The sequence below is a fragment of the Halichoerus grypus genome, chromosome 6 (genome assembly GCF_964656455.1).
Source record: "Halichoerus grypus chromosome 6, mHalGry1.hap1.1, whole genome shotgun sequence".
In the NCBI taxonomy this organism is placed as follows: Eukaryota; Metazoa; Chordata; class Mammalia; order Carnivora; family Phocidae; genus Halichoerus; species Halichoerus grypus.
In genome coordinates this window covers 34,108,447-34,396,804 of record NC_135717.1, presented here as the reverse complement: position 1 = coordinate 34,396,804, position 288,358 = coordinate 34,108,447, and the positions used below count along the sequence as shown (strand labels likewise).

The following is a 288,358-nucleotide window of genomic DNA, read 5'->3' as shown; positions in this document are numbered from 1 at the left end:
GCCCCTAACATGAGAGCAGCCAATTATATAAGGCAATTAATAACAAAAGCAAAGAAACACATTGACAACAATACAAAAATAGTGGGGGACTTTAACACCCCCCTCACTAAAATGGACCGATCATCTAAGCCAAAGATCAACAAGGAAATAAAGACTTTAAATGACACACTGGACCAAATGGACTTCACAGATATATTCAGAACATTCCATCCCAAAGCAACAGAATACACATTCTTCTCTAGTGCCCATGGAACATTCTCCAGAATAGATCACATCCTAGGTCACAAAGCAGGTCTCAACCGGTACCAAAAGACTGGGATCATTCCCTGCATATTTTCAGACCACAAGGCTTTGAAACTAGAACTCAGTCACAAGAGGAAAGTCGGAAAGAACTCAAATACATGGAGGCTAAAGAGCATCCTACTAAAGAATGAATGGGTCAACCAGGAAATTAAAGAAGGATTAAAAAAATTCATGGAAACCAATGAAAATGAAAACACAACTGTTCAAAATCTTTGGGAGGCAGCAAAGGCAGTCCTAAGAGGAAAGTACATAGCAATACAAGCCTTTCTCAAGAAACAAGAAAGGTCTCAAATACACAACCTAACCCTACACCTAAAGGAGCTGGAGAAAGAACAGCAAATAAAGCGTAAACCCAGCAGGAGAAGAGAAATAATAAAGATCAGAGCAGAAATCAATGAAATAGAAACCAAAAGAACAGTAGAACAGATCAACCAAACTAGGAGCTGGTTCTTTGAAAGAATTAACAAGATTGATAAACCCCTGGCCAGCCTTACCAGAAAGAAAAGAGAAAGGACTCAAGTAAATAAAATCATGAAAGAAAGAGGAGAGATCACAACCAACACCAAAGAAATACAAACAGTTATAAGAACATATTATGAGCAACTATATGCAAGCAAATTAGATAATCTGGAAGAAATGGATGCATTCCTAGAGATGTATAAACTACCAAAACTGAACCAGGAAGAAATAGAAAACCTGAACAGACCTATAACCACTAAGGAAATTGAAGCAGTCATCAAAAATCTCCCAACAAACAAGAGCCCAGGGCCAGATGGCTTCCCAGAGGAATTCTACCAAACATTTAAAGAAGAATTAATACCTATTCTTCTGAAACTGTTCCAAAAAATAGAAATGGAAGGAAAACTTCCAAACTCGTTTTATGAGGCCAACATTACCTTGATCCCCAAAGGAGACAAAGGCCCCATCAAAAAGAATTACAGACCAATATCCCTGATGAACATGGATGCAAAAATTCTCACCAAAATACTAGCCAATAGGATCCAACAGTACATTAAAAGGATTATTCACGACCAAGTGGGATTTATCCCTGGGCTGCAAGGTTGGTTCTACATCTGCAAATCAATCAACGTGATACATTAATAAAAGAAAGAACAAGAACCATATGATCCTCTCAATAGATGCAGAAAAAGCATTTGACAAAGTATAGCATCCTTTCTTGATCAAAACTCTTCAGAGTATAGGGATAGAGGGTACATACCTCAATATCATAAAAGCCATCTATGAAAAACCCACAGCGAGTATCATTCTCAATGGGGAAAAACTGAGAGCTTTCCCCCTAAGGTCAGGAACATGGCAGGGATGTCCACTATCACCACTGCTATTCAACATAGTATTAGAAGTCCTAGCCACAGCAATCAGACAACAAAAAGAAATAAAAGGCATCCAAATCGGCAAAGGAGAAGTCAAACTCTCACTCTTTGCAGATGATATGATACTTTATGTGGAAAATCCCAAAGACTCCACCCCAAAACTGCTAGAACTCATACAAGAATTCAGTAAAGTGGCAGGATATAATCAATGCACAGAAATCAGTGGCCTTCCTATACACCACCAACAAGACAGAAGAAAGAGAAATTAAGGAGTCGATCCCATTTACAATTGCACCCAAAACCATAAGATACCTAGGAATAAATCTAACCAAAGAGGCAAAGGATCTGTACTCAGAAAATTATAAAATACTCATGAAAGAAATTGAGGAAGACACAAAGAAATGGAAAAACGTTCCATGCTCATGGATTGGAAGAACAAATATTGTGAAGATGTCAATCCTACCTAGAGCAATCTACATTCAATGCAATCCCCATCAAAATACCAGCCACTTTTTTCAAAGAAATGGAACAAATAATCCTAAAATTTGTATGGAACCAGAAAAGACCTCGAATAGCCAGAGGAATATTGAAAAAGAAAAGCAAAGCTGGTGGCCTCACAATTCCGGACTTCAAGCTCTATTACAAAGCTGTCATCATCAAGACAGTATGGTACTGGCACAAAAACAGACACATAGATCAATGGAACAGAACAGAGAGCCCAGAAATGGACCCTCAACTCTAAGGTCAACTCATCTTCAACAAAGCAGGAAAGACTTCCAATGGAAAAAAGACAGTCTCTTCAACAAATGGTGTTGGGAAAATTGGACAGCCACATGCAGAAGAATGAAACTGGACCATTTCCTTACACCACACACAAAAATAGACTCAAAATGGTTGAAAGACCTCAATGTGAGACAGGAGTCCATCAAAATCCTAAAGGAGAACACAGGCAGCAACCTCTTCGACCTCGGCCACAGCAACTTCTTCCTAGAAAGATCGCCAAAGGCAAGGGAAGCAAGGGCAAAAATGAACTATTGGGACCTCATCAAGATAAAAAGCTTTTGCACGGCAAAAGAAACAGTCAACAAAACCAAAAGACAACCTATATAATGGGAGAAGATATTTGCAAATGACATATCAGATAAAGGGCTAGTATCCAAAATCTATAAAGAACTTATCAAACTCAACACCCAAAGAACAAAGAATCCAATCAAGAAATGGGCAGAAGACATGAACAGACATTTTTCCAAAGAAGACATCCAAATGGCCAACAGACACATGAAAAAGTGCTCAATATCGCTCGGCATCAGGGAAATCCAAATCAAAACCTCAATGAGATACCACCTCACACCAGTCAGAATGGCTAAAATTAACAAGTCAGGAAATGACAGATGTTGGCGGGGATGCGGAGAAAGGGGAACCCTTCTACACTGTTGGTGGGAATGCAAGCTGGGCAGCCACTCTGGAAAACAGTGTGGAGGTTCCTCAAAAAGTTGTAAACAGAGCTACTGTACAACCGAGCAATTGCACTACTGGGTATTTACCCCAAAGATACAAATGTAGGGATCTGAAGGGGTACGTGCACCCTGATGTTTATAGCAGCAATGTCCACAATAGCAAAACTATGGAAAGAGCCAAGATGTCCATTGACAGATGAATGGATAAAGATGATATGTGTATATATATATATATATATATATATATATATATACACACACACACACACACACACACACATACATACAATGGAATATTATGCAGCCATCAAAAGGAATGAAATCTTGCCATTTGCAATGACGTGGATGGAACTGGAGGGTATTATGCTGAGTGAAATAAGTCAATCAGAGAAAGACATGTATCATATGACCTCACTGATATGAGGAATTCGTAATCTCAGGAAATAAACTGAGGGTTGCTGGAGTGGTGGGGGGTGGGAGGGATGGGCTGGGTGATAGACATTGGGGAGGGTATGTGCTACGGTGAGCGCTGTGAATTGTGCAAGACTGTTGAATCTCAGATCTGTACCTCTGAAACAAATAATGCAATATATGTTAAGAAAAAAAAAAAGAAGAAGATAGCAGGAGGGGAAGAATGAAGGGGGGGAAATCAGAGGGGGAGACGAACCATGAGAGACAATGGACTTTGAAAAACAAACTGAGGGTTCTAGAGGGGAGGGGGTTGGGGGGATGGGTTAGCCTGGTGATGGGTATTAAAGAGGGAACATACTGAATGGAGCACTGGGTGATATACGCAAACAATGAATCATGGAACACTACATCAAAAACTAATGATGTAATGTATGGTGATTAACATAATATTAAAAAAAAACAGTGGGTTGAGCATAGAGGGTTTTTTGAGTGTGTGTGTGTGTGTGTGTGTGTGTGTGTGTGTGTGTGTGTATCAGGGTCCATTTTTATAGCTGGTAGCTTTCAGAGCCTTATTGGAGATAAAGAAGGTTGTAGGGGATAAATCCAGTTAGCTGTTTCTTCATGGTAAATAAAAGCAGAGAGAAGTATTATGACATTCATGGATTTCATCATTCCAGCTTCAACTCCTTTCCAAAATCTCCAAATCTCCTTGATATGTCTATACAGTCATTCGCCCTTCGATGAAATTTCAGGAATCCAGATTGTAGGAGGGAAATGCAACTCATGTCACAAGGGAGTGAACCCCCTTTGCCTCAGCCTCCCCTCTCACTGTGCCCTCACTTATCTCTCTTGAACACGGATTCCAGGCTTCGCTTCTTCATTTAGAAGAGTCCACAGAAGAAAGCCAACAGCTTGTGCTGCCAAGACATTTAACAAGTACTAAAATGTCATATTGATTTGAACCTTGCTCTAAATGGCACGTTATGTTGTTAGAGGAGAAAATTAAAAATCATCGTGTAGCAGACAAGGAATCCTGAGCAAGCGATGCATACCTGGGGGAGGTATGGCAGGGAGGGAGACAGGTATGCAGGGATTGGTGATGGCTTTGGAACACGGTTCACATATGTCATGGATCTCCTCTGCAGGACTTTTCAGTGCTCCAAAGCCATGAGATTGTAGGATCGGAGGTAACTTCAACATTCGGCAGCTCAATTCAACCTCTCACCTAGTATTTATCTTCAAACACATGGATCCGCTCAATAAATACCTAAGCAAAAGGCAATCCCTACGAGGAGTCAAAACAAAGGTCTGGCTCTTCACTTGAGATTGCGTTCCCGTGCCCACGCCAGCCCGTCTTCAACAGTGTTTTACCTGCATCAGCTGTAATCTCATCTTCAAGATTTATCTTACTCTTTTCTAATGGTCCACCTAATCAACAGCCCAAATGGGTTTCCTGAAAGGTGTGTATACACCTTAGGTTAGAATCCAAGCAGAAGAATGGAAAAACTGCCTCTTTGCCAACTCAAATGACTCTCCCTAACGACCAGCCCAGAGAGAGTTTCAAGAGGATTGGACGTTGGTGAAGGAATTTGGTATGTGTGAGTTTACATCTGTGAAATCGTATTACAAAATAGAAGACAAAATAAGCCGAACGAGACTCTTGACAGCAAATGCTATTTTTCATATTATTTAATATTACTACTACTGATAATACTAATAGTTACCAGTTATTGAGTCTCTTGTGTTGACAAGAGTTTAACATGACATTCGTTCAAACAATTCTGCAAGGAAGCTAATATTGGTTCCATTTGACAGGTGAGGGAAGATTATGTAGAACTTGCCTGAATTTGGAGACAGAAATTAAGCCTGGTTCTCTCTGACTCAAGTCCATTTTACTCATTGTTCTATGACCCTCTAGTAACTTCATTTATGGATTTGAGATGTTCCTGAGTTGAATCTCACTCCTATCACCCACCTGACATTTAAGCAGTTAGCATGGTAACCCTAAACCAGGCGAGAGGCTTCCATTTAACAGGGCTATATCTTGGCAGTAGGCTTTCAGTGGGTATCTGAAAAAGTAGGGAACATGGCCTACAATACACTCTTTGCAGCATTTTTATGCAAAAGGATTGCTCTTAATTAAATATCCTGCTCATGTTTTGATTTTTAATTTTCTCCTCTAACAACATAACGTGCCATTTAGAGCAAGGTTCAAATCAATATGACATTTTAGTACTTGTTAAATGTCTTGGCAGCTAAACTTCATTGTTATCAAATTACTTGTCACTTAATAAACATGCTTCTACCTCGAATCAGGGAACAGCACAGGGGTGAGCTCCCCCACCCACATCCTTTCTCTCTTTTTTGACGATGGTTAGCCGAGTGTAGGCACTGGCTGAGTCCCCTATGCCCTCCTCCCAACCCAATAGGGCCCTGTTCTATTTGCCACTCTATGTCTTATTTTGCACAGTGAGAAATCAACACAGAAATGTCCTTTCTCTGCCACACAGCTTTGCTCCCTGATTTGCTGTTGTTTCTCAGTGGCACTTATCTACCTCATGGCTTACAACAAAGTGTGAAAATAATTTCCTTCCTCTATGGGCCGTAGCCACCTGCTTTTCCTTATTGGATCTTGCTTTCTCTACTCTTTTCTCACCCAATAGTCATCTCAGGGTTCCTGCCAAAAATGTCTTCTACAGATCAAACTTTCTTTCTCCTTTCTCCATCCCGGCTTCTAAACGCTTAAAATCAAACCCATGCATAACAGAGATGAGTGAGGAAGCAAAGTTAGCAGCAACTATGTTTACTGTGGCTTTTATCTTTAGGCTTTTTAAGATTCGTTTTTTATTGGGATGCACCGTTGGAGTGGGATGCTGGATTGTGAATTTATACTGTCAGCAGAAGCTCACTTTTTGTCAGATGTCAGCCCTGACTCTGGTATTAGACAGCAGAAACTAAAGGACCTTGAGAAAAGAACTTCCCCCTCTCTGGACCTCCATGAATACCTATTTTAAGATGGGATTTGCATGGAAGAGATCTATGGTTCTTCTTCAGAGTGATCCTTAGGTTCTCCAACAATGGATACTACCTGCATTTACAGTAAGGAGAACAAGTAGTCAGGCATGATTTAAGAATGCTGTGCCTGATGCTCTCCAAGTTTCCTTCCAGTCTCTAAGTCTATGGATACTTTGTTTCTGTAAGGAGACATGCAAGACCCCAGCATAATACCCAAGACAATCAGCAAAAAAAAAAAAAAAAAAAAAGAGAAGTAACACAGTCAATCACACAATACATTGAGTAAAACTGTATGTTTCACAGGAATGAGAAAGACATTAGCCCTGCTACTGAGGAGAGCATCTTCAGCTGCAGAAGCTACTTGAGTTCCATGGATAAAGTAATCTCCCCTCCACCCAAAAGATGAGAGATACTTCAGCTAGGATGATGTATCAGAGTTACTAAAGTGGTAGGTGACAAGAGCTACAGTTTATTAGCCAATCTACCCATTGGCAAATCTCTTGACATCTCTGTATTCAACTTTTTCATTTACCAACTGAGGTAATGACAATAATAAGGACAATACCTACCACATGGGGCTATAAGAGGATTAAATAAACTTCCATATGTCAACTACAGCTATTTTGGCTATTATCATTACTATAGAAAAATATATTTCAGATGAGAAACAGGACAGACTCAAAGCTATCTTACCCCTAATCCTCTATTTCATCTCATTGAAGTGCAGATACAAGCAGGACACACAGCTTTCCTTCTGCCCTTCGTCTGTGCCATTAAGATAGCTCTGAGTTGTAGAAGGATATGGTTTAATGACTGGATTTTTTAAAAATTTTATTTTATTATGTTATGTTAGTCACCATACTTAATGATTGGATTTATCCCCCAATGTGACAACAGCTAGACAGACAGAGAACTCCATGGGAGCCATGGGATTTTCAGCACTCTGAGACCCCTAATCTTATTTAATCAGATTTATTGATCATTAGTTTAAGATGTTTAAATATCAATGAGAGGTAAAATGCTTTATTCTATTCTGTTGAAGACTGAAATGTCTCCTTACCCCAGCAACCAGAAAAACTACTGGCACATCTGAGAAGCACATCCAGAGGATCTGTGTTCTTCTCAGCATCCCCCTCTTCACCCCTGGACCACCAGGCAGTTCCCACATAAATCAAACCCAAGGATGGCCACTGATTTCTTTATGTAAAGAAATTCAGTAAAAGGGGATTTTAGGACCATTCTAATATAACCTGTCTTACCAACTATGAAGTCAACTGAAGCTTCTTTCTCTCTCTTTTTTCCTAAATCAATTTTCTTTTCTTATCAGGAAACAAAATGAAGGGTTTGTCACCATCTTTTATTTCTGCAAACATTGTGTCTATGATGACACAGTGGTACAGACACTCCTGACCTCAAAACACTCACTTAATTTATTTTTCACTGTGTTACGAGCCGTTGCATACATAAGATGGTAAGCGTACCTTTGTTTTATCCTAAGATGGAGGTCTAAGACAATAAATGCCATGATTCTCACATTTATAATTAAGATTTGACCTGATGGATGTATACAGAACTGGAGAATGAGCACTCTTTTCTGGCATATGTGAAACATTTACAACAAAGTAACCATGCACTGGCTATAAAGCAAGCACTGCCAAGTTGCACATAATCGGTGTTACATGGACCACATTTTTTTGGAATTTAATGTAATTAAAATAGGAATTTGTTACCAAAGTTAACTAAAATATAGATTAAGGAATTTTAAAAATTACTTTTAAACCACCCATGTGTTACAGAAGAAAGCATACTGGTTATTTTCAAAATACTTGGAACTGCATTATAATTTAAGTACTAGATATTAAGAGATGAAGGATGAAGCTCAAGTGATATCCAGAGGGAAATATATAGCTTTGAATCCTTACATGTTAATATAATACCTATTAAATATATTTGTATAAATAAATGAGCTTTACACCTAACTTAGGAAGTCTCAAAAGAACCAACAGAATGAGCTCAAAAGAGTTAGGGAAAGAGGAGATAACAAACTTGAAGGCAGAAATTAAAGAAATAGAAAACAAAATTAGTGTCAAAAGGATCACAGAGACAAAAGTTGATTCTTTAAGAAAGACTAATAAAATTGACAAAAGTCCTCCAAAACTGATTAAAAAGATGTCACAAATACATAATATTAGATATGGAAAGAGACATCACTACAGATGCAAGAGATGTTGATTTATTATGTTTGTGAAGAATGAGGTCACCACTGGGAAGGGAGGTGGGAGCAGGAGAATGCACTGTAGACTCTTCTGGACTGTTTAAATGATTATAGCCTGTGTGACTGCCTGTTACAAAGTAGAATTAAAGATTTCCTGGTGATGGGTATTAAAGAGGGCACGTTCTGCATGGAGCACTGGGTGTTATACACAAACAATGAATCATGGAACACTACAACAAAAACTAATGGTGTAATGTATGGTGATTAACATAATAATAAATAAGATTTCCCTAGACATAGATTCTATAAACAGCATTTGCATAGTGATTTTCCCTTTACAAAGACTTAAATTTGGAGTGTTACAATCAATCCTCACAACTATCCTGTGAGATAGATTTCATGATTCCTATTTTGTGAGTGATGAAATTAAGGTAGAGCAATACACATGGCTAAAAGTAAAAAATGAAGATTCATTTTTCCTATTAATATTTAATAGTGCAAAATTTTAAACATATGAAAAAGGTGGAAAAAATTGTATAGGGCATTCCATGCACATACCACCTAAATTCTAAAATATTTTATCGTTTTTTCTTTATCACATAATTAGAGGACAAATATTTGAATTGAAATTGTGACCTTTAAATTCTATATCTTTCTACCACACACAAATACAAAGATTCACTATTACTAAGGCATTTGTGTGTGTCCTAAAGTCAGATAGCTGTTTGCAAATGGTACTTTCAAATAAATATAGAGCTTTGTCAGCATCTTTGCAATGAACGTATAGCTTCTTAAAGTGACTATTTTGAAAGTAACCAGTCTTTTCACTATTTCTCACCAGCATGTTGATCATCTGTAATGTTATTTTTTCTCCTCCCTCTTCTTTGTCCATCCTTGACACTTCTGATCAGCTTCCTCCTTTTCTCCTTCTCCCACTTATTCTGCATCTTTTTGCAGACATTACAGAAATTCCCTCTGCTTCTAGCATTCTATAAGTCCAGGTGGGGCCAAACAAGAAAGAACGCCAACATTATAATGCCTTTGGAGGCTACTATTTAATCTCCCTCAGGATTCAGCCATGATTATATTCTTATGACATTATATCTATATATTCTTGAAGAAAATGTAGACTATTTCTGCCCTGGCCTAAACAATGCTGTGACAGTTAATTTTATGTGTCAGTTTGGGCTAGGTGAAGGGATGCCCAGACAGCTGGTGAAACATTATTTTTTGGTATGTCTGTGAGGTTGTTTCTAGAAGAGATTAACATTTGAATTTAAAGACTGAGTGAAGAAGACGGCTCTCATCAAGGTGGGTAGGCATCATCCAATCCACTGAAGGCTAAAATCTAACAAAAAGGTGGAGGAAGGGTAAATTTGCTTTCTCCTTGAGCTTGGACATCCATCTTCTTCTACCATCAGACAGTGATGCTCATGGTTCTTGAGCCTTCAGACCTGAGTGCAAACTCAATGGTTTTCTTGGAACCTCCAGCTTGCAGGTGGCGGGCTGTGGGACTTCTCAGCCTGCATAATAGTATAAGCCAATCCTCATAATAAATACTTTTTTATATATCTTTATATGTAGAACCAAGAGCATACTTGGTTCTGTTTCTCTGGAGAACCCTGACAGAAACAAATATAAATATTATTTTATTGTTGTAATTGACCATAGTTTTCTTGTAGGTAGTGTTTTTTTAAGGTTCTCATATAGATAATTTTTTATTAACATTAATCTTGTCTTTTTTTTTTAGAGAGAGAGAATGAGAGAGAGAGAGAGAGAGGTGCAGGGACAGAGGGAGAGTCTTAGGCAGGCTCCACACCCAGTGTGGAACCCAATGCAGGACTTGATCTCATGGGATCATGACCTGAGCTGAAATCAAGAGTCGGATGCTTAACCAACTGAGCCACCCAGGCACCCCAGTCTTGTCTTTCATTAAGCATTTACTGAATGTCTACTATGAGCTAGCCACTCTTGCAAGCATTAGGATCAGGGCTCTAACTTCAAATGAAAAACAGGGTTTTGTCCTCAAAGTGAATGGTCATCTGCTTGTATAAGGTAGGTATTAGCCACTTTTTCAGATGAGAAAAAAGTATCTCCAATAAGTCAAGAACAAGTCCAAGACAACCCAACTAGGAGCAGTCACAGCAGAGATGGGATTCAGAGCTGACTAGTTCTAAAACCTGAGATGTCTCGATGACACACAAATGCTCTGTACACCACCCTGAAAATTCACTGTGAGGCTCATGTTCAAGCTACACATAGTTTGGAGCAAGGCCAGCTAGAGCTACAGCCTCTCTTTGCATGGCCCTTGAACTCAGAATCCTCCCTGCCATGTTCAAAGAACTGCAAAATAGCAAAAGCAAAACCAATAAAAATAAAAGAGAATATGCAACAGACATGTATGTAGCCCTGTAAAACACAAACTGTTTACTCTCTGACCCTTTACAGGAAAAGCTTGCCCACCCCTGACCTGCAGTGTCGGAAGAAATGCATGAGTCTATCCTTGTGTTTCGCTTTGCTTTGTCTTAATAACATGGCTCATGGGCTTCAAAAATAGCCACCACCATCATCAATTATCCCACCCACTGTTCCATGAGTAAATAAATGCCCTCTCACAGCATTCCTTGGGAAGGTGGTTTCGCACCTAGTTATAATCCTAACGAGAGAAGCTGATCCCGGGCGGCGTGGAGGCAGAGGGAAGCCATGCTGTTCACTGACAGTGTCATCACCAGCTAATGGAATTGGTCTTTCTCCAGCTATCAGAATCTGTGTGGGAGGGGGTGGTTCGATGGAATCAGCACTTTCAGAGCCATCGACGACAACTGCATTGGAAAAATGCACCAAAGCTTTGGGCTCCGGCGGGCTATCGACTTAACATGGATTGAGTCGGGAAGAAAAAGCACCGCGTGCAGTTTGCCTGTCCCACCTTCTCATTAAAGTCTTGGTTGCGGGTAACTCAGTGGGCCTGTTCCTCCCCAGCTCCCAGCTGAATGAATCAGTCATGCGAGGGGTAGTAATATACCATTTCATGGCGCTTGGAAGGAACTGCCATAATTCAGCATGAAAACCCGCTCTGATGACTATTTACGAAAATAAAGCCTGCCCAGGCCAACAGGCACTTGGCTTTTCCCCTCACTGGCCACTCCCATCTCCGTCTTGGAGCAGGTGACCCACGCGGCGAGATAACAAGCAGCTGCTCCCCACAAGCCTCCCCCAGCCTGCCAGCCGCCCGATTATTTAATTACAGTGTTCTAGCTTCAGCACTTCGCCCTTACCTGGGACTGTAAGTGAAATGTGTCAGAAATAAAGAAATAAATTACAAGCTAAATCAATAGGAAAGAACTGCGCAAATTGGCATCGTGGTGGAGATCTGTTTATCCAAAGGCTTTCAAAGTCGTTTAGACCTTCAAGGGGGGGGGGGGAGACAAAAAGAGGGTAAGTCGGAGAGGTTGGTAGGAACACAAGGGAGATGTCCGTCTGCAGACAGCCCGCCTGTATCTGTCTTGGCTTCATGCAGAGCCCCTGAGGTCAGCCCTCATGTTCTTCTCCAACGCAGGCGCCAAGACGTGGTTTCCTAAGTGGAAAATTTAAAAGTAATTTTTCACCTTGAGAGAGAGGTTTCCTTCTGTTTAATGCTTACTCAGGCAAGACAGCAAATCTCAGAAACAAACAAATTGGAGGCGCTTCTGCCAAAACTCCACTCAGACAGAAAGGAAGATGGGAGAGGACACCTCTCCCACTTGGCTCGAGCTAGAAGGGAAGCCTGGTGTAAGGCTCTGAGAGCCCCCAATGTCCCTAAGACATTATGCTTATTATTTTTATAAATGTTGAGGGCGTGCATATGTAGCCATTCCCATGTGTGGGTTTCCTTCCACCACGCCAGCAAGCAATTCTCAGAAGCTGGGTGCCCTACAATTCAACTCAATTCTGATACCATCTACCTGGAGGCACCATCAGATCTCACAGGTGAAGGGCTCGGTCCTACGAGACTGCTCCCCCTACCCCGACTTCAGATGCCAGTCACAGGTCCAGGTTGTCACCTGTGGTTTGGACTGACCAGATTGGAGGTTCCAACAATCCCCCTCCTTGGGTTTGATGAATTTGCTAGAGCGGCTCACAGCACTCGGAGACACATTTTACTTACTAGATTAACGGTTTGTTACAAAGCACGTAAATCAGGAACAGCCAGATGGCGAGATGCGTGGGGCAAGGTGTGGAGAAAGGACACACCACTCTCCCCAAATCTCCAAATGTTCGCTAACCCAGAAGCACTCTGAACCCCATCTTTTGGGTTTTTTAGGGAGGCTTCATTACACAGATATGCTTGATTAAATCATTGGTTAGTGGTGATCAATTCACTCCAGCCCCTCTCTCTCCGCTCACACGTCCAACCCTCACATGGCTGGGACTCCTGGCAAGCAGCTCCCACCTTGCTTTTCAACGTCCCTTAATCAGCACAACAGGTATGGCTGAAAGGGGTTTGTCATGAATATCAAGATTCTTATCATTTAGGAAATTCCAAGGGTTTTAGGAGATCTGTGCCAGAAACAGGATGAAGACCAAGTATATACTTCTTATTATAAGCCACAACATTATAGCTTGAATATGTGACAGTGTTCCCAGACCTTCAATTCTGCTGATGAGAAATGAGGGACTAGGGATGCAGACCCTGTATATCCCCCATAAATAGTGTACTAGCCAGGAAATATTGATCTCTAAGAGAAAAGGAAAAAAAAAAAAGCACTCGATTTAGCTGCAAGCAATGACAGCAACATCAACTAGGTTGGAAGAACAGGGGTGTCTCTAACTTTACAGAGATCGGGGTTCAGTTTCGCTAATTTCTCTTCTCCCTTTCTCTCCCCTTCTTTTCCCATCTTCTCTGTTGCTCTCCCTCCTCCACCCTGTTCAGTGTCTCTGTCTCCTTCCCTCATCCGTATTTTCAAGGGCTTGCACCAAGAGTTGAAGCCAGCTTCACAGAGCCCCAGGTGTCCCTGATCACACTTAGGAGCCCCTTCTTTCTCCTGCTAGCAAGGGAGCTTGGCGATTCACCCTGCCGAGTCAACGTCCTCCCCTTCGAGTATCTGCTGGGGTGCCAAGGGTGAATACTCCCCTCCAACGTGTCCGTAAAGATTAAATGAGATCAAAGCTATAAAACACTTGGCATGAAGTGTAACCTACAGTAAGCCAGCCAATCCAGGTCTTACAGACTTTCCATTAATTCTGGGCTCCCTAGACCTCTTGTCTCCCATTAGAGTAACCACCTGTCCTGGCTTGCCTGTGACCGAAGGGTTTCCTGGGACATGGAAATTTACTGATAAACTTCCTCACTTTGGCCACAGTGAGGGGTATCCCACAATGTGGGGCTTTCAGTACTAAAGTTAGGACAGTCCCGGGCAAACAGGGCTGGTCAATCACCCTTCCACTAATGCGTATGTCCTGGATTTTCCCCCTTTGTTATGGATCATCTCGTGCTACCATAAAGAAATAAAACTCCATCCTTTTCTCTTGATATGACAACAGTGGTAAAATTTCCATTTAGGAGAGCCAAGCTTCTAAATAAAACCTGTTTTATAAAATCATTAAACCCCTCAGGGATCTTTTCCATAGATGCCTTTAAAGACCACCTAGGAGTTGTACACACGCATGCCTTTCCCCTGAAGTGATATATCAAAAATGCTGTCACCTACTCCAAGTTTTGACATTACACAGATCAATACCAAATTAAAATCACATGGTAGCCATAATAGCTGCATTCTTAGGGACTTTTTTTTTTTTAATCACAAGAAATATTCACCAAGGGGAAATTTTAGAATATATTGTGGGCATTATATATTTAAGGGTCTTAGTATTTTTGTAGAAATCAAAGGGCAAAATTAAAAGTAAACAAAATTTTAAAAATTTAATCACTGTGTCTATCACTTGAAAAATATCACCACCAGCAGTGAATGGCATATAAAACTGTTATAACACTAAAAAGGGGGATACAAAGTCAGAGAGGAGGGAAAAGGGAGAGGAAGAGGAGAGAGAGAACAGAGAGCGGGGAGAGATACCTGGGGACAAGAGGGGAGGAACTTAAAAATGAAAGGAAAGAATTGGCAAATGAGAAGACAAGAGAGAGCAGAAGAGGTGGGGGAGAGAGACAGAAAGTCCCTCGGCTCGGCTCCGCATTCTCCACAAAATGCTGGGGAGCAGCTTCTTGCATTAAGACAGTGTTTTTCTGTTCTTTTGTTTTTAAATTACATCGCATTCCCCTTACAGAAGTTGTAATTTAAATTTCTTGATGAGATGTGGGGGATGGAAACATCATTTATGCCTAGGAGGATTGTAGCAAGAAATCTGTTTAGAAAAAGCTATTTTAAGAAGTCAGATTTCAAAAATGGCCATTATATCTACATTTTGGAAATTGCTGAAATGTATAAAAAATCAGGTAAAATTATATTCCACATTTGCAATCCCTAACTCTTAAAAGCTTTTAATAATACTTATGAAAAAATCAATGACCGTATCCCTGACTTTATTCCTGGAAGGTTGCTGTAATGCTTTGAGGTACAGCAACCATACTGTGACCATGAGGATGAGAACCATGTTCTAAGGATGCATAAAAGAAATTCAGAAGTAATCTTGGCCCTCATGATACTGGGAATATGCTATATTAGTCCTGGACCACCCAAACCCAAACATCTTTTTACATGATAAAAATGAACTCTGTCTTCCACTTCTGAATGTGAGGGCATAAGAGGGATGAGTCTTAATCTCACACTGTATAGCAAAGTATAAGAAGGTTGGATATACATATAACATATGGTGTATGTGTATTTTATATATATATATGTATCACAACTACAGGAAAAAATCTCACAATATATCTACATCTACATCACAACTATGTTCATACATTCAGGTGTCAAACAATAGATTCCACAGGTCTGAGATACTAGAGCAAAGGGAAAAATATGAGCTAATCTCTAGCCCTCTGCATTCTCCATGGAAGGAATATCTAGATTATGCTCACAGGGAGAGGAAACCCAAAAGACTGAGGATATAGAGATCAATAAATATGTGGGGAGGCTGATGAGCCTGGAGATTGGAAGGAACAGTTTTGGGAAGAAGGAAGTTATGCTGTTGGTCGAAGGGTGCAAAGTTTCAGGTATTTATAATGTTACTAAGTTCTAGAGCTCTAATATACGGAATAGTGACTACAGTTAATGATACTGTATTATACACATAAAATCTGTTAAGAGAGTCAAACTTAACAGTTCTCATCACACATGCAAAAAATGGTAACTATGCAAAGTTGTGAATATGTTAATAAGCTTGACTGTAGTGATCATTTCACAATGTATATGTATGTCAAACCTATAGATTCAAATTATCATAACCCCAACCCTGGTGGCATTTATCATGGAAACTGACAAGCTAATTCTATAATTTATGTGGAAATTCAAAGGAACTAGAATAACCAAAGCAATTTTGGAAATTAAGAACAGAGCTGGAAGACTTACACTACTTGGACTTACTAATTAAGCTATAATAATCAAGGCAGTGAATCGAAATAAAAATAGAATAAAAACTGGCTTAAGGACTAGTATATAGGTTAATGGAACTGAAGAGAGCATCTATAAACATAGAGCATATCAACTGATTTTCAACAAATATCCTGAGGCAATTCAGCGTGGGAAAGGATAATAGTTTCAATAAATATTACTGGAACAACTGGAGATCCATTTGGAAAAAGATGAACTTCACACTATATAAAAATTAACTAAAAGTGGATCATACCCCAGAAGCCAAAAGCTAGCATTATAAACTTTGTAAAAGAACAGTTAATGGCTTTGGGGTAGACAAGATTGCTTAGGACATCAAAAGCCTGAACCATAAATGAGAAACAATGATAAATTGGATTTGATCAAAATTAAAATCTTCTGTTCTTTAATAGCCACTGCTAAGAGAACAAAAAAGCAATAAAACTGAGGGAATATATTTGAATATATATATTTTTTCATACTGACAAATACTGAAACTATTTAAATATATACATATATATCTTCATCAGATATATATATATATATATCCTTGACTGAAAAATATCCTTGACTGATATATATAGAGACAGAGAGAAAGAGAGAGATAGAGAATGCCAGTAATAAGTAACCCAATAAAACAGACAAAAATTTCAAACAGATACCTCACAGAAAAAGATTTAAAATGACGAATAAGCACATAAAAAATGATCAATATTATTAGCTGGCAGGGGAATGAAAAATCAAACCAAAGTAAAATATCATTCTTTACCAGTTAGAATGGCTAAAATTAAAAACACTGGTAACACCAGTTGCTGGCAAGGATATGGAGCAATTGGAAATCCCAAGGAATGTAAAATGATATAACACTTGGAAAACATCTTATAAAATTAAATATAAACTTACTCTATGTCCCATGAATTCCACTCTTAGAAATTCATCGAAAAGAAATGAAAACATATGTCCACACAAAGACCCGAATGTCAACATTCATAGCACCTTTATTTATAATACTCTAAAACTAGAAAAAATTCAATGGTCCATCAACAGATGAATGGATAAACAAATTGTGGTATATCCATGTAATGGAATATTATACAGCTGTAAAAATGGAATGAACCACAGGCAAACACAAATATATCAAAATATTATGCTGACACAAAAAGCTACAAACTAAATGAATCCATTTATATGAAACCCTAAAAAACACAAACCTCATCTCGACTAGTAAAAAAGCAGATCTGTGGGGGCCTGAAGTGAGGGAGGGCCCAGAGAATTACTGAGAAAGGTCACAATTGGGATTTTTGTGGCATGAGAATTTCTAGATATTGTGGTGGTGGTGACTGATATGCTCATATTTGTCAAACTCATGAAATACGTGCTTAAGATGGGTACATTTTATATATGTAAATCTCATCTCTAAGTTGACTGAAAATGCTATGGAGAATTATGACCCAACAGCAAGTGCGTAAATCAGAATATGAGACAATATATAATTTGATCTCATCATTTATAGTAAACACACCTACACCTACACACACAAAGTTAAGACTGAAAAGAAAGAATCCAGAATAAAAAAATTTTAAATTATTTTTCATGGGCAGAATTTCAACAATTTTATTTCCTGTTAATTTTATGTTTTCTTCCATAAATGGTGTTGGTTTCATAATTTGGAAAAGTAATAGAATGATTTTCCTAAACACGATTCTGTCCTATATCTCATGATTGGTGCTTACCTTTAGGTTCCCAGTGATACCCAGTTTAGGTCTTGGATGACCCTAGTCACTGATTAGACTGACCAATGTTAAAATCTCTCCCATTTCCATTGTCTGTGGTGGTGTTTTCTTCTCTGGCTCAGTAATCAATGGTTTTCAATATCACTTCCCCAGAACAAAGGCTGTCACTGGAGTGTGCACATGTCACCAGGAGGGGACTCGAAAACACAGATTGCTAGGACCTCCATCCGAGTTTCTGACTCAGTAGGTCCAGAGCAAGGAGAGTCGAAGTCAAAAGTGTAGTTCATGGGTATCACAAATTATTGCCACATGAAAATAAATGCTAGGTATTAAGTTCCTACTGTGTTTCAAGTCATGAGCTGGAGCTTTGCATAAGTTTTCTCACTCAGTCCAGAAATAGAGTCCTAAATCAAGAAGTGGTATCATCCTCATCACAGTCTCCAACAAGAGAAAGAAAAATAACAAAAATCCAAGTATACTTAACTATGTAGCACTATGCTTGAAAATGCAGACTTAATTCATAATCTGTAGGAGCTACAAAAGCAATTTAAAATAATTGAGTAAACAATTGGCTTTTTTTTTTTAAGGAACGTTCTGAGCTCGTTATCTTTTTACTATTTATTATTCTCATTACACAAGAGTCACTTCATCAATGGTACTTGAGGCTAAGCTTTAAACACAAGAATAGTAAACATAGCCCCGTGATCCCCAGGGTCCTCGTAGTTCCATCTTGAGCTCTCCCAACAAAACACTTGGCACTGACTTATAGTAACAATATGTATTAAGTGCGTGCTGTGCCCGAACACCGTTCTAAACACTTCACATATATTGATTCACTTAATCTTCATACCCACATTGTAGGGCAGGTGTACTGATTCTTTCATTGCCTCTGTTTTTACATTGCATTTCTTGACTCTCTCAGTTTGGTGAGCCAACACCTTACCTAACTGCCTGGCCTTGGGTTCAACATGTTGACCTGACCACACATTCTCTTTCCATTTTAGCATTCTACCTCCCGGGAAACACCATAGTGGGAGGATTTATAGCAGTGGAACTTTATATTTAATGGGGAAAAATGGGGCTTAGATGAGAAACTCTTAAGAGTAATTTTGAAAAGCATATAATATCCTATCTCTGAATCCCTTGAAATATTGGGAAGACCTCGGAGACTGAGTTTCCTAACTTATACTGGATGGGAAGTTGGACATGATTTTATTTAAACATCAAAAGACAGAAAGAGGACACCCTCATATAACTGGGGGAGTTGGGGGCATGCCATTCCTGTCGCCAGGACAGGTGAAGGAATGTGGCACCTGACTTCTGCTATGACCCCCTGAGTTCAGGAATGTTGGACTTGGTTTTGGAATTCAGCAGTTTGGGTTGGAGTCAACTTAATTTTATTTTAGAATTTTTTCCAGCTTTTTTGAGGTTTTAGTGAAAAATAAAAATCATGTGTATTTAAGGTATATCCATCACCTAATGAAGTTACTGTGTGTGTGTGTGTGTGTGTGTGTGTGTGTTAACTCTTGAGATCTACTTTCTTAGCAAATTTCAGGTCTGCAATGCATTATAATTAGCTATAAATATCATGCTGTACATTGGGTCCCCAGGACTTATCCATCTTACAACTGAAAGTCTGTATCCTTTGACCCATATCTCCCCATTTCTCCAACCCCCAGCCCCTTGCAACCATCATTTTGCCCTCAATCAACTTATCTCTTGCAGCCTTCTTGACTGGGTGAGTATAAAGCATAATTTTAGGTAAAAATTTCCTCACCTTTTTTTTTGTTTATACGGATTGCCCCTGGCCCCTCTTATGGAAAGGGAGAGAAGTGTAAAGATGATGGAGATCTATTGATACAAAGTGGTTTTGGGTACACATAGAAAGGGGACATCACTCTGGAACTGAGGGCTCAGAGAATGATTTCATTTCAGATCTCTCATCTGAAATGACTCCTGAAGCATGAGAATAGATCAAAAGCAGAGGAGGCAAAAGGAACACCAGGCAGAGAGAACCACATGTACAAACACACAGGGGCAAGAAGCAGCAGAGCGCATTCTTTGAGAGACCCAAAATTCCATTAGCCTGCCTGGGGGGTAAAACGCGTGGCAAGAGATGAGCTGCAGAGAGGGTGAGAGCCAGCTCCTGAAAAGCCTCACGTCCCTTCATCTTGACTACTTGGCTACAGGGGAGGATGAGAGCACCATCTTCCAAGCAAGTCCCTTCCTGACCATCTCTGGGGAGGTGTGTCTTACACAGCAGGTCTGTGTGTGCAGCCAGTATTTGAAAAGCTTTTCCTTCATGTTTCTAGATAAAGAAGGTTTTGCAACATCACTCACTACATTAAAATGCTTTCTTAGCTTCAGGGGACTGAAAGCACTTTTATTATGTTCCAACATTATTTATCCTTCCTGTACACAAGAGTGAAAAGCAGAAATCCAAAGAGAAAAATCCCTCTAATGTCTAAAACACAGCCGTGGTCCATTTGTCTGATACTGCAGAGGTTGAGAGATGACAAAATATGTAAGAGGGGGCTGTGCCTGCCCCCACTTTCCCAGGGGAGGTAGACAGGTGGAGACGCATATGCAGGGCAATGTCCATGACTCAACACGGAGTCCTCATCCTCACCCTGGAAACCTCATTTCAACAGAATGCACCACAGACTGGCCTTCCTCTGCGAAGCCCCATCTATCAGGTCACATTGTCCACAAGGTGCTCCAAGGCCAGTCTTTGATCAGAAAAATAATCATCTCTCAAGTGTGACAATTAAATAGTATCAGTAGGCACTCACGCATTCCCAGGAAATACACAAATTCTTACTGAATGACAGAAATTAATTTTCGCAAAAGTCTCCAAATGGCCTTATGACCGAAACAATCCAAATCAACTTAAGGTAACCTGAGTGAAATCAGCATTTTTTGGACAACTCAGGAGTTGCTCCTATGTATTTCCGAAAGGGTTATATAGACATCACAGAGGTTTTGTTAACACCCCTCAGGTGGAGGAGAGTAGTTGCTTGCCCATCATCATCTATCCACACTAGAATCAACTCAAATGGACTTTACCATGATGGGGGCCAGCTGTATACATCTATCCCAGCTAGAAATGGTTGAGTAGGAGCTTTTTTCCACCTGGTCCCCAGATTCCAGGTTACTCTGTTTTGTTGATGCCTTGGTGGGTCAGCCATGTGTCTCCCTGGTCTTCCCACTCTTGTCCTGGGGACCAGAGCAGGCTTGGTAGATTTCTCTCAGGCTTTCCACCTCCCACGCCCTGGTGCTGTCCCACTCTCCTGAGGACAAATTAAGCCACCACAGCCACCTCTGTGTGAGACCAGATGCCTCCTTGGATTTCACAGGAAATAATGCACAGGTTCCCTAGAGCCTTGGATCCCCTCCCCTCCCCGGGACTTTTTCCTTCTACAAACGGGCTTGTTGACTTAAGGAAGTGGACAGGGTACAGGGTCCTCCTGCAAGACTCAACAGCCTCTAATTCTAATTTGCTTTGCTTCTTCCTCTTCTGGAATCTTAGCCACTGCACATGGAGATAATCTCCCCTCTCAGTTCCTAGCATATAATCATGTGTCCCTACAGTTTGTATTTCTTCCTTCACTTACTCATTCATCTATTCTCCACTCCCATTTCTTCCTCCATCAGCAACCACCAAATGTGGTTATGGTGTGTCTTTTGATTTGTAGGTTTCCTTGCAAAATGTATATGACCATTTTGTGCATGTGCATTTTAATTTATACAAATACTTTGGTCTTTGACTTAATTTGTCCATTTTTTTTCATTGAGCAAAAATCCTTGGACTTCCTTCCCATCTCTTTTTGTCAGTCTTGGGAAATCTAATTTAGCTCAGGCAGTAGAAAATAAACTGGACAAGGCCTCGACATTTAATTCTAAGAGGCTTAGAATGAAGTTTCAATATTTTCTATGATCTCCCTCTCCTTGAGTAGTGGAGGCCCAAGGGACAGGGGCAGAAATAAGGGACAAAAAAATTAATTTCAGAAAACAAAATCCCAGAAAACCATAAAGAATTATTTTACCCCACGTGACTATTGGACAATCACGTAGAGTCCAGCCTCTTCTAGGTGTTTTTTATGCCAGAGCACCAAAACATTTTCCTTGCTTGCACAGACCACCTTTCATACCATGATGTATCGCTGATGTATTTTACTCTGATGCAAGGCTTTCCACCAGGGGACGCCCTGCAACCTAATCAACTGGAGCAGGCACATTCCCAGTTCTTACCAACCACACATTTGCAGACCATCTCTTGAGTCACTGCCTCAAAGGGAATGTAAATTAACACCTGTGTGTCGATGTTCACTAATCTTGCTCTCATCTGATGTCCAAGTTGGGTGAATTCTTGCCTATGCTCCTAAGTGCAAATAATAATAAAAGCACTGCATTAAAACAAAACCAAAGACTCTGGAATAAGACAGATCTAGTTCCTAAACTTGGCTCTGCACCTTACTCACTGAGTCATTTCTGCTCCCCGTGCTCATTTCCTCAAAAGCGAACTACAGATAATTCATGGGGTTATAGTGAGAGGTAGATGAAATAATGTATATAAAACATTAACACTTTACCTAGCACACAGTAAGACCACAGTGTTAACACTTACTATTTGCTACATTATTCAATGACCTTTGTTTTACCCACTTCATTGATACGTAACTCATCTCGAGAGTGACCGGGACATGTAATAGGATGAGAATCTAGTGTGTTGTGTGACATTTTTTCCACGGCAAGGAGAAAAATGGCCTCCTTCTAAGGAAGGGCCTTCACCTACAGAACAGCTTTAAAATACTGTGCCAAGCACTGCAAGCAATTCTAACACATGAAGTCTGAGATGTCAAGAAAACCTTGGCAGGGCTATTTCTCTGGGGCCCCTAGAGGATTCGAACAGGTGCACAGTCTTGACCTTACACAGCAACGGCACTATTTTTCTCAAGCATGAAGCATGACTGCACACTTCGTATAAGACCCGGAGGCCATGGCCCCAGGAAATTGGAAGCTTGGAAAATAAGCGCTCAAAAGGCGAAATGCTTCATCTGGTTATTAGAGGAAGAGAGAAAAATGTTTGCCAGGAGTAGGGCCTTCAAAATCCACGTGGATATGCTGAATGCACCCACCACAATGTCCTTGGCTTGTTGTTCGAACTGAATCACCCCGTGGGAATGGAGACCAGGGTAGGAGCTTCCTATCCTTCATCACAGAGGTCTGCCGATTGTGATAGGGGCACAGGTGAGGCCCAGGTGATGGCATTTTCTCCCCAGATGATTAAAAAAATGTGTATTCAAACAGAAACAAGGGAAACATAGTGAAATGTAATCATCTTCCATAATCCTACCACCAAGAGACAGTAACTGATCAACTCCCACTGTGCGCTCTTCCTCCATCTTCCTCCATCTTCAAACAACCTCATCCAGGGATATTTCTACACCATACATATTTCCCTCTCAAATTATATAGGGCAATGACTCCTAGTAAATTTACTGAGCTGCAGGACCATCACCATAATCCAGTTCTAGAGCATTTTGATCACCCCCATTTAGATCCTTCATGCCCATTTAGAGTTAATCTCTGTTCCTTTCCCAACCCCAGGTAACCACTGATTTCTGTTCCACCTTTAGAGATCTGCCTTTTAGGAGGAATTTCATGCAAATGGACTCCTACAATATGTGGCATTCTGTGTCTGCCTTCTTTCACTTAGCAACATGTTATGAAGGTCCATCCACGATGTAGCATGAATCAGTACTTCACTCCTTTTCACGGCTGAGTAATACTCCAGTGTGGAAACAGCACATTTTCTTTCTCCGTTCACCCACTGGTGGACATTCAGGTTGTTCTGCACTTGGGGGTTACTATAAATTATGCCTCTAAGAACACTCATATGCTGGTCCTACGTTTTGAACCTTCCAGAGGAAACACCACAGCATGGGATTGCTGGGTCATCTGACAAACACCTTTCACTTTTTAAGAAACTGTTATGCCAAGTGGCTGCATCACTTTCCATCCTCAACAGCAACGTAAGGTTCTCACCTCACCTCACCTCCTTGCCAACTGCGGATCGTCTGCCTTTTGGATGATACCCCTTCCAGTGGGTGTGGAATCTCTTTGTTCCTCTGCATGACTTGATTTAATCGAAGGACTCATTAGGATGTAAGCCTCAGAAATCCTTCCCTACCTTATCACATAAGCCAACAGGTCATGTTTTTCTGCTCGTCAACAGTTTTGCTTTCTTTTCACTCGGTTTTTCCCACTCTTCTCTCCATCAACATACTCAATGCATGAATACATATTGTGCGTGTCATGGTTTAAATTATTCTGACTCAACCCGGTATAGCAATTGCCGCACAGGTGGGATGTTCTCCCTTCTTATGCCCACGCAGATCTTGCTAATCATTTCTGCTGGGTGCACACAAGACCTCAGAATCCTTTTCGGCACAGAGTTCCAATCTGCTGTTATCCACCAACTGGCAATGACACAAAGAGTGGACTCAATTTATCATGCTTAATATAGAACGTTCTGTACATGGCTTTTCCATCAATTAAATTTATATCATAAGTATGTTAAATATTCTTCATAAAAATAACTTTAATGGTCTGTAATATTCCATCATATAAATAGACTATAATTTATTTAACCATTCACATATTTTGAATATATAATATCTCACTGGTTTATTTCTATTATAAATAATGCTGCAGTGAATATATTATATATTTATATATCCTCGAAGTGGAATTATTGGATCAAGGAGTAAAAAGGTTTCTGAATCTCTCAATGCATCACGAGGGTGATCTCAGAGAATAATATTAGTTTTTGCCCCATTTTGATAAGGGATGGAGATCCAGGCTGGTAATAGCTCAGACTTCTCCTGAGATCCTGGAAAGACTGTAGAGTTTTCTTAAGTTCTTATTTAGCCCTTAGAATTGATGTGACCGTCCCTGGAAGTTCTTCCTTGGTTTATCAGGGAAATAAACCTGTTTTAGTTTTTCTATTCAAAATGGCAAGGATATTATTTCTTCCTTGTTTACTTGTTCTTTGCTAAATTCCTATCCCTAAAAATACCTTTCAAAACCTGGTAAAAGAGCTCAAATCCCAGGATCTGTTGAGTGTGCTCTTAGGAGGATGCACACAGGGAACTGGATACAGTGGGTAGAGCTGGCTTCTTCCTCAGGGAAGAGAAACTGGGCTTGGCCCAGTGTCCTGCCTCCCCAAGAGGATTCCAGCATGCAAACAAACAGAAAAGAAGCTGCTACACACAACTTTGAGGACACAGGCCATCCCAGAGGGGGGAGATGGCTCCATGTGACAGCACACTGCATGCTCTGGTTTTACTTCCGGCTTCCAGGAACGATGGCCAGTTCTGAGTCAAGCCCCAGTTGCTCTGGTCCCCCGCATCAAGGACTGTGTATGTCACCTCTCCCTGGGGTCTGAACAAGACCATTACACATCATCCAGGGGCATACTTGTGGGCAGTGTGTTTCCATCAGATGCTTTCCCCTAAAATCCTCCTCCTACATTTAGTAATACACCTCTAGCTCTCTATCCCTTTGCCTCTCTTAAAGAGTTCAAGCAAACCGATGTAGCAAAATGTCTGTTACAAGAAGTGTCATTGTTATTCTCCACTCTTGAAGGCAGGATGATGGCAAATTTAATGCAGCCATGATTTAGGGTTTACCTAGTCAACTGAGGTTAGGGCAGAAAGCACTGCCAGGAGGCTAGGGTGCTGCAGTACTGATTACTATGCCCTCAACACGTCGTAGATGTTCTAGAAAGATTGCTGAGTGAATGGGACAATGTATGTGAAGATTCTTAGTAGGCTTAACACAAGCAAGAGCATACCCTTGACATAACAATTTCACTCCAGTAGAAAGGAGCACTGATGTCCTCTAAGAGACATGTGCAAGAATGTTTGTCATTACTTAAAAGATCTGAAACTATTCATAATCCTAATTTTCCTCAACCATAGAACGGGGTCAATACACTGTGATACATTTTTTAAAAATAGGATGATACACGGCAATACAAATAGAACTAACCACAACAAGAAAATATCACCATGGAGATAATATTGAATAAAAGAAGTCAGACACAAAAATGTATAGGTTGCACTTTCCCATCTGGATGAAGTTCAAAGACAGGCAGACATGGTATAGTTGTCTATACTATGGAACTGACCCTCCCATGCAGCAGGAAGTTTGCGTATAACTTCTGAACCCCCCAAAAATGAACAACTAACAACCTACGATTGACCAGGAACCTTACGGAGAACATAGGCAGTTGATTGACACATATGTTGTTATATGTATTATATCCCATATTCTTACAATAAAGCAAACTAGAGAAGAGAAAATGTTATTAAGAAAACCATAAGAGAAAATACAGTGATGGGACTGTACTGTATTTATCCAAAAAAAACCCGCGTAGATGTGGACCCATGCAATTCAAACCCACGCAGCTCAAGGACAACTGTATTTGGTGATAGGTATCAGAAGAGTAACCTGGGGGGTGGGGGAGGATATTGGCTGGTATGCAGCAAGAATCAATAGCTGAACCTGTCCCATATGTTGATTTGAGTGTTATTTCTATGGAAGCATACATACATATGAACTCGATTTACATATTCTGCCGTATATAAGTTCTATTTCAATTTTTTAAAAGTGCGCTTCCTAGTACGGCATCCCAGCTTTTCCTGACCTGACTCCTACCTCCCTTGGAGCTCATATTTTGCTAAGCATATAAGCATATTTCGCTACTTATTGCTAACCAGTAAGTCCCTGAATACACACCACGTATTGCCTCACTATCAGGATTTTGCATGTTCTATTTCTTTCTTGCTACTCCTTTAAGCCTGAAAAACTGCTCTATAATCTTCAAATACCATTTTAAATGTCATTACTTTTCAGGATAATCTCTTTGTCACCTTTCCCCCAAGACTGCATTAGCCAGGTGCGCCTCTTTTCGCCTTCTCAGCGCTGAGTATTTACTCTTACCCCAAGCTGAATCAAAACTGCATGTTCTAGTCTGTCTCTCCTACTAGATTCTGAAGTCACAAGGGCAGGGACCCTCTGCTGAGTCCCAGCTTACAGTACCTTGCCAGGCACTGAGCAGGGCCACAGTCAGTGCACGTTGGACTGAATTCTGAATCTCTCCTTTGGCAACGAAGATGTAGCATCAGCAGCCCAGATTTTTCTCCTCCCAAGAGTGTTGGTGTTTGTAGGGCTCTTGCTAATGCCACATTGACATGTTCTTTGCAAAGGGCCTGTTGGAAAATTAGATCAGGTGGCTTCCCCACTGTAACATATGACACTTTTCTAATTAGGGCAATGTTTAATTTACTGTCTCATGGCTTTTTGAATAAATATAAATTGTCATACTAAAGTGACAGGTGTAAAACCCAGGATGGCTGTGTTAGAGAGGTTAATCTGCTGTTAATCAAATCAGTTCTGCTTGACTTTCTCCCGGAGAGTGAGAGATAATGGCCCTGTTTAACTGGAGATTAGCCAGCTTTTGGCTGGAAATCCCTCTGGGCTCACCTGAGCCTCTTTGTGTCTGTTCAGAATGAAGATATTCAAATGTGCTGATAATTAAAGTTGGGACCTTCTCTCTCCTTTGGCATTCCACGAAGTGAGGACATTTTCCATTGGGCCTTTCCATTTACCAGAAGGATTTTTCTCTTAATCTAATGAGTTCTGGAGTATTCTAGAATATTACTACCCTCCCCCGCAAAATTCTGAATTCCTGCCAGCAATAGAGTTGGAGTTGTCCATTCCCATTGCTGCTCACCACAGCAAACCTGGGGTACTTGGGGCATGATAGGGAGGTGACCTTGTCCTCGATGTGGCCCATGAAAGTGTCTCTGGCTAAGGAGAGGTTCTAGGCAGAAGCCAATGAAATTGCTGGCACCAGGAATTATGAGATTGGGACACATAAGCAGAATTGATTTGGGATCTAGGAGACCAAGTAGGGATTCTCCTTAACCTTTGTGAGGACCCCATCATGGCTTTCATACTGTGAGAACACCCATGCTTTATAACCTCAGGGATCTGCAGCCTCAAGAGCACTGGGGTTCTTAAAGGTGTCAGAGCAAACATCAACACTATGATTGGCTCCAGCCCAAGCATAAGGCAACCATGCTTGTGGCTTTGCAGGTAACCAGGCAAAACAGATATGAATGAGAAGGGCTGCCCTATTCTGAGCTTCCCAGAAATACCTTACGAAGATTCTGGAGAGATTGAAGACTTCATTTTGCAGACAGTGGAGAAGCAAACAAAATATGAATCATTATTCATTTGAACAGCCCAGTAAAGGAAGGTAATGTAATGAATGGCATGATTCAGACTGAAGGGTACAGAATCAGAGTGCTGGGTGTGAATGCTAGTTTACTATACAAGTTATGTAGCTATGAGCAAGTCATTGAAGCACTCTGAGTCTCATTCGTCTCATATATAAAATGGGGCTGTTTTGAATACATAATATGCATAATGTACTTAAAACTGTGCCTGGCTATAAAGTCACTAAATAAGCCTTAGTTTTCACCATTATAATCTCCATCATTATCATGAATTCATCATCATTACCATGATCACCATCATCATTATCACTGCTATCAACATCACCCCCAGCATCACTACCATCACCGTCAGTATTAATACCCATAGAATGATGAGGACTGACGAAATTTAAATTACATTGGTATTATCACCTCCACTTCATAGATGAGGAAAGCATTGAGCAGAAGCTTGCCTGAACCACAGAGTTCAAGACTGGAGCTAGAATCTGAGCTCAGTTTTTTCATGTGCTAAAACCCAATGTTCTTTCCAAAGAGAGGGTTGGTTGATACAGAGCAAAGAGCATCTGAAAGAGGACAACAGTAAATACTGTAAAATTGTATGTCCCCATTAATTTAAGATGTGGCATTATTACACAGTTGGTGGATTTCAAAAGAAAGAACATGTTCCTAATTACTTGAATTTTGAGATTTACTCTTTTATTTCCCACCTACAGATTAATGATGTAATAAGAACAGACATATTCTCTTGCATCTTTCCAGCTAACATTGCATTGTTAATCTCCCTGGTGACCCTGAATTGTCTCTGGATTTTCGGAGAGGCGAAACAATGTATCCACTTATTCTCCCATAACTCAGCCTGAACATAGAACAAATAACTTGGTCGACACATCTGAAGTGGTGTGTCGTGGGCAAAACAAGGAAGCAAGACAGTCCTGCTCTTCTATTTATGGACTATAAACCCTTTACGGTGGCATTGATGAAGGGTTTATAGTCAGTACACAAGCTGGTTACACCATAAATTGTAATGTTATATGATAAACTGGGACTTTATAGCAGTAGTAGATATCAAAGAAAAAAATGAGTTGGAGTCTGAATGGATCTATCATTGAAGATACTTGCTTCGAGTTTAAATATTCAAGCTTGTTTTTGTCTTCATTTCGTTCAAGCACTGGATAATTCATGTTCTTCTGGGTGGGGATTTATAGATTTACCTAGAGATCAACTCTGTTAAAAAGAGAGAGAGAAAGAGAGAGAGAGAAGGTGCCCTGAATGGTGAACAGCATAGTCATGATGTGGATAAGAAATAGAAGGGAAACACTGAATTATTCAAGCATTTGGGTTTTCTATTTTTATACTGGCAGATGACAGGTAAGGCTTCCCCCCAGTTTGGCACCTGTTAATATGCCACTGTTATAAGACAACTCCGTTACTGTATCGAGAAACAGAAAATATTTACAAGGGAAATGTGTTGAACATAACTTAATTGCCTCTAGTTTACATTAAAGCTAAAAGCAGTAAAATGTCAACAAATGTTAATTTCCCGGCCTCTCTAATGGGCACATACTCTTTCAGTTCCCAATTCTGTCCTTATTCATTACCGAACCGAAATTGCTAATATTTACTTATTACTTATTTATATTTTCATCTGAAAGTAAAAATAAGCTCACTTGCCATAATAACAGCTTAATATTTCCAGTGCTAAGAAACTGTCTTTTTAAGGATTTCTATTAATGGCCTCTCAAAGAAGAAATCATAGTTTTCACTTTTTGCATATGGAGTCTGAGGAAGTATCATTAACTTAGAACATGATCATCATTCACTGCAGTGCTTACTTGGTGCGCTGGAAAATAAGGTGCCCTGAATTCACAGAGAAAAGTAATGGCTTGTTACTGGCTGAGGGCTAAAAGCAACCTGCCAAGAAGGAGAGCTTAGAACATCCATCCCAGAGTCTGGGAGTTCAGCCTCCCCTCGAGTTGGCAAGCCTGAGACTGTTTGGGGTTGACCTGCTGGAACGTCCCAAGTAACATGGCCAGAGGTGGGAGGAATGGTTATTGTCAGTAGATGCTCTTGAACAGACATCAGAGACTGAATTCTTACCGATTACTTGTGCCTGGATTCTTAAAGGCCCCGAGAGGGATGTTACCTACGCGCTCCCAATTTTCTCAAAGACCTTCCACAGACTGGAAGCTGGAGATCATCCTCCTTGGCCTTGGCCCCATCCCTTGACTTCCCTACCAACAAGCAGCTTTGGCCAAAAGCTTGTGCTTGTCCACAGTGATCCTCCCAACCCAACCAGTGCTAGAACAACCAAACCCCCCAGTTTTTCTGAGACCGAGGGACTTCCTAGGACAGGAGCCTTGCGATTTTAAATGCAGAAAATTTCCAACAAATCACGATGTGTTGGTCAGATGCTACTTGTGACCCTGAATTCCCAGGAGTGCCTGGGATACAGAATTCCAGTTGGTGGCTGTAGGAATCTGCGTGAAGCTCAGAGCGGGTGATGAGGAAGGTGCACAGCTATCTGCATGGAGGTGAGGCCGCGGGTGGGAGGTGAATACCTAGCTGGTGGGGTCCGGGGCAGGGAAGGAAAATCAGGACTGCCTTGTACAACAATTCCGATTGACTGGAAACGGCTGGCTGGAGTTACGTGTTGGGGAGTATCCTGGAGCTATTTAACAAAAGAAACATGAATGATAAATTCACAGACTGGGGAAATGGTAGCAGCAAGCGCATCACTGACTACCCAGATGTGGATGAGAGAGAGACACTACTGACCAAGAAGTGGATGTAATGAACATACAACACTGATTTAAAAGGAACTTTAAAAAAAAAAAATCTTAATAAACTAGAAGCAGTCACAGCCAGTGCAGAAAAATGAGAAAGCACACACGACTTTGATATAGACGACGCTATGTCCTTTTTTCTCTGAATATATTCTAAACAAATAACACTGTTTGTGCTGTTTGTCAACCTATTTCTTTTGTTTGTCTTGTTTTCTGCAGAAGACAATATTCTTGAATAATATCTCTATCATTAAATACCATTCTGCAGCTGTGGAGTGTATTATTACACAGAATATGCCCCAAAATGGCTTAAAAGCTCTCCCATCGTTAGACATCTGATCACTAATGTTCACCCATTTTTGACCTACAAACATGGCAGTTTCGTATGATTCAACCTAATGACACATTTGCTCCTACCCCAATCTAATAAAACACTTACTGTACGAATAATGGCCATGTGCACTCTGGGGGCTAGGGTTTGCACACTTCCCTGGTGACGGCTTTAGGAGAAATTCCAGAAAGTGAATTTGCAAATTCTAAAGATAAACTCTAATCCTAAGGGCAACACATCACCTTTTAGCCCTGGAAGGATCCTGCAAGTTTGGCCAGCACTGATTGTAGAAAAGGGAACAGCTGTCCCTGAGGCTTTGGTGACTTGTTCAGCGCTGGGGACAAGGGACAAAACACCAGGGACAACTCCTTCCAAAGTCACCCCTTATAACCAAAGTGCAGTCCTGCCACGCCGCCCAGTGCCAGACCTGAAGGAATGAAAGCACCTGATTTTGCCAATGATGCAGATCTGACCAAGGCAAGGATGAGCACTTGTGTGCACAACATTTGGAGGATGAAGCTGAGTAGGAAGGGCATGGTTGGATCACTCTGTGATGCACAATCAGAATGAGGTACTTCCAACTGCAAACAGCTATTCACATTCTCCTTCATCAATTTATTACTTATATTTATTACTTAAGTTAGAGCACGGAGAGTGCTTAACAAAGTTTTTATGCTGTTTTACTGTTTTCATTTAAATAAATGCACTCGAAAATATAATTTTATATCAATACCCCCAAATCCACGATTTTTCTCATGTATACTTAAACGTGATTAGGTTAAGTTGATCCATGGGCCAACAAAAACCATCCTATTTATCAACAGGATATGGCATGGCAAACTCTACATGCAAAGATATTTTGAGGTCACTTTTCATTCTTCTACTTTTTAAGAAAAGTAAAATCTGATGAACACGGTTTTTGTTTTAACAAAACTGCATACCACTTAGAACTGAATTATAATTACAGTAACTGCCTTGGAGTTTCCAGCTTGGAAGAACTTGTGCTGCCCAAGGGTGAAGCGTTATTAATAATTGTGCCTTGCTTTACTACAGAACTCTTTAGACTCTGCAGACGACCTACACATTGCTTACTTCCTTTCATTCTCAGGCAAGCAGGTGTGGGTTGGCAAACTGGCCTGGCGCACACAGAGAGGGCAGGGCGAGAGCGAAGAGAGAGAAGCAGGCCACTCAAGACCGGCAGGCGGAGGGGTTAATAAGCAAAGGGACTTAACTCGGGAGGCTTGTTCTCGGCGCTGCAAGACCAGTGAATCTCTGCACCTGCTGCCAGAATGCTAAGAGTTTCTAGAAAGACCCTAGCGGGGTCCTGTCACGTCTCCGGTGGGGATGGTCTCCACCACACCTCACTCTCCAGGCTTTTTCCTTGGACTGGCTCCCACCATGGGGCAGTGAGCAGAGCCCACATTCCCCCACCGCCCGGGGGCCAGCTCCCGGGTCACCGGGGTCGTGCCCCCTGGATGACTTCCTGCGTCACTTTCCCTGGAAGCCCACCTCTCAGCGGCCAGATCTGGCTTTGCAGAGGGCCGCTGAGGCCTCCAGCTTCTTCTCCTGCTCGCCCACCCCGTGTGCCAGCCCCGGAGCCGCCAGGCCTTGGCTCACCCAGCCCTCCCGCTGGCTCTCTAACCGGGGCTCCAGTCTGCCAGGAGCCCCCCGGGCAGTGAGCCCCAGGAGAGGCCAGCCCGCCCGCGGCCCGCGCCTCCCTCCCCGGCGCAGTTCCAGAAGCGCGCAGCCGCCCAGAGGGCTTCCCGGCGTCCCGGGTCCCCCAGCGCCGATGGTGGGCCTCCTCCCTCCCCGACAGATGTCAGGGCGGACTCGGGATTTCCCGCTTTGCTGCTTCCCGGCACCGGTTCCTCATCTCCTGGCTGCCCCGCCACTCGGCTCGCAAACCAGTCCTGGGACGCAGGACCAGGGAGCCTGAGAGAGGCGGGCCGCCGAGCGCGTGGAGGCCGCAGGGTTCCCGAGCAAGGGGACTCACCCAGGAGGCTTGTCCCGGACATCGCACCCGCTGTCGGGATCCTCAAGAGTCTACAGAGAGGCCTTCACGGGGCTCGGCCAGGTCTGCGGGTTGGACGGTCTCCACCACACCTGACTGAGGCTGGTCTCGACCGCACCTGACTCTCCCCAGGCCCCGGGCTTGCATCGACGCCGCCCACGGTGGGAACTGCCCTTGGAGCGTGCATTCCAGAAGGGTCAGAATGAGGAGCAGCCCATCACGGGGCCAGCGGGGGCCACGCCCTCTCCGTGACCTTTTCCAACAGTAACTAATGTTAGCTGGTTTTACAGACGAGAACCCCGAGGCAATGGATGCTTAACAGCTTGTTTCTCTTCACCCGGAAGACTCCTTGGGGATCTAAGATGGTAAGTCATGTTTCTTTATAATAGTATTGTGTATATACCTTACTAAGGATCAGTGGGAGAATCAAGTGGTTTATAATTTAGGACGGGGGCGCCTGGGTGGCTCAGTTGGTTAAGCGACTGCCTTCAGCTCAGGTCATGATCCTGGAGTCCCGGGATCCAGTCCCGCATCGGGCTCCCTGCTTGGCAGGGCGTCTGCTTCTCCCTCTGACCCTCCTCCCTCTCATGCTCTCTGTCTCATTCTCTCTCTCTCAAATAAATAAATAAAATCTTTAAAAAAAATAAAAAAAAATAATTTAGGACGGTCTTCCTTCTTGTCTTGTAAGTAGGAATGTGTTGTATCTGCCTTCTATTGCTCTCGATTTATATCACTCATAGGCCACTCAGTGAACTTGTCTGGCTGACATTTTTCTTTTCAAGCCAGTGGTTCTGGATGTGTGTTGGAATAACTTGGGGGTGCTTTTAAAATATACTGACTCTTTAGCTCATCCCCAGAGATGCTAATTTAATTGATTGGGATGGTGCCTAAAAATTGGTGTGTAGAAACCACAGACACCCCAAGCGACCCCAAGGTGTCTCCTGGTTTGAGAACCACAGCCTTATCAGCACTGACATTAGCCAGGGTCTTGTTAGAAAGTCAGAATCCCAGGTTCCTCCGACCCTTGGCAGTCAGAATGTGCGTGAGGACAAGGTTTTGGTACTATTTGTATGTGCATTACTGTTTGAGAAGCCCTTCATTGAAAGGGCGGGAGTCTGCCTTGTTGCATTTTTACTGGTCATGTGTTTATCTCTTCAGGTATTCCCCCTGAGGTTGACAACTGAACGGACCCTGAGAAAAACCAATTAATGGGTGAATCAGTATATCAGTCTTACCATTTAGGACTGAAGAAGCATATATGAACTTCCTTGGCTCATCCAAAAGATCTGAGTGTCATGATTCAGCATTCCAACACTTAGCATATAATTTTAAGTAGGCTGGAGCTGTGGTAGACTTTTTCTTTAATGTGAACCTGGGTTGGGCCCCTAGATGGTATTCATCTTTGTAGTAATGGAAAGAGGCCTGGGAATTACACAGTCTCCCTACTAGCTGCGTGATTTTGGTAAGTGACTTAATCTCCGTGAGCTCAACTGCTCTCATGAGAATAAAATAAATTTATACACAGGAATTGACTAAGGCATGATGGGAGCCCCATGAGTGGTAGATCTTGGGAAAACATGTTCAAAATCCACAGAATTTCTTTTTCTCATCCTTAAAATGTGGAGAGAGGTTGGTAGAGATTGGGAAAACACACAGTTTTAGAAATGTATTTAGCAGGATGCCTGGCCCTTGGAAAAGGCTCAATAAATGTTTATTTTCATCGTTATCATCATCATTACTTCCTTCCATTTATGGCATTTGTATTTAGATTGGTCTTGATTTAGAAATTTTGACCTAAAAAAACAAAAAAAAGCACAGAGGAATTTGAAAGCCTTATTACTTGTCATTTTTTCTGCCTTCCCTTCGCTTTTCTCTCCATCCGTAGAGTTATCCTTTCTTTGTGTCCTGCTTTTGTGTACCTGCAAAACCTCACCTTCATTCATTCCGGTATCACATCATTATTGTGTTCTTAATGATCCTCTTTCCCAATTTCTGGCATCAGGAAAGTAGAAGGTTTTGACTTGGTAAATAACTTGGTGATATGCCAAGATTTTAATCACCAGAAAGAAACCAGCAGTGATCAGGGGTGCTAGGAAAGTGCCTGAAAAGCACATGAAACTGACTTGATCCCACTTAGTCACAAAAATGGAGGTGGGGGGGGGACAAGGTGTGGAAATTCACCTTTAGAGATGAAAGGTGATAGAAGACACCCCCCCCCACCCTCCCTGCGACTCCCCAGCTCCAAGCAGCTGCCTAACACATGAGGTTACATTTCTTAATGTGCATCCCTCCAGAGTGACTATTCGTCAACTTTCTATCTATGGCTTTTTTTTTTAATAGACATTTCCAAAAGAACAAATGAGCCAGCCACTTCCCTACCCTCTCCTGACCCCACCCCAAGTTGGAGAATCACTCTGCAGCCCCTCTCCCCTGCACAGAATTACCCAATTATCTTCTAAATTATAAAAGGCAAATCTTCACCAACTGTTCGTGGCAGGGCCAGGATGCATAGTGTTGCAAAACTGTAGCAAAAAAAAAAAAAAATGTAAACAAAAGAATCCCACGGAACAGGGGGGCAAGCTGTCCACATATGCCAATCCCAGTGGCTTCAATCAAAGGCAGAATTGCTTTTCCAATAAATGAAGCCAGTGCAACTAATAAACTCAGGCGCTAATTGCTGGCTGCAGATGTATTAACTGAAGCAAATGTGATGCTGGCAACCATTAATTATCTAATGAGGCCAGCCGTCTTCTGATGGGGGGGGTGCTGATTAAATATTAAAGGATGGCATATGGAATGTGCCAGGAACAAAAGATTTCAATCTGAAAAAAAAAGAAAGAAAGAACGAAGAAAAAAGTGAGTTCTTTCTTTCTTCCCCCCCCCCTTTTTTTTTTTAAGACAAGAGCCATCCCTGTGTAAGAGAAAGGTAATTAAAGTCCCATTGCTAGCAGAAGTCTCAAAGTGATTTCGGGGAAATCTGACTTCTGAAGCTTGAGCACAGATGAAAAGGTTTCACTTTAAAAGATGGTGACAAAACATTCCCATGTAAAAGCAGTTGCCTTTGTTTAACCCTTAGAGCTTGGGTGGATGTCTGCTGTTTGAGCTATTTCTTCTGCTTTTCCTTGGGGGAGGTGTGCTTCCTGGCTGATTCAAACCAGGAGGCACGTGGATGGGTCCATCCATCGTCCCCCCGCCCCCCCGCCGCCGTGGAAGCTGTTCCCAGCGCGGTCTTTAAGCATCTCTTGTCGTCTCCTGTTGGGCTTGCATATTAAACCACATCCGGAATCACTCTTTGCAGGACAGGAGCAATATGCCTGGCACCCCGCTAGCTAACCACTTGACACGCGTGATCTCATTTCACCCACAAAACAGGTTGTAAGACAGGTATTCTCCCCTTTTCAAAGCAAGACATTTTGAGGCTTAAAGGGGGTAAAGTGACTTGCTCAAGGTCGCGTGGCTGGTTAAGGAGCAGACTTGAGATTCAAATCTGGGCTATATATTTGAATGGCTTGGCTTGTAACCATTGTACCATATGCCCCCCCCGCCCCCCCAAGAAGGACAGTTTAATGGCCAAGTGGTACATGAATCATTGCTTGTGTGACATCTGCTTCCAGTAGAAAAGTAGAGAGCAGATTTAAGTGGTTTTCTGATTGTCCCTTGGGAAGGTGATCGTCCAACTTTCAAGAACGTTTGAAAGAATGAGATAATGATGTCTTCTGTATAGCTGTCTCTGACCCCAGGAGGATTTGGGGTACCAGATGACCAGTTTTCTGGGTCTGAGGTACTTCCTGGGTGGACAAGCCAGGACAGTCCTCGGCAAACGGGGATGGCTAAGTAACCTTAGTAGATATAGATAAAAGTTTTTCCAGGTCCTCTTCATTTAAAACCCAAGTTACCTTTGGGTGAAATGTTTAGCAGATTTCAATCAGACTTGTATTCGAGAGAGACATCATTCAGAGTCAGGGACATAGTAGAAACATGCTGCTTGCGGTACTGGGGTTATGATCCCATGTTTGCCTCCGTCAGCTGGTCAGTCACTGGCTGTTCAGGACTCAGTTTCCCACCAAGAAATTGAAATGACTGATGAAGTGCTCAATCTCTACATTTTCTTGCAGCTTTAGATTTCTTTGAGTCCAGAGGGGAAAAAGAAGAATATTCAGATCAGTGTCATTAATGACAGTAACCAGCGTTCATAGAGCTTTATTTACAGTTTGTAGAGTTATCTTGCATTGTCTAACTGTACTTTACAACCTTGAGATAACAGGCAAGCTTTTGGGTATTACGTTGAGAAAAGTAGCACTCAGTGATCTGGAGTTGTTAGAGAAAAGTCATTAGAGCGAACTGCATTAAAAATAAATCAAGGTCCCAAATTAAAACCATAGACATTTCTCTCTTGCCCATTTCAGGTATCAAACATTGCCTATCTTATGTAATTTAATGGAGGCAAGATTTTATATGTATAACATATATAATATATATTATAAAATTATATTATAGATTATGTATCTGTTATAGTATTTAAAAAAAAAAAAACCTTAAAATTGACTATTGCTTCTTTGTAAGGGAGAGAAAACCCCTTATTTTGTTCAGATCAGTTCTTTTCTCTTCCCCAGATCTGTAGCCCAGCACCCCCTCATGTGTATTCCATAGCATAGTGTTTCAGTGAGTTACTACAGAAAAAAAAAGAAAAAAGTTCCCTACAAGCTACAGATACATTCAACAACTTGGATGAATCTCAAAACATCATGATAAATAAAAGAACAGATTCATTTTCAAACAGACAAAACTAATCTGTGCTGAGAAAAAATGCAAGTGATTATTATTGCTGGCATGGTGGTGGAAAAAAAAACCAAAAAAGTGGTTTTCTTTGAGTGGGTGGGAGTAGGGATTCACTGAGAAGGGAGCCTTGGGGAACTCTGTGGGGTGATAAACTTGGGTTATACAGATCTATATGCATTTGTCAAAATTCTTGTAAAATTTAAAAAACTTAAATTAAAAAACTTAAATTTGACCGTTCTTTAAAAATCCTTACACTGTGTGCATTTTGCTTTTATGTAATGTTGACCTCAGTAAGAAATAGAATCACAGAATATGTCGAAGTCTTATTAGTAATACACGTGTTGAGGGGCGCCTGGGTGACTCAGTCATTAAGCGTCTGCCTTCGGCTCAGGTCATGATCCCAGGGTCCTGGGATCGAGCCCCGCATTGGGCTCCCTGCTCGGCAGGAAGCCTGCTTCTCCCTCTCCCACTCCCTCTGCTTGTGTTCCGTCTCTCACTGTCTCTCTCTGTCAAATAAATAAATAAAATCTTTAAAAAAAAAATACCCGTGTTGAAGGGTTTATGTTTGAAGAGTACTGATGTGGTGCAGTGTACTTTAAAATGCCTCCAAATATAAGAGGAATCAATGAATGGATAAAAGGATAAATAGATAAATGGATGAATAGATAGATAATAGGTGAATGGATTAATGATGAATAAGGGACAATAAGTAGATTGATGGATGGATGATAAACAAATAAACCAGAGTTGTAATTGTAGCATCTGGGCAATGAGTACATGGGTATTAACTGTATAATTGTTTCAACTTTTCTGTTTGTTTGCAAATTTTCATAATAAAATGTTAGGTAAAAATAATCAGATCATAGTCTTAAAGAAGGTTCTATATTTAGGAAATGCTGCTTGCTATTTACCTCTCCCATCTTCCCCTTAGGGGTGTTTAGAGCTCAGAAACATATTAGAGACTTTAAGTCTTGTAGTTAAAATAAAACAAGTAAACTTTATTTATCCTAATATTTCCTAGAAATAGTTGGTCGTGAAACTCTTGGTTTTATTTCGATTTTTTGCTTGTATGGGTGGTGTGGTGGATCTGTGGTTCTTCACTACACTGTGGGGCATATTCCACTGTCGGGATGCAACATTAACACATAGGATCAGATATCACATGAGAACAATCACTCTTTAGAGTGTGTCGAGTCATGGTTAAGATATTAAGTTTATTAGAATCAGAGTTACTTCCAAATTGGGCAGAGGTGTTTCGTATTTTGAGCCAGAGTTTGCATACCTATAAGTTGTGGTAAAATGGCCCACTGCTTGCAGGAATGTGGTGAGAAGTAAATGAGGTAATTACGGAACGTGGTTACCTATAAGGAAGAGCGGATGATGTCCATAACATCCACTATGACTGTTGCAAACATCCAACAGTGAGTAGGGTAAACAAAGATAAATCCATACCAAGACACACAGTAGTGAAAGAATCAAATATTCAGGAGCGCCTGGGTGGTGCAGTCAGTTGAGCATCCAACTATTGGTTTCTGCTCAGGTCATGCTCTCAGGGTCATGAGATTGAGCCCCGCGTTGGGCTCTGCAGTCAGTGGGGAGTCTGCTTGAGATTCTCTCTCCTCTGCCCCTCCTACTTGTGCTCGCTCTCTCTCTAAAAATAAATAAATAAATCTTTAAAAATAAGCAAATATGCAAAGGAAATAATTTAACCCCTTGCAAGGAAAAGACAGTTACGTTACTTATAAGTAAAAATACATAGACTGAGGCCCAACTTATCCACCTCAATGAGAGCCAGAAGAAAATGGCCTGCAGGCTTCTATGAGAAAGTTAGAAGCTACCCACGTGCCCACCCACAATGGAATGAGTGAATAAATTGTGGCATATTCACACAATGGAATAATACACAGTAATGAGAAAAAATGATCAGCAGCTATCTACAACAGTGTGAAAGGAAGAAGCCAGACACAAAACAGTACTTTATTATTTTATTGGCATCAACTAAACTATGCGGTTAGAAATAAAAATCTTGGTTATCATTGTGCTGTGGTGGGAGATAAGAAGTGGAATGGGTGGTAGTGACTGACAGAAATAATTAAGATGGTTTTGGGTATTAGGAATATATATATATATTTTTTAAGATTATTTATTTTAGAGAAAGCGCTCTTGTGTGTGTGGCAGGGAGGGGCAGAGGGAGAGAGAGGGAGAGAATCTCAAGCAGACTCCCTGACAAGCGTGGAACCCAACGTGGGGCTCCATCCCACCAACCTGAGATGGTTTATTATTGGCATCTGGGATGGTGTGGTAGGACACAGGTTTCAATATGGTTGTTTAGAAGAGAAAAGCTAACGGGATGGCACTTGAAAGCAGCCATTCCAAATGATTGAGAAAGATACAAAGGCAAATGTTGATTGTGATATTTTCTATCAAGGTTGGTTGTCATCCAAACGTTAGAGCGTTGACGTTGGCAAAAATGCAAGTGCATAGTGGGCGAGTGGCAATGCGGAATGGCAGCACCTTGCTTTCTGTGGAGAGGAAGCACAGGAGGAAAACACACAAGGAGAAAGAGAGGATCTTTGTGTTGAGAGCTCTAGTGAGTGGACCTTGGAACACAAATTGCATTTTCAGAGAGGGAAGTTACAAACATAACCCCTGGGCATTTAGCAGGCACTGTGAAATAAAAACCCAACAGCCCACAGCTGCAAATCCTTTCCGTGGGACCAAGGTGCTCAGAGGTTTTACTGCCAAGGAGGGAAGTGTCAGATTCTAGAAAGCACGTCACCCCCAAACCTGATTTGCCTTAACTGTAAGGACGATCCTTTCCCCAGCTCTCATTTTATTTCTTGATAATCCCCCCTCTTTATTATAATCTTCTTAATATCCATCTGTTACCCTTTAGGCAGAGGCTTCTTAAATTCAAACATCATGCTATTTTTATCATAGAAGAATATGTAAAGCAATAGAAAACAGTTTAATGGATTTTGGAGCCTGTGGCCCTCTTTAGCATCATTTCCATAACGAAATCCAGTTACGGGCATCCATGTTGCTACAGTTGACTGTTCACAGAAATGAGCAGTGAACATTTCCTTCGTGTCAGATATCCCAGCAAAGCAGAGTGTAGGGTACCCACCTGTGACAATCTGTGATCCCTGAAATGTGCGCTGGAAGATTATGTTACTCGCTGTTTGATCCGGTGAAACTCTATGGCTTGGGGGACATAGGTTGCATGCCTGGGATCTGTGAAATGGAGAATGGAAGGTGGTTTCTTTCCTCTTGTTTTCTTTTTAAAGATTTATTTATTTATGAGAGAAGAGAGCAAAGATGGAAGGGACAGAGGGAGAGATCCCAAGCAGACTCCCTGGTGAGTGTGGAGTCTGAGGCGGGACTCGATCTTACTACTCATGAGATCACGACCTGAGCCAAAATCACAAGTCAGCCGCCTCACCAACTGAGCCACCCAGACGCCCCAGAAAGGTGGTTTTCACAGAACAAGGTCTGGGAAGGAGAATTCTCTTCCCAGGGGAATTACAATTTCAAAATCCTTGGGTCTAAAGATTTCATTGGTAATCACCATTCTATGTTCTGTCTCAATGAATTTGACTACTCTAGTGGAATAGAGATGGAATCATGCAGTACTTGTCTTTTTGTGACTGGTTTATTTCACTTAGCATGATGTCCCTGATGTTTATCCATGTTGTAGCATGTAACAGCATTTCCTTCCTTTTTAAGGCTAATGAATATTCTATTGAATATATATATTGCATTTTTTTATCCGTTTACCTACTGATGGACAAAAAACTGGGTTGTTTCCTCCTTCTGTCATGAATAATGTGCTATGAATATGGGTGTACAAATATCTCAAGACCCTGCTTTCAATTCTTTGGGGTGTATATCTAGAAGTAGATTTGCTAGATCGAATAGAAATTCTATGTTTGATTTTTTGAGGAACCACCATATTGTTTTTTAGCTGTAATTAGGCACCACCAGGATACAGGGCTGAATCAGCCATGAGCCCTCCAGATCATGAATTAGTTGAGGAGGCTCTTGAATCTAAACATGTGAGGACAGTGCATTGGAATAAAAGAGACAATGAAGGACTGGCTAAGAGACCTTGGAAGTGCCAAAGAGGGTGTGCTTAGTTCTTCTCGGAGAGAGGAAGGGGGGCTTTCAAAGGGTGGTGGCATTTGAAGTCAATCTTGAGTGTGGTGTTCGCTAAAGATGGAGGCTTTTTATCCCGGAGAAAAGATGCCTGGGGATTCATCACTGTTGCCTTCAAGTCTGTCACGAGTTATTATGTAGAAGACTGAGCAGATGTCTTCTGTGGGATCCCGATATGGAAGGGAGACAGACCTCAGATCAATGGTAGAATGAGATTGCCAAAAATCAGAGCTGTCCAGCACTAGTACAGGCTGTCAAAAGGTAGAGAGTTCCACATCACGTTCCCAGTGACAGCCTGTCAGGGCATGGCGGGATAGATGCATTCAGCATCTCGGGTACAACTGATGATTTCTAAGACCTCTTCCAACTTGTGGATTCGATTATTCTAACACTGAAGCATCTCTTGAGATTCAAACTTATTCTCATAGTTTCCCTTAAATTAGCTCTTACATTATCTCTTATAGATATATACCCATGCATACATATAGTATGTATAGACACATATATTATATGCAAGATATATTACATAATATTATAAGATATAATAATACGTCTATGATATATCAGAATGCATTTTCTGTATGACCTACAGTAATCATAACTATTATTTATTAATAGTTTACTTTGTGCCAAGTACTATTCTATGAGTGTTATATTTTATTTCATTCAACCTTCATATTAACCCTATGCATTGCGTACTATCATTAGACCCACTTCAGAGACCTGGAACCTGTAGCAGAGAAGCTGAGGAACGTGTCCAAGTTCACATCGTTGACTGAAATGGCATTTGAACTTTGGCCCCAGAGGCTGGACTCTATGCTAAGCCCTATGTTATATAGTCTCTCTTGGTGGAGCTGTTTCTTAATAATGGTTACCATATGCTGTTATTTCATTAATTCTCTCCAATGAGAGAGAATCTCCAATCCTATGAAGCATATATTAAAATACCCTCATTGAACAAGAGAGGAAATGGAAACCCAGAGTGGTTGACTGGTAGGTGTGTGTGATACATAGGAATTAAGCCAGGAAAGAAGGCAACTCTGTTTGCTGCCTAAAACCATTTGCTGATATTATCCCTCCACTGCAGAGTCCTATCAGGGACCCTAGCATCCTAGGAATCGGAAGGGCATCTTGTTTTCTATTATCTTGCAAGATCAGATGACAAAATAGAAAAGGGCATACAATAACTTGGGTCAGATGTTTACTCCTCACCCGTCCTCCCCCTCCCTACTCCACCCTGCCAAGAGAAACATGTTCTTTGGAAGTTTTTGTTTGTTTGTTTGTTTGTTTGAGTAGATGAATTGTAATTTCACTCCTTTTTTTTTTTTTTCCCCTCCTAATGCATCACACAAAAGACATTGTAGAGGGCTTGGTCATAAAATGGAATTGTTTTATTTTTAATGTTTATTGCTGGAGAGGACCAAGTTGAAAATCAAACACATGGGTCTCACGACTTTAATCGGGAGGAAACTTGCTAATAGATTTTTTTTTTTAACTTTAAATTTAACAACTTAACAACTTGGTGATTTAATTAACTTTTTAAACACAACATAAACCAGCCTGTGGGACTTTCTGCTGCCATACTTAATTGTGGCGAATAGCCTAAGAAGTGGCAAGAAAAACAGATGAGACACCTTTATGGTGAAAGAGCCATCATCTGTAGTTACCAGCTAGGATTTTTTGTCACAATCCATCCCTAGGAAGTGTAACTCAAGACTTCCAAACGGCTCTCTGTTGGATTTTCCTTGGGAGCTGGAACCATGGCATCATAGCAACCATGAGGGGAAAATAATACTACAATTCCATAGTAAGAGAATTTATTCCTGTCAAGTGCCACAGAGGGCCTGCATCTTCTTCTAATTAATCAATTAATTCATCAAATGCGGATTACATGCTTGCTGTCAGAATAATTTTAAGTCAGAAACAGACAATATCCATGCTTCCAAAGGACTTGAAGTCAAGAAGGAGAAGACACGCCTTCACCCGGTAAACACAACATGCAATTGCTCCCACCCTCTGAGCAGAATTATTAACCATGCTCTCTGCCAGGGGATTTACTCGTGTTATTATCACACTGAATCCAAATAGATTTTTTTTATTGGCCCATCATCTGGAAAGAAAGGAGACAGAGAGAGGTTATATCAATTTCTTGAGGTCCCAGAACTCATTTACCTGGCTGATAGTTAAACCTAGGTTTACTCATTCAAAGACACTTAAGCCAGGGTTTCCCAAATTGGAACTCTCTGCCTGTCACATTTACCTCTTACGCTCTGTCCAGGTATCACCCAAACCAGTATTTATTTATTTGTTTCTTTGTTTTTGCTTAATGAAAGGTAGCCCCATTTCAGCAGCAAGGTCTCTGGCATTAATGGTTTGATTTTAACCAAGATCACGTGGTGAGTGCCTGACTCCTCCATGCAATGCAAATGGCCTCCTCCAAAATTCATTCCTTTTACCACTTTTTTTTCCAACTCAAAGGATGTCGGAAATTTTAGAAGAACTCCTAGTGTAAGTACCTGATAAAATTTTTAGTTAGTTTTATGATTTCCCATGTTTATTTTTTTTTTCTCTCCACTGGTTGGTTTGTTTTCCATATATAAGATAAGAGAAGCAAAATAAGGTTAGAGCGTGCATTTGGGGGAACTAGGAAGAAAGGCATAGCCAGAGGGGCCTAATTGTCAAAGTTTCATAGAATTAGGAAGTAGGGAACTTAAGAAACATTTTCCAGGGCCAGGCACATAAAACACAGTTTTATCCAACTCTAGAACCCTTGGCCGTAGGCCACACGGTATACTTCCTGTTAGAATCTCACCATTCCCTGACTCAGCCCTTGTTCCAGCCCAGCTGTTTTTTCATCAGAGTGCACAGGACATCACACCTAGCTGTATTATTTTTATCTGATTGTCATTTCCCTGGGCAACACTGATCAGTTTTTTTTTTTCTAAAAATATAAATAGGCTTCACTCCCCTGAGAGCTGCTAGACAATTATTTTACTGGTGACAACTCTTTTCTACCTCATCACAAAACTGGTGGTGGGTCAAGATTCTATTCCTTATTCTTCCAAATAGAAACAGCAGGGTTCAGTCATGGCTCTGTGGTTCTCATTCCTTTTGTTGTAATAAGTAGGCACTTAAAAATTTGTGGTTTTTCCCTAGGCGTCATTCTGAACGTCACACCGTATGGGATCTCGGTTGCAAATGGTGGGGACGCGTGGACTCATCAGAGTCCCTGCCCCGGATCCAATCTGAATCTGTCAGCTCTCCTTTGTTTTATGGGTTCAGTTCCCAAGTAAATTAATCCTGTTGTTTTTGTTAAATCAGTATTCTGTGTCTTAAGCAATAAAGTTTGATGGCAGTGCACCTTACGTGATTCTTTAATTTTCAAGAGTCATGGACATTGCTGTGTTCGCTGGTGACATGCTAGGCAAAGCTGGATCCTGGGCTGGGCTCTCCGGCTCAGATCCACATTCTTCCACTGTGCCCTGATGCTTCTGCGGAACATACTTCAGAACAGGGAGGAAATAGCCAGACGCGGGGTTTTTTTTTTTTTTTTTCCCTGCCTGGCCTATTTTTCTTTGACAGTGAGTCGATTTCATGGGTAAAATGAGAGGTTGTTCTTGATGGTCTCAGAGGTCTCACACGGCTCTCTCATTCGGTGATTCTCTCTCTCTCTCTGAACTTTTCTTTTATTCCCAGTGGGATGAGGTTGTAATGCAATGTGCTACGGTATGAGAAAAACTTTCAAAGTCTTAGTGGATCCTAAATAGACTCGTTTAATCTATGCGGGGATTTGAATCCTCACGTAAGACATTTTGCTTAATTAAGCCACATTCAAACATGAAAAAGTCATGTTCATACAAACTTAAGGATCAGATTTACAACTGCTGAGCACCTAGATAGTGTGGATTAGTCTCAATTAGCCACATCCTGATTCTTGCTGAGAAAAGGTCACCAGATTTTTCAGTCCTTCAGTTACTGGAAATTCAAGTCCGCCAGCTCAACCATGGCCAAATGCTTAAAAGGACACTTGGTTTGTCATGAAGCTTTCGTGGAGCGAGTAGGATTCATTCATTCACTTAACAAACACGCATCGAGCACATTGAGCCACCTCATATATTAAACACAAGGGATATGAAGACCAGTCTGCTTCCTGCCTCTTTAATGCATAGTTAATGAGGTTTCAGGAGCCTGGATAGTAATAGAATGGACCCAGCGTCGAAGTCTGGAAGCCTTAGAGAAGAGAATTTTGAACCAAGGAAGCAGCATCCTGTAGTCAATACAGGGTTTGTGCCCTTATTCTCTCCTGTAAGGTGATTTGTAGCTTCATTGTGTTTATAAAAGAATTGCATGCTCATTATAAAAATATCAAGGAAAATACACAGAAAGAAGATATTTGCAAATCACCACACATAGGGTCACCCTAAAAAACCAACATTAGGTGAATAGCATGCAACTATTATTTTGTGCATAAACACAGATTTGAGAATACATAAATACTTTAACCTAATGTGTTTTTTGTTTTTTTTTTTAATTAAAAGAATCACATTTCATGGCACTTGGGAGTTAAAAATGGAACAATTAACATGAATTTGATAGTATAGCTGAAATAGATGTTTTTTTTATTGCGGAAGGTATAATTTCCTGAAAGGCTCTTGTGATGTAAAAATGTTACAAAATCATTAAGAAATTGGAGTTGGTATTACATTTTAAAGTACTTTCGCTTTTTAGGTGATGTCATTTGGCTCTCTGCTGTAAAAGATAGAGCTTTTAGTACAGATTTTCTTGACCTAACTTCTCCACAACTTCCAAATTTTTCAGTTATGTTGTTAATTTTGACATTGCCAAGGATGATGACATTCACATCTTGTTCTGTGACCATGATTTTCACAATTGCTAAATATTAGTCCTATATTGAAAATAGAGACAACATTCACAGTCTTTTGACCACAGTGTCTTTATTCCTGAATTCTTTGTTTTAACTTCTCCTTTACATGCTGTCAAACATTAATATGCAAGTGAGCCATCTGGGGAGCTTGTTAAAATGCAGATGAAGATTCAGTAGGTTTGCAGTGGGGCCTGATATTCTCCCTTTGTTTCTAGGTGATGTTGATAAACCACAGTTTTTGTCCTGAGATGATTTTCCAAAGAAAGAGCTCTGTTCCCTGAGTTCTTTTTGGAGACTACTGCGTGTTGTTGCCTTTAGAACAAACTCGTTCCTTGGCTGGGATTATTCCTGAATCCCGTTTGTATGGTTATTTCTCCAATTTTTTTCTAGCATTAAATTTTATTTTGGAGAAATCTGAGGCCAGCCAAAACTTCACTCTTTGTAGATAATTAGTCTTCTTAAAGGCTTGGGGGGGGAATAATTTAAAAAAAAAAAAACTTTCATGTTCAATAATGTAGACAAAATATGCCTCATATAGATTGTTGGGTATCACATGTCCTTCTAAAATACTGTGTCCCATAATTGTATAGATTTGGTTTTGTTTTTCCATTTCATAAAATTTTTCTTGTATTATATCTTTGAAAACTTTTATTTTTCCTATTCCATTTGTTGAGTTCTTTCCTAGAAAGACAATCATTCTTTTTTAAACCATTTTTGTGTCCCACAAATAATATCTTCTCTCTGACTCCTTGGATAGTTTGGAGTTTTGATCTGCATCCACCCAGTCGGATAACAAGTCTTTCTTTTAGATCAAATCTAAGACACATCTTTTGGTAGTATCATTTCAGTATCTTCCTGTTCTACATTTCTTTCCTTGCATGTGCTAGCTCTCATTTATATTTTCATTTGTCACTTCATCTTGTTTTTGAGATATTATTATTATTATTTAAATGTGTTCTAGTCAAGTTGATGTAATGCTTGAACATTTCTGTAAATCCCTATTTGCCGTTATTTTAGATATCCTTCCAGGTTGAGCCCATTCCCCACCCTACCCTGAACCATTTACATTTATTTGTCTCTTATTCCTCTCCTCCTGGCTCTATTTTGCAATTTTCTCCATCTCCCTCATATTTGGACAGATCAACCCAGGTCTTCTTGTTGCTTTCATAGCATGCACATGATTTCTTGACTCCTTTCCAACCAGGGAGCAGACTGTGTGCACAGCCACAGGGTGAGAGGGCTAAGTATTGGGATGATGTCTGTCTTTCCTCCTGCCTGAGGTTGTAGCCTGGGATGGGGCCATGGGAGGGGGCTCACCTGAAGGAGAATGCTTTCCTTGTTGTAATTGTGCTCTGAACAGACTCCCAGGTTCTGTTAGATATCCCAGGCTCACTCTTTTGAGGCCCAGGATACATCCTATTTCCAGGTGAAGATATGTTCAGCTTTTATGCTTACCTTTTAATTCATGTCCCTCATAAATGGTCAGAGTCATTTTTTGCTTCTCTTCTTTCACTCATTTCCTCCCAGAAAGTCTTTATCATCAAAAGAGGAAAAAGTCAAGGATGCACACTCAGTTTGCTCTTCCTCTAAGATTAGTGAGAATTGCCCACCACACAGCTTCTAGGGCATTGTGGGGGCAAGAGGCTGAGCACACCAGGATGCTCTGGTTAAGGAAAGCACTTTTTTGGTATTTACGGCAGTGGATTGTGGTTTTACATTGCCGGGATGCTTGGAGGTGAACACTTTTGCTCTTGATTACATTTTGTCTTTTCATCAAATTGGATGGTTATGTCCAAATGTTTGGGTGCACTGTTTTAAGATGAAAGGTCCCCATGGATGTGGTACATCATCAGGGTATTATTTGCTTGACATTCTGTATTCTTCCTACTGGATGTCCACAAAAGATACACTAAATTAAACATCTGTAGCCCAGTTTTTGCACATAGCTCCCTTCCTGGCTGACAATAGATACTCGGTAATGTTTGCTGAATTAATGACAGGAGTAGGGAGAGGGAGGGAGGTCTGCTGAGCAGCTGTTATGAGCCAGACATACCTTACTTGATTTACTTTTCATAAGAACCAATGATAAGTTGGTGCTCCTATTCCTGTCCTGTTAGGACACAGTCCCAGCCACATGGGAAAAGTGGACACAGCTAGAAGGACCACCATGTCCATATGTTGTGGATTGATTGGCCCAGGGGTTGGATACAGCCCATAGATATTTTGTATGTCCTATACTTAAAAAAAAAATGTAACTGTCAATTATCAAATATTCACATGTAAATCTGGGCTGTGGCATGACTTCCGAAATCAGAAGCTCTAGCTGCTTGGGGACTGCAACCTTCATGGGGACAGTTGACAATGACTGAATAGTGGTCATCCTTTTCAGATGACACATGTACTCTGTGAGGCACCATGGCCCTCTTCTTCCCCCTATCCTCCTTAACATGCCTCGCTTCTGTAGGCATTTGGGTTTGCAACCATGACCCAAATGAAACTTGTCCCAGGCCCTCTGCCCTTGCGGAGGTTAGAGAAATCTCCGAGTCCTCAGGGGGCCCTAGTCCTGATGGAAGCATGGTCACAAGAGGCCTCCCTGATACAGAACATTGTCCCTAAGGATTCCTTAAGCTCTACTGTGGAGTCTGGAAGTGTCACTTTATTCAGCTAACAGTTACTGCATCCTCAGCAGGCTCTGGAAAGACAGTGATCTAAGAGATGGTTTGCAAATCCTGCAGGAGCAGCTCAGAGTTGGGCTCTGCTCTCTCGGGATGACTCAGAGAGATCATCTTGTGTGTGTGGTAGGGTTGTTTCCTCCCCAGAGAGAGAGAATTAATGAGAGTCAGGAGAGGTCTGTCTTCAAGGTCTGGTGGGAGCGCCTCCTGAGGAAGGGGCTGTCAGGATGCCTCCTCTGAGGGACGTATTCCAGAAGAGCAATGATGGGAATCATCACCCAGATTAGCACTCCAGGGAAAACAAGCCTCCCCTTCCATCTCTCTGCTCAGCCGCGTGGGCTCTGTTAGCTGTGATCTGAGTCCGTCTTGCCAGGGGCAACCTTGCAACCCTGGAATTTGCAGGTGAGGGTTCTCAAATTCTGTCATACCAGTAAGTCTCCTGTGCAACCTGTGAATTATGGAGATTCCCTGGCTCTTAACTTGATGCCATAGGGTAAATATGTGGTGGAGTCTGGGAATTTGCATGTTTAATGAAAGTCAGGTGTTTAATATGGATGGGCCAGAGTTTGAGGGGGAAAAAAAAAATCAATGTAGAAATTTCCAGAAAAGTCAAAACTGTAAAGAGAAAGCAAGTCAGTGGTTGCCTGAGGCTGGGAGTAGTTTCAGGGGTTGACTGCAGATGAGCATTAGGGAACTTTATGGGGTAATGGACACGTTCTAACACTGGATTGTGTGATGGTTGCATGTCTGCATACATTAACTAAAGTCATCAAACTGTGCACTTAGGAAGGGTGAATTTTATAGTATATAAATTAAACCCCCATAAATATGCTGTTAAACACACACACACACACACACACACACACACACACACACACACACTTGAAGTAACAATAAGACAATGATGTAATGAGGAAGGTCTGGGTGGCACGGTCTATTGAGTGTCCAACTCTTGGTTCTGGCTAGGGTCGTGGTCTCAGGGTTGTGAGATCGAGCACCGCATCGGGCTCCACACTTGCAGGGAGTCCCCTTAGGATTCTCTCTCCCTCTCCCCCAGCCCTTCCCTGCCAAGACAAATAGATAAATCTTTAAAAAAAATAATGATATAATGTTGGAGCAACATAGAAAAATAATGAACGATGGTGATAATGGTCATGAATATAGGGATGATAGGGAACAATGACTGAGCACTGTCTACGGACCAGATGGCGAGCCAAGTTCTTGCGTGCATTTGTCATCATTTCTTTTTTTTTTTTTTGAAGATTTTATTTATTTTTCAACAGAGAGAGAGAGAGACAGCGAGAGAGGGAACACAAGCAGGGGGGGTGGGAGAGGGAGAAGCAGGCCTCCCGCTGAGCAGGGAGCCCGATGCGGGACTCGATCCCAGGACCCTGGGATCATGACCTGAGCTGAAGGCAGACGCTTAACGACTGAGCCACCCAGGCGCCCCTGTCATCATTTCTTACTCCTGCCCCATGAGATCATCCCATCACCAGCCTCACCTTGCAGATGGGAAACTGAGGCTTGAGACCTTAGTGATTTTCTCATGACACAGAGCAATGTAGACAAGACCTGATGTTTGAATGCAAGTGATCTGATGCCAGGGAGGTAGTCCCTTACTAATTGGTCTGTCACATGAGGCTCAGAGTCCCACATAAGTAGGTCTGACATCTGACTTTACGAGATGCAACTAACTGAACTCGAGCACCTGCCTTAATCTCTCCACACTCAGCTGTCACATCTGCAGACCAAAGATGATAAGTCCCTGTCTCATAGGTTTCTCGGAAGAACGAAATGAAGTAAGATATGGAAAGCCTGGTACGTATACAAAGCTCTCCAATAAACACAGAGGTCGTGAAGTTAGAATATGTTGATCCCTTGGCATAGATGTTGGTGCATCATACGAGCTTAATAAACAGCTAATCTAGAACTTGAAATGTTGGTATGGTTTGTTTATCCAACAAGCACCTGAGCATCCACAGCTGCCAAGCCTAGGAAAGTCACTGAATCAGACCTTAGGTAAACACTAGGACACAACCCTGCTTTCCAGGAACAACCAGCATGTCAACTAATGACCAGAACGGGATGTTTGAGTGCTTCACAAGGTATTAGCTGGTGACTCAACTGCCCCCTTCAATGATGGCACGCAAACAGAGGTCATTGTTAGAGACAGGGCGAGTCCTCACCAAGGCGAAGACTGTTGCGCTCAGCCTTCAAGAATGAATGTCTTTGTAGCCGACGTCTTTTTATGTTTGTAGCATCTGTTCAAACCACAGGCGGCACCAAAGAAAATTTTTTTTCCAGATTTACAGATATGTAGAAATCCCGGTTTTCCTTATTCTGTAAGGCTGCCTTATTTGTTCAGGGATCTTGGCGTTTCCCCTTACCTCATCTCTTTCTTCATACAAATCCCGATGGCTTCATTCTGAGTGGAACTCTCCAAGTGGAAACGGAGTGCTGACTTCTGGGACATGGCTGGTATCATTTACCCCCTCCGTGCTAACTCCCCAAAGCTGCTGTGCAAAATATGGCTTCTTGGGGACCCTGGGATCCAGCATTGTGACTCTGCATGGGACATCTTCTACATATCCCCTGTTGTGACAAAGCAACCATTCGTGAAAAGCTGTTCTCCTACCTGGAGGGTGAGTTCACTCCTAGGAAAACTCAGAAAGTCAGGTGTTTCTAAATGACTGTGATTTTGGTGTCCGGGGGTTGTTTAATTCCCTCTCCCTTGATTTATTGTTTTAAACTCCCAGAAACACATGGCTGCTGGCTAAAACAGAGTTCCATGTCTTCTTCCCCTGAATTTCTCAATGCAGGAGAAAATCAGCCGAAGGTGAGGTCGAAGTTGCAAGCTTTATTAGGATAGCAGGCGATGAAGCTTCTCAGAAGCTCCCTTACTTTCATTTTAAATTGCAAAACATAAGGCAGCCATCTTTGAAACTGGTTCTTCTAATTCTTAATAATGGCTATCCACCATCCTCGATCTGATTGCAAATAGTTGGGGGGTGGGGAATGAAGGCCAGGACCCAGAATATTTTAATTCTCCAGAGCATCGATTTTAGGAAGGGAGGAGAAGGAAATTTGGTGCTCACGGCCATTAGCAAAAAGTCGTTGGTGTCTCATACAGACTGACTTCCTTCAAGTGCCTCTGTCTCAAATTTTGTTAGATGAGAAGGGGACTCGGCGTTTTACACAGGCGTGTGTGGTAATTTATAAAACACGTACATAAATTACTGATGCCTCATTCCACTGATATTCTTCCAGTTGCCTTAATAGACCATAAAAATGGTAATGCCATGGTAAACCATTAAATGCTCAGCTATTTAGCTCAGCAAGTTATATAATTTGTAACCAAGTAAATCTAATTTTGAAGTGGGTGGGGGAAGGGAAGCCGAATCTGGGAATCCTGCAGACTCGCTTTCCTGGTCGAACATCGCTGATGACGTGCCCCCTGGACTCTGAGCACCTGCTAATGAAGCCAGATTCTCTGAACAGCTAATGAGTTTGGCTCTTCTTTATATAACTTAAAATGTGAGTGCTTTTTTTTTTTTTTTTTTTTTGCCTTTCTTTTGTGGGATTGTTTGGAACATCCAAAGGATGAGAGTTCTCTTGTGTGTTTGACAATTCATGCCAATAAGTAGCCTGCCCGATCATTTAAGAATTATTTGTATTGCTTCTGGCAACCTCTCCCTCTGGGACATTGGCTACACCTTGAATGAAGTACAAAATCTTAGCTGGCACTTAAAGAGTGAAATGTGGGGTTGTCCCTATTAAATATATCATGTCCAAAATGAAAAAAAAACCTGTATAAACTGTAAAGATAATTAACAGAGAAGCAGGTGGAAGTAAGTTTGGCAGGGAAGGTGGGACAAGGTCGTAAGTCTGTCTTGGAAAGAGCTTAGACTTTATTCACTGAGTGGTGGTGGTGGATCCACTGAAGGTGTCTGAAAGGGGAAGGAAGATCAAGCTGGTGGCACCATGTGGAGAGGGAAGGCTTGGAGTACTTGCCAAGAATCACTTTCAGAAATGTGAGGGTGAGGTGATGTGGGTTTCAGTTGGATGATATCAGGCAGAATGAAGGCAGGTATAAGCACTATGAAGTTGTGCAAGGCAGAATTCTAAAGTGACCCTCAAATTCCAACCCCAGTGTCCCACACTCTTGTATAATCCCCTCACTTGAGTGTGGGTAAGATATGTGAATATAAGGAAATATCAATCCCATAACCAGGTAACTAATCTGCTGACTTTGAGGAACTCACAAAGGACACTAACTAGGTGGGCCTGGTCTAATCAGGTGAGAACTTCAAAGAAAATGTAGCATCAGAGATTCCCTCTGTAGGTCTTGAGGACGAGAGCAAGCAGCTCTGTTGTGAGTTGTGCTCCTCTACGTCCTACAACCACAAAAGAACTGAATTCTTCCAACAACCAATGAGTTTGGAATAGGAAGCTAAACCTCAGATGAGAATCTAGCCCTGCCGATAGTTGATTTCAGCTTTGTGAGACCCTAAGGGACCAGACACACTGTGCCCAGACTTTGGACCTTCTGGGCTGGGAGATGATCAGGGAACGTTGTCTTAGTGGCTAAGTGTGTGGTCCTTTGTTATGCAGCATTAGAAAACTAATACAAGTTCAGAGTAACTAGGGGCTATCAGCCTACAAGACTCATAAAAATCTCACTTTAAACAGTGCATCTTTATTTCAGCTATATACAGTGAATCCAAGTAAAGCCAAAGCCAAATGACCTGTTGACAAAGTGTTCCCAAGCTGGGGGGTCTTTCAAGTTTACTGAACGTAGACGATGTTTCCATAATCACTATAATCAATATCTCTGTAACCATGATCCTAGTCAAGTGCTTTTGTCAAGGCCCATTTAAGTTAAAGAGATCTCTTTTCTCTCCCTACCTCTTCACAATTGTGTATCTTTGAAACCCGGTAAGGTTTTATTCCACATGTAAGACTTAGATAAATATATGCCTTGAAACAGCAGAGGAGGAATTTACTGGGGAACGCTGACTCGCCAGCTCTCTGGCTTCCCACCACGTGGAATTTGCTTTGGTGAAATGTGCTCTGGCTGCTGTGCAGAGGGAGTCTCTACCATGAAGGCTCAGAAATCCTTTACTGTTAGAGTTCTAGAAGGTTTGCTCTGACACGGGGTGAGACCTGACAGGCTGGATTCAGGCTGCATTTAGATCCTGATTCTAATGCTGAACCTCAATTACCAGATTTTTTAAATGCTGAAGAGGTGTCTATCTTAAAATGGCTTTGGGGGGATGGAAGGATTAATAAGGTGATTCCACATGAGCCACTTGGAGTAATGCTGATCATTGGAAAATGCTCATTTATAGATCAGTTAGGATGGTGATAATGATGATGATTCATCAAAAGAGCACGCACATAGTAGGGGTTCTCTAAGTGAATAAGTGAATGAATGAATGAATGAATGAATGAATTTATGAATATATGAAGGGCTCTGGTGATAATAATATCCGAGGCCAGTTTATGAATTAAACAGGAGGACTTGGAGCTGCCAAGAATTTGGGATGTTTATCTTGGCCTGACTAAGGAAGCTATAGGGGATGCCAAGTTATTTCCAAAGGTTGCTTGGTGAGCATGGACAAGGGCGAGGGGAGTTTGGTTTTGTTTTGTTTTAATATAGGAATTGGCTGCTTCCTACCACCAATTTGTGATCTCCAGATACATCTATGAACACACTCAGCTTAAATGAGCCCAGCTGTCCACTCCTCAGGTTGACTTGCTAGCTTCCAATCTCCTTGGCACAGGGCCTGGCTAGATGCTAACACTTGAGTTTATAACTCCCCCTTCCTTAACCAGCACCAACCCCTTTGGAAACAACTTCGACTTTATCCTAACATGTTTATTCAAGCCCAGCCTTGCAGAGCTCACCACCATTCTGTTTCATCAGACCAATGTTGTGTCCCATACTCCAATTTTTCATGTATTGATGCCATATTTTAAACCCCAGAGGGTGACCTTATTTTCAGTCCCTTCAGGGAGGGGACCACTCAGACTTGCCATTGTATCCCATCTACAGAATAAATCATAAAGACTGAATAGACCTAGTGAGATTATAAAGCCAAAGCCAAAATGTATTTTGCCCAAAGTCATTCTAGACCAAAGACAATTCACAGACAGTGAAATGAATATTTTTCCTTTATTTTCATGATCTGAAAGATTTATGGACCATGACTTAAAAAGCCTATTTAAGTTGTGTAGAAGAATGCCCTGATTTTTTAGATGCATGCTGAAGATTTCAGAAATGAAATGTCATGATGTCTCAACTTACTTTCAACTGGGTCAGCAAAAAACACATATGCATATACATATATGGAGATAGGTAGCCATCAAGCAAGATTGAGTGGTGTGTATATTAGACATGCAGACAATTAGACATTGTATTAGTCTTTCAAAGTTTCTTTATGTTTGAAATCAGTATAACGTTGGAAAGAAATTCCAGCTGTGTTTTAATTCCATTTTGTGCATCCAAGGGAGCGTATGCTCTTTTTCTTTCTTCTGTGATACTGACTCTAACCATTTTGATGTATAAAAACTTTGACTAGAGCTGCCTTCCCCTCTACAGTCGTATTTTTGTTTTTTATTCTTTTATCCTTGTAACTGTTTTGTCCAACCCTCCTCTTAGAACATGGATTTACTTTCTGCTTTTAATGTAATTTTACATTTAATAAGAGTAGGCTTTCTTTGGCTGTGTCTTTTCACTGATGTCTTGTTTAATACATCAAAAATATCTCTGGCCTCCGCGATTAAGCCTACCCAACACTCAGTTTCTCATTAGGATGGGAATGTCTGTAATTTTCCCCCTGCTAGGCTGCCACAGAAGGACTTTGCATTTGGCCCTCTTTGATCTGAGCCTCTTAACGTAATTTTCTAGTGTTTGACCCAATGAAGATCATGGAGTGGAAAATTTGAGAAAACCTGATTACTTAAGGTTTTTTGTTGTTGTTGTTTTGTTTCTTTTACGTAAAAAGAAAAGGACTATTGGAAGATGTTTAAAGAGATGACACTGCATGGGAGACATTGCTATGAGACAAGACATACCAGAATCAACCGACCAGAAAGGCACCTTGGCGTTACTTCTCAGAGAGGACACATTTGAACAGGCAGAAGGACACTGATCCCACAGAGAGAAACAGAAAGAGCATAATCGTCATGTTAGCAACTTACTTCTCAGGAGAGTTACTTCTCTTAGCCTGTCTGCATTAACCGATGGTGGTGGCATTAGGTCCCCGAGGGGTAGTGAGGTCTTACCATTGGAGAAGACATGGACCAGAGGAAGTTCCACTGAAGATGTGCCCACTCACTAAATCCTCATAACAGTGCTTTAAGGTTAATGGAATTATCCCAAGTTCAAGGTGCCGAAACTGAGGCTCAGAGATTTGAGTAATTTGCTGAATAAAAGCTGGTTAGTGACACAGCTGGATCATCAGATGGGTCTTTTGGACTCCAGAGCCTGAGCTTGTAGGCATAAAAAAGGGAACTTAGAAATCACATACTCCAAGCTGTCTTTCCTCTCTTCACTAACACTCTCTTCCTACACATTCTGTTTTGGCGTTCACCCGTTGATGGACATGTGGTTTGTTTCTACATGTGTGCTATTATGAATCATACTGCTGTGAACATTCATGTACAAGTTTTTATGTGACCATATGTTCTCGGTTCTCTTGGGTAGGAGTGTGGGAGTGGGATTGCTGGGTCAATTGGTAACTTTCCGTTTAACTTTTTGACACACTGCCAAACTGATTCCCAGAGCAGCTTCACTATTTTTTACGTTCCCACCAGCAGTGCACAAGGGTTCGAATTTCTTCACATTCTTGCCAACAGTCGTATTCGTGTCTTCTGATCATAGTCATCTTGGTGGGTGTGCAGCAGTATTTCATTGTGAGCTTAATTTGCATTTCCTTAATGACTAATGATACTGAGTGTATTTTCATGTGTTTGCTGGTCATTCATAGATCTTCTGTGGAGAAATGTGTATTCAAGTCTTTTGTCAATTTTTAATCAGGCTACTTTTTATTGTTGAGTTTTAAGAGTTATTTAATAGTCTGACTTATCAGATGTATGATTTGCAAATATTTTCCCCCATTCTGTGGCTTTGTTTTTACTTTCTTAACAGTGTCCTTTGACACACAAAAATGTTTAGTTTTGATGAAATTGAACGCATTTATTTCATCTATTTTTCATGAAGATAGTGCCTATGTTTTAAGAGTTTAATCATTTTAACTCTTACATTTAGGTCTTTGATCCATTTTGAGTTAATTTTTTATATGGTGTGAGATAGGGGTCCATGTTCATTCTTTTGCATGTGGACATCCAGTTGGCCCAGTCCCATTTGCTGAAGAGACTGTTCTTTTCCCAATGAATGTTCTTGACACCCTTGTCACATATTTCCCAAATTTGCTTTTATTGCTTATTCCAGTTCCCTTATTTAGTAGGAGATGTATATATAGGAGATATGTTTTTGATATAAGTACAAGTGTATATATATATGTGTGTGTGTGTGTATGTGTGTGTGTATATATATATATACAGTTATCTTGAACAATGCAGGGTTAGGGGCACTGACTTCTTCCCTCCCATGCAGTACAAAATCCACAGATAACTTTTGACTCCCCAAAACGTTAACTACTAATAGTCTGCTGTTGACCAGAAACCTTACTGATACACAAACAGTTGACTGTATATGTGTATATATATATAATGATTATAAACAAAACCTGTAAACATTCAGAGGCAGATTTTGGTGAGACTAAATATATGTGTGTGTGTGCGCATGCACGTGCGGGCATGTATGTGTGTGTATACATATAATTTTTTAAAGGTCAGAAGTTTTTGGATTTACATATTTTTTAAAAAGATGAAACTCTACCTGACTATAGTATTTGAGATTTTCAGATAGAGCTAAAGATGGGCAAAATGGTGCAAACTGGAATATATTCAATATGGTAGTTATTAAATTAATTCTGCACTATAATTGCTCATCTTCTAATGGAACTCACTCCTACCTGCCCTTTTATAGTAATTGAGACCCTGCTATTAGTATAAAAACTTGTTCAAGAAGAACATCATTTGGCTCAGCAGAAATATCAACTTGAGCAATGGAGAAATAAATCCAGCATTGAAAAGCAGACTGGGAGAAGGTGCAGGAAAGGGACACCTTGGCCCTTCTAGGTCTGTTTGGCCAGTAGATGACACTAGCCTGTATTTTAGTATGTCAGAATTGGGAAAAGTTTAAGATGATCTCTTCTCCCATAGTGCTCACTGGAGGGGTCGGGGCTCTGAGAAACACAGCAGAATGAAAGAGGTTGGAAGTTGGAGTCACACAGACTTGACTTTGAATTCCCCAATCTTGCCATTTTATTTATCTCTGTACCTTGGGCAGGTAGACTTTACTTTTCTAAACTGTTTTTATCTGCTAGTAAAATGACATGATGAGACTTTCATTGTAAGGACTGTGAGGACTAGGAACAAAATATGTTAAACATCTAGCTTCATTCCCACACTGAGGAAGCATTTAATGCAAAGAAAGGTGGTGTTATTATTATAATGATTACTTAATTCCCACTAGACCTTGGGCTTGGGAACTTCTGTTCAGCTCAGAGATATTGGCTCAAACATCATTTATACAAAGAAAGCTTATATGGCACTCAGCCTCAAGCCTGACATACACATGAGTCTTTGCTCCATATTCATGGACCTCACATCCTGCATTCACAGAAAATCAAGCACTTTTCTTCTTATTACTTACAATCACACCTGCACATGCTCCACTTAAATGTTTAATTTACTAATTTTCTCTTTTCTATTGAAATATAAATTACATAGACTAAAAGTCACCCATTATGGTGTAGTTCTACAAGTTTAGACAAATATAATAGTTACCCCACCAAAATCAAGATATAGAACATACTCATCACCCCCAAAATTCCTTCATGTGTCATTGTAGTCAGCCCTGCTCCCCACCTCCAACCTCTGCCAACCACTACTCTGTAGTCTGTCTATATAGTTAACTTTCTCAAAATGTCATAAAAAAAGGAATTGCACAGTGTATATAACCTTTTGAGTATGGTTTATTTCACTAAACAATGCATTTGTGATTCATCCATGTGGTTGTGTGTGTGTATCTGTAGGTTATTGATTTCTATTGCTGAGTAGTATTTCCACTGAATGGATGTACCACAACTTGTTAAACATCTGCCCATCGAAAGATGTTTGGATTCTTTCCAGATTTGAGCGATTATAAACAAAACCAGTGTAAACATTCATAGGCAGATTTTGGTGAGACTATAACTTTTCATTTCACTTGTGGACATGCCTAGGAGTGGAATTTCTAAGCCTAGCTGTGGTATTTTATTTCTTAAAAAAATAGAATATCTAAGGCAAATGTCGGTTTGACAAATGTGAATTATAAGAAGATAGATGTTCTTTATAACATTCTGTATAACATTTTCTTATGCTTAAAACATTTTTAAAAGATATATTTTGGGCGCCTGGGTGGCTCAGTTGGTTAAGCGACTGCCTTCGGCTCAGGTCATGATCCTGGAGTCCCTGGATCGAGTCCCGCATCGGGCTCCCTGCTCAGCGGGGAGCCTGCTTCTCCCTCTGACCCTCCCCCCTCTCATGTGCTCTCTCTCTCTCTCATTCTGTCTGTCTCAAATAAATAAATAAAATCTTAAAACAAACAAACAAACAAAAGATATATTTTAATAAATAAAACTTATGCAATAGAAGTCGACTCAACAATTCAGATGATTCTGGTAATTATGTCAAGGTATGGAACATGGGCTTTGTCACAGTGATAAAATCATTTTGTACCTGAAGATACTGATAAATTTAACCATTCCACTGAAACCTCTTAATGATTGTAGAATAGAAATGAATCAACCTTATCTGGAGCTGACAAGGTGGCCCCTTTGGATGGTGCAAATCTCTCTTAAGGTTCCATATTCCAGGTACTACTGAACTGCACATATATGCCCACTAGTCCCTTCATCTTCCACCTTTTTTTTTTCTTTCCTTCTTTATCCCCCCTTTTTCCCTCTACCTCTACCTAACCAAGGTGCCACCTTCACTTACTTTTTGCTCTTCCCTCACACCTGTTCTTTTAAAAGGAGCTTTCCAGAGAGGGCAGAGCATTTCCAAGGCATTAACCTCCCATATAGATATAGATCATGATTGTATCCTATGCGCTTATCCCCACATGGGGTGAGGAGGGGGATCACAAGAAAGGACGAGGAGACAGGAAACCTGTGGTGCTAAGCTACAACAAAGAGGTAAAGGGTCACCGAATCATATCCTACCACGCAGTCAGCAGGCAGCAAGGAGTTGGGTGGCCCCCACCAGCCACCTGGAAGGTGACAGTAGGGACACTTCCAGGCAGAAAATGCTTTATTTAAAGTGCCTTTGGATTATGTTTCAGAAAATGGCATTAGCTGAGGTGGTGATAAATGGTCTTTTAAGCCTGCAAGACATTCATCAGCTTAGCACTCAGGCCCTTCAGGTAATGCAAAGAGCGAACATTGACTGGAAACATGAATTATGGGCCAGTTCACCATCCACTAACTAAAATGTTTCATCTGGTAATCACTCTGGAGCAAGATTTATTTTTGGTTTCACAAACATCTTTTTAATTTAAATTAGATTTAAGGTATCCTCTCCCTTCATCCTCTGTCTTCTTAGAATTTCGCATTTTCTGGCTTTTTTTTTTTTTTTTATTAACCCTCTCATAATCACCTTCCAGTCAAGTGTTTCCAAAGAGAAAATTGTATGTGGAGCTGAACAGTATTATGAACTCCACTGGAAGTTTGGGATGATGGTATGTTTTGTGGGAAGCAAGCTGAGAGTTCTCTAAGTAGAGGAATTATGAAGAAATCAGACATATAATCAGAGTGTCATGCTTCCCGACATTGTGTAGGTTACGAAGCTCAGGAGTGCTTGGGCATTCCCTCTTCTGTGGAGCCTTTTTTCGGTTCCGTCCACCCCACCCTGACGTACCCATATGCCCCCCTGCTCTAACCATGCAGGACTCTCCTGCTGCTTCCACAGAGGGGTCCCTCATGGCATCCCTCGGCCCTCATCACCGGCATTGCCCCTTAGTCCTTAATAACAGGAGGCTGATCTCAGTTATGACTGAGATCCCCCATGCCTCTGCTGGGGTCTGGCACCAGCGGACACTCACTGAATGCTCAGTGAATGAACCAAGTCATCTTTCTGTGTGCCATGGTCCTGCATCCTGAGAGAGTGAGGGAGACAGGAAGCCAGAAAGCAGGCAGGGGGGCAAGAAGGAAAGAAAGAGGAAAAGAAAGAAAAAGGAAACTGTGTCCCATGACCAATGGAATGGAACACCATTTTCAAGATAATGAGAAGTGGCTCAAAGAGAACATTTTGGAAGGGGTAAATTATCTGTAAGTTGGGAAACAAGATCATGTCACATGGCCTGCCGAGCCGTCCTAGGGATAGACTCGTTTCTTTGCTAATTTCCAGAAGATTTACTTGATGTATCTTCCCCCCCACACACACACATCCACAGTTCTTTCAGTTTCTGAATGTAGTCTTTTCATCCTTTTCAGTTTCCTTAAAACAACTTCAGTATACAAATACCTTAAATTTAACTCCAAGTTAAATCTGTCTGATGCGTGTGTGCGCATCATGCACACACACACACGCACGCTCCACAACTCTTGTTTTCTTGCACACTAAAAATATCTCTGTTTTTCATCAGATTGTCTCAAGGATCATGTTCCTTGGAGGCCCCAGTTTGGAATTCCACGTAGAATGATATTTGTTTGCATGTAGTAGAGAAACATGATCTAACATTGAGACAGAATTCATTGGAGGAGATTTCCACAGCTTCTCCTACTCTGTCCGGGGATTTATGTGGGCAGGGTGTGTTCAGATGCACAGCAGCATCTGCTCTGAATGCTGTCGATATCGATGGGCCCGGCTTTTGTTGACTTGCGGATGAAGTCTGCATGTCTCTAGCTTCAGAAGCAGATGCGTGTGTAGTATTGAAGAGCAGCTTGATCTGGCATGATTCTGCAAAGCAGTCCGCAGAAGTTAATTTGATATGTATTTAAATGTTTCAATTCAGGCCAGCCCTCATTTCCTGAAAGCTGGTCACATACCAGACATTGTCAGGTAACGGGTTCTATACTGGGTGTCCCTGGGGTTGTAACGCCCACGAGGAGCTCCGTTGGGGCAGGGGTTTGGCTGTCTTCACCCTGTCTAAACCTGGGTTATCTCCCTGTGTGAAACCACCCCCATGAACACACAATCTAATATTTAAAAAGAAAACTAAGTGCTTGCTATGAAAACACAGCTTTGAGATAATTCCCCAGCTGCTCTTCCTTTAAAGACAGATTCTCTTGCAGAGAAAGTCAGCAGCCTCCTCTGAGCACACGTATTAAAAGCCATGACACCTGACCTCAAAGAGTAAAGCAGAGAGTGTTAATGGCTGTGGGGAGGTATACAGAGAGTGTTAATGGCTGTGGGGAGGTATACAGAGAGTGTTAATGGCTGTGGGGAGGTATACAGCAGGTACTCGGTAAGCTCAGGGAAGGGTGCTCGGCTCCACCTGGTAGGTAAGAAAAGGCTCCTTGGAGAAGCTTACTGATTTAAAGGCCAACATGTGCATACACGTTGCCATCACTCTGTACTTCCATCATTCACTAAAAACATGGCGGTGGTTATAACACAACATCAGAGACCGGGTGGCTTTTCAACAGTGGAAATTTATTTCTCACAGTTCTGGAGGCTGGAAGTCCAAGATCAGGGCGCAAACAGGATTGGGTTCTGGTGAGAGCCTCTTCTGAGTTGTAGCCGGCCGACTTCTCGCTATGTCCCTATGTGTCCTCATGTCTTGGAAGGGCCTTGTTCATAAGGGCACTGATCCCATATGACCTAATCCCTTCCCAAAGGCCCCACCTCCTAACACCATCACACTGGGGGCTCGGATCCCAACACACGCATTTTGGAGGAACACAGACATTCAGTCCAGAGCAACGTTTAATACGACCCATCTCAGTGACTTCAGTTTGGACACCAATTTCTGTGTTCACTGCAGTACGGAGATGTTCTTAGACTCTGTCCATATGGAGCGCTTTGCTGTCCTTCCCTCAAAATCCCCAAACTGTGACACCTCCTTATGTCTGCATTCGGTACCTTTTTTCTACTCCTGCTATTACAAAATAGCGCACCTGCCTTGTTCAACTCTGTTTTCACTTGCCCCTGCCTGTCTCATCTACTCATTTCTGTTCACAGTAGGCAGGAAAACTGAATGCAAACTTTTGTAAATTGTGCATAAATATGGTCAGAGTGAGACTAAAAGTGTATAGCATTTGTAATAGTCATTTTGTAGTCTGTTTGTTGAGGTTGGAGGTTCAGGTCAAAAGGCCTTAATTCCCTTGGAACATTCCACATTTATGTGGTTTTAAACAAAGCTAGTTTGGGGAATCGACTTCCTTCCTCCCCCTCCCCCGCCCCCCCATCTGTCTCTCTCTCTCTCCCTTCCTTCCTCCCTCCCTCCCTCCCTCCCTCTTTCCTTTCTGAAACTCTGGGTCAGAAACAACCCTGCAAAAACAGGCATCTAGAAAGTTCTTGGTGGTTTTACTTTTCTTTCTCTCACCTTATTTCTCATCACAGTTCGGGATCTAAATCTAAACATGGAATCTACAGAGGGAGCCTACATGGTAAATGGTTACTTATCAGTCAGTCAGCCAGCCTAATTATATGGACTTTAATCACCATGAACCATATTTACAAAAGTTATTCTTCCTTTCTTCTCTTATTCACTCCAAAACTCTTGGGAGGAGATGGTTGTCTTGTCATCTGGGCCCTGGTCCACCTCCATTCCGACGGTCTTTAAGAACATTGGAGGTACTCGCCTCCAAGGACTGACCTAAAATCACTGAAAAGTAGGGCAAAGTTAACGGCAACCTGGTTTGCTCTGGTGGCCATCAGTTATAACCTATTCTCTTGCCTTACCTTTTATTTCCCCTGCAAGCTTTCTACCTGCTGTGGACATTCTCAGTCCAGCTCCCATGTTCCAGCTCTGGGCACAAGAGAAATTTCTGCTAGATTGTTCACTGCTAACACATAAGGACGATGTCAAGAGCTCTTTCGGTTCCTGACACCTCGAAGAGTGTTGGGCTCCTAATTGTCATTGTCTTAGTTTCTATGGATGCTCTGACAAATTACCACAAATTTAGCGGCTTTAGACAATACAAATTTAGGGGGCTCGCTGGGTGAAAACAGTTTCATACATAGCACCTAATACATTTCTATCCATCACAGTAAGAACATTTATATCAGAAAATAGCATTCCTAAAGAGATGAGTATAAGACAAGAAACATGATCCAATGAGAAGCAAAGGAAGAACCTCAGAGACAACTCTCCACTTGCAGCGATTAAAAACTGAGCAATGGTGTCATACAAATTTGGGATCAAATCCTTGCTCCACAGCTAACAGATGACTGGTAAGTCACTTCACTTCCCCAGGCCTCAGTTTCTCGATTTGTGTAATGGGGATAAAAATGTAATTGCCGTGTTATTGTCAGGATTGAATGACTTAGTGCATCTAAAAGCCTCAGCATTATGTTTGACACATAATAGTCACTCAAAAAATTTTAGTGATTAGTAGTATCTCACTCACAGCAGACTATGGGTGTTCTGCAATTTCTTAGGGAGGAAAGAGTTGAAATTAATACCAGAACTGCCTCCCCAGCAAACACACATACCATATGTCATTTAAAATTTGATGCATAAAACTATTCCCAAATGAACCATCTCTCTCTATATATGGTTTCAGTCGTAAGATTTAACATTACCAAAGATTTTTCTTTCTAATATTATATTTATTTTCACTGAGTCATAAACTAAAGATTCTCCCAAACTGTTGCTATATACAAGCGTTAGCCAAGTTTTGGTGTTCTGCTGAAAAGTGAAATAAAAAAGACATTAGGCCATGGTAGCTGAGGTCTAAGTAATGCTTCTGTCTCTGTCCCCTCTTAGAAAATCACAGAAAGTCCCAGCATAATCAATTATCTGAAAAATCTCACTCCAGTGTTTAATGTTGTGTGCTTACTCAATTTAGTTTTGGCCCCACAACCCTTGTTTTTCATAAGCATATTTATTAATCAGGTTGTTTGAAAATGCAAGAAACTGAAACCCATCTCTAGCATACTTAATCAAGTAAGCGGATTTATAGCACCAAGTAATTGCATTGAACGAGGGTGGAGTTCAGGCATGGTTGACTCCAGTGACCAAATCAGGTTGTTGGTCCACCTCGAAACTGTGCTGTTCTCTGTGTGCATGCAGTTCATTCTCAGGAGGGCTTTCCCTCAGTGGTTAAAACACAGAAAACACCAGCTTTAAGATTTCTAGGAGAACAGAAATCCCCAGGAGATAGGAAGTAAAGTTTATTTTTTAATAAATATTAAGGAAAGTGTCAAGGTCTCCTTTAATAGCCCAGCTTGGACACTGTCACTGAGACCAGAATGGTGTAATGATGCAGTGTTGGAGCACAAAGACCTAGAGTAGGACCACAGCTCCCCCAAGAAAACCAAGCATTCAAGAGGCTGTTTCCAAAGGGGAGTAGATGCCGAACAGGATCATTCCTTTCTCTTTTTTCCATTTTCTTCCTTCCTTCCTTCCTCCATCCTCCTTTCTCTTTCTCCCTCCCTGGTACATTTCATAACCCGGGGGGACCAAAGGGTTAATTCCCAAGCAGCCCTGTTGCCAGCAAAGCCATCTGAGATCATTGTCTTGCCAGAAAGGGCTCCGTGCTGAATTTGCAGAAAGGTTTAATTTCTCCTCTGGAGCTCTGAACAAGGTTATTAAGAGGCCCTTTCAAGTTCTCCCTCTGGGAGACTACACACAGCTGTACAGAAAGGAAGAGGAGCAAGCATGAAAGCCTTTGGAGTTCAGCTGTGCACCTTCCAGGAACCTAGTCTTTATCTGGGCAACCTTGAGGGGGAGCAGCTGCAAGCAGGGGAAGGGGAGGCCCGAAGGTGTTCAACAAAGCTCGTTTCTGATTGGACGCCTCCCTGGGAATGCCCTGTGCTGCCATATCAAGGATGGAGAATAAGGCTGATATCCAAGAAAAATACTGATTTCGTTTTGAATAAGGATTGGCTGGTCAGTAAACATTTTATGGTGACGGGGAGAGGGCGGCCATTTTTCCAGCTTGGAGAAACATGCATATCACATGAGACTTCTCGCTGGGTTTGATGTTGTATGTGCTACCAAAAGTGCTCTGGGTCTGGGATGTGCATGTGTGCTTTGCTTGGAATGCGTAAATCATCCTGGGAGCCGTGACCGAGAAAGGAACAAGCAAGTGGGCAGCATGGTGGATAGAGCATTGACTAAACCGATTCACTGACTCGCCAGGGAGAATTCCTTTCCCCTCCCTGGACTTCACTTCTTCTTCTCACGAGGTGAGAAAGTTGGACTAGATCAGGGATGGACAATAATCTCGTCAAACAGGTCAACTCAGGTGGTGTTGGCACTGTGTTGAGGTCATATCCTCACTCTACAAAAAATAATTAGCAACCAAGTTGGAATTTATGTTCCATAGCCATGAGAGAGAAGGGTCAGCGACCCATCTCTTTTCTTTGCTATCCCTGGAGAAGATGGTATCTGTGATCCCTTCTACACGGAGAAATCTGCTCTTTTAAACACTTTGGTATTTTCTTTGATGCTTGAGACTAGATAATTATTTTCAACTTCCCTCAGTCACTTTAAATGTTAACCCCACACCAATCTTCTGCAAAAATACAGCATCACAAATCGTTTTTTTCAGTGTCAAAACTGAAAACATATATAAAGTGCAGAACATTCCATTTGGCACCATTTCCCGGCCTCCCTCTGCCGCGTGTTCCTGTAAGTGAACTCTGCTGTACATTCAGAAACTAAGTGTTGGAGCCGCTGTGTGTGCCCTTGCTTGGCTGGTATTTTTCTTCCTCCGTCGGCCCTGATCACATTGTTCCTTTTTGAGAATCCATCTCTCCCACAGATGCCAGGAAACCATGTCTGAGCAGCTGGGAAGTTCCTGGGGCAGGGTTTTGATCAAAGCTGGTGGCTTTTCATGTGTGCTCTTCAGCTAAGCTGTCACTGTTCCTTTTCTTTTACGTCCTTTAAAGGAAGTCCTTCTTTGCACAACAATTCCATCCAACAAACACTTTCTAGTGTCAATTGTGGGTAACTCCCTGTGCTAAGTGCAAGAGGAAAATAAAGACGAAGACATCATCTGTGTCCCTGACAGGGTCGCAGGCTAGTGAAGGAGAGAGACTTGGACATCACAAACAGTAATAAAAATCAGGCTGTGATAAATATTTTAAAAGAGGTATTCAAACACAGAGGGCTTACTGTGAGAGAATGGGGCAGAGGAAGGCACGTCCTGGATGGGTAGGCTTTGGGTACATTTCTAGAGAAGCTGTTTGAGCTTGGCTGTGGAGGCTGAATGCTAGGGTGAAAGAAGAGTGTTTTCCAGTGAAAATAACCAACATTTATAAAAAAAAAAAAAATTTGAAGGGTAGGGTGTGTCCAGAGAACAATGAGTCAATGGTACTGGGTGGGCTGGTCTGTAGAGTCCATGTGTAACCGCAGTGGGGATGGGGTGGAGATTTCCAGCAGGGTCTGGATTTGGAGGCCCTTACGTAACAATCAAGTTTACTTCAACTTATAACACAGATATTGAAGACGCAACATGGAGTAGATGTAGCTGAGTTGGAAGGACAACACACAAGGGTCCCTGCCCTCAAGAGACTGTAATGAACTAGGATCCCATACACAGTGCTAATTGCAATAAAATGTGTAATTAATTCTCTGATGCAATTACTGGAGGCAATATCCAATATCCAGTAGGGAGGATAGAGAAAGTATTGGTGAATAAATATGAGACAGAGTGGAAGATTTTTCCAGGCGCCAAAAACAGCGTAAGCAGAGACTTGAAATCATGATAGATTCTAGCACTTTGGGGGAATTGTGATAAATTCAGTACGGCCAAAACGTAGACTAAATGGGGGCAAGTGATGGAAATTAAGGCTAAAAAAGCCTGTGGTTTAGTCTGAATGAATTAAGGGGAAAAGGAACACTGAACTTATTGGAAAATGAATTATAAATTTTAAGAAAATTGCAGTGGAGTATTTGATCACACTAATATTCAGTACTCATTTAAAATGATATGTAGTGTATAATCAGTATTCTACATATATTACTCCTTATAATTTTAAGGTCAGTTAAGTTTCCACTTTGTATTGAGGGGCTATATGCATTGGAATATATATGTAACAGAATGCAATTTTATCTTTAATATAGAAACTTTTTATAATCTCGACTAACACTAATAGAATTTACTATGATGATGTGAATGTTCTGTGCTGTGCTGTCTGATATGGGATCCATTAGACACATGGTGTATGGAGCGCTTGAAGCCCACCTAGTCAACTGAAGAACTAAATGTTTTATTGTGATTGCTTTTACTTAATTTAAATTTGAACTTAAGTAGCCAGATGTGGCTAGTGGCTACCATATTGAATAGGGTATAGACAAAACAAATACATAAAAGTCTGAGATATGAAATTTGACAGAAATAGATTATTTAGAGGACCATCACAAGGATGAACAAGTGAGATGAATTTTTGGAAGGAGCTATGTCAAGTGGAAATGCCACTAACAGAGAGAGAGAGAGGCTGGGAACTCTCTCTTCCTAGAATAATGACCTTCTGGTTAGAATCTTTGAAGGTACCAAGTTGAACACCAAAGGGCTTGAAAGCAATTAAATGGAACAGCAAATTTTAAGACAAAGCTTAAACCCCAACCTTGGTACGAGTGTATTGACCTTTAACAGAATAATCTTAGGGAAGGATGGTCACAGTCCAGGCTAAAACCCAGTACCTGAGATGAACATGTCTTGCTTTTGACTCTCCAGCACCTCTTCCCTATTCTTCTCAAGCAACACCATTTTTTTTCTTTGGGGACCTGCCATTTCCACATTCTACATGTGAAAAGGCCTAGTAGACCTTTAAATTTCAAACCCTGGGCATGCTACATGGCCCAGGGCTGGGCAATAGAAATTCTTCACCACCCTGGACTCAATGATGGGTTCAGGGATGAACCAGCAGAGCCAACCAGAAGTTGCCCTAGAACCCTTTCTAGATGCTAGTTTTTTTCCCCCCCCGAAACTAAAAGCTAAAAATAGTACAGATTGGGAATTTCTAGTGATTATCCTGCTGTTTTTCTGAGAGGAACCACGCAGAGGCAGGCATGGAAAGCCCTGAGGATACAGTTCAAATCCTTGTTTCCCCTGTGCCTGAAGTTCCTGACCCACTCTCTGGGATTGCTACTTATGTGAGCTAATTAATTCCTTCTTTTTACAGAACTTGGACTGAGTTGGGTTTCTGCCGTTTGCAACCAACAGCCTTTACAAATATATTGGTCCACAGAAGATACAGGTCTTGAGATTTGACGGATGTTTTTCCATTAATTAAATCTAAATATTTGCCTCTGAAAGACAGGCAAAATGATAGTTTTTAGTTAGTAATGGAGGGTTTTGGAGCAGAATAATTTTTTCCTTATTATTATTTTAGCAATTAGAGAGTAAAAGAAAAAAAAGGCAGGGAACTTGGGACTTTTCCAATATTTTGGCAACTGTCATATTAATGATCTTGAAATAAAGTAGCCCAGAGGGATGCCAGCTACTTTACAACTCCTAAAGCTCAAACACGGAGTCCCCAGTAAACATGACCACACTAACATCATCACCCTATGCCTCTGGCATGTGGAGGTATTAAATTTTGGAACCAGCATCATGGTCAGTTTCCCCTTCTGATGGAACCATCAGCTGCCTTGTCAGCCCTGTCTCCATTGTCTCATCTGTCCATGTTGGAGACAAGCTGAGCAGTCCTCGAAACTTTTGGTGGGTCCTAGAAAAAAATATAAGTGGCCCCAAGTGATTAGTATTTACCTTAGGAATAGATGCGGCACCCAACTTAGGTGGGACATCTGGTGTGTGGGTGTCAAAACAAGGCACGAGGTCCTAAAAGTAAGCAAACAACCCTAAATGAGATCAGTGTCATTGTCTGTGAAGATCATCCATGGAGAGATTAAGTCACTTGCAGGATGTGAGTACCTTTGCATGGTGAGGAAGGAGGGGTGAGAGAGTCGTGAGGACAGATGCCCAAAGCATGCGGTTAGAAGGGTCAAGAAGGAGGGGCTGGAGGGTGGCTCTCGGGCTTGGAGCCCGAAAAGTGGGTGCCATGTTGATTGTCAGAGCTAGGAAGGGGCATGGCTTCACAGAGAACTGTGAGATGGGGAGGGCCAAGGGTGGACCCTAAGCAGGCTTGCAGAGGAGCCAAAGGAGGAGAGATTGAGAAGGCGGTCTCCAGGAAGTCAAGAGAGGAGAGTGGGGAGGAGAAGAATTATGGCAGAGACGCTGCAGAAAACCGAAGTTCGGGGAGGCACTATTACTAGCCCCAGCTAGCAAGCTGCCAAGCGAGTTCTGGGGCTCCCCAGCTCCAAAGACCACGCTCTTTCTATCAGATCATCTGTCATACAGAAGAGACGTGGGGCAGTGTAGGGTCCCAAAAAACCCCGGATCTGGCAACATTCAGAATAGCAAGGTTTGTGATGGAAGTGAGGGATGCATTTACGGGAGGAGAGAAGCCTGACTATAGAAGATTACAAATGACAGCAAAGGAATCAGAAAGAAAGATGATGAAGGTGGCTCTGTAGAAAGAGGGGACAGAACTTTTTGTGGACAGGAGGTCGAAGAGAGGTACTTTAGAGATACGATGATCCAGAATCAGTAATGGATACCTGGTGGTATAGAATTGAGGCTCTAGAATTCAGTAATGAGCTCAAATCCAGACTCTACTTTTTATCTCTGCCATAAAGCAGAAAACCCCAACTGGGGTAGCTGTGTCCTGCAGGAGACGAGACACATGGCAATGTCTGGAGACCTTTTATCTTCACAACTGGGATGTAGCAGGTAGAGGCCACTGATGCCGCTCAACATCCTACGATACACAGGGAAATCTCCCTTCAGCGTAACTCAGCCCAAAATGCCAATAGTGCTGAGATCGAGAAACATAGGCCTAACAAAAACATTTCTTAAGATCTTTAGAACTAGTGGGCGCCTGGGTGGCTCAGTCAGTTAAGCATCTGCCTTCAGCTTGGGTCATGATCCCAGGGTGTTGGGATCGAGTCCCACGTCGGGCTCGCTGCTCGGCAGAGAGCCTGCTTCTCCCTCTCTCTCTCTGCCTGCCGCTCTGCCTACTTGTGCTCTCTCTCTCTGTCTGTCAAATAAATAAATAGAATCTTTTTAAAAAAAAAGATCTTTAGAACTAGTTTCCCTCAACCATAAAGCGGGAACAACAGTGATGCTTGCTTCCTGGGCATTTGGGGATTTACTGAGCTAACATGTGCCAAGTGCATGGTGCTGGCAAGCCCTCAGGACCCCTACCATCATCATCCTCATTGTTTTTACCATTTCGTGCAATGGACCCACGTATTGCCTTACACTTACTGGGTGCAAGAGCAGGGTTCAGTGACAGGAAGGGGGTGGCTTTAGTGGTTATGTGTCAGGGCCCTCGATTCCTGGGTCCTTCTTTGTGGGGCGTGGTCCGGGCTGGAGGGGACAGCAGAAGCTGCCTTTAGGATAGGTACGTTGTTTCTTCAACCCTGGAGATTCCCCAGATGTCCTGGCCTCAAAAAGAAATATTCCCTGTAGTAGGGTCTTATGGAGGAAGGAGAGAAGCTGACCATCAGCTGGGTCAGAACTAAACCACTTCTGACAGAAATGGTTTCCAGGCAATTGAGCGGATTCTGTTCCATTGCAATGGGCTGTTTGGTGGCAGAACGGATGGATAGATATTCCTTTGGGGTACTTCGATCAAAGGAGAAAGCAGATTAATAGCAAATGGAAATACGTATATTTGGATAATTATATTTGTCATACCTGTGTATTCTTCTGTTTTCCAAGGTGGCATAAAAAGTGATAGAATAGACCTGGGGAAATGTAATTGTTTTGTTACCAGGCTGTAACCAGGGTATGTGTGTGTGTATGTGTGTGTGTGTACCCATTAAATAAAAATTGCCTGCAAAAGAGCTGTGGTAGAGAAGCACATTTGAAAGATTCCTCCTCCAGTCAGACTTATTTAGCTCCTTAATCCCTTACGTTGGCAGTTGAACCCCAAGGACAGGTCTGGTGCACAGAGGAGCAATAAACACAGCCCAGGGCTCCTGGCATCATGGAAAAAAATCGCCCATTTCTTGTAAATAGATTGCAATAAAACAATAGCGACTCAGCATTTAGTGGAAGAGAAAATCAACCAAGAGGAGCTCTGACTTGGTGGCCTTTAAGCTACAGGGACAAACAAAAGGACATCGAAATGGACTTGGATGGATCCTTTCAAAACAACCAGCATTTGAAGGTTTATTAATCAACCTCTCAGGCACAATATCAGACTGTTCTAACTGGTCTGAAGGTTAAAAGCAAATAAAAAAAAAAATGGCCCATCAATCATCCAGAAGACTAGTGTTCTAATGTCAACAGTTTTTTTTTCCCCTGCTCTGTTTTCATGTCTTTGCCCTGGTCTGGATGAACGCCTGTCTTTCACAGACTAGGTAAAAGAAAATCAAAGGGTCCACTGCTTGTCAGGGACATCTGTGGGCATCTTCTTACTACACTCAGCTGCTCCTTCCTCCTGTCCAAGCCTGCCGGATCTCCATCTGGGGACCCCTGTGATTCTGAATTACCCCCCATTTGGAAGGGTGTGGGGGTGGAGTGCATGACTTGGGCTAAGCCGATTGGGTCTTGACATCCCCTTTGGCTGCTGTGGTTGGGTCTAATCTGGCCATTTTAGATTTGCCAGCCAGAAATACATTCTTTTCACCATAAGGTCAGTTCTGATGGGTTTTCTGTTATTTGTAACCCAAAGAATCTCGACTACTACAGCGGTCCCATACCTCAATGTCTTGATTGCTCAAGTGCATTTAGTATATTAGTTTTCTGCATCTACTCTGACAAATCACCACAGACTTAGTGGCTTACACGACACGAATTTATTGTGCCTTAGGTCGGAAATCTGCCACTGTTCTCATTGGGCTAAAATCAAGGGGTTGGCAGAACTATGATGCTTTCTGGAGGTTCTAGGGGAAAATCGGTTTCTGTGACTTTTCCACCTTCTGAGGCTGGGGACCCATCCCCCATCTTCAAAGCCAGCAACAAGGCACCCTCTAATAGTGCTTCTGTGGGCACGTCTCTTTCTTTGGCTCACTTCTGTCTGTCTGTCTCTTGTGCTTCTCTTGGATGGACTACCCCCACATGCTTATGCTGTCAGACTACCAGGATAATGAGATAGAGTGGATAAAGGAATACAATCGATAGTCTTAAATTAGCAGGCAATATATTTTTGCCTTTGATATTTTTTGAAAAGAATGCATGACCATATAAACCCATTGCCAAGCTTCCTCCCAGGGTTTTGGGAAGAGCCAGTGTGAAAGAGGGGCCTTGAAGCCGAGGGTGAGGTTCGGGAATTATGGTGCATTTGTGGATGTGATCAAAGGAAGGAGGGTTGCCAGGCTGGCTCAGTCGGTGGAGCAGATGACTCTTGATCTCAGGGTTGTGAGTTTGAGCCCCACAGTGGGTGTAGAGATTACTTAAAAATAAAAATAAATAAATAAAAGGGAGGGAAGGGCATGAGGCTTTTGTTTCATGAGATGTGATAAACTGGAAGTTTTGGGGACTGCAGTTTATTTGATTGGCCAATGTAGTCTTCCTGGACACAGATGACACAGATCTGGAATGGATAGTTTATTGTCTCCTTCTCCAGTGGTTTGGCATTTTACTATTCCCCAAACCTTTTTACATTCACGATCTCATTAGAAAGTTGTTTTCTTAAATTTTCCCATAGCCTGTAGCCTATTTTTAGATACTCATATAATGAAAGTGGGGTGTGTGTGTGTTGGGTAGTGGTGTGCATGCTCCCCTATGACCACTGAGAACTTTTTAGTGAGTCCAGTGTGTCTTTTGGGATGAGTTTTCCCCCAAGATCCAGGGGGAGCTTATTCACCTGTCCAATACACAGGAATAGACATGCTGTCTCAGGAAATACACAGAGGTTAAAACCAGAGAACCACTCAATTAGATACAAAATACAACATCTTTCCATAAAGATGCTTACAAAACTGCCCCTCATTTAGCAGACATCCACTGAGTATCTCCTATGTTATGATTACTCTGCAAAGGCGGTTGGAACGCAACGGGGAAAATTGAGAAAAACTGTGAAAGGCTTTGACATGAACCAAAAAGATTAGTTGGTGTCCCACCTGGCAGTCTGCTCTGCATTATCTCTGCCTTTGCCAGTCTTTGAGCTGCTTTACAGCTCTGTAAATTGTATAAATTGTAGAAGACTGATAGCAATGCAAATGGTTCTTATTCATAGAAATTCAAAATGTGTCCCATGGAAGGCAAATGATTCATGCCCCGTGGATCTTGACCACTCTTGCCTGTTTGGCTTCTATTTGTAATTTTTTTTCCCCAACATTTCTGATGCCTGTCCTGTATATTTCTCTGCCCTTTGGATTCTCCTTTTGAATATCAACATCTTACTGGTTCCCTCATTAATGAAAGAGTTAAATGGAAATTTTTGAGATGTGTTCATTTTATATTTGTAAAAAAAAAAAAAAGTCATGATTTTACCATTTTTAAACATGTACCCTTTAGCAACACATAAGTTTCATGGAGGTTACAGCCCGCAGAGACATTAACCACATTAGCTCATACAACACACGCTGGTGGGCTCTGAAGGAACCCTGAGTCCATAACAGGGGGACCTGGTATTATCTATTTGATCAGGGCAGAATCCCCCATGAAAGTGACATTTGAGTTGATCAAGCAGGAGTTTACAGGGTGTGTATAGGAGGAGAGAAGGATTCAGGAGCAAACAAGCCTGTCATGAAAGCAGCTCAAGATCATTTCTCCCAGAAGGAGATTTGCGGTTCTGGGGGAGAGTGGGCTTTGGACAATAAATCAGAGAAGCTGGAAGATTTAGCAGCTGCCATTGTCTGTGCTTCATGATAAGCCAGGGAGCCATCTTCAGATGGGATGGGGCCAGGGGTTGGGAGAGATGGGAGCCCAGAACCTGGGGGCTGTCCCTCACCTCCCTTTGCTGGAGGAGTGTTGCAGCCACTTGCTTTGATGATCAAACAGTCTCCTTTGAAATGCATTCACTCCAGGCCCTGCCTACGATGCAGATGCTGCATTTCCAAAAATGGTGGCATCATTAAGAGAGAAGGAACCTGGCTTTTCTCTGTGAATAGCGCAGACCTTTAAACCTATTTTCATCAAACCCCATAGGTATTGAATTAGCAGCACATCATAGTTTCCTGACCATTTTTATTCTGGAACCTGGCATCGGGTTATTTCGTGAGCAGATGCTTTTCTATAGGAGTGCCCTTCTTCCAGAAATCTGTGGGTTCCTGCACGTCATTGACCTGAGTGTCATCTCCTCAGAGAGGCCTTTCCAGATCATCCATCTGAAATTGCAACCCCCCCCCTCCAATTCCCCTAATCTCTACCATCCGCCATGTCTCCTTCAGGAGCCATTCTCCCCCAGGTCCAAGAAAATTTTAGCTGAGACCAAGGGTGAGCAGGGAGGAAGTGTGAGACACCAATAAAAATGTCTCTTTGTGTTCCTTAAAAACAGAAACAAAAGCTTCTCAATTGATTTCTGTCTATTTTTGGTGTAAAGCACCAAAAGGAATCCACTCAGCTGATTGGGTTTACTCAAAAGGAGCGCAACTCCAGTGAGGACATTCAAATGAAAGATTTTGACATAGAGTTAGTTAAGAGTACTGTTGCGTATATATTTGTAAGAAGTTGTTTTTATGGGCCTGGGGAAGACTTTCCCAGCCCCAAAGAATTTCCCTCACAGATGGCTGATGAAGCTGCAGATCTGGCTTTGGGTTTTATTGGTCCTTTGTCAGGTGGAATTGCCTCTCAGACATGTGAGCATACACACACAGCCCCATATCTGCCTTCAGAAAGTTCACTGTTTGGCCTTCCCAGGTATTAACCCCCAGGGGTGAATGAGATCATGAGATCATTTAAAACTTGCAAGTAGGGGCGCCTGGGTGGCTCAGTCGGTTAAGCGGCTGCCTTCTGCTCAGGTCATGGTCCCGGGGTCCTGGGATCGAGTCCCACGTTGGGCTCCCTGCTCGGTGGAGAGTCTGCTTCTCCCTCTCCCTCTGCCTGCCTCTCTGCCTTCTTGTGCACTCTATCTCTCTGTCAAATAAATAAATAAAATCTTAAAAAATAAAATAAAATAAAATAAAATAAATAAATAAATAAAACTTGCAAGTACCCTGACACTAAGAGCATATATTGGTTATATAGATGGCGGTCACAATAATAATAATAATAATATCTGATGTTTATGACATCCATGTGCCAACCACCATACCAAACACTCGCATGGATTATTTCATTTCTGCCCAAATGCCCTGTGAAATAGGTTTTATGGTTCACATGAACAGGAGGAAGTTGGCCCAGAGAGGTTACATGGGTTTGTGCCCAGTCACACCAAGATGGGAAACCAGGATTCCAACCAAAGCAGTCTGACTCCAACATTCACTGTCTTCCAACTCATGGAGTGTTTTTCCTATTTATACTCGGTTCATCCAGGCAACAAAGGCGGTAAGGGGGTGGTAGCTCTCACGTTGTTTTAAGCCACGGAAACTGATTCTCAAGCAGTGAAGTGATTTACCTGAGGCTCTGGTTTCAACGCTGTCTGCATAGTATAATCACTCAGAGCTTTAAAAAATCTCATGCCGGGGCCTAGCCCCCACTAAGAGATTCTGATTTACATGGGTTATTTGCTCTAGGGAAGGCCCAGTCACCGACATAACTATTTTTTAAGCATCCCCATACAGAACCGCTGTGCTTGTTTGTTAAGCAAAGATGAAATTTCTTTTTAACTCAAAAGCCTTGCGCACTGTCCAGCAGACAGGGGATCAGAGTCTAGCTGGAGTTTAGTGGGTTGCGTTGTGGTAGCTTCACACACTTGGGTTAGGAGTCTCTAGACAGTCTGGCCTGGGCCCTCCCTCCCATACCACATGTCACCATCGTCCCCTTGACCTTCAGTGTTCTATCCGTAGAGAAATGCTTGCATTGCTTCCCCAAAGTTCATCACCTCTCTGGTCTCCAGGCTGGTAAGTCATCCATGGTTTGTATAACATGTCTTCCTTTCATTCACCAGGCTGGTTCCTGTTCATCTGTTAGGTTTCAACTTAAATGTTAGCTCTCGGAGGAAGGCCTCCTGGGCCTGACTTTGCCCTCTTCTGCCTAATGTATGCAACAGTTGACTGATTTAGCAAACAAAAACAAGATATCCAGTGAAATTTGAATCGCAGGTATTCAGTTTTTTTTAGTATGTCCCAAATATTGATTGCATGGGAAATACTTAAACTAAAAAATATATATTGTTTATATAACATTAAAATGTAACTGCATTTAATCTAGAAACCCTACCAGGAAGCCTTTCAAGATGTGGGGAACATCTTTTAAAAGCTCTTCATGTCTTCCCAACCCCAAAATTCCATTAAGCTTATCCTAAGAGAATGAGAACTCATAGAACAGCCTTACTCAAAGGGCCAGCCGTAGGCCACCTGATAATAACTATTCAAAAGATTACAGAAGTTATCAACTGTTTAACTTATTAAAAGAAAAGATTCCCAGAATCCATCTAGGCTTAATGAATCAGAACCTTAAAATTTTGGTCAGGGGATTTAGACAGTAATCTGCACTTTTAATTAGCAACTCAGGCATTTCTAATGCACACTGAAGTTTGAGAATCTATGCCAAAGAAAATCACTTTGCTTTGGTGCGGAACTTTGGGGCCTAATTCTCAAGTGCGTGGAGGTAGGAAAAAGTCAAGACCTATTGCAATACTGTCTCTGTTTTATCCCCCTTCAGACCCACAGCTCTTAAAGATTGTATCTATCTTGCTCACTGTTCTAGTCCTATATGATAATAAGTTTATGTTATCTGAAGCCACTAAGTGTGTGGTGATATGTTATAGCAGCAATAGGAAGCTAATACAACAGGCCATTTTATGCTTTGGTAAGGAGTTTAATCTAAGTATAATGGAATCACTGGAACATTGGGGGATTTTAAGCAAGGGGGCAATGTAAGAGGTATGGAAACCTGGCCATTGTAGTGAAAGAATAGAATCAGATACTATTGCAGATGTCAAGAGGAGAGGTGACCATGGGTGTGGATGTACACATGAAGGTTGTAACAAGAAAGGTGGCCAACCATTTCCCTTTGCTAAGGGTTGAGGGGATTCCCAAGATACAGGGATTTCTATTCAAAATGGAGCCAGTCCTGGCAAACCATATAGGTTTGTCTGGGACCAAAGGATGCCTGGGTTGTGGGACTTTTGTTACTAAACTTGGGAAAGTTCCAGACAACCCTGGATGAGTTGGTCACCCTGGTGAGAAATGAGTGAATTGGTGTTCCATGCAATGGAACTTGGCTGCTTTGTTCAGGGTGAGAGGTGGAAGATCTGGACCATTCCTAGATTTGGGCATGAAATTGGATGGATGGGGGCTCCATTTAAGGAATAGAGGGAGATGGTGAAGAGCACGTTGGGGGGTGTTAGAAAGGCCAGTTGGGCACCTGGCATTGGGAGTTGGAAAGCCGATGGGAGGGAAGGACGGTCACAACAACAAAAAAATCACCTTATTGTACTTCACCATTTTGCTAACCACCAGCCCTGAAGTGATTCCATATAGAGGCAATTTTTTTTTCACTTGAAAGAATCGTGACAACAGCTACATCCTTACAAATTGAGTTTGTCTTCTAAGGTGTTTGCTAGAGCTTTTACAAGAGGCTGAATCAGTTTCACATGAATTAATGATGGCTATCAAATGGGGGGAAAAGAATGAATTCCAAATAAATACTTATTGCATAATTGAAGTTGCAAGAATCCGCTATGAATAAAATATATTTGTATTTACAATGCATAAATTTGATGGCGACACTGGGGCGACACACGGCTTTTTGATAAGAACCCTGAACAGTGTTAAATTAGTAATAGGCTGAATACATTTCTTAATTATGTCACTGGTGTTGTGCTCAGGAATACCATTTGCAATAAATTGAGTCCCATTTGTATGCATGCAGCACAAAGAGAAAGTGCTGTATTTTGAAAATCCTAATGGACTCATGGGAACACAGGTTAATGTCAGCCACTGCTTAAAATTAGTCCTCGGTTTCAGAGCTTGCAATTGTATTAAGACTTATCATGTACTCTTTTCATCAAGGTAATAATTGCTATAGATTTGCATATCCTGCCACAAGCAGAAACATGGAAACATGGATCCTTCAGGGCTTCCAAAACAGGAAGTAGCTATAAGAAGGGAGTGGGCAGGATATATATATTTATTTGTTAATTGTATAAACTATATATATATATATAGTATAAACAGGATATTTATATTTATATCCTGTTTCTACAAGTAATTTTTGCTTCTCAAAACGATTATGAAATAGGTGAAGGGAAAAATGACAAAAATGAGTCATTCATATAGGGGGTTGAATAGTAGCATCAAAAAAAGATATGCCCAGGTCTTGATGCCTGGAACCTTTGAATTTGACCTCATTTAGAGAAAGTGTCTTTCCAGATGCTATTAAGTTAAGGATCTCAAGGAGTGAGTCCTAAATCCAATGACAAGTACCCTTATAAGAGAAAGATTTGAGCTTTGAAACACGAGTATAGACTAGTGGTTAGACTCTATGGAAACACTGTCCAATGGAACACAAAATTGAGGCAGAAACACAGAGAAGGTGATGTCATGACAGAGGCAGAGATTGGAGCAGCAGGTCTACAAGTAACACTGAGGATTACCAGCAGCCACCTGAAACTAGGGGAAAGGAATGGAACAGATTCTCCTCCAGAGCTTCCAAAAGGAATTCACCCTGCAGAAACCTTGATTTCTGACATTTGGTCTTCAGATCTTAGAGTAAATGTCTGTTGTTTTAAGGTACCAAGTTTGTGGTTATGGGTATGGCAGCCCAAAGAAACTGATACAATCCATATTTCTATCAACTGGAGACAAATATGATTGACCTCTATATGAGAGAGATGCTGTATATATAGGGTAGGAGCTATTAAGAGCCCTATTTTATGGATAAGGAAACTGAGACACAGAGAAATTAAGCAATTTGTCCAAGTGAAATAGCTAACAAGTAGTAGTGCTGGGATTTGAGCCCAGGGATACGGGCTCTAGAACTGTGCTTTCCAATATGGTAGCCTCTGGTCACATGTGGCCATTTAAGTTTAAATTTAAAGTAACTAAAATTAAATAATTCAGTTCCTCACTTCCAAGAGCAACATGGCAAGGACTCAGTAGCCACATGTGGCTAGTGACCACCGTGTTGGTCAGCGAGGATTATAGAACATTTCCACCCATGCTAACAGTTCTATTGGACTGTGCTTCCATAGAGTCTGTGAACCTACACACTACCCTATACTGTGTTACCGAGTACTGTGTGTAAAGCATTTCTTACAGTATCTGGCCTAGATCGAGATTTCTATAAAGCATAGTTATTATTTCCAGTGTTGTGTTTGTATGTGTGTCTATACTCACTTATGTATGTGTGTGTTTATGGGGGATGGGATAACTGTTTTCACACCCAGATCCGCGTTTTATGTGGTGAAGGATATATTGTGCATACACGCAGTTCTATTTCCTCTTTTTCCTCCATAAAGAATATATTGTCAGACCTTCTGGTGGGTATTTTAATTCTGTGAAACAGTCTCCACAGCTTGTCTCTGGACACTGAAGTCCTCTCTAGGCACTGTGTGCTCTCTTAGAAGCACCAGTGGTGGGCTATCGGAAATAACTAGAATCCAGAATTAGGATACCGTGACCTGGCTCAAGATAAACAAACAGGGTTCTCCAATGTATTGTGACCATGTATGATAACGGTTAATTGTGACTTTGTGTGATAATTACCTCTCTGTGTAATAATGGGATAATCTGTGTAATAACAATGTAATAAGGGACTGTCTGCTTAACAGTTGACTCTCAGTGTAATAACAGATGTAATAGTTGTCTCTTTGCATAATAACTATTTCTTTGTGCCATAGTCGACTCTGCATAAAAATTGACTCCGTGTAGTTACTGTCTCTCTGCATAAAAATTGGCTCCCTGTAATAATTGACTTTCTGTGTAATAATGAGCTCCCTGTATAATAATGGACTCTCTTACCATAGGCACAAATTTTCAAATGCCTGTGGACTAGTAGAAATTACAGTAATAGTCAAGCCATATCCAGTTGCAGGTGATAGAAAACAACTCAAACTAGCTTAAGATGGCAGGAGGAAGAGGAGGAAATCATTAACTCACAGACCTGGGAAGTCCAGAGGCTAATTGGCCTCAAGGCCGATTGAATCCATGGGCTCACATGAGGTCTTTGAGGCTCTATGTCTCTTCCCATCTCCAGGGTCTTGGTTTTATTCTCAGATGAGTCCATGGTCCACGTGGTTGGAGGGTGCTCCGAGCAACTCAGGTTTTCACAGCCCTTAGAGTGCTTGTTGCCAGAGAATACAAGAAAGCAACCCTTTACTCCCAGCATCCATTTCCTCAAAGAACTCAGGCCACCCAACACCTGGGATGGTAGAAATGGGCACCTTGATTGGCAGGTACCTCATTATCACAGGGGGTAGGGAGTAGTTCACAAAATGAATGGATGGAGAGCAGAACAAACAAGTAACAGATGTCTCCCTTGTTCACAGCCTGTGAGCTACATCCTCCCAAGGGTGGGCATGAGCTCAGTGAATTTGTTCCAGCAAGTTCTTTAGTCTTTATGAACCAGCCATCAATTCTTTTTAGAGTAGGTGACAAATATCTGCATATATATCTGACTAGTTTTCAAATAAGCATAAATGTTCTTATAAAGGATATAATGCAGAGTCATTTACAACATCAGATTTATATGTCTTTATGAATTTTCTCAGTCAGTGACCACTGAATATATAGCTGCCTCCCATAGTGCTCCATAATTTATTTTTCTTTTAAAAATACTCAGGCTACCTTCAACAGAGGTTTTAACCTATTTTGTGTCATGGATTCTTTTGATCATCTGGAAAAACTATAAATTTCTTCTGAGAGTAATGTTTTTAAGCACATAAAATAAAACACTTCGGAGTTAAAAAAGAAAAGGATTCTTATGAAATACCTATATAGCACGGAAATACACAATTTTTAAACTATGTATTTGGGCTTTTCACTGAATGAGTTTTTTTCAGTGAACGTTTTCCAAGTATGGATGCAAATTTGGAATTAGTGCCTTAAACACAGTTGCCCAGATTGGGACCAAGAACAGGAGGCTCAAAGAAAAACTCCTTGGCTGTCTTTATGTCCTGCACCCTCCTTTTGTCTGGTTAATTCTTACTTAATCCTTCAGATCACAGTGCACGCATCACTTCTTGGGGAAGGTCTTCTTCTGACTTCTCTGACTTGGTTCATGTCCCTTTTATTACTGTGTACCACCACCACCTACCACCCACCCACAATACACACATGAGCATATGTCCCGGTTATCGAATAGCCTCTGTCTTCTCTAGGAGACTGGCATTGCCAGGAGAATAGGACGGACCTGGTTTCATCCCTGGTTCCTAGCATAGTACCTGGGACCTAACAGGACCTCACTAAAATTTGCTAAATGGATGAATGAATCCATAAGTGTGTAGACAATCAAAGAGTCATCATAGGGTCATATCTGATTTTTCTCCTCACAACATACAAAGTTAGAAGACAAAGTGCCCAAATTCTGGTCATCTCCATGAAATAGTTGCTAAAAGGTTTTACCGAGTGATGACATCTTTCCAGTTCATAGGCGATTTTTGTTTGTTTTAAAAATTCAGGAGAAAGGATGGAAAACAATCAAGTTGAGGAAGGGGACTCATGGTAGAGAAAGGAGAGTCAGAATCGGCTGATGGATGGAGAACTTCGACACCATCGTCTAATTTAGAAAAAAAAAAAAAAACCCTACAGTCAAAATCTTAAGGCAAATTAATGTAAAATCCATCCAAAAAACCCACAACTGTTTCTGGCATTTTTGAGTGGAGATCAGAACTGAACAGGTCAGTAGGTTATGGGTGGACATACCTGCTCACAAAACCCAGTACCCAGTGGGTATCTCCATATTCACTTCTTGTAGACACTCTCTTGCTGCTGAAACAGTGGCTCTTTATGATGGGGAACCCACTCAGGTGGAATCGATACTGGCCCCGCCTGCCCACCCACATAGGATGCGGGATGCAGACCAGAGGGCTCCTTTCTTTGGTCCCGGTCATTGGTTCTGAGATGGACATGTGACCTGAGCTGAGCCAATCAGAGTCTTCTCAGAGAACTCTTCTGCCAAAGCTAAGGAGAAAGCCACTCTCATTGTGGTGGGTGAGCTCAGTTCTACCTAATATGTGGGTTTGGGGAAACAGGTGTGCATCATGCCTGCTACATGGGTGGTCACACCTGGAGAAATGGAGAGAAATGCATGCGTGATGGCATTCTTTAGGCCTTCGGGCCAGAATCAGTAGCATCCTGGGACATCTTTGTTATTTGACCCAATCAGTGCATTTTTTTCTTCCGTTTTGCTTGAGTTGGGTTTCTGTCACTTGCAACTGCTAAAACATCTGTCATTCATTTCACATTAATGTGGACTTACAATATTTCTTGGACTGGATAAGTAGCGTTTTACAGTTGCTTAGGCCAATAGAACAGTTTCATTGGACTATCCATGACGGATCTAAAACAGGCTATTACATAGCTTCTCCCACATTTTAGATTTTCATCAGATTCTAATACAGTTGTTGAGTGGCCCATAAAACAGGATAACCAGACAATGCCTTCAAAAGGCATCCTGAAAGCATGTTGTTTTGAAAGCTTAGGAAGAAAGTGGGACATTTTTCATGTCTCTGGCAGCTCCATTATGATGTATTTGGACATTTTTGATAAAATTATGAGGCATAAAAAGTTTGAAGCATTGAAGATTAATTTTCCTCCATAAATATATAGATCATAGTCAAATTCTATATGACTAGTTTTGCCCAGAGCAAAAAATATTTTCAGTGTAATTTCATAGCAATATGGAAGCAGATGATGAGAGAGGCACTGAAAAAGACTTTGGTGGATTGTAAGTGTCAGGTTAACATTCACAACCTGATGAATCGAGCTGAAACTGCTGTAAAATGTAGGGCTTTGTTGTTTTAAAGTTAGAAAAAAAAGTTGGGAGCTGGTACAGAAGTAAAATTAAAGTAAAAGAAAATAAATAATCCATATCTCTTATGTTCTGTTTAAATATTAAAGTGTCAGCTGCAATTTTGAAATGACACAAAAACTTGCTGGGCTGGAAAAAAAAAAAATGCTTCATTTGTTGGATTTCCTTGCTGTCTGAACTGTAATTTCACCTAAGGATGATTTTCTGGGATGAGGGGCCTGAGCTCTGTGGTCTGTTACGGATGGAGAGGCAAGCCCACAATGCATGGGCTGGCTTTTATTTCTTCTAGTTCCTCTCCAACTTTACAGCCTCTTCCTGGAGCCTAGTCTTCGGTGCCCAGTGAAATGGAGTCCCCCATTCTTGTTGGAAGTGCAGTTCCCTCCTAATGCCCCCAACTGTACTGTTTGTTTTGGCTAACTGGTCATCTCATTCTTCATGGAATTCCCAAGGGCCAAGAAGCGAGGGGCTTACATACTTCCTGTCATCTGGGAGCATCATGGCTCCCAGCTATGGCCACTCAATCTCTTGACAAAGTCTGGCACACACGGATGGCTGTTTGTCTCTGAATATTAGCATCTTTGTTGGAATCCACTCAGGGTGGAGAAATTGGAGAAAGGCTGAGATAAGACTGGAGAAAGTAGATGTCAGAAACAAATGAGGAGGATTGTAAGCGATCCCCCCCAAAATGGCTTTGTGGTATCTATCATGAGACTTGTTCTTCAGCTCCCTTCCTTTGATTAAGAAATACACCACCTTATAAGAACAGAACATAAAAATCTCAGGAGACTCATTTTCCCAAACTCATCTTCTGCTAGGAGAACATTTCTCAATGTCAGCACTGTTGACATTTTAGACCATTTGTCTTGTGCATCATAGAATGTTTAACAGTATCTTTGGCTCTGTGGGTGGGTGGGTGGATGGATGGATGGATGAATGGATGAGGTGCTGGCAGAACTCTTCCCTCAGTTGTGACAACCAAAACTGCCTCCAGGCATTGCCCAATGTCCCCTGGAGGCAAATGCATTGCCATTGAGAACCATCATCTAGAGTGTGGTCCAAGATCTAGACTCAGCCAATCGGATGCATGTTCACCAGAACTGGGACCTAGAAAGTCTAGAAATCAGACAGTGGGAAATTTACCATCCCAACCCACAGTGACAGCGGTACCACCATCAGAACCAGCAGGACCCAGTTCTGAACGAGTAACAAGCTACAGGGGGCTTTGCAGGGAGATCCAGCAGTGTCAAGGATGAGTGAAGCTGGTGAGAATTTGATGTCAATGATGTCACCAAACTAGCTACAGAGCATGATTTTGGCTGGGACACAGGCTTCCCCATCTTATAAGCCTGGCCCTCCATCTTTTGTGGTGACCTTGTGAACAACCCAAATGAGTCTTCTAATAAATCCCCTTTATGCTTAAATGAGCCATGGCCCATTTCTGTTGTTTAAACCAAGAGTCATAGTTGTTATACCAGCCTTTAAACTTGCCTAGAAAATAGTGAGACCCAAGGATGGTAAGGGAGGTTGGTTCAGAGGCCATGATGGAATGAGGGTACCTAGCTGGATTCAGACCTAAGGTCCAGAAGATTTAGAAGGAAACAAATAACATCCCCCGGAATTTTCTCCCATGCTCCCTTCTACCTCACTGTGTCTCTAACCCTTCAGAAAATATATAACAAAAAATGGCGCCTAGGCTCTCTTTGCAGAAAGCGTGAGTGTTTGAAGTGCATTTGGAGGCTGACTTCCTGGGTTTCCATGTAATAGCTGGTGAGTTTAGACACTTAACCACCTCACATTCCCTGTCTTCTCATTACAAAATGCAGACAAGTCTTCCGGTATTAAAGATAATGTGTAGGAAAGCAGTGGAATGACTATTGTTTCCACCAGCTCAATGTCCATTTCCCTTTTGTTTCTTTCTTTTTATATCACGCCAATATTTTCCCCTTAGAGAAATCACCTTGGTGTCTGTAGTTTCAGTGAGAGGGGGTTCAAGCTCAGGGATTCAAGAGCAAGAACTTGACCCAAGCCTACAGGTGAGCACTTTCTATATCCTTGACCGCCATGATGATTGAGTTGTGATGGTCTCACAACTAGGTTTGTCTAATCAGAATTAATGTGTGGACATTTGCTGAAGTGTTCAGACAGTTCCTGAGAGCTGTAAATGTCAGTCTGGAGCTGCTGGTATTCACCTTGCCAGGTGAGGCGATAAAGAGAAGTGTAGCAGAGAGAAGAGAGGGAAACACAGTCTTGACAACATTTTAGCCCCTGGATCCAGCTGTAGCTGAAGGAGGTCCTAGCTGTGAAGTTCCCAATACATTCCCCTTCCTGCTTAGGTCAGTTTGATCTGAGTTTCCAACCCTTGCAACAAAGAGAGGCTGAATTACTTAACACCTAGCCCACGATGAGTGCCCACCACATCGGCACCAGCAATAAAACCATGACAAATGTTTGGAGAGCTAATCATGGTGATTGTTCTTTCATTTCCGTACTCGGCATCTAGTGCAAGAGACATTGATAGGCATGTATTGTATTAGAGTCTAACTGCATGAATGCACAGAGCAGAGTCTCAGGATATGATAGGTTGAATTTCCATTTGTCAAGGCTATGGATTTGGGGCAGTTAAAATCTTTGGGGAAAGTGAGCCTCTTACACTTTCATGGATGACATGCACGCTTCTCTTTAACACTTTATAGCTCTCCAGCTCCATGGAGATTAAGCTTTGCATGTCCAGGAAGGTTTCAGTACTTTTAGGGTAATGAAATTACAACAAATGGTACCAACCTGGGAGTGTTGCCTGGGGCTCAGTCTCAACTCCCTTCCCCTCGAACTCTGCTGCCATGAGCTCGAACATGATGTGTGGCACAGAATGCCCGTATTTAAAAGTCACTGCCAAAGGGCCTTCAGATCAATATTATCCCCCCTGTAGCATTTCCTCACATATTACATTAAAAAGACTAATCCCTTGGAGAGCTGTAAAGATGTTTTAGTGCAGAGCATATATTATGAATGTTTCATCGTTATTCCTCAGGATTTATTTAACATTTTACTCGACAGTCCCTTTGGATTTTTGATTGATTACTAGGCAAATTAGATAAGAAAACTCTTTCTGTAAGAGAGTCCCATGCAGCATCCTAGCTGTGGTGGTGATAATGATGGAATCCAAGATTTATCTCGTACTTCTTCTGTCAACAGCCACACTAAGCTGTTTACAGGCACTGTTTCCACTCATCGAATAAGATATTCCTATCCCCATTTTACAGATAAGGTACTGAGGTCTAGGGAACTCCTCTGAGTTGAGGTTAGAGCTTCAACTGGGGTCTGATTCACTTCGGAGCCTTGTTCTTAATAAATGCCATCTTTACTCCAAAAACGTCATCACAAGCCCTGCAATGTCATGTTTCAGGATTAAATACATTGGGGTAGCATTATTCACTCGAAACCTTCTCTTTGGGATTCACAAACATATGACCCAATTCAAGGTTCTGAGACATCCAATAAGGAAGGATCCAGTTCATTTTACAAATGCTTTCAAAATGACTGGATTCTGGAGCCAACCCTTTGGTGTGTTGGTTGTGTTTGTTGCTGGCTTCCCATCACAACAGTTAACATAAGGAGTGTGATAAAAAAAAAACAACAACAACAATCTGGCCTTTGGCATCTCCCACACCACTTCTCAGATACAAAACCATCAAGGGGCTGGCCTGATGGAGACTTATGAGACCCCAGGTATGGCTGGAGACGTTAAGTTTCCTTGAAAATCAAATCACAATTATTAGATTGGCTGGACTCATTTCTCCTCTCTCCATGGACATATCATTCTGCAGGACATATGGCACAGTGGTCTTATTGGTGACTGTTGGAAGCTAGAGGATTGCCCAAGTAGGTGCTTCTGTGTCTGGTTTTGAAGCAATTTTGTAAAGTCTGTAGTCTGTTCATTCAGTATTTTGACAAGCTTGCAAGCCATTAGGATTGTTGGTGCACAGTGAGTTGCTTGGGTTGGGTTGGGCCAGTGGTCCTCAGTAGAAGCAGTTTTAACCCCCAGCCTCCCAGGGGAAGAGAGTCTGGAGCAATTCTGCAGTTGTAGTTGTCACAATTGGGAGGTGTGCTGCTGGGTCTGGAGGGTAGAACTAAACATCCTACGATGCACAGGACAGCCCCCATGACTAGCAATTATTGAGCCCCAAATGTCAATCAGGCCAAGGGTGAGAAACCATGAGCTAGGAGGAGGGGGGAAAGATGGCGGAGGAGTAGGGGACCCTATTTCAACTGGTCCCCGGAATTGAGCTGGATATCTACCAGACCACTCTGAGCACCCACAAAACCAGCCTGAGATGTAAGAAGATCTGGATCTCTACAAACAGAATATCGCAGGCAGTTGGTTTTGAGGTACGAAGCGGAGAGCCGTGATTCTGCGGGCAGATATCGGAGGATAAACGGCAGCGGGAGGGAGCCTGGACATGGGGATCCTGCACCGCGGGTGAGTGACAGCCTCGTGCGCTGTGGATTGGGCACAGACTCGCAGACCGGTAGCGTTGGGAAAGGACTTTAGGGCAGCCCCTGGGGTGGAAAACCAGACCGGCGGGGTCACGCGCACGCAAAACGCAGCCCCCCCGGACAGAAACCCCGAGCGATGGTCGTGCGCACGCGAACTGCAGCCTCCAAGACGGAAACCCGGTGCGCCGTGTCCCGCCGGTGAACTGCACCCCCCGGGGTGGGAACCCCCAGCGGCGGAGTCACGTGCGCACGAATTGGGAGCGGCTGGCGGTTTTAGAAGCACAAAGGGCAGAGACATGCCCCGACCTGGAGGCAGGACTGGGGGCGCTGCGGAGGGGCGCACAACCCAGGACGCTGCAGTTTATAGCAGCACGGACAGAAACGGAGACAGTGTGGCCTGGAGAGCTCACTGAAGAACAGACTGCGGTCTCTCTGCTCTGAGGCAGAGGGTTGGAAATGGTCTCTTCTGCTCTGACTCGCGGAAGAGACGCGGAAAGCCACCAGGGAAAGGCGCCAGAGAACAAAAGCCCCAAAGACTGATTCCCACTGAGCCCATCCCCTGCCACAGGGGCGCAGGGCAACTCCGCCCAAACAGGGTTGCCTGAGTAACAGCGCGGCAGGCCCCTCCCGCAGAAGACAGGCTGGGAAAACAAGAGGCCAGCAACCCTAAGGTCCCAAGAAAACAGGTGCATCTTGCTTGGGTTCTGGTCAATAATTTGGATTCTATACATTCCCTCAAACACCCATCAACAGAATGACTAGGAGGAGGAGCCCCCAAAACAGAAAAGACTCAGAGATTATGACTTATGCCGCAGATTTACAAATGGATGCAGATATAACCAAGATGTCGGAGATGGAATTCAGGCTAGCAATTGTGAAGACAATGGCTAGAATGGAAAAATCAATTAATGGCAACGTAGAGTCTCTAAGGGCAGAAATAAAAGGGGAATTGGCAGAACTTAAAAATGCTATCAATGAGATCCAATCCAATCTAGATAATCTAACAGCTAGGGTAACTGAGACAGAAGAGAGAATAAGCGATCTGGAAGACAGTATAATAGATAAAAAGGGAAAAGAGGAGGCCAGGGAAAAACAACTCAGAATCCATGAAAATAGAATCAGAGAAATAAGTGACACCATGAGGGGTTCCAATGTCAGAATCATTGGAATCCCGGAGGGAGTGGAGAGAGAGAGAGGGCTAGAAGATGTACTTGAGCAAATTGTAGCTGAGAACTTCCCTAATCTGGGGAATGAAACAAACATTCGAGTCCTAGAGGCAGAGAGGACCCCTCCCAAGATCAAGGAAAACAGGCCAACACCCCGGCATGTAATAGGAAAACTTGCAAATCTTAGAACTAAGGAAACCATCTTAAGGGCAGTTAGGGGGAAGAGATTCCTTATGTACAGAGGGAGGAACATCAGAATAACGTCAGACCTATCCACAGAGACCTGGCAAGCCAGAAAGGCCTGGCAAGACATATTCAGGGTACTAAATGAAAAGAACATGCAGCCAAGAATACTTTATCCGGCAAGGCTTTCATTTAGAATGGATGGAGAGATGCAGAGCTTCCACGACCGGCAGAAGTTGAAAGAATATGTGACCACTAAGCCGGCCCTGCAAGAAATATTAAGGGGGGTTCTATAAAAGGAGAAAGACCCCAAGAGTGATCTACAACAGAAATTTACAGGGACAATCTATAAAAACAACGTCTTCACAGGCAACATGATGACAATTAATTCATATCTTTCAATAATCATTCTCAACGTGAATGGCCTAAACGCTCCCATAAAACAGCACAGGGTTGCAGATCGGATAAAAAGACAGGACCCATCCATATGCTGTCTACAAGAGACTCATTTTGAACCTAAAGATACATCCAGACTGAAAGTGAAGGGATGGAGATCTATCTTCCATGCCAGCGGACCTCAAAAGAAAGCTGGGGTAGCAATTCTTACATCAGACAAATTAGATTTTAAACTAAAGTCTGTAATAAGAGACACAGAAGGACACTATAGCATTCTTAAAGGGTCTATCCAACAAGAAGATCTAACAATTGTAGATATCTATGCCCCCAACATGGGAGCATCCATATACATAAGCCAACTGTTAACCAAAATAAAGAGTCATATTGATAACAATACGTTAATTGTAGGAGACCTCAATACTCCACTCTCAGCAATGGACAGATAATCTAAGCAGAAAATCAACAAGGAAACAAGAGCTTTGAATGATACATTGGACCAGATGGACCTCATAGATATTTACAGAACATTCCACCCTAAAACAACAGAATACTCATTCTTTTCGAGCGCACATGGAACTTTCTGCAGAATAGACCATATACTGGGTCACAAATCAGGTCTCAACCAATACCAAAAGATTGAGATTATTCCCTGCATATTCTCAGACCACAATGCTCTAAAACTGGAACTCAATCACAAGAAAAAATTTGGCAGAAATTCAAACACTTGGAAGCTAAAGACCACTCTGCTCAAGAATGTTTGGGTCAACCAAGAAATCAAAGAAGAACTTAAACAATTCATGGAAATCAATGAGAACGAAAACACATCGGTCCAAAACCTATGGGATACTGCAAAGGCGGTCCTAAGGGGGAAATACATAGCCATCCAAGCCTCACTCAAAAAAATAGAAAAATCCCGAATTCACCAACTAACTACACCTTAAAGAACTAGAGAGGGCGCCTGGGTGGCTCAGTCGTTAAGCGTCTGCCTTCGGCTCAGGTCATGATCCCAGGGTCCTGGGATCGAGTCCCACATCGGGCTCCCTGCTCGGCAGGAAGCCTGCTTCTCCCTCTCCCACTCCCCCTGCTTGTGTTCCTGCTCTCGCTATGTCTCTCTCTGTCAAATAAATAAATAAAATCTTTAAAAAAAAAAAAAAAAAAAAACTAGAGAAAAAGCAAGAAATGACGCCTAAGCCACGCATTAGAAGAGAAATAATTAAAATTAGAGCAGAAATCAATGAATTAGAAACCAGAAACACAGTAGATCAGATCAACGAAACTAGAAGTTGGTTCTTTGAAAGAATTAATAAGATTGATAAACCACTGGCCAGACTTATCCAAAAGAAGAGAGAAAGGATCCAAATTAATAAAATTATGAATGAAAGGGGAGAGATCACCACTAACACCAAGGAAATAGAAACAATTATTAGAAATTATTATCAGTAACTATATGCCAATAAACTGAGCAATCTGGATGAAATGGAGGCCTTCCTGGAAACCTATAAGCTGCCAAGACTGAAACAGGAAGAAATTGACAACCTGAATAGGCCAATAACCAGTAACGAGATTGAAGCAGTGAGCAAAAACCTCCCAAAAACAAGAGTCCAGGGCCTGATGGATTCCCTGGGGAATTCTACCAAACATTCAAAGAAGAAATAATACCTATTCTACTGAAGCTGTTTCAAAAAATAGAAACAGAAGGAAAACTTCCAAACTCATTCTATGAGGCCAGCATTACCTTAATCCCCAAACCAGGCAAAGACCCCATCAAAAAGGAGAATTTCAGACCGATATCCCTGATGAATATGGATTCCAAAATCCTCAACAAAATCCTAGCTAATAGGATGCAACAATACATTAAAAGGATCATCCACCATGACCAAGTGGGATTTATCCCCGGGATGCAAGGGTGGTTCAACATTCGCAAATCAATCAATGTGATAGAACACATTAATAAGAGGAGGGAGAAGAACCATATGGTCCTCTCAATTGATGCAGAAAAAGCATTTGACAAAATACAACATCCTTTCCTGATTAAAACTCTCCAGAGTATAGGGATAGAGGGAACATTCCTCAAGCTCATAAAATCCATCTATGAAAAACCCACAGCGAATATCATCCTCAATGGGGAAAAGTTGAGAGCCTTTCCCTTAAGATCAGGAACACGTCAAGGGTGTCCACTCTCACCACTGTTGTTCAACATAGTACTAGAAGTCCTAGCAACAGCAATCAGACAACAAAAAGAAATAAAAGGTATTCAAATTGGCAAAGAAGAAGTCAAACTCTCTCTTTTCACAGACAACATGATACTTTATGTGGAAAACCCAAAAGACTCCACCCCCAAATTACTAGAACTCATCCAGCAATTCAGTAATGTGGCAGGATACAAAATCAATGCACAGAAATCAGTTGCTTTCTTATACACTAACAACGCAACTGTAGAAAGAGAAATTAAAGAAACGATTCCATTTACAATAGCACCGAAAACCATAAGATACCTCGGAATAAACCTAACCAAAGAGGTAAAGGATCTATACTCTAGGAACTACAAAACACTCATGAAAGAAATTGAAGAAGACACAAAAAGATGGAAAAATATTCCATGCTCACGGATCGGAAGAATAAACATTGTTAAAATGTCTGCTACCCAGAGCAATCTATACCTTCAATGCCATCCCAATCAAAATTCCAATGACATTTTTTCAAAGTGCTGGAACAAACAATCCTAAAATTTGTATGGAATCAGAAAAGACCCCGAATCGCCAAGGAGATGTTGAAAAAGAAAAACAAAGCTGGGGGCATCACGTTGCCCGATTTCAAGCTATATTACAAAGCAGTGATCACCAAGACAGCATGGTACTGGAACAAAAACAGACATACAGACCAATGGTACAGAATAGAGAACCCAGATATGGACCCTCAACTCTATGGTCAAATAATCTTTGACAAAGCAGGAAAAAACATGCAATGGAAAAAAGACAGTCTCTTCAATAAATGGTGCTGGGAAAATTGGACAGCCACATGCAGAAGAATGAAACTCGACCATTCTCTAACACCATTCACAAAGATAAACTCAAAGTGGATGAAAGACCTCAATGTGAGACAGGAATCCATCAAAATCCTAGAGGAGAACGTAGGCAGTAACCTCTTTGACGTCGGCCACAACAACTTCTTTCAAGATACATCTCCAAAAGCTAGTGAAACAAAAGCAAAAATGAACTTTCGGGACTTCATCAAGATAAAAAGCTCCTGCACAGCAAAGGAAACAGTCAACAAAACAAAGAGGCAACCCACAGAATGGGAGAAGATATTTGCAAATGACACTACAGATAAAGGGCTGGTATCCAAGATCTATAAAGAACTTCTCATACTCAACACCCAAAAAACAAATAATCAAGTCAAAAAGTGGGCAGAAGATATGAAAAGACACTTCTCTGAAGAAGACATACAAATGGCTAACAGACACATGAAAAAATGTTCATCATCATTAGCCATCAGGGAAATCCAAATCAAAATCACACTGAGATACCACCTTACACCAGTTAGAATGGCAAAAATGGACAGGGAAAGAAACAACAAATGTTGGAGAGGTTGTGGAGAAAGGGGAACCCTTTTACACTGTTGGTGGGAATGCAAGTTGGTACAGTCACTTTGGAAAACAGTGTGGAGGTTCCTCAAAAATTTTTAAAATAGAGCTACCCTATGACCCAGCAATTGCACTACTGGGTATTTACCCCAAAGATACAGGTGTAGTGAAAAGAAGGGCCATATGCACCCCAATGTTCATAGCAGCAATGTCCGCAATAGCCAAACTGTGGAAAGAGCCGAGATGCCCTTCAACATGGATGAATGGATAAAGAAGATGTGGTCCATATATACAAGGGAATATTACTCAGCCATCAGAAAAGATGAATACCCAACTTTTACATCAACATGGATGGGACTGGAGATTATGCTAAGTGAAATAAGTCAAGCAGAGAAAGTCAATTATCATATGGTTTCACTTATTTGTGGAACATAAGGAATAGCATGGAGGACATTAGGAGAAGGAAGGGAAAAATGGGCGGGGGGAATTGGAGGGAGAGATGAACCATGAGAGACTATGGACCTGAGAAACAAACAGGGGTTTTAGAGGGGAGGGGGGATTGGTTAGCCCGGTGATGGGTATTAAGGAGGGCACGTACTGCATGGAACACTGGGTGTTATACGAAAGCAATGGATCGTGGATCACTACATCAAAAACTAATGATGTAATGTATGGTGACTAACATAACATAATAAAATTTTTAAAAAAATAAAATTTGTTAATCATGAAAAAAAAAAAAAAAAAGAAACCATGAGCTAGAGTATGTTAAAATAGCATGTAAGCCCTCCAATCTCAGGGTCTTCATATGACATAAATTTTTGTTGTTGTTATTGTTTGCCCATTTACCCAAGATCTAATGCTAATGTTTGCCATTTGTCAACCTTTCTGAGAAATGCTTGTCCAAGTGGTACCCAGAGGATGCAGGCTTCCATGCTTTTCCTGTCATGTGCTTTTCATCGTCTTAGAAGCTGTCCATACCAGCCATCCACACAAGTGAAAGAGGATGGGTGATCATGCAGCTCTTTTAGGGCTGGGGCCCGGAAATGCCGAACATCCTTCCCACCTACGTTGTGATGGCCGAAACTCAGTCATGGGGGCCTCCCCAGCTTCTGGGAGGGCTGTGGAATAGCCCTCCTGTGTCTTGAGACAATGAAATGTTTTGATGAATACATTGTATCATCCCTGACGTGCAAGGGAAGTTCATTTTGAGCAAATACTGATTAAATAGGGTGCAAGAGGCAACATGTTTACCCAGCAATTAAACAGTGGCAAAGCATAATTTTACTTTAAGAGACTTGCACTATAGTTGAGAAAATAGATCTCGGGCCCATGCATCAGGATTTAGGTAATGGTTTTGATATTTATTAAGGACCCACTGTCATCGGTCACTTGGAGTGTGTTGGCTCATTCTACCTGCAAGGTAGTTATTACACCTGTTCGATAGATGACGTAAATGAGGATCAGAGACAGAAAGATACTAGTACACAGGCACACAGCTAGAAAGTTACAGTGCCCATGTGCAAATCAAAGACAGACTTGAAAACCCATATTCTTCTTCATCAGCCCGAACCGGGCTTTGTCACACACTATTCCTGCGACATGCTCCTAGCCAAGACAACCCCGTGAGCCAAAGCATTTGAGGACTTCCAAATCCTGTCTGTTCTTCCTGAAAAATCACAATGCCTGTTAGAATACTTAAAGCGTATGAGAAGCCTAGTTTTAAAGAGACCACTTAGGCCACTTACATGAAAGACTCCTGTATTGTCATTACATGTATTAATATTCCATACAGTCAGCTAAAACAAATCTTTGCAAACGTTGCTTTCTCATAACATTTTTATTTCCAATTTGGAATTTAATTTTATCCCCACGCCCATGCACATCACATGCGCTGTTCTGTCTAAAGCACTGTTTGGGAAGCAGCATGGTGTACCCACAGCAGTGTAAGCTGGGGGATTCGGAGAGGGAGTTTAAAAGTCCTGGAGAGTTCGGGGGAGGACACTGCCAACCTGAATATGGGTTCTGTCATGCATAATGGGGGCAGGGGGCGGCACCGGGTCTCATCCTGTATGTCACATCAAATATGCTGATTGTGGCTGCCCGGAACAGCGTGTTGGTAAGGATTCTGGAGCCAGGCTGCACAGAAATAAGGAAGGTTCTGAATGATTCATGGTGTCTGCCATGAACACAGATGGTTTCCATGTGCTATAAATTTGCTGTCTCTGAACTAAAGGAAGCCTAAGGTCATTTCCAACTCCAAGGTTCTCCGACTCAACTTGATGCGAGAAATAAGGTGAATGACATTCTCCGCCTCCTACCTGCTAATAAAATGGGGTGGAAGAACAGGGTGGGTCGTTGACCTCTGGATAACTTACTAGGTGCATTGCGTGTCTAAAATCCAAGTACAAAGCAAGAGGGACTCGAGAAGCATTGCTGCTTGAAGCTGTAAGGCATTTTGGAAGAAGTGATATCTGAGCTGGGTTTTGAAGGGTGTGTAGGAGCTTGCCAGGTAGAGGCAGAGAAAAGGCAGTCCAAGGAAAGAAAGAACATTGCAGAAGGCTGACTGAATGAAGGTCTGTTTGATGAGGGTGGGGGCCCAGACTGGTGGGAGCAAATGTGGACTTTGGGCATGGAACAGGGACAGACAGAGACAGATGGGGACAGAAGCCAGGTAGACGGGGATCAGATTGCCACGTTCCCTGAGTGCCAAACTCTGGAAGTTGCTGACTTCTCGGTGTTCATGCAGCAAAGGGACCTCATGGTGGCTGGAGTGACGGTCACTCCAGCAGGTGTGAGCGGAAGAGCTGTTCTTGCAGGTGGCCTGTCCATTTCCCCGTGGCTGACAGGGCTAGCCCATGGCCTTTGTCCCTTCTGCTTTCCCTCACCGCCCAGGGCTCCTTCCCCGGGACTGGGCCTAATGAAATGTTTCCCATTTTAATTTCAGCTCTGCTGGGAGGAGCTCTTTTATCTCGGCTGCTTCTCTGCCATCAAAGCCCACTCAGTGTTGAGTACTGCCCGCCCCCTCGCTGGTCCTGTCCTCCCCAGAATCCTGCCTGGAGGTTTTAATTCTGAGTCTCAGAAGACAAGCAAGGGGGCTGCTTTTGATTGATCAGTCAAACACAATCCCTTCGCAATTGTCTTTGGAGACTCAGACTCCAGACATGAAAGATAAAAACAAGAGATGCCAGTTTGGTTTAAGATGGAAGTTTGTGCTAGATCTTTCTGTTCTTCCTTCAACTCAGAAAAAAATAAAGTAAAATGAAAGCCTTTCCTCTCAGCTTAGTCAGTGCATTGTTTTCTTGTCTGCCCATCTTGTTCCATTTCCCGAGTGATTTTCTTACTTATTTCAGAAGTAACAAAAACCACCTGACATTTATTGAGATTCCTCTGATCACTTTATGTCCATCCTAGACACTCTATGCATGTTAACCCATTTAATATTAATTGCTACCTTAGGAAGTGGGTACTATCATTAACCCCATTTTACAGTTGGGGAAACTGAGTCACGGGGTCCTAAGTACTCAGTCTTGCAGAGCTGTTACGTGATGGAGCTGGGATTCATGATTAGGAAATCTGGCTCCAGAGTCCCTGCTTTTTGCCACCATGCTGTGCTGTGTCCCTGCCATCCCATTCTTGGGGTGACATTCTATATGTTGATTTATGGCAAGGAAATTGACATCTTCATCGTTGTCATATTTTGTATAAGAAGGGGCAATTATCTCCTGATTGCATGGACAAGGGGTGATGAATGACTCTATGATTAAATAAAACCAAAAGATGTGGTCTCAAATAATTGAGATCAACTTTGAGGAAGCTCTCCAAGGCTTGCCTGAATTACCTTAGTCTAGACAATGGACACATTGCAGGTGGACTTTTGTATGCCAGTGTTAGAGCCCACTTATCCAAAGGAAGTTTCATCATAGAGACCCAAACCTTTACTATTTTCTCAGCCCCACACCTTGGCTGGAGTTGGAAAAAGTGGATTACACTGGCCCAGACGCCCTCCCTGCATGGCAGTGTTTCCTAGACTGAGAGAGACAGAGATCATGACAGAGATAGCGAGAGAGAGCACCAGCAGGGAGCCTGACGTGACACTCGATTCCAGGACCCTGGGATCATGACCTGAGCTGAAGGCAGGTGCTTAACCGCCTGAGCCACCCGCATGCCCCCCTGTTTATCACCCTTTTTAAAGTTCAAGTATGAGTTTCAAGTACTCTCTAGAAATAGTTGAGCTTTACTTTTAACTTTTCCCCAAGGTCTTAAATGTACATGTCTATTACTTCCAGTGTCTGTCAATCATAAAATAATCAAATGCCTAATGCATCATCTTCAGTAGTATTGGACTGTCATTGTATATGTGTAAGATGATCACAGTGTGATACCTAGCTTGCCCCAACGATTTTTGCTTCTTTGTACTTGTGCCCTTGTGTAGTCTCCTCCCACACGGAATCACGCGGTCTGGTTTGTGTGACCAACAGCATGTAGCGTAGGTAGTGGTGAGTGACTTCCAAGGCTAGGTCATAAAAAGCATTATGTCTCACTCCTTTGTTTCTTGGATCATTGGCTTTGGGCGAAGCCAGCTACTGGCCATATGAGAGTGCCGTCTTAGGAATGGTTTCTCCAGCCCCAGTCAAGCCTTCTGATGATTGCAGCCCCAACTGACACTTGAAAACTCACAGGAGACTCCAATTCCCTGCAACTCTATGAAGTCAGTATTATTAAACAAATGATTTTCTCTCAGATAAGAAAACTGACACTCAGAGACTTTGTTGCCAAAGATCACACAACCCATAATTGGAAGGAGCCAGAAATTGGACCCAGCCCTGCCTGAGTTGATGGCCCATGTTCTGAACCACTGTACCAGATCACCTTCCTGCTGAAAGTGTTCATGGTTGTTTGCCAAGCCCTGGCATAAGTCCTTAGCATGCATTCTCAAATCTGATCTTCACCATTGTGATGGTCGCCTTACAGACAAGGAAACTGTGGCACTGGAAGTAAGGGCCAAGTTCCATGCTCCTATTTATTGTTTGGGAAGTATGATCATACAACACACCATGCCACATCCTTGAAATGACAAGTCATGTGACCTTTCTCTGGGTCATTCACAGTGACTGGGACCATGCTGGGCTCATAGAAAGTGTTTAGAAATTACAGAAGGAAGAAAGGAAGAAAGAAAGGAAAGGAAGAAGGGGGGAAGGAGGAAAGGAGGAAGGGAGGGAGGAGAACCCAAGAACTGTAAGATTCCCCTTAAGTAGGGGAATGAAGTAGGGACAAGGAAGTGTGGGCAGTGAGCAGGTCTTTTTGCTCCAGGGTGTGGAGAGGGATATTACAGATCACAGCTTTAAAAAGGATCCAAACAACTAAATACATGATGTGGCCCTGGCAAAACCTTTGAAGAAAAGTGGCAATCCTAGCAATATGAAGCATGCTAGTCCCATTTAAACAAGGTCATTTCTATTCTGCTCAGCCCATTGTAGGCAACAGGTAGTCTGGCTCAGTGCTGTGGATTGCCCTCTCCCTCCCTCCCTCCCTCCCTCCCTCCCTTTTTTCCTTCCTCCCTCCCTCCCTCCCTCCCTTCCTCCCTGAAGCTAAAGATCTAGATTTTTGTGTGCTACCTCCAATCTTTAAAAGTTGACAGTGTTTATTTTTTAAACACCATGTGGGCCAAGCCAAACATGGCTGTGAGCCTGGCATGTCCCACAGGCTGCATGTTTGTGGCCTCTGTTGTAGAGAAACAAAAGGGCAGGAGGTGGCCAGACTGCAAAGGACCAACCACTAAGAAAGAGGAGAACAAAGGGAAGGAGAAATCAAGAAGACAGTTCCTTGATTTTTCTCCCACCTTACAACTTATAACCCAAAGGCTTGCTGGCATCACCACTGGAAGACGGGCTGGGGTAGAGCTGGAGACATCTTTAGAAGCTTGTGGATGAAGAGTAACCAGTGACCTACCCTGGCAACTTTCAACTTTGTAGCTTCTGTTCTCAGAAAAAACATGTTGTCAAAACAGAAAGAAATTTCGGACCAGCCCCCTGAAAAGACATGAGCTATATTCTTGGTTAACACATGCATCTGATTGCTGACAGTTTCTCCTCCTCCTCCTCCTCCTCCTCCTTCTTCTTCTCCTCCTCCTCCTCTCTTTTCCTCTTCTTCTTCTTCTTCCTCTTCTTCTTCATCTTCCTCTTCCTCCTCCCCCACCCCTTTCTTTTCCCTTTTGACTCTGGGACATAAGGGATTGAACACAAACTGGCAGTGAATGATATCCCTCCAGACTTTGGGTGATTATGTTCGTTAATAATGATTATAGCTTCTATGTAATATTTGCATGATAAACTGTAGACATCTGGTGAAGTGTGCATGTGCGTGTGGTGTTTGTTGGGAAACAGAAGCAAGCCGAACGCTGATGAAATGTGAAATCTAACTGCTCAGACTAAAAATAAAGTCGGCAGGCTTTAGGATTTCTGCATGCCAGCAATTCTGAGCCGCTCCTGTATGCTGCCTTAGTTACCGTGGAGACATGTGGCTGCGCATACGCAGAGCGGGGTACACACTTTGTGGGCCTGGCCCCTGGGGGTCCCATTACTGAATTTCGTATGTTTAGAAATATTTTGTAATAAGGCCCCTCGTGTCACTTATTAGTCATAAAATGTGCAACTGCCTTCATCAGCATCAACTGCAAATTTGTTTTTTGTGGAAATGAACCAGCACATTTTCAGGTAAAAGATTGTGTGTGTGTGTGTGTGTGTGTGTGTGTGTGTTGAGTATATATATATATATATAATTTAAATATATATTTACATATGTGCATAAAATTTTATCTTCCTCAAACTGTTCTGTTACAGTTCGATTTTTTTCCTCCAGGAAATTCTGCACTTTTTTTTTAAAACCTGAAGAACCAACTTAAATTTCTAAATGATGTACAAAGCAATGTGTGTTTCTGGAGGCCAAGCCCAGGCTGAGAAGCAGTGACACTTTAAGGGTGTATGAAGCACAAGGTTTGCAGAGTGCTTCCTTGTGAAGTGCGGATTTTAGGGAACGGGTGATTCTTGGCATCATTAGCCCCTTGAATTCTAGGAGTCCAGGGTGGGAAAAACCTTTGTCCAGTTGTAAATGTTGTATTCTTTCAGTGCTGTGTGAATCACAGTCATAGAAAGGGTCTAAAAACAAAGAGATGACTGTGATTTTTTTTGGGGGGGGGGGTTGTTTTGTTTTTACCTGCTCAGCATCTCCAGGAGAGAAAGACTCCCCCTGATATGTGCCATCTTGGTTCTTTTCCAAAAGCGTTCGTCTAAGTGTCTCTGGTAGCAGAGAATGGAATGCTCTTTTCTGCTAATGGTTTTCAGCCTGTTCAGGAAGACCTGCAGTTTAACACTCCCTGGTGGGTTCTACAGTATTAGTGGGAGGATGGGCATCAGAGACTCCAGATAGCCTGGTACTTTTTATGCAAGTCAAGCCACTAGCTATAGACAGACACCCTGGACCACATCAACTGGTTTGAGTTTCCGGGTGCTTTTGTAAATTGGAACTGATGCATGGTGTAGCCGGGAGATCTTTGGTTCTGCAGGTCATGAGACCTGGGATGGAATACTAGCTTCACTGTTCTCTTAATTGCTGGGAACCTTTACCTCACCTGAAAAGCTGAGGGACTAGCACCTTCTTGGTCAGGACTTTGAAAAGATTAAAGAGGATGGAGCTACATAAAGTTTCCAAAGTATAAAATAAAAATATACAATCATAACAATGATTAAAAGTTAAGCACTTTCTGTGTATTATACACTGTGTTGAACAATTGAGATGCATTTTCTTGTGTTAACCTCACCATAGTCCTTTGAGATGAGTAAGATTATTATTCTCCCTTCATAGCTGGAAGAAAAATAGAGGCTCAGAGAAGTGAATACTTTGCCTAAAGTTTATGAAGGCAATTGAGCCACGATTCAAATCTAGAGCTAACTAAATTCAGGACCTTTTCTACACTTGTATATAGTGCCAAGCACTGTTGTTTTTAACAAGAGAAGTGATGATGATAATTGGAAAATTGACCCTTGCAATTTATCCACAGTAATTTATCTACAGCTCTGGAGCTCTTGGCATGTGGCTAGTGCAACTGATGAACCAAATGCTGCATTTTATTTAATTACTTAAATTTTAAGTTGAATCATATATGGCTAGTGGCTACCATATTGGACAGCACAGATCTGGGCGATGAGGTAGGGAAGCAAGCCAGTGGCAATGATCAAGGCTGGAGTCGGCAGCCTCCACCGTTGCTAGCTCTGTGACCTAGAAAAGTTGGTTAAATAAGGGAAAAGGGAAGTTAAATAATTTGTGTGAGCATAGAGCTTGCATCTGTGGAATGGGGACAAGTATGGTAAGAAGGATGGTGGGGTTGCCGTGAGTATGGGATATTCTACATAAAGCTCTTAACGTTTGCAGGAGTTTTGATAAAATATTAGCATTTATCACTATTGCTGTTGTCATTGTCATCATTTTTTTGTAAACAAAGAACATCCAAGTTGCTGCAAGGCCATTGAACTTCGAGCCCTTCATTGTACTGTGATTGAGGCAAATGTCGGAAGGAAATATCAGAACATAATTCATGGGAGGGCAACATTTGAGCTTCCTTGTCCACTGTTGATAGATACACAACTGCTCCCCAAGATGAGGTAGAGTGATGTGGACAGAGGGTGTGCTTGGGACAAGCATCAGGTTTTGAGCAAGTCCGGCTTGTTGGGGAGAAACCACGGTAATGAGTCTATAAGAAGAGCGAGGTCCTACAGCCACAGTGGATCAGGGTGCCTCTGGGAGATGATAGTGATCCATCTCATGGATTTATGGGGAGAAGTGGGATTGGATTTTCCTATCAAACAATGAATCTGGCTGTTGGGAGGACATGGATTGAGGTGGGGGGGGATGCTGAAGGCAGGAAGGTCAGCTGGAAGGGGTCTGGTGTGAGACAGATGACTCTTGATTAGGTTAAGGGCTCTGGTGATGGGGAGCAGGTGAATCTGGGAAAATTGGTAAGCCTCTCAGAGACAGGGAAAGAAAAAGTAGAACTTTCATACTCAGGCCAATTTAGATAAAAACAATGGCAGTGACGTTGGTTAGTAGGTCCACGTGCCTTCCAGTTTACAAAGTATCCCCCGCAATCTTGCCAATTCCCCAAAGGATACCTTGCAGATAGAAAGTGGTGTTGAGTGTGAGATACCAGGTCAGGCTGTAGGAAGCTACTGAGCCCTCAAAACTGGACAGTCGTGGCTGGGGTTGTTGTTGTCAATGCTTTGTTAAGACAACTGGGACACCATCCACCTGAAGAGGCAAGTCCAGCCCAGGGAAAAGCCTTGCCGGCCTGTAGCACAAAAGAAGGGAAGGAGGTGCAAAGCAAACCTTGCAGAGAGAGCCTCTCCCGTCCAGGCTGAGGCTGCTGGGAAGAAGGGCTGGGTTCCTTCTGGGGCTTGACTGCTCCATGCAGCCTCTGCCTTCAGTTCACGAACAATCTCTGGAATCTGCCCGGCCTGTTGCGTGCTTTCTTTCCGGTTTATGGATTGTGTCTTTACTTGGATGTATTCTTAATGCACCTAGTGTCATGAAAAGATCTCGGGCTGCAGTTTAGGTGGTAATGGATTTGCATATTATTTCTTTTTTTTTTTTTTTTTTTTAAAGGATTTGCATATTATTTCTACTCAGTGGATTGTTTTATGTGTTTGTTTGATTTGGGGAGAGGGGTAGGTAAGGAGAAGCATGGAAACCTTCTGGCTTCTCCTTTTTTCTCATCTGTCAAAATTAGGGGAGTATTACCCATCTCATAGTATTTTTTTCCTGCTGGCAATATCCTAAAATACTCTGTGTGTTATGTGAGAGAGAGAGACAGACAGAGACAAAGGGACAGAGAGAGATTTCTTTTCACTCTTTTCTTTCTGGTATTTCTAGGTCTTAGGTGACCCTAAGACTTCAACCAGTAAATTTTCACGAGAGCCCTAAGGGATTCCATATGGCACCAGTCAACATTGAAACAGCCTTTAAGGCAGCTCACCTTAAAAACTCATCAGGCAGATATGGCTGAAAAGGAGGTCTGACAAACACTTGCAGCCTCAGAACTGAAATGAGCTCCTCAGGATCAGTCCTTGGGCACTGACTCCTTGGGCTTGTCGCTCTCAGATGGGTAGGGCTGACAAATCTTGCCTTTGATGTTGCTCACTGCTCTGGACCAGAATAAATTCCACGGTCATGCCAGCCACGGCAAATGTGCCCCAGTGGGCAGTAGATGCCAATGTTGGTAACTTTTTCTTTTCTTTTTTTTTTTTCTTCAATTTCAATTTCAGAAGCTTGAGCTTTGCAGGTGAAGAGGCCTCCCACAGCAGGAACAGTCTTACAGGACTGTCTTAAAATCCTTGCTTCCTCTAGGGGTGGGTTTCTCTTCTTCTTTCCACCATAGCATCTTGCTACCCCCTGCCTCTCCTGTCCTGATTAATTCATTTATCAGGCAACACAAGGGAATGACCCATTCCACAAAAAAATCATTTCCAGGTAGCTTAAGTTTGCCCCCTTAAACACCTATGCTGTTTGTTTTTATTTTAGTTTTTTTTTTTTAATTGGTGCAAGCATTTTATTTTTTAAAATTTTTTAACATTTTTATTTATTTATTTGAGAGATCACAGAGGGAGAGAGAGAAGCAGGCTCCCCGCTGAGCAGAGAGCCCGATGTGGAGCTCAATCCCAGGACCCCGGGATCATGACCCGAGCTGAAGACAGACATTTCACCGGCTGAGCTCCCCAGGCGCCCCTGGTGCAAGCATTTTAAACACATATTTCACTTCCCCTCAGCTTCCTGAAGCAGAGTCCATTCCACATAATATGACTTGTCTCTAATGATTCAAGGCCAAATGTCCGGCACTTTCTTTGTTGAAGTGTGATGTACACGATATCATACTCTAGGTTACTCCAGATGGAGAGGCAAGTTTGTCCCTGCACTAAATGCCCTGAGATGTTCTGAGCTGTTTTTCCACAACTCTGTCTGCTCTTGGTGTGATTTTTATGAGTTTTTTCTCCTCCCCACAGTAAGGCTGGCGTCCGAGTTCACTTCCTGTTCTCACCAGCTGCCAGCTAACCCCTTTCTTCTTCCAACGTGTGGCCTTTAATCTGCTTCCCAGTGTAAAACCAGATTACGAAGGTTCATTATCACTGGGACCAATGCAGAAGCGACTAAACTCGGAGCACAGGTCCTGGAGCAATCTCCTACGTCAAAAGTGCTTGAATTCCAGAGGACGGTTTCCGTGAAATATTCTCTGGCCACTCAGAAGCCTGACCCTATGTTTCGCTCATTGTGAGGAGCAAGGACGGAAGGTTCATTGTTCCGAGTGGACAAAGACGGGCAGGCAAATGAGCACCGCCCGAGTCTTAATATGTGTAGCATTGGTTTGTTTGTTCTGCTTTGTTTATTCATATTCACGTGAGTATGAAAACTCTGACTCCTAAAACGCAGGAAGGCAGGGAAGGAAACTCTACCGCCGGAGAAGACACAGGAAAGCATATGATGCAGAAACCGTGTAATCTGTGGGCGGTCCAAATTAGTAATGCCGGATTTTTGTCGCGTGTCGCAGTTTTGCACAAAAGTGGCCTTGGTTTTACAGGAGTCTTTCTTGCCACTTACTAGAAACCTGTCTAGCTTCGGAACCCCCGTGGAGTGACAGTCCCTGTGTTAAACCCTGCTTGGGCCAACAAGAAAGGACCTAGTTATGGCCATCCAAGTTGTCCAGTGAATGAAACTTTTGAAACTGTTGGAGAAAAAGCTACTGCTTCCTGTAATGACTAGCTTCTCCCAGCTGATAAGTCGGTATTATCCCATGATTTCTATTTCTGGATCTACTCCCCTCCACCAATCCTCCCTCAGTAAAAAAGCATTGTTTGTGTTGTTTGTTTTTTTCTGAATGCTTTGTTAGGAGTCTGCCACTAACAGGACCGCAGTGCACTGTGTGACCCTGGACTGTATCCTGGATTTAAAAATGCTGTAAGGTGGGGTGCCTGGGTGGCCCAGTCAGTTAAGCGTCTGCCTTCAGTTCAGGTCATGATCCCAGGGTGCTGGGATCGAGCCCCACATCGGGCTCCCTGCTCAGCTGGGAGCCTGCTTCTCCCTCTGCCTCTCACTCATGCTCTCTCTCTCTCTCACTCAAATAAATAAATTAAAAAGTCTTTTTAAAAAATGCAATAAGGTATGCTATAAGGATTATTTTATAAATTTAAATATAGACTGTATATTAGGTAATGATACTGGATCAACACTTAAAGTTCTTGAGTTGATACTTCTATTATGGTTATATTGCAGAAAGACCAGAAGATTCATGCTGAAGTATTTGGTAATACAGGGTCATGATAGATGCGACTCATTCTTACAGATGCATGCAGAAAATATATGTATATTAGACACACACGCATATGCATATGTACATGTTTGTGCACACACTCACATATGGAGTGAGAGAAAGACGGAACATTAAAGAAGTAAAATATTAACAATTGTCAGTGTAGCTGAAGAACACCCAGATAGTCAACGCATCCTTGCAACTTGCAGGTTTTTTTTTTTTTAATTTATTTTTCTAAACATCGTAAGATAGAATGTCAGTAAACAAATAAGCAAACAGAAACAATAGTTTTCTCTCCTGGTGATCACAGTACTGAAATTGAATCACACAGGCTCAGCTGTGTTAGCTTCCTGATCCAAACCTGCGCAGTGGGTCCAGTTCTCCATCGGATGGATGAGCCTTTGTCTGTCCCATGGGTGTTGGTTCTGTCCTACCGAAACCAAGAAGAAGGGACTCCTACAAGGAAATTGAGGCCCCATCCCCGGAATAAGAGGAGGAGGATGCTGATAGGCGAAACAGCAGGTGTCCAGCTCACCATTATCTTACTTCCATTGTAGAACAGAACTTCAAAATTCTGAAGCACTATCTTCAATGTTTGCCTTAAACGAGCATTGAAGTTTGAGGAGCACCTTGTGAGCACAAAGCAGTCGTTGAATGTGAGATTCTATAAAGCCGTTCCAACTTCTTTTTCCTGTTCAGATAAAAGACAGGGAGCGCGTTGGCTGATCTTAAACACACACATCAATTAATTTAATTGACTTAAGTGTTGTTCTTGCATAAAATGCTACTGTCTGGATTGTTTTAAAAGACATCAATTTGTCCTAAAAAATACTATACGGTAGCTTTAATTTTTTCCTCCCATTCCTTTAATGTCTGTTTTGTTAAATGCTTAGCAGCAAAAAAGCTGGCTTGGATAAGAGCTCCTTTGCCAAGATAAAAATAATCTAAAATTTAGATGTGTCTGCAGTGATCATGGCAGTGTAAATTAATTAGCCACGCTGAGCCTGAATCAGCCTCTCTAAATGGATCTTGCTTTTTATGCTGCTCTGTTTTCTAAAATGTATTCACCCTTGAAAGTAGCCATTCTTGTGAGTACCTCCCTTCCCCAATCAGAAATCACAGTTGGCAAGAAATTTCTTTTTTTAGGGGTGAAGTTAATGATCCATTAATAAATATTGGAATTTAAATTTTGTGCCAGGGGCCAAGCTGAAGGCTAGTTGTTGCTGCTGCTGAGGATATGGAAATAAATCGGAGATTATCCCTATCCTGGGGGAAGTTTACATTATTGGGGTTTTTTTTTTTTTGAACATTAAAATATGTATACCAAAAGTTAAATTATGCAATATCAAACAACAAGCAATCCCATGAGGCAAGACAGTCTTTATGGCCAAGAAGGAGCTACAGTAGAGTTTTATAGGAGTAGCTGTTTGTGTAGGATGGAAGAAAGTCTGAGAAGACTTTTTGAAACAAGGGCGTTGGAATAACAATTTTGTATGAGTTCTGCAAGTCCAGGTTCTGATGCTAAGACTTTATAAATCTTTGTTGACAGCTTCATTGGGCTATTACCTGCATAATGTAAACTTCACTTATGTTTAAGTGTCCAGCAATACTTGGTAAAATCACAGAGTAGTGCAACCATCGCCACAATACGGTTTTATAACATTTCCGTCACCCTAAAGAGAAAAAAAACCTCCTTGAAGCCCATTTTCAGTTCCTCATCGTTCCCAACACCAGCCCCGGGGCAACCAGTAATCAATTCTTTTTGTCTCTAATTTGCCTTTCCTTGCCTTTTACATACATGGGACCACACGATACGAGGTATTTTGATTCCAGCTTTTTTTTTTTAACTTAACATGATGATTCTGAGGTTCATATTTTGTTCCTTTTTGTTTCTGAATAATACTCCATTATATGGGTAGACCGTGTCTTATTTACCAAGTCAATAGGTGACGGACACTTGGGTTCTTTCCATTTTCTGGCTGTGTGAATCATGCCGCTACAGACATTCACGTACAGGTTTTTGTGCGGATGTATGTTCTCATTTCCCTTGAGTAGATACTTGGAAGCAGAATTGCCAGGACATATGGCAAACTAACATTTAACTTTCAGAGAAACTGCCTGTCTTCCAAAGTGGCTGTGTAATTTTGCATCCCCACCAGCGGTGTCTGAGGTAAAATTTTACCCACCTTATTTCACTTAATGATCATGTGAGCTCTGTCAGGGAGGGATTCGAGGAGGAAGGAGAGGTGGATCATCTTGCCCGAGGCTATGCATCCCGTAATTGCAGAATCTGAGTTTTAACCCAGATTCAACTGCTTCGGAAACCTGTTCTCTCCCACATGCTGTGGCTCCAGGATTTTGAGACACACTCTTAAGGAGGGCTTTGAAATCTGAGTTCAAAGGGAAATAAGGATTGTTAAGAATGTCTACCAAGGACACAGGCCGGGAGACCCGTGACCACTCTGTTGCCATTTGCGTAGCAGACTGGAGCTCTTGTCCCTGCTCTCTGTAATTCTATGGGATTCCTCCTTTGACTTTTCGTCATTGTTTAGGCCAGATACAAGGTTGAATAGAATTCACTTTTCAACTCCTTGACTGTGGGGAATATTCTCTTACTAGGAAAATGTTAGCTTTTTATAACATTTTATAACATTTCCTGTGTCTCCCACTGTGCTCAGAACCCCCAGTGGAAAGGTGTTCTGTTCTGCTCAGTACCCCTGCCCAACAACAGAGGGGCCGGCCTGGGCAAGGTCCTCAATGGATGTTGCTTGGTCAAAGGATTGCAGGAATAAACAGGAGCATAACATTAGATTTCTCCTCCTTTCCTTTTTAAATAGGGTGCAGCCAAGGGTTGGAGACCTAGAATAATGTACCACATCCACAGAGCCAAAGAAAGATGGAGAGGAACCTCGAGTCCCCAGATTTCTTAATCACTGGGCTCCAGCTCACTTCTTGAGAGAAATTGGCCTCTGTCTGTGACTATTACATGATTGATGTGGCCTCTTAGATTGTGCTGGTGCTGGGCCGTGCTGAGACACAGGCGTCCAGGATACATGGCTCCCTCTTGGTTTATAATGAACAGACCAGGGTTCGCAGGGCATGCAGAGAGAAAAACACTCCATGGAGGTTTATCCAGCCATAGTTAAGCAAAAAAAAAAAAAAAGAAAAGAAAAGAAAAGCTAATATTTTGACCCAAGGCAGTTGGTTGGTGGGGTGGCTGGTGAATATTGTATAATTGTACAATCAACAAAGGATGGAACATGATGTAATTCATTCCTTTACTTTCCCTCTCTCTCTGCCCCCCTCAACAAAAGTACCAAAGAAAACATGTTGCCAGTAGTCAATAATAAATGATGAATGTGGGGTTTACCTTCTTTTTTCTCCCCCTGTATCTTCAAATTTTCATAGTTTTCCCCTTTGTAATTAATAAGTGATCTGTGGAGAAATTCTTGAGACTGTGTAAGTATCCCATTATCTATCACCCTGTCACGACTAATTTTAGCATCCACTGGTGATTTTCTGTTATTCTTTTAATATTTATTTTTTGTCAGTTTAAGGTAAAAAAGAGCTTCCCCATTTCCCCTATTAGTTAATTTATAAATAGCATTATGGACTCATGGATTTTTTTTTTATTTAATGAGTTACAATCCATCTCTATCATTATTTATTTCAACACTCAAATTGTCCCAGATTTGCCCACTGGGGACCAGTTTAAAGGGCTTCAACTTTTATCCCACAGGCAATGGGAAACATATCGCAGGGCTTTAGGCAGATGGGTGAAATGATCAGATTTGCTTTTTGACAAATGAGTGCAGCTGAGGCACAGAGAATGGATTGGGGGAGATTATTTTTATGGAGGGATGAGTGAGCAAGAGCTGTAGGGGGTGTTGGAGGATCACACTGGAGATTGTTTATCTCCTTCTCCTTCTTCTTGCCATTTGTGTGTGTGTTTGTTTTGTGTGTTTTTGTCTTTCCTGTGTGTGTGTGTGTGTGTCTGTGTGTGTCTGTGCATGCATCAGTATGTATGTGTGTCTGGGGGGTGGTCTGGGTATGTGTCTGTATGGGTCTTTTTATGTGTCTATGGGGGTCTGTGTGTGTGTGTGTGTCTTTGTGTGTGTGTGTGTCTCTGTGTGGGTCTCTGGGGGGTGGTCTGTGTGTGTGTCTCTGTGTGGGTCCATATGTGTGTGTGTGTCTGGGTCTTTTTGTGTGTGGGGGGGGTCTGTGTGAGGTCTGTGTATGTGTGTGCCTATGTGGATCTGTGTGTATATGTCTCTGTGTGGGTCTGTGTGTGTGTGTGTCTGTGTGGGTTTGTGCATGTGTATGTGTCTCTGTGGGTCTATATGTGTGTGCATCTCTATGTGGGTCTATATGTGTGTGTGTCTGTGTGGGTCTTTTTGTGTGGGGGGGTGCCTGTGTGTGTGTCTCTGTGTAGATTCTGTATGTCTGTGGGTCTGTGTGTGTGTGGGGGGGGTGTCTCGGGGTCTCTCTTTTACCTGGATATATAGTTTCCTTAACAGTGTATACTTTTTGCCCAACAATTGTACCCTGATACCTTTGGAAATTCTCTGAAATACTTTTCCTTTTACTATGGTAATAAGCCTTCAAAAAACATAATTGAATTCAGATATTAAATACTGTAAGCACTATCATTTAGCTTCTGATGAAAATGTGCATTATTGTGTTTGAAACGACACACACACACACAAAGCAGTGAATCAAAACAACATTTTTTTCCCTTCCTCCTGTGAAGTCTTTGTGTGGAATAACTCAATCTCTTTTAGGCTGCATTCTCTGTGATGTGGGAAATGGAACCAGGGCCATTATGCGGTGCTAAGATGTGGTTTCCAATTCTGCAGCACTGTGGGAATCTGCTCCACTGTAGGTTTTATCACCTTTCAATGTGCCAAGGATTTCTAGCAGGGAGAGCTCGACTCTAATCATGGTGGGAGGCCGGTACAGGGAGAGGACACGAGACTTGGAGTGACTCCTTTACTCACTCATTTGATCAAACAGTACTTATTGATCACGCAGGCTGGACACTCAGCTCACCAGATAAGAAGGACAGGGTCTGACTTCACGGAGTGTGCCGACGCTGCTTCTCCTCTTGGGGGGGTTTTCATGTTGGCAAAGTTATTAACTTCTCTGACCCTAGTTTCTGATCTGTGCAGCCCAGGTGAGCCGATAGGGCGATTTCGGGCAAAATTGGGGGCATAGTCCAAGCTCCCTGCTTGAGCAAGGTGGGTCAAGTTGGTCATCATTTTCTTATCTTCCCCAGGTGTTGTTTGTTTGACCGCACTGACTTGGGATGGTCCTCACTTGTCCTCTTGGCTGATTCATGAGCTCTAGGCTATGCTGGAGGTCTACTGGACCTTGTAGATTTATGCTCTAGGGTGGCTAGGAAGTCCTGAACTTTTTAGGGTTTCATGCACAGCAAGTTGGTCATAAGATGCTGTCAGGCGGAGGTGTTAGAGGGAAAAGAGAGACATTTCCAAGGCAAGCCATTTCATCCTCTGTCTCTTGATGTTTCTATCCTCCTCTCTTTCAGTAGCATGTGGGTGGTTAAGTACAGGGTTGGGAGAGGGATAGAACTTGGGGGAAGTGGCAAGTATTCTGATGAGTGGGTGCCTTCCTGGGACCTCGATCAGTCTTGTTCAAAACATATACTCAGAAACAGACTTGAGGAGTTCTACTGTCATCCCTCATATATGTTTTTCATAGAATAAAAATAGGCTGATACTCCACATTAACCTCAGGGATCTGGAAGCTTACCTTTTCCGATTTCCCTTGTAGCCAGATGTGGTCTGTGAACAAAGTCAAGCCAGAGGTGGAAGTGTCCTAAGGGTCTTCTTAAAAGGAAGGGGCATGTCCCTTCTCTGCCTTTCCCCCTTCTTGTGGGCTTATGAATGCAACCTTGAGGAGGCTCTCTACAACCATGAGGTCTGCATTCCAAGTATGGGGGAACACTGAAGTAGGAAGAACCCAGGTCTCTGAAATCATATAGCTACTCCACTAGTCTTAGCTTATCAACCTCTGTGCTATGCACAAGATGGAAATAAACTGATTTCCCTTCTTCTTTCTTTCCTTCTGTTTGTTATATATGGCTGAATCTCTCAATACATCTTATTTTTTTTAAGATTTATTTATTTATTTGAGAGACAGAAAGAGAGAGCACAAGTTGGGGGGAGGGGTAGAGAGAGAAGGAGAGAGAGAATCCTCAAGAAGACTCCCTGATGACTGCAGAGCCCGACATGGTACTTGATCCCAGGACCCCGAGATCATGACCTGCGCCAGAATCAAGAGTTGGACACTTAAGTGACTGAGCCACCCAGGTGCCCCCCAATACATTCTTATTTTAAACACAGAGAAATAGTCCCAGAGAGAGCATGTGACTTAACAAAGTTCCCAAAGACAAGGCTGTGACTAGAATCCAGCTCTCGTGACTTGACGTATACACCTCTCCCAATAATCCCAAGCTGCCTCTTTTGCATTCTGGGTCAGCTGTAAAATCAGAAATGTTGGACAAGTAAGATAATACATCATTGGGATTGATAGAGGATCACCAGCAGATGGCAACATGAAAAAAAATGTCAAATAAATGAGTCTAATGTATTATGGATATTCTGGAACTAGTCAATATCCAAAAATTGGTAGATTTTTTTTCCTTTTCTCTCTCTTTTTTAAGAATGAAGTAAGACAAATTGAGAAATTAATCCATCAACCAATATTGATTTCCTTGAAAATGCCTGGCCTCGAACAATTACACCTACCAACTGGTTGATATAACAAGTTTGCGAGTTGAAATGAATTGGCATAACTTGGTTTTGGTAGAGTCCCAGAGGTGCGTATGTTGGTAAAGTTGAGTTGAGTTCATAATACTGCTTTTCAAGAAAATTCCTTTAGAAACTCGGTCTAGAGAAAGCAGGATCATAATAGCCCTGTGGGATGTGTACGCACAATTAAGTGACTTTCCCTGCCAATTTGGTTTTCTTCTCATGCTGTGGTGATATTTCCTTCATGCTGGAACATTTTGTTTTTAAAACAGGGAATGGACTGTAAAATGGGGCAGTATGTTGTGGCAGAGATTAATAGGTGAAAAAATGCACTTGGTGTTAGTTGGTTAATTGTTCTCTAATTGTTGGTATCTTCATAGAGTCAGGGCACTGTTTGAGATGTCCTTAGGGGGAAACCAGTGTCTGATGGAATGTGGGCTGGAGAACTCGTCTCCAAAATTCCATGGAACAGGCAGAGTGATGAGTGAATTGGAACCCATTCTGTTAAAATGGTACCTCTTTGAGAAACCGGGCCTTGATATGTGCAGGTCTTGTTTATCTGACCTTCCCCATGCTAGCAGACACCCTGGGAGTTTTACTGTTGGAATGCACATTGCGGTATGTGATAGGAACTCCTTAGAAGCAGACCTATGGGAATGTCTACCAGACCTTCTCCATGAGCCGTACTACTGCATTATCATTCAATCCTCACAGGACAATATTATTATTGCTATTGTTTTTGTCTTCTTATTATCATTGTTTTGCAAATGTTTATTGGTAACCTGCTTAAGGTCACATGGACGCCCAGGAAATATAAGAAGCAGAATTTAAACCTAGTTTTTTTTTTTTTCCCTATCCAGTTAATGACAATGAAAAAATTATGGAAATAGGGGAAATTCAGAGGGCTGAAGATTGGTATGTAGTTGAGAATTTAGCAATGTGTGTCAAAAGCTTTGAAATTTGTACAACTGTAAGACAGATCTTATATGTTCTCCCCACCAAATACACACACACACACACACACACACACACACACACACACACACAATTTGAGGTCATGGGTTTGTTAATTAACTTGATTGTGGTCATTTCACAAAGTATACTTATATGAAAATATCATGTTGTTCACTTTAAATGTATATACTTTTGTCAGTTGCCCCTTAACAAAGCTGGGGGGCGGTAAAAGTGTGACTCAGAGAAAGTAGGGAAATCCATTTCATAAATTTTTGTGGGTATAGTTTATCCTGTCTCAGACTGCTCACTAGCGAAACCCTCTCCTCTGTGCCGCCTCTTTCAAGATGTTGATTGACACCTGCCACTATGTGGCTCCGCTGAGAACAATCTTTTAAAGACAAATGTGGGAGATAATTTAATAGCCCTTTGTACTGGCTGTAACGAAATGCTTATTACTTTAAAATGAACATAACCTGTGAATTATCATTTCTATTTCTAGAAATGTATCCTAAGGAAATCATTGGAAGTGTCATATTCCTCTTGAAGGGAGAAAAGGAAGTAGAGATGGTATTTTACAGAAAGAAAGCAAGATTCAATTTAAAATTTAATTGTGCGTTTGTTCATTGGTGGTGGTGGTGGTGGTAGTTCTAAAGAGCAGCTAGGATTTGCGCTCATCCAACAAAAGGGGACCTCTATAAGAAACTAAGGAAGTTAAGTATTAGCAGTGCAGCTGAATTCTGAGTTTTCCTTCCTGTGGATGTTCTTCAGAAGTCTTTTAATGCCTGCAATACAATTTGGGTATTAACTTCTCTTGGCTGTTTTGCCTCTGTGCCAACAGAAATGTGGGAGGCTAACAGTACCACTAACATGCTCTTTGAGATTTCCGCTTCCCCCATGACCTTGAGCAGTAGCTCTTAGCCTCACAAGGAGGTCTTAGGCTACGTTGGCACCTCACCGATGTTCATTTCTTCTCTCCTCACATTTTGCCTCATCACAAAACCCAGTAATGAGGAACCCGGGATAAAGTAATTAGACTGTATGTGACTGAGGTGGCTGCCAATTATGCTGATGGAACTGAAGTCTTATTAGACTAATAAGGTTTTCTAAATTGGACTTGGAGCTCTTGGTTCTTGATGCTGTGAATATTCCATGGAGAAGTTGCCCAAGTATTTAAAATGAGTTCACCTAAGGATAAATGTTCACCTTGGATAAAGTGGAGTGAGTTTTGGAGCCAGAGATAAGTGGGTTCACACTCAAATTCTGCCACTTATCAGCTATTTGACCTCAGGCAAGTCATTTAACTTCTCAGAGTCTCCTGCCCTGTCTGTAAGATGGCGATAGAAATTCCCACCCTCCTGAAAAAGATTACGATGGCAGCTAAATGGTTTTAAAACTATGCAAACCTCAGTATTTTACATGAGTTGTCTTAGTATTCTTACTGTCAGACACGGTTACTTAATCATACTACGTAAAAACAATTTTAAAAATCATGTAAGTATATGACTAGTATGAGAAATCTCTCCAACAGTCTTAGCTTTGAAGACAGATCTACATTTGGATCTCAGCCCCAATATTGACAAATGCTAATGATTTGCCTACTTTTAACCTCAGTGTTTCTCTCTTTAAGTCAGAGTAAAAATAATAACAAGAGCAGTTATGACGTGTGACAATGTTGAGAAGGCTAAATAAACTATTACATGAAAAGTGTTTACCACACAGCCCGGCTCAGGAAAAGCCTACCTATTACTGGTGGGACCAACGTATTATTGAGATAGTTATTTTCAGTTGTACTTGAAATGTATTGGTGCTGCAGATTTTCCAGTGTGAAGTTGTCCAAATAGACAAAACATGCCTACCTTGGAGACTGTGGGACTATTCAGGTATTGTGTATTCTGTGTATTAAGATTATTCTAGATATAATTCAATCAAATTAGTTTAAGAATAAGTTCTTTTCTCATATAATGATTAAGTCTAGAGTTAAAGTCAGGTTCTTACATATCTGGATCCAGGACCTCAAATCTCATCAACAAAAATCTCTTTTCATCTTTGATTATGTATCTCCAAGTGTGCCTTAGTTCTCTCTGGGTGGAAAGTAACATTCTGTCTTCCAGTACTCAAATCTGAGTCCCAGGGAAGACTGATTAGCTCTGCTTAAGCCCATTTTTTAAAAGTCTTGTTGTGTCTTTGATTTGCATTTCCCTGATGATGAGTGATACCGAGCACCATTTCATGCATCTGTTGACCTTCTATATGTCTTCTTTGACAAAATGTCTATTCAGGTCTTCTGCCCATTTTAATCGAATTATTAAGAGGGGAGAGGATGAGGGGACAGGTGAAATAGATAAAAGAGATTGAGAATACACTTACCTTGATGAACACTGAGTAATGCATAGGATTGTTGAATCATTACATTGTACGCTAATGTAATTGTACACTAGTTGTACACTAATATAACACTGTATGGGTTATATTGTACACTAATTGTACACTAATATATCACTGTAGGTTAATTATACTTCAGTTTAAAAAAATGTGCTATGTCAACTGGAGTTGCTGTCCTCATCTGTGGTGCTGAAAGCTCTCACAGGCATCTTGGTCAGAGATCTCTAAGTTGTCATAGAGCTCATACCTTCATCTGCTAATCAGCAAGAGAGTCCCTTACCTCTCTGATCAGCAAACTCCTATTTATAAATTTTCTCTAACTGTATTTTCTGATAACAGTTTTTAGGAAGGGAATGGAATAGAACTTTGTTATCTAGTGCTGAATTTTTCCTTCCTTAGGAAAGAGAGAAATTCTAGTATAACCTGAGAATGTCTATTTATTCTGCAAACACATTTTAACCATCTAATGTGGCGTAGGACATTTTAACCATCTAATATGGCCTAGGGATTGAAGGTAACATCTAACCATCTAATATGGCCTAGGGATTGAGGGTAACATCTAACCATCTAATACGGCCTAGGGATTGAGGGTAACATCTAACCATCTAATATGGCCTAGGGATTGAGGGTAACATCTAACCATCTAATATGGACTAGGGTTTGAGGATAACATCTAATCATCTAATATGGCCTCGGGATTGAGGATAGCATTTGGCCGCATGAGGCTCCCATGTCTAGAATGACAAAAGTTACACAAATGATCAAAGTTAATTGTGGTAAGCATTATGAGGGCAGTGAGTGGAGGGACAGCAGGGGCTGTATTTGTGGAACCTGAGAAGTTTTTGGGAAGAGCTGCTCCATGATCTGGGTTCTACAAGATGAGTAGAAGTCATCCTGTCATTGAATGAAAAGCAGAAACCATTCCATCTGGTTAGTTGCTCTCCAACTTGTGGCCTGTTGGGCATATCTGAAGAGCAGCTTCTTCAGAGCTCCACTGATCTCCTGGTATAGCCGTCTCAGGCTTGATCAAGGTGGGCCCATCCGGCTAAGCCAAGAAGAAACAAAAGGGGAAAAATAAGGAAAAGCAAGAATGAAAGGAATGAAAAAGGAGCAGAAACTTGTTTACCCAGTGTCTGTATCCCAATGAGAAGAGATTGAGCTGCCAATAATTGAGCAGGGCTCTCTGATGATATAGATTAAACCAGAAGGGCCAACAGTAAACAAGATGAACTTCAAAAGAGCAGCGTCTCTGCTCTCTGGGGACCTCCATTAGCGAGTCACCAGATAGGCAATTACTGTACAGTTCTTGTAATGACCGGGATCAAACACAAGCATTCTGCACAGTAGGCAGTCAGAAAGCAGCCAGACAAAAAACTGTGAAAATATGCCATTAAATCTTAATTATTCTTCAAAGGAAAACAAGCACGACTAGGGGGCAGAGAAGGAAGGAATATTCTGAGCCTTACTAATGCCTGGGGCTCAGGGCAATAGTACAGCTACTGTTTCAACTCTCATATTTACTTAAAACTGAGCATCTCATTCTGACTTGAGTTGGGCTAGGGAATTCAGTTTATATAAGCACCCCAGTTTCTCTGACCCCCTATATCTCCTCCTGGAGGGTTTGAAGGCTATGGTATCTGACCGAGTTTGAATAAAAGTGGTTGCTTTTCTAACATAACGTAATTTTAAAAAAATTAAAAAGTAAAAATAAAAGCAAATATCTCATCATCCAGAGTTGACTTCTGTTGATTAGATTCAGATTGGTCTTTTAGCACCTTCAGAGATAATGTCCTCCGATCTGTAATTCACAAGTACCAATTGTCATGCTAGCCATGTGTCATTTCCCTGAGGCATACATCTGAGATGTCCTTGATTGGTGCGTGGAAGCCATTGACATCCCAAACTCAATATGTGGTACTGGATAAATGGAAGATTTAAAAAACTCAAAAGGTATTGATTTTGAATCCTGTGTGTGTGTGTGTGAGAGAGAGAGAGAGAGAGAGAAATTGGAATTGTACAGAAATACAAATTTAAATCCTATTTTGATCACTTAGAGCAGGATTTTAAATATCCTGTAGCCATAAGGAGAGGCTAGCTTAGGGTCCTCCAGTGGAAATACAATGTGAAACATATATGTAATTTTAAATTTTCTAGTAGCCACATTAAAAAGGGAAAAAGAAACAGGTAAAATTAATCATAATAGTATGTTTTTTTAGCCCAACATATCCAAAATACTTTCTTTTCAATATAAAATTATCAGTGACACATTTGACCTATTTTTGGTACTCTCTGAAATCCAGTCTGCATCCAGCCTTCCAGCATACCTCAGTTTAAACTAGCCACATCTCAGGTACACAGGAGGCTGGTGGTTATATCATGTTGGACCGTGCAAGGCTAGCCCGTGTCCCCAGTCCCATTCTGGGCCATTTCTACCTACAAACACTCATTTAAGAAAACTGCTGCATATTGCATAGGTTCTAATGCAGGGTCTCACGAGCTTAGCAAAATGGATTTGACATGGAATGACCTAAACAAAGAATCCTGTGATTCTTGAAAGCCTTGAAAGCCCCACCCAGTAATGGTGACTGTGGTCTACTGGGTCAGTGGGATCCTCTCCATGGAGGAATTACAACTTGAGACAAAGGGAAACCACTTAAGCCTGTTTCAGCTCCCTCACCCTCTGTCCTCCAATTAGGAGCACTCTGTGGGGAGAAAGGGAGAGTTATGCTCCCAGGACATTGATGTGCACAAGAATCACCAAAGTGCTTGTGATAATGCAGATCCCCTGGCCTTCATCCCAGAGATTCTGATTCAGTTTGGGAGTATCTATCTTTGTAACAAGCTACCCTTCCAGTTTGTAAGAAGTCATTAAAGAAGTAGCCAGTTGAGCTTTGAGAGATTGATTAAGGAGACACACAACCCTGTCATCTTATTCTCTGGTACCCACCTTGTTCTCCCTGTGATCCTTCATGGTTGGAGCAGGAGGGTGAGGAGGGGAAGAATGGGAGCAATGTCTCGTCTGCCTCTCTGAGTGGAACATTTAATTTCCCTCAATCATCCTACCCTCCCCACTATGTAGTTTCATTTACAATGTGGAAAATATTTAGAACGTTTAGATAATCCAGATTTAACCCCAACATGTGTTTTCCACATTCCTTATTTGTCTGTCTCCCTTCACAAGCCTTAGATAGTTAAATCAAGGGGCACAATCTCAGCTCCAAAGGTGTTTGTGAAAGACTGGACAGACCCCTCAAGAGAAGATGATGGTATATGACTACAGTCTGCAGGAAATGGTACAGACAAGAGCCATGCCGGGAAGATCAGGGATGCTTTGGAAGTATTGTTTACATCCTCTTAGCTCACCCACAGCTAATTGTCTCAGTAACCACACTATGACCATGAATACAAAAGCATCATTCTTGCACCTGTTCATTTAATCTACCCATGATTCTGTCACCTGACCAAAGAGTTCTTCGGGAAGAAAATTAAATAATCAAGCCTCACTGTTACTATAATAAATAGTATAAACTCGCATTTTAGAAGGCATCCTCACGCATGGTTCATATCTATGGTTCACATATGTGTGATATAGATTTGAACAACTATGAAGCTTGATGTTCTTAGTGTTAACTTACTTTAGAAAGTACATCACTGATTCAGGAAATATCTCCACATACGTTCTCTCTTCTGACCCCGGAAACATCCCTGAGGTTGGAAAGAACAAGTAACAGTAGGTTAGGACATGGAGCCCCATACGTGTGAAATCACACAACTATCTGGTGTCACAGCCAAGGCGAGGATGCTGGTGTGTTGCCTCTTACGCAGATCTACCACCTCTTGCCGCCACTCTCTCAAGGGGGGTTAGATTCTCACATACACCTGGCTTCTGTGTTATTTCTGAGATTCCTAACTTCGTCCAAAATGATGTTTTTGAGAAGAGATTCTGGCCTGACCACAGGGCTCCTGGAAATGGCTCCAATGAGCGACAGTGAGGACAGCCCCTGTGGAACTTGTGTTTCAAATCTGTCTATAGAAATGAGTGAGAACCAGGAGCTGCTTTCCTCTTTCAACCCCTAGCTGGCCCGCTGGACAAGAAAAGAAAACACTTCCAATTATACAGTTTGACTGCCGTGACAAGGGCTCCAAAGGAAAATGGCCCCTTTCTTTCCCTTTCATCCCAAACTCAGTGACATCAGACTCTGCTGAGGGTGACGGTTGCCTTGTGAAGGAGTCCGTAGGAAGGGCTGCCTGAGCTATGGCCTGATGAGCAGGGTGTATCCTACGGTGGTGAATTTTCTTTGTCCCACAAGATGAAAGCTGTCAAAGGAGCAAGAGGAATATTCCAGAGAAAGCAGCAGGCTGATAGGTTACATGGACACACTCTCACCTTACCTCCTGGCCCCTGTGCTATAGACTGCAGAGCTGGGATCATGCTCATGGGACCAAGCCTGTGGAGGGGGGCTTGAGCTTAAGCACTCTTCTTCTGTTTCATGGCAAGTGAAGTGCCCTGTGCTTTCCAGTGGATATGGTCTGTCTGTGCTGGTTCCATGTTTGGCTGAGTAAGGCAAAGCCCAAATGTCTGGAGCCTATGTTAAAGTTAAGCCCCTGTTGGCTGCATTATCTCTGGGAGGCAGGGATGAATCTGCTTGTACCTGGGATGTATCTCATAGCTGTGTCTACCTCTCTCATTTGGCAAATGTGGGCCCTCAACCTGAGAGGCCAAGTGACCCTTTCAAAATCACCTGGAGAGGAGAAAGGACGTGATTCTCCTGCCTTCTGGTCACCTGTGGTTCTTCTTTCCCGAATCAGTCATGTACCTGCCATCTAGATGTTTATGGGCCTTTGTCTGGATACTTGGAATAAAGCCCCAGTTCCTTTCCTAGACTTATACAGCTCTGAATAAGCTCTGGTCCGTAGCCTCATATTCTGCATCTTCTTTTCTTTTTTAAGATTTTATTTACTTATTTAGAGAGAGAGCAGGGTGAGGGGAGGGGAGCGGTAGAGGGGGAGGGAGAGAGAGAATCCCAAGCAGACTCCTTGCTGAGCACGGAGCCCAGCACGGGGCTCGATCTCATGACCCTGAGATCACGACCTGAGCCGAAATCAAGAGTCAGAGGCTTAACTGACTGTGCCACCCAGGCACCCCTCATCTTCTGCATCTTCTAATCTTACTGTCTATTCAGTTCCCAGAGCCATGGTTGTCTTGTTTTGTTCATTGAACACAACACTTCATCCTCAGAGCATTTTCCCTACTGCTGTCTCTGTCTGCAGTGCCCTCTCTTTGGTCCATCCATAGCTGATGCCTTCCCATCCTACAGACCCTGGCTCAGAAGTCACCTCCTCAGAGAGGCTTTCCCTGATGGCTGTATTCAAAGTTGTCCACACTGGCTATCACATTACCCTGTTTTTCTGTTCTCTTAATATTGACCGACATCCGAAAGAACCTTCTGACAGGGGTGTTCAATCAATTTCCATGTTTGCTCCTCTCCCCACAGACTGAAATCCCCGGGAGTATGATACTCATCACTCTACCCCCAGTACCTAGAATGGGGGTCTTTCAAATAGGAGATGTTCAATTCCTATATGCTGAATTAATTGATAAATAAGTTGCACCTATATTTGCAAGTGAATATTTTTTTGAAATCGGGAACATCTTGCACTTGATACCTTAGTCATTCTGGGCTGCTGTAAAAAGATGTCCTATACCGAGGAGCTTAAACAGCAGAAATGTTTTTTTCACCATGCTGGAGGCTGAGAAGTCTAAGATCTGGGTGCCAACATGATCAGCCTCTGGGGAGAGCTCTCTTTCTGGTTTGCAGATAGCTAGCTGCCTTCTTGCCGTGCCATCCCATGGTGGGGAGAGTGACCCCCCGTCTTCCTCTTCTTATAAAGCCACTATCCCATTAAAAGAGTTCCTCTTTCACAACCTCATCAAAACCTATCCACCCCCCCCGGAGGCCCCATCTCCAAAAAACCATCACATCGAAGGTAAGTGTTTCAACGTAAGATTTTTACGAGAACACAAAAATGCAGTCTATCACAGTATCTACCTTTTGGATGGTAGTGTTGCTTTTCACTGTATTTAGAAATCTAAATACCTAGATATCTGTAACTATACCTATGAGTATATGGATGTCTATTACTCTCTCTGTCTGGGGTTTACCTCTTTAGAACTATCTTATGAACTCTTCAACTTCTTTAGAAGTTGACACCCCACTCTTGACTGACGTTACTGCTTGCTCAACTCCAGCACAGAGCTGCTCTATTGATTTTTCAAAAAAAAAACAAAAACAAAAACTAAATTTGAAATTTTAGTAGTTTCCATTTTGGAACTCTGAGAGTTTTGTGACAATTCTGGAACAAGTAGAGTCTTCTCTTAATGTTATTAAGTCAAACTTGGGATCACCAGTGAAGGAAAAGCTTCTGTTCAATGGATCATAAAATGTTAACATAGATGACTTGGTCCCCATTAGTTTTGTAGGGGAAGTGATTTTCATGGGATTATGGACACCTGCTCACCCAAAGTTTCCCTCCCACTCTTCTCCTCTCTGCACCTTTTCTCTTTCTTCATTTTCTTCTCCCTTTTTTTCTGCCTTTTCTTCCCTTTCTTTTATCTCTCTGTCTCTCCATCCCCTTTCTCGCTTATGAAACGGGCTTCTTGAAGCACTAAAATCTACATTTTAAAATGAATGCATGCTCACATTCCTCGACGGGTAAATGATTTTCAAAAAGCTCACTCTTCAAGGCAGTTTCTAAAAGGAAATCCTCACTTTCTCAATACAAAAATCACTCTCGCCAGGCGGGCTTCAGATAAAGTGATCACTGTGCTCCCAATTATACAAGATGCTGTATTTTTACAAAGGAGCTTACCTTGGAGAATAGAATTACTCTTTTTTTTCCCCTGAGTTAAATGTTGTTCTTGCAAAATAGCTATATTCTTTACTCAGGGCACATATAATTTCCCATGATAACCCCAATAAATAAATACAGCTCCATCAGGAAGGGAGGCAAAAGCCTGTGTGGTTTAATTTTATCTGAGTGACAGAGCACCCCAGATTACAAAACACAAGGAAAATAACACAAATGACAAAGAAATGAGGATGCAGACAGGATAGCATTTGGTTCCTGCTCTGTCTACGGAGGGACCCTTGCCCGCAAGGAGAAAACTCAGGTGTGCATTGCGATTGGACACCTGGTAGCAAATGCGGTTTTATGGATGTTCTTGGGAAGGCAAAGAAGAACTCATTCCAGCCCAGCCTCCATGTGGACATGTTTTCCTTTTGCCTCCGAAACTGCAAATGTTTCCCCTGTGCCATTTGGTAATGAATGCCCAGCTTCGTGACAAGAAGGCCAAAGAGCTTTGTTTTGTATCTACAGAATTTGCAAAGAGATTAACGGGGTCTAAAGGAATAAAGAACATCTGGAAACACGGGCTTTGTGTTTTCCTTGAGTGTGCTTGAAAGCTGAGCATTGGGGAGAGGACAACTGAATTTACTTGCACCTTGAAAAGCCTAGTACCTCTGTGATTCAAACAGGTAAATAGGATAGGATCGGCCAAGTCCCTACTGGCAGTACTGGGAGCCCCAGTGGTGACTGCTAGTTTAATTTGTTCCAGCCTTCTCCAATCTGAGTAGTATGTGGAGGGGGCAGTAGGAAGATGCAGTTGGTGGCTTCATTTCAGTCCAGCAAAAAGAGACTGGGAATTTGATGCACACTGATCACGGTTCTAGGTGCTCTGGGGAACAAAATTAAATCAGTCTGTTCTTGCCCTGATGTATGTTAAGGATATAGAGGGAGAGAAGCAGATCTTTGCACAGTATTGGTCAATAAATGTCAACCAGTATATTTTACTTATTTGATTTATTTGACTATCACTCCCACCAGAATGTAAGCTCTCGAGGGCAGGGATTCTGGATTTGGGGTAGAAGGGTTAGTTTGTTCACCGTTGTGTCCCATTCACTAGACCATAGTAAGCCCTGAATAGATCAGTGCTGTATCTGCAGTTAGGCAACTGTTAAGACTCAACAACAGGAATATAACCACCTAAAAAAATGGGCCAAAGCCCTTAACAGGTACTGCACTAAGGAAGATGTACAGATGGCAAGTAAGCATATGAAAAAAAAAAAAAAAGCTCAGCACCCTGTATCATCAGAGAAATGCAAATGCAAACAACAAGATGCCATCCCACATCTGTTAGAATGGCCTGAATCTGGAACATGGACAACAGCAAATGCTGACAAGAATGTGGAACGGCCAGAACCCTCATTCGCTGTTGGTAGGAACGCAAAACGGTGCAGTCTCTTTGGCAGACAATCTGGTGGTTTCATACACAACTAAACATACTCTTACCATACCATCCAGCAGTCTCACTCCTCGGTATTTATGCGAAGGAGCCAAAAGCTATGTCCATACAAAAACCTGCACACAGATGTTTATAGCAGCTCTATGGATAATTGCCCAAACTTGATGTCCTTTGGTAGCCAAGTGGATAAATAAGCTGTGGTACATCCAGACAATGGAATATTAGTAAGCACTAGAAAGAAATGAGCTACCAAGCCATGAAAAGACATAGAGGAAGCTTAAATGCGTATTACTAAGTGAAAGAGGCCAATCTGAAAAGGCTACGGCATGGTCCCAACTATAGGACACTCTGGAAAATATAAAACTGTGGAGACAGTAAAAAGTGCAGTGGTTGCCAGGAGCTTCAAGAGGAGGGATGACTAGGCAGAGCACAGAGGATTTTTAGGGCAGTGAAAATAATCTGTAGGATATGATAGTGATGGACACATGTCATGATATGTTTGTCTAAATGCGTAGAATGTGCACCACCAAGAGTGAACCCTAATGTGAAGCGTAGAATGTACACCACCAAGAGTGCACTTTGAACTTTGGGTGAGTATGACGTCTCTGTGTAAGTTCATCCGTTAAAACAAACGTGCCACTCTGGTGGGGATGTTGATAGTAGGGGAGGTGGTGCACGTATGGGAGCTGTGATTTTGCTGTGAACCTAAACCTTCTCTACAAAATTAGTCTTGCTAAAAACAAGCAAACAAACAAATCATTGTTGAATGAATGAGCTGGTGAAGTAGATACAAAAGCTAATGTGGAGATTCAAGGGCAGGATTGTTCCAATAGGTAGGCTCTGGGTGAAACGGTATTTGAGCATAGCCTTAACTGATGAAACAATGTTGTTGTTGTTTGTTTGTTTTTTTTATAAAAATGACATCATAGTATGAATTAATTTTTGGAAAAGGAAGAACAAGTCAACCGGCAGTGGTTTCATTTCCATAGAACCATGAGTGCAATTCATGTGAATTCTTTTTTTCCACACGTGGCTTCCCTGGGCTTACGTGGAACCTGGCTTCTCTCAGTTAGCATGCACGTGTTCATGTTTCTGTGCACGCCTTCCTATGTATTATTTTCAGTAAAAGTGTGAGATCCTCTATCAAGTCAGCCAAACCATGATTAACTCAAGTATTCAATGACTTGGATTTTAAAAAGACAGATGAGTGAGCAAAGAGAGGACCAGTGAGCAAAGAACACAAGTGGAGCCATGGGGGTGCACCAGCATGGAGAACAAAAGAAAAGTCTTGGATGCTTGTGTTTCAAGCTCTCCTGTGGCCCCAGAAATCCATTCATGTTTGCAGAAAGAAGATTGGAAGGCTTTGGCAGTGGGACACCTGTGACTGGTCCTTGAAGATGGAGATTTTGACCAAAAAGAGAATAAGAAAGAATGCCAGTAAAAACTTAGCAAATAGGATCAGTGGAGAAGTGATTGTCTTACAAGAAGCCATTATGACATTAGGAAAAAAAAATTTTTGTGTCTAATTTGGAGCCCCCAAGGCCATTTGACTCATGGCCATGTTAGCCTCAGGCAGAACATCATGCATGCTTAATTAGCTTTTGCTTTTGCATACACATTTGAGACCTTTTGTTCCCTCAGCAAAGAGTGACTTCAGGCCCTGCCTCTCATTGCTGCTGAGCCTGAGGAATAACATGCCTTCCATCTCTCACCTCAGGCCTGATGGAGACTTTTTGTGAAAGCATGATCTGGAGTGTACAGATTCTTCCTTGCCTGTCTTTCTAGAAGCCCCGGGGGAAGAATCCCAACGCTCTGGTAAAACTTTGGAACAGTGCAGGGAGCATTGGGATGCACATGCACACCCTGACCACCCACCATTCACTCTTGTTTATTAATTCTGTCCATGCAGATACATTCCCCCACATCCTCTGTAGCAACAACAGACAACAACAATAAACAATCCCATGATACCTGTTTCTTTTAAAAAACTATTTTAGAAGCTCCAAATCAAAGCTCAAAATGGAACCATAGCATGTTTTCATATTCATTTCCTACTCACACTTGCACATCAGCTTATATGTTACTTTCTCAGGAAAGTGTCCCTGATGCTCCCTTTTAGTCTGATTTTAGATTCCTTTTTTTCACATCCCTGCACTTATTTGTACCAGCTCTGAAGACACTGAGCTCTGTTGCACATTTGTGAATCTCCCCTTCCCACTGGAGAACAGGCTCCTCAGGGCAGGGCTTATCTTGAGAGTCTTTGTAAGGCCCCTTCTGGTAAGTACTGTTTAGCACTTGGAGGGGAGCAGAAAATGCCACCCCCAAATGGGCCACTTTCCTCTATGGGTTATGAATCAAAACCCAGCAGACTCAGGAAAAAACTTTTATTCTTCCTTAACTACCTAAAAGAATTTAGATACAGGGGGAAGAAGAGCTAGTACTAGAGGTAACTTCTTTATCTGAAAGACCTGTCTGCACGACAGGGCAAACTTCTGATTATCAAACATCTGTTCTTCTTATCATTCTGTGAATCACCTTCTTCCCCTTTGAAGCCCCAGGCTCCTATCCCATTCCTTAGCTCAGGATGGTGTATAAGCCTCAACTGCCCAGCTTGCTTTTCAGTCTCAGGTCTTTGGGGTTCCTGTATGTACAAAATTAATTTTTCTCCTGTTAAACTGTCTTATGTCGACTTAATTATTAGACCAGCCAAAGAACCTAGAAGGGAAGAAAGAAAAACTTTGCACCCCTACACACTGATTAGTAAATGTTTATGTCATTGAACTGCTAAATTGAAAATGTGAATACATATCTCTCACTCTTGGCAAAGGGTTATATTGCTGGAACATTCTCATGGGCGTTCTCTAATAGAATTTTAGTTGGTTCTGAAGGGTACCAGAATATGCCACCCCAAAATATGCCTTTGTCAGATTTTGAGCGAAAGTCTACTGAGAATAAGAAGACACAGGAAAAATACTTTATCTCCCCCTCACTGCCTAAAAATAGAATATAGATTTCCCCTTATGTAAAGTAGATTTACATTTATGAAGGAAATTTCCATTTGAAAGATGTCTCTATACCAGGAAGAGAGTTAGTAAGAGACAACCCATCACCTGAAAGCTTCCTTTAACAAGACAACCCTTATTTACCACACATTTCCTCCCCTCCCCTTCTCATGGCTTGCCTTCCCATCCAGAAATCCAAAACCCCTTTCCTTTGTTCAGCCTAAGATGACAGTCTGTTCTTGAACAACTTGAGTTTGAACTGGTGGGTCCACTTACACGCAGGACTTTTTTGATACAGTCCACTACTATAAATGTATTTTCTTTTCCTTATGATTTTAATAACATTTTCTTTTTCTCTCTCTTTTTTTTTTTAATTTTTTTTTTTTTTAAGATTTTATTTATTTGTGAGAGAGAGAATGAGAGACAGAGAACATGAGAGGGAGGAGGGTCAGAGGGAGAAGCACACTCCCTGCCGAGCAGGGAGCCCGATGCGGGACTCAATCCCGGGACTCCAGGACCATGACCTGAGCTGAAGGCAGTCGCTTAACCAACTGAGCCACCCAGGCGCCCTCTTTTTCTCTCTCTTAATTTATTGTAAGAATACAATACCTAATACATACAACATACAAAACATGTGTTAATCGACTGTTTGTTTCATCGGTAAGGCTCCCAGTCAACAGGCAATTATTAGTAGTTAAGTTTTGGGGAGTCGAAAGTTATATACAGATTTACAACTGTGTGGATGTTGGCACCCCTAACCCCCACATTGTTCACAAGTCGACTGTATGTTTATACAGTCAACAATCTGGCTACCTCCTTGAGCCATATTTTTTCCTTTACCAACTCCCATGCATAAGTATTTAATTAAAACTCTCTTTCTGGTTAATGTGTCTTTTATCAGTTTGATTTCTGGGCCCCAGACATTGAACCTAGGAGGTCACAAGGAAAAATATTTTTCTCTCCTACAGTTCCAATTTATGTTTCACAGTGCAGTTCTTAGCCCATTGTTTGGTCTTCGAGGGGACCAGTGATGTGTTCTCTGTGATCTGTAACAGGTATCTTCCCTATCTTAGGTCCCAGATTCCTCATCTATTTTTGGATGGCGTGGAGGAAATAACTAAGCCTGTTGTGGCCTTTCAAGAGTAAAGAGACCTATTGGGATCATTTATAAGTGGATAGATACTGTTTTATAAGCTAGCGCAAACATGGAACATTCTTAGACTCCTAGTGGTAGCTAATCGGTAACTATGAAGTGAATCCATTCAAAGTGCCTACCTGGGAAAAATTCTTGGGTGACATTTTCATGTCTCATGGTCTTCTATACCAGGGGTGGAATAGAACAGCCTGCAAGCTGGCCACTTGTTTTTGTAAATAAAGGTTTATTGGAGCACAGCCACAGCTGTTGATTTATATTTGCCTGTGGCTGCTTTCATGCAATAGAGGTAGAGTTGAGTAGTTGCATTACAGACTAGATGTCTTGATAAGCCTAAAATATTTAATATCTGACCCTTTTGGAAAAAAGTTCTGCTGACCCCTGTCTATTCTATTATCATTGTCATTATAAAAAGACCTGGACTCATTCAGCTCATATATTTTGTCAAAATTTGGACAACGAATATTACTGGGCATCCTACGTAGGGTACTCTTCTGGGTTATATCTGGTTTCATTGTCTTTGACCTCTGTTTCAATTCTGTAAGTTGCAGAAAACTGATGCTAATGCAAATGATTCTTATCCATAGAAAAGCAAATGAACTGTGTTCGTGGAATGCAATTGATTTTTGCACTATGGATATTGACCAGTTTGGCTTCCAGGTTTGAGTCTATTTGTAAATTCACTTTGAGGTTCTTGGCTGCCTATAAAACTGCATTATGTTGACTTTCCCTTTCTAAAATCTTACTGGCTCCTTCAGTTCATTAACAAGATAAATATAAAATCTTTGACACATACTCATTTTACATCTGTATATGCGTCACAATTTGACTTTATAAAAAGTGTGTCTGTAAGAATATGTGTATTGTACATGCACACAACTAAAACTATGCCGAGTCAGAAAGTAGAAAACCAGGGTTGAGAGGTAAGCCTTGAATTAGACCACTTTAGTTTGTCTCCTAACCACGCTATTAATTCATTAGGTGTTTGGAGCTAGGCATCTCAATTAACATCTCTAAACCTCCATTTTCTCCTACGTTATGTGGTTATTAGAATAATTCCTACCTCATATGGGTGTACGAGGATTAGATGCCATAATCCATGTACAATATCTAGCATTCCAGAAATGACCTGGCAATGTGAACTGTTGTGTAATTGTAGTCAGAAATTGCATTTTCATTCATTAGCTGAAGGAAATTTTCAGCTTCCACGTGATTTTACCTTCTGCCAGCCACTTGCATGCAGCCCACTGGCCCGGCTTGGGTTCTTCTAAAGGCAGAATTTGAGATAAAACTTGGAGCAGGTAGTTTTTGTAGAGCAGATGGGGAAAGCTGGAATGAAGAAGCAGAGAGAGACGTGGGAGAAGAAAAAGGAAAAAGATACCTTTTTCTTCCACATAGGTATTGCTGTGGGAGGCTGGAGCTCGGTCCCATGGGGACCCTCTACACAACATGCCTCAGAATTGTCTTTCTAAAGACAAAAGACTGAGACAATAGCCATCCACACCCATGGCTCCTTGGTTAAACGTGTTATCCAGGGGCATCAACTCCTCCCTGAGTCCAGGCTACCCCAGGCTGAGGGCTCCTGTGGTATTGCAGTAATCCTTGAGGCAAAGCCAAGAGCTTGAGGAGGATGCTGCTGGTGTGCATGGGAACCGTCCCTCACCATGCATGCACTGGACACTCAGAGACCAGCCAAGGGGCATGACAGGCGCTCACAAGCGTCTCCTATACCCACCATTGAAAGCAGGTAACCAATCCCTGACCAGCCCCGGCTCTCACACCCCAGCTAGATGCTCTGGGTCTCCACACCTTTCAGTGGGACAAGAGGGATAAAGAGTGTGTGAGCAGTCATGGCAGGAGTCACTCGGTGGAATAAGGTAAGGAAGGTCAGTTCTTGCTTTGGTGATGAGGCAAGAAAACCTCTCCATCCCTGCTCCAGAGACCCAACCAGCCCCAGGATAGACATTTGAGAGAAGGCACTGGGACCTTCTGATTTCTCCCCTATGGAAGACTTCAAGGAAAGCCTTAGGGAATGACAGGACCCCAGCTCAACCTCCCCAGTAGCCAAAACTCTAGGAGGAGAGCTGTCTGGGCTCTCTATTCCTTTAGGTTGCTTGCATCTAGGGAAAACACACAATTATCATATAGCTACTTCTTCTCTTATAACTTCTCAGGTTATTGGTCTGAAATCTGCATTTTAAAGGGTGACATTTGACATCATATAGAAATATAATGCACATTGCTAGTGTAGAGCTGCTATAGTTCAGCCATTTACCAAATGCTCTGCTAGACTCTTTACATGTATTATCTCGAAACTTGACAACAAAGGCAAAACTAGAGAGATGGTAGAAAGATCAGTGGTTGCCATGGATCTGGTGGGAGGGAGGCCAGGATGAACAGGTGCAGCACAGGGAATTTTTAGGGAAGCAAAACTGTTTGGTACTGGAATGGTGGATGTTGCAGATTTGTCAAAATTCGTGGCACTTTCTAATGTAAAGGGGAAACCCTACTGGAAACTGTAGACTTTCACTAATATGTTGACGTTGCTTCCTGAATCACAACAAATAGAACACACTCATGCCAAATGTTAATAATAGGGACAACTGTCAGAGGAGGGAGGGGAGCATGTGGGGATACTTTACTTTCTGCACAATTTTTCTGTAAACTAAAACTGCCCTAAAAAATAAAGTCCATTAATTAGAAGAAAACCTTTAGAACAAATCCTTGCAGGTGGTCATTAGAACCTCCTGGTTACAGAGGAGGAAAGAAAGGCTCTCAGGGCCACACGCTTTTAACAGCATCCCAGGGACGGGGATCATAGTTGATATGGCTCAAAACCCATGTTCCTGTCATCTTGCCTTCTCGCTTCCTTCGTTACTGGCCTCCTGCCTCCCTGTTCGATGCTCTTTCTCCTCTGTGGTGAGTTGCCTTTGCTCTTCACCCTCTCCACCATTTTGACACAGCCTGGCCCCATGGGTCACCCTGCCGGCTTTTCTGCAGGCAAGCTCTCTAGGAGAACCAGCTTATCAACCAGAAGCTTTCTAATGAGCCTGTGAAGTGTCATCAATCCTCAGTCCCCATTTTGCTGAGGCATCTCAGCGCTGTGATGTATGGATCAATCTAAGTGCTTCTGGTCTTTGAAGGGCCTGGTCCAGTGGCAGCCCTGGGAATCCAGCTCATTTGGTTACCCTTTGGCTTAATTTATAATTTAGCTGACACGATGCTGCCGCTGTTTCATTTGTCTCAAATGAATGTCAATTGGTACAGTGGACAAGGCGTTTGGGAGCGAAATTAACTAAATCATCGTTTGAATTAGTTAGGCTGCACTGAAATACAAGCCCCATGCCTTATCCCACTTTTTTTTTTTTAAACAAAGAGCCTCCCCCCAACCCTCAACACACTCCTACACCCTCTCTCAATCCCACACCTCAAAATAATTTATTCTGGATGGAGGAGCACAGCTAAGAGTGTAATGCTCCAAATATATAAATAATAATGAGAACCTTTAATAAAATCAGACATAAGTTATGCAGTAGACATCAATTACAATGGATTTTAAAGGTTTTGATCTAGAACCCGGGCGGTGTTATATTTAGACTAATAACTGTAACCGTGATTTATGTGTTTGCGACCAAAATGGTTTCAGTGCCTCGATATATGTCCAAAGTAAAATTTATAGTCTGCTACAGAATGTATAAATAATGAACAGCCATATGTCATCACACATTTAAAAATGTGACTCCTTCTGCAGCGGCAATGGGGTAAAATGAATTAAAATCCTAAGTTCATTGGGAATCAACTATTTGAGAGCCCTTTAAGGAATGTGCACAAATGCAAACACTGATTTTATATATATATATATAATTTTATTTTTTACCAAGTCAAAGAAAAATGGCTGTTATGAAAATGACGAACACTCTTGGGAAATCTCAGGCGTCATCAAATTAAATAACGCATGAGAGAGAAAGGGAGAACTGGTCTGGATGCAGAACAACAGATGCCAGGCAGGAATTTTTCTGACTCTGCTATTGCCTCCAGTGACCACAAAACCCTTTTAAATGGTCAAAATAAGCCAACTAAGTTGAGATGGCATTCTGCCTTACAGTGTCCCATGAAGTTCACCCAAGATTTCCGGAGATGGGAGAGGGGCCAGTGATGAAGGCTGATTTTGAGTTGGGCAACCACTCTGAGGCTTAGCCTCTTCATCTTGAAATGGGATGATAAGGTCCATTAGACAGAGTCTCTGGGAGAGCTTAGAACTAGTAATAAAAGTTGTGAAAGCCACGAGTATAGTGCCTGGCTCAGGCAGTTGGTCTTGAGCAAATGTTGGTTGTGCTTGTCCTTTATAGCTTCTTCAGTGGCTGGTGTGTTGTTGGAGGCATGAACCATATCGTATGCATCTTCCTACGCATGATGCCTAGAAAAGCTCTAATGCTTAGCAAATATTAATGCATCCTTGCTGAATGAATCAATGAACACGTTTCCATGGCTCTAACCGCCACCATGGAAGTCCAGGTGTCAGAAAGAGTTACAAGGCAAGCGCATGTCGCCTGTTTGAGATGGTGGGGGGAAATCAAGTAGTCCTCGTTCATAAATTTACAGAAAATCAAAGCTTGCTTCCTTCAACTCCAACGCAACGGCACAATTTAATCTTTGGCAATCAGGACATTTTCTAAAAACTAGCTCTCACCTCTGTAGGTTCTCAGATACGCTGATGAGAATATAATCCTTCTTCCTAACCCCAAGCTCTCATGAATACATGAGTCTAAAGGGATATGATTTAGTAATGATTATTGTGAGGGGTCTGGTGCTGGGTTGGCAGTTTGCTCCCCACTCTTCCCACTAAATGGTCTCCAACTGCTATGTTGTGATTTCTTCTCTTGATTTTAATGGTCTCTGCTACTTCCCTCAAATTTAATTTCCAATTCCTACTGCTACCTGTCTTACCTTTCCTTAGTCCTCCTAATTGCTACTAGAACCCTGGTAGCCAAGCGTTTCAGGTAAATATGGATGCATAACACACTATTCTAAGTGCATTGGTTTGAAACAATTCATTAATCGCACTCATGGTTCTGTATGTTACTGGAATGGATGGTTTTCACTCAGGCTCGTCTCCTGTGGTTCTAGTCAAGTGACAGCCAGGACTGGAGTTACCTGAGGGTTCAAGTGGGTTAGATGTACAAAACAGCTCGTCACATGGCTGACAATTGCAGCTGGATGCTCAGCTGGGCCCATGGGTGGGAAAACCAACACATGGCATCTCCTTGTGGTTTGAGCGTCTCATAGCTGGCTTATCAGAGGTAGCAGATATCTCCAAAGACCCAGATGAAAGCTGTAAGACATCTGTTGCCTATGCTGCATCACTTCTGCCTCATTCTGTTGGTCATATATGGGAGAAGACAACACAAGGGTCAACTATCAAGAGACATGGTTCACTGGGGGCCATCTTTGGAAACTGGATCCCACTGAATTGTTAAAAGTGAGTCTAGAACATTCAGTGGGAGTTCATCAAGATCTAGGAAGAAAGTTCCTGAGTTTTAGTGCATAGAATTATCGCTTTCCTCTTGACTTTGAAGACCCTTTTCTCCCACACCTAACTTTCTGATTATTTGCCTATCGAAGATTGCCATTTATTTAAACGATATTATTATTTTCATGGTATCTGGGTAAGTGGGGTTTGGCAGTACTTTTGGAGTGAAATTGACTGTTACACACAAATCGTTCATTTATCTTAATGAATTTTCTGTTGCAACTTTTTACTTTTTTATGTCCGCTTGACCATCTGAGCTTGGTGTTCACTTCCTCCTGTTTGGTTCTGTGAAGGGAATTAATTTTTGCTGACTCAAATAATGATTTTCTATAGCTTAGATTTTGAAATAGAGAATGTGTCTGCTTTGTGCATGAGGATTGGTAATAGATAAGAGTACTTCACTTGGATGTTTTTCTAGGCCTTCATCCCCATAGGGCCAAATAACTCCTCAGTGTAGTAAAAGAAAAAAAAAATTATCCCTCCATGAAGTCATCTTAGGTTGCATTGGGCTAGATACTTCTATTCTCTGAGCCTTCATTTCTTTATCTGTAAAATGGGGAAAATAAAGCCTTTCTCAAAATGTGGTCAAGAAGCTTAAAAAAGAAAATGTAAATCAAGTGTTTAGTTGGGTGCTGAACACATTGTAAATTAATTGCAAAGGAGAATTCTCTTCCCATCTGCACCCTAAGAAACATATGTGGAACGTGTGTGTGTGTGTGTGTGTGTGTGTGTGTGTGTGTGTGTGTTCATTCCATTAACCTCGTCCTATTATCTTGGAGACTGTAGGTGCTTCTGGTCCTGTTGACTAGGTAGGCACCTGTATTAATCCAAGTCTTGGCAGGGGAGAGATGCATAATCAGATTGAGTGATTTAAGGAGCATTTAGAAAAAGGGCTAGTTACAAAACTCAGGGCAGGGTTAGGAAACACTACACATAGATAGCAGTACCGCTGAGGGAGGGGCTGCTAACAGTGTGAAGGGGAGGGATTCTAGAACAAGGTCAACAACCTTCAGTAAAGGGTCACAGTGAGCTTTAGAGATCTGGAAGGAAGGGTGCAGGAGACTACATGTGATCTAGCTGCATTATTCTCCTTCCCTCTACTTCTGCTGGTGCTTCCCAACCAGTGAACTGACTCTGAAGCCCAATAGGCCAGCCCTCCAGCTAACAGAGCAGGAGGGAGAAGCAAGAGAATGAATCTGGAGGTGTGAGCAGAAGATACCTAGCAGAGCCCCATTCTTTAAAGGCCAGTGTCTTCTACCACCTTGGACTTACCCATCACCAAACTCAGGTTATACTAGAGTCTGAGGGTTTGGAGGGTCTGAGACATATTGCTGCGGTCTGGGAATTCTTTTTTTTTTTTTTTAAGATTTTTTTTATTTATTAGAGAGAGAGAGAAAGCACAAGCAGGGGGAGCATCAGGCAGAGGGGGAAGCAGGCTCCCCGCTGAGCAAAGAGCCTGATGCAGGGCTCAATCGAAGGACCCCGGGATCATGACCTGAGCCGAAGGCAGGCACTTAACTGACTGAGCCACCCAGATGTTCCCTGAAGTCTGGGAATTCTTAGGAAAAAAGTTTTAATTCTATCTAGGTGATAATCTGGATAAAATAAGAACATATCATGATTTGTCTAATTACCAAGTACAGCCACACAATCCCACACAATTTTTTGTGTTTCTACTTGAATTTGGCCTAAACTACAGTACCATATATTGTAGGAATGAAGGTTTTACAGTGAATGGAAAGAAGTCATTGTGCCCATGGCAAACAATATACTGTTGGAAGACCAAACTGCAAATGACCTGTGCCAGAATTTTAATACTTCAGGCTCACGAGAATGGATGTGTTTCACGGACATCAGTTTTCCATGACCTTTGCAGTGGTTTGCAAGCAGTAAGTTTAGAAGAGGCTTTCTTTTCCTGATTCTGGAAATAAGAGGACTACATGTCCGCTTCATTCAGGTTTCAGAAGGCCTCAGTGTTAACCTCACCTTCAAGGGAGTGAGTCAGCTTTATGCAAAAGCAAGTGGCCCTTCATGAGTTTCGTTTGCTCATTGGAATTTTGGTCACATGTGGGGGCCTTATGACCTGATCATTCTAAACTGGCAAGTAAATACTTGGGGAATGATGATGCCACTTTATGCGTCTGTTAGGGGATAGGACTTCTCTATATTACCATCACCAAGGTCAAAACACTTAAGATTAAATATAGAATGGTGCCTGTTAAACCCAATAAGGTAAGGGCAATTCATTTTTAAAGACCCTCTTTTATTTTATTTTATTTTATTTTATTTTATTTTATTTTATTTTATTTTATTTAGAGAGAGAGAGCACAAGCAGAGAGGGGCAGAGGGAGAGGGAGAATCTCAAACAGATTCCACGCCCAGTGCAGAGCCTGATGTGGGGCTCGATCCTGCAACCCCGAGATCATGACCTAAGCTGTAATCAAGAGTCAGACACTTAACCCGCTGAGCCACCCAGGCACCCCTAAAGCCCCTCATTTTAAATCAGTGTGGCTAATTTGGATTTCGTTGGTACCAGAACTTGTGTGCATTCGATTGTAAAATTATTTAGATTTTTAGTTTTGTGTAAGAGCTACAAATATGAGAGGTTATGTCTACATTAGCAGCTACACATATTTAAATGACGATCTTAGAAATATAACAAGTCAACACTGAAGACTTCCATTGCTTTTCCAATTCAAAAGTTACCTGCACAATACTAAAGTTTGAGGCTGCTGTCCATTCATTCTTTTTGTGTGGGGCTCGTTGCGGCAACGATCTTCAAAAGTAATATTGCATTATCAGGTTCCTGCTTCCAGGAAGGCGGAACCAGTCACTGACAGCGCCCCTGGGCACAAAAATAAATAAACAAAATAAAATAAAATAAACTACTCCTAGACCTGCCACCCCCTGTTCCCAGCTCCAAAGCCCCCTTCACAGTGAAAAAGGCTCACTTTCATCCTTTTGGAAGGTGACAGCCTGCCCTGCTTCCCACCTGGGGAGATGTAAAAATAAAGAAAACTCAGTCTGGAGTGAAGCTGTCAGCCCCAGGAACCCCTCTCCTTCAGCATGCTGGCCAGCATTATTGGGAAGTTATCTAAAGTGTCAGAGGAAACATTATTGATTTTTTAGTCTGTTTTGTCAACTAGTCAATAAGCCTTGCTTTTTCGTAGATTTTCTTTCTTCTAGCTCCCTGCCTCTCAGCTCCTTGGAGCTTCTACCTTCTCCCCCATCTTTCCGTTTCTCTTTCTGTTCCTCTCCCTCTCTCCCTCTCTCTGCCCCCATCCCTCAGGCTTCCTGTCTTCTCTCCTTTCCCTTCATTTTGTCACTGCTTTCCTTCCTGTGTCAGCCAGCAGTTAAAAAACTTCTCACTCATTCAAATGATCCATGAGTTTATCCAAGTGATCCTTTTTTTAAAGATACATGCAGATAGGGGCGCCTGGGTGGCTCAGTCAGTGAAGCATCTGCCTTCAGCTCAGGTCATGATCCCGGGGTCCTGGGATCGAGTTCCGCATCGGGCTCCCTGCTCAGCATGGAGTCTGCTTCTCCCTCTCCCTCTGCCCCTGTTCGTGCTCTCTCTCTCTCTCACTTTTTCTCAAAATAAATAAATAAAATCTTAAAAAAAAAAAAGATACACAAAGATGGGTTTTTACATAACAAACACTAGCTTTCAGGCTGGTAGAGACGTTACATGTATTCTTATATGTATTCGTTGCTCACCACGCCTCTGTGCTTCTCTATAGAGCTGAATTTCGCTCATCCTTCCAAGTCTCCCTCATTGTTTAAATGACTGCCCAGGGGCGCCTGGGTGGCTCAGTCATTAAGCGTCTGCCTTCAGCTCAGGTCATGATCCCAGGGTCCTGGGATCCAGCCCCACATTCGGTTCCCTTCTCAGCGGGAAACCTGCTTCTCCCTCTCCCACTCCCCCTGCTTGTGTTCCCTCTCTCGCTGTGTCGCTCTCTGTCAAATAAATAAATAAAATCTTAAATAAATAAATAAATAAATAAATAAATAACTGCCCAAAGAAGCCATTCCCAGATTTCACCACCACATTAGAAGCTTCTTCCTAAAACCCAAAGGGATTCTGAGATCGCGCTTACCTAGATCTCGCTTTGTTCCAAGTGCTGTGAACATAGTAACTCATTGAATCCTTACAACTCTGTGAGGTGGATTTTATTATTGTCACCATTCTATAGGTAGAAAAAAATAAGGGCTTGAGAAGAGAATTCTTTCATTCCTCTGCTTATGGAGGAAGGCTTGGCGCTAAATTGTCTGATACTTGATTATGAGCTATTTGGCTTTCTCCAGAAGAGACCCCCACTGGCAGAAGATGCCCGTAGCACTGATGATGCCTCTCCTAAGCGTCTCCTACTTAAGTGTGTAAACCACACACACAGTGTGGCCTGGGCTGTGTCACATGAGGAGTGTGACACAGGAGGAAGGCAGCCCTTGGCCTCCCAGAGTCCAACAAGTTAATGGCACCCTCTACTATGTCTTCAGTTTCTCTTTCCCCACCTGTTCCCTTTACTCCCACAAGCATGTTCAGGTGTCTGATTATACTTTCCCTCTTCTTTTTCTGTGCACTCCCTCATCCCCAAGTGACCATCCCCAAGTGACCACCATGGATGATGGGTCAGGATGGGCTAAGCTTTGCTGCAGAAACAATAAAACCCTCTTGTGGCTCATAACCACAAAGGTTACTTCTTGCTCACACTAGATGTCCCATGGGGTCATCTGGAGCTCTGCTCATTCTCCTTGTTCAGGACCTGAGGCTGATGGAGCCTCCCTCGTAAATGCTTCAGTGATGATGGAGGCAGGGAGAAGTGGAAATGGGAATGACCAGCCACTTCCTTTTAGTCTTTGTTTTATTCCCTCAGCCTTTTTTAAGTGTAAATTCAATAGTTAACAAGTTTGTTCTCATTGTGCCACTATCCATGTGATTCTTAAAGAGTCAAATGTTGGTAGTGATTTCCTATTCTCTCATGTTTCAGAATCAAAGGAAATAATCCAGGTTGAAAATCTGTGACTTTCTCAAATCAAGGATTCAGAAAAAAAATGTCAAGGTCCTCATTTCTGTGCATTCCTCTTTAATCATGTAATGAGTTTACTGTCAGTGATGTGTGAACAAAGAGGAGCTAAGTGTAAATCATTACATTCACATTTTAGTTTTTACTACACATTTATGTTAATTCAGTATATATATAACAGGAAATTTGCTCTTTGGAATTTCAACTGTCTTCTAAAGAAAGAAGGTATCTTGATCAGTTTGGGAATTAAGATTTGCAGCCAAGAGGTGATGTGCTGCATTTCTCTCCTTTTCTCTCTCTTTGTCTCCCATCTTAATCCTTTCTTCCCTCCTCCCCTCCCATTCACAAATATGCATTGCACTCTTAGCATGTTTAAATGCGAATTCTTTGATGTGTTGGTGATAAAACAGTGAATCAGGCAAACCAAGGATCTCAGAAAACTGACGTTCCTAAGGGGGAAGGAAGAGTATCTATCAGATATTCTCCTGCCCTTCTGATAGAAAACTTGGAGAAATAAGGTAGGATAATGGACCAGAGAGTGACCAGGTGGGTATGTTAGAATGAGTGGCAAAGGAGAGTCTCCCCAGGGAGCTACCACTTGAGCTGAGACCCAGTGAGAAAGGAATCAAGAAAGAAGAGCATTTTAAGCAATGGACGGATCAGAGGAGGTAATGGGGATAAATTGATGCATTGGGAAGCAGAGAGGAGGCCATAATGGCTGCAGAGGGGTAAGTAAGGGAAAGGGTTAGAACTCCAAGGAAACCCTCGCTCCCATGTTTTGAAAAGGTTGTGTGTGCAAAGAGTTGAGGCTCAGCACCCTGACAGTCCCTGAAATTCTCTGAAACCAACAAATCATTCCTGAGAAGGGGGAAGCAGTGAAAGGATGGGCTATGTCCTTTGATGGCCTCTTCTCAAACTGAAGCTGAGGTTAAAGATGTGTTCATTTGGTTCATCCTCAGGGAACCTGGACAGGAGAGTTTATAATGTTGTGGGAGGTCCCCTTCGAGGTGGGGGATTACCTTTACTCTTAGAATGATCATGAGCACCATTTTGTGAGTCCAACATAGAAGCCTTGATTCAGCAAGTGCAAGTTTATTCCCAGAAATAATAGGGCCCTAGAATCTAAACCATCTTGGTAGATCTGGTATAACGAATCACTGTATTTAAAAATGAGCACTTCTTAAAATGCCTTTTAAAATTATGTTGTATTAAAGTATCTTCCTCTTATTACAAAAGAAGCATGTTTATTACAGTCTGAAGCAGAAAATGATAAGAATAAATCCCATCCCTTCTAGAGATGACTATTATTAACTTCCTTATGTATATCCTCCTGGACATGTACCATATTATCTTTTTTCTTCGAAATGAGATTATACTTTATTGATTAATTCATTTTTGTATTCATTCAACAAATATTTATTCAACCCCTGTTGTGAGTGAGATGGTTGGGATACAGACTTGAATAAGACCAATACTGTTCCTGAGCTTATGGGGAAATTTAATAGGGGAGACATATATTTTTTAAATGCAGACTTCCAGTTTGACAATGGTGAAGATATTCCACCCCACTCTCCTCTCAGACATAACCCAAATAACAACCAAAAGAGAAACTGAAGTGCACACTTCATTTTTTAAGAAACTTGTAAACACTTTCAGCTCATGACACAGGGACAGAGAGACAGAGACAGAACAGAGAGACAGAAGGTCAGGCAGAAAGAGGACAGGAACTCTAGATACAGAACAAAGTTCTCCCAAATCGGGGTTATATCAATTTATTAGTTTTTAACATTAGGAATGGTATCTATAGAGAGACTGACTAGTGTCTCCCTCTTTCCATTACCCCAGTAGATTAAACGGTGGGTAGAAACCAAACGAAACCCACGTGTGCACGCATGTGCGCACACACTCCATATTTGCAGGAAGCTATCTGTAAATGAGGCAAGGTGAGGAGAAAAACTTTGTAACAGGATTCACTGTGCATTTGCTGCTCTTGGCTTGCTGGTCAAAAAATAAAAGAATAAATTACCAACACTGATTCCAGGAGTGAAAGAGAATTTAAGCAAACAAACTGCCAATGAATGCTGTCTCAGAGTCCAAAAAAAAAAAAATCTTTTCACAAATATGCTAAATGCAGATGATTTTAAAGCAAAATGTTACCAAGAGTTAAAGGAGCAGATCATCCCCATGCTCTTTAACCTCTTTTAGAGCCCAGGGTAAGAATGAAGCCTTCCAAATTCTTGTTATGAACTCACTATAACACTGACAGCAAACTCCTCCAAAGATGGCAGACCAATCTCATTTTGATCAAACAAGCCAGAGACAGATGCCAAGTCTTCCTGCTTTGTTGTGAAAGAGGGATGTGACCACCTTGTTACATGGGTTTGGCCACTCCTGTCTACATTTGTCACTAATCCCCATTTCAGTGTCTTTCCTTACTCCCTCCCTGCTGTTCCTGGCACCTCCGGTTTCCGAGACATCCTAGCTTTGGTGGGTTTGGTGAATCACTTCACTTCTTGCTGTTACCCCTCTCTGAGGCTTCGTCCTCACCACTCTGCTTGGCCAGACTACTATTCCAGCCACTTCCTCCACCTTCTACAAAATATTAAAATCTTTTATTCACTTAAGTCTTTTCCAATGCTTTTATGCCTGTGAGTCTTTCACTTATTTTATTCCCCTCATCTCACGTGAGTGGCGTTTCCAGAGGAAAACCCAACACCCATGTGGCCAATGACCTGTTGAATCAGTAGCTCTTAACACAGCATGTTAAATAAAATCAAAACCATAGTTGCACCAAATAAGTAACAGCAATTCATTAACATCAGATATCTAGCCAGTGTTCAGATGTTCCCAGTTGTACCATAACTGTGTTTTACCCCCCTATTTCCCCCCACCAGTGATAGGTCTTTTAATCTGCCTTTAAAATTTAACATACAGGGGCACCTGGGTGACTCAGTCAATTGAGCATCTGCCTTTGGCTCAGGTCATGATCTCGGGGTCCTAGGATGGAGCCCTGTGTCGGGCTCCCTACTCAGTGGGGAGTCTGCTTCTCCCTCTCCCTCTGTCCCCACCCCCACTCATGCTCTTTCTTGTGCTCTCTCAAATAAAATCTTAAAAAAAATTTTAATAATACATATATCATTAACATTTTCACGTCAATAATTATTAGTCAATCACCATCCTAATGAAGGAATAGTAGTTAATGTGGGGATAAACTATCAATGATGTCAACATTTACCATTTTGTTGCTTCAAAATAAAACCAGAATGAACTTATGGGTAGCTAAATGTTCTTACACATTCTGTCCTCACATCCTGTGTCTGCAAACATAAGAGATCCACGGAAGAATGTGCACATGTTCAAGGGGGCTGATAGGTTTGGCCATACTTCCCTCCTGAGATGAGTATCAGTTTTCTTCTGAGGTGGCTGTGTATGTGAGCACCCATTTTCCTGACCTAGCTTGCTTCATTATCAGCATTTTGTTTTTTCTTTACCTACTTGAACAGTAGAAAATTGGCATCTCCTTTTTGCTTACTTTTTATACCCTTTCTAATGAGGCTGACCTCTTGGACATAGGACCATTAGCCATTTAAATTTCTTCTTTTTCATTACCCATTTCTTTCCTTACCAGGGTTTTATCCTTGGACTGACTGGTCTGAGTGCTACTTTAATTCTGAACACTCTGCTTGAGGAATGAAGCCAATACCCTCAAGCTGGAGAAAAGACATGTTAAGTGCTGGAGCCCTCTGTGGATAGATGGGTGAAGTTTTTAGAGAAATGAGTTCCCCATCACTACAGGTATTCAAGGAGCAGTCTTGATCCTTGGGCAGAGAATCATAGGACAGATTCAAGACTAAAACATGAGAATGAACCAGTCAATTGTGAGGTTTCTTGCAACCTGAAGACCTTTCCACTCATTAAATTGAAGAGGTGGGGCTAGAAGACCAGGTACATAATTCTTCAAAGCTTTGAAAATTGTAGAACTTTTGTCATACAAAGGAGAGCTTCTTACAGTAGCTGGTCACAGTCATGCCTGTTTTTCAAACTAACATGACCATACGAATCAGGCTCTTTCACATAAAAACTCACCATAATGGGGCACCTGGGTGGCTCAGTCATTAAGCATCTGCCTTCAGCTCAGGTCATGATCCCAGGGTCCTGGGATCGAGCCCCACATCGGGCTCTCTGCTCAGCGGGAAGCCTGCTTCTCCCTCTCCCACTCTCCCTGCTTGTTGTTCCCTCTCTCGCTGTCTCTCTCTGTCAAATAAATAAATAAATAATCTTAAAAAAAAAAAAAAAACCTCACCATAATGTTTTCACTGATAAGACTATCTTGTTTAAGAGAAGTAGATATAAATGAGAGAGAATAAGGGAGACAGAAGAGTGGGAAGGAGGAGGAGGTGGAGGAAGGGGATGAAGAAGAGGAGAAACAGAGAGGGAGGGAGGGACAAGGGGGAAATACTTCATTAACTCAAGCATTGGCTTGAGTCACTGGATATAAAGTTGAATTTAGTGTTTTGGTTAAACCTCCCTTTACCCTCCGAACTGTCTTTCCACTGAAAGACAGATTTCTTTAGCTTCTAAAAATATTTACATGGAATGGGTATCTGATTTTTCTTGCCACCTGAGTTCCATTGTTAAATTCCAAGGTATGGAACCAAACAAGGATAGCATCATAGTCTTGAATTAAAACCCTCTCAAGGGTGGCTTTCCGGAACACTTCTCAGAATATCAGCAAGAAAACAACAGATGTGGAGCCTCTGTTCACAAATGGCCCTACCTAGTTTTCAGAATGTATTAACCTTCCTGTTAGCACGTCCTGAAGGCAGTGTGCATTTCAGCGTTTATTGATGATGTCACTGAATTTGTGGTTAATACTGTTTCTTTCCAGCACTTGGGTAAAAGTAAGGAAAACGTCAACAAACAGGTCTTGAGCAGGCGGGTCAGGCACCACATGAAATTGCTTATATACATGAAGGAGAGTGATTTTTTTCTTTTTTTTTTTTTTTTGAATCTGGATTTTTAGTGGTTGCAGCCCCTTTATAAAATGCGCAAGCGTGTGTTAACCAGTCAGGATTTCCATTTCCATTCTGCTAATCAAACAGGGACGTTAGGGCAATAATTAGCTTTGATGCCATAAACCTAATAATGATTAGCAGTATTTTCACTGAAAAAAGACAACCAAATATAAAATGGTACTCAGTGAACTGTGCAAGACAGGTTCATGAAAAGAAATAAGTCACATTCGGGCCTTAACTTTTGACTCCTGTTTTAGGACAAAGTTGATTAAAAAAGCTTTTGTGGTTTTTCTTTTACCCGTATAGCTTCTAAAGAAAGTCATGGAAGGTTTCTATACTCTGAGAATATTCAAAATGTTATATTTGTGTGTGTGAAAACAAAAACCTCCAGTGGAATTTTTAAAAATTAGCTGACATAAGTCTCTAACATTCTTCATTGAGTGAACATTCTTCATTGAGTGATCATCATCTGACTGATCACTGAATGAGTCCCTTTCTTAATTCCCATATAGAAATATGGCTCACTTATGGGGTGCCTGGGTGGCTCCGTCGGTTAGGTGTCCGACTCTTGGTTTCAGTTCAGGTCATGATCTCAGGGTCATGGAATCAAGCCCTGCATTGGGCTCCAAGCTCAGCTCAGAGTCTGCTTGGGCTTCTCTCTCCCTGTCCCTCTGCCCCTCCCCACCCCCCTGCTCCTCTATCCCTCTCTCTCTCTCTCAAAAAAAAAAAAAAAAAAAGAAAAGAAAAGAAAGAAAGAGAAGAAAAGAAAAGAAAAAGAAATATGGCACACTTAAAGGCCCCAAGGAGACAGATTCCCAAACCCACTCATCTTCCTGCTCATCTTGTACTGTCCATACCCCTATAAGGTGGTGAAACATAGGATTTCATCCTTGTCCAGACCCTTGCCCTTCTGTTTAGAGGAAACCATAGCTAAGTCATTCTGTGGTTTCCCATCCATGTGGGGATCCCCGTACAGGACTGGGTGGGGGAGAGAAAAATAAAATAGAAATTGTGACTTTTTTGGCAAACATAGATGATAGATGGGTCCACAGGGTCTCAATCAGATAGGACTATCTCAATTTGCAATTCCCCAAAAGCAGACCCTGAGGGGGAAAAAAAGTTCAATTGCAAGTAGGTTAGTTGGGAATTGAAGAAAATATAAGACACAGACAGCAAGTGAGGAACGAAGACAGACAAAGGAAGACAGATGATAAAGTGTGCGTTATCAAGTCCGTTACCGCTGTGGGTGACTGGAGAATCATCTCCCTGGAGACTCTGGTAGCCAGTGTGGGACATCTCATCTCCCTGTTACCCCACCTGAGGGGTGAGGGCCCTGGAGTATTCACACATCAACCCCTTTCCACCATCGGCTGAGGGATACTTGGGAGCAACGTTAATTCCCTGGGCCTTCCAGCCTGCCACACAGTGGGCAAAGTGGACATTGGTGGCTAAAGAAAGCCCCCAGGCCATCAAGGCATGGCTTGTAGGTGGAAGTCTGTCCACCTTTCACTGAAGCTTTAAAGGTGGGGGGATATGGGCAGGGCATCAACATTAATGCAGAGGCAGCACTTTTCGGTTTCCCCTGAGAGAGATTTCGATAGTCCTTTAGATCTTAAGTGTATCACTTCTCCTCTTGGGAAGTCAGTTTCCTCATCTTAAGTGGGAATGATGATGCGGGATGAGGAGACATTGGAGGGAAATTACATGGGACCTGAAGTTCATATATCTCCACTGTCCCATTCTTCTGAAGCGTGCTTGTGCTCGAACAGAACACTCCCCGCAATTACGTCACTAACTTGCGTCTCCAACGAATGGATAACTTTGAAGATCCTTCTTCACATTCTCAATTAGGATCTGAGACTCATCGATATCTCTCCCTGGATTAAAGCTTCAAACGGCTTCTGCAGCCTCGTGAAGTTACACCTGAGAGCAGCACGATGAGTGTCAAACTACTTTGCCACACACAGCACAATCTTTTTTTTTTTTTCCAGATGCAATCAGCAGTTTAATCGTGTTCGCATTCGTGAAGGGAGAGCTTTTGGTGGGTAATGCACTTCAGGAAATTTGGGGAAAGATAAACTCAGATGGAAATATATTACCTCAGCCCTCAGCTGTGTTGCACTTCATTATTGTTATGTTACCATTTGCTGGAATGGTTATCTGTCTTATAATTCATTCGTAAAAGTGGATACAACAAAGTTGAAAATCAGAGTAAGTGGGACACGGGCTGACAGAGCTGCTGTGAACTTACCACACCCCCAGTTACGGGTGGCCACCAACTCTTTGACAACACTAGGAGTCTTTACTCTGCCAGTTTCATTGTATCTTGCAAGTGTCCCAGCGGCTACCATCTGCATCGAGTGAAAAGAATCTTACCTGCTTTCATAGCCTGGCTGTTACTAGACTGCATTCAAATCTTGTTATTCTTTGGGATCTCCTTCACCTGTTACATGTTTGCCAAAGGAAAAAGATTGTCATTTGTTTTAGAAACAAATGTGTTTAGGTACGTAGTACTATATGCATGATTTGCCAAATGGATATCTCTTGTGGCTAGACTCCATCCCTAATGGGATTGAGATTGTCGCACACTGCGTTACCTTCTTTGGCCAAAGCCCTCTCCTGAGAGTTTAGGGGGAGGTTAAAAGGCAATCTGAGGAAGGGGAAGATCTTCCCAACCACAGGGCAGAGAGCTGACGAAGTCACTGGGCATCTCTGCATAGCGTGGAGGACCTAGTTAATGTTGCTTCGTAAATCTAAGCGCCCAAAACATAGTGACACACAAACATGGCCCTGACCTCAAGGAGCTTAATGGTTAGTATGTGGGTTAGACACACATAGTGGAGATCTGTGCATACTTTAACTTCTATTGAGAAGGGACAGGCAATCCCAGCATTGAGAGTATTCATAACAACATTCAACTGAGTAAAATGTAAAGATCGAATTGGCTTTATTTAATGATTCATGAAGCAGCCCATCTAGCAAATAGAAAGGAGCTCTGTCAAGCTGTAGAAAGGGAAAAGAAATTAAACGCACGGAGAAAGCGGGGAAAAATAGAAATTATTAGCAAAGAATACATTGTTTTAGGTAAGGTCACCCTCCTAAGAGGAAAAGAAGGGGTCTGTTAGTGAATTTCCCAGCGCTGACCAGGAAATTCCATGTCAGCTGGTTAAAACTTATGTTCCTCGGGTGGAAAACTGCAGTCAAGTTAGGTATTAAGTCTTGGTTTGCTGGGGTGGGGCCTTAACCTGAGTGACGCCATTTTGGACCTGTAGTTTGGTAACTTACCAGGGCGGGCAGGAGTGGAAGGGGAGATATTCAATACAGGTCAGAGAGGACTTCATACAGAAGATGACTTTTGAGCCGAAAAGAAGTTAAAGAGAGGTAGTGGGCAAAGTCTGTGGACAGAGGGAGCACAGGAGCGAAATCCCAGAGGCAAAGAAACGCATGCATTTTTTTTTTAATTGAGATATGACTGACATATAACATTATATTAGTTTCAAGTGGACAGTACAGTGATTCCGTATTTGTATGTATTCCACAGTGACCACCACAATCAGCCTAGTAAACAGCTGACACCACACATAGTTATATATATTTTTTCTTACGATGAGAACTTTTAAGATTTACTCTCAGCATCTTTCAAACATACTATACAGTATTTTTTTTTAAGATTTTATTTATTTATTTGACAGACAGAGACATAGCGAGAGAGGGAACACAAGCAGGGGGAGTGGGAGAGGGAGAAGCAGGCTTCCCGCGGAGCAGGGAGCCCTATGCGGGGCTCGATCCCAGGACCCTGGGATCATGACCTGAGCCGAAGGCAGACGCTTAACGACTGAGCCACCAGGCGCCCCCATAGAATATGGTATTATTAACTGTAGTCACCATGCTGTACATGACATGCCCAGGAGGTTTTTATTTTTTAACTGGAATTTTGTACCATTTGACCACCTTCTCACACTTCACTCAGCCATCACCCGCCCCTCTCTGTCAACCACCTACCGTTGTCTGTATTTATGAGTGTATTGTTTTGTTTTGTTTTTGGGAAAGAAAAATCATGCATTGTCTTGCATGCATGCATTTTTATGGGAAGGGTAGTATTTCACTGTGGCTAAAGCATTGTCTTTCCTCTGTTTTTTTAGATGGGGTAAGTAGAGCTAGGAAGTTCAAGTGATTGACCAAGGTCATGGGGTTAAAAATGCATAGCACCCCAGCCTTAGAGCTTATAACCCAGTGCTCTTTCCACTACACCACCCTCCTCCCCGATCCTGCTGAGTCACCGTAACATAAGAACCCACATTGCTGACTCTTGTTCAGCTAGTATTCCTCTCTTCTGCCTCAGTTACATAGGATGAGCGTGAAGTTGGAAGGGAAAGAAATGAAACCTCCCAACTCAGGGCAAAGGCACCATATGTCTTCTAACTCCTGGGCACGATGGGGAGTCTCTTTAATGACTTTCCTCATTCTCCCCCGCCCCCCACCTCGCCCTGGCATCTCCGTGTTGCCTGCACATATGGTGCCTCTCCCTTCCCGAGGAATTGCTTCTGCTGATATCATTTCCTGTCACAACCTTAATATTCTTTTAATGTACTTCCATTGCTTGCTGCAGAGCTAATCTGTTATCCCTTGTTATGGAGGCCTCATTCCAAATGCCAGAGCAGAGAATCGTGTCTCTGAGCTAAGAGCAACACTTTCTTTGTGCGTTTGTCGGTTTCAAACCTTGACTTTTAACTGATGGACATAATTTTCTAGGTTTTGAAATTTCAAGTTTGTATATAAGGTATGACTATATTGGTCGGCCTGGGTTGCTTACCATTACTGGTTATAACGCAAGAACAAAAATATATACTGTTGTAAAAAGTAATTCTACATAACTTCAAACTCTAGCTATAGAGTGGACTACAGGTAAAGCTGGATCAAGTAAATCACCCAGATGACCAAGAACCGAAGTTTTTTTCCACCCCTCCACTCTGCCTTCCACAGTGTTTGGTTTATCCTTACCTGAGGCACAAAGCTGATTACAAAATGTTTGCTAGAAGTAACCAGGATTACAAGTTTTCCAGTTTATAACAAGCAAGAGAGGAAACTTCTCCATCCAGAGGTCCCAGGAAATGTCTCAGTCCTATTGGCCTGAAGTGCATCAGGTGCCATCTATGTCATGTGACCAGGGATAGGAGATGTGCTGATTGGCTTAAGACCAACCAATCAAAACCTCTGGTTCAGACCTCTAGGGATCACAGTAGATAAGGAGACGTAGGTGCCGGAGAGGCCACCAGTGGGTCAGCATGGGTTTTGGGGAGTCATCATTAGAAATTAGAACTTAGAACCCAAATGCCTGCATTTCAATATCAGCCCCATCACTTACCATCTGAGTGATTTTGAGGAAGTCACTTAATCTCTGTATGCATCCTTTTCCACATTTGTAAAATGGAATTAGTATAGGAACAAGCTAACTAATTTTTACAAAGCAAATTCTTAGTATGGCATTCAGAGTCTACTTCATATAACACCCTCTCTAAACTTTACTGTAATGAGCAGCACTACATTTAGCAAAACACCTTGATGCTCGTTAACTATGTTCAGCCATCCGATAGCAACAAGAGGCAGATAGAAAGGGGGGTTTTGCACCTGTCTTACATATGACAAAACCAAGGTTCTGAGTCATTCAGTAATTTGCCTGAGTTGAACATACAAATTAATTGACAAAGTTGGTCTGGGCTCAGGGACCTTTCCAATATGGAGTACAGGTACTTGAGTTCCTGACTTTTTTTGTTTTTGTTTTTAAGATTTTGTTTATTTATTTATTTATTTACTTACTTACTTAGAGAGCAGGGGGAGAAGGACAAGCAGACTCTGCTCTGAGCACGGAGCCTGACTTGGGGTTCGATCCCAGGACCCTGAGATCATGACCTGAGCCAAAATCAAGAGTCAGATGCTCAACCAACTGAGCCACTCAGGTGCCCTGAGTTCTTGACTTTTTTTCAAGGTTCTAGATCTGGACTAATACCATATCCATAAAACACGTGGAGCTCCTTATATTTGCATTAATTACTTTCTCATAAAATTAAAACATCAGTGCCTCAGTCATACTGGCCACATTTCAAGGGCTCAATGCCACATGTAACTAGTGGATACCATATTGGTCATGACAGATGTAAAAACATCCCCACCATCACTGAAAGTTCTATTGGTTGGTCTAAACCAAGGTACACATTAAGTGCTTAGTATCACGTTGTTTCTTCACAGGCAGTGGTGGAAGTAATAGGTACTTAGTCAATATCCTTCTCTCTCTGCTTTCTTCCCAGCCCCGTCTTTTCTTAGTAGTCTCCAAAAATCACTGTCTTCTGCAACAAGGAAGGTCTAGCATAGAGAAATGGTAAGCAGAAGGGGCTTGGCAATTATAATACACACACTGAAAGCTACAAGGAACCTGGCATCCTACTTTAGAATGATTTGGAACCGTCCTGCCATTTCCATGCCAGACCATGTTTTTATAATTAGCTCCTCTGAAAAGGACTCCATCCTCAAAGCGTGTTGTGATTTGGGGATGTGCCGCATACAGAGAGGTTCTGTGGCAAAGGAAACATTACGAGACCTCTTCTGTTTACGTTCCCTTCCTTTTCTCCTTGGCTTATCCTCCTCACAAAGCCTTCGATGTGTCTTTTGTGTGTGTGTGTGTGTGTGTGTGTGTGCGTGTGCTTGTGCAGGGGCGTGTAGTTTGAAAGTGTCAAATTGTGCAAGCAAGTGCAAGTGTCATCAAGCGAAAGGAACATTTCCTCTTGTTGATCTGTTACCTGGGCAGCCAAGGCTGTCGCTGGATGACAAGCACTCAGCCTCTGTTTCCCTAAAGAAGCATCTTGCTCTCTGGCTGGTCCTCTCGTGCACGTGCACAGACCGGCAGCTGGGTTTCTCTGGCCGACGACAAGCTCTGAGTTGCTCCCTGTCTCCGGGAGCCATTTTCTTGGGCTCACCTTTGACCTTTGGCTCACCTCCATCCATTTTTCATGAAGATTTTTATGTGTCTCTGATCACCCCTAAAAAAAAAAAAAGATGAGGCAAATGAATTCATGTGCTTCTCCTATGTCTGTGTGCCATATATTTTAGAGCTTCTGGTGGGCAAAGCAGGACTTTAATGTGCTCTGCATCAGAGGGAAAAAAATGTGTTGATCTGAAAGATGTCAGGCCAACAGTTTGTTGTCTCCTGAGCATTTACAGAATATTGCTCTTTAAATAATCCTGGACAAAGATGTGACATCTCTAGGGGTAAACAAATAAAAGGCAAAGCAAAACAAACTGAACAAACAAAAGGAGGTCTTAAGAACCATATATATAAGATGATTAGACGTGTACCTCCAGTTCGAATTGGGAAAACTTTTACAGAGTAGGATCCCAACTGGAAATGTGAGCTTACCCATCCCGATCCCAGAACTTTAATACAGCTGGCAGAAAGGAGTAGAACCCCCCCTATAACCATGGTGGCTGGGAGTGTAAGTTGCAGGATGCCATTTGGACAAAGCAGGCGTTCTGTGCAAACTTTAATTATGGAACCTCAGACAAACCACCCAGTACTGTTTAAAATGAAGTAGTGCTGCAGTTTCAATGAACAAATCTATTTACTTATAACTGAGTAACCTTCTGTTTCCCGGTATTATGCACCTCTGATGCCTGATAGGAATTCAGATTCCTCTGAATTTCTGGCTTGCACTTAGAGCGGAATTTGGAATCCCAGGGATCTGGGCTCTATTCTCATAGGGGACCTATTCGAATGTACTAGTACTCTGGTAGAATTTCCACATAGAAGTGGACTATACTTCTAAGAAACACAAGTCAGGGGGCACCTGGGTGGCTCAGTTGTTTAAGCATCTGACTCTTGATTTCAGCTCAGATCATGACCTTGGGGTCGTGAGATGGAGCACCGCATTGGGCTCTGCGCTCACCAAGGAGTCTGCTTCAGATTCTCTCCCTCTCTGCCCCTCCCCCCACTGCTTATGTGCTCTCTCTCTCTCTCTCTCAAATAATAAATAAACCTTAAAAATAAAAAACAAGTCATAGTGAAGTGACTTTTAGAGAAGTGATACCCCAGAACCCAATATCTTAACTAGGAACCTGGCTTCAAGAGATATTGACCACTTAACACAAGATCTACTGGGGCAGAAGGAAACCTTTGGAAGAGATGGTTGTGTTCACGGCATAGGTTGTGGTGATGGAATCATGGGTGTGTACTTATATCCAAACTCATCAAGTTGTACCCATGAAATATGTACAACTTTTTGTATGTTAGTCATATCTCAATCATGTGGGGTTTTTTGTTTGTTTGTTTTTAGGTGTTTTTTTTTTTAAAGACATTGACCAGCTTTGAAATAGCACAATACAAATAATAGAGAGTTATTATTTAAAATACAAGTAATAATTTTTAAAATGTTGAATTGACACTTGATTGGAGAATGATGTGACATGTTGAGAAGCTACACCAAAGGAAAGCAATGATCTTGAAAACCCACCTCTAAAGTAGTCCATCATGCAGATGGGGACAGAAGTGTGAACCTGACCCTCCTCTTTTTTCTTCACCCCTTTCTGCATCACACCTGTCCTTACGAGTCTTTTTTTTTTTTTTTTAAGATTTTATTTATTTATTCATAAGGGACAGAGAGAGAGAGAGAGAGAAGCAGAGGGAGAAACAGGCTCCCAAGGAGCAGGGAGCCCGATGCGGGACTCGATCCAGTACCCTGGGATCATGACCTGAGCCGAAGGCAGACGCTTAACCATCTGAGCCACCCAGGCGCCCTGTCCTTATGAGTCTTGATGGAGGAGAGGGAAAAGTCGTGTTCTTGGATGTCACGAAAGTGCAGTTTCTTCTCCATCTATCTTTGAGACCATAGGAGAGAATAAACCCTGAGAGCCTCCCACTAGAACACACTTCCTTTCCCCCACTCCCCCATGCCTACGTCCCCAAGCAACTCAACAACGATGACGATGTTATTACATAAATGAAAGCCATAAGGGCAAAATCATACTAGTATCCCAGTACTGGTATTTCTATTAATGGGGGCAAAGAGCTTAACAAATTGAATAATCATATGGACAGAATGGAGCTTGGAGGTCACGATTCAGCCTTTATAGAGAGAACTGATTTGTTCTAGGATTTGTAGTAACCTATAGACAAAATTCCCAGTCCATGACACTCAAGCGCCAAAGAAATGAAACTCTTGGGATTCACCAGTTGATCCACTGGTTTACTGATTGGTTGATCCATGTATCTAACAAATACCTACTATAGCTTAGACCCTGTTCCAGTCAATGGGATTCCCCAGAGGAAGAATACATCATCTCTATCCTCAAGAAACTCACTGTATGGAAGAAGAAGAAAAGCATGCACGTGTGCTGTGCACACACACACACACACACACACACACACACGTGCATGTAACTGGCTCCTCCTGAATAAAGACTGGAATAGAAATAAGTGCAAAATGTTGCAACTTCATGAGGTGGTAGCACTGATGGGATAGCAAAGAAAGCTCACAGCACATGTACAACCATAGCATCTTCTTCCAGGCCTCGTGCAGAGCACAGATGGAGCTGGACCGACACTTTGCAAGGGGGGAAAATCCCTAGTGCCACACAAGAGGTCCAAACAGGGAGTGAGGACTTGCGGGGGGGAGCCAGAATGCACCTAGCTGCCAAGGATCAGAAGGCCTTCCTGGAGGAGGTGATACTTGATGTGCTTCTGAAAGGGTCTCCAGAACTTCCTAGCAGACACAGAGCCCTGGGGTGCCAGGCCGGGGAATGTCCCCATAGCAGAGAAACAGGAACGCATTCAGTTTGATTTTGTCCCGGGCCTCATGGTGCACATGGCATTATTAAGTTTCTAAACATAAACATATTCCTTTTAAAATCCATCTTCAAAGCAGACTGGAGTTCCAGGCCCACAGAGACTTGACATATCAAAAGAAACTTGCTGACGCAAACCGCAGTACAGAGCTTGATCTATCCTAATATACAATTTTAATGTTTCTCATTTTGCAGCCTTGCCAGCTACCATCTATCATCTGCTGTCACATTTAAGTTTCCTAAATTACTGCTTTTTAACTTTTGTCACTTATTCAGCAAAGAGATATATTCTAAAGGCTGGCCTCCCTCCAGCCCACCCTTGCGATTGTATCTTAATATTAATCGTGAGAGAAGGAGAAATAGAGATCTTTGCTCTATTCAGAATAAGGCAGGGTTTGTTTTAGTTTCTCCAGTTTCAAATCCAAGCATTGATTTAATTATGTCACCTCTCAATGGTTTAGGGTGAAAAAATAAGAAACTGGTGAGAATCGGGAGAATAGAATGTGTTGGGAGTTGTCATTATGGAAATGAGAGAGATAAAGTAGACTCTCTGGGATATTTGTGGCCAAAGGATTGAAGGAAATAGTTCCTGCCTCTTAAGGATGTGGATGAGGAGGAGAGCCCTGGTACTGGGAAAAAATAAGGTTGTTGTCCGCTGTGTGTAACTAACTGTCTTCCGTCTCTTATTTGACCTCCAGCTGTTCAACCCAAGAGCTGCCGTGGTGTTAGGGCTGACTTTCTGGGCTGATTTGGCCCCTTTCAATCAAGTGGAAATGTCTGCTCGTGGGCAAGGTTGTGAGGCAACCACAGGATGGTGCAAAGTAACAACACTTATCGTAGGATGACGTATGCTCTCCTTTCCCCCAAACTAATTCCAGCTCACCCCTGTCTTTTCCAATTTCCAATGTGCCATGGGGTTGGCATTCTCCTTTACTCTTAAAAGTGTCCTGGTTTGGGGCACCTCGGTGGCTTCATCCATTGAGCGTGGGACTCTTGGTTTCGGCTCAGGTCATGATCTCAGGATCGTGAGATCGAGCCCCGTGTGGGGCTCCACAGTCGGCAGGGAGTCTGCTTGAGGTTCTCCCTCTCCCTCTGCCCCTCTCCCCGCTCATGCTCTCTCTTTCTCTTTGTAAAAAAGAAATAATAATAAATATTTTTAAAAGATTTTTTTTTAAAAAGTGTCCTGGTTTGTACAACAAATTATATGGTCACCAGACTCAGGTGAAATAGCTCTAGCAGGAAGAGGCAGTACGGGAAGCGCTAACTGCCTTGAGCCATGCTCCTGTGTTTGTGGACACCCCAGTCTCTCTACTTACCTGAGGACATGGGGGCAGTTCCTGTCCAGGTTGCCCCATGTGACCAGGGTAGCGACGTTACACCTGAAAACCTGCTCGAGACAGTGCCCCGTGCTTTTCAGAGTAGCCCTTCAGTACTATTATTGAAAGAAACTCATCTGGGGCCGAGGCATATAAGTCAGTCAGTGAGACTTGTCCAGTGGGAAAAATAGGCTAAATGATCAACTCCTGATTTCTGTTCGTTTGCTCTGTGAGAGGCACCAAAGGCTCCCTGTCCTTGTCTGAGAAAGCAGCGAGGACTTCTGGTTCCAGCTGAGATAGATTCTATCTCCCTGCTGCTTACAACTCAACACCTAAACAGAATTCATCTGAAGTCTCTGAAAAATAACTGATTACAGGAAAATTATTTTTCTTAATTAAAAAAAAAAAAGTTCTTTACACTCCTCCCACACACTTATACACAAACATAGTTTATTTGTTAATATATTTTTTAAAATGGTATCAAACTATATCTTGCTTCAGGGACTTTTTCCCCCAAAATTATGCTCCAGAGTCTAACCCATGGTGATTTATTTAACATTCATTCTCATCGTGGCATGGTATTCCATTGCATGAATATACCACAAATTACTTATTTCCTTTTTCTAGAATTTAGGTTGTTTCCAGTTTCATGTGCTTATGTATTTGTTTTCGCAATAGATTACGCTGCCATGGACATTTTTGTACATGTTTCTGGGGTTGGGGAGCACATGTGATAACATTCTCCCTGGAGTAAAAATGTTAGGTGCAAGATTGCCAAATTGTGGACAATATGCAAATGTTACAAGGTAATGCCAACTTATTTTCCAAAGTGCTTGGATGAAATTGTACTCTTACTGGAAGAGCATGAACCAATCATGCTTATGCATACCCTTTCCTACTCTTATAACTGTTAGACTTGTTCTTTTCCAATCTGTTGGGTGTAAATATTATTCTCATGGAGACTTGATTTGCGCTGATCTGCTTTCTACATCTTTTTCATATTATGGAAAACATTAGAGTATGTAAACCTCATTCTGTAATAAGTTACAGTAAGGCTTCTTAAGGCTTTTCTAGTCTGGAAGTGACTGGCCCAGGAGATCTGGACATTGCAAACCCCATGTGGAAATACCAAGGGCTGAGAGAATCAATATTTCATCCACTGAAAAAGTGTATAAAGAATAAAGTAGATGGGCGCCTGGGTGGTTCAGTCAGTTAAGCATCCGACTCTTGATTTTGGCTCAGATCATGATCTCAGGGTCGTTAGATCGAGCCCCGAGTCGGGCTCAATGCAGAGTCTGCTCGAGATTCTTTCTCTCCCTTTCCCTCTGCCCCTCCCCCCCAATAAATAAATCTTAAAAAAAATAATATCCATCGCTACTGAGAGCCTCCTAAGTGTCAGATGTTTTATACCTATCATCTTTATTATGCCAGTATCAGGCATGAGGGTAGGCTAGACAAGTCACGTGATGCTGAGCCTCATGAATCCTGTCTCACTTCGATCACCCAATAAATTAGTTGTGAACTAGTGTTTGAGACAGGTAGTCAGGCTTCAAACCCCACACTCTTCCTCCTAAGATGTTTCCATCGATCCGTTCTGCCACTAACCTGTCCCCTGCCTCACCTTGCCTAACCTGATGAGGAAAATTATTCTGAGATGATGAGGTGGATCATTTGACATTATGTCCAGGAGAAGTCAAGTATAAAATGATACTGATACTGATAATTCAAGACAAAAAGCTACTGGCAGGATCTGTGCACTAACCACAAATGGTGTATGGGTATAAGGTAGCTATCTCTAGGTGGGTGTCCATGCATTCTGGCTTCTCTGGAATAGTCCTGGTGTATACCTGCTTTCCCATCCAGTTAGTGGCTCCATTAACTCTCAGAAGTGTCCCAGTTGGGCCATGCAAAGTTTTCCTTCATACAGGAAACACCAGGATGGTATTCTCTCTGAACATCCAGGTACACAAAAGTCATGGTTTGCCTTGAAAACAAATCTGTTCTGGACTTAGGTTTCCATTTAGTTGTCATCAACACATTTCTTTGGTGTCTCTTGGGAGGATAAAATGGCAGCGTGGGTGTTTGCACGTTCCTCTGTTTTTCTGCAGCTAATTTTGTCAAGGAGAAAACATGGTGTTGGGGATTTTTCTTCAGCTGGAAATTATTTAAAGTTGCAAGAAACTCCTCTAAGTATTAATTTAACACTCCAGTCACAAACGAAGGATTCCCACTTTGCAGTCAGCTTCCCAGAGTCTTAAAGAATTTAAGGAGCTGGAGATTGCCCAGCACTGCAGCATTTTGAGGTGTAGCCAACATATAGATGTCTTTAATTCTGAAAGACAGGAAATACATGGGTGATTGAAAAAGAGAGAAAACTCCCAGCCCATATTTTAGTCTTCCCTGAAGCAGTGGTACATAATAGTTAGGTTTTTTAATTGGATGTGAGATTAGAGATACAGAGATAAGGGGATAGATCACCACTTGGGGTTAAGAGGGTGGTTCCTGAAGTCAGATTGCTGGGTTTGAATTTAGAATCTCCCATTAATTGATCATGTGACCTCATCCAAGTTATCTGTCTCATCTATGAAATAGAAATTAATTAATGTGAAATAGAAATTATAATAAGACAGAGATTGGAGTGAAAAATCTGTGATAGAATGCAGGCAAGGCACTTGGGACAGGATCTAACTTACCATAGACACTCACTGTTGCCATTGTTAACTTAAAGACAGAGGCAGCCAGACTCACACAAGTTTGGATTCTGAGGATAAAATTCCAATTCTGGGGAAATTGAGTATAAATGTCTCCCTCTCCATGCATATGCAATTAGTTGGAAACTTCTATCCATGAAACATCAAAATGCTTCTTTCAGTTTCACCCAACCTCCCCCAGGACCTGTTGCCGGTCTGGTCTGAGCCCCCCTCACCTCCACCACATACCTTCCTTCCAGTTCATTATGAACAGAGTAGCCAAAGTGGCCTTTGGAAAAGTAAATGTGGTCTTTATACTCTGCTGTGTGAGCCTTCATCAGCTCACCAGTGCTCCTTCATGTGATCAGCAAGACCAGGAGTGGCCCTGCCCCTCAAGCCTACATCATGAGCCAACTGCTATTTACTATATGCAGTAGACATGATGCTCCCAACTCTTGAGTCAAGCCAAGTCCTCTTCCATTGAATGACCCAAAACATGTTCCCTTTGCTGTCTCTCTGCTCTTCTGTTTACATCTTACTCATTACTCAAGTCTCAGCTTAAAAGGTACTTCTTCCAGGGGCGCCTGGGTGGTTCACTTGGTTGAGCGTCTGGCTCTTGGTTTCGGCTCAGGTCATGATCTCATTGTCATGAGATTGAGGCCTGTGTCGGGCTCTCTGTTCAGCACGGAGTCTGCTTGAGAGTCTCTCTCTCCCTCTCCCTCTGCCCCTCCCTCAGCTCATGAGCTCTCTCTCTCTCTCTCTCAAATAAATAAATCTTTTAAAAAAAGGTACTTCTTTCAGGGTCCCCCCCATTATCACTCAGATACAGACATTTTTGCCATGTGGTCTCAAAGCTGCATTTCCTACACACCTATTCCTTACTTAACCTAATACAAACTATAGTTTCTGAAAGCATGCCACTAACTGAAAAAAAAAATGAAATAAAAATAAAATTATCTCCATTAATTTTAATGGGATAAATATTTTAAGGTTTATATCAATACAGACAATATATACAAATAGTAGATACATACAAGTTTCATGCCCAGTTTTTAAGAACATGCATATTCGTATGTATGTGTGTATGTGTATGTATGTATATGTACATATATGAATTGAATAGTAGAACTGTGAGGAATAAGCAACAGTTTGGAAGTAAATAGCCTACAGGTGAAATGCAATCTAAGGAAGTCTAATGGAGATTTCACTGGTCAAAGGAGAAAGAATATTTGACAGTGGGTAGTAGTTGGTGGAGTGGATGGAGAGAAGGGGCATTCTTTGAAAGAAGCATTCTTATCTCTGTATCTATGTTCTAACATTTGGGGGAATTCATAAGTATCTTTCAGTCAAACTGTACTTTAAAGTTATACCACAGAAAATACATGTTGGGCGCCTAGGTGGTTCAGTCAGTTGAGCGTCTACCTTCAGCTCAGGTCATGATCCCAGGGTCCTGGGATCGAGTCCCATGTTTGGCTCTCTGCTCAGTGGGGAGTCTGCTTCTCCTTCTGCCCCTCCCCTGGCTTGTGCTCTCTCTCCCTCACTCTGTCTCTCAAAAAAAAGAAAAAAAGAAAAATACGTGTAAAACAAAAGCAAAATACAAAATGCTTTATAATGCACAGAAATAGCATCCATGTATGAAAGATGGATTATGTCAGGTGTTACCTCTTTATCCTTCTCACTCAGTGTATGCAAAATGTTTGGAGTTTATCCAAACATAGAGTACAATTCAAATTTGGTACACATGACATTCTGTGACTAGAAACTCATATAGAGAGCAAATTGACTTATCATATCTAAATAGAACTTCTTACATGTTTGTGTGTGAAAAACCATTACACTGGGAAAAGTCATTAAGCTGAGGGTGGCATGAATTTTCAAAATGATACCATTTTATAAATTATAACTGTATAAGTAATATATATATGTGTTTGTGTGTGTGTGTGTGTGTGTAACTGTACAAATTATAACTTGCCACTTTAACAAGTCGTTAATAGAGCGGTCCTTCCATAAGGTAATTCCATAATTACGCACATAATTGTCTTAAGTGTTTAGTACGCTGTTTCTACCACCAGAGAATAAACTCCATGAAGGGATTCTCCTGTTGTATTCCTACACCTGGCACAGTGCAATAAACCATGTCTTAGGATGGAGTCTCATGGTGTAGAGATAAGAGCCAGGAAGAAACACAGTTGAATTGAGAGTAAGAAGTAAGTGAGTTGAGGGAGGGATGGAGAAAGGGAATATCTTGCACCATTACTATAAAAAGAAGGGAAATAAAATGTGTGCCGGACATATGTGTTGCCTGCATTATTTTACATCTAAAGTGGCATGTATATAGTTAATTGCTAGATTCCTTAGATTCAAAAATAGGGAAGATGTCACCAGATCTAAGAATAATGTCCCCTTTTTTCCCCTCTGTCCTTTACTATAACATTTGATTGTGATGGTCATCGTAGGGAGTAAAATGACTCTACAAATGACTTGAGTATTTCACAGGCTCATTTGTTACATAAGCTATATGTGCAGTTGTTTGTGCACTTAGCCCAGAGTGTGATACCACAGCTACAGATATGCTGAAGAATTTGTGAGTTTCTTCGTATCCGTCCGGGTTGCAGCACCTGGGGCTCAGGCAGCTCCTTTCCAATGTGCTGGTTTGGTCTTCCTGAGCAACAAATTCAATTAGATTCAACAAATACCCTCTGTGTATGCCAAGATCATTTTGACATGAGACAATGCTGGAGAAAAACAGCTTGGTGTCTCTTCGTATGGAAACAAAATGCGCAGAAACTTTGAAAATGACCTTACTAATGAGGCTTTGGAAGCAAAGTTTTATTCAAGCGCCTTTCAGATTCATAGCTGCTTTCAAATGAGTTAAATCTCCCCATGCCCCGCCCTGACCACCCCCCCACCCCCCCCCACCCCCCACCCCCCCCCACCGCCAAAAGAGAAAGAAACAAGTTTGACCTATCTTGAGCCAAAGTCACACTGTTCTGGCTGTTAAGAATATGATTAGCTTCTGAAAGTGACTGATGCCCTTGGTTTTCAATCATGTTAGAATTCTGGAATAATGGAATTTCTTATGAGGTCTACAAAAAGGTCTGATAGACTTTCAACAGCAACTTCCTCCTCCTTCCTGGGAACTGAATTCACTTCTGCCAATCAACTTCTGTTGACTGCTCTATGGATGTATGGGCTTATAGTTTGGTCTGTGTCAAACGATCGGAAAATCAGTGGCACATCCACTCACTCTCTTGAGTTCCAGCGTCAATTGATCTTTCTTTGATAGAATTTCACTGGTTCCTCTAGCTTTAAGATTTTACACCAATAGAATTTTTAAGTGAAAATTGGTATCAGTCTAGAACATAAGGGAAAGTGGGAGCACATTGCCAATATGGGAACCTAGATTTGAATCCAGGGTCCACCACTGACATGCTGAGTGAATTTTGGCATTGCTTTACCTCCATGTACTTTAACCTCCTGATCTGTAAGATGAGGATTATAGTAATATCTACTCGGGCAGAGTTCACAGCAATCTAGCAGTACTCGTACAGAAGTACCAATGTTATGCTTGCTATTGCTGTTAGTTCTTGAGCTTTTGAAACAAAACATAAAACTCCAAAACTATCTTCCAATGAAGAAACTGCTTTGGATGACTCTTCCAGCCTCACTTGGAAGGAGTGGCGATATTATGAATTTATTTCCTTTAAAGTTAGAGACAGATTGTTGATAGAGATTGAGAAACACTGCCAGTAGGTTTCCAAATTACATTTGCAAGAACATTAAACGCTGCACTTCTGTTTTAAGCATACTTTCTGGGATAGGCCCTGTGCCTTTATCAAATGAAGTTGTGATTTTTGGTTTGCATTTTGGTTGGCTCCCTTACCCGGTTAGCAGCTCTAAACACAGGGCAGTAGTAAATCTTAAACAAGGTCTGCTCCAGTTTGGTTTCCAGTATGACTTAGCTTCTACCATACAGACCTTCCCATAAATAATAATTTTAAACTCTGGATAAAAGTAAAAACACAACTATATTAAAACACTTGGGAGAATAAAAGCAGGCAGATTCTTGAAAGGGGTCACCCCTTGAAAGGAGGAAATTACCGTGGGTAAGTTTCCCAGCTTCCCAGTGTCTAGCAGATGCCAGGCATCCTTCTGGGCCAGGTCAGGTGGCTAAAAAGTCTAATAGGAAACCTACAGTGTATCTTGCCTAATAAATCAGAGGATAAAAGCTAAAGATGAGATGAGTGAATGAAAATTCGAGTTGCCTCCAAGAGGTATAGGGTGCACTTTGAGTCCAACCAGGTTAATTTTCTGCTAAAACAAAAAATAAATCAACATGCTTTGGAGAAATAGAACAGAATTTAGAGTCACAATAACACAATATTTGCAATACCTATACTGAAAAGGAAAACGTGACCGATTCTTGAAAAAGGAAAAGACAATCCCTGGAGACCAACCTGAAATAATCAGTAGTTTGGAAGTAGAAGAATTATTTTATTAAAAATAAAGTTTAAATTATTTTAAGGTACCTGTTGCAACTATATTCAGTAATGTAAAGAAAATTATGTTAATAATAAATGGAAGGATAAAAAATGCCAGCAAAGACATATAAAGTCTTAAGAAAAAAAAACGGATGCTTTATAACTAAAAACTAAAACATTTGAAATTAAAATACACAGGATGAGCTTAACAGTTATATTGGAGATGACCAGGAAAGAGTAAGTTTAAAGATAGGTCAGTGTAAAATATCCAATCTGAAAAAAAAACAGGAAGATGAAAGATTGAAGAAATGAACAGAGCCTCAGGCTGTAGGACAATATTAAAAGATCTAATATATTATAATTGGAGTGCCAGAGGAGAGCAGAGCAGGAACAGGGCATGACTTTTTTTGAAGAAATAATGTCTACACACTTCCTAAATTTGGAGAAAGATATGAATTTAGAGATTAAAGAAGTTTAGTGAAACCCATCCAAAGTAAATACAAAGAATACCACATCTAGACATGCAGACACATCAGAACCAAACTGTGAAAAGATAAAGAGGGGAACCTGAAAGCAGCCAGAGGGAGCAAGACATTACATTCAAGAAAATTATTGCTGATTTCTTATGAGAAACAACGGAGTTCAGGGATGCCTGGGTGGCTAATTCAGTTGAGCGTCTGCTTTCGGCTCAGGTCATGATCCCAGGGTCCTGGAATTGAGTCCCTGATTGGGTTCCCTGCTCCATGGGGGGCCTGCTTCTTCCTTGCCTGATGTTCTCCCTGCTTGTGCTCACTCTCTCTCTCTCTCTGTCAAAGAAATAAATAAAATCTTTAAAAAAAAAAAAAAAGAAAAGAAAAGAAAAATAATGAAGTCCAGAATGTGGTAGAAAAACATTTTTAAAGTGTTGAAAGAAAAAGAAAAAAAGAAAGTATCAATCCAGAATTCTTTAAAAATATCCTTTGAGGGGCGCCTGGGTGGCTGTCGTTCAGCGTCTGCCTTCGGCTCAGGTCATGATCCCAGGATCCTGGGATCGAGCCCTGCATCGGGCTCCCTGCTCCGCGGGAAGCCTGCTTCTCCCTCTCCCACTCCCCCTGCTTGTGTTCCCTCTTTCGCTGTGTTTCTCTCTGTCAAATAAATAAAATCTTTAAAAAAAAAATAAAAATAAAAATATCCTTTGAAAATTAAGGTGAGATAAATCCATTTTCAGATAAAAGAAAGCTAAGAGACTTGATTGACAGCAGACCTGCAGGACAGGAAGGGCTGAAGAAAGTCCCTCAGGTTGAAGAAGAATGATACCAGTTGGTAACTTGGTCCTTCAGGAAGGAAGAACATTGGAAACCATTTGAATATTTGGGTGAATATAGAATATAGTTCTTATCTTAATTTCTTAAAACTATCTATTTCAACATTTTATGTAGCTCTTGACAGGTAATAGATGCTTCATAATTTGGGATTGAATTAAAAAAATGAGGGAAGGTGAAGGGAGATTTGCCTTGAGAGAAAAACCATGCATGATCTTCGCTACTCTGGTTCTGATGAAGAGTATATTATTTGAACTCAGACATGATGATTTTATAAGCCAAAGGATCACTTCAAAGGCAGGTCTTGAATAGCTCCTAAATACAAGGGGCTTTGCAGGTGTTCAATAAATCGTCGTCTTGAGCAGGGCCCTGGCATAATAAATAGGTGGCATATCCAAAAAGGATGATTACGGAGAGTTTATCAATGAGCTCCTTATAAGGTGTGAGAAATCAACAAGGGACGGAGAAATGTCCCAAAGCTGGCAACGCGGGGAAACTGTTGTTACCCATAGGTCACTCCCCTAGGGGCAAGTGAAGATGGAGTCGCCAAGCCTGGTGGGAGCTAGAACTCTATAGTAAGCCTGCCTGAGGGAAGACATGACCTTGGATGGAGGAATCTGCCATACCACTGAGCACTAAGCCGTACCACACCACAGTCTAGCAGGAAGGAGACCTGGGGGGAATACTGTGATCTCTCTTTCCTCTCCCTATATGATTTCCTACCAGGTCCTCACATTGGTTCAACGGAATGAGGGGCCAGAAGATAAGGAAGCCCAACTCAATGCCCATAGCCTCTTAGTGTTTAAGTGCACAGAGCGGGATGGAGATGGATAGAGGATGGTGAAGGAGAATCCCAGCAGAGCAGACAAAGTCCTTATCCTTTGATTTTGCAATCTAATCTAAATAACAGGGCAGTAGGGCAGGTCTTTATCAGCAACTACTCAAATCAGCCCACATAGACGGATCTCTCTTGAGCTGTTCTATGAAACCAACACTGATTCCCTAAATATGAGCATTTTCAATGCATAGTCAAGCAGTGTTTGACCTTAACATCTACTCCAACCTAGATATACTTCATCACCAAGGAAACAGGCTGAGAAAAATGAAAATCATTTGCCTAGGGTTATATAGTTAGTTATTGTGAGAACTAGGACTGGAACCAGCATTTCTAAATTTCCCCTAGCCAGCATTTCATTCAGGACAACTTTGAACATATAAATATGGGCATTTTATTCTGATTGCCGGGAGGAGGGGAGGAGGAGGAATCCCTTGCATCCTGGTTGTAGGTTGATTTGCCATTTCCAGTATGTTTCTTCAAGCACCAATGAAAGTTGCCATACATCCCTGCCTCCCAGGCATAGAACATACACATACAACTTTAAATCTGAGTTGTTTTCTCAAAATCATTAACACTACCCTAAGTAGCAACAAAGCACCGAGTCCTTTTTTTAAATACCAAGCACTGTGGAGTGGCGGGGGGAAAGACACCTTAAAAAAGCATTAGTTCCTTGAATTCTTACCAAGACCACGTCAGGTTGGTAATCTTATCCCCATTTTACAGGTGAGAAAATTGAAGTACCAAGAGTTAAAGTAACTTGCCATTTGTCATGTTAATAAAATGAAGGCATGGCCAGAAGTTGAACCTCTGTAATCAAAATCCTGTACTGTTAACCATTCTATCACCTTGAGGGTAAGTGAGCTGAAGCTGTACCCGACCTTGATGGCTGGTGACATATTAGCACTGGGCTGATGGAGTGGGAGCCAATTGATAATTTATCCCAGAAAAAAAAAAATGCTCCCTCTATTTGCCGCTGACGACTGAACCCTTTAGCGGCATCAAGGGGAATTACGTTGGAAGAAAAATGGCATGTCTCTGAATACTACATTATCTTCGGGTCCACTAAATTGATTTTTATTTTCCGAGATAAAATATTTCCAGGAGTTCTGTCTGGATTGGCAGGAGGCCAGGGACGGTTGAACTTTTCCACCAACCCTTTTGGGTTCGCCCAAGCCTGCTAGTTTCAGAGTCTCCTCGGGAAAGGCTGTCGATGTGGAAAGAACATAAAACTTTTAGAACTCAAGCATGGATTTGAAGAATGTGACTTCTGCACTTCTCGGGGAAGAGGCCCCACAAGAGAAAAATAAAACAGAAGGGGGCTGCCCTGCTTTCACCAGAAGAATGAGGGACTTGGCGCACCTGGATGGCTCAGTCGGTTAAGCATCTGACTCTTAATCTCAGTTCAGGTCTCGATCTCAGGGTTGTGAGTTCAAGTTCCGCATTGGGCTCCACACTGGGCATGGAGCCTACTTTAGAAAAGAAGAAGAAGAAGAAGAAGAACTAGGGACTCAAATCTCCCCTGGCCCCTTCTTGACTGGCTGAAACCAGCATCTTCTCTTTTCTCTGCACCCAGACAGTAAATACTCATAAAACAAATAAGTGTGCCAACAATAGCCATCATTTACTGGACATATTTTATATGCCAGGTGCTGTTCTAAGTGCATTAATTACCTTGTTTAATCTTTGCAACAAACTGATGAGGTTGATACCATTATTAGCCACTTTTGCCAGACAAGGAAACTAGTAATTTAGAAAGGCTTAATCAGAAAACCAAGCAGCTAGTTGCTAAGGTTGAGATTCAAAATCAGATCTGGTTTGACTTCAAAGGTTGTTTTCAACCCTAGTTGCACAGTTGAGTCACCTAGAGAAAATTTAAAATACAGCAATACCTAAAGTCACACTCACAAATATAATACAGTTGATCTGGAATGAGCACTGGGCATCATTTTTTTTTTAAACTCAAGTGATGCTGACGTGTATCCAGAGACACTACAACACTAAGCCTTGGGGATACTTCATATGAGCAAGCAAAGCTCACTGAAACAGTGAAGTGACCTGATGATGGTGTTTACCTTCATAATACTTTACATACCACAAAACCTTCTTACTCGAATAGGACCTCAGTTCCTCCAACTATGAAGACTTGCTGAATTGTGTCTAAGGTTGATTTTAGTCTTCCACTTACACAGGAAGTACTAATATTTTTTCTTGGTTGCTCCAGAATATTCAGAAACATCCAGCCATCCTCCAGGCAGCGTTCAGCAAGGTCATCCCCAATCGTCAGTCACTGATAAAATACAACATACTAACCAAACCTCAAGCCTGAGAATATACTCACGATTAGAATAAATGGAGACCACCAGAAATCTAACCATTAGCTCTATAAGCTCACTAATCCAACTTCTAAAGTGACTCATCAGAGGAACAAAATAATTTTCATTTTAACCACTCTGGTTAGAAAAGGTGTCCATTTCTACAGGACAACGGACATATCTGCAAGATTAGTCAGTCATCCACCTTTAATCAGTTGAGTGAGAAGGGTCTAGTTCATTATCAAAGGACAGTCGAAGAAAAGTGACAGTTCTGCAGATCGTTATGAATGATACTTTGTTCAAAGGGACTATTCATTGCCCATTTTTGTAACCAGCATGGCTTTCAAGGGATTTCAATTCAGGGAGAGCATGTCTTGATTAAAGTAGATTTAAATCTAAATAAAAGATATCTAAATGACAAGATAAGTGGTCTGGTTGTCCATTCATTGGGCATCCCGTAGTCTCAGAAAGCCAGAATAGAAAAATTGACTTGGTTTCAACATTCTAATATTTACAAAATGTAATTGATCCAAAAATGAATACTATGAGAAGTCAGCAGAAATAACTAGTCCTTCCTTTATTTAAAAAAAAAATGTGATATTTCATGAATCAATAAAGTATATGACAGATTTATAAATTATAAAATAATAACAAAATGTGTAACAGTACACCAATCAATCAACAAAAAAGGAAGAATACCACCAATACTTTTCAAGGCTTCCTTGTGAATCCAACCTTGGATGCATCCCCGACACTGAGCCTAAAGCTAATTAACTGTCTCCTGAATTTTGTGATTATCAGGGCTCTGCTTCTTTATAAAGTTTTACCAAGTAATGCTTATTCAGTGTGTCATTCACATCTCAAGTTTGGAAGCCTTATATAAATGAAAGCATGCTGTACATATTCCTTTAAATTTTTTTTTTTTTACTTTTTGCTCAAACGAGTTATGATATGGGTAGATATTGTTTATTTATTTTACCTCTGCATGATGTTTCAGTGTATGAATGCCATAATTTATTTACCTGTTGACCTATTGTTGGATTTGTTGGATGTTTCCAGGGTTGTTTTTTTTTTAATGTCATTCTGGAAACAACGGTGCTAACAGTGTTTAAGGTATATATTTTTCTAGCTATATTAAATAATGATGGATGTATTCTAAAGCAGTTGCAAATATTTAGGCTCCCAACCAGCAATAGTATGTGAGTGCCCATGCTCCATATGCATATTTTCAGACTTTTAAATTTTGTCAAACTGGCCAAAAGAAACATTTCATTGTGGCTTTAATTTGCATTTTATTTTTCCAATTACCATTGAAGATGAGCATCTTTTCCTATCTTAATGGCCATGTATCCTTTCTCTTCTGGGAATGCCGATTCAAGGATTTTGTCCATTTTATTTATTGGTTGTTTGGTATTCCTTACTGAGTCTAGGGGAATTTTTAATGTATGCTGTTACTAACATTTTGCTGGTTTTGCGTGTTGCTGACGTCTCCCAATTTGTAGTTTGCTTCAGGTCTTGTGTGTTGGGTTTGTGCTTTGATGAACAAAAATTCCGTATTTGGACACAGTCAAATTTACCGACTTTTTCTCTGTAGCTATGGTTTTGTGTCTTGATTAAGAAATTCTACTTTACTCAGATGTTATAAAGACATTCTTTATTTTTCACTCTCAAGTTTTAAAATTCAGTCTTTCATATTTAAATATTTAACTTTCTTGAAAAAATGGGAAGGTGAAGATTCCCCCTCTCCCTAGCTCTCTGTTTTCTCTGTCATTCTCCTGGTATATAAAATGTTGGGTTGACATGGTTTATTAAAGAGGCTCCCTTTTTCTCACTGATGTATGGTTGCTGTTCTCTATCAGACATGAAGTTTTCATATCCATGTAGGTCTGTTTCTACATGGACACTTTTTTTCTCTTCTTTATTTTGATCCATTGCTCCGTGTATCTCTGTACTATGTCCATACCGTCTTAATTATTATATACTTTCATAGTAACTCTGATTGAGTTTGGCAATTACTATTCTACCATTTTGTTTTCTTTAGGCATGTCTTGGCTATTTTTGACCCCCTCATTCATCCATATACATTTTAGAATCAGATGTTTATATGTGATTACATCTGATCTTACACAAAAGACACTATAGGGACTTCACTGGTCATTGAATTGGATCTTTTGACCAATTTGGGGGATAATTGGCATTTTTTGGCATTGCTAAGTCTTCCTGGAACATGGGGTATATATCCATTTACTTAAGTCAATTCTTTAAGAGCTTTCCATAAAGTTCAAACTTTCTCCCAAAAGGTCTTGTCCATATTGAGTTAGACCCAATCTTTGGAGCTTTGCCTATTTATTCTGTTTTTCTATTCCTTATTTTTTCTCGTCCTCTCTGGGACAGACTGAGCTTCCCACCCTCCCTGCATCCATTATCTGGTTTGTTCTTTACCAGTTTGTAAGTTACATTCTTTATTTCTAAGGTTACAGTGGCTACTCTAAAAATTATAGCAGCCATACTTAGTAGAGTCAAAAGTTGATCTCTTTTTAACTTCCTGCTGAATATTATACAAAACTTAGAATGCTTTAACTTGAATCATCCTCCTCCCAATTCATAGTCTGTTAGTTTATCTTTGCCCAGTATGTTGGGTCCATCCTGTGCATATTTTAGCCCCAGAAAAGGATAATATTTGCATCATTTTATAGGGACAAATAGTGTTCACATGTTGACCATTTTCTTTGATCATCATTCCAAGATCTACCTCAGACCTTGCTTCCAGGATCAAGTGAGTTCTGAAGATGGAAAGCTCTGTCTTTTTTTTTTGCTTCATTTTTTTTGTTCATTTGTTTTATAAATGCATATTCAGGACCTACTGGACTAGGCACCACTTTCTCTCCAAACCTGTGTTCTAAGAGAAGAAAAGACACTTATCATGCTCACAGAAACACAGCATTATAAACGGTGATAAGTTCTGGGAGGGAATGATATCTGGGGTTATGGGAGTAATGACCAGGATGGAGGTCTCCCCTGGTCTATGGCTCATGAAAAGTTAGGCTGAGATGGCTCATGAAAAGTTAGGCTGAGATGAAGACCAAGATGTCTCCCCTAAGGGTGAGGGGAGGTACACGGCAGAAAATGTGGGGTAGTCAAGGAAAAGTTGGGATCATTTCCAACAGAGCAAACAACTTGTCAAAACTCAGTATGAGGAAAAAAGAGCTCAGTGTATCTGAGGAACATAAAGAAGGCCCCGTAGTGGCATGCATAAGAGAAGGGTCAGGGGCCACATGGGAAAGGAGGTAGCAATCTTACATCCAAACCTTGGTCTATAATCCCCAAACTTTCTTTTCCACTTTGCAATATCCTCATTTTACGAAGAGGGCACTTGACATTCAGAAATGTTAAGCGTCCTGAGTTCCAACAGTAAGAAACTGACTCACCTGGGATTTGAACCTTTTCATCCCATTTGCAAAAGCTCATCCCCTTCTCATGGGTCTACACCGCACCAGTCTCTGGGCTGAGGAACCAGAATTGCATCAGGAGCGGTATTCATTGTCACTGAGCTAAGGAGGAACCTGATAGAAAATTTTTATATTCCTTTTCTTGTTTGATTTTTATTTTTGTTTTTAAGCAAAGTAGACCTGGCAGGGGTGGGCAGGAGTCTTCCAAATTCCTATGCCCTTCTGCTAAATGGTTTCTCATGCCCGAAATCACCTTCTCCCTGGGTAGTCATCCCACCGTGTCCCTAAACTCATTTACATTCTCCAGTAAGTCAACCCTGATTACTCAAGATGCATAATATCACTCTCCTTCTCAATCAGAACTAATAAGCAAACAGCCCCAACCCCTCAGCAGTTAGTGTTTCCAGCAGAGAGAAACAAAATTAATACATTAGTAAAGCCCCCAATGAAATCCACAGACTGATGTAGCTTACTAAGCGGTGAGGCATCTTAGAAAGAAAACAAGAATGCCCAAAGGCCTGTCATTTTTATTTTTTAGTCATTATTATAAAAGCTGTCTTGGAATCAGGTAACAATTCAGTTTCCCCTTCTGTATCTGCAGGTAACCATCTTTAAAATGCATCGGCAATGATTTTTCTTCTAACATTAGTATCATCATCACATAAAATATAAAAATATGAACACTTGAAAAGGAAAAAAAACTGTTTCTTACCAAGCACAAGATCTTTGAACAGCTCGATGAATTTCCTTTTTGTTAATTCTATAGGAATGGTGGTCGTCCACTGTGTATAATTCTGAATTCCAGTTTTTGATTCATGCAGCATTATATAACAAATACAGTATAGAGAAGTATATGATAAATAGCAATTACGTGATACCACATGATTTTTTTTTCAGACATTTCAAATCACTGCACGACATACCATCAAGTTGGTGAACAAGAGCACATGTAACCCTCTTCCTAAGTTGGGAATGTAGGCATTTTCCACTGGTTTGTTCTACTGAATAAGGCTGACATTTAACACTCTCGCACATTAATTCCATTTTATTTCTTTGATCTTCATAATTCAAAAAGTTTTTGTCTGATCAGAGTTAAAAGTTGAGAAACCAAATCCCTGCCCTATCATTTAGTAGCCGTGTGGCAGAGCTCTTTGGGGCATTAATATCCCCATCTTTGAAAGGTAACAAGACTGCCCACCACTGCAGGATTGCTAGGTAAATCATTCCATGCCTGAGGAAGCACTCTTATAGGTGAATGTGAATACAAATGAAAGGCGTTATAAAGACTTTATGCAAAAGACAGATAATCCTCATGCCTGTGGGGCTGTGTTAAATATTACAGAAGGAATTGGAAGTAAAAAAGTTAATTCTGTCTGAATAGATGCTATATTAATAATAATAAGTGATAATTCTAGATTGCCAGATTTAGGGTAATTATTTTAATTATATGTTTCACCATCTGGATGACAGTCCTGGGTGTTTAAACAAGTTTTCAATTAGTATTTTGAGGAAGTGCCAAGAAAATTTTTCTCCGAGCATTAAATTTCTTTCTCTGCTTTCATAACAATTTCCGCTCTCTGTCCCTTTTAATTTTAGGTTTTAAAAAGACCCGCACCTCTGGCAGCGTGAATCCGGTGACAGTGGCAGTAAAGACAACAAAGTGGGAACGAACCCTGGCTCTGACACACAGGTAAGAGTTTGACTTCCTGGTGCTTCGGTTTCTTTATGTATCCGACTGGAAAGGATGCAGACTGCCTCTGATTGTAGAGAACATACAATGTGACAAAGCACAGCCCAATGCTGGCACAGTGCCTGGCCAACAGAAAAAGTTCTTGTACGTATTCTCTCTGATGAGCAATGGCAAGAACAATGTTTTTGAAAATTGCAGAGCTATTCTGGGCAGCACATCTAATGGCCTGGTAGCCTCCCACCCACCCTGCAAGTTGCAGATGATCTGCCCACCTTCTCCAGAGGTGGAAACTGAAACTTACAGACTAAGAAATGCACCCCCTGTCACTCAGTGGCAAGGGGCTCCAAGCTGGAGGAGTCTCACCTTTTTCTTTCCTGAACTGTGGGGTCTCCCAGTGTGAGCAATTCATATTAGAGATCTCCCTGAGCACAGGTTTGGTGAAAGATGATGCAAAACAGATCAAAAAGAACTCACCAGAGCTTACACTCAAGCGTGGCCATATACTAGGTGTTACTTAACGGAATCTTCCCAGATACTGTATGTTTTAGGTTTTACTCTTCTCGTTTGTCACACACAAAACCCTCTGACTCCTAGCCTGTATCCTTTGTTACAAGTGCTTAAAGCAGATCAAGAAATGAGGTTCGTAGATAAAGGATGTCGCCCTAAAATCCAAATAGGAATGTATCTCTTACCTTCCCCTGCCTTTGGGGTGCGAGAGGAGGCGTCCTCTGTCAGCATCTGGCAAAGAGCAAAGATCAGCTCATGAGATATGGGCAATGAAGATATTTTAAGGTGTTTGCAAGAGATTTTCTGTAAGTAGAGACCTGAGTTGGAAATGCAAAGCTGAACCTCTCCACACGCCAGGGAGGGAAAGATGGCAACAGTGGATCATTGCCTCTCTCTTGATAGTGAGTGATTTGCAATCTGAAAGTGAAGTTGGACTGGTAAGGGAGAGAGAGATAACAAGGAAAAAAATATTCAATTTGAAGTTGCCTTCAAGGAAAAATGTCACCCGGAAAATGATTTTATCAGGTTTGAAATGCAAATGCAATAAAATCCCTGACATATTTGGATTGGTAAAATAATATATTTCAGGATTGGGTGAAGAGAGGATTTTAGCACAGGGGAAGTTGTGGGTACATTCGACTGGCTACAGTTAGAATTTAAAAATCTCCATCTCAGAAAAGTAAAGCTTCTAACCCTGGGTTGTGACTTTGTGTCTGTGATAATATATTCGGCCTCAGTCAAACCTCTTTCTAGGACCCCATTTTTCTATCATGGGGAGACACATAAAAAAGAAGGTCTCTGGGCACATGGGTGGCTCAGTCAGTTAAGCATCTGACTCTTGATTTCAGCTCAGGTCATGATCTCAGGGTCGTGGGATGGAGCCCCGCTTCCAGCTCCACACTGGATGTGGAACCTGCTTGAGATTCTCTCCCTCTCCCTCTGCCCTTCTCCCACCCCCACTTGCACGCGCGCGCTCTCTCTCATCAGGAAAAAAAAAAAAAGGAAGATCTCAGAGCAATGTGGTCTGTATTTCTTTGTACCCACCCTATGGTAGACAACTCTTAGGTGCCTGGTCACCTTATAGTCCCTCTTTGCTAATGCCTTGCTGTCACCCTCAGGGATGGCCTTCTGTTGTCACACACCCATGATTGCCATCCATCACTTCCATAGAGTTGAATGTTATCAGGAGTCACACCTCACCCAGTTGAAGCCAGCAAGATTGTCAATCCTTGATATTTCAAATAGGGGGTCCTAGGGCTGAGGAGCTCTGGAGATAAATAGGTTTCCAAGAAAGCAAAATAAAACAGATATGTAGAAACAGAGAAACACGAGAAGGGGCAGACATCCCAAGAAGCCCTACAGAAATGGGGAGTATGAGAGAGGTGTTCAAGACAGAGAAGATGGGGATCCCCGCCCCCCCCCCCCCCCGACATCTAAAGAAATGAAAGCTGAGAAGGAGAGAAGCCTCACTCTATGAGAATGAATGTCTCTAGGTATGGTCTTTTCAGAGGTGCATCCCGTACTTGGGGAAACACTGACCAGGAGGGTCAATAATGGGTCATTTAGCAACTAGGGAGCTTCTCCCCGAGGAAGTATTCCAAAGGGACCAGAATCAGCAAGGTGAGAAGTTACCTGGCTACCAGGTAGCTAGAACCCTTCTGGCTCAGGGCAGTGACGATTCTATGGATGTAGTGAAGTGGGCTTCCTGTAGAGAACCCAGACCTTGCCTCCAGCCTGTCTCATGACTGAGGCCTTGGGTCGACGTGGAGGCTTTGGGCCGGGGTGGGGGTGGGGCGTGGAGAGACCTTGACGTCTGCTCATGCGTATCGCACCACAGTGAAAGCTCCTGTTCTCCAAGACAAACGCGTGAGGGGCCATTTGTGATTTGCCTGGCAGGCATACAGATCTGGCTGCGCGGCACTCACGGCAGCTCCTCATTTCTCAGTGTCACCGTGGGTCTTGTATAACGTGCATTGTTTCATTTTCCTAGCAATGCAGTAATGATTTCCTACTGATTGATTGGGAAACCGTGCCAACGCGTGTCTGCTCCAGGGGGAGGGGGGCCGGGGGGAGGCACCTGTGGGCCCGTTCCCAGAGGGGCGGGTGGCACCCAGGAAAGGGCCGTGGGCCTTCTGGCTTCCCCTGCAAGAATCCAGAGTGGACGTGGACCCGGTACCTCTCCTGGATGGAGGTGATGAAGGCCACACATAACAAGAGTGCAAAATAGCGTGGTCTTTGCAACCAGAAGTACCTGAGCTCTATGCCAGCCCTGATGTACATGTTATGTAAAGTTGGGTAAACACATGATTCAGTCTCTTTAAAGACTTAGTTTCTTCATAAATCAAATGAGGTTAATAAAATAGCAAGTCAAAGACCCTTATGAGAAACAACTGACATAATCGAAAGTAAGAGCACATAAAGCATCTGTTCCGTTCCTCCTTTCCCTCCACTCACAGCGGGCAGGAGGCTGCAAGGCTGGAGGATGGGCAGGAGGGAGTCCCGAGCTTGCCTTTGTCAGCTCACCCACCTGCTACCATTCCCGAGGAAGACGGGGCTGGGAATTATTCGAGAAGGTGCTTTATGTGGATTTGGGGGCAACTGAGGCAAACACACAAACCAGCTCTTTTTCCTAAGTTTGCTGTGGCTCACGTTCATTCACTTGGTGAGCAAATATTTCTGTGGAGTCACTGCCATACGCCAAGCCCAGTGGTAGGTCCTGTGGATTCGCTGGTAGAAGAGAGAAGCACCATTCTTGGGCTCATTGAGCTTATAATCTACTCATGCTGACTTAGTAAAAACACATGTCATGAGCGTGGAGAAAAATGACAAATACCATGGGTGTCTATTACATGGAGAGCACACAAAAGTCTGCAGAGTCAGGAAATATTTCGAGGAGTGGGTGGTTTTTTAATCTAAGCCCTGAAATTCACTCAGCTCAGTGGTGAGGTGTGGCGAGAGAGGAAAAACCTAGATCACCCAAGGAATAAAAATAAGTTCAGCATATCTGGGGGGCCCTCAAAGAGTAACCAGATTTTCATTTTGCTAATTAATTACATCTTTTAAAGTGACTGTTTAATATCATCATTTCATGGAGAAAAAAACATTTTAACACCAGGAAAATAAGGAGACACCATCGGATTCATGTCGGCTCTTTAAATTGAATAAATTCAGTGTTACAAGAATCTACTTCATTTTGCTTACTTTTACTTAAAAATTTGTCAGTGACCACTGCAGCTTTCCAAGAGATGTAGAGAAAGAACAAATTCATTCTTACTAAGTGGAGCTTTTATACCCAAATTGACAGCTTACTTTCTACCAGTGAGGTGACCCAGAAGATGGATGAATACCAAAGACATTCATTCATTCATTCATTCACTCATTCAACAAATTCCTTAAGATAATTATCGATCGATTGATCTTTCTTCATCAGATTGCTAGAGTTAGGACTGAGTTGATATAATCTGAGTTGAGCCAGTCTAGATTTTGTCCCAGCCATAATGAGATTCAAATATTTACAGAATAGGATCAGGACTTTCCTTTCTACAGGGATTGGGATCTGAGCCCTGGCCAGACTCAGAGACTCGCTGTCCTTTGAATCCAGCCACTAGCTCTGAGGGACACTGACGAGTCCTCCCTGTTGTGAGTCCCACCTGGCTTTCTGTGCCCCAGGAGATTTCTACCCACCTACCCCCCCTTCAGTTGGCTTCCACCTGCCCCTAGTGCAGGTCCCATGTGCACTGGAGGCTTTATTTCCTATGCTTTATATACAAAGAGGGTAAAAGACAGAGACAGGGCGACAGAGGTGAGGAAGAAAAGAAGGAAATGGAGGAGGAAAGAGAGGAGAGACAGGGAAGTGAGCAATAATTGAATTTGCATTTTAAGAAGATTAATCTTGCAGTATATATATGCATATGGGAAAGAGTACTGGATACAAGGGGCAAAAATAGAAATGGTCTGTAATGATCACAGAGGTCTAGATGAGGCACTGCTGAGGTCCAAGTAAAGCAGTGGTAGTGAATGGTGATAAATATTATGGATGTGGGATCGATGTGGCCAATACAGGGAGGTGAGCAGGGGTGGGGTGTGTACCCAAACCTGTCTTCCCCAAAGCCTCTGTTTGCTCACCAAACTAAACCAAACCAAACCACGTGCTGTCCTGAGAGACCAAGGAGCACTTTGTAGAGAGACCAGATGTTTGGGATAAAATAGCTCATAGTGCCTACTCTTAACAAGCCCAGGAGCCTTTAAAAGTCCAGCGAGAGAGGTAAACAAACTGACTTTATAACATAAAACAAAACCGTATTGTCTACCGACATGTCTAATCCCAGCATTAAATGGGCACGAAGGATGAACAGCTGAGCCAGACTGTGAAAGCGAAGGGGTATTTCTGAGGGATAATGTCATTCCAGCTGAGACGGAAGGACAAGTGGTATGTAGCCAGGAAAAGAAAAGGACTACATGGGTTCCATCGCGTTCTGGGTTGAACAAATAATTTGCAGCACCCTGTGATCAGGACAGACAGTGGAGTCGTATTTCCTACCTGCCAGATGCAACCCTAAGTTTATTGCATCCTTATAACAACCCCATAAGGTGGGTGGTACTATTACTATGATCGCCATCTCCCAGAGGAATAAAGTGAGACACAGAGAGGTTACTGTACTTGCCCAGGGTCACACACCTAGTCAGCAGCAGAGCGAGCGAGGAATTAAACCCTAACAGCGTGGCTCAGGGCCATGTTCTCAGCCCCTGTTCGCAGCCATCACTCACTGTGATTACATCCAGTTTCGCACATTTGCAAACAGTGGCCCGTGTTCCAACTCCGGATTCAGTAGGGTTTTCTGGACAAAAGTTCCAGGTAGGAAGAGTCAGAGAGTGAGAATATGGGGTTGGGGGTGGCCGGGGTGGGGGGTAGAGGAGTATCTTAATGAGGGAGGATAGTGTGGGTGTGCCACGGAATCCCCCAGAAGCAAAGGCTATTTGGGATGGTGACAAATGGAGGACCTAGAAACAACATTAAAATGTTACCAGCAGTGGATGTAGCTGGTGGGGCCGCACATGATGCTCCTGGTCCCTGTTATCTGATTCCACCATGATGCAGGTGACTGCCAGCCCCTGTTCGTTTCTCTCGCATCCTAGCCTGTGATATATCCCACTGTTTTCTGAACTTTTTCCATCTGGCCCATTTCCAGGCAACTCTGTCTTCGAGCAGGCACTGTATAAATGTCAAGTTCCTTCATTCCTCCTCCTCTCTTCACACACCGGATGGGCACCCACTGTTGACAAGACCATGTGTTTCATTACGCTGACACAGGCATGAAGGTGTGGGGTTGGTAGCTCCAAACATGGGTCGCCTATGAATTCCCTTCTCCTAGAGCTAGCGGTCCAGTAGGAAAAAACAAAAACATTTACCCTGGACCAGTTTTGGTTTTGCTTTTGTTTTTCCATCAGAGGAGTCTTGAGAAGCTGCTCTGTGATGTCAGGAGGTCAGTGATGGGGTAGATCTTTTCTTACAGTGCTCAAACTGGAAGAAAGCTCAAAAATAATTCTGTGTTTTGGTTTCCATCTTTGTGCTTCAGAACCCTGGAGTCTTCCCAGAGTTCCTGAATATAGATCTAGTCTTGCCTGACAAATTAGTAGATCTGTGAAAATATTAAAATATAATTACTATCACTATGATTAATGAAATATAATTTAATAATGATAGCTAAGAGTTACATAGCATTTTCTATTCTCCAGTAGTTTTTCTAAGTGCTTTCCAAATAGAAACGCATTTTGTCTTTACAACCATCCTATGAGGGCAGTACTATTATTATCCCACTTTATAGATGAGGGAATTAGACAAAGAGAGGTTCTGTAGTTGGTACAAAGCTAGTAAGTGGCAGACACGAGAACTGTACCCACACACAGTTTTGATTCTGGAAACTGTGCTTTGAAACGCCAGGAAGTCTTTCCCCGTATTTATAAATGAGTGAAACTACTGAATACCTAAAAGGTACATTTTCTTTATTTTCTCAATAACTACTTTTTAAAATTATCTGAACGTTTGAAAAAAAAATGTTTTGGTCTTAAAAAAAAAAATAAAGCTCTCACAGTCAAAAAGATTGGTTTCTAGAGCTTTAGATCAATCTCATTTTACAGATGAGTAAATTTAGAGAGGAAGTGGCTTTCCCAGGGTCACAAAGTAAGATGGGAACAGAACCTGCATTAGCCTCCAGGCAGTGCAGAAACATGGGTAAGTGTAGGCTTTGAGACAGAGGCAGCTAGATTTAAATCCCAGATCAGCCACTTGCTGGTTCTGTTGGCTGGATCATGGTGCTCATTTGCCCTCAGTCTGTTTCTCCACACTGTGAAACGGGAGGACATTCTATCGACCTCACAGGATTGTTAGGGGACTCAATTGAGACAATGTATGTAAGTTGCCTAGCACAATGCCCACACATGGTGCCTCTTGGATTGTTAATGGTATTATTGTTGTGATAATTACGTTATTTTAATCCACCCAGATCTCCTCAGCTTAGGTGCAGTGGTCTTTCCACTGTATCCCATAATACTTCCGGTAAAACAACCTGCTGGTACGAAAATGCGCCCCTCCCCCATGTTCATCAGTAGGTGAACTGTGGCGCCGACCACAGGCCAGTAAAATTGGCTCCATGACTCATCACTGTATTTGAAATGCCCTAGCTTGGTGAAGGAGAACCCAGTGTTCTGGCTCTGTCAACCAAGGACTCCCGTTTTCAGTTGTCAAGTCCTTCAGAAGGTTCTGGCTTTCCTGCAGATTGATTGTGTTTCGTTCTTCCCTTATTCATTTATTTTTCTGATAGTCAGCAGAAGTCATCTAAAATAACATGCAAATGTGGAGGTTCTAGGATGGGAATTTAGATGTCAGCTAAAACCTTCATTGTCACATGTCCAGATATAGAGAGGAAGGAAGGAAAAAAGGAAGGAGGGAAGGTGGGGAGCAGGGGAGGAGATGGGGTGCAAAGAGAGAAGAACACAGATAATAGGAAATGCTCATGCTGTGTCGTGGCTGAGAGAGGACTGACCAGAGTTTCATATCCTTGTATGAAGAAAACTTAGTTTAGAATCCTAATGACATAGCCCTGGCCCAAAGGGGTGCACCGTTTTTCAAACAATGGTGAAAGCACATCTGAGCTCACATTCGAGCCTCAGACTCTGCAGTGTGGAATTGTGCTCATCTGTTCATCTATGGGCAAAGGGAGTTCGGTATTCTCCATGGATTTCTGATTTTTTTAAAACAATTTCCTACCCACTTCAATATTTGTCACATTTTCTCCTTGGCTTCTTTCTGTCATTTTTGCTGCTTGCTTTCTTTCTTGGGTTTATGAAGACATCCGTCCTGCTCAAGGAGATCATCAATAAAAATCACCTTGCCTGATGCTATGATTAGCCAAGAACAATGCTCTGCCTTCCTCGAGTTTTTGCCAAGTCGACATCCCATGCTTTTTTGCTTTCCTTTACCACTAGCATTTCAGATGTCGGGAAGTGATTTTCAAGTGATAAATGATTAAATCTTCCTATCATGAGAGAATTCTGGGAGAAATGTTCAGCAGGCACTCCAGACTTCTTTTCAGCAAATACCCCCTGTCACACAGAGTGGGTCAAATCCATGTTTCTTCATCAGCTACTTGGGCAGGATACTGGGATTTTAACGAGCTGTTTATGGATATGGAATAGCTTGGGTGTCGATCAGTAATGGGTATAGTCTGTTGTCTTGCCCGGTATCTCTTCTCTTTCTTCTTTATGGGATATCTTTTTTCTTTTCCTTTTGCAAAATTTTCCACCCTGACCCATATGTCATCTTAACCAACTGAAATGGCCATGTGACTGCAGCTAACTGATCAGAGCATGCACTCCTCCTGGGACAAGCATTGATCTAGGAGCGTGGACATGACCAAAGGAGGGATGATCTGGGATTGAGAAGGCCACTAGACAAGAGAGGGTTTGTCTTCTTTTAAGACTGTGAGGTCTATGTCAACCTGTAAATGTGCACTCACTTGGAGAGAGTTTGGTTGAGAAGTACATCAACAAAGAGAAAAACAAATCTAGGAGATAGCAGAGAGGCAGAGACAGAGAGAGAGAAGGAGAGAGAGCAGATGGTATCACTTAGAGCCCTTGCAATAAATTACACCAAAATCCATTACCATACAAGAAACTTAATAGTTACATGAATGGGTACAATACCTCATCCCCACTCTACTGCCCCCTTGTTGCCTGGTGTCCTCTTAGCTGGCAAGGAAGAATGAACTGATTGAATAGCATCCCTTTCAAAAAATTTCATTCCCAGCAGAATTTGCCTAACGTTTGTGTTCGTGTATGGTCAGGTGCCTTCCCAAAACCTCACTGCAAAGGCAGAGACAGGTTGAAGCTGCCTCTACTCTCCAATGTCAAGGGCTGATGGCTCAGGTTGGGAAGCGTGGAGGGAAGGCCACTGGCCTTGGGGTGGGACGGTGAGGTTCTAACTCTCGCTCTGCCCCTGACTTGTGGCGTGTTATTGGGCATGTACTGCACCTCTGTGGGCCTCTATCCCACTCCGGGACATCCTTTGCCTGTAAATAGATTGGAATAGTGGGGACCATAATCAAGCAGTATTATTTCAAAACGGCTTTTCCATGTAAGATTTGAGAGGCATTGAACAAATGAACAACAACAACAAAAAAATCCCACATTTCAGATTCTTCCTCTACAAAAATAAAGATGAAATAGTAACTGTCTCAAGGAGAATGAAAAAATTCAGGTATTTAGTATAATGTCTAGCATGTCGTGAATCTCGGGACATGTAAGCTAATGTTATTACTTTACTGGGACGTTGGGGGATCAGTAAGTAACCAAGATTTAGCAGACGTTTCAGGGATAAGCCCTGCCATTGTGTGTGTGTGTGAGAGAGAGAGGACAGTGACAGAGATGCAGAGATCGACAGTTGGCCCCACATCTAGCGTGTTCACAATGTGCAGATTGAATCCCGAATCCCTCCTCTGACACAAGCCAAGCATCGAGCGATCCTTCCATTGATCAGGTCCTTCTTACGTTCCTTCTGTTTTTCTCTTTCTTCTCCACCCCCCTCCCCCTTATTCAACAGTTTATTGAACACATACAACGTACCAAGCATTTCACTAGAAAGGAGGCCTAAAATAGCAAAACCATACACTTCTCTTTCCCTCTTAATATTTCATGTGGCCTCTATGATGATTTGCCCTGGAGCCACCCCACCCAGACCTTCTCCCAGGGAATTCAGGAGGAGCTCTTCTCAAGTGCTTATCTGTATCAGAATGCTCCCCCTCTCCCCTTCCAGGATTTTCTGGAAAACAACAAAAAAGTAGGAGGTAGCAGACCTTGTCTGAGCTGGCGGACTGTGGACACGGATGCGTGCCGTTTCTAAGCTTTGGCTATCGGAAGCATAGACGCAGTTGGCCGTTGCCTCTGGGGGTAGCCCCACACTTTGTTTACCAGGGAAAATTAAAATAGATACAACCAAAAAGGTATCACTTCATTTGTCCCAGACCTCGCACTACAAGCCAGATCAGCTGTGCCCAGATCTCCGTGTGACAAGGGTGAATTATAAACCAAGGGCTGCATTTGTTCCTCATTCCTCTCCCCTTTATGCCTACTGCACTCCCAGGTGCTCATGATGGAGATGTGATTGCAGTTGTACAGAAGGAAATATTTTAAGACCTGCCAAAACCCTTGGCTCAGAACTCGCTTTTCCAAGCAACCTGTCTGAGCATGGTGGCTGTGGTGAATTATTGAGGCCTTCGAGGGTTCACCAAGAGGAGCATGTCACGGGGAGGGTGGGGTTGGAAGCTGCAGCTGGAAGCAGATTCCCTTCCCCCCTTCAGACACCAGCTGGGCTACGGCTTTAGTACCTCCTCCGGGAGCTGTCTCCTGGGCCTACACGGGAAGGGTAGGATGGCATCAGGCAGGGGGCAGCGAAAGATGTGAGGCACCGCATTTATCTTTGACGGGGAGAAGTGAGACATGAGCAGATTACTATCCAGATACATCTGGCTTCGAGTCTCAGGAGCAGGGTTTGGTAATTAAAACATGTGAGGTCCAGCTTTAAATAACACATACAGATACACCTTCCTTCTCATATGAAAACAATGACAATGGCTACCCCCTGCTTCCAGGCACTTCGCAAGTATGCGTGCAGTTAATCCTACAACAATCCTCTGGGGTTGTTGCTCCTTTTTATCTCCGGACATCGTTGGGGAAACCGAGGCATAGACAGAGATTTGCATGAAGTCACGTATCTAGAAAGAGAAGAGCCAGGATTCCAACCAAAGGGGGCAGTTTCCAGGCCCATGCCGTGTTCAGGGCACTACACTGCATCTTATCGCTAGTGATGATAAAGGTGAAGTAGGTGATGGTGACTTCCGTGTGACCTTGGTCTGCTTTATTTCAGTTATTTTACTTCAACAGTACCATGGGCTCCTGGTTTTGGCCTCATTTCGCAGTTGTGCACTAGGAGAATAAGAGAAGCTAAACGAGTTGCACATAATTACAGTTTTAAAAAAAGAAATCAGAGCCAGGACTCAGAACTACATCTGTTCAGCTCCAAGGTCTGTGCTTTCTCAACTACGGTGCACTAGCTTTGACTTCAGGTGAGCGCTCTTCAGGAGACGTGGAAAGGTCCAAGACTTCCCGAATCCTTCAAGTTCCCAAATGCCACCAGAGCAGCACTCAAGATTCCTCATGAATGTAGTAAACCATGGCTGACAAGAAGCACGTTATTCCTGCAGAAAAAGAATGCGCCTGTAAACACAAAACTCAGTTCCCACGTGAAGCTCGTTTCTGTCTAAGAATCACCACTTTCTTAAATCTCTGCCATTTCTCAGCCTTCCCATCCCCAGCACGAGCAGCGAGCTTTCTGCTTTCCTATGGGGGCCGTCTCTTTCACAAAGTAGCAAGTTGTGGTCACTTCCCGGGAGCTCTGAGTACGTGATGACAGGGCGTGAACAACAGTAACGTGTGTGTGTGGAGGATGCTTAGCCTTGCTCACTCCAGGCGTTTATCCCTGCATCTGCATTCCGTGAAGGATAGATTAAGAAGGCATGTGCCTTCAGTTGCCTATAAACATGAAAAATCACAAATTTTGAATCTGTGAAATAATGGTAATGATAACATTAACGCTTATTTAGTGAAAAACTAGACCCAGGTCCTCACCTGATGTCTACCTATCAGAGACCTGGCTGAATATACTACAGAAATCCACCCAGTGGAGTATTATACAGCTGGTAAAAAGGAACACGTAATATCTCCATGGATTGCTATGGAGTGATCACCAGGATATATTTCAAAATTAAAGAATCTAAAATAGAGAAAAGTGCTTATAGCATACTGTTTGCCGTTAAGAGAAGGGGAGTATGAGTATGCAATAGCTCATATTAAAAACCCTAAGGGGTTTTTAAAAATCTAAAATAGAAAAAGAAAAAACGAGGAGAAATGATGTGAAGCAACAGGGTAGAATCCTGACTCTCCTGATGAAAGATTCTATAGATTTTACTCTGAAACCTTATAAATATTTTCCATAATCACAAGACAAATTTATATTTTTAAAAGCAACTTCTAAAACATAACAAATGAGCCTCATTGTGCATCAGGTTCATAGCATACACACAGGGAAACTGTCTTCCGACTTTAAAATAAAGACTTTCACTCTACATCTCTAATGAGATATACTCTGTCATCTGTAGGGACTGGGGGAAGCCATTCTGAGAAATCCTATTGTTCATGGTCATGTTGCTATTCTCCTCCAAGTCTGTTGTGCATGTGGTATGAGATAAAAACAATGAGTACACATATGTTGGTGTCATTGGGAACCAAGATTCTTAGCATAGAAGGAAGAAAATAAAGATTATTAAGGTTAGTCCTGGATTTAATTTGTAGATATATTTTTCCCCAGGAGAATCACAATCTAAATATCTGACAAGCTTGTTATCACAGATGTCCCAGGACTTCGGATCCTGGGCAGAGGGATTATTCTGATAATGGATCATTCTTTACAGTGTTAATAATAATAAAAAATAAATAGTCTAAAAGTGTTAAGTGAAAATATGTCTCCTGAAAAAGAAATAATTGGTTTTGTAGGTCACCCCCCCCATTAGCATTACTGTGACTGCACCACATGGGGGGGAGGGGGAGGCAGGAGGGTGGTTTCCAAACTTTCTCTCTCTCTCTCTCTCTCTCTTTTTTTTTTTTTTTTTGCAAGCACGTCAAATAACTATCAACTCTGATTTCTCTGGCCCACCCATTTCCTGACAAATTCTCATCCACCAAACTCTCAGTTCTCTAAATTCATAAGTGTAAGACATAGTTGAATAAAAGAAGTAAAGACGTGTCCAAAGGCAAAAAGCTATGGAAGAACTTCATCAATTAATCCTGAATGATTAAGACATGTCTTAGTTATGTTTCTGAATTGACTATACCTTAAGTATCAGAGTGAAGAATACTATAGAGGGGCACCTGGGTGGCTCAGTCAGTTAAGCATCCGACTCTTGATTTCGGCTCAGGTCATGGTCTTAGGGTGGTGAGATTGAGTCCCACCTCTGCCTCTGTGCTGGGCATGGAGCCTGCTTAAGATTCTCTCTCCCTATTCCTCTGCCCCTACCCCTCTTTAAAATAAATAAGCTGAAGAAAAAAAAAAGAATACTGTAGAGCTTTGGCATCAGGTAGGCCTGACTTGGTACCCAATATTTAAGAGCAGTATGATTATAAGTGAGTTACCTGATAATCCAGAACATCCATTCTTATGGTGGTAAAATATAGGTAATTGTACCATTTTCTTAGAGTAGTTGTGAATAGTAAGTGAAATAATGAAGTAAAATCCAGAGTCTGACACAGATAAAGTAGGTCTTCGACATATAATAACTAGGCTGTGGCTCAGAGCCAACCAGTATATTATTGGTGCCCTGGAGTTTTGCAACTCAGCTAGTTTCACCTTTATCAACTTCCCAAATAGAATAGGCTTGCCAGACACATCATAGGTATTTGAGGAAGAAGAAGGTAGTGTTGAAACATAACCTCACTCTGAGTTGTGATTGTCATTAGGGGAATTGACCAAATATGTCTCATTTTTATCTTCCTTTGAACACGTGGTAGAGTTTCATTTCTTGAGCACTACGCATGCCGTTGAACAGAATGAAGTGATTATTTCTGTCTTCTGAATCATCAGCAAAAGTATGTTTGTGAGTGTCACATCCACACTGGAGATTGTAATTGCCGGTGCGAGATTTCTCCAGAGCTCTCTCTCAGCACAGCAACCATCAGAGATGTTCTAGATGACAGTTATTCCATCAGCGAAATTCTCATGCTGACTTGTGCTGGTTACATAGTGAGGACAGGAAATAAAACATTTTTCTTTTCTTAAGCTACTGAGATTAAGGGAATGCTTGTTACTGCAGCATAATCCAGCTCATCCTGACTGATGGCAAAATCAATCAGATTTTCTACAATTCGATTAAATGAAATTCATTTCTCTTTAGGGGGGCTTTTTTTTTTTTTTTTGTAATAGTTGCCCTCAAAAACATTTTAGATCCAATGACCAGCATCTTCTATATAAATTTGATCATCTTATTCCAGATTATTTTATATCACAGCATAGATTGGTAGATAACAGAAATGCAGTCAGTCCCTGTCTCCTCAATGGGGTAGCCTCACTGCCTACCACTCTTCTTCATAAACATTTCAGTCACTCTGGACTTCCTCCTGCTCTTCTGACAAACCAAACTGGTCTTTGGAGACTTTGCTCTTCTTGGGCCCTCTAGACAACCTGAAACAAATTGTCCTCAAATATTGAAATATGTAGCTCCTTCTCATTATTCAGTCTCTGCTCATATGTCACCTCCTCAGATAGGTCCTTCCTGATCAACCCAGGCACTATCATTTCACCGTTTTATCCCATTAATAGCACTTAGTACTAACTGCTTTGGTACTATGTATGTCTATGTTTGCTTGCTAATTATCTGTATTCCTTTCTGAACAAGACAGCTCTTGTGCCTGTGTTGCTCACTGCTAGAACAAAACAGTGCCTAGAACAAGGATGACAGAAGAAGAAGCTTGATAAATATTTATTTAATAAATAAAGATGAGAATTTGAGACATATTTTCTTTCCTACTGTTGCTGAAGGGTGGATCACTACCTTTGACTGAGGACTTTGGGTATGTTCTCCTGAAAACATGGAACCATTTGTGAGATTATTGTTCCTTTCTCTCCTGATGGTTCTGAGATTTCCTTTTCATCAGGAAACATATGCGCTCCTCTGCCGATTTCATCTTGACTTCATCGGTCACAAAAAACTCTCAGAGGAGTTCTGTTGTTTGGGTAATTTAAGCTTTGCAGATTTTGAAACTTTGCTTCAGTCAGTCCTCTAACATGTACTTCTCTGAATAATTTTTACTTGTTTCCTACAATATCAGACTTCTTCTCATTCTCCTTTGAATGGAAGCTTGCCAGGGCTTGCTAATTGCCCGCCAGCCAAGCCTATGGAGGGGAGTAGACAGAAATATTCTTGCCAAAATATTATTTTTTGAATGCTGAAGCAAGCACACTTATGCACTGGAAAGCCTAACACTTGAAAAAGATACTCAGTAGCCCCAGCTTTTAGTCCCATGGCTTAATGAAATAGCAACACGGTAATTCCATTTGGATGCTATGAACCCTGGAAATGGAGGGAGCTAATCACTTCAGGATATAGGTGGTGCACATGAAAGCATGCAAGGTAGTGAGCTGGTCCATCAGGCATCTGTCTTCTGGTGAGACTTCTGGAATATTCAACAGACATTTGCCTGTTTCCTCTCTTTCCTTAGAGACAGCAAGGAAGTGTTGGGACTCACCCCAGACACTTTATTTTTAAAAAGGCATTAATTTCATTATTCAGAAAATATTCCATGTTGTGGACAGAGTGTGCAGAGGAAGGAATGGCTCACATTTGCAATTATACTACACATTTGTCTCTAATTTGATTTACGGTAACACATACACATATTCTTCCTGAAAAGATACTTGAAGTCCTTGTTCATCAAGACACCATCACTTTCCAAAGTCAATTCTATTCCCTTCGCAGAAGTTAATTTTATATATAGTTGTGTGTGTGTGTGTGTTATAGTAAAATGATGACACTAAGCTATAGAGCAATTTTTGAAGTAAATAAAATATAATAATGAAGATGAAGATGATAATGATGTTTACTAAGGGCTTTTCTCAATGCCAGACGCTGTTTGAAGTGCTTTGTCTAGAGTCTATTTGCTCACTTAATTCTCAAAAATAATCCCATGTAGAAAGTACCATTTTAGAAATGAAGAAACTGAGGCACCCAGAGATTATGTAGCTTATCCAAGGCCACTCTGCTGATGATGAAGTAGGGATGGGCCTGGGTAGTCTTGCTAAAACCGAAACTCTTAACCAGGATTTTATACCATAAGTTACATAAAATTGTTGCATCCTGGCTTTATTTCCTTTACCTCTATAACCAAGCAGTTATTATTGTTAAAAAAAAAAAAAAACTAAGAAAGATTCAGATTAATAAACCGGGACAAATGGGTGAATAAAAAAAGTGTCTTTTCTTGTACTTGCATTTTGTTTTAATTTTTTATTTATTCATTTGAGACACAGAGATACAGAGAAAGAGAGAGAGAGCATGAGCAGGGGGAGAGGCAGAAGGAGAGGGAGAAGCAGGCTCCCCACTGAGCCAGGAGCCCGATATGGGAGAATCTATCTGCTTTTCTCTCTTCCTCTGCAGCTCCCCCTGTTTGTGCTTGCACTCTCACTTTCTCTGTCAAATAAATAAATAAAATCTTTAACAATAAATAAATTAATTAATGTTATTGTAAACATTGTGGTTTTAAATTGTGCACCTTTCAATTGAACAAATGTGTCACAGCTACCTGAATCATCCTCTGATGTTGAACATCATAATATTGAATAGGCTTCTAGGGAAACCTGGACCCTCAGAAATTATATGTGCATTTTTTTTTTCAAAGTGAGATCATTGCTTTTATAAATTTCTCCAAGGAGTCCATGGCCCAGAAAAAAAAAAACAACATAATAATGTCTGTGTTTATTTATTTATTCTTTAAAGGTTAACTTTTATTTGCATATTCAACATTTATTTCCTGAAAGTGATCAAAACACTGGGCAGAGGGATGAGTCAGACCTGGTCTTCTTCCTTCAGGACCCCCAACAGTATGTTCACATGTCGTTTTGATGGCCCCTTTGATTCTGAGATTCTGGGAGCCTCCAGGCAGCTCTGGCTGCACTGACCTGTGGGTATTTGGCCTTTTCTAAATTACCCAGAGTCATGTCCGCACAACTCAGCACATCACTGTCTTTTAATTAGCCTCTATATATTAATTCTCATCACCGCATCTATACCACTGGCATTCCTTAAAGACAAGGAGAGTGCCTTCCACGTTTGTGTCCAAGGGTGGGCACGGATCATTTGCTTAATGGAGATTCTTCAAGCATTCTTCAATAAGCCCGATGCAAAGAAGAGAATCCAGGAGATACGAACTTGAGCCCCTACTCACTCTACACTCTACTTATTAGCTCTGTGACCTTAAGAAGGTCACTTTACCTGCTGAGTCTTCATTATTCTCACCTGGAAAAAAAGGAAAGCCAGTCTCTATCTCTGACCGTAGCTTGAAAATTAGAGATCACGGACAGTTCCGTGTCTGTCCCATAGGGGGCTCTTTGTAAATTTCATGTCTTTTTCTTTTCTGAGTGGTCTCACCACCCATTGGCCAGACCAAGTCCATAGCCTTCCCTGTGCTGCGCTGGAGTCAGAGAGTGTTTTCCCCCACGTCTTCCCAACTCTGCCATCTGCACAGCCAACTGTTCTCTGACTGTGGGCTTCCCGCTTACAGCCCCGCCAAGCAGGTGGGGCCAACGCCTGCCTCCTCTCTGCTTTGCATGCGGAATCTGATTGTGTTTGACAGGCTGCTCGCGGTGGAGAAAAAAAAACCATGAATTGGATTAAATGCTCTTTGTTTAGACTTTATTAACCAAAGAGCCTGCTGCAGAATTAATTGGAGAATAAGCTGTAATCTCACACCGAGGCAGAGACTCAACCCCCTGAAACGTGGCTTTGCTTGAAGTAGGATGGGGGGGGGAGAATTCCTAATTTACTGGTGGTCTTTAAGGAAGAAATGGGGATACAGGAAGAGAGAAGGGGACCGTAAAGACGTCCTTTCCACACAGACCTTCATCCATCCGCTTGACCCTTAAAATCAGGTCACCTTGGCAGGTTGCTTGATCTTTTCCTCATTTGGGATAAATACAGGGTTGTGTTAGAGATCAAATAAAAATAAAAACATTTAAAGAGTTTAGCACAAATCCTGTCATGGTGGTGAGCACTCAATACATGTTAGGTGGTATAAATTATTATTATTCTTGAAACTTAGAACATGCAGAGATGTTCTCAGAGGGCCAAGCCTTCTCAAGGTAGGCTTCTGAGATAGCTGTCTGATATTTTACCATAACAGAATCCCAGAAACTTCTACAAACTTCCAGTTATCCTCCTATTGTACCTCAGTTAGCCCAGAGAGAAGTGCCTTGTTGAGAGAAGAACAGGAATCCAGTGGCAGTAGAGAAAGATTTAAGAGGGCTGGTCTATGCTGTATTCACAGTAATGTAGAGCAACTATCCTACAACCATACAAATACCCCTACTTTTTAAGATTATCCTATTAAAGGGGCACCTGGGTGATGCAGTCGGTTGAGCATCCGACTCTTGGTTTCAGATTAGGTCGTGATCTCAGCGTTGTGAGATTGAGCCCCACATTGGGCTCAGTGCTGAGTGCAGAGTCTGCTAGAGTTTCTCTCTTCCTCTGCCCCTCCCCACCTCTCTTTCTCTCTCTCAAATAAATAAACCTTAAAAAAAAAGATTATCCTATTAAAAATGCAAGTACAGGGGCGCCTGGGTGGCTCAGATGGTTAAGCGTCTGCCTTCAGCTCAGGTCATGATCCCAGAGTCCTGGGATCGAGCCCCATATCGGGCTCCTGGCTCAGCGGGGAGCCTGCTTCTCCCTCTTCTTCTGCCTCTTCCCCTGGTCATGCTCTCTCTTTCTCTCTCTCTCTATCTCTGTGTCTCAAATGAATAAATAAAAAACTTTTAAAAAATGCAAGTACAAGAAAAAACACTTTTTTTATTCACCCATTTGTCCCAGTTTATTAATCTGAATCTTTCTTAGTTTCTTTTTTTTTTTTTTTTTTTTTTTTAAAGAACTTTACAGGGGTGCCTGGGTGGCTCAGTCAATTAAATGTCTGCCTTCAGCTCAGGTCATGATCTCAGAGTCCTGGGATCAAGCCCCGCATCAGGCTCCCTGCTCGGTAGAGAATCTGTCTGCTTTTCTCTCTTCCTCTGCAGCTCCCCCTCTTTGTGCTTGCACTCTCACTGTCTCTGTCAAATAAATAAAATCTTTAACAATAAATAAATAAATTAATAATAAAAAAGAACTTTACAAAGACAAAAAATAAAAGAACTTCTGCCCTGAAAAGAAGTCCAGTCTGTCTCAGGTGGCCAAGATGGGTGGTCACAAGCCCCTCCCTATTTTAAAATATTTCCCCAGCTCATTTCCCTGATATTTGAAATTTCTGCTTCTGACAGCTGTCCTTCCTTTTCCCACAGTAGATATGTAGCAACCATGTGTTGAATAAATCCCAGATTCTCCCTGGGCTGACAGCATCCACTGTGTCCAACTACAATCTCCCTTGGGTCCACATTTATATTAGCATAGTTATATTGGCTTTCTTGTGGATAGTTTGGTGGCATATCCTTGCCATGCCCTGATGTCTAACGTCAATTTATCTTCACATCTGAGGAGTAATTTTGTAAGAAGACTGTGTCTACATATCTACATCTGCCTATATTCGATTCTGACCATCTTTGTCTTTTAATTTGATTAATTCATCTATTTATATTTAATATATGATATGTTTAGGTGTAACTTTGCCACTGTACTATTTTCTCTATTTGTCCCATTTATTATGTCCCTTTTCTCTCTTCTACTTGACTTCTATCAGAGTATTTTTATTACATCATGTCCCCTTCTACTGATATAATAATTTTGCATACTTTTATTATTCTTGTAATATCTGAAGATTACAGCGTGTGTCTTTGCCCATAGTCAAGAGTGAGATACTGTTTTCACTCCTTTCCTGATATTAGAACTTTGGTATACTTTAGCTCCATTTATTCCCTCTCACCTTTTGTTATATAGTTGTTACGTATTTCTATGTGTATTTTAAATCACGTAAGACAATATGGGGCACCTGGGTGGCTCAGTCGGTTAAGCGTCTGCCTTTGATTCAGGTCATGATCCCGGGGTCCTGGGATCGAGCACCGTGTTGGGCTCCCTGCTCGGTGGGGAGCCTGCTGCTCCCTCTGCTTGTGCTCTCTCTCTCCCTCTCTCTGCCAAATAAATAAATAAAATCTTAAAAATATAATTAAAAAAAATAAATCACATAAGACAATACTGTCATTCTTCATAGTCAATAGATATACATTTTATATGTATATCTGTTCAAATATATTCAAATTTTTTCACTGGTCTTCATTCCCTTTTGTGCTTCCAAGCTTCCATCTAGAAATGATTTTTCCAGCCTGAAGAACTCTTTTTAAGTATTTCTTTTAGTGTAGGTCTGCTACAAATTATCTTGGGTTTTGTTTTCCCAGGAATGTCCTTATTTTGCCTTCACTTTTGAAATATATAGAATTCTAGGTTGACAATTACTTTTATTCAGTGTTTGTGTTCTGGCTTCCATCTTTTCCTGAAAATCAGCTGTCATATTTATTGTTATTTCTCTGAAGATAATGTTTTTATTTTCTTTTTTTGCTTTTACAGTGTTGTCTTTGGTTTTCAAAAGTTTTACTGAAAGGTCATCCAGTGTGGGTTTCTGTGTGTGATTCTTACTTGAGTTTGTAATGCTTCTTGAATCTGTGGGTTGATGTCTTTCATCAGTTTTAGAAAATCTCCAGTTCTTGTTTCTTCACATATTGCTTCTGTCCCCTTCTGTCTGTCATTCAATTATGATATCCAAGATACATGTGTGTGAGATAAGAACACTGTGTTCCATACGCCACTTTTATGTTTTTTACTCAACCTTTTACTCAACCTTTGAACTTCTATCTGAAGGATTTCTACTGATTTACTTTCCAATTCATTAATACTCTCTGTGTATAGGACCGCTTCATGAGTTACACATTACTGCAGTGTTAATTACATTTTTTCTCAGTCTTAGTTTCTCTTTGTTAAACATGGTAATTTTGGATGAATGCCATACAACATACATTTTAAACATTGTAGAGGGTCAGGATGCTGTTGTCTTTCTCCTGGAAATACTTATTTAGCTTCCAGGAGGAAGTTCAAGTAGGGGCAGATCATCAAAATGCAGTAAGTAATCAAGATGTTTCAAAGTATGTTTGAGCCATAAAGGACATTTCTATTTCATTTCAACTCCATTCCTTAGGTATAATCCTTCCACTGCCTAGTGAAATGTTTGCCATGTTTCCTAGAGCTTCTCCACTCTGATGAATCCTGAACCCCAGTCCTTATCTTTTCTGAACTTTTGATTGGCTTCTGAGCCTCCCACCCATGACTTTCTGCCTGGTGTTTCTGCCTCTCATCCTGTCACCCCCTTAGAAATCAACAAATAACTCAGGGGGCAAATTAGCTTAAGACTATCAGCCTGCATAAAATTAACAAGTCAGGAAACCACAGATGTTGGCGGGGATGCGGAGAAAGGGGAACCCTCCTACACTGTTGGTGGGAATGCAAGCTGGTGCAACCACTCTGGAAAACAGTATGAAGGTTCCTCAAAAAGTTGAAAATAGAGCTACCATACGATCCAGCAATTGCACTACTGGGTATTTGCCCCAAAGATACAAATGTAGGGATCCGAAGTGGTACGTGCACCCCAATGTTTATAGCAGCAATGTCCACGATAGCCAAACTGTGGAAAGAGCCAAGATGTCCATCGACAGATGAATGGATAAAGAAGAGGTGGTATATATATACAATGGAATATTATGCAGCCATCAAAAGGAATGAGATCTTGCCATTTGCAACGACGTGGATGGAACTGGAGGGTGTCATGCTGGCAAAATAAGTCAATCAGAGAAAGACATGTATCATATGACCTCACTGATATGAGGAATTCTTAATCTCAGGAAACAAACTGAGGGTTGCTGGAGTGGGGGGTGGGGTGGGAGGGATGAGGTGGCTGGGTGATATACACTGGGGAGGGTATGTGCTATGGTGAGCGCTGTGAATTGTGCAAGACTGTTGAATCACAGATCTGTACCTCTGAAACAAATAATGCAATATATGTTAAGGAAGAAAAAAAAAGATAGCAGGAGGGGAAGAATGAAGGGGGGGAAATCGGAGGGGGAGATGAACCATGAGAGACGATGGACTCTGAAAAACAAACTGAGGGTTCTAGAGGGGAGGGGGGTGGGAGGATGGGTTAACTTGGTGATGGGTATGTTCTGCATGGAGCACTGGGTGTTACACGCAAACAATGAATCATGGAACACTGCATCAAAAACTAATGATGTAATGTATGGTGATTAACATAACAATAAAAAATAAAAAAAAATATCAGCCTGCATTCCTGTACTTGTTTTCTTTCTGGGATTTTTTCCACTAGTGTCCTGGTTGTCTTCGTAATTCTGAACTTCATATTTGCTTTTCTGTTTTGCCTCTACAACCCCAGGAAACTGACATAAGTTCTCAACTTCTCTGAGTCTTAGCAGATGCTTTCTGCTCAGATTCTCAAACTTCCTGGACTGACTCCAGTAAGTTTAGGACCTTGCCTTTAGGACCTTGTCCCCGTCGAGTCATAGCTTCTCTGATAACTACCAAATGCCTTTTATTATAATACGTTATTTTTAGTTTTTCCTGGTGGGAGTGTTGATCTAACAGTATGTTGTTTATCAGAACTACAAATGGATATTTGGGTCTACATTTCAAGCTGTGGAATTCATTAGGATCTCGAATTTCTTGTCTGTGTCTCCAAACTGAGTCCCAGAACCCGGAAGGGAATGTTCTGAGGTTTTACTTGGGAGCCCCTCGGAAGAAGCCCCATTTTGTGGCAGGGAGGGAAAGACAGAGGACTTTCAAGACTGCCGTCTGGCTCCCTGGCAGCTCTGCACCACACTCTCTCCTCTTCAGAGAGAACGCCTCGTCCCATATGCTCCCTGAGACAGGAAGCTTTGTCCAGGGCCTCTTTCCAAAAGCAAGCACGATTTCCCACGTGGGTAACTTGGGAGTTTTATCTCTTTGGGCTTTACTCTGAGTCATTCAAGGTCAGCTCTCCTAGCAGGTCTGAAGTCCGTGCCTTTGGAAGGCACGGCGCTGGCTTCCCAGAGTCAAGAGTGGATCCCTCTCTCCAGGCCTGTTTCCTGTCTTTCGGATGCAGATGCTCTTCCAGTTCCCTCTACCTCCCAGTTTATGCATTTGAAACCTTCCATTCCCTCATTTTCACAGGCAGTATGGCTGAGTTCTGTTACCTAACTTCAGACCCAGACCTCTGCCTCCGACGCATCATCTCTCACCCTGGGTAACTGCCAGCTGGTGTTTCTCTGGCTTAGTCTCTCCTGTCCCACACCCACCCCTCTGAGTCAAACCAGCTTCTCTGTGATACTTTCAAAATGCACCCTTGGGCAGGCTGGTGTCCCTTGAAAGGGTGGGCAACATAATATGCAAGTGCTCTTGTACTTCATTCACGGAAGGAAAGACACATCACAGCCCCTCCCAAGAACAATGTGTAAATATCTACCACTAAAAAATGCACATACTCTTTACTCTGAAATTCCAGTTCTGCTAATTTACCTTTGGGTATCCTAGTTAAGTATATCCATTGCAACACTGTTCACCATAAGATTGGAAGAAACCTAAATGGTCATTAGCTGATGCTGTTTAAATAAATTATGCTGACTCCAGCAGGAATGCCTTGTGGTTAAAAAAAAAAAAAGCATAAGGTGAATGCTTAAGTTCTTTTATGGATCAATTTGCCAAGATATCTTTTTAAGTGAAAAAATAAAAATGCAAGTTATAGAGCAGCAAAATAGGCTAATCCTTTATATGTTGAAAAAAAAGGGACAGGAAAATATATTATACACTTCTTCACTTAAGTGTCATCTTCCTTTCCACACTAAGATGTGACTTCCATGAGTACAAGGACTTTTTGTCTTTGTCCTTGTTTTGCTCCTGGTATCTAGACATAATAAGTGCTCAGTAAATACTTGTTGCTTAGTGTATCAGAGAAAGGACCTGGGTGATGGGGTCCGGTGGGGTAGTAGGGAGAGAAAGACTTGCTTTTCACTGTTCACCCTGCAAATCCCAGCATAGAGAAGCTCCTGTCAGCCTCATCTCCCATCTCCCCACCCTGAGCTCTAAGCAGCAGCCACCCTAACCTACTCACGGTGTCCTGAACACACAGGGCATGTCCATGGGGGACACGTCTACTCACTGTGTTCCCTCTGCTTTGGGCAACCTCTTCAGCTCTTCCGCTAAACTCATGCTTTTCCAACTTCAATCGCTGACTCCGTCCCCTCCGTTGCAAACATACTTGTTCCTTCCTCTGGATTTCTGGGTAAAGAAATGTCTTTAGCTCTTCTCAAGATATCTAGAGCTTAACTGTGACCCTCTGTCCCCAGAAGCTGCAATGTTCTACCCAACAGAGACCGGCTTTCACTTATCTTCACATAAGGACCCTACAAGGGTGCTCAGCAAATTGTAGGTGCCAATCAATGTTGAAGAATGCATGAGTTTCATAAAAGCTCCAACATGGAAACAGCGCAATGTCCATCAACTGAGGAATGGATAAATAAAATGTGGTGTATCCATACAGTGGAAGGTTTTGTGGCCATAAAAAGAAATCAAGTCCCAATAAACAGTGCAATATGGGTGAACCTTGAAATCATTAAGCTAAGTGAAAAAAGCCAGTCACAAAGGACCACAGATTTTATAATTTCATTTGCATGAAATGTCCGGAAGAGGGAAATCCATAGATACAGAAAGTAGATTGGTGGGTTTCTGGGGCTGGGGGGATGGAGGGCTGGGGCAGGAGTGTGGGCGGACAGCTAGGGATGTGAAGTTTCCTTTCAAGAAATGAAAACACGCTAAAAATTGATCGTAGTGATGGGTGTATCACTCAGCAGATATACTAAAAACCATTGAGTCGTGCATTTCAAACGGGTGTGTTCCTTGGTATATGAATTATATCTCAATAAAGCTCCTTAAAACTGGAAGAGAATGAGCTAGTGAAAAAGTGAATCATGGACAAGGTTAATACAGGTTCATGAGGCATCTCAGTGGGTAAAAAGCCTGTCTAACCTGACTCCCTAAACCTGCCAGGAAGACCCCACCTAAATTACTGAGTTATTTATACAACAGATATCATCGAGTCTGTATGTCTTCAGCCTGCCAGCTCCTGGGGATACAGAAGTGAATTAAGCAGAAATATTCTCTACCATCATGGAGCTAATTGCTTAGGGTGGTAGCCTGATATTTAAGAAAGTATTAACCAAAACGTTTATTATTATTATTATTATGACTGCAATTGTGTTCAAAGCTGCAAAGGGAAAACATCCGAAGCACCAGCAGAGAATAAGAGGATATTGCTTGTCCAGTCCGGACGAGGCCCCCGTGGTCAGGTAGTTTGCATGGCCCAAAGCACACTTGGGTCTGGACATTTCCTGATAACATTGCCTGACCTTGCCTCCATCACAAACTGTGCTTTGAGTAAAGGATTGGAGATCCCGAGCAGCATGTGTTCGAAGTCGCCTGCCCTGTCATTGCTGGGATGGACGGCCCTACCTGAGGTGCTGAAGAACACGCAGGAACTTGGCCCTGACACCATTCTTTGATGCAAACTCCACGTCTGCCTTCCAACACCCAGCTACGTGGATAGATAGCTTTAATTACACCGGTCCTGTAGGACACGTCCAGGCCTTCACTGATGCATTTCATTTCCTTCTGCTATGGGCCCTGATGCCGGGTGATATAACTCAACAGATGTTCCCCAGGAGGGATTTTGAAAAGTAGACCTCCACCTTCACTAACACAGCAGGTATTGACCGAGCTGGGGCCCACTTTGCCTCCTTTCTTAGAGCCGTGATTCACAGCCCCAGGAACTCATGAAAATCTTCTCAGGCCAGTTTGGGGCTGAAGCTCCTGTTTTCGCTATTGTCTCCGGGATGGATTCCAGTTCCTTCGGTTGTGTACACAGCCCTCTGAATCTGGCCCCACCTGCCCTACCCTGCCCCCAGCACATGCCTCCCCGTGCAACTCACTGTCCCCATCCTCACATTGGCGTGAATGCGTCCTCACCAGATACTACACACTGCACTTAGCCTTGCGTGTGAATCATCTCACCTCACCCCGCAAAAACCCCCGAGGTTGGGAAAATGCTTACCTCTGTTGCACAGATGAAAAACGGAGCCTGGGATACTTCTTTTAGCCAATAAGCAGTAACACCGGGATTTCAACCCAGGTGGTGAGACTAGGATTCTCATCACTTCACTATTTCATGTGAGCAATACCAGATTACTTGCAATTCCCCCAGCGTGCAATTTTCCCCTGCCTCTGGGCAGGATTGGAATCTGTTTTTTGCAGGGCTGAGAGCTTATACAGTTTTAGAGGCCCTCTTTAGGAAAGAAAAAAAAGAGTACTAATAAAAATTTAGGGATTCATGTGAACACATAGTTCGAATAATAAAAAGATGACAAACTACAAATTTTAAAATGCTGAAAAACACCCTAAAGTTTTCAAAAATCCAGAAAAATAACTCCTCTCTATAATTTTTTTGACATGAGGGTCCCTAATCCATAATATGATTTTGCTACATTTTGTGTGTGTGTGTCTGTACTTATCAGTCACTTCTTCATATGCCCCAAATATGTGATGTCATTTTCTATAAGGAGAATGGAAAGATAATTCAGCCATTGGGAAACCAAGGCCTGAGGCCAGCTGCTAATTTTGTAAAGAACTTTTATTGGGGTAGAGTCAAAACTGTTTGCCTATTGTTAATGGCTGCTTCCTCATCACAAGGAGACAGAATTGAGTACTTGCAATGGAGAACATCTAACTACAAAGTCTAAAATATCTGCTATCTGGCCCTTTTACATAAAAAAAAAAAAATTGCCAACTCTGCTCAAAGGCAATGGTCTCTGAAGGGGAGCATTTAAAAAAGGTGCTCTGAAACTTAGTTGCATTTACTTCCCCTTACATACTTTGTTGCCTCTGGACCAGAAATGTCTTCCACTCTAGATTCCTCCTTTAAGATTGAACTCAGATGTGTCCTCCCTGGGAAAGCATTCCCTGACCCTTCCCCACCAGCCCACACTAAAGGCCACTCCTCTCTGCACCCACAGTCCCAGTTAAACCCCCCTCCATTTATTGTGGGGACGTGGAAATCATTGCTCTAAGCTTCCCTTCAACTCAAGTTGGGAATATGATGGTGTGGTTTGACTCGGGTTGAGTATCTCAAGACTAAGAGGGTCCACAGTGATTTGGAAAGACTGATAGCCACTATTAGCTATCTGCTTCATATCCTTTCTCCCTTTGTTACTGAGTAGCAAAATGATTTCATTCAGAGTATTGTTCTGTCAAGTTCGAACACGACATTTTTCAGCCTCATTTGTAGTTCTAGTCAATGAGATATAAGTGGAAGTGTTGTTTGGGATTTTGAAAAGGACAACTACTAAGGACTGCCTCAGCTTGGGGTAATTCCTTTTTTTTTTTTTTTGTCATCACCACCCTTCCTCCTTTTGGCTTCTTATAATAGGGATGCAATGGCTGGAACCCCAGCAGCCATCTGAGACTATGAGGAGAATTTGTGACTGAAAATAAGTGTAAGGTTTAGTAAAAGAGAAACATAAAAGGTATCTATGTCCCAGCTGACCCTGTGGAGCCACCAAGAGTCCCTGGACTGTCTATTTTCAGACCACTCATGTTAATGAATAAATCCTTGTCTCTTCAAGCCATTGTAAATGAATCTCTACTCCTAGTAGCCCAATGCAACTCCTAAGTGGTACAGGGACAAAATTCTTAGATTATTTAATCAAATAGGGAGGGAGGATGAGAAATACTTGGGAACTGTTGAACACAAAGACCATTAGAATTGTGTATACGGTTTTGCAAATTAATGATAATTGACATTGTAATCAAAAGCCAAACAAATGATGCTATGAGAGAGGTTATCTTAGGGTATGTTTTCATCCAGATAATGTTGGCTGGTAATAACTGAGAATCTAACCTCTGTGTATTTAAGTAAAGAAAGAGGATTTATTGATTCCTATAACTGGGAAGAATGGAAATGGATCCAAGGCAGCAGATGATTCATTACCTTTTATGTAAGTTTCTCACTCCATGTTCCAATGGCTTTTTCCATGTGACTGGGAAGCAGAGAAGCATAGCCAAAAGCAGCTAAGGCTTACCATACTCTCATTTAGAGCCTAGAGGAAAGATTACTTTTCTCTTCTAGGATCCATGGAGAAAAACTTAAGGGAAGATCTCTGATTGGCCAGTGAAAATCTCATGCCCACTTCTTATGCTAATTAGTATTGTCAGGGAGGAGGATGGGCACTGGCTGGTCTGGGTCACATACCAGTCCATGTGGTCAGGGAACAGAATACTAAGATTAGAAGCCCCTCTTGATTCATATAGGAGACACAAAGATGTGAGACTAGTCAAAACCATAGTACTACCCAGATGGTGTCTGTCTTCCCCAGCCAACTGTTAACTCTTTGAAAACAGAGGCCAAGACTGTTTTATGTACGATGTCTCTGGCACTTGGAAGACATCCTATAAATGAATCCTTCGTGAATGGGGTGTTTCCATTTCCATCAATGAGCACTTAGTTTTGGTATTTTGTAATAATAGAAATAATAGCCATTTGTGGACTGCTTCCTATCCAGGATTTTTTTTTTTTCATTTAATCCTTAAAATGATTCCAGTTGCTAGTGAGGAAAGTAGGGTTTAGAGTCATCTGGCCCTACCTGCACGACCCTACCACACTGAACTCAAAGTCCATTCTCATCTGAATATAAAACCCATGCTTTTTCATGGTAGCTACCTCTGAAAGTGTTCCAGGTGGTACACCCTATCATATATCCATGATTGGTTTTGTTTGTTCTTCTCAAATCATCTTGGTGATCATCTACACCAGGGAATTTCAAATCTGATTACTTGTAAGAATCACTTTGTGTGCTTATGCTGATTCCTGGGCCTTGTTCTTGGGGATCTCGATGGGATAATTGTGGAGTAGGACCCAGTAATCTGTATTCTAGTTATTACTATGAAATACTGCAAGCAAGCAAAACTCAGAGAAAACAAAACAGGCATTCATGCGTTTACCAAGCTTAAAAATAAGCATGTCATGGGGCACCTGGGTGGCTCAGTCGGTTAAGCATCTGCCTTTGGCTCAGGTTATGATCCCAGAGTCCTGGGATCGAGCCCTACATCAGGCTCCCTGCTCAGTGCGGAGCCTGCTTTTCCCTCTCCCTCTGCCCCTCCTCCCAGCTCATTCTCTTTCTCTTTTTCTCTCTCAAATAAATAAAATCTTAAAAAAAAATAATCACATCATGGACATGTATAAAGTCCCTGCCATACCCATCTCTGCTAGCACTGAACTTTCACCCTCCCCATAGACAAGTAATCTTTATCCTGAATTTCATGTTTACTTTTCCCATCTATGTTTGCATATTTTTACCTACATACATGTATGTCCACAGGTAATTTATAGTATCGTTTTGCACATATACTGTGTACATTATTTAACTCTATGTTCTCTTCTGCAATTTTCTTTGCTCTCTCAGTTGATACTTTGGGATGTAACCATTATTGATGAATGTAGCACCAGTTCCTTTGTTTTCCCCACTGTATGATATTCCAGTGTTTGAATTTACCACAACTTATTTAGCCACTTTGTCATTGATGGACATTAAGATGTTGACAAATTCTCCCCTTTACAGTGTTGCAGTGAATATTTTTGAACATATCCCCTTGTTTGCATGTTTGATAGTGTCTCTAGGTTCCATCCAGGTCATAGGGAACAGTGAATCCGTATTTTTTCAAAACTGCTCAGTTGATTCTACTGGGCAGGAAAATGACAGAACTACTGTGAGTCCATGCCAACCACAAAATGCCAAACCTCAGTTCTTCTCAAATTCTAATATGCAAATGAATTTCCTGGGGATCTTGTTAAAATGCAGATTCCAATTCATTAAATCTGGGGTGGGGTGTGAGATTCTGAATTTCTAGCAAGCTCCCAGGTGATGCTAGTGCTCCATGGACCATTCTTTGACTATAAAGTTCTAACAGAATAAAAATAAAAGCTCATTCTTTCAACAAAGTTGATTAGGTACTGGCTATGGGTTAAGGGCAGGATATGTGGGTAGGCGTAGGAATAGTAAACACATACCTCTTTTTGTCTGAGATAGTCCCAGTTTTTTTAAAGATTTTATTTATTTTAGAGAGAGAGAACACATGAGCAGGGGGAGGGGCAGAGGAAGAGAGAGAATCTCAAGCAGACTCCACGCTGAAAGCAGAGCCTGACACGGGGCTCGATCTCACCACCCTGAGATCATGAACTGAGCTGAAATCAAGAGTCACATGCTCAACCGACGCAGCCACCCAGGTGCCCCAAGATAGTCCCAGTTTTTACCTACTACTCTATGTCTCCATTTGGTGACAAACGTCATGGTTGTCCCTAAATGAGGCAGTTTCTGTATCTTAAGCTCTAAGGAGAGAAGCTTAAGGAACCAGTAGCTTTTTGAAAGGGAAACTCTCTATCCCATGGAAAAAGTTTGTACGTCACAACTAGATTCACCTTCAGCATCTTTTTCAGGGCAAAATGAGAAGTCCCAGATTGTATTTTCACCAAGGTACATCTGTCAGCTCCAAATAGTGAGTGAGCAAAAAGGAAATCTGGAATACTTAGCTAGCTGTTTCACAGATTTTTTTCCTTCAGAATTCTAAGATGTTACCGAATTGATTTTGTACTGAATGATACCCTCATGTGAGGATACAAACACTAAGCCCAAATAGAGGCAATGATTATAGGGCTATGGATGTCACTGAAGACATGGTGGTTTGGATTTTGATTATAATAGTTAAAAGTTTTGAAAAGACTACAGAAATTGGGAATCTATGTTCTCTTGCAAGAGGATGCTCATTGCCTTGCAGAGTTGGAACAAGCACTTGACTTGGAGTCCAATATTGGGCTCGGCTTCCACTAGCAATATGGCTTTGGGAAAGCCAGTTGCTTTATTGCCATCTTGATTCAGTGGTATCTAGAATAGGAAACCATTTTTTCTGGAAAAGGCCTCAGAAAAACCATGTTACAGATGAAGATCTGTACAGCTAGAAACACACATGAATTTCTCAATGTCACACAGCCAGTGTGGGTTTACAGAGCTTTACTGAAAAGGAAGAGTGCACATAATCTGCCAAAAACACCTAGTCATAAAGATTGAGCTTGTCATAAATGCATCTCAGCTTTTACAGTTCTATTTGACCTTTATTAACTTAGAAAAATATAGAACATTATAATAAGATAATATAAGATTATCCATATGGTAAGAATTAATCATTTTATTTTCTCAGGTAGGCTGGTTACAAATGCCAAATTTCTCTAAGTGCCATGGCTCCCAAGCCTCTTTATGCAATAATTATTGACTTCTTGTTTATAAGCAGGCCTGAAAGTAATGTCTCTTTTTAATTAGTTTTCTGATGACTTTCTTTTTCTTTTTTAATTAAACAATGCCACAGACAAACTTCTGAAACTAAAGACACTTTAATGGATATGATCTGTCTGCCTTTCTTTTTCTGACTGTATTCATTATAGGCAAATCAATGAAAATTGATAAACTCGTGATGGAAAAAAGGAATATATTTATATTCATTACAGGGGATTGGAGGTAATAATAAAATGGAATGTTGTTATAGTGAGATATAAACCCAACCTACAGAATTGTTCAGTATGAGAATAGCTAGATACATTTCATTACCGTGATAGGGAGCAGCTCAGAAGCGGAAGCCAATAATTTTAAAAGTCTTGAGCACAGGGTTATGCTGACTATAGAGTTCAATACGTTAATTGACAATAAATCCTGCTTGCCTCTAAAAGGCACTTGACTAGTCATTTTCAAGATGGTCATGATTTTTTATGATGCGGAACTTTTAATTTACAGGGATGATAAAAATAGATTTACTTTCACCCACTTGTATTTGATTTAATTACCTAATCAACTATAAATCAACTACTAGTGAAAAAGTAATTTAACACAGATGATATTTGGCTGTCATAGTTTTGGGTTACTGCTAGGAGAGTTTGGTGAGTGGAGAGGAAAGGGACTATGGCAGGTGAATCTGCTACACTTTTCTCCGAAGTCCAAAGGAAGTCTGCAGAGTTGAAATTAGATGGGTTGGGTCCACCTTTGAAAACACTCTATTGACATTTTACCTGCTTGGTTCTTAACCAGATATACCTTGGCGGGGGGCGGGGGGGGGGGTGGTGATGGTGTCTTATAGTGGGAAAAATTGGGACTCGATTATTTTTTAGCATTTTGCCCATTTAGCAATTTATCATATTGCCCCTAAGGACAAGTTAGATGGGAACCTAAGATGACAGTTGAGAGTGACCATGGAAAATAGAAGCTCAATGCAGCAAACCCTGCTAAGTTAAATGTCTCATTGGTAGATGGTAGTTATTTATGGTTAAAGAAGAAAGGCATGGTTTCCTGAGGTAATTGGAGGCTCTGAAGCCCCAGTGTCAGAAAGCCTGCTAGAACGTCTCTCTCCAGGATTGGTCAGACAACTCAGACACTCCCCTTTTCTACTTGCCTTTCCAGGAAATCAAAGTCTCTAGTCCTTTTGCAACCATACGCCAGTTACTGCCTACTTGCCCCTAAAGGCAGATCTCTTCTTGTCACTTGGCTGCTCAGAATTCTTCAGTGGTTTCCCATCATGCTCAGGATAAAGTGTAAATTTTCTAACTCTTTGTCAATACTCTTTCATTCTGTATGTTTGAAAAATTCTGAAGGTCTTTCAATTCCTGCAAAATTATGGTTGATTGGCTTGCTGGATGGCTGGTTGGCTGGCTGGCTGGCTAGATAGATGAGTGTGTAGGTAGGTGGATGGACAGATGGATGGATGGATAGATGGATGACTAGATCAATTAATGAATAATAAATAATATATAATAGATACAGATAGAGGATAATATATAGATATAGATAATAGATATAATAATAATACAATAAAAGATCAATTAATTAATAAACTTTCCTTGCTATCCCTAGGAGTATTTAGCCCTAGTCCATGAAATATCTTCTATTGTTCTAACTCATTCTTCTTTCTACATCTCAGAAATGTCAGTGTGACTGAATCACATTTACTTGCCAGGTACTGAGATGGTTATGTCTTTTGGTGAAGTTTAATCTTACTCGTGGTTCTAACCTGTCATATTCGTTTAGCTTCTGGGGGGGCCTGGCGGTCCTGGTGGTGGACACCATTTTCCCTGATTCATGTTACACTTAATTATGTCTCTCTGATAATGAGACACAGGATTCTTAGCATTTTTCTATTTCCACACTTCTATTTTCTTTGGAGTCAACCCTTAACACCTATCTCTTAACTAGAGATGGGCGCAGTGCTTGGCTCATACATAAGACCAAGATGAGTGACAGGTTGTAAACTGAGTCAGTCAACAGATTTTCAACTTCTAATGTGAGACTTTGCCCCAGGTTTGGTGATCATCTCTAGTGTTAATTTCTCCCAAACCTCATATTGGTTTTACAGTAATACAAATACAAATGCTTTGTACAAAAAAAGTTAATAATTTTTGAAGCTATATAATGGATACAGTGGGTTCATTATTCTTTTACATTTGCATGGATGCATGGAATTTGTTTTTTTATCTGGCTGAGCTCTATATATTAAAATGAGCAAAGATGAGGAGCACATGATGCCTAAAATATATGTGGGTGTTTATATCTATTGTTGAAAGGAAGATATAATAGCCCAATTATATTTCAGTACAGAAATATTATCCACAACACAATTATTTTCATTTCTATATGCCCTAACCTAGTCCAAGAGCGTAGATCCAGAGTTTTATAGATTGGCATTAATATTGCCCAGCTCATTTTGTGTTCTGCTTTGTTCATTTCATAGTTGATCAAAAACATTTTACATATTTCCACCCAGTTTTCATAATGATAATTTTTAATATCTGCAAAATATCCTATCATGGTGATGGAACATCATTGAGTCCATCATCCCCCTATGGATGGACATTTTTATTGTTTGTGTCTTTTTGTTGTCATTGGAGATAATGCTGCAAAGACTAATAAAAGATGTGCATATAGAAAGTCTGATTAAAATTTCTCATCAATTTTTCCCCTCTCCAAAGAGTATCTGATTATCTCAGAGCTCATTGTGTCCTTAATTTCTATTTTCATTTTCTTTTTTACAGTTTCAAAATCTAATGGTCGCCTCTTTTAATATTTTGTAGTCCTCCTTTCTCCAGCTTTGTCTAAGGAGAAACAAATGTGGTTTGCACAATAACACAGACTTGGAGTCAGACAAGCCTAAATCCACACACTCAGTAGCTGTTAGAACTTAGAAAGGTGATGGAATATTCCCAGCTTTCAGTGTTCTCATCCACAGAACAAGAACAGTACCAATATTATAGGTTTATTATAAAGCAAACTTTAAGATAACTTTTACTGTTACTCTTAATATTTTTGTTATCATTTTGTTCAGATAGCTTCAAAGGTTGAACCCAGAGAGACTAGGATTAGGTCTGAAAATCATCATGGAGAATATTTGTTGGTGTGGTTTATTTGTCTGCTTGTTTTCTTTCTACTTTCCGTTTAAATAACCATGGAGAGCACTGAGCTGGCAAGAGACCAAAGATAGGGTCTGTGCCTCACTAGCCTAATCATCTTTCTTGCCATGCTTTTGCATAATATTCACAAAAAATCAAGTTTAAAATAAATGGCAGCAGTTTACCTCCAGTGAATTGGTATTCCACATTTTTCATAACCATGGTGATCCATTGAGATGGTGTTGAAATTTTTACTATGGTAAATAGCATTGTGGTCAGTAACGTTGAGTATAAAACAATTTCTTAAAATCAGGGTTATTTCCTTAGGGGGGATTCCCTGCACTTGGACTATGTCAGACAATATAAACATTTTAAATGTGATTCATGCTGAAAGAATTAAGTACTGTACTAATTCTTTATACCTGCTAACCCCTCTTAAGTTCAGTAATATGATTCTAGGGGGAAAAAAAGAATAGAAAGCTTCAAAGAAATGAACTCAGTTCAATAATACAAGGTTCATGTTCTGGGAAATGTCATAAATGTTTCCCCTTACACTTTGTTGTATCAGACTGTCTTGGTATATGAAAAACAAAAAACCCTGTAGCTTCTACTTAGCAACATACAAGACTTGTAAATTAACCTACTGAGTGATACTATGACGGGGGAGAAATAAGAAGGACATTTACTCTACTAAAAACTCCATGGACTGGACTAAAACACAATAAATCTTGATTGGGTTCAGTATCATTTTGTCTTGCTTTGTGCGTCTCACAAATGCCAGCCAAGGAGTTGATGGTTTCAAATGATATTCTGCATTTAAACTGTTTGGTTCCCAAAAACAGTGGGTATGGTTGTTGTCATTAAGAAACAGTGGTTTCAGGGCACCTGGGTGGCTCAGATGGTTAAGCATCTCCCTTCGGCTTGGGTCATGATCCCGGGGTCCTGGGATCGAGGCCCACATCGGGCTCTGGCTCGGCGGGGAGCCTGCTTCTCCTTCTCCCTCTGCCTCTCCCCCTGCTCATGCTCTCTCTCTCTCTATCTCTGTGTCTCAAATGAATAATAATAAAAAAAATCTTTAAAGAAACAGTGGTTCCCCTTCACTTTTAGTGGTGAAAATTTTTTTAGACTAGCATGTCAAAGTGTGGGACTGCTTAAGCTTAGTGCTCCCCCTCCCCTAATTTCTCTGTCTCTCTGTGTGTCTCTCACTCCCCACTACCCAGGCAGTGTATCACTCCCTTTTCTCTCAACTGTTCACCTTTGCTAATGAGCAGTTAATGGGTTTTGGCATCACCCGAGGCACAAACACAAACAGGGCTGTTGGATCACAGGCTGGCCTGGTGTACTGTAATCATGCATATGGGATCCTCAAATCCAGCCCCTGAGCCATGTCCTCATTTCCCCAATTCTTTCCTGGAGCATAGTGTTTAGAACTACAGCTCTATTTTAAACCCTCCGATTCACCACTTTATCTGGCTACATCCTCTCCTCTTGGAATTGATAACATGTTGACTCTGAATCATAATGGGAACTTCCTCATGAACATCTGATGTTGTGAAATTAACAAAGACGAGAACTCCCCGACAGTTGAAGCCAAGAAATGAATTATAAAAATGTACTTCAGTCACAATACCAGAGAGAATCCGGTTATGAATTAGTAACAGATGGGAAAATACTATTCACTTCCAGTTTTACATAAATGTCTATAATGCTTGTTCTGATCATAAGTTTTTATTTCTTTCAGAGCTGCATTATGGTTCTAGCAAGATTCACCATTACAAAATAATAATAGTAAAAAGAGTGGGTTAGGTAGATGCTATTTTTCTTGTTCTTCCTTCTCTTCTTATTAAGTAAAAAAATAATAATAATTCAGGTGAAAGAAAGATATATCATTCCGTTGCTTACTTTTTGTTTTGCAAAACAAATTACTATACATTCCTCTAAACCACTTAGTCAAGGGTAGTTGTTTTTTTTTTTTTTTAGATTAGCATCTATGATATGAAAGAGAAGCGTTCATTAATGGGGCCTCTATTCCCCTTCCTTTTCCACACTGCTACTGTTCTCGGACAACCTTAGAAAGTAAAAATCTGTAGTGTTTGCAGGAAACTTTCGATGTAAAAACTGTCTCCATCAATACTGTGCCTTAATACTGGTATCAGATCCCTTTGCAGACACGTATTGTTCTCATAAGCAACATTGGTTAATTCACAGATCAAGAGAGAAGATAAAAACCCTTCGGTCTGCAATTTGGTAAACGCCTGGTCTTTTGTCCAACCCCATTCACTCTCCTTTAAAACCCACCTCACTGAGACTTTCTGGCTGTCCTCTGCAGTGGGGCAGACCTGCACTTTCCAAGCCAAAGGCATTCTCCAAGCTGGTGAACTCCTATTGATTCTTCTAGAATGAGCTCAGATGTCAGCTCCTCTCTGATGTCCTCCTGATTTTCCCAACCACTGAGCATCCCCTCCTCTGTGCCCTTAAAATACCAAATGTTTTATTTTTTTTAGAGCATCGTTCACCCTTGACTGAAATTGTCAGTTTGATTTCCCACCTCTTCCCCTAAACCGGTGTGCAATTTTTGTGTTCAGGGTGAGTGTGTGTGATCAAACCCATGCACACCTATACAAAATAAAAGGTAGATCTTGTTTGCAAGGCAGGATTCTTGAAACAGTGTCTAAGAACAATTCCAAGTTCAGAAATGATGTTCCTCTCATATCTTTTTCCTTCAAACTAAGCTGCTTACTCCCCATAGCCAATCTTCCTTCCTAAAGGCAACACTTTATTTGTGAAAATGCTTAAAAAAAAAAAAAAACGGGGATATTGGCATTATTTTAGAGAGACTTTCTAAAGAACCATAACAAGTCTATTTGAATCTTTTATTTGGTATTAACTAGATATTTTATCATAAGTGAACAGGGAGTTTCTGGTTCACTAGTCTTTATTGCTTTCTTGAATGCATTTCAACTTTTCCATATAATCCTCAATCCTTTTTCACTTCAAATGTTAACTCCTTCGCTGTATGCCTTGTCACTCCTCCTTTTAATGTCCCTGAACATTCACTGTTGGATTGTCATCTTGAATATGGGTATGCTTTGAACTCATGATGAATTTTCCCTTTCAAATAGGACTGTAAGAACTGGAGTATTTCATCCTGTTTTACTCTTAGCCAAAATACTTCTTCCAGGATATCTTTCTGGTTGATTCTGAATGACTGAGGGAGCCCTGTTCTGTAGCACTGGGATCCATTTTAGGTGTCTGTTTGGAGGAGTTCTCCTCTCTGTTCGATCCTATCATAATTAAGTAAATGTTCTTGATGTCCCTTTTGAATTCCTGCAGAAGGACACAGAAAATGTTCACAATTTTCTTCTTGTGTATTTACTTATTTGAGAGAGAGAGTGAGCATTAGGGGACAGGGAGAGGGAGAGTGAGAATCCCAAGCAGGCTCCATGCTCAGCACGGAGCCCCATGCGGGGCTCGATCCCACAACCCTGAGATCATGACCTGAGCTGAAATCAAGAATTGGACACTTAACTGACTGAGCCACCCAGGCACCCCAAGGTCGTCTTAACTCTTTCTTGGCTTACTTTTTTCCACATATTCACACTTCTTCCCCAATCTCATCTTGTTACACATTCTCTGCTTCAACCGCAAAGAACTTATCTGAACCTGTCTTTGTATGTTCACATATCCTGTCTGTTCTGAAAGTAATGACTTTTCTCCCCTCCTGCACCCAGCAAACACCCTTCAGCATTCAGAGGGAAACCTTACTGCACCACAAAGCCTGACTGCTCATAGCACTTTTTTCCTGCCCTGAGATAATCTGTTGAGATGTGAGTCTGTTCTTTGTTCTCTTTGTTCTAGAAAGTGCCAATAAATGAGGTATACTTTTTCTTCTCCATCCCAAGATGGCAGCTGAGACTTTCTCTTCTGAATTTTGGCTCCTAGCCTGCATGGAGGTGGGATCGAGGAGGACAGACATCCCTGACATTCCATCAAATGTGCTTTTGAGAAAACACTGGCTTAAATCTCTTTGAGCAGAGCAACATCTTGTAGAAGTTAGCCAGGGAGACTTTATGCAAAGGACTACAGAGGTGGGAAAGGATGGTCCTAATCACTGAAATATCTGGGTAGGGTTGTGGTAAGGTAAGCCTGGTTTGGGAATGTCAGAGGGGGAAGGAAACAGTATCAGAAGATGGGCCAACTTTACATTGGAATACAGGCAGAGGGAAGCCAGGTGGGAAGACAGAAAACAGAATTGAAGATGGAAGAAATGGACAGGCCCAGATCCACCTGTCGAGTCTCTAAAGTCTGAGTCAAAATATAGGTCTGTTCAGTGATGTAGTTTCTCTAGATCTGAAAAGTGATAGCGTTTCTCTAGATCTATTCAGTGATGTGGTTTCTCTAGATCTGAAAAGTGATAGCGTTTCTCTAGATCTGTTCGGTACTGAGTTTCTCTGCATCTGAAAAGTGATAGCCTTTTCTAGATCTGTTCGGTGATGTAATTTCTTTAGATCTGAAAGTGATACAGTTTCTCTAGATCTGTTCAGTGATGTAGTTTCTCTAGATCCAAAAAGCAAAGGGTCAGAAATTTTCCATTTTCTGGGCATTTCAGCTGTGCCCAGCACAGTGTTAAATAATTTCACCACATTATTTCACTGAATCACCAAGTGATGCCATAAAGGATGTATCATTGCCCACGTTTCCCAGAAAGGGATGCCAAGACCCAGATATGGCATTAAAGAATCGATATCAGAGTTCACTACTAGTGTGTCTGACTGTGACGACATTCTTTCTAGTCTAACAGGTGACCTATTCTTTTGAACCCAGGGCTTTGGGCCTTTCGTCTGGCCATACATGGGCACCGCCCTAATGGGGCCATGCTCTACCTCACTCCAGAAGAAAGAACCCAGAGAAAATGGAGGCCATCTCACTTTGGTGCCTCCAAATGGTGTTCTTCAAGCCTACTCCAGTCTCAACCCCCAACGAGACTCCCTCATTATCAAGGAAGGCAGTGGAGGAGTTAGAAACGTAACTGTCACCCTGGGAGTTTTCGGAGCCCTCCTGCTTCTCTCAGCCATTTGCTGCTCCCTACAATGGGCAGTAAAGGCTCATCAGCACTCAGCGGCAGAAGACTTCCATCTCCTTTGTGAGGCTCAGTCTTTGACTAACCTTGTTGAGCCTCTTATGTCATCATTATTGCTTTCTTTTATAGCCCCCGCTGGAACTTAAGAATCCTTGTCAGAATCAGTCCAGTCAGAGGGTTCCAGAGGGGACCATTGGAGTTTTATGGAGACTTTCCCATCTGCTAAATAACCTTGAGAAGGGAGTTTCGTTATTGACTTCCTGACTCATTGCTCCACCTCCCCGGCCACCTGCTCGGGAGTTTATGTTCTCTGACATGAACTACCTCCTGAGGCTCTAGCACCATTGTTGACATAAAGCCTTCACTTAATGATGAAATGAATTGACTTGGAGTTTTTGAATGACTGTTACTTTGTCACATCCATATGTCTAAGTTGGGAGTGTGTGCCCCCCAACTCTACCTATGATGTGCCTGCCCCTCTTTTCCCTTAAATGCACACACGTGGATGACATCCACGTTGCCTTCTTTTAAGTGTTTGAGAAATAGGCTCCAAGGCTAGCTCTTAAGTCCCTCATCATCCAGTAAGCTCCTCTTGATTACTCTGTGAATCACTGTTGTTTAAGGATGCCATACCTTAAAAAAATAAATTGATGAAAATGTAGATTTAAAGACTTTTCCAGGTTTATCTTATTCTATAGATGATACTGGAAGTAAAATTATAAGTCTAAATCTTCACCCTCTTAGGGATCACTCCAGAACTTGTGAGTGTAAGAACACCTGGCCATCAACCCACCATTTCCAACCATAAGTGTCAGAGTTGCAAGAAATCTGGGTTTATGAGGAGTGGTTGCAGGCAACCAAAGGGATCATTAATTTTAGCAGGACAGGATACACGTGACATTCGGCAACACTGCGCTGGCATAGAATGACACTGTGAACAAAGGTGAATATCAAGAATGTTGCAAAATTTCTGTCATAGCAGACACGATGATGATGCTTTTCATAAATTAGACCATTTATTTCTCACAACATCTCCACAAATGGGTATCTGATACCCATTTTACAGATGCCAAGACTGAATCTCATACAGTTTTGCATGTCTTTGATTTTTTTTAGAACCAGAAAATTTACTTTCTAGATGCCAGGAGGGTGGCTTGAGTTCAACCCTTAGTTCCCTAGGATTCAAGCTTGTTGAGACTATGTTGAGTAGTGATTCTACTATTCAGGCTGTCTTATGATCTTGATATTAGCCCAGAGAGCCCAAAGTACATGGGTCCTAGGACCAACAGGTCTGGATTTGAATCCTGGCTCTTCCTTTTTCGGTGTGACTCCCTTAGTCTAAAGAATGAGAACTATAGTGTTTAGTTTCTGAAGTTTTATGGAGAATTAAAGTGCACTAATATTGTAACATAGACACTCAATATATGTTGGACTCCTTTCTCACAGCTTAGTGTCGAATGTCCATTGCCTCTTATGTAGCAAATTGTCTCACCCATCACCCTCTGAACTTCCACAGACATTTGTCCATCCTATTGTATAAAACCTGGCATTTTCTCCCTCGCATAATGCATAAAAGTGGGCTTAGTGCCATGCATATCATAGGAACTCATCACTGAATGTGTTGGTCAGGGTTCTCTAGGGAAATAGAACCATAGGAGAGATATACGCACAGTGAGAAACAGACACAGAGAGGAAGATGAACTGTAAGGAATTGGCTCACGTGATGATGGAGGCTGACAAGTCTGGAGATCTGCAGGGTGAGTCAGCAAGCTGGAGACCCAAGAGAGCCAATGTGTTTTCTAGTCCAAGCAATAGAAGGCTGAAGACCCAGGAAAAGCTGATGTTTCAGGCTGAGTCTGAAAGCTGGACAGACTGTTGTCCCAGCTCAGTCAGGCAGGCAGCTGGACTTCCCCCTTATTCGCAGGAGGGTCGGCCCGTTTGTTCTGTTCAGGTCTTCAACTGGTTAGATGAGGCCCATCCATACTAGGGAGAGGAATCTGCTTTACTTGGTCTTTTGATCTAAATGTTAATCTCATCCAGAATACTCTCACAGGAACATTCAGAATAATCTTTGGCCAACCATGTGGGCACCCTGGGCCCAAGTCAAGTCAATATAAACCTAACCATCACCCTGAATAAGTGAACTTCTGCAAACTGGACCCCCATGGCCCCTTCTCGAAAAGCCGGCCTGAGGTGCCTGGGTAGCTCAGTCCATTGAGTGTCAGACTCCTGATTTTGGCTCAGGTCGTGGTCTCAGGATCCCGAGATTGAGCCCCACATCAGCTTCCGCACTCAACGTGGAATCTGCTTCTCCCTCTCCCTCTGCTTCTCCTCCTGCTCATGCTGTCTCTTTCTGTCTCTCTCGCTCGCTCTCTCTCTTAGATAGATAGATAGATAGATAGATAGATAGATAGATAGATAGATAGATAAATAGATAATAGATAAAATCTTTAAAAGCAGGCCTATCTTCTTCCTACTTGTGTGTTTCTCAGGCCTTATTGATTGCTCCTAGCTGCACCCAACACAATTTCTTCAGCTGTTACTTAGCACACAGGTGTTAAAGATCTTATTGGCACCATGGGGTTACTCCTACAGAGTGTCAGGAGCCTCTGGTTCCCTTTGGTTCCCCAGCCAGCCCCGCTTCACCTGCTGTGGGTTCCTCCTCTGATTCCAAGCCTGGGCATCTGACCCATGCTCCTCCTCTTTCCCTCTTTTTAGGGAGCCTCCAAACCCCATACATTTGCTGCTCAATATTTTCTTCAAAGTGATCAGGATGTTCAGGTTGCAGCTCAGTATGAATATGGGAGGATTTTCAAGTTTCAACAATCTGAGGACCCCATCTCCCTCCATCCTACCCTCCCACCTCATGTGATTCCATAGCATTCTGTAGACTGTGCTTTTCCATAAGGGTTTAGTAAGAAGCGCTAGCAGATCACCTCCCCAATGAAGTAGCTTCAAAGGAGTTCCTGATGTTTATAAAGCTGAAAGACAAAGTAAATATGGTAATAGAAAAAAATAAACAGCATGTTGTAAGTCAGGGTTTCTCAGCCTTGGCCTGACTGACATGGGGAACTGGATAATTCTCTGTCCTGGGGGCCATCCTGTACACCATAGGATGTTTGGTGGCATCCCTCATCTCTACCCACTTCATGCCAGTAGCACCCATCTCCCCGGCTGTGATGATCGAAAACACCCTCAGATATAACCCTGGAAGACAAAGCTTGCCCCAAGAGAGAGAGCCTCTGCTTTATGACGTAGATAAATAGCAGAATCCATATTTGAGCTCCCTTATTTCATTCTAGAGCCAAAAATTGTGTATCACCGTGGTGCTGATTACTGATTCGGGATCGTTACAAATTCAAATTCCTCTCCCTTCCACTTGCAACCCACAAATAGCACGGACCCCTCCCACCCCATTCAGACGACCAAAACCGTCTCGAGACATTACCAGCTGTCCCCTGGGGTAGAGGTAGGGAAGCAGCATTGCCCCTCGTTGCAACCACTGCTGTAGAGAATACAAAAAGCCCCACTTCTGGTCTCGGGGTGACTGTGGGCGAGCCTCCTGCAGGCCACCGGATCACCTGATCGGGAGAAGGCACACGGTATCACCTGACATATGAGGTATGTCAGATAATACCTCATATGTCACCCTCACAAGTATCAGAAAGAACTTTGAGATTCTGGCACGGTCACCACGGCCCCTAGGTCACCGGGCTAAGAAACAGCGGGGCCGAGCTTGGCAGCGCACTCTGCTGGGACTTCTCTTCTGGATCCTGGAGAAGCGAGAATTAGAAGGCGAAGTGAAGCACCAAAGAAAGAAAGGAAGAGAGTGGATGCAGGGGTGGGCATGGAACAGGGGCTGCTCATCCAAGCGCATTGTCTCTGGGCAAGGCAGCAAAGGGGAAGAGGCACATCTGTTTTGTTGTGCTGAGTAGTGGTCGCAGTAAATCGTTGTATATTTTTAAGGCGATCCCCAGGGCACCAGGTGTGGCTGTTAAATCAAGAACAACAATTCCTCGTGGATTCTGAGTCCGTCCAAGATCAGCAGAGTCTCAGTACCCACTGAGTCAGGTGTGTGCTGGGTTATCCCAGCGTTGCCAAGCCACAGAAAGCGGAGGCTGCTTTCCCCGTCTGCCTCCTCATCACCGATTTTATGGAATCAACCACAGTGACGAATGGCCCCGCATTTGGATGGCTGTCCCAGCTCTGGTCACAGCTGAAACTCCCTGCCGCTGTTGACATATGTGCCGTCTGAGAGCTCGAGTGCGATCGGCCATCTGTCCAGGAGGCCAGAGCCGTCCTCGGCACTGAAATTAGTAATTGCAGGAGCCAGCTCCTCTCCAACCGGCACCTGGAACCATGGGCCCACAGACGTGGCCTCACCAGCCACCACATGGCTCTGGGACAGTCCCCAGTTCAACAGCAGAGAGAGGAGCTCGCAGCCATCACCTCCTTCGGAACCTGGGAGCAGTGGCCGAGGGGCAGGGGGGATGTGTGATGGATTCAGTCTGATTTGGGTTTGAGTCTCGGCTCTGCCTGCCCCAGGATGCACGATTTTGAACATGTTCCTTTTCCTAGAGCACAAGTTACTTTCCCTAGAGACTCAGTTTCTGCAGCGGGAAAATGACCTCAGCCGCTTTCCTTCTTCCTTCTCACACCACTGTGGGAATAATTGGCATGAAAATTGGCTTGGCCAATTGGAGAGTGGTCTGTGGGGTGAGGACCGTTTCCTCGGTGCAGTCGGCCACAGCCCGCGTGCAACATGGGTTTTATTATTTACGGAGAAGAATGAGTGGGGAGAACCAGATATTATGGCTCAAGCTCATTTTAGGAGAGAAGCAAAAAAAAAAAAGCATTAATTACCAGCCTCAGAAATGTTCAGAGAGACAAATGTGAGAAAGAGTCCCATGAATAGCCTTTACTTTTAATTGAAAATATAACCTGTTATCAAGGAAAATTTAAACGGAATGAAGGAATACATGATAATAAATCTGTTCCCTTCCCCCTCCTCAGATTACAGTCTCTTCCTCTCACAGGAAGTTGGTTTGGCTACTATCTTGTGTGTCCTTCAGGCAACAGTCACTGTAGAGACAAGGGGAACACTTTAGGAAAAGAATCTTCACTCCGCTTTTGATCACTGAATGTATCTTGCTCCACAGCTGTGTCTGTCTCCTCCTTTGCCTGGCTGTGTGATATTCCACCAAATGGACACACCATCACTGAACCAGTTTCTTCTTTTGGGGTGACAAATATTTTGCCAGGATAAACAACACTACAAAACAAACACATTGCAGAAATCATTCTTTGTGCACGTGGAGGTCAGTCCTTAGAGTCGGGTTTGTGAGTCGTGAGATCAGTCCATTTACTTTGACTTGCCAAACCAGGCAGCCCTTCCCCCAGCAATGCATATATGCACCTGTTTGCACCCTGGAGCAGCCAGATGATGCACTCACAGATCTCAGTTTCCCCTTTGAATACATGTGTGTGCTTTTCTTTATTTCATTTATTTTATTTACCTCTTGGGGTGGATGATGTTGGGGGAAATGAACCATGAAACCCAATGTCTGAAAGAGCAACTGTGAACTGCAGCTATTCAGGGGCTGCAGAGATGCGGTTCCCATCCAAACGTACCCCTGCAACCACGTCCACCAGAAGCCTCTGAAGGCAGCCGCCTCGTGTGGAGGCCTCCTGCATTTTCACTTTTGTGAATAATCCATGGGGGGTGGGAGGGTGGTTAGCTCTGTTCCCTTCCTGGAGAGCGGAGGACAGAAGAAGGAGCAGACAATGGGGCCGCTTTGGCTCACGTACCTAAGGAGTCCGTGCCCTGACGTTACCGAGAAATAATCCAGAAGTCCATCACCAGCCTCCCAGAAAGCCCACTTGAGCCGAGAGGTGAAGCTGTTCACTACAGATGCTCGAATGAAAACGAAATAAATAGTGAACTCTTGGAAGGTAATTTATCCGCCCCTCACTGCCTGCCTTCCCTGTACACAGGCAATCCTGCGTTTGCCACAAGCAGAGAAGAAAGGGAAGAGAGGTAGCAATGCCTTCGAGGCTGCCCCAGGTCAACTTTATCAAAATGATAAAATGTTTTGGGTCCCGGCGGCCCCCTGGGCCAGCTCCGGGTTGGGCTTCCAGAGGCATGAAGGGGTGAAGGAGGTGAGCACACCGTTCTTCCTGCCGCACCCCAGTGGCATTGCCCGTGTCGCTGCTGATAGCAGTTTTATCAAGATAAATCTAGTACTGCTCAGGAAGGATATTAATAAATTATCTAGTAATGAAAAATGTGAGAGGAACCATACTCTTACATCAGGCTTGTGATGATTACTTTGATAGATGCACTGGCAAGATTTCCTCGACAAGGCAGAAATGAGAAACATGACACATGGACCTTTAAGGGTGACCTCAGAGGAAAACAGAAGTTGCTGAATGAGACAGAAGCAGAATAGGGAAAGCCAGGGCCCCGAGGCACTGCCTGTCACCTGCCAGATGGATGGGCTCCACTGATGGTCTGATCATTGAGTTTGGTATCAGATGCAGAAAGGGGAGGATGGAAAAGGGAAAGGAGGGGAGCGGACACAAGTCTGCTTTCGAGTCTCTGTCTCAAAAGCATGGGGGTCTGGATTGCCGTCAATGGGGCCTGGGGTCTTAGCTCTTCCTGGCAAATCACAGAAACCTCCGGAGCCTCAGCCTCCTTATCTGTAAATGAAGAGTATAAACACAAGCACTAAAATTGCAGGTTGTGGGGGGATTGCATACAGTCACATCGGGAAAGTTCTTGGAACCAGTAGGTACTCACTAAATGGCCATCTACTCCCTGAGAGGAGTAGGGTCCCCTGCACGAGATGATGCCTGTGGCTGTGATCACCATGGTGGAAGCAGGACCCAGGAGGAGGGTGTTAAACATGTTCTGTTGACCTTTCTGGACAAGAGGTACTGAGTTCCTGGTGCTCTGTTAGATTCTGGTGGTGCTAGCCGAAATCAGGCTGGGCTTTACCCCAAATGGATCACAGAGTCTAGCGTGGGAGACAAGTTTGTACACAAGGAATCAAAATAAAGTATGCTAAGCGCTCTGAGAAAGGTGAGCACGTGGGAACTTACAGGGTGGTCTCTTCAATCAGACTTCAGGAGGGGAACGTGAAATGGAATTTTGCAGGATAAAGAGCAATCAGTGCGGTGATGAAGGGAAATGTTGAAGGGGTTGCTTTTCGAGTGAGTCGAAAAGTCCGGGGACTTGCCTGTGATTTGGCACAACTGCAATGTGGGATGGAAATTGAAGAGTAGCGAAAGTAGCTGGAGAGGTAAGCTTGGGGCAGATTCTTCCAAGTTACTTTGTTAACATGCATGGAGCGTGAGGAATCGCTGGCTTGTTAGCACCTGCTTCTCCCCTCTTTCAGCAACTGTTTCTTGATTCACTTTTGGAGAGGTGCCTGTGCAGCATCGCCACCAATCTGTGAGCTGCAGAGCTGCACAGAGGAGGCTGGGGACAGGGCGGGGAGCAGCCACTCCCTGAAGGCGAGGGGGCGCAGGGACCAACATGCATCTTCAAAAGCTCGAAAGCTGCTCTGTCAGAAGGTGTTGGAGTTCATAATTGGGTAGATAGAATAACATGTGGGAGGAACTGGAGGATGCCCTTCCTTCCCTGCCCACCCTGGTCCCACCTCCCGTCTCACTCTTCCCTCCCTCCATTCCGTGTCCCTGTCCAACACCTCTCCTCTGCCTCCTCTGCCCTTCCTGCTCCTCCCCAACTCCTTGCTGCTTTGGGTACCCCATGTTCTGTGAATACACCTGCTACTGCCGTGTCCACTGAGGTCAGGGTTTGGTGACACCAGCGGGGGGAGAAATAGATGGACACAACACTCCCACCCTCTGCCTGGTCCAGCCTTTCCCCACTCCCTCCAATGAAGCACAATGTCAAACCGAGTGGACCATTAGAGACCAGATACATTAGGGCTTCTCAGGTGGGAGTCCAAGTGCCAGGCAGACACAGGATGCATCCTCACACAGACTCTTATAAATCATGAGAGAACCCCCAGTGCATCCACCTCACAGCCCTTCCTACCCCAGGTGCCTACATATGTCTTCCTTCTCAGTCTGGTCATTGACCCTGTCGCATAGGGTCAAGAAATACTGAAATCTAAAATATTGGTTCTTCAGAGAGAGTCAAGAAGAGATATGGAGAGAGAGGGAGATTGGAAGAGAGAAGGAAGCTGGGGGAAGGGAAAGAGTTTTTTGTGTTTTTTTTTTTTTAATTGGCTCATATGCATCTCCTTAAACCACACTTAACCTCCAAATAAAGACACTATCAAAGTTATATTTCTTCCGTGCACAGAACAACGATCCTGTCCACAACTGAAAGAGCACTAACTCTTTCTCCAGAAGAGGAGGCAAAGTCCTTAGATGGTGTTCACTCTCCTCCTTGATGAGCTGTAATTTTAGAGCTCTAATAAAAAGTTAACAATATTCAAATGCCATGATATAAAATTAGGATGTCTTATTATATGATAAGGGAATCAGAGAGGGAAGGGAAGAAAACAAAGATTTTGCTTAAAAATAGAGAGACATACATAGATACAAATACACATATAAACATATGCATAACAAAATATGGAATACGTACTCAAAACAATTCTAGTCTTTATTATCTCTTTGTTTTACAGGTTAGGAAATGGGCTCACATAATAAGCTATAGAGCTGAGATTTGAATTTGATTCTTTGTGACCCCAAAACCCTTTCCATCATAAGAGAGAGGAGAGAGGGGAAGGTGGGATGTACATAAGATTCTCTCCAGTATTTTAAAAACAATGACATGTAGGGCAGCTTGCACCACTCACGAGAGTTCCCTAACTGCATCCAGTGATATTCTGCCAGTAGCGTGCAGTCAACATAACGGCGGCATTTACACTACAGAAATTGGCAAATATTGCCAATAAGGCCTTTGTGTGTGTGTGTCACCCATTTGTGGAACATTATCTGCACATCAGTGATACTGTTTCTGGGTTTTTTGTTGGTTGTTGTTTTTTGTTTTTTGTTTTTCACCCCCAGCACCTAGAACGGTGCCTTGTACATAGCAAGTGTTTACCAAATGTGGACTTCATTAATTTGGCTAAGCTTAATACCCCCACTGTACAGCTGGGAGAGCTGAAGCTCAGAGAGGTTGTCATGTGCTTACGGTTGCCCAGCTCATAACCTACAGAGCCAAGATGTAAATCCCGTTCACTGTGATTTCAGCCCTAAGCTCTGTACTGCCACACAGAGAAAGGGGACCCAGCTATAGAGATTTACTCAGACATTTCGACCATCCATCCAGAAGGACTCTGACAGGGTGTCACTACAAGGGAAACCCAGGGTGGCCTGAGAGCCACGGGTCCCAAAGAGGCCAGCTTGCTCCATAACCATCATTGGCACGTTTCCCTCCACGCTGTGTGTTCAACAAAAATAAAAATAAATTCTCTCTCAGCCCACAACTACCTAATTAGGCTGTACTCAAATATCTCCAGACTTCAAAAAGACAGTGGAAGCAGATTAAAGCCATGCACAGCCAACAAGAAGGGGTAGGGTAGCCATTGGCAATATTCCCTCCTTGTTCAGTACCCACGTCTGGCCCCGAATCTCTATTATTCTTCCAGGAGGTCGGTCATGATTAAAGGGTTCCTTCAGCAGCTGGGGCTCAGTGATAAGGGCTTTCTGTTTAGACCTTCCTTAACTACAAAAAGAACATAAATCATAATTTTGTATCGACTTAGTTTCTATATTTTATTTTATTTTTACTGGGGATTTTGGGGGGGTGGGGACAAAGTAGGCTTGGAAAATTGGGTTTGATAAAAGAAGCATGTGCATTAATTTGGTTGGTGAGTTTTTCATGGGGGGCTCAATTATATCATATGATTAAGGAGTCCCTCTGATTTTTGAGACACACCAGCCAACCTGCAGGGAAGGCACTGGGTATTTATTAAGCCCTACTGTGTGCCAGGCATGGTGCAACATGCCCTATCAATTATCTCTTATTCACATAAACAAGCTGTAAAGTTGATGTTATCAACCCTATTTTGTAGAGAAGAAGCTGAGCCTTGGCAGAGGTCAGCACCATGGACAGGTCACATAGCTCCTGAGGGTTGGAACTTGAAGAGCAAATGTGTTCCAAATCTGCATCTCACCGTATTTCATTTCATTTCAAGAAAAAGGTCTGCAGCACCTCAGCCTGAGCCAAGGGTTCCCTGAGGCAGAATCTGAAGGGATTTTGCCCCCCTCCCCGCCAGGGGATACTTGGCAATGTCTGGAGACATTTGGGTTGTCACACCTGTGAGGGGAGTTGCTACCTGCATCTAGTGGGCGGAGACCAGGCAGGCTGCTCAACGCTCTACAAGGCAAAGGGCAGCCCCCCTCCACAAAGAATTACCCAGTCCCAAAATGTCAACTGTGTCTGGGTTGACAAACCCTGGTCTACAGTGACCACATGTCTTTCTCTTCCCAGAAAGAATCTCCCTGGAGAAGTGGGTGCTGAGCCAGAGAACCCAACCAAACCACGGTGGTGAAATATCAGGCACTAACTGGAGAGATACTTGGGGATCTCAGAATCTTACCCCAGTCCACTCATAAACCTTTAAAACTGGTTTCCATATCTGTTTTCTGCACCCACCCACCCACATCTCTTTCCCCGGTTACTAGTTGAAAATTCTTAGAAATCTTACAGTTTCATCAAAACTATTATACAGTGTTCTCACTCAACTCGGACCTTGAAAATGCTTTGATTTGGGCTTCTTCACTTTTGTGAAGAGTTAAAATGAAGTGGTCTTAAAAACCAAAAAGAAAAACAAATCTTTAATGTTCATATTACCAAAACGTTAAAATCCAAAACAAATGGAGACCAGCCTTGAGAATTCCCTGAGCAGACAGAACCAGTGTAGTCATACAAACAAAGCTTAACTTAGCTTATTTTGGAAGGCTAACTTGACCTGGGTCATTTCTTGCTCATGCCTCTGGAAATCATAAGCAAAACTTCAACTGTTTCCCAAGGTTGATATGAGGTAACCACTGACCAATTCCCTGCCATTTAAGAAAAGTCTAATATTATAACCAATCCCTGTGAAGAATAAACAGTCACTGTCTTCTCACTCAAGAAGCGGCTTTGTAACAGTGGACCCCTGAGTCTCATTCCACATTTTGGTTTGAGTGCTCCCGGTTGCAAACTGTCTTTTTGGTGTGTGCACAATAAACCTACACTAATTACTACTTCGGTGATTCATTGGTTTTACTTGTTATTTCTGAACTTCTGACAAAAGTAATATGTGTTGGTTGCTGAAAATTAAGAAAAATAGAGGCAAACAGAAGCAAATAAAATTCTGGGGCAAACCCACAACCCAGAAATAACTCTTTATAATATTTTGGGGATTGACTTCAAGTTTTTATTTTCTATAAAAACACATACAAATGACGTTGTTTAAATAGACCCTGCAGTAATCCAGAAGGCATGTAAATTCTGGCAAATAATCACTATAACAATGATAAGTAACAGCAACAATAGCAGAAATTGAAGCTAATACTTAAATAGTACAGATTTAATGCTAGATGCTGTCTAGTACCTTCATATGTATGAACTAGTTTAATCCTCTCCATAACCTTATCAGGTTGGTTGGCACTGTTACTGTTCCCATTTTCAAGGAGCCACACCTGGACAACACAAACCATCATCAGAAAGGACCAAGTAGCTGCATGGGGACACACCTGACATCTGGATGATGATGCAGGGACCCCGCCACCTTTTTCTCGACTTCCCACTTGCCAATAACCAAAAGCTGTGCCAGTTTCCTGTGGCTGCCATAGCAAAGTCCCACAAACTGGGTGGCTTCGAATGAAGGAAATGTGTTCTCTGGAGTTCTGGAAGCCAGAAGTTACACTCCTCTAAGACTCAAGGGGAGAATCCATCCCTTGCCTCTTCCGGCTTCTGGCAGCTGTCCCCATCCCCTGGCTCCTGGCCACATCTCTCTATCTCTCTCTCTCTCTCTCTCTCTCTCTTTCTCTCTGCTACATTTTCGTGTAGCCTTCTCCTCTGTGTCCTCCTCCAAAACTTCTCTCCACCCATCTCCGTTCTCGCATGTCTCCCTTCAGCTTCTCAACTTCCTTCCCTACCAAGTCCCGGAGCCAGCAAGCCCCACTCCATGTGTTCACTCTCGTGATCCACATCTTCTCTACCGCTGTGTTTGGATCTTCACAGTCTTCGAAGGGTGGCTCTTCAAAGATGCAAACTCAGATTTCTCTTGCTAATTGGTTGCTACTCATAGCATAACTAAAGGCTCTTTCACTTTCCAGAGTGGAGATGGGGAACAATGACTGGGGAGTGCAAAGGGAAGCAGAGAAATCTGGCAAAAGAGGGGGAAAAAAAAAACCAACTCTTATTTTCCTACTGATTAACTCAAGTGGCCAAGGGGAAATTCATTAAACCAGCTCAGCACCCCTTGTGGGGATCCTGCTATCCCCAATATTCCCTTTAACACCACCAGAGGGAAAGAAAGAATTCTCAGGGAGGAGAGAAATTACATGTTGAAATTGGAGAGCCTTTTAGGAAAAAAAAAAAAATCTCTACCCTAGGGTTTCCTAATCTCTCTTCAGAACTCAGGGGCGATGGACAGACAAGGAATTTCTTGCTTTCTGAAGTCACTGTGATGTGCCCTTTTATTCAGGAAAGCAAAAGCAGGACCATAAACAATCCTTCCAAGGGGTGACATAGGCAGTCTTGTTTGGGGGGGTCTGCTCAGGCTCAGTGACCTAGCAGGGCAGGGCAGGAAATCATATAACAAAACAGAAATATTGAGAAAATGGTGAGTCTGGAGCAAATGGAGACGTAATTTTGTTCGATGGCGCACACTCTTGAGTTCCACTTTATGGCAAAACAGGCCCCATCTCCAACCTCAGTCAAATAGTTTGTACATACAACATATATCTTTGTGCTTCGAACATGAGAACATATTCATATTCTCAACTGGTATTAAGTTTACAGTGTTGCAGGTTTCATTTGCATAATAAAATGCTATACGAGAAGAGATGAGGGTTAATCAAAGGGTTTTATCACTCTTTTTAATTATCTTCATTATGCCGGAGCAAGATGTAAATTTTAATTCTACCTTGTTAGCTAGCAGATTCCACCAAACTTTGGATATCCTAATCATCTGTCATTTTAAATAGGCACAGATGCCAGTGATTTCAGCAAACTGAATGCCCTAAATATTGTAAGCTTTATTAATCTGATTGTTGTGTCATTTAATATAATTTAGCAATTATTAATGTTAAACAGATCACCATGCCCACCCCAGATGGAAGCCCTTGTGAACCTCGAGTGTGTCCCCCTTGCTTTTCCTCCCCTATCCTACTCTTTAACCCACACTTAGAGTTCTTCCCTGTTCACACAGCATTTTCCCCCTCTCTTTCTCCATCAATTCTGTAGACAGAGCTTGCAATTCAGGTACGGTTATTTTTCAGTGACCCGCAAACTGTCTAGGTTTTTAAAAGGTTGCAGTAATGTGTTCTTAGTCCCACAGACATGAGAAAGATCTTTAAGGGATCGGCAGTGGTGGGGGGAAGGTTGGGGGATGTCTATGACGATGTTGGGTTTCTCTGCTAAACTCATCGTAGAGAAGCCAAAAGAAGTCTTCATCCCACCTGAGTGATCAAAGGCAGAGTCTGCAGGTCATATTTCATTGGGTACACTGCTGAGGACTACACACCAGAGGCAACCTTCGCTGAGCTCTGGGAGATAAGCAGGAATGGACAAAGAGGTGACTGCCCTTGTCTGCTGCTTCTTGAGTACCGAGCTGGCAGCAGGTGGGACATGAAGCCAGAATCAGAGGCTAGATCCTGACTGGTCAATGGATTCACTGAAATAGATGTTCTTTAAGGGCTTCAGATGTAGTTTTAGAAGGTGTGAAAGGTGGTGTTATGGACTGAATGTTCGTGTGCCCCCCAAATTCAGATGTTGAAACCCTACCTCCCCAATGTGACAGCTTTAGGGTGGTTGGCAGGAAATTAGGATTGGCTGAGGTCATGAGGGCGGAGCCCCCAGGAATGGGATTAGTGCCAGTTTAAGAGTCAGAGAGAGCTTGCTTCTTCTCTCTGCTCTCCACCATGTGAAGATACAGTAAGAAGTCGCCCATGTGTAGCCCAGAACCCAATGCTGTTGGCAGCCTCCAGAACTGTGAGAAATAAATTTCTGTCGTTTATAAGCCACTCAGTCTAAGGCATTTTTGTTATAGTAGCCAGATGGTGTGCTCTAAATTAATCATGGGATTTATATCGGAGCCATAGAATCCCAGCTTTGATGTCCCACTAGCTGTGCCACAGTGAGCAAGTCACTTAGCTTCCCTGAGCCTCAGTTTCCTCAAATGTAGAAGTAAGATGGATCATGATATCCATCATGAGTTCTAAATGTCATCAGGCATGGATTCTAGCATAGAGTAGAATACCACTCAGTTATGGTAGAGTGATATTATGATTTATAGCAAGAAATAGATACTTAATCTCAGTCCCCATTTCTGGCACAGAGCTCCTAAAACCCTTAGAATTTCCAGTGCTGAGACATAAATGTGTCTCTTGTTATGTTAATGAGATGACTTTTGGACCGCCCCCCCCCCCCACTACGGAGGAGGGTTGGGCTGGTTGCCAGGGGAACCAACCACATCAGAGCTGAACTTCCAGTCCTACCTCACTGACCTCAGGGAGGTAAGAGGGGCTGGATGTTGAAACAGTTGCCAATGGCCAGTGATTCAATCAATCCGTCTGCACGCCCTATCTCGTTTGTCCGCCTATATAATGAAGCCTCACCCAAACAGATAAGGTTCTGAGGAGTAATAGGTGCCTATGCACTGGGTCTCTTCTCTTCTCTTCTCTTCTCTTCTCTTCTCTTCTCTTCTCTTCTCTTCTCTTCTCTTCTCTTCCCTTCCCTTCCCTTCCCTTCCCTTCCCTTCCCTTCCCCTCTCCCCTCTCCCCTCTCCCCTCTCCCCTCTCCCCTCTCCCCTCTCCCCTCTCCCCTCTCCCCTCCTCTCCCTCTCCCCTCTCCCCTCCTCTCCCTCTCCCCTCTCCCTTCCTCTCCCTCTCCCCTCCTCTCCCTCTCCCCTCTCCCTTCCCCCTCTCTCTCAATAACCCTAAGATTAGAATGTAATCTCCCCCTCCCCTCCCTCTCCCTCCCCCCGCCCCAATAACCCTAGGCTTCCTTTTCTGTGTAGAGTAGTTAACCTCAGCACTCACTCCCAGCTAGAAAACAACTGGTGAAGCTATCCTATCACAGGCTTGATCCAACCAGTGAATACCTTGTCTGCAGGCCATTTTGGATGGCAGCTTTCCAGCTCTGTAGAAACTATAAAACTGACCCATTCTAAGAAATTGTCATAATTGCTGGGATCAGGGATTCTTCTTTTTTTTTTTTTTAAGATTTTATTTATTTATCTGACAGAGAGACAGAGAGAGAGCGCAAGTAGACAGAGGGGCAGGCAGAAGCAGGCTCTCCACTGAGCAGGGAGCCCGATGCGGGGCTCAATCCCAGGACCCTGGGATCATGACCTGAGCCACCCGGGTGCCCCAGGATCAGGGATTCTTGATCCACCTGTCACCTCACCACCAGAGCACCCATCTCTGAGCTCTCTTTTTAGATGATGCACCAAGGAACAGGGGATAAATGCCTGGTATCCTGTGGCAATGGCGCAAAAACAATGGCCCCATTAAAATTCAGACACTCTCTTACAGGTACCTTGAAAGGGGGCTTTTCTTTATTGCAGTATAAGGAATTCCTCTTGCAATAAGTGTCTTTTTAGTAAAAGTCAATAATGCGCTTTTTATAAAATAAAAGTGATTGCTAAAAAAAAAAGTGATAGTTAATTGTGTGTGTATAACTTTATTAGAGTTAAAAATAAATGTGAGGTGAGGAAATGGACCAGTTATTAAGACTAGAATGTAATCTCTTTGTAGGGACGTAGGAACCTGATGTCAGCACTGTCTAGTAGACCTTTCTGTGAGACTATTCCATACCTGTGCTCTCCAGTATGGTAGCTGCTAGCCACAAGGAGCTATGGAGTATTTGAAATGTGGCCAGTGGACCAGAAGAACTGTATTTGCAATTTTATTTAATTTGAACTAATACAAATTTAATTTGTATTAAAAAGTTGTTTGTTAATATTCAGGAGATGGTAGGTTGTTCCGTATAACAGACCAAGGAATATCTTAGGGAGGGGCAGAAAATAAGGGGAAGAAGGAGGGAACCAGGTCAAGGAGGAGAACTTTAAATGCTATGTTAAGAAGCTTGCAGTACTGGATCCTTAGGGTGATACCGTAATGGACATTTCCAAGCTTTCTGTTATTTTGTTTGGGCAGCCTGCACCTGAACCCCTTTGTATGTGTAGAAGATTCACCAACTGTGCACAGTGTACTTCGTAGCCACCACAGTCGGCCTCCTACCAAATGAACTGAAAGGAGAGCGTTATGGATTGAATTACGCACCCCCCCCACCCCCAGAAAGACATGTTGAAGTCCTAATGCCCAGTACTTCCAAATGTGGCTTTACTTTGCAGACATAGCATACATGAAGTCATTAGGGTGGTCCCTAACCCAAGATGATGGGTGAACTTGTAAGGGGGAAATTTGGACAGAAGCAGACATGAAGACAGGGAAGGCAGGATGGCTCCTTGCCATCTACTAGCCAAGAAACACCTGAGGCTACCGGAAGATGGGAGAAAGACCTGAAACAGATCCTTCTCTGGTGCATTCAGAGCGAGTATGGCCATGTGGACACCTTGATTTTGGACTTCTAGCCTCCAGAACTGTGAGACAATAAATTGCTCTTGTCCTAAGCCACCGAGTTTGTGGTTCTTTGTTACAGTGACTCCAGGAAATGAATACAGCCATGACTCACTTTCTCTGCCTCCCTTGCAGCTATAGTTGGAGCCCATAACTGGAATTCAGCTCCTCAGGTACATCCACCCAGGATGCACCTGGGCAAAGGGGCACACAGTAACTGTGTGAGTGAGAACCGTGCCCACCTGAGCACCAGGTGCCCTCACAGGACTCCGGCTGTGGCATAAATTTGCTTGTGGTTCCAACTGTGTTGTCTTCCTTTGCTCCTGCCTGTTTCGTGAGGCTGGCAATTCTGTGAACTGAGAGTCTTCAGCAAATTCCATTGCTGCTAAAATCAGTATAGGATAGTTTCTTTTGCTCACAACTTATAACCTCGCTGATACAGATGAGGAACCATGAAGGATGTAATCCATCTAAAGTGGTAAGTGGTGGACAAGGGCAAAGGATGGTCTATAAGTGGGGTATCAGGTGGCTCCAGGGAAGAGGCAAGAGCATCAGGCTCCAGATAGGCACGGAGAATATGGCAAGCATAGTGGTGCATAGGGTACATAGCGTAAAATGTATGTGTGTGCGCACGTGTGTGTGCATGCACCCGTGTGTGTGAGGGTGGTGGATGTGCATGCACACTTGCACATTCTCAGCCACAGATCTTCCAGAAGGAGAGCAGCCATACGTGCCCAAGGCAGTGAACTTTGGTCGCCTGACGGCACTCACTAAACAGTGCGTTCAGGCTTCACGGGCGCCGAGCAGGACAAACGACAGTTTCCAAGTTTGAAAAATGAGCTGCTTCACTCGCCTGGTGCTAATGCCTTTTTCGAAGAAACTTACATCTTGGAAATGTCATGACACATTGCAATCACGGAGAACACAGCCACAGTAATTGGGAGTGTTTCTTCAAGAGCAGAGCATGTCGAAGAAGATACATGGCTCGCAGCATAATTTCCCGAAACAATGGTGGGGTGCAGGGAGTGGGTGTGCAGGAAAGCTGCCTTTGAAATAAATCCTGGCAGAAGCTCCAGCAGCTGAGACTTTTCCTGGGTGATGGAACTGCCTTAGGAGTCAGAAGGACGCAGTGCGGGTACTGGCTGGCTGCACATCAGTGGTGTGACTTTGGCCGTGCCTATAGATTGCTCTGTGACTCAGTTTCTCTACCTTTCAAATGAGAATAGTATCCCATGTATTCTGGTGCTCATGGTATTGCTTCCTATGCCACCAGTTTCCCACAAGCTAAGAATCACCACAACTTAATGAGCATGTACTACTTGCCAGGCATATACTAAGAACTATTCATGGATTAGCTGGCCTCAAACCCACGAGCAATTGAGATGAGTACCATACTTATCACTATTTGGAGAAGGAAGAATTGAGGCACAGAGAAGATAAAGAGTTTTCCCAAGGCCATAAAGCTAGAATGTGGTAATGTCAGGATTCTAACTCAAGACAGTCCAGATCCGCCATCTGATTTGTCACCACCGCGATTCAGCTCTCTGGATGGGCACCAGAGTGTTGCAAAAAGTACGTGGTGCCGGCAAATGTATTGTGTGTTAATATCAACAACGTTGGGACCTCTTGAAAAAAGAAGGTGAAAAAACCAGAGTGGATTTGCTTCTCCTTGTGACATTTTAGGATGAACTGTGATCAAAGCAACAGGAGTGATAGTTCTACATTATTGAGTACCAGTGGGTATTCAGGAAATGGTGCCTGCTTATCCTCCCAGCAACTGAGAGAGTCAGGGAACATGTTTCCCATTTTACAGATGAGAGACTCAAGGCCTGGTGTCCCTAACGTCCTTGAGAGTATCCATCAGAACAAATGGCTCTGATGGGAAATTCAAATGGGCTGATTACAAAGGCTGTGCTCTTTCTTCTCTCAAACGCTGGGAGAGACCAGTTCCCCTCAAAGGAACATCTGTTTAAAGTAGTTGAACCTTCGGGCTCCTGTCTCAGACAGAGAGGAGAAAGCACAAAGATGTTAACAAGATAATGTAAATATTAACATTCACTTGAAGAGGTTAAATTACCTGGAAGCTCTCATTTCTAAAGGCCACCTTACCTGGTCTGCATTCTCCAAAAGTGCTATAACCTTTTCCACAAGGAAATTATGCAACCGATACTCACTTTGTAGAGATCTCAGGATTTCTGGGCTGTCATCTGGGCAACGAGGAGAAAGGAAGAAACAGGCTATTCATCATCTGCCCGTGGACATCTGGTCCTTTCGGGGCAGACCCTGGCATGCCTGTAGCCCAGGCGTTCTGCGTCCATTAGCAAGCCACTCACATGGGACAGAGGTGTTTTGAAAGGATGAGGGCTTAGAATTCCAACCCTTAAATGGAAACACTGATTTATCAAGAAGAGAACACAATGGATGACTGAATCTGAGTCCTCCAGAAGTCCTGCTTTAAATAGTTGCCAAGTCTGATTTGTAATGCAATGATCAGTGCCTGTCCAGAAACATTAAAAATTGCAAGCATGCTCAGAAGCACGTGGGTTGGTTGTCTCTAGTATATTTCTGTGATGGCGGCAGCATTCGCCTCTCGAAGGCAGAGTGAAGGGTTGATAGAGACAAGATGGAAGATTGAAGCAGAGTGGATCTGCAGACACCTGTCTATGACTGTGGTATCCAATTATGGCATTTGCCAGTTGAATGACAATTGAACAAGTCTCTTCACTTCTCCTAGACCCAGTTACCTCTCCTGTTAAGAGGCAGTAGTCATTCCTACATTGAGATCCTTGAAGGCATCAGTGGTGTCTTCCTTATCTCAAACACAGTGTCTGGACATAGCAGGTGCTCAATTAACCAGTAGTAAACAATCAGAGTTGTTGTATTACAGGAAATAACTTACTTTATAAAAGCTCTCTCTTAATTCCTGGTACGCACTTGGTGCTTAATAAGTAACTGTTTTCTCTTGCCCACCTTTAGCGTCTCATGTGTGTCTCTAAAAGTGCCACCCTAGGCTTTGCCCTTCATACTCTATGAATTCACTGGACACATTTTTGGCAGTTTAATAGGTATCTCAAATGCAATATGCGCCGTATTGAACCCCTGGTCCTCCTTCCAAAACTCCCTCTACCCCCAGCTTCCCCATCTCAAGGGATGGTGCCATCTTTCCATTTGCTAGAAACAAACAAACAAAAAAACCCCACAAAACACAAAGCAAGCAAATTTTAAAATCTTTTGATATTTTATATATTGAACTATGTCATTTGTTAGATAAGTAATCGTGACCCATATTTTTTATTGCAAATTGCGTGTTTTATCAATATAAAGTGATTCTTGTTGCGCTTCATGAATTTCGCTTTGTAGCTTACCTTACGTAAAAACAGAATTTTCAACTCTGTCTTTTTGTTTGTTCTTTCTGGATAAAGCTTTGCTTGTCTTATTGATTTTAACTATTCATGTCATTTTCATTTGCATTTAGTAGGATTTGATTTCTTTAAATCTCTTTTTCTTTTTTTCTTAGTATGAGCATCCTTGTGTTCTTTTAATAGGAGAGTTTAGACGACAGACACTTATTGTCTTACCTGATATCTTTCCTCTTACATGTTTCTTCTTGTCTTTTGCTTTCCATCTGCTTTTTGCTGTAGTTTTGTTTTTAGTGCTTCCTTAAGATTTCGTTTTTCTGATCTTTCCCATATGGATTATGTTTGGTTACCATGTGTGATATTGTGATTTATAATAGGAAATATATATTTGGTCTTGGTCCTGTTTCTGGCAGGGAACTCCTTAAATCCCTGGAATTTCTTTAAAAAGGAGAGTGATCTCTAGGTGCCTTTTGTTATGTAAACGAAGTGACTTTTAGGCCTCACCTAAGGAGGGCTGGGGGGTAGTTGCCAGGGAACCAAACAGGTGTTTAGAAGTTAAGAACTTTCGGTCCCACCCCGCCAGACCTGCAAGGGAAGGAAGAGGGGCTGAGAGTTGACCTCATCACCAATGGCCAGTGATTTGATCAATCATGCCTATGTCATGAAGCCTCCATAAAAACCCTAACTGAAGGGCTGGTGTTCAGAGAGCTTCTGGGTTGCTGAGCTCCTGGAAATTTGTGGGGGACAGCCTCAGGTGAAAAGGCATGGAAGCTCCTCATCCTTTCCCCATGCCTCACCCCGTACATCTCTTCTGTCTGGCTGTTCCGGAATTACATATAAGCCAGTGATCTAGCAAGTAAAATGTTTCCCTTAGATGGGTGAGCCACTCCAGCAAATCAATGAAACCCAAGAAGGGGTCATGGGAACTTCCAATCTGCAACCCCATTTTTCAGAAGCACGGGTGATGACCTGGCATTAGCATCTGAATGAGGGAGGGCAGTCTTGTAGGACTGAATCCTTAACCCAGAGGACAGGACATCTCCAGGTAAACAGTGTCAGAAGTGAGTTGAATTGTAGAACACCCAGATGGCTTCTGAGAGTTGTTTGGTGTGAGAAAGTTCGGGTGGAATTAGTACCAGAACCTACTTATCATGTAACTTTTTCAATAATCTGAAAATCATACATCTTATTGTTTTACTCTATTATTGGCTAATACTAACTTCCTGAAGAGCATCATTTAAATTATATTATGTGTGACTCATCTCCGCAACTTTATATATTTTAACTTCTTTATAGTCCGTCTTGCCCGATAGGGTATCGCTCTCAGGGGTCAGGTACTTAAACTTGTCCCCACTGTGGCACTGGCCCCAAGCAAAGAGCATGACACACAACACATTCTCAGTAAATGTTTGTAAGTAATAGAAGGAATTTCTTCATCAACTCTTCCTTTCTTCTCAGGCTTTGTAAATATGATCTGAGAGCCAAACCCAGATGGTTATTATTTGCATATGATACAGCTTTTCTTTTAAGAATTATTTTTGGCCTTTATGTACAATTTTGTGACCACACATACAATTATGCTACTCCCACTTACCAAACGCCACCCAAAATTTGACTACCTCTAATTCTACTTTTAGACAAAGCAGGTGTTCCCCCTTTAAAGCCTAGTCTTAGAAAGCAGAGCCATCTCAGCCTCCAAAAGATCTATGAGGAAAGAGGTATGAGGTGAAATGGTATTAAGGTAATTCTGTGCTGAAGGGAGCGATATCCACCTATACCCCGAGTAGTTCAATGCAACAGATAGTAATTTTGCACCCATTCTGTGCTGGATTTCATACCAAGAGCAGGTTTAATATAGTTGAGTAAAACATTAATTCAACAAATGGATGACCTGGGTCCCTATTCTGTGACAGGTGCCATGCTAAGCCTTAGGGACATAACCAATGACACAGATGCACTTCATGACATAAGATGGTCAAGGATCCAACGGCACCTCACATCCAACTGCACATAAAATTGAAATCATGGTTCTCTTTCCTTTTTTAAAAAAAGATTTTATGTATTTATTTGAGAGAGCCAGAGAGCACAAGCGGTGGAAAGGGACAGAGGGAGAAGCAGACGCCCCCCTGAGCAGGGAGCCCGACATGGGGCTCAATCCCAGGACCCTGGGATTGTGACCTGAGCCAAAGGCAGATGCTTAACCGACTGAGCCACCCAGGCACCCCTCCTTTTCTTTGTTTTAAAGCAGATTTGCTGTCAATGAAGCAAAAAATCATGGTCAGAAACAAGCTCCAGAAATTCCAGAAAGTCTCAAATGTCTTTTACTAAAAACTAGGAAAAGGATATTCTGAGCTGAGTGCTCAGGTACATCATCTTGAAAGACAAATTACCAGTTATCCAGTTAAATTTTAAACAGCATTATCTAAATGAAAAATATCAAAGTGTGAGATACCCCAGCAAGAATAGCTCCAATTTCCTGCCTGGATGCTAAGTAAGGAATAGACTGTTTAATATCATCTTGATAACATTTTTATAGGTTCATGTTGGCCCATCAGATTGCAATTTGTCACATGCTATCTAACAATTTTCTAATTCTTCATCATTTTACAGTGTAAAATAATAGGCACAGAATTGCAAGGCTTTTTTTTTTTTTTAATAATAGAAAGGGAGAGTGAGACTGAGGAGCTTTATTTTCTACCAAATGATGTTTTTTCCTGGTTAGAATAAGAATGGTTGTCAATAATTCAAACACAATATGGTATTGAGCTCGTTTCACTTTTTCCCATGAATTAATTTGTGAAAGATAACATAAAATGAATAAGAAAATCCCTAAAGCTCTCTTTCCCTCACCTCCCACCCTACCCAGAAGTTGGGGGAAGGGGCAATGGGGAGAAGACACATGAATGGATGTGTAGTACAAGAAGTTTAGGCATCGAAGCTAGCAGTCTTGGGTTTGAATCCAAGCTCAGGCACTTGAAGCAATGTGACCTTGGGCACGTACGTGATCTCACTGAGCTCTTCATGAGTGAAAAGGGGCCATGGTTCCTACTCACAAGGTTCTTGGGGTAATTGGGGTTAGGTGATGAAGTCTCCTGCAGAATGACAAATATTGGAGGCACCCACTAAATTATAGTCTTGAATGTTGCTGTGTTTGGCATAGTTCACTCCCTCCTCCTTGACACTCCTCCTGATTTGCCTTCCAGGACATCTTAACATCTGTTTTCCTGCCACTTCACTATACATTCTTGCTCAATTTCCTCTACTGCCTTCTCTCTTCTCCCTTCCCTTTCCTCTTAGCGTTTGAGTGACTCAACACTCAGCCCTTGATTCTCCTCTCTTCTCCCTAAAGATCTCATCTGGTCTCATGTAACGCCATGTGTATGCCTATAACTCAAATTTAGATCTCCAGCCTAGACCTCTCTTTGAAATGCCAGACTCACAGATATACCTCCCTTCTCAACATCTGTCCCTGAAAGTCTAATTGATAGCTCAAACTCAGCATATCCAAAACTCCGGAGCCTTCCTACAAATCCTTCTCCATCCACAGCCTTCCACATCTCAGCTAAGGGCAGCCTGGCCCTTTTAACTGCTCAAAACAAAAACCTTAAAGGCACCCTGAATTGCTCTCTTATTCAAGTGCCCCACATCCAGTCTACCAGAAAATCCTATGGGCTCCGCTATCTTGTCAACTGGAAACTTAATGAATAGGGTCACGTAGTTATATAAAGAAGCAAGGAATTCAAAAGAAACTTTACACAATGTATTTGTTTGGTTAACTCTAGATACTCAATCATATACCTTATCTCTTGCTAACTGGTTTCAACTGCGATGAACGCTGCATTAGCCAGCTTGAGTGTTCACCCATCATGTGCCTGTTTTGGTAAAGGAAAGGGATGCTGCCTCTGTTTCCCTCCCAGTCATCAGCAAGTGGAGGAAGAAGTGAGCTACTGGTGGATTGCAGAGATGTTGTAATTGGCTTATTGGCCATTTTGGCTGTAGTGGTGTCACCCATGGATTGGGAACTAGAGAGGTAGCAGCCAAGGCAGAGGGGCCATATCTCTGTTCCTTTTCATCTTCTGAAATGTCATCTTCTAATTGCTGCTGGCTAAGAACCAAGGATACTCCCCTGGTAACAGATGATCACTTACTAGGAGAAAGAGCAGAAGAGATGTGTCCTTTTATTCCAAGAGCTAAATATTTGTGTGTGTGTGTGTGTGTGTGTGTGTGTGTGTGTGTCTATGTGTGAAGCTTTTGAAAACAACCTTCCAATTATTATATCTACTGACTTTTACAAAATAATTTATGAAACTCTTTCACCTACACAGTTTGATTTGATTCTCACAGCAGTTTTGAGATAAAGGCAGAGTAGTTATTACTATGTCTGTCTCACGCCTGATTCCTGTTACTCTGCTTTGCATTTCCTTCCTTTTCTATAGCATATATCACTTCTAACACAACACATAATGTACTTGCTTATTACATGGTTTGCATATTTTCTCTCTTCTGCTAGAATAAGAGTAGAAATCTATATTTACTTCACTCATCAATCTCAAATATCTGCCACAGTCCCTAGCACATAGTAGGTACTCGACAATGTATTTGCTGAATGAATGGATAGAAGTATGTCTGTCCAGTACCTGTCCACATCTATGTCCTTATCCCCAGTCCAAGACTTCCTCTTGCATCTCTGTAACTCCTCTGCCACTCTGTCCTCTCTTCCCTCTGCCTGGCTTTCTTTTCCAGGACATGCCTGCTCCCATCCTAATATCTAGACTTCAGTTGAAAGGTTTGGTGTTCCTGAAGACCTGATGAATCAATTATTAGTCAGACAATGAAAGTTTTTAGTGCATCATTTCTCTGTTTTCTTTTGGCTCTCAGGAAGCTCGGAGCTGGATGTATTACTCAATCCAATTCCTAGCTTATCCCTCTCCCTTTGATTCTGTCTGCTTGTGTCCTTTCATTATAAACTCGTTTCTTTAAAAAAAAAAAAGATATGAATATTAGTGGGATAAATTTAGATTAAACACAAAGTGAGAGATTTCCAAAGGTGTTCTCCTTATACCAAACTGTGATGTCCAAAACATAGTCCTAAAAAACAAAACAAAAAACTGTAAAAATTTACAGAATTCATAATATGTATCAGACTTAACCATCCCTCTCTCTTCATCATACCCAACCCACTTCTCCAATTTATGGGACTTCCCTGACTCTTGAAGGTACTGGGATTTTAAGCTCCTGGTCTCGATGGCAGGTAACATTGGAGACTTGATTGCATGAAAAGAATACATTTTTTAGGTTTAAAGGGGCATGAGCGGGACAGAAGCTTACACTGGTAAATATAAGAGCTCTCTAAGACCTTAAAAACCCATCTAATCCACAGTTTTCCCATGCTGCCCCACCCAGACACATATGTATACTCACAACTAGAAGGTATACACTTTATGTGCATCCCATTATCCTGGGTGCCCAAGGCAGACACTTACCTTCAAATGATGCAGCATATTGTACTTCGTCCATTCCGTACAACTCGGTGGTTGTTGAAAAGCCAAGATCTGGCAATGGCTGATGCGTTGCCTACTTTCTCCCAGCCTTTGTTATGTAGATGAGTTTCCATTTTATTTTTGGTGTATCAGTTGAATCCTGAGTATTTTAATAGTTGTGAAGCTTCACTGAACTCAAGAAGAGCTTAAGATCTGAGATGTTAAATCGGCTTGGCAGTAATATCTAGCAGAAAATGACGACCTCATTCTTAGTTCTTTTCCTCCCTAATAATGAGGAGCTGATTTTTACTATTAATGTAACTCTTACATGAAGAACTCTGCAGTGGTCCAGGGTAATTCATCCTTAGTTAATGTGCCATCTTTTCAACCTGTCCCCATTTCATTATAAGAGCTGGTGAATATTGGACCCAAGGAGTGGCCGGTGGTTGGAATAATAGAAGGAAAATATTAACTCTGGGCACTTTTCAGGGTTGGAATTTCTTTCTCTTGGAAGATCTTAAGGATGTAAAAAGTTGTTTGCAGGTATTTTGAATCCCATGGGATACCTTCTACCTACACTCTGCCCCTCTGATCACTGACTTCTTAGAGACTTTTTATCAAGTATCCTCAGGCTTCATATTTTTGTTTCTTTTTCATGGGACCCTATGTGCATCATTTTTGAACCTTATATGGTAATCTCTCTCATCTTAAATGATTTTTTAAACTGTGGCAAAATGTACATAATACAGTTTGCCATTTCAGCCATTTAGAAGTGTACATTTCACAACATCAAGTCCAATCACATTGTTGGGTGACCATCACCACCATCTACCTCCAGAACATTTTCGTCTTCCCAAATTGAGCCTGTACCTGTTAAACAATAGCTCCCCAGTCCTCCTTGCTCTTGATAACCACTCTTTGACCTTCTATCTCTATAATTTTCTGGTTCTTTGTTAGTAGCCATCCCAATGGGTGTGAAATGTTATCTCATTGTGGTTTTGGTTTGCATTTGTGTAAATGATTGGTGATATTAAACATCCATTCATGTGTTTATCAGCCAGTTGTATATCTTTTTGGAGACATATCTAGTCAAGTCCTTTGCCAATCCTTTAATGGGTTTTTCTGAGGTTGTTTTTGTTTTTGTTTTTGTTTTTTCAGTTGTAGGAAGTTCTTTACATTTTCTGAATATGCATACTTTATCAGATAGATGATTTGCAAATATTTCTTCCCATTCCTTGGATTGCCTTTTCACAGTCAAGAGTGCCCCTTAAAGCACAAAGCTTTGGAGTTTTGAAGTCCACTTCTTTTGTGGTCTCTGCTTTTAGTGTCACATCTGAGAGATCATTGCCAAATCCAGTGTTATAAAGCTTTTCCTCTATCTTTTCTTCCATGAGTTTTGTAGTTTTAGCTCTTATATTTATGCCTTTAATCTATTTTGAGTTCATTTTTGTCTGTGATGTAAGGTCAGGCTCCAGTGGCACTCCTTTGCATGTGGGCATCCAGTTTTCCCAGCACCATCTGTTGAAAAAACTGCCCTTTCACCCCATTGAATGGTCTTGGCAACCTTGTCAAAAATCATTTGACCATGTATGCAAGGGTCATTTTAGAGTCTTAACATACTTTGGGGAGCACATTGCCTTGGAAAGATGCATGGGCTTTGTGTTCAGAGAAACCTGGGTTTATTTTTTTAACTTATTTATTTATATTATGTTAATGTTAGTCACCATAGTGTTCCATGATTGATTGTTTGTATATAACACCCAGTGAATGCCCTCCTTTGCTACTTATTTGCTAGGCAAGCTTGGGTGAGTGATTCAACCTCCCTGAGATCAATTTTTCTCATCTGTAAAATGGGTATGGTAACGCCTGCCTCTTAGGGTTACTGTAAAGATGATATGAATTAAAGCGTTGGGCACATGGTAAGCACTCATTAAGTGATTGCAATATTTCAAGCCTCTCTAAGCTCTTGTTTCCTGTCTGCATAATGAAGAACTTCTACTCCATGCCCCCTTGAACCTGTGAAGATTTGGGGAAGATTTTGTGCTTCAGTGTTACCATGCACAGAAAAGAATACAGAAAGAGTCCACAATGTTTACAAGATACCCAGAACTTAGTTTTCCAGAAGGCATAGTTTATTAAACAGTTGCCAATCTTTTATGTCTAAAACTGCTAAGTATGACTGGTGACTCCGACAGTTACAATTTGTCAGCAACTGTTTCCAGTGTCTTTACTTCATTTTAAGTGTTGCACGTTTCATTATGAATGGCGGGCTAAACATATCTATAACTTTGATAACTCCATTCACTTTGTTAGTAATGGCTTCCCAAGCAGTTATAACATTACAATAACCATGCTGAGGATAAATATTTCATAAAGAATCCATTGTTATTTATTTATCATTTATAACATGTGTTCCAAAAGCATTACAGAATATTTATTAAACATTTATAGATAATTTTATGCTACTACTAGCATGTGACATAAATACATTATTAATTCTCTTGAATTGTTGATGGATCGAGCTCAAAATAAAGCTATGCCAACTGGGGTTCTTGCCAATAAAGTGAAAGAAAAAAGGAGCAGTCTACTGTGTTTGAAACTTTCAGAGGCACAGTATTGTTCCCTCGGAAGGTTTATTTGTGAGTCGTGGCTGTGGGTTCCAGAAATCTCTTAGCCATCCAGAACAAATACATGCTGATGAGAGGTAGATTAGAGAAATCTCAATTCTTGAGGCGGCCACTTCTTGGTAGCTGCTGCTTTGAAAACTGCCTACAATTGCACATTAAGCCCATCAGCTCAAATTCACATCAGGTGTTCTAGCCATTTGGGGAGCAGATTTTCTCAAAGCAGGAGTTAGGTATCAGGGCCATTCTTTTGCATTTCTTCTCTTTGACCTTGATTACACCTCTGTGGCAGCTTCTGGAAATCCTACCTTGTTTCTTTTATTAAGCAGAAGTCTTTGAAATGCCAAAGTCAAAGTCTCCTTCCACCATTTCCCTGAAGTGAGGATGTTCTTTATTTTGCAAGCTCTATTGAGATATGACTGACATATAACATTGTGTAAGTTTAAGGTGTAAGGTGTGATGATTTGATACACATATATTTTGCAAAAAACGATCACCACAATAAGGTTCATTAACACATCCATCGCTTCACATGGTTGCCGTGTGTGTGTGTGTGTGTGTGTGTGTGTGTGTGGTGAGAACTTTTAAGATCTACTCTCTTAGCAAATTTCAAGTATACAGTTCAATGCTGACTATAGTCACCGTACTGTCCATTGCATCCCCAGAGTTTATTCATTGGATAACTGGAAGTCTGTACCCTTTGACCACCTCTACCCATTCCCCCCTCCACCTCCCGCCCCTGGCAGGCACTCATCTGTTTCTGTGACCTCAGGTTTTGTTGTTGTTGTTGTTGTTGTTGTTTTTTAGATTCCACATATAAGTGAGACCTATAGTCTTTGTCTTACTCTGTCTGATTTGTTCACTTAGTGTAATGCCCTCAAGTCCCATCCACGTTGTCGCAAATGGCAGGATTTCCTTCTGCTGTAGGGGTGAAGGGGTGAATTCCGTTGTGTGCATGTACCATGTTTTTGTTATCTGTTCATTGCGGGGCAGACACTTAGGCTGTTTCTGTCTTGGCTATCGTGAATAACGCTGTGATGAACATGGGGTGCAGATATCTCTTTGAGATAGTAGTTTCATTTCCTCCGAGTATAGATCCAGAAGTGTGATTGCTGGATCATATGGTATAGTTCTGTTTTTAATTTTTTGAGGAACTCCATACTGTTTTTCTTAGTGGCTGCGCCAGTTTACATTCCCACCCACAGTGCTCAAGGGTTCCGTTTTTCTCCACGTCCTCACCAATACCTACCTCTTGTCCTCTTGATGACAGCCATTCTAACAGGTGTAAGAGACATCTCGCGGTGGTTTGGCAAAACCACATTTTCCCAAGGATGAGTGATATTGAGCACCTTTTTCTGTACTCCTTGGCCATTTGTATGTCTTCTTTGATGATGTTCTCTTAAATTGATCCTGCATTTCTGCTGCCTCCCATTGAATTGGAGGGCTTGTGTGTGAGTTTGGTGCTATGTATACTGGGAATAAAACTATTCTTCATTTTTTCTGATGCCTCTTTATTTGCCTTTGTGTTGGGAGGTCCCTCCTTCTCCTCCGCCTGCTTCTCCTCCCTCTTTTCCTTTTCCTTCTCCCCTTTCTTGCAGCTGTGCTGCCTTTTTGTTAACTGGGGAGATTTATCTCTATAAAAAAAGAGAAATGAGCCTTGGTAAGGTTTCCAAGGTCTTAGGCCAGCACAAAGCAACCATGTTTATAACAAACTCGAATGGGCACAGAGAAAAGAGGTATTGTTCTTCACTATCTAAATGTGTAACCCGAGAGCTTTGCTCTGTGACATGCAAGTGAGCTGGCTAAATGTGTTATACAGGTTTGTTTAGGTTAATTTCTGACACTGGCTAATACATTAGCCGGCCACTTTTGAAAAATAAAAATCAGTATGCCCAGCAAAGGCTTAAACAAATGGACAGACACCCTTTGATAGTGTTCACAGCCAAATAGCTGGCAGTGGTCATATGCATGCCAGATGGGAATCCTATGTGTGCTCAAGATCACTTTGCCACTTTCAAGACTTTAAATGCTATGGGCAAACGAATAATGTCAGTGTGATTTTCCAGAGCAGTGTATGAAGATGAAATCAAATATGGGGAGAGTTTCTAACTACTCACAGAAGAGCCCCACACCAACAGATCCCCCATGTTCATATACATCAGTTGGATTGGACAGCACGTAATAAGGAGACCACTGTCCAGATTCACCAGGTAGCGTGGAACATTGGCGCTGATGTCAAGCATGCAGAAAGTTGGTTAATTGTGTCCAGTTTAACTAGAACTTGGTGAATCCCCACTGCATGCTAGATGTCAAAAATAGACAAATAGGAAAGTCCTTTTCCCCAAGAAATGGGAATCTAATTGATTTTTTTTTCAGTCTCAGATACTTTATGGTAGATTCTGGGAACTCGAAACTAAGATTTCAAACTTGAACGGCAAGGTTAGGTGCTGGGAAGCCCAGACAAAGAAGAGAGATTTGTCACTAAGTGGCCATCATTGGTCTCTCCAAAACTAATCCTTGTATTATTGTCCCCTTCATGGCTTAGTGATTTTTTATATGTATTGCTTATATGGCATTTTATTTCAGGGCCTTGGTCACAGAACCTCGAATTAATTAAGATTTGGTCCGGGAGCCACTTAATTGCTTGTACTTAGGATGTGGGAATTCAAGGGAGGGATGGAAATGACGAGGCAAGTCATGCATAATACATCCCCCATACCCCTCGCTGAGTGACCATTATACTGATGGGTGTTATTTAGTTTTTTTTTTTTTTTAAATCAGCACACGGTGCCAAGAACCTGGCATTTTCAAATACTCATTAGTGCTATCCTCTGGGGCTTAAGATAGCAGTTATTAAGGAAAGAAGTCTCAAGAGACAGAGTGGAACCACAGTGCCTAACAATGACAGAAGTTCAGGTGTATCAACCCTCATCACTTACGGAGGCATCGCATGGCTAAATTAGCTTTCAAAGTCTTAAACCGAACATGCAAGTCCCACAAATGTCATGTGGTATATTCTCTGGAGGTTAAATTTAGGTTTTCCCTGGCTCCCGCTGCCAATTTGAAAGAAAGGAAAATGTCAGCGGGTGTGGAGTTGAAGTCAAGGATAGGAGGCTGCCAACATGGAGCCCGCTGATGCTGACATTCAACTGTCTCTGGGAATCCAAGCCACCGAGCCACTCAGCTGTCCCCAGACTTAACCCGGATCGCTCATTAGGTCTCTGGTTTGCTTCAGTGCAACAGCAATTTGCTTCAGTTGACTTGCCTGGCCGGGGGTCCAGCCACCCATTTGCCCTGATGATAATGGAGTGTGTTTAGATGCCGTCGACAATCCACTGGGCTGGCATGAAAGAGCAAGGTAAGACAGAAGTGCCTCTCGTCAGACCACAGTTATGGCAGCAGAGGAAACGTGGACACTGAATCCATGGCCTACGGACATTGGAAGGGAAGACCAAAGATCAGGAAGAGGCTTTACCTTCCAACCCTGCCATCCTGTGAAGTTATCTCTAATTCACACTGACTTCATGTTGAGATCTGAATTTAAGTGACCGTGGGAAAGACCCCATCTCCCCCAGATCTAGGAGCTGGGGAGTCTTGGCTGTGAACCCTGTAGAAAGAGATGTCAGGCTGTTTTTGTGCATCGGTTATTGGCTGCATTTAACAGAAAAGCCAAGAAGATGGGGACTTAAATGTGGTGGAATTTTTTTTTCTTTTTGCCTCTTTCATGTTAAAAACAAAGTTCAGCTCATAGAAGCAGAGAGTAGAATGGTGGTTGCCAGAGGCTGGGGGAAGGGGAAGTGGGGAGATGTTGGTTTTCAGTTATGCAAGATTAATAAGTTCTGAAGATCTAATGTACAGCAATAAAACTATAGCTAACAATACTATATGAAATTTGCTAAAAAGGTAGATCTTATGTATTTTCATTTTTTAAAAGGAGAAAAAGAAGGGGGGAGGGAAGGAAGGGAGGGAGAAAAACTTTGTGAGGTGACAGATATGTTAATTAGCTTGATTGTGGTGATTATTTCACAATGCATGTATATATCAAAACATCAGGTTATACACCTTAAATATATAAAGTTCATATTTGTCAATTATACCTCAATAAAACTGAAAACAAAGTTGAGAGGTAGGCAGTTCAGGGCTCATAGGGTGGCTTAGGAATGCAGGCTTTCATCCTCAAGGTCACTTCATGGTCCAACATGGCTGCAGGGATTCCAGCCATCACATCCCCATTCCAGACAGCAGGAAGAGGGAAAGGCAAAAAGGACCCACTTCCAATGAACTCAGTTCCTTCTAAAAAAAACTTTCTCATACTCTTATTCATTTCCACTTTTATATAATTGAAGACAACTAGACACATAGTCCCACTTTGCCACAAGGAAGGCTGGGATATGTGCCATAGTAGCTGAACACTTTGCTACACCAGATGTAATCACAGACTTGCTATTAAGTAACAAGAGGAAAATAGATGTTAGGTAGGCAATACCAGTCTCTGTAATTGCCATAAACATGGAGAATCTAGAGACCCAGATCTTTTAAGTGATTTTTTAAAGAGAATATGTGGTATAGAGGAAAGTTTCTTGGACTAGGAGTCAGGCCATCTCTGATTCTTACTAGCTAGGCAACCCTGGGAAATACATTTAAGTGCTCTCTGTCACTCTGTTTCTTCATCTACAAAATGATTATCTCAGACTTGTCTACATGGGGAAGGATCTGCTTAGATAATAAATGTGGAAGCAGTGTGTCAAACAGCAAAGTGTCAAATAGATGCCAGGTATTAATTAACATTATTATGATTGATCTAAGCATTTATTGTTTTTAAGAAAACTGGTTTGGGAGCCCTTCATTTTTCATGGAATTATTATTTATTTTATTATATGTTATAATGATAGCACCTTCTGCGTATACAACACTTCACAACACACACATCACTTTTCTGCATGGATTTCATTCCCACCAACTCCCCCTGTGAGCGACATAGGAAAGGAATCACTGTTTACCCAAGTTGACTGGTCATACAATCCAAGTTCAGAGAACAAAGGGGCATGGCCAAGCTCACACAAAGATGCCTGTGATTGATAGCAGCTTTGAGTATGAGAACTCAAAGACATGAGACATGAGACACCAGCTTTTTAGAAGTGATGAATGCCTGAATTTAAGGATGGGGCTGCTGACCTTGGCCTTGAAGAATGGCACCAGCACCTGGAGGCCAACAGACATCTGATTCTCAACCTGCCCAAACTGAAAAACATTTTATTTCTTCCTCTGCCCATGTTCCTCCTCATGGGCTTTCCCCCTGAGGAGAAGGTACCACCTGCCCCTCTCAGCCAAACCAAGGATGCAGAAGCCACACTGGACAGCTCACTGCCCTTCACATCCACCCCACCTACCTGGATTGCTCACCACACTGTTGGTTTCTTTCTACTTGCTGGCTCTGTATCTTCACATCCTGGAATAGGCTAGCCCCCCAACTGATCTCTTTTTGGCTTTTTTTTTGCCCATTCCTAAAATATTCTCAACCCCCAAGGCCATCGAGGGCTTTAAAAATTCAAGTCTAATTGTATCATTCCTCACTTAAAACCCCTCGATCGCTCCCTGCTGTCCCCAAGATAAAACCCAATTATTAAAAAAAAAAAACCTCCCTAAGGCTCTTGTGGGTTCACCCCTGCTTGCCACCCCAGCCCCATATTTCACTCCTGTCTCATCTCCCATTCTCTCTTCTCAGAAGGCGCCATGTCAAGTGGGAGCCTTGGATATGCTACTCTACCTGGAATTACTAAAATCTTCTTCACCTGCTTGACACCTTCTTGTCTTTTAAGTTCACTCCAGGTATCATTTCCTTCATGAAGACTTCCCTGCTTCCCCAGGCTGGATAAGATAACCTATCCAACTACTCCAGAAATACCTGGTGTTTCTCTCCATCACAGCAGTTGACGTGCTGTATTGTCATTTTCTGTTTGTGTGTCAACCATCTGTCTAGACTATAACTCCTACGAGCCAGGGACAGCAACTCATTGAGCTCCGACTGCATGCAGGGACTGTCTTAGGCACTTCACACGCTTGAACTCCTACAGTCCGTCCAGAAATCCCTATGGCTTAGAAACTCTTTTATCCTTGACACAGATGAGGACACTGATGTACTTAGAAGTTAGGTATCAAGGCCTCTCAGCCAGCGTCAGAGCTGAGCTCGGAACATTGAGGCAACTGGCTTCGGAGAAGCGTGGGTCCTCCTGCACTGAATTTTCTCTCTTTTTTTGGAGATATAATTCACATACCATAAAATTCACCCTTTTAAAGCACATAGTTCAGTGGTTTTTAGTATAATCACAGGTCATACAACCATCCCCACTATCTAATTCCAGAACATTTTCAATACCCCAAGAAACTTCTACCAATCAGCAGTCACTTCCCATTCTTCACTACTTACTTCCAACTTTTGGCAAGAATTTATGTACTTTCTGCCTCTGTGGATGTGCCTTTTCTGGGCATGTCAGTTGGAATCATGTGACAGGTGCTCTTGTGTGTCTGGCTTCTTTTACATAGCATGTTTTCAAAGTTCATCCATGTTGTGGCAAGTATCAATATGCCATTCCATTCTATTGCTGAACGATATTCCATTGCATGGATATGTTATAGTTTATCCACTCATCAGTTAATAGGTAACTGGATTGTTTCCAATAGGAAACATTGAGTCTGCCAACCTTCTTCTTCTTTTCCAAGATGGTTTTGGTTCCTCTGTGTCCCACATTTGCATATTAATTTTAGGATCAGCTTGCCAATTTCTGCAAAAAGAGCACCTGGAATTTTGATAGGAATTCCATTAAATATGTAGATCAGTTTAGGAGGGACTGCCATCTAAATGGTATTAAGTCTTCCAATCCATGAACACGGGATGTCTTTCCATTTATTTGCCATCTTCAGTTCCTTTCGGCAGTGATTTGCAGCTTTTTGTGTACAAGCTTTGTACTTCTTTTGTTCATTTCTTCCTAAGTATTTTATTCTTTTCAATTGTTTTCATTTAATTTCATTTTCAGATTGTGCACTACTAGTGTATGGAAATATAAGTGATATATATATATAGTGTAGATATATATAGTGTCTATAGTATAGATATATATAGTGTATACTGTATATATATAGTATGTAATGTATACTATATATACTATATACACACTATATTCTGTATATACTATATATATACACTATATATACACTATATACTATATGTATATAGTATGTAATGTATACTATATACACTATATATACACTATATACCCTATACTACTTGATACTATACACATATTGTATCCTGCAAACTTGTATATATTATGTGTATATATATATATAATGGCACTATATATATAGTGTGTGTGTGTGTGTGTGTGTATATAGTATATATTTTATATATACCAAGTACATTGTGTATTGTATCCTGCAAACTTGCTGAACTCATTTACTAGCTCTAATAATTTCGTGTGTGTGTGTGTGTGTGTGTGTGTGTATTCCTTAGAATTGTCTCTAGACAAGATCATGTTATCTGAAAAAAGAGTTTTCATCTTTCTTTTTAATCTGGGTGCCCTTTGTTTCTTTTTCTTGACTAATTGCCTACACCATATTTTCTTAATAATAATTGCCGGCATTTTTAGTGCTTGCTATGTGCCAGGTATTAGTGAAAGTCTGCAGCATTTTATGTGTATTAAATATTCACAGAAGTTCTAAAGAGATGGGATTGCTTTCACAGATGAAAAACACTAAAGGTAAAATATATCAAGAGTAATTCTACTTGGGGAGGCCCCGTGAAGGGACAGAATGTAATCTCGGCAAACCCAACAGCTTCCACCCATCCCTGGGGCCTACGGAAATGGTTAGGAAACAGAAACTGCTGAAGACCGGTGTTTAAGTGAATCCCCAGTGTGGGTTATTTTTGTCATTTTCCCTTGTCCTTAAACAGCTATGGCAGAAATTTATGATTTTCCTGACAGTATGGCTTAATCTTCGTGTGCTTTAGCAAGAGCTGGTTCATCTCTCCAGTCCTCAGTGTGTGCATCTGTACAGTGGGATGCCTGGGGCTGGTTGTGAGCATGGCACTGGATGATGCATGTGAAGTACATCCCAAGTTTCTAGAACACAGGATATTCTCAAGAAATATTACTGCTGATGTGATGTAGTACTTCGTGAAGGATTGCTGATGCCCAGGCACCACAGTAAACGTTTTACATGCCTTCTTTTATTCAATTTGCACCCCATCCTATGGGATAAATGCTAAGGATCAGAGTACAGGTGTAATTTATTCAAGGTCTTGTAACCAGCGAGTGCCACTATTGGGACACAGCCTGAGGTCTTGTGATGCCATTGCCCATACTTTAAACATGATTTCCCTCTCTTTCTATTCATCTTGCCCAGTTCCTCACCCATCTCACCCCAGATTTGGAAATACATGCAAGTATAATTCACAGAATAAAATACATAGTTTATTTATTCATTCAATCAACCGCCAAGGAATGAGCTCCTGTTATGTAACAGCCTCTAGAGAAGGCTCTGAGAATAAAGTTATGAAGAAGACACATTCCCTGTGCTACATAATCTTAAGATTCATGAAGCAGAGAGAAAAGCACAGTGCAAACATAACAACACGCCCAGATGCATCCTTTATGAGTCTGGACTTCATCCCACAGCACACTGTTTCTCTCTCCTTGGTAGGATTTATCACCATTGCCGTGTGACACGCATCTGTACTCTTGGTAAGTTTGGTCTCCCCCTCTGGACTATAAATCCCATCAAGATAGTGAGGTTGCTATTTGGGCCAGTACCATGATCCTAAAGTATACGAAGTGCTTTGCACATAGTGAGCAGTTCGTGAATGGGATATTTGAAAGGGAGAAGGAATGAAGGTTTTCATACAAAGGAAGCGTGGCTAGATTTGCACTCTGGAAAGGTTATCATTCTGACCAGAGGCAGGGATACCTGTGAGGAGGCTGTCAGGGAGATTAGGGAGATCATGCAACCTTGTCCTGTTCAGCTCATGCTTGGTCACGTGACTTGATCTGGCCAGTGACATGTGAACCGACGTATGTCAATTCCAAGCAGTTTGCATAGCCCCCAGGTGACTCCCCAGGCAGTCTGTTCCCTCATCCACAATGATCAGCAGTGCTGCAGACAGAGACTAGAGATGTCATGGAGCAGGAGAAATTTGGCCCACACTGAGTGTGCAGTATGATAGAGAGATAAGCCTCTGTTACTGGAAGCCATGGAGACTCTGGGGTCACTCGTTATAGCAGCAATATTTAGTCCATCCTGACTGATCAATAACATTATGGGTCTGGTATGAGGAATCAGTAAAATGAAACAGTGTACATAGAACTATCTAGCACATAGTAGGTTTCCAGAAATGTTAATTTCCCCCCTTTAGTTCAGTGTCCTGAATATTTCTGTTATCATGTGAGAAAAATTATGATGTTGTCTTAGTCCATTCGGGCTGCTATAGAATACTGTAGACTGGGTGGCTTATAAACAATGGAAATTTATTCTCACAGTTCTGAAGGCTGGGAAGTCCAAGGAAAGGCACCAGCAGATTCGGTGTCTGGTGAAGGCCCACTTCCTGGTTCGGAGACGACCTCCCATGGTAGAAGGGGCATTCAGCTCATTCCTGGGGGCTCTACCCTCATGATATAGTCACCTCCCAAAGGCCCACCTCTAATTGCCATCACATTGGAGATTAGGATTCAAACTGTGAATTTGGGGGAGACACAAACATTGGCATAAACACACACACGGATATCCTAGCGTAGTCTCTGGCACATAGTAGGTGTGCGTCACACATTAGATGCCTTCTCCCCTGCATCCTCCTGCCTCACTGAACTCTTCTCGTATAAAGAATGTCTTCCAAGAAAGTTTATCCATCTTTTTATTCATAGGGTTTCCAGTTACTTATTTCTCTTTTTAGCTGTGAATCATAGCATGTTTCGAGGCATGCTTTATCTCCGGTTTCCTGCATAAATAATCATCCAGGATCCAAGGGGCAATGTGTATGCAGTGGTCCCAGGGCTGGGGCAGCACTTAGCTCAGCTCTTAATATGCAGTGTGGTGAAAAGGGGTGTCAGGTCGGGAGAGAAACCTCATCTAACATAGTTCAGGCCACTTACATTCATCTGAGGAGAGAGAAGGGATGCATTTGGACTGCAATTCTGCACCTTATAAATAGACATATATAGCTCTGCATACATTATTAATACGGGCTTTATTGCTGGGTTTATTGAATGCACGATGGTGCTTCTCTCGGGAAGCCATAGAACACAGGAAGATTGCACAGACGCCTGCATTAACCAGGACCACAGTATACCAAGCAAATAAGGCTGTGCAAACAGCAGTATTCATGCTAGCTGCATCCTACAATTCAAATAACATAATAACAAATAATGTGCTCAGGCGAGCCCCACAGCTGCTATTTGAAGTATTTTATGCATTTCTTGTCTATGCTGCTCATGCTAGCGCAAGAGTAGGTAGGGCAGATGTATTTTAAAGAAGTTCCTTAGCATGACCTACAAAGCCGCTGCCTTCCTCCGTAGCCTCACCTCGTGCCTGGACTCTCTCGCGCACTCACTTGGATCAGTCACCTGGGACATGCCTGCAACGGGCAAAACTATTTCCTACCCTCAGCCCCTTACCCTTGCAGTGCCCTCTGCTGAGGGCGCATGCACACACACATCCCTTCATGTAACTGGATCCTCTCTCCATCGTTTACCCTGTTTACTAGCAGCACTGATCCCTAGATACATCCTCCCCTTATCTGCACCTTTCCATTCTTATCATCTGTCTCCCCAGCTAGAACATAAGCTTCATGGAAGCAGAGACCCTTTCTGTCTTGTTCGTTGCTGGATCTCCAACATGGGTTGTAGTGGCTGGCATGTAGTAGGTTCACAAGAAATGTCTGATGAATGGATGAGTGGGCTGAACACGCACCTCCAGGGCCGGTAATTCCTCATCTTCTCTGTCCACTGTGGATCTTCCCTTGATGTAAGCTTCAGGAAGGGCCATCCTCGGTCCCGTTTGCAGCTCTAACCCCATGGTCTCAAGCTGGGAGTGGCATCTAAGAAGTCGTCAGTAGTTAGTTATTGAACCGAGGAGAACTAAAATCTGTTCTAGGAGCTACTGGCTGTCTTGGGGTCGCCAGTGGTGTTTTGTGCCATGACTTTCCATTATACTCTGTCTGGCATGGTGCTGGAGGATGGAGTTTTCAACAGTGTAGCTTTTGTCCCCTCCCTTGACTAGAACATCACCCCCTTATGAAAGTGACACAGGGACACCCCCATCATTGGTTGATGACAATGACTCTTTGAATACAAATTGCCCCCTACATACAAAATTTGTGGAGTGAATAGACATCTGGGGTTTATTTGCCAAAAAACTACCACTCTTACAAGCCAATCACAATAGAAAGATCCCCCTTTTTACAGAGACTGGTTTAGCAGAGGGCATGTAACCTCACTCTGTCCTGTAAGACATAAGGAAAAATTAGCTGAAGTGGCTTCCAGGAAATACCTCCCCCACCGGCAATGTTAGGACAAGCAGAGCTGTAGAAAGCATTTAGTGGCCCCCTTCACACCTCTTTCTGCTCTGTTTGGAAGTCACCGTGTGAAGATGTCATGTCCAGAGCTGAGACATACACCTTGTGGCCGGGAAGGGAGATCTCCCCAATATAGCAGGTGGCCTGTGTCTGAGATAACGTTGCTGAAAGCCCGAAACAACCCTGGGACCCTCTCACTCTGGACTCCCATTTAAGCAAACATGAGATGTTGGGTCTCAGTCACCTTTGCTCAGTTGTTACTTGAAGCCAAATGCACCCTAAGGGTTACACGCACCCTATGACGGATGAATTAGTAATTTGGGAGAATGGGACTTGAACGAATAAGACAGTAGCCACCCTCAATGACTTCCCGGTGTAGTGAGAGCCTTGAGAAGTTAATCCACAGTTGCAAGAAGGTATAATCAGTGCCAGAACAGGCAGCGAAAGCTCTCAGAGCCTGGAGCAGGGATATACAACCAAGAGAGGCATAGAAGATCCCCCCCGCCCCAAGAAACCCTCCACAAATCCTGCACTAAGCCTTTAAGACTGAGTAGGAGTTAGCCAGTTGGAGAGGGGTATTTCATTTAAAAAGGGAGCAATATGTAGAGATTCCGGAGTCTCGGGGTAGCTGAGTGAGGTTCCATGTGTCTGGCATGAAGATGTTAGACTCCAGAATGAGTTTGGGGGTTAGTAGAGTGTTTTTCCTCCAGAGCACAGGGACAGCCAAGTCCTGCCACTGATCTGTCCTCAGGTCTGAGCTTCCCAAGACAGTAAGCCCCACACACGCTAACCACTGAAACAGACTCGGCCAGTGACTTAGCCAGCATGCTAACATCTGCTTTTGCATAGCTCGGGTGAGACCGGAGGTGCAGAGATCAGCAAACGCCTCCCCTTCTGAATCTACAACAGTAGGAATGGCAGGAGAGAGGACAGCCTGTCCTGATTTGCCTCCCCAGGGAAGAGGAGAGGAGAGGGACTAGAAAGAGATGAAGTAGTGTGAGTGTTCCTAGCACCTGCGGACAGTGATGGCGAGAGGTCATTCCCACAGGGTTCTGCTCCCTTGAGGCACAGAAACCCCACTTGCCAATCGGCATCAGCCTGGGCTCTGACTAGTCACATCAGCAAGTCATCCCTTAGGCAAGAGATACCCCTTTCAGAGATGCTCAGACACATGGAAATGCAGCAAAGAGATAGAAATCCCATCCAAAAAAAAAAAAGAAATGTCAAGCACCGAGGCTAGGGAGATGTGAATGGATGGGCTCATGAGTAACCTCCCGATGCCATGGAATCTGCACGTGACCACGAAGTACTGGGGGGTCAGGGAAGGAATTTTAGCAAGTGGGAGGAGTCGGGTGGGAGTGTTCAAAAACTCACTGGAGCAGCAGTATGAAAGCCGGGCCATCTGTATAGAGCCTTGTGGGCCCCCCCGTTTGGAAGCAAAGCAGGTGTGGACCCAGCTCTCCCATCAGGACCTTTTCTCTGCTGGACCACCGATTGCCCTCCACTCTGCACACCGTGAGGCTTCGGGGTCAGGCTCCCACAGAGCCAGAACCTCAGGTCTTAAAAGTGAGGATTGAGATGAAGAGTGAGAGCTCTGCGTGGGGGTCAGCCAACTTTCCCTGCCAAGGGGTCAGGTAGTAAATATTTTATGCTTTGTGGACCATACAGTCTCCAATGCAACAACTAAACTCTGCCGCAATAGCCTGAAAGCAGCCATAGACAGTACAGACGAGAACGGGCCTGGCTGTGTTCCAATAAAACTTTATTTACAAAGCCCGGCAGTTGACCAGATTTGGTCCACGGCATGTAGCCTGCAGTTTGTAGACCTCAGCTTTTGAAGTACAGTTCAACCATGCTTCCACCTGGGTGCCCTTGGAAGAATGGCTGACTTGCTAAGCTTCCGTTTCCTCTTCTTCAAGTGGAAAATGAAGCCGGATCTAAGAGCCAGGAGCACTGGAGAAAAGCAAAAATATTCCGCCAGCGCTGAATCAGGAATGGAGATGCTCTCTTTCCGTCTGTGCTTTTCTTGAGCTGTGGCTAAGGCTGCCTCGAATTCCTGAAGGACTTGCTTAGGCCATTTAAATGGATTTGATTGGCATTAATTATTAAAAACAATTATTTATTAATAAATAAGAACTCTAAGAATGCCTTGTACTTGTTCAGTGCTTTATAGTTTTCTTTTATTTTTGCTTTATTCTTTTCAAAGGGCTTTTTAAAACTGGGGCATGCAGTGTACCGGGAGGCATGGAAGATTGGGGGGCGGGGGGGGGAGACATCCTTCTAGAGTATCAAATGTACTCAGTTTGGGGAGAAACAACATTATTTTTTATTAATAAAACAAACTTGAATATATTATGGAGCAGAATATAGAATTGTGTGGGGTTATTTTTTTTTTCTTAAGAGAAAGTGTGAGACTTCAAAGATATTTCAGGGTTGAGATCCACCACTTTGGGCTGTGCCCAGATGGCTGCCAAAGAGGGAGCATATTTGTGTCTCTTCTGCACGGCACCCCTGCAAAGTGTGTAGGGAAGGAATTTTTACAAATTCTGCAGACGAAGAAACTCTGTCTTGCTTGGGTCAACGCAGACCTTGGCAGCAGAACGAGTCCTCAAATCCAGGATTTCTGGCTCCCTCCGTGCATGTGTGAACGGCACTCCCCGTTAGGCAGGGGCAGGGGGTAGCCTGGTGAAGATATGTGCCGGGTGCTACGCTAGGCGCTGGGGCATGTGGTGGTGATTAAGACAGGGTCCAGAAAGATATAAAACTCCCCACTTCCACATCTGGTGAGCCTGAATAAAACACCTAGCATTGAGTCAACTTAGTCCCCTTGACCTTGGGTCACACCTTTCTTTAACACTCCCCCAATCCCATAATGGTCCCGTCCGTTCACCTATGTTTCTGCCTTAGTTTCTCCACATGGCAACAGAATTTCCCACTAGAGTTCAAGCTCTTTCATTCACTTGCTTTGCTTGGGCATGACTCCTTGCCCAGAAGAATAGATTCTACCCGATCAGGAGGGCTCTGGCTCTTGCTGGAATCCCAGCTTTGCCTTGTCATCCTCTTGGAGGTCGTGGCTTTTTTTTTTTTTTTTTTTTTGCCTTCACAAGAGCCATATTTGCAGCCCACTGAAGCCTCCCCATTCACACCTTGTGTCCTCATAAGTCAGCTGCTGTAAGTACAGGGAGCCTGGAGCCCACACCCTGTCTGCCACTTAGGATTGTGGGAACTTTGGAACATTCCTCAGCCTCTCCACCGCATCAGGTACCACCACCACCTATAAAATAGGAACAGGATACCTTCTCACGGTCTCACGTGGACTGCCAAGCATGGGGCGGGGGCGGGGGGGTGGCACATAATAGGTGCTCAGGACGCCTTGGTTCTCCCACTCTCGGTGAGCTGACGTCCCAGCCTGGAGATCTTCAGTTAGGATAGATCTGAATGCTGGCAAGAGTTAGCGGGAGGGTATGGGAGGAGAGGCTGTGGGGCTGGCGGGCTGTGGAGCTCCCATCCAGCTGTGTACCTTGGTGGCTCTACACATGGTTGTCTTTAACTTCTGCCTCCAAATAAAACGCTGTCATGGGACCCCTGACCCCCTTTCCGGGGCAGATCCCACTGTTTCATGCTCTTAGCAGAGTGCCGGTGATATTCTGCCCCAGCCTTCAGAACGAAACTATTTATAGCAACCATCATTAACTCTCCATTGCCAGCTCCCCAGAGCCTCACCTGTTCCCCGCTCCTCCCGAACTTGACTTCAGAGGGTTTTCTGAGAGTTCTTTGTAATATTAGTTAACATGTACAGGAAAGCCCCAAGGTCATGTTCCACTCTTGGCACCCTTCACTTTAGATTTGAGAAATCCCCTAAAACTCTCATTAGCGGAGGCTGCCTCACACCTGTGAAACTTTAAAAATATCTGGCTAATCAGGCACTTTGCACACCTCCGCGCGGGCAGAGAGAGAGCCTTTGCCTGCCTCCTCATCCCTTCTCCTGGCATCACATCCGTGCAGACAAGAGCTGTCAAAATCTGACTTCCTATGGTATTTAAAATAAAATGAAGGGAACTTCTTCTCTGAAACCAGTATTACCACTTAAAGAGAAGCTGGGCGCAAGAGGCAGAAAGCATAGTGTCGCAGGGAAATGGCATTCTGGAAGACCCTCCTTGTTCCGATTCATTTTTGACTAGGAGCTGATCATTGGAATTTAAAGGGATATTAACCACAACAACATGACAATAAAATCACCACCTACTGAGTGCCTCCCACACACTAGGTACCATGAACACTGGTCAGTTACACTGTCTCTGAGCCCGCCAAAAACCCTGAAAAGTAAACCCCAGGATGCATACCAGGAAATTGATGCTAAAAAGGGTTAAGTAGTAGTCTCCAAATAACCTAACCAGTATGTGGTCCAGCCATGGTTCTCACCAGTGTGCGTCTGTCTTCTGTCTCTCAAGTCCATGCCCTAGCTGGAATGTCCTGCCACCTCCCACGTGAAATGTAGATTTCCAAGATGGACCATCCTCTACTCCACTGAGACAGAGCTACTCCATTTGTGAACTTGTGAGCCACATAGTACTGTCATCAAAATTATCTGGGGGTGTTTATCCAACATACATATTCCTGAACCCCACCTGGGAAGTACTGAATTTGAACCTCTGAGGGAGACCATGGGAGTCTGGTCTCACTGAGCACGTCCGAGGGATTCTTGTTTACACCGACGCTTGAGAACCACTGTTCTGTGTCTAAGCCGGTTTGCAGGGATGCCCTGGACCTGGGCTATGTATGAACCCTGCACATTCTCTGCAGGAAACAGGATGCTCTTTGTCCACAGAGTCTCTAGAAATAGGCTACCCTGGGGAGAGAAGAGGAACACTTCCCAGTCAGTGAGATGAGTTAGTCTGTTCCAAAAGGTGCCCCGTCCCGAATTGGGAAACAAGGATAAATGGCCCAGGATGATGTCAATTTATAAGACTCATAAGAAGCAATCTCTTGAAGTTAAAATTGCAGCAGGTGCCGTAGGCAATGTAGACAGTGGAACCCCAGATTCCAAACGGGTGGAGTGGAGAAGAGGAGGCACTGGGATTCAGAGAGAGCTCACCTAGAGCGCAGGAAGGGACTGGGGTCTGGAAGTGACCCAGGAGAAAGACTAGTCAACCCAGTAGGTAAATAACCAACAGGAGGCTTACAAACAGGAAAGGGATATGGCCCGAAAAGAGGGTTCATGTGAGGAGGGGGACAGGCATGGCTGACACTGTAGTCAGGACTCAATGAGAAGCCTTCATCTGTGAATTCCATAATCCCCACGGAGCTGTACTGTGCTATAAGGACAGAAGTCCCAGTCTGGTCGAGGGACAGACTTACAAACGGACAAGCATGACGTGGTATAATAAGCACTGTGCTATAAATAGATGCAGGAGGACCTTGAGAGTGCAGAGGAAGGATGTCCAGCCCAGAGAAGCTCAGTCAAGAAAGGCTTCCTGGAGAAAGTGATGTCTGAGCTGTTTCTGTTTCGATTGGAGTTGATTGGGAGAAGAAAAGGGGGGTACAGTTTCAAAGCTGGTAGAAATGGTTGACTTTCATAAGAATGTCTAGCCTCATCCAAAATTGGCTTGGGTAGGGAGGGAAGACTAATACCATTTTGGGGGGAATAGGGTAGGAGAGGGAAAGCCTCAGTGGACCCACGTGCGAGGAAACTGAGAAACCAGAGTAATTCAAATACGGCAGTTTTAACAATTACCTAATGACACGGGCAGTACATTCCACGGGACTCAGAGGAGATTAACGGCAGGCAAAGCACATCAGCAAAGGTGCATCAGGCAGAACTCTGGTGAGGGGCGAATTTTTATATTGGTCAGGTTGCATGCAGAACAGAAGACAGTGTGGTCTGTGAAATGTTGGTCAGTGTATCCGATCCCACTGTCTTCTTGGAGGTTGAGAGTGCTAGGAGTGGTTAAGGTTTCTTTGAGCACAGAAGACAGTATAAGTTGGCTACATACTAACTCCTTACTCAAAATAATTTCCTGCTCCAAGTTAACACTTCCAATGTGTCTGTCCATTCCATCAGGACCTTTACAGGAGGTAACCTCCATTCATAATATTTACTCTAAGTTACAGAAATGTGATTAATGAAATCCAGTCTACTATATTGAGTGAGAATAGAAGATCAACATTCAGATGGTTATCATCAATTTTAGTAGACTTTCAATGTGATTTGAACCATATGTAGAAAATACAGCACAGTTTCTTAATCCACAGACTTCTAGAAGGTCCATGAGCCCACCAAAAACGTTTACAATACTTTGAGTACATGTACATATGTACATGTCCCCTCCCGGGAAATGAATCAGTTGCTGTAAACACATTCTCAAAGGTGTAAGTCTTGCACACCAATGCACGCACATTCACATAGACACACAAGGCTAAAAGCCATGGATTTAGGGGGATGGGATTAAGTAATGCATTTGATGTTGGCGGCCTGACAATGCCCATACTTTGGTTTCTGCGCAAAATGAATTATTTTCTTCAGAATCTTGTCTTGAAGGCATCTCATGTAAACCAGGGTTATTATTCCAGTTCCTTTCGGGGAAGCAGGATTTGATGAGTTATAATGAAAGTGAGTAAGGGTCAGCATTGTGCCACATCCAAGCCCTGCATAGACAGATAAGTTTGATAATTGCCCCATAGGGAGGGGTCCACAGAGACACCAAGAGTTTGGCAAGGTGACCTAATGGAGCTACTTCTGGGTAAGAAATAGAATTAAGTAGACATGAATTGAAATGCAAAATGTTTGATTTGCATTGGATTGAATAGAAAGGGTCCTTTATGTGCATTTGGTGCCCACGTACAAGTTGATGTTGATGGCAAACATTTGGCATTTGCCCACTTGGTGTTTGCAAAGACGGAGGCATTCCCATTTTGCAAACAGCCCACAGATACATTAAATAACCCATTTCATGATGGACATCTGGACTCCTCAAACCTGCCAAAAGCGGTTGGGCTCACTGCCGCCTTCCAGCTTTATGGTGGGGAACGTGAAAGGTGTCAGTTCGCAGCAGCATGGCAGGATGGGGGCCTCATCTGTCCAAACACAGCGCACACATTCATTTCGATTTTAGCTGTGTCCGAGCCGCTGACCACGTATGCAGTACCTCACACACCTGGGCAAGAAGTGAGCCTTGTTCATTGAAACTGCACGTTGTACGGTGTCCTGACACCTGATTCTCACTGTGGTCATTTGAATGGTGGCTAAACTCATGAGGCAAGATTCATGGGTAAGTAGAAAGATCTGGAGGGATTCTTTAATGTAGTATTTTACGGAAAAAAAAAAAAGAGAGAGAAGGGAAAAACAGGCTTGGCTGAACATGCCATATCACACACCGTGGGACGGAAAGCAGAAGTAATTTACTATGGAGTTAGTTCAAGCAGCATTTCCAGCCCTCCCCCCCCCCTCACGAAAGAAGTGATAAAGTCCCTGGTCAGGTACGCTCAGGATAATTCACTCCAACTTACTCTGCTCTGTATGTCACTTCTCGTCCATCATCTTTTGTGTGTGCTAAACTGATCCCAGCCGGTGTGTTTGAACAGAAGCTTACAGCAAAAGCAGAGAGAGCTTGCGTTCGCCACCTAGTGGCCAGAAGCGCCGCGGCAACCCGCCTCCCATTCTGTCATCCCAAAACCCGGGCTGGAATGGCAGGCTACCCATGAGGCATTACAGTACCAGAACTCAAGTATCAAGGTTTGCTTCCCAAGTTTCAGTTCAAATAGAATGGTTTTAAAAAGAAAAAAGAAGGCTTAGGATATCTGTAAGTGATGACCACTTGACCTCATCCCATTTACTGCCCGATGTACAAATGAAACGCAAAACCCATGGCAGGAAAGGAAAGGTGGGGGTTATTTTTAGAGGCCCACAGTACAAAAAAAGTTAAGGTTGTGAACATAAAATTTTTAAATTTTGTGCACAAACGGGTGACCTCCCAAATGGATGCATTATAATGATCATGAAATTCATGCAAGAAAGGTTGTGTTGAGTACCTACTATGTGCTTGGGACTGTCCTAGGTGATTTGCATTCATCATTCATCGCAGGAGGTATGACCCAGGCTGACCACGGACTTCAGTGTCTGTTCAGTCCAGTCTGTACCCCCTAAAGATGCCCCAATCAGAAAACCCCCTACACTGGTGCTTCTCAAACTCACTGTGGAGAAAGACTTCATCGTTATTTTACGCATCCATACACCAATGCTTTTATTAAAAAAAAAAAACAAGTTACCAGGAAAAATAAAATGTACAGTATACAAGCCCATGTTTGTTTATGTTTATTATTATTAGACTCAACAGATATAAAAATTACTATGTCAAATTCCTATAAATTTTCTAAATACACTCAGTTTCCATATTTACTTAGCTGCAGACTAGTAACAATGCATAGGCTGGAATTGGTCCTCATGCTGCCTGTTGAGTAGAGCTGATCCACAGAGTCCTTGTCAGGCACCTTCCAGTTTCTGAACATCTTCCATGACTGGGACAACCTACCTCACAAAGCAACTCGTACCATTGCTGGACTGCTCTGATGACCAGAGACCAAAGTCTACTGCTCCATATTCATTGACCAGGGTTCTCCCTGTGACCCACACTCAGCAAGATGTATCTCGGTTCAGTCGCGGCTTTTCAGGTACATGAGGATAACTGCTTTATGACCAAGTTCTGACTTCTCCTTTCCTGGTCACACACACTTGAGTTTGCAATGCCCACTTAGAGTCCAGCCTTCAGGATGTCTGCAACAGAGGGCAATGGTGAAAGCTTCCACCACATTGGCTTGCTTCTAGGCCACCTGATCCCTCATTCCTCCAGAAGAGCAGGGAAGAGTGATTTGATGGTTCAGGATGAAGATATTGCTTGGCCAGGTCTACGGTGGACACGGGCACTGTGGAGTTCAGAGGCAAGCATGCAGAAGACACTATCATCTGTTTTGCTCACCTCATGCTGATAGAACATAAAAGGGTCGGGGGCTGTCTGATTTCACAAAGGCATTCAGAATGGTGCTCTGTTTTCTTCCATAAACTGGAAAGACACTGCTCTGAGTTCTTGTACCATATGGATGGCCAGATATGGGAAGATCCATCGATTCATATTCATGCGTAAAGGAGGAGGTAGAGAGTTTGCCTAGGATTCAAGCAGAAGCCAGAAACTCCAAGACAGCTCTCCTGCAATCCTTCATGGAGGTTCCTTGGCCTTGACATAGCTAGTAGCAAAATCATACTCGGATTTTCACTTGCCTCTTGTCTATGAGGTTGCACCAATTACTCAACATCCTTGTGCCTTCATTTCCTCCTCTGGGGGGAGAAGAAAAGATGAAGCTAAAAGAACTTACTCACAGGGTGGCTATGACAGTTCAATGAGATTTAATAAGACGATACATCCCATGTACTTTGAACTTCTCTTAACCTTGTACATAAATGCTTATGGTGATTTTGATTGCAACATATTTCTATTGGCTTATAATTTCCCAAAGAACTTTGAGAAGAGGTGTTTGAGTGGGAAGGATGTGGATATTCTTGGAACTTCTCATCGAAATCATGAAATACCATCATGATGACACGTATACCCCTAAAATTTAGTGTGTGTTACAACCAGCAAGAAGTAGAAAGGGAAATTCACCCTTCTGGTTCTGAGGATGACCTTTCTGTTAAGTTAGCCCGAACGCACATTACTTTACCGTGGTGCTGGTTGGTTGCAGTAGTGGCCAAGAGTTGCTTGGGCTTATTGTCTTATGAAAACATCCCAGTTTGAATTCATACTGACACTTCCACCAGCCAAACCGCCCAAGTAGCTTTTGTTTGTGTTTTCCTAAGCATATCCTGTCATTCTGTAGTTGGATGCTGTTCTTTGGGGGATTCAGTGTAGAATCTTACATGTATTCCTATTCAATTTTATCTCAGATTTGGCCCCTGCTTCCAAATAATTAGTATTGAATAGAGGTGTCATCTAGTCCAGTCTTATACACCTTAAGTTTTTTTAGCCACAAAACTCGATTTTGGCCATAAAACTCATACGTGAACTCCAAGAAGTTATAAAGGTGACAATGGAGCTTTCTAGAAAAAGGGGAGGGGAGCAGGGTCTTGCACACTAGATTTCCCCAACAGTCACTGGAAGTATTTCATGAATCCCCCACAATCTGAGAAGAATTTTAGCTATCCTTCCGTAGCTTGACTGTTATTTTACCAATGGAGAAACTGAGGCCAAGAGAGCGTATAAGTGTTGTCCAAAATAATGCAGCTAATTTAGAGCATGCCTCCATTTATTGCATCTCTTAGGAAAATGGAAAATGGATTATCACCTTACCTTGGGCCAAACTCTTAAATGTCAGGATCTATCAGCTTTGGAGATTTATCTATGAATATGGGGTCAGAGCCAGACTCTGAAAAGTTAAACCTTTAATCAAATCACGGAGTTGATCCCTTGCAGGTCAAGTGGATTCCTATAAAATGTGCTCACGCATCATTAACCACCCATCCAATTTTGTATATGTGCAACACTGGTCATTTAAATAGGATTTGGTAACAAAAGTACTGCAGAGAGGAATGGTTTGAATTGGGACCTCAATGCAGTGGCAGTGTTTTCTTGGGTATTTAGGACTTATTCATAAAGGTCTTCTCACTCCAGAGGCTCTGCTCTTAACCAGTATGTCTACTGCTTCCCAGCATGCTTGCTGGCTTATAAATAAGACAGTTAGCAAAGTGAGCAGGTGAGGAGCTAACAGTTAGCAAAGGCTTAATATATTCCATGTAACTGCCTTAGGAGTTTGATATTAATCAATGCATACAACCTTTACAACCACCCTTTGAGACGTTGAGACAGGTTGTTGCAGTAGAAGTATCTTAACCATCATATATAATAAATATATTCTTATATAATATAATAAATATATTCTTTTCCCCACGATCATTCTCAGAGTCTACAAAAATGTTTCAATTTTTTGGAAAGCCAGAAGAAAGAAATGAACTTTTAGGTCAAAGAAAATGTCTTCATATATAATATTAATATCTTTTGTCTTTATATCAACACAGTCACAAAACACTTCATTGAATACTCTGCATGAAGGCCTACAAAAATCACAAGTGGCCTTCCATGCACAAACAGGGCTATGAGGTAGAAGTGTGACCATGTGGCAGAACACAAAGCTGGGGTCCAGGAGGCTGAGTTTCCACATCCCCGTTTCCCCACACATAGATGGCCAGCCTGCACTCACATGGAGCACTGTGAGCTCCAAGTTCAATGGCCTTTGTGACCAATGTCTCCCTGTATGTGGCAGGAAGGTTCCCTTTTGGAGGTCCCTTCCAGGGGACACGAATAAACATGCCAACCCCAGCTCAAAACCAAAGAATTCCACGTTGCCACCAGCTCATGAGATTTGGGGACCGGGAAACCAGGATCCATGACTACAACTTTGTTTCTACCATCTAGAAAAGCAGGAAGAAAGGAGTGAGCTAGAGAGGGAGTCCTTAGCAAGGAGCTTAGAGCTGAGCAAGCATTACCCATCTTCAGGGTCTTTGTTTTTCTCAAGGAAAAAAAAAAAAATACTCTCTGCCCACACGCCAGCCCAGCTGTCTACAATGATAAATGATGGGCCTTTCTTTAAATTTCCTTTCTGCTCAGCATGAGGACTGGCCAGTGTGGATATGCACTCGACACGGATAAATGGCTTTGGCAAGCCCACCAGATTGTCCACGTGGCAACAGATGGTCCAGCTCAAAGCTTTTGTTGTGCTAATGTTGGAACTTGCTGCTACCTGAAGCAGTTATCATTTCATAAACAACGATGCTGCCACTGCTCTGTGGATAAATTGTCCTTTATACTTTGCAGGGCCCACCATGGGTGCTGACAGCTTCATGATGGTAGAAGAGAGCCCCTGGTCACTCAGCTGCTGTGGCAGGAGCGGAAAACTTAGTGGGATGGACAAAGTGAGCATGGAGAGTGGCTTTGGCTTCTAGTCATGGCTACATGAGCATCTGAGGGTCCACCCCAAACTATGGTCAATAAGAAGGAATGAAGCTTCCACTTTGTCTAAGGGTCAAAAGTGACCCTGAAAGACAAACCGTCCCCTTGGCATTTCCTTTTGCATAGATTCACTATAGATTCCCTTTTGCAGAAACCATAATAATGAACAGATAGGGAAGAGATTAAGATTTTTCAAGTACCTACTATGTCCAAAACACTATAATAACATTATTACTACTTAATTATTGTTGGTAGTAGTGGTAGTAAGTAACTTTAATAAGGTGCTTGTTAAGTCCCAGGCACTGTGCTGAGCCCTTGAAATAAAGTATCTCACAATTGTTTCAAGGAACCCATGAGGAACTGAGCGGTGGTGTGCTGGTCATCCCATCCTCTCATGGGGGCAGAGGGTGGAGGACTGCTTTGTAGTGTTTGCTGATTTCTGTGATGTCAGTATTCCCACCATGGCCAATTTTAAGCTACCAACAATTTAACAACCTGCTCACAAAATTCCTGAGTATGCAACAATCAGCTCTCATGAGCCAGTGGAAGCCAGTTCTAGAACATCCCTGGAATAGAGGTACCGAGAGGTGACTTGCCCAAGATCACCCAGCTACTAAGGGACGGAGCTGAGAGGTTCACCCAAGAGCATGGACTCCTACCCATCTCTTATGTATTCTACTCTACAGGCTCACCTTTTTTGATTGCACTTTGCTTTATTGGGCTTTACAGAGACTGTGTTTTTTTGCAAATTGCAGGTTTGCCATAACCCTGTGTCGAGTAAGTCTGTTGGTGCTATTTTTCCAACAGCATTTGCTCACTTCATGTCTCTGTATCACGTTTTGGCAATTCTCTCAATATTTCAAACTTTTCCTTATTGTTATGTTTGTTATGTTGATCTGTGATCAGTGATTACAACTTGCTGAAAGCTCAGGTGATGGTTAGAATTTTTTTAGCAATGAGGTATTTTTTAATGAAGGTACATACAACACATTTAAAAAGCTGGAATGAATAGCTTTTCACATCTTGGTTTGCCCTTGGGTGGAAAACCTCAGAAACAAAGATACTAAATATCCTAAAGAAATCCCTATCTATTGGTGGAATTTTAGGCATTGGTCAACATGGGTGATGTTTTAAGGGATAGCAACCTCACTGGGCACCTCGAAGCATAGCACAAATGTCCCTGCAGAAGGACTCCCCCACCCCAGACCATTAGGTTAGAAGTTATTGCAGTTTAGGCAGTAAAAGATATTCAGAATCTTGAAAGTGCTTCAAGGTGAAGGCAAAGAGTATTCCCAACAGACATTCTCCATCAAATACTTCATCTTCTCCCTGAACAATTCCAGAAACCCCACCCATGCATATAATAGTCCCTGTGGCCAGAAGCCTGAGATTCTAGGATTTACCCACAACCTAATCCAAACTCTTGACCCCTTCTGTGACCGAGAAGCAGAACTTGCTAGAAAGAATAGTGAAAAATCCATGTAAAACTTGTTCCCAGTGGATATCTGTCCACTTTCATTACACTTGATCGTAGCCAAAAAGGAGAGAAACTATCTCTCTCATTAAATCACAAGTTCCTGTAGCCTAGTTAACACAATGAATGAATGAATGAATGGAACCTGGGCATTGTTACTAAGAAGAGTCAAAAGAGCAGATCAGAAATTGAACCACCATATTTGCTGGTATATAAGAAGCAGAGGTATAAAAAAAAAAAAAAATCCTAATTTTATAAGGACTTTTTGGGGAGACCGAAGAAAGGACAGAGTACATCTCATCTTCCATGAGTTCGGAGTGATTTTCAATAGAGTTTGCAATAAAAACATTATTTTGCTTATGCTAATGCAACCGTTCATAATGAAACGATACAAACTTCTTTCCACCGCTAAAAACCAAACCGCTATTTTATATATGTTTGATTCTCTGTAGCCCATTCACACTGTGGGCACCCTGGATGAGGAGTAATTTTTAGGCACCGATTTAAATGCGTGGAGACCACCTGCAAATACAGTGCGCCATCTTTAAGGGATACTCCAGCCCCCAAACTCTCTGATTATTTGAGCCTTTTTTTTTTTCCCTCAGAGGAGAGTGAACTGTTGGCACAAATGTAAGGCCCACAACTGGGGGTGGTTTTGTCTGCCTTGCTTTGTCTCCCAAGCCCAACCACAACCATGAAACCATCAGATCTGCAGCGGAAACACATCCCTCGCCAGGTCCCCACGTGCTGTGCTACTGGTATAGACCTTAAGTCGGCCGCGAAGGAGGCGGGGTTGTTAGTGACGAGGCCCCGCCCCCCCAGACAGATCCAGAGGATGCAAGCCCCACGTGGTAGGTACTATCAGCGGGTAGCAGGCTGCATGGCTGGCTTGTGACTTATGGCCGTGGTTACCAGATCTCTTTTCTGTAGCATCCTGCATGTGTAGGTGATAAATCTTAGCGACCTGGGGGAACACAGCTGGGCTTCTGTCCTCCGGCCCATTATTTTTCTCCTACATCATTTAGAAAAGTGCAGGTCTGGACCTTTTTTTTTTTTTTTTTTTTTTGTCATGGATGCTTTCTTCAGCTTCATGCCACATTTTCCTGCATGTTCAGTTTTTACAACAGAACATGTTCTTAGAACCTGACTTACTTAATAGAAGACGAATCAAAAACTTGCATTTTTTCTCTCTACAAATGACAGTGAGGAAGTCCGATCATATGCAGTTCCCGCTTGCAAAGGAAGCAGCAGAGAAAGGAGGCAGCATCTGCTAAGAACCTACCATGAGCCCAAATCTCTGCTTTGTTCTGCAAAGGCTGAAGCTTGTCCCGGCAATTGAGTGTCTCTGTGCTGCAAATCGGGGGTCTGGGTTCTGATCCCAGCACCTCCTGCAATTGGGTGTGTTAGGCAAATGATTTGATTTCTTCAGCTCTCAGATGGGCATAATACTGATCCCTACTTCACAGGATTACTTTTAGTGAGACGAAGTTCACACAACATGCAATTAACCTTTTAAAAAAAAGTAGCATTGAGTACATTCAGAATGTTGTACAACCATCCATTCTATTTAGCCCCAAAACATTTCATAACCCTCAATAGGAAAACCCAGACCCATGAAACACTCACTCCCTGTTTCCTCCCGCCCCAGCCTCTGCCAATCACTAATCGGCTTTCTGTTTTGACGGATGTACCTATTCTGGGCATTTCACATACATAGAACCATACAACATGTGACCTTTTGTGTCTAGCTTCTTTCACTTAGCTCTATGTTTTTGAGGTTCGTGAACACTGAATGTATATCAATACTTTGCTCCTTTTTATGGCCGAGTAATATTTCGTTATATGGAGATACCACATTTTGCTCATGCTAATGGATATCTGAGGTTTTCTATCTTTCAGCTAGCGTGAACATTTGTGTATAAGTATTTAGATATGTCTTTTCGATTCTTTGGGGTTTATACAATCAATTCTCATTATGTGTTGTAGTTATGTTCTATAAAGTTGCAGGGAACACTGAATTAGCAAATACTAAGTCCTTGTTCCTGGGGGAAATAGATAGATGCGTATCATACAGATTATAATCTTAAATCCCAGAAACAGGTTCTATTTTCTATTTTCTTCTTTATTCTACAGAGGAGAAGATGGGGTTCAGAAGTGCGAAGTCACTTTCTTGAGGCCACCCTCCTGACCCCAGTCACTTGGCCCCAGAGCCTGAGCTTCCTCCTCTCCATGGCACCGCCCCTCCTGCCTCCATCCTCTCATCCTCGCCATGGGAGAGCTGAAACAAGAGGACGCAGCGTCACTTGGTCCGACCTCAGCTGGGAAGGTACCAGGTGAGCAACTTAAATTTTTCCATTACGCATGTGTCCGTGCATTGCCACGAGTGTTGATTTGGAGCTTACAAATGAATTTTAGTGAATAGGCAAATTTGCCAACACAGAATTTGTACCTAAAAAGGATCAACCATACCCAAGAGTGGAATTACTGGGTCAGATGGCAATTCTACGTGTAGAATTCTTTTCTTCTTTCTGAAGAACTACCAAACTGCTTTCCATAGTGGTTGCACCATTTTACAAGCCCATAGGATTTTTTTTTTTTTATTTAAATTCAATTTAGTTAACATATAGTATATTATTCATTTCAGGGGTAGAATTTAGTGATTCATCAGTTGCATTTAAGGCCCAGTGCTCATTACATCATGTGTCCTCCTTCATGTGCATCACCCAGTTACCCCATCCCCCCCGCTTCCAGCAACCCTCAGTTCGTCTGAGTTAAGAGTCTCTTGTGGTTTGCCTCCCTCTCTGTTTTTGTCTTATTTTATCTTCCCTTCCCTTCCTGTATGTTCATCTGTTTTGTTTCTTAAATTCCACAGGAGTGAGATCATTGGGTATTTGTCTTTCTCTGACTGACTTATTTCACTTAGCATAATACCCTCTAGTTCCATCCACGTCATTGCAAATGGCAAGATTTCATTCTTTTTGATGGCTGAGTAATACTCCACTGTGTGTGTGTGTGTGTGTGTGTGTGTGTGTGTGTGTGTGTACCACATCTTCTTTGTGTGTGTCCATCTGTCGATGGACATCTGAAGCCCATAGGATTTTTAAGCTCAAATTTCTGTTTATTATAAACAACAGAATTAGGGAAACCTTTTGTGCATAAAGATTTATGTAAATCAATGATAATTTCCAAAAACTTGATGGAAATGGAATTGCCGAATCAAAGTATTTTTTAATACTTTTATGGCAGGTCGATAAGTTAATATTCATAGGGCACCAAGAACAGGGCCTGGTGAATAGTGTTATTTATTGCCAATTAAATGAATTAAATAAATCATGCCGTCAGTGTTAGCTGCCAAGCTCAATTCTTTCCCACTCCCAGGAGAGAAGTTCACAGACAGTGCAGGTGAGCTGGGCCCTTAGGTGGTCTGATCCGAAAGAGAAAATGGTCAGTCCTCTTCCCAAGCCAGACTGCATTCAGCCAGGGGGTACATTTCATTTGTTTTTGCATTTGCATATATACACCTGGTGTCCACCCACTCAACATTGACTCAAGAATTGAATCTATCATCTGTTTAAAACTTAGTCATTTTCTTTATAATGCACTAATAGAGGCTCATTGCGGAAATCTGGGGAAACACAGATAAATGTAGTAAAGAAAATATGACTCACCCTTGCCTTCTGTTCCACTTCCTTTCTCTGTGTAATGCAATTAAAATCATAATATGTGTGCGGCTCTGAAGCTGCTCGTCTCCACTCAACGTTCTATTAGCGTGTAACTCGTGTCACTTAAAGGCTTCAAGATCCTGATTTCTAAGTAAGGCCCGGAGTTTCCTTTTGTGTTTATACCACACCTTGAGTATTCTCCCATTGCTGAATATTGTGTCCAAACGTCTGTTATCGTAAACAACACAATCATGACACTCTTTGGGCATAAAGATGGATGTAAATCAGTGATGATTTCCAAAAACTTGATGGAAACAGAGTTGTTGAATCAAACGTATATGTGTTAGTCCTTTTATATGGCACTGTTAACTCAGAATATTTTTCTTTTTCATTTTTCTAAACGCTTTTAGTTTATCTCGTCTAGACCAGGGTTCTTTGTTATATTCACATTTGATACATGCCTCTTTTTTAAACAACTCCTATTTTGGTTTGCCATTCTGCAGTCACGAGTGATATTATTCAGTTTATACCTCTCTCCCCGACTGGCATATAAACTCCCCAAGGGTGAGAGCTGGATTCATTCACTCCTGTGGATTCCAGCATCCAGTAGTCTGGCACATAGTAAGTGCCCAGGAAATACTAGAGGCATGAATGGATACATCACCCTTGAGTTTTTATCCATTTTCACTCTCACTATCAGTGATGAAAATATATGTTTACCTTGTCCCAGCATCTTCACCCTCAATACAGCAGGAGTTAAGATTAGAAAAATAATCTTAGTTTAATCACTGAAAATCTTAATCACTCAGGAGTTGAGATTTTACTTTGCCTTTCTTTGATTACTAGGAACATGAGAACTTTTCCTATTCTTGTTTATTATTTACTTCTTCTTTGGTAAATGCTAATGCCCATTCTTCACCCATTTTGGTTCCTTGCCCAATTACCTTAACACAAATTCAGTCCACATTTACTGAGTATCTCTATATTGATGCTTTTATAAAATCTTCCTGATGCTTTATAAAATCATTTTACTAGGTTCCCATGCATAGTATGCAAACCTAATTTCTCATGCTATTAGCATAGGAATTGTAGATCAGTCCTCTTTTCGTTTCTCATATATGCATTTCATGGTGCTGGGGCGTCTCAAGGAGCACAATCAGCCGGTGTTCTGTCATCCTTGAGTGCCGAATTCTTGGGATGAACATGGAAAAAGAAAGTTGGAAGAGGCAGGCAACTGACTGCATTCCATTGTTGAGTCTCACAGTCTGATGTGACTGGGGCTCAAATCCCAGCTAGCCCACTGCAAACTGTAGGACTCCAACAAGGCAGTTAGTCCTTTATTTCCCTCGTTTGTAAAATGCAGAGTAAGAATAGGCACTCATAGGTTGTTGTGAGATTAAATGAGATAAGATAAGGGAAGGAGGAAGGAAAGAGAGAAAGATGGGAGGAGGCAGGGAGGGAGGGAAGGAAGGAGGGAAGGGAGGAAGGAAAGAGGCAGGGAGGGAGGGAGGGAGGGAAAGGGAGGAAGGAAAGGAGGAAGGAAGGGACAGAGAGCATATCTTCCTTCTCATCCGTGTGGCTCATGTTTGAACGCTTTCCATGTGCTCAGTGAGCATGTCCCCTCCCTTCCAGGACAGTCTATAATCCATCACTGTTGTCTTCCTTTGGAAGCCGTTATGAGGAGTTTTAACAGTCTCTGTTCTCTGTTTGCTGGAAGCTGATGGAAGAACTCTCCTTATCTCCAATACTAGAACTTGTAGAAAATCAATATGAGGGTATAACATCCTTCACCATCATACTTGGTAATAAAGCCTAACTAGAAAATGTGCAGAAACTTCATGCATCTGGTGCGTTTTGCCAGTGTGAAAATCAACCCGGTGTATCCAGGAGTGATTCCCCTCATTGACTGATCAAAGCATAAAGAGGAAGGCGCTGTGTATCAGCCTTCATTAAAAATGGAAACCTTGTCTCCAACTTCTAACTTGAAAAACTGACCATACGGGAGGAGAAAGTAGAGGATGTACCTGAATTTTGTTGTTGTTGTTGTTGTTTTCCTCTCGCGTCTTTAAGAAACATGCTCTAAAGACAGTCCTCTTAATGCCAACAGAAGGCCTTGCAGTTCTGAGCCTTTTATAAATGACATTTGTCCAATAGCCTGATTTACGAAGCATGATTGAAAACAACAATCAGGCCACAAGTGATACCCAGGAAAACACACACACACACACACACACACACACACACACACACACATAACAGGAAAGGCATTAAGAAACGAGACAGCTTTCCAAGGCTATGAAAACTTATCCAAAAGGAAATATATCACTCAAATATTTACAAAATTGCCGGTGCAATTCAGCCTTCTCAGTAGCAACGATTTTTATGTCCTAAAGAGAGTTTGTATCTAGAGGTAATTGTGTTCTGCAGCAGTTCGTAAGGCTGGGCATTTTCGCTGGCAATTCCAGATTTATAGGAACAGAAAAAATTTCCGTGCATGATATACTGTACAAATTGTATGTAATAACCACAATAAAAAATTTCATTAGGCTTGCTATCACCAACCACCAATTCCCTGGGGAGAATTTATGTGCAAACTTCAGCTCCGTTTACCATCTGGGATATTCTTTGGAGGATGGGTAGCCCCGGGTTCCTCAGAAAAGATAAGGGGGCATATATATCCTCTCCTCCTCTTGCCTTTGGGACAAGCATTTTCAAAAAAGAGGGCCTCTGTGTCTGGGGGAGTAGAAGTCTGCAGATGCCCTGCCATGGATTTGCCCACACGCCCCCACCTATCCCGAGATCACTTTAGCAGCTGTCCCTAAATTCTGCGGTTCTCCGAGCACTAAGTCCTGTTGCATATTTTATGCAGCCCATCACTGAGACGTGGATGCAGATTTCCATAGTTATAGGAGAGGAGGCAGAAACGGGAAAGACAAATTGGGTCATCTTACAGTTTGCAGCTGTGAAATCCATTTCAAAATTGCAGCCTTGCCGACCAGTGAGGCTTCCCTGGACTCGATGGAGATATAATCACGGTGTCGCCAAGGAATAGCATTCAGGCCTGCCAGTGCTTCTGGGCATAGAGCATATGTCCTCATAAAACGTCCTCTTTATGACCGGAGCTTCTGTGCATATGCTGCGGACAGTGACAACCTGGATCCCGCCTTTGGTAAGGGACTAGGAAATTGAACATCTCACCACCACTTTGCATTTGATCATAAGGGCCTCCTCCCCACCACGTCTACCCCAGCCCCTCTCAGGGTCTGCCTGTGCCCTGCAGAGAGGCCCACGCTGGGGCCTGGCACTGCCCTGCCGCTGTGTCCGCACGATGGGGCAGGCATGGCTCCGAGTGCATCCTAGGGGTCTCCTTGGTGGCGCCAAGACCGACGGGGACACAGAAGGGAGGTGGTGAGGCCCAGGGTGTTTAGAAAAGCACTTGGGAAATCTTCTCTAATGGGTTCTGTATGGACAGTCACCTCAAGCCAGTCTGTTCAGTGTTACATCTGAGGTGCCCGTCCCCACACTTACGACTTTGCGCCTGGGACCCCATTTCATCCTGGTGGGAGATAGGATCGCCCCACTTTAAAAATCAGGAACACGAAGTTTGGGAGGCCTGCAGACTTGCCTAAGGACAGCAGAGCATCCGCTTTATACCAGGCCCGGCGCTAGGCAGTAAGCATGTAAGCAGGCAAGATGGAGTCTCTGAAGCCGCGCCGTTATGATGGTCTAGGACAGAGGCATTACTAACATCGGAAATCTACACGTGATTATTTATAGCTTCTATCTGCACAGCACTCCTTCATGCCAGGTACTTTATTGGGAACATTTTGTCCATTTTCACTCTTCATCCTCCCAACTCCACACGATGGTTCTTATCTCGGTTTTGCAAATGACTGAGTCAAGACTGGGATGCCACGGTGGCTTATCAGAGGTCACAGAGCTAGAAGGGGGCAAAGCCATGGCTTGAGGATCGACCTCCCTTAGCCCGGGCTCATCTTCCTGTGCTACGTGGCATCAAGTCCCAGCTTCAACTAGAATCCATCAAGAAGACTCTAAGAATAGTATCTCATTTTAGGAAGAGCTAAGATGAGTGACCATTAATCTCTCAATGTTGAACTGAGGAATGCTCACCAAAAAAGATAGCGAAGTTTCTGACATCAAAGCGTCTAGGTTCCAGTCTGAGCCCTGCTGTGTGATGTGATGCAAGTTACTTAACCCCTCTGGATGATATTTCCTGTCTGTATAATGGAGTTAGTGAAATATCCATCTAGGACTGCTGTGTGTGTTATGTGTACATTTTTAACAAAGCAAAGCATAGAGTAAATTATTTTTTTCCTTCAAAAAAGTTACTAACTTTAGGGGCACCTGGGTGGCTCAGTTGGTTAAGCATCTGCCTTCGGCTCAGGTCCCAGGGTCCTGGGGTCGAGTCACGTACCGGGCTCCTTGCTCAGCGGGGAGCCTGCTTCTCCCTCCCCCTGCTGCTTTCCCTGCTTGTGCTCTCTCTCTCTCTCTCTGACAAATAAAAAACCTTTTAAAAAGCTACTAATTTTATGGGCGCCTGGGTGGCTCAGTCTGTCAAGCGTCTGCCTTCAGCTCAGGTCATGATCCCAGGGTCCTGGGATCGAGCCCCGCATCGGGCTCCCCGCTCTGCGGGAAGCCTGCTTCTCCCTCTCCCACTCCCCCTGCTTGTGTTCCCTCTCTTGCTGTGTCTCTCTCTGTCAAGTAAATAAATAAAATCTTAAAAAAAAAAAAAGAAAAAGCTACTAATTTTAAAAAATCAAGACTTCTAGAAAGGAGACTAGTAGTTAATGATCTAGCCTAAACAGGAACTTGGGTTTCCACTGGAGTTCTAAAATATGATGTCTGAGGGAATAGAAACAGAGGCAAATGTAGCTTTCTCAAAAGATCAGCCAAATATGGGGTTGATTTACCGGGGTCTGAGCATACTTGGTGTGTAAGAGAAGACTTTTGAAATGCAGGATCTGGTTCACTTGGGCGACTTAGCACCTACCACTGTGCAAGAATCAGTATTTGACTATGAGGAAAATAAAAGCGAAATGGGGTGCTGTCCCCCTCAGCATTTACTGGAGCCTACATTCAAGCGGGGAGGACAGACTCACCTTGAGTCACCAGAGCGCAGCATGAATGTAGCCGTGGGAAAGCCCACGTTATACGTGGAGAATGGCCAGGGCTGCAATTCGGGTGAGATGGGGGACAGAGGCAGGGAAGCAGGGGGAAGGGTGTGACCCACATGTCAAGTTCGAAATACATGTTGGGCCTCAAACCAGAAAGGCACTGAAGGCCCTGCTGACAGATTTTAGTTAAGCTTCACTCTGTGGCTAAACATGGTTGAATACCTGAGGTGCTTCATCCTGCATGTTTAAGAAAAATATTAGCTAAGATTTTTCTATTGCAAATGACAAGGAACTTAGCAAAAGAAAAAAAAATGTTTTAAGAAAGTTACTGGTAAGTATCACCAGAAAGCAAGAATGTTCTGACTCGGAATGCTTAAATAAGATCATCACAAACTTGTCTCTCTCCATATTTCAGCTCTTGCTTCGCTAGGTAGGCTTTATCCTCAGAGGGGCTGGTCCCAAGTGGCAGTAAAAATGGCCACCAGTACCTCTAGGCTTATATTCTCCCTGCTTAATTAATCCCCCTGTGTAAAGAGAGAGCTTCTCTCTTAACTGGGGACTGAATCTCATTTCCCTGGTTTGCATCATTTGCCTGTTTGTGAACCAATCGTCGAGGACAGGATGATGGAATGTTTTGTTTGGCCCGGATGGGGTTAAGTAATCACCTCTGAAGTGGGAAAAGAAGGGTAGTCAGTTCATCACTGTTCCCCCAACCACATAAAAAGGAAGTAGAGCCAGGTTTGGTTCCATAAAAGGGGAATAAATGAAAGGAAGTGTATTGGTCAGATAGGATGGGTTATGCCATCGTAACGAGCGACTCCAAACCTCAGTAGCTGAAAACAGCACCTGTTTATTGCTCATCACACAGGTCCATTGTGGTTGGGGGTGAAGGACTCTGCTTGATATCATCCTCACCTAAGCTAAAGGACAGTGTATCTCCAAAGTTCCAAGACTGCTGAGCTAGGGAAAAAAACGCATGTGATGAATTTCACGCTTGTTGCTAAAACCTTCTACTTGGGAGCCACATGTATTACTCACACTTTATTTATTTATTTATTTTTTCCCAAAGCAAATTACTTGACCACACCTAACTTCAGCAGGCAGGAATGTGCACTCGACCATGATTGTAGAATGGAGGGATACTGGAAATATTTTGATGAAAGCGCCCAAAGCTAACATAGGCAGATAAAGACAACATAAGTCCACTGCAAGAAGACAACTGGTTACAGTAACGTATCAATGCAAGCATCATGCTTCTAGGAAGAATTATGGTGTGTCTGTGTATATGATTGTGTGTGAGAGATAGAGACATAGTGATGAGCCCATATATTCAAGCTCATGCTGATTTGAATCATTCCTCATCGAGCTAATACTGCCTTTGACAGTATGAGTTTATTGACAACACAGAAATCCATCAGGTTATTAGAAATTTTTGACAACCTCTATTTCAGAGACACGGGAATGTTGTGGCAATGATTCATTATGAAGCAATTAACCAGGAGAAGTTTCTCTCTCTAAAATAACAATAGCCTGTTTCTCTCTCTCTTTAAAAATAAAAACAAAGAGTCATTTGACATATTGGCTGTTTCGAAAAATGTCTACTCTCTGCATTCAAAACTAAAGTCAAGGAGTCTCAGCCCCTCCTTATCCAGCTAACCATTGTCAAAGGGGGGGAGGGGGAGGGAAGTGGAATGCTTACTTCGAAGATTATGAAATTCAACCACATAACAAATTTTATTAGTAAATAAGACTACTTTGCCCTTAATCTGCTCATGACTCAGAAGTGTGTAATATTTAAATATTGGTTTTAAATTTGGAAATAATATTCATCTCTGCTCAGTACACTGCTGGCAGGTAGTTAAGAAATGCTGTAGGAATGTATCCAAGTCAAGTTTTCCTCGTGTTGCTGCAAGTGTACCGTGAGGGTCCTCACTGCTTCCCATCAGGTCTAGTTTTAGTGGTGGTCGGGACCCTCGCTGCTCCATCCCAGGGTCCACCTGGCTGTCCAGCAAGGCAGACAGACGCTGCTTCCTGTCACAGTGAAGCTGCTTCCTCCAGAATTCCACTCCCGTGTTTCGGCAGGACTCATGAGGAAAATTACCAAGTAGCACCCCATCCTTAGTACCCTCTACTGCCATCTCTTGGAAATATTCGTAATGAGGATATAGATCTAGAACAGTCCTGGGGGCAGTGGGACTCTGACGTTGAGCTGTACCCAGTCTGCCCAACCAGAAGCATGTGGTCCTACTTCTGGTTAGGACAGGGAAGGCTGCCCCAGCAGAAGGAAGCCATATTCCCCATTTCTCCACAGCACAACCAGCATGTGCTCTAACTTGTCTGGTACCCCAGTCCCTGACATCTGATTCACCTCTCAGCGCAGGACTGTGACTTCAAACCCTGTGGCATGTCTCCTGAGAGCCTAGCCCCTCGACACATTCAAAGTCCCTAAAAGGCATTTGCTCTCTCCTTGTCAGCGAATGAATGAATGAATGAAGAAATGACGTATGGAAAGAATGCCGGAGTGAGCGGGTAGAAGAGATGGCGCACTCGTCCCATGTGAAGGAGTAAGTCGGCGGTGGCTCAGGCGCACCAGATTCAAAAACTCCACGAACATTTCGGCTTCATTTCTGCATGTGTTTGCTTCTGCCCTGGTTCTTCCATTTCACCTGTGATTCCTCAGCTAGCTTTCTGAAGGCTCCAGCCTCCCGCCTGGACCTCTGCGCCCTCCTAAGGAGAGCGGGGCTCCGCGGAGGCTGGGCCCTCCATGCTAATGGCTCTATGCTGCCCCTCTCTGGCGCCGGGTGGTACTACAGGCTTTCTCCAAAATGCAGGTCCTGCTTTAACCCTTCAAAGTACAACACCTCACCCCTTGGGTTAAAAGGGCTCCCGGGTGAGTCTGGCATTTGTGGCCAGTAAATTCAAGAGGAGGACTTGAGGAATGGTAGAGGACCGTGGTTGGGGGAACAGGCCAGCGTACCGATTTTTCCGCCTTATGTTAGAAACAGGATTAAGCTGTAAAAGGTCTATTGTTCTAACACAGAGGTAAAACATTGTATCCTTTCTGGAAAGATAAGCTGCACATTTGCACATAAAGGAGATATCATACTAAAAAATAAAGGTAAGGGGAAAACCTGTATTTCTTCTGGTTAAGGACCTTGTGTTTAGAAATCCTGCTTCCTTCTTTTTTAAGGCTAAATAATATCTCACTGTATCTATATTCTACATTTGCTTTATCTCTTTATCTGTTGATGGACATATGGGTTGTTTCCATCTCTTAGCTAATGTGAATAATTCTGCAATGAACTTGGGAGTGCAGGTTGGAGATCCTGATTTCAATCCCTTTGGATAAAATACCGAGAATGGGATTACTGGATCTGGACTATGCTAAGCCCCATTTTTGTCTGTTTTATATACTGACTTCCTGCCTTAGATTTTATCTGGGAAAAAAAGGCGGGGGTTCCATGGCTGGGTTGAGGGGAAGATGGAGAACACAGGTTTAGATCAACGACTTGGGGGTTATGATCAGAATCACCCAGGGAGCCTTTTAAAAATATGAATTCCCAGGCTGCATCCCAAACCTCTGAAATTAGGATCTCTGGAGGACTGCTCAAGGAACGTTTATTTTTTAAAATCCCTCCTGGTGATACTGATGCCACCCGCCCAAGGGCTTGAGTTTGGGAAGTAAGTTATCTCTGAAGTCCCTTCTAAAGCCAGAAATTCTAGGATTCAAAACTCCCCAAGATAAAAGAACTTTGGACACTTTGAAGAGAACCTAACTCTTCGAGGCAGACTGCCTCTATTCTATTGGAAAATGACTTTATCTTGCAAAGTTGGTCCTCTCTCTGGGGCTTCTTTTTTCTTGGGGCTCTTCAGTAATAAGGGTGCTGCTCTTAGCTGCAAATATTGGAAATCCAGATGAAACTGACTTGAACGACACCGACACATGGTATCTCCCATCACGGGAAGTGCAGAGGGAGAACGGCTCAGTGATGTCATCAGATACCCAGGACCTTTGCACATCTCTGCTTTACCATCTCCCATGTTTGCTTCAGCACAGGCTGGTGGAAAGTTGGCCGAGCAAGTCCAGGCATCACATCCTAATAGAATGGCATTCAGAGGAAGTAAGGCATGTTTTCTTCACATGGCTGTCTCTTAGGAGAGAGGAAGATTTACCCAAAGGACCCCAGCATACTTCCCAGCATCCAGTCAGTTAGACCACCAGGTTGTCCCTAAACCAGCCATTTGCAAAGGGATAGGGTTGCCCTCAGACCACTCGGGCCCATCCAAGACTGAGAGTGAGGTCAGCTGACCGAGAGGTGCATGCCGCATGGGGGAAGGGTAGGTGCCAGAACAAAACTGAGAGAGGGGCGCCTGGGTGGCTCAGTCCGTTAAGCGACTGCCTTCAGCTCAGGTCATGATCCTGGAGTCCCGGGATCGAGTCCCACATCGGGCTCCCTGCTCAGCGGGGAGTCTGCTGCTCCCTCTGACCCTTCCCCCTCTCATGTGCACGCTCTCTCTCTCTCTCATTCTCGCTCTCTCAAATAAATAAAATCTTTAAAAAAAAAAAAAAAAAAAAAACTGAGAGGAAGGAGGAAAGGTTGCTGTCCACCACAGGCTCTGACCTGAGAGAGAACGTGCAGTTATAAGTATTATTGCCATCATCCGAGGGAAGAAGGGTGTGAGGAGATAGTTATACTTAAAACAAAATAAAAGCTTGCAATAATTCCTCAGGCTCCAGATGCTCTTTTTATATAATGGCGGTCATAAAAGGCCTTAATGGGTACGATTCTCACAGAATTTCCACTCCCTCTCAGGAACAGGGCTGGGGAGGTCCTTGCATGCCAATGAGCAGGTAATTAGAACCACAAAGTAAAAAGATGGTGCAGTGACTTCCTGGCTCAGCTCTTGGAGGAGGGAAAAACCCAAAGAATGCTCTAGAAATGCCCAGGTCCCTGCAGGCTAAAAGTGTAGATCCGCATGAAGGAGAAGTCAAGCCTGCCAGAGTTTTAGGGCCCCGTGGCTCAGGTCTTTATCTTCATCCATGCAATCTTTCCATTTATTCATTCAGTCACTAATTCAAATGACCTTCGTGAAGCCCCATTTAGCTAGTGATTGTTCAAGAGACTGGGAATACCAACATAAATAAGACAGTGTGGATCTCTCTGTCTCTCTCTGTCTCTCTCGCTCTTGCCTTGACCCCCTTTTCACACCAAAAAGTGGGAAAAAGAATGCTAATCCCACTGGGTTGCTGGGAGGATTATAGGAGATAATGCAAGCCCGCATGCATCTGAGTATTCTCTAGGCAAACAGTAGGTGCTCAATATATGCTCACTATTGTTATGATTTTCACTGTTATTGTTAGGACAATTAAGTTGTGTCCCTAGCCCCCCTGGGGCTCACAATCCAAGTCTAATGGGGCAAGAACACATCCATGACCAGGCTATCTGAAATTGTAATCAACAGCACTCTTTTGGGGGGTAGGCTCTCCATTATTTCAAATTTCATTGAAAGCTGCCATTTATTGAGCAACTACTATTTGCCAGTCTCTGTGAAAGGGGCTTTGCAGTAATATTTCATTTACTCCTTAGAGCAACGAGGAGGGTCTTCTTATCCTCCTTTTCAGATGAGAAACCTGAGACAAAGAGCAGCTAAGCCACTAGCCTCATCTGTCTGCCCTCCCTCCAACTTTGCATGGTTTTTATCTTTCAGATTTGAGAAGTAGAGCTGTTTCTTCCCTTCCCTTGCAAATATATCTCTGCTGTCTATGGATATGCTCACATGTCTACTTTCTCTATTCTTTTTTTCCTGTGAACCAAAAGATGTGGTGAAAACACCATTATGTTGGATGGTGAATTCTAGAAATTCCTTGCTAATTGTATGCCCACATTGTGAAGATTGAAAGCTGTGAGAATTTCCTCAAAGAAGATACTTCTATCCTTAAAATAATAGCAATCCCTTACCATAAAGTGCAGAGGATTGATATTCCAGAAAATACTTTTAGACTGTTACCACCCGAAGAAGATAAATTGTATCTCTAAGGACTAAACTGTCCAACTTCCTGTTGAAATTATGTTATTGCAAATCTTCAAACCCTATAGGTTCCTGGCTACATTCATTCTAATAGGCTATCTACCAGGAGTCAAGTGGAGGAACACAATAGCTCGTCAAGACTCCTACCTTTTCCACTCCTCTTGGAGTCTGTAGAGTATATGATATTATATGAGAGGGGCAAGCCCCACCGTTTCAGTATCCTAAGTGCAGTCGAATTTTAACACCTTAGCAGGGTTTGAAACAGAGATGGGTCATCTGAGATGACCACTAGAGAATTCAAGATGGGCAGATGTCTCCCTTTACTCCAGACTCATATAGTCAACTGCTTATTGGCTATCAGCAGCTGGACAATCCACAGATAATACAAATTCAGCAAACCCAAGTCTGAGCTCCCCACATCCCCATGCATGTCTGTTTGAGCTCCTGTGTTCCCTACCCCATGAAGCATCATCCATCACCCACCCTGTCCCCCAAAGCATAGACCTAAGGGGCATCCTTGTCTCCTCCCCTTTACCATCCAAAACCCAAGTCTGATCCATTTTATCTCCCTGATAGCTAAAGACCTGGAAGGTACAGGTGAGGGGCCCAGGGGAGTTTTTGGGTTTTTGTTGTTGTTGGGTTTTGTTTTGTTTTTGTTGTTGTTGTTGTTTTTGGGTTTGGGGTTTGTTTGGTTTTTTTGCCAGAGGCATGGAAGTTCTAGGGTGCAAAATAAAGAGGTGAACAGGAAATGAAGTACCCAAACACTCAGGAAGTGAGGACACAGCCAGAGATTCTTATGTGCTGGGCATTAGTTACTAATGATGGAGATGAACCCCGGTGTACAAGTTTCATTGGGGATGGAAGGCAGGGCTCAGGTGAGGTGACAGGTGTAGTGACTGTCGTGCTGTCAGCCTCATCTCTGGGTCCTGACGATGTTGTAGCTTGAGCTAGGGCTCTCTCCCTGTGCTCCCACAACCCCGGGGCTTATCCTGATCACAGTGGTGAACAGAGATTTTCGGTATCTATTGACTGGCTGGCTGCCAACAAGACTCTGAGCTCCTTGAAGGCAGGAGCTGTGTCTAATGTTGTGCTGACTCCATAACTCCTGGCAAGGTTTCTAACGCTTTGGCACTTAGCAGCCTTAACCAACTACCACGCACTGGGTGGTTTAAGAACAGAACTTTATTCTCTTCATTGGGTGCAGGGCAGGGGGGAGGGCAGTTGTCCAAAATCAAGGCATAAGGAAGGCCATGTCCGAAGGCTCTAAGGAAGAACACTTCCTTGCCTCTTCTAGATTTGGTGGCTCCAGGCATCCTTGGCTTGTGGCGGCATCACTCCGATCTCTGCTCCGTTCTTCGTGTGGCCTCCTCCCTCTTCTCTATGTCCTCTCCTCTTATAAGGACACCACTCTCTGCAATCATTGCATTGAGGGCCCACCCTAATTTCAGTACAGTGTCATCTTAAGATCTTTAATTACATCTGCAAAAACCCGACTGCAGGTGAGGTCACAGGCTGAGGTTCTGGATGGACGTGCATCTGAGGGGACACTATTCAACCCACTACAGTAGGTATGCAGTAATGGTGACTGTTATAATTCTTCCACGATCCCCTTGCCTGCTCAGATTCCTTCACGGTATGCTCTCACTGAACTGTGATCTTTTCTCTCAGAGCATTTTCTTCTGTTTGGGACTCACACTGATCACTTTGCTAACACCCTTGTCGCCCAGTAGACTACAAGCTTCACGGGAGTGGAGGCAACTGTTCATGTCATTCATCATTCTACCCCCAGCACTGAACACAGTGCCCTCACATAGTGGACACTCCGTAAATACCTGTTGAGTGAACCAGTGAATGAATAAATGAATGAATGAATATCAAGTGAATAATTGATGACAAACACGCTGTATGTAGTCCCTTCCCTGAGTTAGGCGCTTCCTCCTCACCCAGGGCCACGAGGCTCTTGCTGCAGAACCAGGCTCTGCACACAGTTCAGCTGGCTCTCTCTGGAACTGGTTGAGTTTGTTTAATCATATTATACAGTGTGCGTGTTTTACATGATCAATATATGTCACCCTAAGTGAACATGTCACCTAGCCTAATGGCTTCTGCAGGAACCGTTTATTGGGGTTGGCATTCTCCTTTTTTGATGCCTGCTCCAGCGAGGGCAGTGACAATGGGCCCAGGACCCTTGGTGCCACTTGCCTTCCTGTGCCATGGTGTGCTAAATGAAATATGACAAGAGAGTGGCTTCCAGTAATTGCAGTAATTGACTGTGGAGAGTCCATGATTATGCCATTAGCTCCTCTCTGGGTAACACATCATGAGTGTGGCCATATCTCACTGCTTTGGAGACCATCAGAATTGCAGGAAGGTTCAAGCGGGATGGTCTGTCCCTACTCCCTGTTCTCCACCATATGCCAAGATTTCTCATTCCTCATGTCTAAAAAGTAAAGGATGGAGTAAGAAGACCCGAGTACTGGCTCCAGCCTGGCCATTTGTTACGATGAGGTCACTGGTAAGTCTATATAACTCAGGCATCTCTGATCTTCAACTCTCAGGGTCGGGGGTGGGGGAGTTGCACATAATCCCGTCCCGACTGTGACAGTTAAATTTATGTGTCAGCTCCCCTGGACCATAGAGTGCCCAGCTCAAACATAATTTCTGGGCATGCTTGTGAAGGTGCTTCCAGACAAGATTAGCCCTTGAATCAGTGTGCTCCATACAGCAGATGGCCGTCCCAGTGTGGGTGGGCACCAGCCAATCTGTTGGGGACCTGAATAGAACAAAAGGCAGAGGCAGGAGGAATTCGGTCTTTTTTTTTTTTTTTTTTCCCTGCCTCACCACCTGAGCTGGGACATCTCATCTCATCTTCTCCTGCCCGCAGACTGGGAGTTATACCATCAGCTCCCCTGGTTCTCAGGCTTTTGGACTTTAATGGAGTCACACCACTGGCCTTCCTGGGTGTCCGGCTCGCAGATGGTAGATCGTGCGAGCTCTCAGCTCCCATAATTGTGAGAACCAGGTGCTCATGTAAAAATAAATATATATATAGATTGGTTCTATTCCTCTGGAGTGCCCTAATACACCAACCTACCGTGTATGGAGCTGACGGTTGAGAAGGTCCAAGTGTGCAGCTGTGCACACTGCAAACTTCCTAGCACGCATATTATTTACCACACTTGCATTCCACCCATTCAGAGAAAGGGGAAAATATCCTAATATTTCTAATGAGTCTATCTGAGCATTCGCCTGCTACTAGTTTCTTGAACAGTTTTAAGAGCCTTGAGGTGAGGGGACGCGGTCCACAGCTGATACACTGGCCTTCCGTATGCCTTTTAGGGTCGAGACAGAGCCCCGGCTAGCAACCCTGTCTCTGCCCCAGTAAGTTCTTCCTCCTGAAAAGGCAGGCAGTCCATGAATGTCCATGCAGGGAGGATGACAGGAATCAACTACCCAGAAGTGGCAAGTATGCATTAGTCACTCATTCTTCCACATCCTCTTCCGGAGTCTTTGCTAGCTACTGCAGTAATTTATGGTCCTCTTTCCCACGAGTTTTGCAATGAGCAGTGCGATGACCAATGCTGAACAACTTGCTCTTGGGGTGGAGGTGGGGGAGGGAGAGACCTAGTGTGTAACACTTGCCTGTATCTGTGGTGTAAGCACTCCCATCATGGTTGACTTGAGTAGGACGTTGCTCAGTGAGGAGTTGGTAAGAGTTGTGCACAGCCAGCTCTCCTGAGCCTGTGGGAGCTGGCCCTTGCACACCAGTGAAAGATTTCTCAACACAAAGCCCCAAGGATCCATGGCCAACCATTTAGAATTGGCAGAGAAAAAAAAAATGAAAGCTTTTTACCATCTCTTTATCCCTTAATTTTACAGATGAAGTCCCTGAGAAGAGAAAAAAAAGAACATGGACAAAAATGGCACAGCAAAGAAGAGGGTTAGAATACCAGTCTCCAGAATCCTAGCTCTTTCCTCTGCTCAACACCCCTCCAGAAGCTACATGGGATTGGTTGGATTTCAAATGATTCTGCAGCCACTTGGTCAACAGTGGTTTGGAGAAGACAACCAGAACTATTGTCAGGTACTTAGCATCTCTTTACTTATTTAATCCTAACAACGACTGTATGAAGTAGGTACTATTATTATACATACATGACGGATGAGAAAATAGAAGGGGTGTAGCTTTCCTGTGGTTATGGAGCCCATAAGTGGTGGTGCTGGAAAAACCATACTTGAAGGCACAGACTCTTAACCTCTTGCAGAAGCAGCTCCTCACATGGCCCCAGGGTTCCCCACCTCCCGTATTCACCATCTTGTGTAATCCCTTGCCCTTGAATGCAGACTGGATCTAGTGATTTGCTTCTAATAAGTAGAATTCAGTAAAGATGATGAGGTGTCATTTCCATGATGAGGTTGCAAAAGACTGTGACTTCCACTTTGCTGGTACTCTCTCTTCTGCGCTCTCTCTTGCTCACTCTGATGAAGCCGCCATGTTTTAAGATTCTCTGTGGAGTGACCCACATAGCCAGGAACTGAGCAGACCTCTGACCAACAGCTCTTGAGGAAGTGAGAGTTTAGTCCAACATCCTATAAGGAACTGAATTGCCAATAAGCCCATCAGTGAACTTGGAAGTAGAAGCATGAGCTGCAGCCAGATGACAGTTTTTAAGAGACCCTAAGACAAGGACCCCAGCTAATCCTATGGAGTCAGGACCCAGAAAAACTATGAAATAATTAATGCTGCTCTTCGAAGTGGCTGCATTATCAGGTAGTTTGTTAGAGCTGGATAGCTAATACACCACCGCCCTCTGTAGCATGAGCCATTCGAGTAGGATGACCTGGATGATCACCTTACTTAACTACCCTAACACCCAGTCTTGGGCGGGGGAAAACGGGGGGGTCACAATAGAATCTTCAATACAGGGTTGTTGGGAAATAAGGTGAAGTAATACCGAAAAAAAGTGCTTAGGGGCGCATGGGTGGCTCAGTTGGTTAAGTGGCTGCCTTCAGCTCAGGTCATGATCTCAGGGGTCCTGGGAAAGAGCCCCACATTGGGCTCCCTGCTCAGCAGGGAGTCTGCTTCTCCTTCTCCCTCTGCTCCTCCCCCCTGCTCGTACTCTCTCTCTCTCCATAAATAATTTTTTTTTAAAAAAAGTGCTTAGCAGAGGAAACAAAAGCTCCAAAAATATGAGTGGAAACCAATTCTGTCTGGTTCCAAATCCTTGCATTGTCTACTCTGCTGTAGCGTATAAACAGGATGGGGAACGAGAAGTAAGGCAGACATGAGGTGAGAAGAACCAAGGGGGATTTGTTCTTTTTGTGAACAGGACAGTGATGAGTGAACAGTGTTTGGCAGGACTTAAGGCAGGGGCCAGAGCCAACCCTTCATTGTGTGAAGACGTCGGGAGGGTGGTGGGATATACAGTATTTATAAGGCAGTCAAGGACAGATCGTTCATGCTTCATAAAAAGCTCACCAGGCTGCAGACTTTTTTCTTAGAAAAGTAAAACTAACTGGTAAATAGATATAATTTTACCTGCCATGTAACCCCAGGACATAATTATTGACCACGTTCATCCATACATCACAGAGGAGATGGAAATGATTTGGCCACAAACTTCTCAGCCCACCAAGCTTGCAGGTGGACTCAGTGTATCTCTTCTGATGCTACCAGCTGACGGTTGGACTTGCGTCTGCTCTAGAAACGTTGAGACCCCTTGGTCAGCATGTCTCCGTCGAAATAAAAGGTATGATCACAAATTTTTTAATAAACAGAATATATAGGTTTTCTGGTCAGCTGGGGGGTGGAAGACTACTTTTTAGTGCCCAGATTATGATAGTCTGCTGGCTGGAAGTTCAGACTCCAGAGCAGACTATCTCGGTTTGAAACCAACACGTTCATTTTACTACTGGACAAGCACTTCAACGTCTCTGAGCCTCAGTTTCCTTATCTGAAAAATTGACAATATCCCTTACTTCACTGTGGTTTTGAGACTAAAATGAGTTCAGGTATACAAAAAAGTGCTTGGTACAATGATTGACACACAGGTGGGGCTCAGTGAATAATCATTCTGCTTCCTTTTGTATTATTTTAACCATGAGCACAAAATGGAACATCAGAAAAAAAATTTCTCAAGGTCAGTATTTCACAAATTGTGATTTGCAGGAATGTTAACTGGCATTGAACAAAATTAGAAAGGAAGGGAAAGAAGTGGGAAGAAGGTTCTTCCTTAGTGAAATACGACAGGACAATTTAGATGAAAAAAATGTTAAATGTTTTGTTTTCCTTTACATGACTTTTCAGACCCTTTAATATGCAAATATGCATGTGACTCTCCATAAAGTATGTGATGTTTTCATAATCTATTTCTACACAGAACTCTTTTTTTCCTCCCTAGAATTCTTGTCGATATGTTCTAGAAAACTGCTTTCGAGAACATACTTTAGGAAATCGCTGCTATAGGGTTATCTCAGCTCAATTAGACACTCTCCACTGGAAATTTCTGGTCACTGGAAGCAGTGTTCCACAGAACCACAGCACTGAGTAGAATCTTTTCTGTGATTTGTTTTATTCTCTTTCTCCACTTCTGCCAGTTTTCTGGAAGCATCTAAATTCGGGGACCGCCAGATAGTCTATTTTTCTTAGGTGTTCCCCTGGCTCTGCGAATTTTCTCTTTGACTGTTGCATTCTCTATATTTGATCTCTCCCCGTAGTACTAGGACTCTCAGTGCTAAGCATCCACCTTCCTGGTCTCTGTCCCTTTGTCATGCAATAAAACTCAAAACGGCAGAGTCCCCAAGGCTTTGGTTCTTCTTTATACTAGTCCAGAGTAGAGACTCTGGCCAAGCACCTGGGGCAGCAAGATCCCACGTCTGTCAAGCTCTGGGTCCTAAAGGGTCATGACCAGTGGCCCAGGTTGAAATGTGTGTCTGCTTGAGGACAGAAATCACTACCCTCCCCCCAGGTGTCTCTCCTCCAGAGTAAATCTGGGGACCTCAACATGTCACCAGTTGCTCCAACAATAGCTAGCAACGGGAACCAGAAATTGTCCCCCATGTAGAACGGGGAAATGGCCATTCCCAAGAAATGCTCCTGCCCCAGTCTCAGATTCCCCTGGTTTTCTCCTGAAGCTTTCATTTCCCTATATTCTGACCGCCCCCAAGTTGTTGTCCATGTCTTCTCTCAGCTCACTGTCAGCTAATCCCTTAAAGTAGTAAGTTGCTCACTTGAGTGTAAACTGATAAAAAGATGCTCACTAACCTGACTAAACACTATCAGGGAACTGTGCATTTTAGGTAGGGTTCTTCAAAAAAGATAAGCTCTGAACCTCCGATAACACCACGATTGTCGCAGGGAAAGAAGAGAGGAGAGAG

At 42.4% G+C, this 288,358-nt stretch overlaps 1 long non-coding RNA gene across 1 annotated transcript; it reads left to right on the top strand.

Moving 5' to 3' along the window:
- Positions 1-50,208: 50,208 nt before the first annotated feature.
- LOC144382079 (uncharacterized) lies at positions 50,209-285,059 on the top strand. The gene is made up of 4 exons (XR_013448476.1): positions 50,209-50,316; positions 173,353-173,446; positions 268,288-268,487; positions 284,861-285,059. It is a non-coding gene; the product is annotated as an uncharacterized LOC144382079 (long non-coding RNA).
- The last annotated feature ends 3,299 nt before the right edge of the window (positions 285,060-288,358 follow it).